This window comes from Cydia fagiglandana, chromosome Z (genome assembly GCF_963556715.1).
Source record: "Cydia fagiglandana chromosome Z, ilCydFagi1.1, whole genome shotgun sequence".
NCBI classification, from domain to species: domain Eukaryota; kingdom Metazoa; phylum Arthropoda; class Insecta; order Lepidoptera; family Tortricidae; genus Cydia; species Cydia fagiglandana.
In genome coordinates, this window is record NC_085959.1 from 21,572,347 (window position 1) to 21,794,701 (window position 222,355).

Sequence of the window (222,355 nt, forward strand, 5' to 3'; positions counted from 1 at the left end):
GACACTGAAGAATTTGGTTTGGATTTTAAAGCGATTTGAAAGTTTTTCTGTAATATGAAGTTACTTGCCTAAGTAGTCTCTATATACATACTATTTGACCAAATAATATGTAGAGTTAGATCGAGAAAAATCTGCAACGATTTTGATAGCACACGCCGGGCAAGTGATATTTTAAACTTCAAACTTCTATGAAATTATAACGTATAAATAACACTTGCACTGCGTGTGCCATCAAAATCGTTGCAGACTTTTCTTGGTCTAACTCTATTTGTGTTTTGATTTTTAAAGCCCTGGCGTAGCTTACGTCACAAATCAGATATGCTTAATGAATATGAGTAATAATACAAAAAACCCGGACAAGTGCGATTCAGTTTCGCCCATCGATGGTTCCGTACTTTTCAGTATTGTTGTTGTAGCGGCAACAGAAATACATCATCTGTGAAAATGTCAGTGTCAGTAGGATCAACTGTCTAGCTATCACGGTTCATGAGAAACAGCCGGGAAACAGACAGACGGACAGACAGAGAGCTTATTAATTTATTTATTTTACTTGTTTATTTCCTGGTTTAACAGTAACACCCTCTCTTAAATTTTTTGGTAGGCATACCTAATACCGAATTCAAAACATTGAAGTACATACATACTTAATTATTATATAAACGCCGCGATTCGGGAAATGAATTAGAGATTCACTAGATATGAAATAGTGAAGATATGTGACGTTCCACGGAAAAAGGGACCTCATAGCGGCCGGCGCTTACGTCGCATAGCGCCGCAATAATATTGGAGCGGCGTTAATAATAGCGTAAGCGCCAACCGCCATAAGGTACCTTTACCCGTGGGATGTCACATATCTTTACTATATCGTATCTAGTTAATCTCTAATTCATTTCCCGAATCGCGCCGAAATGCTCGCTGTAGTGTGTTTGAGGTGATTTCATACTTAAGCGTAACGTTTTTCGTTGTAAGCAATGTCGTAATAATCGTATGAAATAAACGAAGCAACCGCCTCCCATTAAACTCCACTAAATCGTAAGCGTCACAAAATTAGTTAAACGAATGCGATATTGAATTACGTCTCCGCGGGCGGCTCGCATGTTATTTTACACAATTTAAAACGTTTTAATAACGTATTAGAGTCGGTAGAGGGCGCCGTGCGGTGAGAAGGCGGCGCAGGGGCGAGGCGCGGGTTGCGGCGCGGCGTCGCGCGGCGCGCCACGGGGCGCTGCGACCATGTGCTCAAATCCAATCTGGCGGTTTGAAGGCGTGTTGAACTTTTAAGCACTCTACTAATACTTATTGAACGCGGCGAATGGCAATTGAAACAATTATCTAAAAAACATTTTTTATTCCTCACACAATAAGTAAATTAATCCACAAAATAGCAAATACATCGCAAACGGTCTAGAACGCAAAATGCACACATTTTACATAGGTAGGTTAGGTTCGTTAGGTATCTTCAAATGGCGGAAGGCCAAACAGCACAGAATAGGAGCCCCGCGGAAGCGGGGCTCCGTCGACATCGCTATAAAGGTAAGATAAAACGGAAAAAATAATTCGGGCATTTTGCGTACTAGACCGTTTGCGATGTAGACTAATTGCGATTTAGGCAAAACAACACACTAGTCATTTTACGTTCTAGACCATCTGCGGATAACCCATATATTTGACCTAGTTTAAATTTTTATATCTGGTATTTCTAGCAATTGAATACCAAAGTATTTTAGGTATAATTATAACATTGAGCTGTGAACTAATTTATTCTGGATGTGGAGTAGGTATGACGTAAGAGCACGCATGTTACCAACAAATTGGTAAAATATCAGTTCTCTTAAATTGCAAGCGAGCGCCTTGTGCGATTCACGCTCGAACCGTATAATTCTATCTCATAAATTTCACTCACAAATAATACATATTGGAGTGCAAATCGGTGTGATTGATGCCAGGCAGTCTAGGGACAGGACAGGGCGCCGGGCTCGGTTGGGTTACTTATTATGCAAGCTAGCTGTTGACTCCATACTTGGATTGCTACAACAATTAGGTATTTAAATTCTTTTGATATAGGTAATTGGCAAGAAAATTAATACTAATTAGCCTACAGCTCCTTAGGCTAATGTGTCTTTCTATTTTTTTCTTCAATCGTTATTTTGCTGTACTATTGAAGCAAAAACGAGTACATATATACGTGACGTACTAATGTACCTTATTTGGAATGGTTGTGCACAGGCATTTTAGATGTTTCTTCGTACGAAGCTAAGTGGAAAAGTTATATATAAGTAATCTATATCTATATATATAAATGCAAGTGTCCTGACTGACTGATTCATCAACGCAGAGCCGAAACTACAAAAGCCAGAAAGTTGAAAATTGCACACCAGATTGCATTTATAAAGTGTACAAGAGATAAGAAGCGATTTTGAGAAATTCAGCCCCTAAGGGGGTTAAAAAGGGGATGATAGTTTGTATGGGGTTAAAGTTTTCTTTTAAGCTAGGAATTTGAAACTTCGTAAAAAGATATATTATTAAAATACAAGAAAACGAATTTCAGCGTTTTTGAAAATTCACCCCTTAAGGTGGTGAAAAAGGGGTTGAAAGATTGTATGGATATCAAATTTTTTTTCGAGTGGTGGACTTGAATCTTTGTATTTAGGGATATTATTAGAAGACAGGAAAAGTAATTTCAGCGTTTTGTAAAATTCATCCCCTAACAGGGTTAAAAAGGGGTTGAAAATTTTAATCTATTACAAAATGCTTTGAAACTTCTTAGAAAGGCATAATAGCCCATTACAAAAAAAAGTGTGTGCAACGTTTTTGGAAATTCAACCCCTAAGGGGGTTAAAAAGGGGATGAAAGTTCGTCTTTGGGTGCAAATTTTATTGTAAGCTAGGAGCTTGAAACTTTGTGAAAAAGTATCGAATTCAAACACAAGAAAACTAATTTCAGCGTTTTAGAAAATTCATCCCCCAAGGTGGTGAAAAAGGGGTTGAAAGTTTGTATGGATATCAAAAATTTTTTGGAGGCGGGACTTGAATCTTTGTATTTGGGGATATTATTAGAAAACAATAAAAGTAATTTCAGCGTTTTGTAAAATTCACCCCCTAACAGGGTTAAAATGGGTTTCAATATTTGAATCCATTACTAATGCTTTGAAAATTCTTAGAAAGGCATAATAGCCGATTACAAAAAAAAGTAATTGCAATGTTCTTGGAAATTCAACCCCTAAGGGGGTTAAAAAGGGGATGAAAGTTCGTCTTCAGGTGCAAATTTTATTTGAAGGTAGGAACTTGAAACTTTGTAAAAAGGTATTGAATTAAAATACAAGAAAACTAATTTCAGCGTTTTTGAAAATTCATCCCCTATGGTGGTGAAAACGGGGTTGAAAGTTTGTATGGATATCATACATTTATTCGAGCGCGGGATTTGAATCTTTGTATTTGGGGATATTATTAGAAGACAATAAAAGTGATTTCAGCGATTTGTAAAATCCATCCCCTAACAGGGTTAAAATGGGGTTCAAAGTTTGAATCCATTACAAATGCTTTGAAACTTCTTAAAAGACATAATAGCCGATTACAAAAAAAAGTAATTGCAACGTTTTTGGAAATTCAACCCCTAAGGGGGTTGAAAAGGGGATGAAAGTTCGTCTTGGGGTGTAAATTTAATTTTCAGCTAGGAACTTGAACTTTTTGCATAAAAAAGGTATTAAATTAAAAAACATGAAATCTAATTCAAGTATTTTTGAAAATCATCCCCCAAGGTGGTGAGAAAGGGGTTGAAAGTTTGTATGGAGATCAGATATTTTGTGAGTGCGGAACTGAATCTTTGTATAAGGGCATAGGTACCTATTATGATAATACAAGAAAAGTAATTTCAGCAACCAACATCAAAATCCACTTAACTTAAAACTTCATACAACTTGCTAAAAAAGAAAAGTACTTAATTTCAACATTGCTTGGATATGAAAATTATAGGTACTAAAGATGTAAAATGTTGAAGATAAGATTCCACGCGGACGATGTCGCGGGCAACAGCTAGTATATAAATGCAAGTGTCCTGACTGACTGACTGACTGATTCATCAACGCAGAGCCGAAACTACAAAAGCCAGAAAGTTGAAATTTGCACACCAGATTGCATTTATAAAGTGTACAAGAGATAAAAAGCGATTTTGAGAAATTCAACCCCTAAGGGGGTTAAAAAGGGGATGAAAGTTTGTATGGGGTTAAAGTTTTCTTTTAAGCTAGGAATTTGAAACTTCGTAAAAAGATATATTATTAAAATACAAGAAAACTGATTTCAGCGTTTTTGAAAATTCATCCCCTAAGGTGGTGAAAAAGGGGTTGAAAGTTTGTATGGATATCAAAAAAAATTTCAAGTGGTGGACTTGAATCTTTGTATTTAGGGATATTATTAGAAGACAGGAAAAGTAATTTCAGCGTTTTGTAAAATTCATCCCCTAACAGGGTTAAAAAGGGGTTGAAAATTTTAATCCATTACAAATGCTTTGAAACTTCGTAGAAAGGCATAATAGCCGATTACAAAAAAAAGTGATTGCAACGTTTTTGGAAATTCAACCCCTAAAGGGGTTAAAAAGGGGATGAAAGTTCGTCTTCGGGTGCTGTACCGGTCGATGAGAGGTGTGGGAGAATTAAAAATGCAGCGTTCATGCAGATAGGTAGTGCAAGACAATTTATTGAAGTAAACAAGTATGCTTGATGATTTTTAGGACCCGTAACGCCATCTATTCGAAGTAATGAGTTTTAATACATAAGATTGATAAGTTCAATGGTTCACATGCAAAATTAGGACTTTAAAATTATTGTGATTACATAGTAGATGGCGTAAACATCAAACCGTATATTAATTAACTTGAACATACTCCCCCGGAAAGGACGGAGTCCTTTACACAAGGCAAAACACATAATTTAGTAATAGATCTTTGTAAAACACCAGAAATTGTCCGTATATCGTAAGTCCGAGTTAAGCCATCAGGGCCTGGATGTTTTCCTATAATACGACCCATCGGCCAGCTTCCAGGCGGGAGTCGTTGGTCTTTGACCAGTACCAAGTCGCCTATGTCAAGATCTTTGGTTACGCGGTTCCACTTAGGACGTTGCTGAAGACGGGTTAAAAACTCCTTCTGCCACTGTCTCCAGAAATCTTGCAAAATCTTTTGCGTTAGTTGCCATCTAGATAGTTGGTGAATCTTAAAGTCTGTATAGTCCTCATCAGGGATACTAACAATCTGTTCAGTGGTCAAAAAATGACCTGGGGTTAAGGACTGTAAGGAGTCTGGATCATCATTGAGAGGATATAAAGGCCGAGAATTAAGGCATGCTTCAATTTGGGCGAGGAGCGTCGTCATTTCTTCGAATGTGAGGGTTGAATTTCCTATGACTCTTTTCATATGATATTTGATAGACTTCACGCGGGCCTCTCATATACCACCAAAGTTTGGAGCTGCAGGAGGAATATATTTCCATTTAATCCTCATATTGTCCAACTGCGCTGCAAACTCGTCTGGGATTCTTGCTTGACCTTGGCGCCACATGGCTATCAAGTCTTTCTTGGCTCCTATGAAATTTGTGCCATGGTCGCTCCACATGTCTGCGCATCGTCCTCGTCTAGCTACGAATCGTCTTAAAGCTGCTAGAAATGCCTCTGTGCTTAAACTACTCACAAGCTCGATGTGGAAAGCTCTGGTCACCATGCAGACAAAGAGAGATATGTACGCCTTGGTGGATTTTGCCCCACGGCCTTTGCTCATACGCACGTTTATAGGTCCCGCAAAATCGACTCCGCTGATCAAAAAAGGCTTTGCGGGCTTTACTCTTATAGCAGGTAGATCTCCCATGAGCTGACTGCCGGTTTCTCCTCTCTGACGGATACACACGATGCAGTTGCGTACATATTTCTTTATTCTATTAGTCATGTTGATTAGCCAGTATTTGGATCGAAGATACATCACCATCAATTGCGGACCGCCATGAAGAGTGCTGCTGTGTGCTTCTGCTAGAAGAAGAGGTAACAGAGCATTGTCCTTCGTGATTATAATGGGATGCTTCTGTTGGGCTTCTAAATCAGCATGGCGTAGTCGGCCGCCTACTCTCAACACGCCCTTTGGATCTAAAAAGGGGGCGAGTGACAATAATCGACTTTTTCTTTTCAGCTGTCTCTTACTCTTTAAATCTTCAATTTCTTCTTGAAATTCGATTTCCTGGGATCGTCTTAAGCAAATGGTAAGTGCTTCATCTCTCTCTTCAGTCGTCAGGTAAGTTGGTAAGTGATCTTTATTTTCTCTCTTTCTTTTCAGGTGCAGCATCCATCTACGACAGTATGCGATTATTCTCACCAGTTTCCCGAGCGACGAGTATTTAGCGATCAAGGTAAGTATTAAATCCTCTTCATTTTCTTTAGTGGTAGTAACTAATGTTTTTATAACTTTTTTGCATTCTAAGTCTGTTTCAGGTACTTCGGTTCCCGGCAGTTCTATGGCTGGCTCCTTGAGAAACGCCGGTCCCTTCCACCAGAGTGTATTTGTCAAGAGCTTTTGTGGCATAACTCCTCGTGAGGCTGGGTCTGCTGGATTGTGTTTAGTATTGACATAATACCACCCGTTTATCTCATTCATTTTCTTAATTTCAGTAACTCGATTTTTTACAAAAGGAGTCCATCGACCTGGGTCGCCTTTTATCCATGACAGTACAACTTGTGAATCTGACCAGGCAAATACTTGATGTTTGTCAACTTTTAATATGCTTACAACATGTTTCAGAAGTCTACCCAGCAGAACAGCAGCGCACATCTCCAATCTTGGCATGGATATTTGCTTCAAAGGCGCTGTTTTCGTTTTAGCCGTGAGTAGCGATACTTGTACTTGCCCGTCTGTGTCGATAATTCGGACGTATATTACTGCTGCGTAAGCGCTCATCGAGGCGTCCGCGAATCCATGAATCTCCATCGAGCTTCTGTCTGCATTGGTATGTATCCAGCGATTTATCTTTACTTCTGTCAATGCAGGAATCTCTTTTCTAAACTTCAACCACTCTTCCTTCACGTCATCTGCGAGTTCTTCATCCCAACCAACACCTAACGGCCATAATTTTTGCATGAATGTTTTAGTGATGACTACCGCAGGCGCCAGCCAACCCATCGGATCAAATAATGAAGCTATATCTGCTAAAACATTCCTCTTCGTGACAGGTTGTTCAGGTAAGTCTTTCAAATTATTCGTTATTTGTAATTTATCTTCTTTAGTGTTCCAAATTATACCCAAAGTCTTAATACTGTCTCTTCCATCTACTTCTCTCTGGGCCTTTGGGGATCGTTTTACAGGTTCAATCTCTTGCATGAATGCTTCACTATTTGAACTCCACTTTTGAAGTTCAAACCCACCCTTTTTGAGAATTGCTGTGATTTCTTTCTGATTTCTTTTAGCTTCATCTTCTGTTTCTTGCCCCGACAAGACGTCGTCCATGTAGAAATCCTCTAGTATTATACGCTGTGCTTCAGGATACTCTTGACCCTCATCTATCGCAACTTGACGTAAGGTTTTGATAGCCAAGTAGGGAGCGCAAGAGGTCCCGAAGGTAACGGTAACTAGCTTGTAGTCTTCTATCGGTTTTTGAGCATCACTTCTCCAAACGATTCTTTGATAATTTGTATCTGCGTCATTAACTTCGATCTGCCGATACATTTTAATGATATCTGCGACATATGCGATTTGGTGAGTTCTCCATCTCAGCAGTATATCGCGTAAATCTTCTTGCAGAGTAGGACCTACGAGCAATGCATCGTTTAAGGTGACCCCATTAGTTCCAGAACATGACGCTTGAAATACAACTCTAACTCGTGTGGTTTGTTTGTCGTCTCTTACAACAGCATGATGTGGTAGGTACACGCAATTCTCGGCTCTTTCTTCATCATCTACCTTCTTCATGTGTTGCAGATCTAAGTACTCTTGTAAGACGTCGTTGTAATCTTGTTTCAATTCTGGATTCTTATCTAATCTTCTTTCTAGCGACATCCATCTCTTCACTGCTATCTCTCGTGAGTCACGTGGTAGCACAGGTGGTTCTTCTCTAAATGGCAACCTGACCACGTAACGACCATCTTCTTTTCTTTTGTGTGTCTTCTCATAAATGTCTTCTGCCTTCTTTTCGTCTGAGGTTAGTGTATTACTTTCTTCTTCTATGGTTTCTAACTCCCAGAACTTCTTCAGCATGTTGTTAAGATCAACATTAAGATGCATGCTGACGATGTTTTTTGTGGCAGTGTGCTCTGTCCTCACATTTCCGCAAACTATCCACCCCAGGTGACTATCTTGTGCTATAGGTGTTCCTGAGGGGCCCTTGATCACTCCAGGTTTAATAACTTCGCTCCAAACTTCGACTCCTAAAAGCAAGTCGATATGACCTGGAGTGTGACATGTTGGATCTGCGAGGCACAACTTCTCTACATGTTTCCAGTTTTCCATCTTGACTTCATTCTCCGGCATAATGTCGGTGATGTGACGCACAACGTAAGTAGTTGCCTTCATCTTCATCTTAAGCTCGATTCTTGATGAGAACTCTATTTCTGTTACATACTTGAGCGTAGTCTTCATTTTCTCAACTCCCGTGACATGCCCACTGACTGAGGTACGTCGTAAACGAAGCTTTTGTGCGGCGGCCTCAGTTATAAAAGACTCCTGTGAGCATGGGTCCAACAGCGCTCTCATCAAGTGTTTTTCTCCGTTCTCCGCGTATACTTGCACTAATGCAGTTGGCATCAGTCGCGCGTGACTCCCCGTAGTGAGGTGAGATATAATATTCTTTTTATTTTTATCTTCTTTTTCTTCCTTTGTATCTTCTTTTTCCTCTAAAAGCTGCGCTGATGCCTCCGGAACCGGCGCAGAGGTCTGAGACTGCGGGCTCCCCGTGCTGTGTAGCAGAGAGTGGTGTTTTCTCCCACATCGGCGGCAAGAAGATCGATGTTTGCAGAACTTGACTGAATGCCCCGGTACTAGGCAATTAAAACAAAGCCGCCAGCCTTGCACATATTCCACTCTCTTATCTACTGCCAATTTCGTAAACTCCTTACAAGTGTATAATAGGTGGTCTTGGTTACAAAAAATGCATTTCTGTTCGCTTTTATTTACATGAAAACTTCTTTTGTTTACAGGTGCACTCGGCGACGGAGCTTGTATCATTTCCAAAACACGAAATCTTTTTTCCAGGAACTTGTTTAACATGTTTAGTGTTGGTAATTCACTAATTTCTAGGGACCCGAGCTCGAGTTCCCATTCTTTGTGTGATTCGGAGTCTAATTTATTCACAATTAAATGAATTACCAGTGTATCCCATGTATCAACTTGTATATCTTGATTTTTCAATTTATTCATACATTCACTTGTGGTGTCTAACAAATCTCGTAACCCTTTCGATGTTCCCGTAGCTAATTTTCGTTGATTCACTAATCGTGCCAAAATAGTGTTTACAATAATTCGTTTGTTGTTGTATCTTTTTAATAAAATATTCCATGCCATGTCGTAATTACTTTCGCTGACAGGTATATGCTTAAGTAATTGTTCCGCCTCACCTGATAAACTACTTTTTAAATAATGCATTTTTTGCACTTTATTGAGTGTGGTTTTATTGTGTATTAGCGATGTGTACATATCGTGAAACGAAGTCCATTCGTGATAACTGCCCGAGTACTGTGGAATATTAATTTTCGGCAACCGGACTTCATCACTCACACTAGTGGCAGTTGGAGGGTTATGTGAACTCGATGTACTTTCTCCGCTTCGTGAATTTAACTTCAATAACAAGTCCATCATATTTGACCGTATTTCGATGTATTGTTCTTCGACTTCCATAAAATAATCTTTTGTGAAATATTCATACTGTCCGCGATCTTGTTTAGGTACCAATTTTAACATTTCCATATGATTGTTGTGAAACTGATTCCAATATTCGGTCAATATTTCCATCCGTAACTGTACATAACCACTAGTTAATCTTTGTTTCGGCGATTTCTTATAATTTGAAATAGTTTTCGTCAACAACGCGTACACGTTTTCTTGTTCCTTTATATAGTCCTCCATAATGAAGATATACACACACCAACGTTTGTATACACTTATCAAGTCTATTTATCACTTATTATACAGTTTTTTCACTTTAATTTCTTCTTAAAACCATTTAAATTTGTAAAAACGTAAACAACATTTGAGGTTAATTTTGATGTCACACTAATATAGTTCTTATATCCGTTCGGTAAGGACCACTTTTGTACCGGTCGATGAGAGGTGTGGGAGAATTAAAAATGCAGCGTTCATGCAGATAGGTAGTGCAAGACAATTTATTGAAGTAAACAAGTATGCTTGATGATTTTTAGGACCCGTAACGCCATCTATTCGAAGTAATGAGTTTTAATACATAAGATTGATAAGTTCAATGGTTCACATGCAAAATTAGGACTTTAAAATTATTGTGATTACATAGTAGATGGCGTAAACATCAAACCGTATATTAATTAACTTGAACAGGTGCAATTTTATTTTAAGTTAGGAACTTGAAACTTTGTAAAAAAGTATCAAATTCAAATACAAGAAAACTAATATCAGCGTTTTAGAAAATTCATCCCCCAAGGTGGTGAAAAAGGGGTTGAAAGTTTGTATGGGTATCAAAAAAATTTTCGAGTGCGGGACTTGAATCTTTGTATTTGGGGATATTATTAGAAGACAATAAAAGTTATTTCAGCGTTTTGTAAAATTCATCCCCTAACAGGGTTAAAAAGGGATGAAAGTTTGGATGGGGTTAAAGTTTTCTTTTGAGCTACGAATTTGAAACTTCGTTAAAAGATATATTATTAACATACAAGAAAACTAATTTCAGCATTTTTGAAAATTCAACCCCTAAGGTGGTGAAATAGGGGTTGAAAGTTTGTATGGATATCAAACATTTTTTCAAGTGTGGGAGTTGAACCTTTGTATTTAGGGATATTATTAGAAGACAGGAAAAGTAATTTCAGCGTTTTGTAAAATTCATCCCCTAACAGGGTTAAAAAGGGGTTGAAATTTTGAATCCATTACAAATGGCTTTGAAACTTCTTAGAAAGGCATAATAGCCGATTACAAAAAAAAAGTGATTGCAACGTTTTTGGAATTTCAACCCCTAAGGGGGTTAAAAAGGGGATGGAAGTTCGTCTGCGGGTGCAAATTTTATTTTAAGCAAGGAACTTGAAACTTTGTAAAAACGTTTTAAATTAAAATACAGGAAAACTCATTTCAGCGTTTTTGAAAATTCATCCCCTATGGTGGTGAAAACGGGGTTGAAAGTTTATATGGATATCATACATTTTTTCGAGCGCGGAACTTGAATCTTTGTATAAGGGCATAGGTACCTAATTATGAGAATACAAGAAAAGTAATTTCAGCAACCAACATCAAAATCCAATTGACTTAAAACTTCATACAACTTGCTAAAAAAGAAAAGTACTTAATTTCAACATTGCTTGGATATGAAAATTATAGGTACTAAAGATGTAAAATGTTGAAGATAAGATTCCACGCGGACGAAGTCGCGGGCAACAGCTAGTATATAAATGCAAGTGTCCTGACTGACTGACTGACTGATTCATCAACGCAGAGCCGAAACTATAAAAACCAGAAAGTTGAAATTTGCACACCAGATTGCATTTATAAAGTGTACAAGAGATAAGAAGCGATTTTGAGAAATTCAACCCCTAAGGGGGTTAAAAAGGGGATGAAAGTTTGTATGGGGTTAAAGTTTTCTTTTAAGCTAGGAATTTGAAACTTCGTAAAAAGATATATTATTAAAATACAGGAAAACTCATTTCAGCGTTTTTGAAAATTCATCCCCTATGGTGGTGAAAACGGGGTTGAAAGTTTATATGGATATCATACATTTTTTCGAGCGCGGAACTTGAATCTTTGTATAAGGGCATAGGTACCTAATTATGAGAATACAAGAAAAGTAATTTCAGCAACCAACATCAAAATCCAATTGACTTAAAACTTCATACAACTTGCTAAAAAAGAAAAGTACTTAATTTCAACATTGCTTGGATATGAAAATTATATGTACCTACTAAAGATGTAAAATGTTGAAGATAAGATTCCGCGCGGACGAAGTCGCGGGCAACAGCTAGTTTAATATACATCAACCCAACCTTCCATAGTAACATTGGCAACCCACAAACGAAGGACTAAACTCCGACTTGTTGTAAGTAGCTATATGTGTAGTTATATACTTAAAATAAAATAGAGCAATGCGATTTAAGGGTATTTTGACTCAAAAGAGTACTGAATTTTTTTAACCATCAAATTTTGACCGAGGAATATCAATTTAAATAAAAATGTTTCAAAAGATAATTATTTTTGTGACGCAAACTACACAATTTGAATTTTGTATATTTATGACATAGGTACGATTTATACGAAATGATTAGGTACGAGTATAGGTATGTAAGGTTTCAATTTCAACTTGATTGATACCCCCACGCGTCCCCAATATAAAGGGAGACAGACTAAGGTCAAACGTGAGTCATCCATACAAAAAAAATTGTAGGTTGCCACAGGTGGGTAAGTAAACATTTTTTGTAATAAACGCAATAGAATAAACTTTCCATCGCCATCTTATTCATAAAAGGTATCAAACCTTCGTTATATTTCATCCCTTTCTAACAAACACAAATGTAAAAATTACAAATAAGGACAATAAACCATTATCAATGGCTTATAGGTATAAAAACTATATACTTGACAGCCGTTTATGAATAAGTGCCTAAATGAAGCGATGTTACCAAAGCTTAATCGAAGCTAGTTTTTTATTAAATCCCTAAGCCGTTTTACGTGCGAGTTCCTAAGCATTGGTATTCTCGTAATAAATACTTCACATAAGATAAATAGAGTGAAATTACAGTGTTATAAATAAATTGTTGTGAGGATATTATGTGCCGGCCGGTCATTACTGTCCGCTTTGCGAGGCGACAGCCGATCAGCAGTGCAATTGCATTCTAACCACTCACACCGCTCTATGCAATAAACGGTTCAGAAACAATAGTTACCTATCCTTAGAGACAAACATTTATACGTAAAGAACTATTGAATTTGGAAGCTGTAAGAAATAGTAACAATATATAAGAATACCGGGTCATTTTTGGACCATTAGCCATGTTTGACTGAGATATGTGAGCCTCGGTCTTCCTCTGCCTCTTTTCCCCTCAATCTTGGCCTCCAGGATGTTTAAAAAGAATCTGTCGTGCCGTATCAAGTGGCCAACCATCTTGCCCCTTCAGTTAGCTATTGTGTCTAATAGGCATCTCTTCTCTCCTGCCATGCTCAGGACCTCTTCGTTCGTCTTCCTTTCTGTCCAGCTAATCCTTAGCATCCTCCGCCAACACCACATTTCAAAGGCCTCCAATCGCTCTCTGTCCCGTTGTGTTAGCGTCCACGTCTCACACGCATATAAAGCGATGCTCCAGATATACACCTTAACTAAGCGTTTTTTGATATTCTTCGAGATGTGTGCTTTGAGCAGGTGTTTTTTGCTATTGAATGCTTTTTTAGCCATTGCAATCCTCTGCTTGATGTCCGCCGTGCATCTGGAGTCATTGGTAATAATACTTCCTAGGTATTTATATTGTTGAACTTGTTCTATTGCTGTGTTCTGTAGTAATATTGGATTGTGTAAAGATTGGTGTTTAGAGATGGTCAGAATTTTGGTTTTCTTACAGTTTATTTTGAGTCCGAATTGTGTGTGAAAATATCATTCATTTCTGAAACTAATAACTGAGCCATGTTTGAATATGTCATTATAGATCAGAAGTACAGCACATTTGAAAAAAAAAAACAGGTGTACTTTATTTTGTTTTTTTTTTACATTTTTATCCATCTATAACAAAAAAACCTTTTAGCAGGTTATTCATATTACCATATGGCTAACTGGTCAAAAAGACCCTGTATTTTATAGGTATTCAGTTATGTTGTAAATGACAAACATACCGCTAGGCTTTTTAAGATTTATGGATTTTATGGTTTCGCCATGTTCGTCCGTCTATCCGTTCGCGACTTTGCTCCTTGATCCATAGTACCTACTAGAAAGCTGAAATTAAGGCTCTAAAATCTAGTGTGGGGTGTCGTTAAATATGTAGGTCTTTTAAAACGAATATGGGTCTTCGGGAACCATTTTTTGATAATAATGTTTTCGGAAATAATTGCTTTGAAAGCAAAATGATTGTGCCTCCCGCTCTCTCTTTTAACTCTGAACTAACTAACGTGAAAGTAAAGCTTTCAAGGAAAACTATAGCGAACATGACCGGTAACAGAGCCAACAGGAGTGGTTTTTAATGACAGTAACAATATTTTTTGTAAGTTTTTGCAAAAAGTCGTCTTGATGGTAACTGATTACTACGGAACCCTCACTGAGCATAGCCCGATATGCTCATGGCGGATTTTATTTTAATTTAAGTGTAAAAAAGGTTTTTGTGAAATAGTACCTAAGTACTTAGTATGCAAAAGGAAATTCTACGCATATTTGAAGAGCTCATTAGGAATTTTGAAAAGAGGTAGTAAAATTTATTGTAGGTCTAAATAGTAAGCTATTATATAAATATTATCATCATCATCATCTCAACTGTGGAAGTGTGGAATAAGTACACATAGGAATCTATAAAAAAATTAACAATAAGGGAGTGGATGGAAGAAGAATTTTGCTGTTTTTCCAAGTTTTGCAAGAGGTTATTAATTAAACTTCTAGCATGAATATTTGTTTATATTTTCGTTCATCTATTGCCACTATTAGTACCTACTTGTTCTAAGGAATAGGTAGTCAAGCTGGAGTGCCCTGCTCGACTACACTTGCACGGTCCCGCCGCGGCGCGGGCGCAGCCACAACAGCCTGTCATTAAATTTTAGTATTTATAAACATAAAATATAATTTCCCCGTCAGATGGAATTTATTTATTGTACAAAAGCAACGAGCCGGCCGGCAACGTGTAATTTTTATCGTATTAGGGATGAATCCTTGCTAAACATTTAATATATTGTTGCGAACAATAAATATAATAGTTGCCGTGGAGAATTATGATTGATTTGACACCGGTTTGTTTATACCGTGAATGTACATGTAAGTACTTTGATATACAGGCCTATTCGGATTTCGAGATAATCACAAGATCTTGAGACGATTTAGACATCAATTAGATCTACATAGATATTGACTAGATGTGACTTGGATATCTAAGTCATAACTTGTCGAAATCGTTCAAGAGGACCTCCAGAATCGCGGAAATGTCAAATTTGACATATCTATCTTACAAATATCTTTAAATTATCCGTATCGTAACTTGTTGAAGTCTAGTAGAAATCTAATTCATTTTCCGAATCGAGCCGATAGTAGGCAGACATATGGTACGACCATAACTTTATTGAGATGAGACGGACCTTAGAACGAACCAAAATGCGTGCAGCAATTTTAGGCAGCAAATCCTAGCACCAATGGCCAGTGGCACTTTATTAAACTACATACATATATGATTCGGTTAAATTATGTTCTAATGTATGGGCAAGAAAAACTAATTATAGCCAGCATTCTATGAATGTAGTATGATACCTTTGGGTATGGTGCTTTACGCACACTAGCGTCCCTCCCCCTCCCCCTGACGCAACTCCCCCTTTTAGCATGAAATATGTCCCGGTTTACGGTTTTTTTTTATTTTTGAGAAAAGTATTAGAATTAGGAAATAAGTGTCAAGGTAAGAAATAATCCTTAATAAATTTTAAACAAAAAAGGTTATATACAACTTTTTGGTAAGACTCACCATATTCATGTATTAACTTGTTGAAGTTCATTATAAGTTAGTACGTGATAGGACTGAAAAAAATCTTATACGGAAAATAAGCTTGCAAGGTTATTGTCCTGTATGATTTCTTTTAGTACTATCACGTACTATGTTATCTTCTGCAAGTTTTTCAACGGTTAAATTTTGTCGAAGTTCATCTAGCCATAGCATGAATATGGTGCGTCGTATCAAAAAAATGAATATAACCTTTTTTGTTTAGAATTTAATAGGGAACATTTCTTTCATTGACACTTTTTTCCTATATAGTATACTTTCCCCAAAAAACAAAAAAAACTCTCAATCGGGACATATTTATGCGTAAAGGAGGGGGTTGCGTCAGGGGGAGGGGACGGGACGCTAGCCTGCGTAAAGCACCATACCCAAAGGTATCCTACTACATTCATAAAATGTTGGCTATAATTAGTTTTTCAAAAAACACAATTTGACCGAATTAATATATAAGTGCCTATTTAGAAGAAAAAAATAAAAGCTCTTTAGAAAGAATAATATTTAGTGGGGAATAAACTATTGTTAAAACAGTTTATTAAATAATCGTTGCGTAACCATACCTACGCATAAAAACATAACCGTTATGAGTACATATAAGAACCTCCTTCTTTCTTTGGAAGACAGTTAAAAATGGAGTTGTATGAAAGAGCTTATAGATCACGCAAAATGTTATTAATAAAGTTATTATTGTATTTCACTGATCCAATCCTTCGTCAGCTCGGTAGAGAGGAGCTTTTGTTGCTGATACTATTCACAAACGAATTTCTCTCCAAAATCTGCGGAAAACGGCGAAACGGCTACCTATTTTTGAAATACAAAAGATAGAAATTGGGAATCTACTGGTACCGGCCACTAGTTTTCAACTATATTAGTAAAATTTAAATGCCCCTAGTAGTGGAAATAGTTTTGATTGAAATACACGAAATCGAGCGGTCGAAATTCAAAAATCGGAAGGTGGAATTGCCTTGGAGTGAATTTATTGGATGCCAAGGGTTGGACGACCACTTGATAAAGCTACTACTTACAAGTCAATTTAACGGGTGTTCGGGTATACAACGGCGTTTAACGAGGCGTCCCTGGTCAATGTTGCCGCTATAGACTTGTAAAATTCCTACTTGTAGCTTTCTAAAATGCGCCCATGTGGCCCATAGTAAGATTGTAACCACATATCGGAGACTTAACAATTTCCAGAGTCAATAATAATATAGATATATACAGTGTGGAAAAATAAATAGTGCCCTCGAGGGGAACTACCTTAAGTTGGCTCATTTTACTTAAAGGAGACATTCCTTTATTAAATTAAATACATCTCCGTGATATTGATATTTATAGGTATATTGATATGATATTGGGCTATCAAAATCGCTGCAGACTTTTTTTGGCCTAACCCTATCTAACAACTACTTCTATATACTCTTCTGGCGATTTGGCGTTTTTGAAATCAGTATGTTATATTATATGTATTCATACTACCCGGAGATGACACCGGTCACCCTACCCATCGAATTAAAAGAATACTCATAACTAAAGAAGACTCGACGCTTTCATGAACGTAGTCTAGTAACGCCATCTACTGTACAATGGTGGCAACCATTGCAGAGCTTGTCGAGCTACAAACCTAAATTGACTCTAATTCACTTTGGAGAACAGAGGTGGAGCATGGAGCATCAGTCTTATCAGGTCTTACTGCTAAAATTTAGCAACTAAACCTAAGTAGTTATCATTTTATCAATTATTTATACCTAGGGGAGGTAGGGGACCATTGGACAGTCGGAAGGCTCGGGCAACCCCTTGTAAAAGTCCTGATTTACAAGAATTATTTTAAGGGTTTTGACGGACAGACGGATGGACTACCTACAAAGTAATCCTATAAGGGTTCCGTTTTTTCATTTTGAGGTACGGATCCCTAAAAATTATTAAAATAGGTACCTACCACTAAAACTGCGAGATATACGAATATGATAGGATTACTTACATAAAATAGCATAAGTATGTGTAACAAAATTTCTCATGTGATTTTCCCTAAAAAAAATCAATGGACATAGTTACGACCCACATTTTTATGTATACTCGTAAATTTAATTTATTTAATGATTGTTTGACACAAAGGAAAAACAAATGAAATTAAATAGGTAATATGTACTTTTATTTGTTTTTCTTTTTTGAAATCTCGGCTTGCTTTTTTTTTATACGTAATTTTAGTTTTATTAAAATATAGTAGGTAACTTATTTTAATATGTATTAGGTATAGTGGCTTATGTGATATATTTTAATAATGAATAAATTATGATGAATGGATTTATTTACTCCGCCCTCCTTATAGTAAGCTACAGAAGGCTATAGGGCTGCGTATACGTTTCGCAGCTAGTTGCTGGTGTTGTTGCAGTGAATAGAAAACGATAGACGCGCAAGTTCGTTGTCACCGTCAGTAGGTAAGTATTATAAAGTTTATAATAGCAAGAAACAATGATGCATTCCAATTTATTTTTCTGACGATACGTTAGTTTTTAATACTGCTTTGTAAATCAAATCAAAATTCATGTTTGACCGTGATGTCACAGTGTTTTACATAAAATATGCTGATTATATATCGTTTCTGCAGTACGACTTCACAAAACAGTTTGAACTGCCAGTACGACCATTTGATTCGGTCATGTTCTAATGTGTGGGGTAGTCTGGGGTCCATAATCAAATTAAGTATATCCAGCGAATAGGTGTCGGTGTACCTATACCCAAATCATTTGAGGCGTTTCCTCGATTCCTTATGGATATCATCATCACAACTGGATTTTGATAATAGTGGGACGTAGTAGGTACCAGTCTGGGAGTATACCTATGTATACATAAACCAAAACAATTTTCCTATTCGTTTCAGAAATCACGAAACGGAGTGTTTTGTACCTATATACCAAGGCCTGTTCACTTCCTAAGAAAGTTATGTCCCCAAATAATTGCGCATGTGTGCGCCTTAAGCTTCTATGTGTGCGTTGGCCTCCGGGAAAAAGTTGCGAGTAATAAAAATAAAAACATTTTTCTACAGCAACATTGCTCCCAACTCTTATTTAAATTATCACGAATTTTATACAATATTAATCATAAAACGGGACTTAAAACGCTTGAAACTTAATTACATGCGATTAAGTTTTATAATGAATATTTGCTTCCAACTGTCTTTATCAATGTTCATAAAATATATGGAGGGTAGGTACGTCTACCCACCATAATAAAAAATATATTTGTCAATGACTCTGTCCAACTGCTGTGGTTAAAGTTCATAACGAAAATTTTATTTATTAACTCTTTAAATAATACATACAACATGTACCGCTACGTACCACTTAAGACTGTAAGTCTGTACCTACATGGATTACAGCAATGCACATAGAAAATGTGCTAAATGCGGAGCAACGGCTGTTGAAGCAGCCAGAGTGAAATTTACAACTTTAGTGGGTTCAGAAGGAACCGAGTCATAACGCATCTGGAAAGCGTATTAATTAACCGTGAAGAAATGTATGAATACAAGTTGGAAATCTGTGTAAAATGCCGTGTGTAAAGTGTAGTGTATCTGTGTGTAAAGTGTAATAGGTAGGCATGCCTAATGTTATTTGTATAAAAGGTACTGAAAACTTTGTGAATGCGCTTTATTAATGTCTATTTTTTTATTAAGTTGCCAGTTGCCAGTTTTCAGTGTATATTTTTATATGTAAAACATTTTTTAATAAATAATATATATAATGTTATAAACATAAACATGCCTTTTATTTAAATCAATTGATAATACCACAAACAAGGGGTAATATTTGCATCTTGCATATATTTCGTGATATGAAGATAACAAATATGTTTATCAATAGAATTACTACCTACCAATACCCGCCAGGCTAAACCGGTTGTCAACTTTAGTTCCATTGGTACACAAAGACGGCGCCACTAGTATAAACGTATAAACGGTTGGGGACATTTTTTTGTATGGAGTTACCGTTCTTCTCCTAGTGTGTATTATATTCTTTGCTATATACTTAACCAACTTGAGAATCTCCTCCCCATGATATGTTGAAGTCGGTAAAAAAGGAAGCTGATTTGACCCTGCAAAGGCTTCACAAAGCAATGTGCTGCCGTGTCGTGACCACACCACAGAAACCATGTTTATGACCTTGTAGACAATTACTGCATGTAATTTTTTTTGTTGAAATTTGAACTTTAATATCTGTCAACACAGTTAAATCTCATATCCGCCATATATGGCTTCGTATGCGATAAGGGGTAAATGCAACCGAGTCCGAGCCGGGCTCAGCACTTATTACCCCGTCTGCGCAGCACATGCTCTTCACCGCGACGACTGTCCTCCGTCCTACCTGGAAAGGCGGCGGCGGCGCGGCGTCCGCGTCCCTTTCGCTCAAGGCCGCGACTACCCGACAAGCCGAACTACGTCCACTCACCTTCATAATACGGCACACTTTCCCGTGCATATCAATGCCGGACAAATGAACCTTGGTCAATTTCAGTTACTACTACATTTAGGTAAATGATTGGTATCTATGTTAAATGTTTTTTAAACGTCTCGTAAACTCAACCTACATGTAAGTAATATAATATTTATTTATTATTCACGTCTTACCTACTTATTTACATCCCTTTATTATTCCTCTTTATTTATTTTTCATCATAGGCTAGGTTTTTATAATATGGATATAAAAGTAAAGTAAAAGTGGGCATAAAAAAATACAAAATACGTACGTAGTAGGTACTTAGGTAAGTAGGTACCTACTTACTTATTTATTCTTGCAGTTTGAAATCAATTAGGTATATTTTCATATAAATAATGTAGTAACCTATTTAGGAGGAATCCTCATGTAAAATTGTAAATGTATCTAGACTTACTTGCTTTTGACGGGCTAGGAAGGGAAATGGGTCTGGATCTGGGAAAATGTACTTACTTAGATTTATATTTATGTGCCTACTTACTATTAGAATAGAATGTACCTACTGGTTTCCGTTTTCTTTCACTACGATCAAATGAATAAGTTTAGTATATTTTTAAAGGTACCTTCAAAAGTCAAAATACACACAACACTACCATCTCTCTACGTAAGTAAGTACTTAATTTGAATTTAGAATGAAATGACAAGTGTAGGAGGTACTGTTTTGCTGTCATTGTCACATGGGCCGCCATAACAACAAAATAAAAGCCGCACTTCACGTCTGTTTGATATCGAACATCACGCCAGACCCCACTCTGCCTCTCTTTTGTTTACCATACGAAACGAAAGAGATGCACACATGCCGCATCGTAAAACGAGCCTTACGTGCACTGACAGCAACAAGTATGTGATCATTTCAATAGGTATACAATATACAACCTTCATGAAAGCGGTAAATTTGAATTTCCAGCACAAATATTACGTACCTTTCGAGGTGGTGGAAGAAACTGGCTCAATTACACACGACACTGTTAGTTTAGAGAAACGTTTGGTTATTTGTTTGTGTAGCGCAGGCGTCGGCGCTGGGCCTTGAATCATAACGGAATATAATCCGGCGTCGCCGGCGGCCGGCGCGGCGGCGCGACCGCAGCGCCGCGGCGCGCCACGGCGACCCCGCACAACAAGCCCCGTGCTCCCTCTCCGCGAGTCCGCACCCGAGCCTTCGCGACCAGAGGTCCTGCCGCGAAAATTGAAAATTATCTGCCGGGCCTCTCCCTCTCTCAGAGAGTAGACGAATGAAATGACTAGCAGTATGTCCTGAGAGTAACCTAGGGCCAAATTCGACATGTACAACTGTCAGATTTCTCATCCACGTCAAATCAACAGTTGATTTTATTGCATACTGAGTGTTGATTCCATCAACGGTGGATAATATCATTTGGTACAACCAAAACTCAACTCTAAACTAAGGGTGGTTCGGTTTGGTTTGCTTGTCACCCTAACTACTGTGGATGTGGATTGTCAAATTTTGACATTGTACCAGGCGTGTCTCACTCCGCGATTTCATCGCTTTGCTACAGGTAGCTAAAAGTACATCCGGTCGGCCCCAATTTTGGGGTTTGCCAAGGCCCCTACGTTTTCTGTTCTCTTTGACGACGCAGCAACTAGTACCATTTCTCTCTCCTCGCTCTTTTAAAATGCCATTTGTCAAAAAAGGACAACCATACTGTTGACAAGGTGAACTTCAAATCAAGTGTTGCCTTTTTTGATGCATCCAGGGATGTGAAAAGTCGATTTTAATCATGTTATATATCGATAAACGCTACACAGCGGAACGAAATAGCTATTAATTGAAGCTTCAATATCTTCGTTAAACATATACATCATTGAAATGCTAATGAATAATAAATATATTATAATATAATAAAATATTTCAATTATTGCGGAACACATATCTTAGTAGGTATAGATGGTCAAGCAAATCTTGTCAGTAAAAAAAGGCGCGAAATTCAAATTTTCTATGAGACGATATCCCTTCGCGCCTACATTTTTCAAATTTGCCGCCTTTTTCTACTGACAAGATCTGCTTGACCAAGTATATTTATGTATTTTAATTAAATATCTGAACTTTCCCTTGGTTCCCTGCTGGGGCGTGACGATAAAATTGTGATCTGATAACCACAATAAAGAATAAAAGCGTTTTTGTTCATTTTAGATATCGTTAAACCTTTGAAGTAAAATTAAAATTGTAAGAAATGTCGATAGTTTGTCGATATGACTTTATCGACATGGCTACAGCAAGGTGGTGTTAAATTGTTAATCGTACACTAAACAAAAGTGGCAACAGTGACAGCTCGCTGAGACACCGTCTCTATTATATTATAAGTCTATGGGGTTTGCCATAAGCCGCGCGTGGCGCTGTTGCCACCTAGCGGCCATATCTGTGCTGATCGTAACAGACGCGTTTTGTTAGAGAGTGAGTCTTCTGTACTTAGTACTGTGGCGGCTCCTCTAGCTGTCACTGCCAACGCCGTGCCACAATATTCTAACAGATGGCGTTAGGAAGCTAAGAACGCACAAACTACTAAGAAGATAGTACGTCTAGAAGGCAATTAGTATGTAAGACCTACATCGCGCTGACTGAGTTATAATGTCAGTTTCCATATATATAACTTCCGACCAACTCTCAGTGGACTTCGGTCCCCAGGCATAATACCCGCCTGGAGAGAGTACTCTCTATTGCTTCTCTACCTTCTTCAGTGGAATTTGTAAATTTATGTAAATAATTATTGTAAATATACTTGTACATACTTGTACATATATTTTCTACATTACTATTATTTATTCTGTGATTGTACGTATTCGAGAACTTATGATTTTTCTCACATCAACGGGAGATCAACACGATACGTCAAACGTCGCTTGTCGAATAGGGGTCCTAGTCTCACCTCCAGTGTATTATGTTGTGTACTTTTGTATGCTTAGTATATTCAATAATAATTAAAACGCAGGTATTCTGGTTGGCATAGCCTAAGGCCTACGTTCGAGATGAGACGCTATTGGAATAACCCCGGCACGGCGCTGCGTCCCGGCCGACCTGAACGCAGTCCTAGAACATCAGATCTACCTTTTCAATATTATTTCATCACACTTGCTCGAAATAGTTTTTTTACGTTAAGTGCGAAAAGAAGGGAAATCGCAACAAGTGGTGATCAATTAAAACACGAACGAAGGCACCGAAAGTGCTTATTCCCATTCCCGCACTAGTGCAGGAAAGTAGCACCATATGTACGACGTAAATAGGTAATAGTACAGTAGTAATTAAGAGCGGTTTCGCACTACGTCCGATCCGAATCCGTGAAGATATGGTCCGTAGTAGCCGTAGACCTATTTCGTCTATGGTAAGTTACGCACGCACCACACACGTTAGCTAGTTTGTTAGTGCACGATACCTTACACTTTGTGACTATGCGCTGAAACTTGGCACAGTTGATTCTTAACTGGTCATGAGCAGATACCGACCGGGAGACCTCGAGAGCCACGTCTCATTTAGTGGGGGGAGGGGGGAAGTTCGACGCCGTCGCGCTTCACTTGGAGCAACATTTCTCTAAAAATGTAGTTCTACGGCTACTACGGACCATATTTTCACGGGTTCGGATCGGATTCGGATCGGACGTAGTGCGAAACCGCTCTAATAGTTCTTTTCATCACACTTGCTGGTAAACGGTATTAGGCCAAGCGCGTACTACGAGCTGTAATATTTGTATTTTTTGTAGTACATGCGCTTTGCTGACATATAAACACAGAGTTGGACCAAGAAAAGTCTGCGGCGGATTTGATAGCCCACGCATTGCAAGTGTCATTTATATACGTCATTATTTCATAAAAGTTTGACGTTTAAAATAACAAGTGCACTGCGTGGGCTATCAAATCCGCTGCAGAGTTTTCATGGACTGACTCTAGTTGCATTTCTGCGATAAAAAACCGTAGTGCGCGCTTGGCCTTATAGCATACTTACTGAGATGGATAGAGCAATAATAGCTCCCTCTATCTATACACCAAAGTGGCCAAAAAATAACTGCATTTCCGTTGCCAGGGAGGTTTTGGCATTATACCTACTGAGCCACCTTTACTATACTTACCCTCCCATAGAAAATGGACCAGCCAATATGTATGAAACAAAACCCAACTATTTTTTCGCGATTTCGGGGTTGGCCTCGTAGTAAAAGTTGCTCAGTATAATCCCAAAACCTCTCTAGCAACCGTAATGCAGTTAGCCACCCTGTATATTTTACAATCTTATGGCATTCTAAAAGTTTAATCTTATGTCGAAAGATGTAAATTTACTGTGATACATTTACTTTGACAATACGCCGCTATACTATATTCTCTTTAGGTACATGGTTTTAATTTCATCTCGATACCTCCACGCGTTCCTGACATAAAAGGTCTTGACGGACAGACCGACGGACGGTCTGACAACAAAATGATCCTATAAATAAGGGTTCCGTTTGAAATATCGTCACTAAGTACCTTGAAATAATAAAACGTAGTAGGTAACTCTGTATGCACCACATGCAAGTTACCACATTTTTGATTTGATTGAGAACAAGATACGGGTTTCAAACGGAACCCTTATAGAATCACTTTGTTGTCCGTCCGTCCGTAATGTGGATGGCATTGGCATAATATATCACCCTTTGCCCTGTAAAGGGAGAAGCCAACTTTCAATAGGATAGGGAGTTATATAGGTATACTGAGTAAACACAGAAATCAGTTTTGAAATGATAACAACAATGATGAAAAAATATTTTATTACAACACAATTTTTTTAGAAAATGGGATTACATCGCTTATGACGAAATTGTAGCATAAACATTAACACTAAACATACCTAAATTAGATTAGAAAAATCACATCTAGAAAAACTGCAACAGTAACACGCATTGCATTTCAAAACTTAATTTTATATCATTTTAAGTTACTAATATTATTACAAATTATTAATTAATCGATTGTTATCGCTAGTGTCATCGAAACGGCCCATTCACAATAGGATACGTAACACGAGGTAGCGTAGAACTGTCATCCCCCCGCATACGCAAGATTAATAGTTATTTTAATCAGTCGATTTCGTATTCTATTTCGACAAACTTATTCAGTATCGTAAATGTACAACCGTCTAATAATTAAATAATACAATAAATCGCAGGTCTCTAATTCGGGTCAAACTAAACGGATAATGCAGCAGCCAATAGTGTGACCCGACTTAGAGGCTTAGCGAGCGAGCGGCGCGCGCGCTGCGCTGGCAACGGCGTTCAACACCGCCGCGCGCGCCGCCCGGCAACCTGCAACTCTTGCTTTGCCAACACTACTTGTTACCTACGTTACTCGGTCGAGAGCCGCTATTGTAGTTTGATCATATGTAATAATTCCAACAAGTTCCATGTGATCAAAGATGTGGCTAATTCAGAAATATTTGATTACTTGGTGATAATGATAAGATTTAAGAACATACTATCGGATATCTTATTATTATTATGTGAACCTACATAATAGAAAATTATACAGACATTAAATACGTTCATGAATCAAAACAGCACAGACATGATATTCATTATATTGCAATGTAATTGAAATACAACAGATTATACATAAATACTAAGTTATAATGCTATTTCTACACATAAATACTGTGCGATATAGATAGTATATGGACTCTTACTAAATCTCTTAGCGTCTCTATTTATTTGCAATCGGCAATTGTACATAATAGAATAGAATACTATATTAAATATTCAATGACAATTTTTAAGAACATGATTAACATGGTTTTGTTGCGTTATATAACAGTCAATTTTAAAATATCATCTAATTTTCGTTGAAAACAAACCTCATTATTTTATGTCAAAGCTCATAGGGGGTGTTTGCAGAGGTCGTAGCCTCATTGTTATAATAGTTTGGTAAAACAACCCGATCTAAGAGAAAGCTGTTACCTGGCAAATGAGGGGTTGATAAAAGCAAATCTCACATAGAAACCAACACCGGAACATTCTACAATATTATTTTTCACTGCATTATAAATCAGGGCTTGGACAGTTCAGCTTCGGTGGCCGTTGTAGACTGAAGGCTGATGTTAATTTAATGTCCGGTCGTTCTTTATAGTTTTTAATTAAGTGGAGTTGGTGCAAGCTTCAAGCTTCGTTAGTCACACAGAATATCGAGACGTAAATTATATCTCACTTCCTTTTCTCAAACCTTTAGGTTTGCATATAATAATTCGAACTAATTAATTTGAGAGAACATGAGTGTCCAGAAAGTAAAGCACATTCCAATTAATAGAGTTAGAGGAGTTATATTAGTGATAAATGGTACAGTAAAAATGTGCCACGAGTTATTTGAAAATTGTTTATGTTTAGTTATCAGCTAATGAGATGGTATGTTTTTTTGGTAGCACGATTTTTGTCGAGTGTAATAATAAGAAAAAAACTATAGTGACAATATTTACTTACTTTCTGAACCATTCATGAGTAGTATGTATTGCATAATTGTTTGCCATTGTATTTTCTCGGAAACGTTCGTATTAGTCATGCTACTTCAGTCAACCTCAGAACTTTTTGTAGCGAGACTGACTGAAATAGCAAACGTACGAACATGACGTTTCCCTGAAAACACGATCGGAAATAATTATGCACTACATGTGTAGAAAGCTACGAACTGTGGATTTATAATAATTTATTTGGGGATTGATTTTTGTCGTAATTATGTCCGGTATTGATGAGCTATAGTGAGAATACTGTTTTGTTCATTTCTTGAATAGTTTGTTCCACTGCATACAATGTTTGGGTGGGGCTGTAGAAGTCGATGGCTGCGGGAGGGGCTGCGCCCCCTGGGGTGCCGCAGTCTGGAAGCCTACATGAGAAAAAAGTACTGTTAAATTCCAATCCAGCTGTAAGCGGCAATCCTACGGCCGGATCGCGTTATACCACATTAATTGAAAAAAAAAGTGCGTTGAGCTATAAAATGTTTAGCAACGCTGTAGACCTCCTGGCACAGGAGCGCCGCGACAGTATATCTCGCGGGCGAGATCATGTCACGCCGCTCCTGTGCTAGGCCTACAGAGGGATGTTTAAATATACTATGGTGATGTGCTTACCTTTCTCGACCAAGCTTTGCAAGATATGCTTGTGTCGGACCGACTCCCAATTGGCGCGGGGCTACTCGGCTATATCCTGCCCGCCGCCTGCAGTGCCCGTCTTGTCGACAATGCATGAACGCGCTACAGATGCGAATAACCTGGAATAATCAATTAAATTAAAACTATCGTCATGAGCAGCGGCTATAGTTGGTGCACGTTAAGATTGGGAATTTATGATCTTAAGAGCGTTTATTCGTGGCAAAAAATAAAAGAAATAACACGTTACATAACTTATGTTAGTACCTAAATTGAATTTTAACATCTACTAAACAATCGATATAAAAATGAATGTCAAGTTTTTAAAACTACTCAAAAAAATTATTGTGGTCTGATTTTCTAACCCTCCCTTTACAGGGCCCGTGGGCGTTGGAGGTTCTGCCATCTTGTGCCCTGAATCGGAAACATAATCTGTACACTTCACGCCAAAGCAAGAGCTGCTTCCATTGTAACCCATAGGAAGCTTAAACTTGACTTACAATTCGCGCCAGTAAACAGGGGGCTCACGTGCTGCCCCCTACAGTTCATATACTATATTTATTGTCTCATGAAGATAAGAAGAAAGCCACTTACTTTTCTATCTCTGGGGCGCAGTGGACGAATTCGTGTGACCAGAACTTGTAAATTGGGTTCTTGATCAGTTCTATGAACGTGATCAGCAGGCCCCACGGGTGCGGCCGGTTGACTATGAGCCTCTCAAGCAACATTCTTGTGATTTGTTCCTGCACCGCTTCGGAGTTTGCCTCGGCGAAGAGATACAGAAGACAGCAACTGAAGTAGTGTGTGTGACTGTTGGGGTATCGGAGTTGATTTGCGATTGCGTTGAGGAACAAGTATCTGAAACGTAATGGCATGTTAAAAAATAAATAAGCACTTAAATAAAAGTTTGAAAATAATGTGCTTAGCTCCACTTGCTTCATTCCACTAACCCGGGATTAATCGGTTAAACCTGGAGTCTCCATAGTTACCAGTACAAATTGACACTGGTTTAACGGTTTAACCGGTTAACCACGGGTATTGGGATGGAAAAAGTCAAGTGGCCCTTAGTATCTTTATAGAAGACTTACCTCCCCTCGTAATCGAAGTCAACAGTGAAGTTTTGGAAAATGTCCATGTGCGCAGAGTGCGCGATGGTGGACATGTTGGGGGTCTGCCCCTTGGAGCGGATGTGCGCTATGGCTTGAGTGCCCACGTACAGCACCACGGCGTTCATCAGCTGGCTGTTGTAGCGGCGGCCTGGCTCATTCACCACCTACAACCGATGTCATACTACTTGGTGGACCGTTTATATACATAAGTATGAATATGGGTGAATCAAGTTTTTCTTGTCACTAGTTGCCATGGTTACGGTCTCCTGGGTCACTCTTAAAATACTAGTTATATCATATTTAAATGAACCAAACTTGAATTTTTTGGTAGTTATAAGGCCTCTCCATAATGGGACAGCTACTAAGCACGTTTGTAGAACATGGTACAGCAGCTCTTCTAAGAAACTATTCTGCTGGCTGATGGGACAGAATAACAACAAGAAATAGTTGATTGACCCATATACATTAAATAAGCCGACAAGATGCATGTCAAGATAACTTTAAACGCAAAAATAACATTTATCACATTAAATTGTTACATAGGTACTTAGGTACATACAACATAAGATACCTGCATGTTGCCTCTAAGTTCCGAGAGGAAAGTGACCGGTGCCCGCGCTTTTAGGTACGCGTCCAAATCCTTCTTGAACTGCGAGTTGGGAATCATGGTGGCGTAGTTGATGACCGCGCGGGGCGGCAGCGTGATCTCCGCCAGCAGGTCCACCTTGAGGTTCGGAGTGAACGGATCGGGTAGCCTCATGTTTCTCGGGAAAGCGGACAGGATGAGATTTCTCATCTGTATGCAGTTAGGAGGTATCTCATCACAGAACCCGTAATGGTAGTCGCACAGGAACTCTGGGAAGTCGTGGAGCAGTACGAGGAGCACCTTGAGGGTGCCCTTGTACAGCATCATGACCGGCGCGGCGAGCTCCGTGTTGCGTAGGAAGGGATCCAGGAACTTGAACAGGTCGATCAGAAGCGTGGAATACATTCCCCAGCCCTGAAATTATTTTCATATGTGACATCTTTGCATTTTATGACGCCAACGAAAGTATAATAGATTCACAATATTCTGATTTAAAATACATATTTAGAGGTAACATAAATATCAAAAAGTTCAGGACTTGTCTTGGCCTGTATGATGTAACACCATTTTGACACGTAAACTTTGATTACCTAATCACTCTTTACTTTGGCTTTACTAAGACGCCTCAGTAAAGCCAAAGTAAGAGTGGTCGATATTACAAATATAATGAATGTTACCTTCTGCTGAGGAGTGACAGCTAATACTCGGTTGATGAACGCGCGGTGTGCGACCATCTCGAGCCAGGCGTAGCAGAAGCCGGGGACGACGCTCGGCCGGATGATGCGCAGCGTGTGGCAGAACGCAGTAAGAACCTGTTTATACAAATATACTGCTAGTTCACTTTTGCGGCTCTCTATTCCACATCTGGTTTATATTGCAATTCTTCAGAATGAGTAGTAATCCGAATAATTAAGCATGTAAGGCGGCTAAAGATCGGTTTTCCTAGGATAGCGGTGCCGTCATATAGCGGCCGTCTCCGTACTAAATAATACGGCTAAATATTGATGACGTAGTATTTCTATGGAGACGGCCGCTATATGACGGCACGGCTATCCTAGGAAACCAGAGCATAAGGCTAAGTAGTGTAAGGCTATAGCACGCCCATGTCGGGTAACTGTTGGGACAATGTTCTTGTATAAATGTCATCTTCTGTACACAGTACACACTTTGTCAATAAAGTGTTTCTATTCCATAAGGCACAATAAGTTGCCTAATATAAGTTATGATTCTCAACTAAAAGAAATTTTCTATTGGATCAAAACATTAATACAAGCGTACGTAGTTACTTTCGGTGCTAACGCGTCATGCTAGAGTGATGTAGGATCATTTAAAATTCGTAACTTCTTAAAAAACTACAACACATTTCTAGATGTTCATTGCTATTCATAAACCCACATCTGTAACCTCCTCACAAGTTCACGCTCATGATTCTCATGACTTACCTGGAAGTTCATGGACTCTAGTACAGGTTCGGCCATGTTCATGTCAAGGAATAAGATCAGCAGCAGCCGGTGGTATGGCAGCTGCTGGAAGTTCGTCCCGTGCTCGTCGTGGTCTTGCAGCAAACACCCGGCAATAATGCCCAGGATCTACAAATATTAAACAAAAACATGATGGCTTTATAGGAATGATGAGTGATGACACAACATGTTGCATTTTATAACAAAATCTAGTTGAATAGTTAGAAAATGAGCAATTGATCACAAAATATTGAACACAGAAATAAAAAAATATGGAAATGATAACAAAATACAATCTAGACCTAAAAGATAGAAGAATTTTAAGTTATTTTTTTTATATAAAATAACAATGGTAACATTCGATTCTTTACATAAAAATAAATAATTTTATATAAACTATATTTCACCGTTAAACTCGCAATTTTCCTGTTTTCCATGCTTCAAGACTCTGCTTCAACTTGATCGTGACTTTACGTAACGTTTAGTCTCAACGTTGGTATTAAGTGTAAATGATGCTTTTTAAGGGACACATAATATAGAAATAAGTAAAGAACACAAACCTTGTTGAGCAGATTGAGTTTGGGCGTCGGGTTGCCTCCGTCGGCAGTGTTCTTGATGAGCAGCGACACAAGCTTGATGAAGGAATCGCACATGGCGTAATACTTCTCCCGCTTGGGAGGCGACGGCGGCGGGTTGACGCGCTCGTCGTTGATCTGCTGGTGCACATTCTCAATGCACATCTGAGTCGCGATTCGGAAGAATCGAGTTATCATATCGTCCGATTTCAATATTCCGTTCATGTTCATACGGTGAACATATAGATTGAAATTCTGTGCAATCTCTATCTCTGTTAGCGGGCTAAGAAGAACGTTTCTCCATTCGCGGAGAAGATTCTCCGTTTTCTCAAGTAGGCCCGGTGGATCGTCGTAATCACGTGCCTAGAATATTTATAATCATTTTAATAGGTTCAGAATTAATGATAACAAAATAATAATAGCAAGAAATACGATAAACTAGTCCCCAACTACTAGCCCTTTGTTTAAGTTAGGAATAGGATTGTATTAAGTTGAAGTATATAAAAATAAAGGCAAATACATACCCGTACTTGTAAGATGCCCGCATGAATGTGCGCGGTGGGTCCCAGCGGCGAGCGCTCGCCGAGGTAAGCGCTCGGGTCCTGGTTGACGCGGATCATTTCTATGAGGCTGCCGAGCCCCTCTGGCGGCGGCTGGCGCGAGTGTGACATGATGCGCACCAGGGTCTCCGTCGTGTGGTACAGGTCCGATTCGTTCGCGTACATATTGTTCCTGTCGTCCACTAGGTACAGCTGGACTAGCTGCATGGAGAATGCTACGGCCATGTAGTTGTTGCCGTTGTCCATCATGTGTGCCAACGCAATGTCGTACTGTTGATATGGTAAAAGAGCTTAAGAAGCAATTCCCTAGGTTAGGTAAATACCTATTTGTATATTACGCGTACATATTTTCTTTTTCTAAAATGTACAACAGGTTAGGTTCCACTATGAGTCTACACTCGTAAAACAAGTATAAGCTGTCCATGTCACTGAAAACTCAACCGTCGTAGCACGTTGAATATTTACAAATTACTTAGTGACATCAACTCAAACCAAAAGGAAACTAATAAGAGTCCAATATGACCGACTTCCATTACAGTGCCCAAATACTGCAAACAACAATGTTTGATTCGATTTAACAGAAATGAAATTTGTTTGTTACCTGTGGCAGATTGATAAGGTTATTTCTGATGAGACAGTCGACAGCCTCGAGGTTGTACTTGAGTTCCTCCCTGCACTCGGTGAGGCAGCAGGTGATCTGCTTGGTGGTCCACACGTGCCCGTAGACGCGCGCGTCCTCAAGCAGCTTCAGCACGCGTAGGTGCACGTCGCGGTACCGCGTCATCATCTCCACGTGGTCGCTGCTCGCGCCCGGCTGTACGATGTGCCCGTCCAGGAGACCTTCCACGGCCTAAAACATCAATCATTCACCAATTACTCCGACCCTTGACTTCACACTCAGAAAAACTATGAGTTTTAACTCCTGCATGCAAAAATGTCCTGTTGTTAACTGTACTTTCTTGGCGGCGTATACCTCAACTCTTTTCCTAAGTACGCATTTAAAAGTAAATTATTTAAACGTATAGGTAACTAACATGATTGACTAAAATATAATTATACAACGTGCCCATGAGGGACCTTGAAAGACTTTAACAGCGTATTCCTGATCATATTTTAAGACTAAAATGTCCTTTAAAGTTTTCTAGTTTTCGTCTAGTTTCAGATTTACTACAAATAAAAAAAAATATGTTGTTAGTTTACCTTCTGTAATAAAGTACATCCGGATACAATGTCCCGATTCCGTCTAGCCAAAATAAGGCACTCGAGCAGGGAGTGCATATTTGCAGACTGTACTGCCAGAGACGCTACCGCTATCGAGTTCGCTAGGAAGACCTCGGCCGCCGTGATAAGAGTGCTCATCTCATCCGTGCCGTACACCTGCGTCGGGTTCATGACCTGGCTGAAAGTCAGCTGCGGGATTTGTTCCTGCTGCTGTTTGGGGATGAACATGCCGGCGTCGCGGACGGGCATGAAACCCGGTATATTGCAAGCGAACTCTTCGTAAACGGCGATTTGCATATCAGTCGGCCCACCGACGCGCAATCGCACGCGTTCCGGGATCCTCTCCGTCTGATATGTCAAGACAATCGGGTCGTAGTATCGTCTGCCTTCCTGGCGAGCGATTTTTCTCATGTCGTAGTCGTTCATTAGTCTTTTGTCGAGTTCGGGTAGCGCTTTTTCGACTGCCGTCTTCTGGATGAAAGCGCAAGCCAACTCCATATTTTCGGTAGCGAGAACTGCTGCGGCGCTATCCACTATCTCCTTCTGAAATACATCAACATTAGTAAAAAGGTAAAGGTTCTAATAATGTAATAAAAAAACAATATCCTTAAAATAGTAGAGTACCTGTTGGGGTGTTGCAGGCATCAAAGCCGTGACAAAGGCGGCTTTCAAGTTGGTGCTAATGGTGCTGATGATTTGTTCCCTGCACGTTATCATCGCCATACCCGCGGTAAGATTCCTCGTCATGTGATGAGCACAAGTGCGCATTCGGACTTCATCGGGGTCAAGCGCGAAATCTTTCCTGATGATTTGCTCACAGGTGGTCAGCGCATATTTTATAGATCGCTCGACTACGGGATGAATCCATTCTTGGATTGACCTTTCTATGGCAGGCTTGACAAATTGCTTTAGATGCGGATAGTTTTGGAAGAGAATGATGTGCGGATTGAAGCAAATTTTCTGTCCAAATGCAGAAGTAGAAGATACATTAACATCCAAGTAATTGAAGCGAGGCTCAGGCAAACCGAGCACGCCGATCATGCTAGGGTCGTTAGCCACCAGACCGCTGGTCGGCGTCGGCGCGGTAGCGGCCATGTCCTCCTGCGGCAGCATCGGAGGCTGAGGAGGCATCAGTTGCATCTGAGCAGACTGTACTATGTTTTGGGTCACTGGCATGGGGTTAGTTGCTTCCTTGTTAGGTTTCGGTTGAGATAGTTGGAACTCGATCAACCTTAGTTTTTCTGAATCTTTAAGATATATGGAAGGCTTTAGATCTGCGATGTCGAGGCTTAAGTTTTTGCAAAGCACTTCTATTTCGAACTTTAAATTTAGTTTGAGATCAGGCTCTTGATGTAATTCAGCTAATGCGTTCATTAGAGCCATCGTCCAGGGATTTGGAGGTTTGAACACTACGCTTTTTGCACAAGACTCCAAAACCTTGGCCACGAATGGCACGACGTACAGAAGCTCCTGCTGTCCTTTGTGATAAGCTTCGAGAAGGAGTGCTTTGAGGTCAATGTCCACGTGAAGAATGGGCTGGTTGCGGGCCAGCGTCAACATGCCGAGCCAATGCCCGAGGTTCTTCAGCAGCGAACGATCAGAGAAATTTGCGATACCTTTGTCGGAGCGCAATAATACTTTGATGTTACGGTAGGTTTCTTTTGTGACCATTTTGTTCACGTCGCGTATTTTGAGAACGTCAAGGAAATTTGAATACAGAGCGTGAAAGTTAAGTTCTATCGACGCTCTCTTCATGACCAGATACTGCGAAAGCCATGGGAAGTATTCGTCTGTGATGATTTCTTTGAGCTCTTCACACTTCGTCTGCAGGTTGAGCTGGCTGAGATTATTGAAAATAAAAGCAGTTTTGTCTTGAATAGCTTCAGGCGGTGCATTTATTTTATCCTCCTTGTCTGTGGCAGTCAAAAGAGTGTCAATGTTTGTGGCGTTAGCTATAGAGGGTCGGCTCCCCATGCCACCAGCGGCATTAGTCACCTTCGATATACCGGAAATCGCCGACGGCGCACAAACGACGGCCCTAAAACAATGTAAATCACATCAAGTATTATACGTATAAGCATAATCATTTAAAAAAATGTTATATGCCAGTAATACAAAAACCAAACTAACGTAATGTTAGCCTTCCTTTTGTATATTGTGACCATTATTAGCAACATGCATAGATCACAGCAGATATAAGTTAAGTAGTAATATGTTACCTGTAAGGGGCAGACACAGTGACCACCGCACTCTGAGTCAGCATGGCCGCCAGGCTCGTGGGCAGCACAGCTCCCTGTGGTTTAGTAGGTGGCTCTTGGCTTTGCAATCCAAACTCGATGTATTCTATCAAGTGTGGAGGGAACTCGCAAAAATGAGGTATAGCTCTAACATGCTCGCAATATTTGTGATAGTCTTTAAGACGAGATTTAAATCTGTCAAGAGCAGCTATACCAAAGTAGTACATTTTGGATCCCTCTGGCTTCCTTAGAGCTTCAAGCACAAATCGTAAAGCCAATCCCAGCGAAACGTAGCTTGGTACTAGTCCTTTTTCTATGATTCCTCCAAAAAGTTGAGCAGTAATGTGCAATTCCTTGTCTGGATATTGAGGGAAAAACTTGTACTCTTCAAAGAGGTTACGTAGCATACATGAAAACACTTCACGTTCTCTTTTGTTGGGAGATTCTTGGAATTTCTTCAACATGTCTAGTACTTCATCTATAGACAACGTTGGATGCGGTGGATGGTTGTAGATTCTTTGAAAATAGCCATTGGCTTCATCCTCAATTTCTTTGGAAACATTCTGCATCATTTCTGGAAAGTGTATGGGATCTGGAATACGTGGTTTGTCCATTGCCGGTGCTTGGCCCATTCTGGCCAATGCTCCCATGTTAGCCACGTTCGTGTTGTGCTGTAAGGGCATCATTGCGAAAGGACTATTAGGTCCAGCACCCATAAGTCGAGAAGGAGATCCCGGAGTAGTAACTAGAGGACCAAGATTACCAGGCATAGCAAAAGCTGAGTTTGCCGGAGCACCTAAGTTCATACTCGCGACGGTCGGGGTCAAAGTTGCTATGGAGTCAACATGCGGGGTAAACAACTGACCGCTCAGGCCAGCAGGATTGAAGGGAGTCTCCAATACCCGTGTGTGAGTTGGTCGCGCTATACCCGCAATGTTTTGACGCGTCTTGCTAAGTATTAGCGTCTGACAACTAGTAATCACATTGTAGATTGCTTCTTGTAAGTCAGGTTGAACATTGGGACTACAGAGCTGCAAGCAAGCTAACATAGTAGCGATGGTTTCGTGCGGTAGCTGCGCAGCTTTCGGAAGCTGTTCTTCCGGTCCTTTCCCAATAACCTGTGGACATCTTCTTTGTAGAAACTTCACCATAGCCGAAACAAAGGTCTCTCCATGGTCTCTTATTTTGTCGGTCAGCCATTTGTCGAGCTTTAAATATTCACGTCGAGAGGCCAAACAGGCCAAGTCAATAACGAATGGAAACGATTGCACATTCAATAAAAGAGACAGGGCTTTAAGGTCTTGTGCCACATCTAAGATCCGGGATAGCTTTGATTGGTCACTCTCACCTCTTATGTACCAATCGGCCATAGCATGCATTATTATATGTTTTATGTTAGGATTCTGTGTATGCCAAGCATGGTGTAATATAATTGCTGAATTAGGATGGTTACCTAAGAAAATCGGTATCAGCGTTGTCAATAACTCTTGTCTAAAAACAGTAATTGGTGGACTTATTTGTAGTAAAGCCAGTAGCAGGATGTCAGGACAATGCTGCAGAGGAAACTTGAATAACTCATGCACTTGGACGTAATAGTCGCGGTCAGCGGCATACAGTAGCAGTTCTACTAAGTACAAACAACGCCAAGTCGCTATTTCTTTGTTGTCTGTCTCTGGAGGTGATTTTAATAAATCAATTGACACTGGATGAAATGGATGGTCTGCAAAACTGAATATATCTGGATGTTTGAGGATATTACTTATCAAGCTAAGCTGGCCCTCTAGATTAGTCCACCTACGACAAAGATATTCAACAGGAAATATATTTGCGGGATATCCTGCACTCTGAAGCCCCAATCTTAGGATAGTGAATAGCAAATTAAGGCCTTGCCTATCTGGAACAATAAACTCGGGATGGTCGAGTTGTAGAATTACTTCTTTCCAGTTTAGATTAGAAGCCAGCTCTTTAAGAGTTTGAACAAAAACTTCAGCGTTCCAAGACTCCCCATGTCCATGTGTAATTAGGTCCTTTTTGGCTTCGTGTCCCATCCAAAAATTTCCAGGTGTTTGTATTTGAGGGCCCTCGGCTGTGGCGTGATATCGAACCATCATCGAAATAACCCTGGCCACGTCTATCGCAGTGGGCTCTCGAGCACCGAAGTTCAACATGTTGTTTTTGCATTCCTCGACGGATGCGGTGAAGCTGTAGCCGATATCTCGGATTATATCTGCGAATGAGTTGTCCATCATGGCTGCGGTCATGTCGTCGGCCGTGGTCATCTCCTCGAGGGGTGTCTGTGTATCGTCAGGATACAGCAGTGGCGCGAGTATTATTGGCACTACTTCGCGCGGAAAGTCACTTCGTAATCGTTTTAGAAACAAGTCCTTAGTCACAGCTGCCAAACGAAAATTTTCGTGAGCGAGACTCGTCAGAAGATTTTGCAAAACTTCAGGGCTGCATTCCTGAAGGCCTGCACGCTCTACTTGATGTCCTCGCTCTGAAAGATAAAGACAAGACACATATGTACACAAGGATTAACTTTTGATGATTCAAGGGTTAACATTTTACGTGTCCAAAATTACTTCTTAAATAACAAGTTGAGTAACAGCGGGAGTTCTGGCAACCTGTGGCTGTCGGGAATTATAGACCTATTTTACAAAATCTCGTTTACCCTCCTCGTTGCACAATTACCACAATGTACTATTTACGCTTCATGCGCCTTCTTCTCACGACTTTTTCAAATAAATTAAATTCCTGACTTGTTTTGTAATAAACGGGATTAGTCATGAATGTCATGATAGTTGTGTTCCGGTTTTGAATCTGCCATCTTTAAGCACCTTCTATTTTTATTTATTGTTGTTACCAATTCATAAAAATTACTATTTCACAATCACATGCAATAATTAATAGGCTAATACCACAGAAATTATAAACAAAAACATTTCTTTCTCTTTTCAAAACAGGAATAAAATACAAATCTTCATTCTTCTTATGCTAATATTTGGCGAATAGTAAAACATACGAGCCCCGATGCATATGTTTTCGTCAGGTGACCCCATTTTTTGAGGTTCTCGCGTTTGTTCAAAAATATTTTTTTTGTTTAAAAATTGCTAATATTTAATGCTTATACTAATGTAATTTAATTCTATATGGTAATACTCTGCAATAACTAAATCCAAATACAAGAAATACCGTTTGTACTGAAAGAAAAATAATGATTTTTTTTTTGACGGGTAGGATTACAACATATGTGAAAAGGGCTATTACCAGGGAAAGCAATAGGGCTCTGCCAATGTACTGACAATTTTGTTTCGAGCCCATGCATGCAGCAGTGCTGTAGGAGAGGACAATATAATTTGGACAACTTTTTTGAACAGTCCTTTTTTTCAGCAATAAAAGTCTCATGCAATTTTATTATACAATCAAAATAAACTACATTAAACATTGCTATTATGGTTCCCATTACTGGGTTCATTATATGTTCATGTGTAAAATTTATTAAAATAAACAAAATTGTTGCGCGGAACTAGACGAAATCATTTGCATCGGGGCTAGTACTTAGTAAGTATGCATTATTTACCCCGAATTGGAAAAACTAGCCAATGTTAAAAATGAAATAATAAAAACAAAAACAATATTGTTAATAACTTGTTTTAATAGCTATCTTCAAAATACTGTGGTATTATCCTAACCATCACCATACTACCTACCAACCCTGAATACAGTTTACTAACTACATCTTACCTGCGTCGAGATAGCACTGCACGAGTTCTAGAAATCTCTTTTTCAAATGTTGCTTTGCAAGTGATACAATTTCAGGTTTTGATGAATTCTTCCTCAAAATCAATGAAAAGGCAACATCCTCGGCAGTGGTTAACTTTAGCAATCTTGTAAGCCGGTTGAGTAAAGTATTTGATGGCTTTAATATCTGAAAGGAACATTACAATAGAAGCATAAGGAAATACTGGCTAAGAACTAAATACAACTAGTTTAAAAGCATTCAAGTCATTGCTAGTTACAGGTTGCCCAATAAACTTGTGTTTGTGCGTTTGGCGTTCTCAGATTACGTTTGCCACCCTGAGCAGTACAGTCCAGAGCAGTGTAGGTACAAGTAGTAATATATCTCAGTACCTACATATATGTGTGTTGTCTGTTAAATCCATTGGCCTCCAAGCCAGCTGCAGTTAACAAAATGTTTTTCAATATTTCTTATAAAATTAGAATATTAATGTTATGTTTAAAGATATTTTACACACTTAAATAGAACTTACATAATATGTATATGCATCCTTAATAATTAATATGTAGGTTGAAAGCCTAACCAATTAATGATTATCTCAAAAGGCTGTAAAGGCTTACGGATAACATTATAAATGATAGTATGCATATGAATACTATGGTGATAGGTGTTTATGGGCAACTTATCAAATCTAATGCTACATACTACATCTAACTAAGCAATTGCATTTATTGATTACCTTTTGTAAAGACCGGGGTGGGTTATCAACCAAGCAACAGACTACGGTCGCTTTTCCAGGGTGGTTTAACAACGAAGTCAGATGCTGTGAGAGAAGTGAGGCGTGAACGCTACTGCCCGCGGATGACGACGATCTGTCAGTGTCCCAGGTGGTTTTAGCTGCTTCTGCGAGAAGGCACCTCAGTAGTTGATTTTCAGCTTCCAGGCCATATAGGTTCACAAGCTGTTTAAAAATAAAAATATAATTAGGATTACTAAACCATAATTACCACAAATATTAATAAAAAGTTACCTATAGCTTGTTATGGATATATTCTGGTTGCCCAGTTCCAACTATACTTGGTTTAATACACAGAAATTGCACTAAAATGGCATAGCATTTTCTTTCATCAGTTTCATACACAGTTATGATTTTATCACATTACAATACTACATAACACATTAAAACATTCGCTGAGCAATTTGTATCTCACAGTAATAAAATACTGGCTTAGCACAAACAGATTTTCTATGAATACTCATATTTTCCTTAGTAAAATTCCCAACTTAAACAAACCTCTTAACAACAAATCAATCTTAATTAATACTTGACCTAATAAAATGAAAACACAATAAAAAATCTTACTACATATTTAATGAACTTGCTAGCATATCTATTAGGTGCTTACTACAAGAACTTTAAATTATGTCATTTCTTTGCGTTTTTCTTATAGTAACTTTACGTTTTGGCAAATGTATGTTGCGTAAAATACATGAATGTAGGCAACATAAAATTAAGAATGACAATGAGGTATTAACTATTATGATTACTTTAATAATTTTAAAATTTTGTATGTTGTGAAGTCTTTGTTGCCAGAAGTAAATTTTAAACTGATACATAACCAGACCTACAACTTCTTCTTACTAACAAAAACCAGAGATTGACAAAATAAAATATCGACATAACTGTTACTTGTACCTCTCCTCAGGTAGAGGACCTCAACTTTCTATTATATCTAACATTGTCTAAAATAATACCTATTTATCTACCACAAAGTAGTTAGTAGCGCATCTCCTTTAGTATATTGGTATTTATACAAAATTATTTTTTTTTATAGGCAGGCACTATATGTATACAGCAAATGATTTATGGTGTAACACCAGAGAAACACCGTTTTTGGTGACTGAATAGACTGATGCGAGACCGACATGGTCTACCACAGGCCTCACAAGAGAGTAGGAGAAATACATATGTCAATATGCATTTGATTTAATATTCTTTTAAGATTTCTATGAGTTATACCATACATTAGGGTTTTTGGTGCGGGAATGTCTTACACTAACCAAAAAAATAGGTAAAAACTGTAGAAACCAATACCATTTTAACATTTCGTAGCACCTTTTGGGGCTTACTATCTATTTTAAATTCATAGTTTTACAATAAACAAAGTTTTAAATACACGAAATCATTCCCACTCCAAAAATACATACATGGAGGCATGTATGGTTATAACTCATTAAAATGTACTGTTATGCTGTATATATCTCTATTTGTAATAACTAACTAATAATACACTAACTGATTTCATTACCAAGTCCGCTGCTAATATATGTATTGCTAATGTATAGTTATTAATAGTTGTCTTATAAGTGAAATTTTGTAATTTCTTTAGACAATAAATATTCAGTAAACTGAAGTTCTTTGCCACCTTCACCTGATGTATCATTGTCATACAGATATTTCAGGTAGTATCAAGTTAATTAAATCAATATAAAGATTATGATATATTATAGGCAGTAAATAGATTAGTTTTGGAATTTATTCTTTGACAGTGATTTTCAATTAAATTAATGATTTCTTTTGACATAATTATTCAATCAAAAAAGTGATATATTTGTAATGTAATTAATCTATGCAAGCACATGTAATAGCAAATGCATGTTTGATTGACAATATTGATTCTTAGTATTAATTTTTTTACATTTCAATAGGTTAGTTATATTTTGAAGTGTTATAAAAAAGTCGTATGTTAAATTACGTCATTTGTGCGGCATCAGCAATAACAAAGATTCCTTAATTTTTGACTCAAACACTGCTGTTATTACCCAACTATAACAGTCCTTTTGCAGGGTAATGGTTTTGGCTGTTTTATTTTATGTATGTTAAGCTCAGATACTTAAAATGACAGTTTGATTAGCCAATACTAATCCTGCTTTTCAGTCATTTCTGTATCTAAAATATTAATAGAGATCAATCTTTCTTGGTATTCAACTTAGATCAACTTACAAATTCATCATGAATATGATTAGGAAAAATTTGAAAAATCAGGGTAGTCTAATAAGTTTTTTGTATGGTGTATGGTACCTACATTGTTTATTTTTAAAATTATAATTGCCACTATCTGTTATGTGTCTGATGTTTATTAAAGGAAAAGGTAGGTTCTAGGCTACTATTGTTATTTATTTATATGGAGCAACAGCTTAATTCAATACGTCAAATTATTACATGCTAGCAACCTATTCACAGTTTTGAAGGGATTACAATACCTACTTGGAAATACTATACAAAAGTATATATTATAAATAGAATAAACAAATCTTTTTAAGTTAAATAAGGATTTTAATTATTTCATCCTTATCAGTCTATTGGTTTTTAATTTATTAATTTTAGATACTCCATGCCATCTGTAGTTTCCCCAGCGAACTGACATGACGGTCTTGTCACTTACTGCCCCGCTACTGCTGATAGCGGCAAACATATTGCCGTCTTATAATTCGGAAACCTCGAAATAATATATATATATTTCTCTTTCTCAAAAATCCTAAAAAAATATAATTCATGCTGTGCGTATTGGTAAAGTTCTCGATTCATTGCTATAAAAAAAAATGGTCAAAGGGTTAAGTAAATCAACCATAGCCCACCAATTCTTATTTCTTTTTTTAACTTTTTTTATCATAATTTGTTGTACATATTCAGAGTATTTTTATTGATATGATAAACTATAAGTTTAATAGCTTATTTTTCACCCAATTAACGGCATTCGCAATGAAGATTATCAGCACACAAACAAAGTATTAAAACCGAATATAAAACATAGAGGCTAAGATTTTCTGATTCAATCGTACATGAACAATATACTTAGATTGCTTAGTTCAGAACAGATTTCATAAAAAAATTATTAGTTTACAGAAGTTGGAAAGGAAAGTTGGAAACACAACATTTTGCAATAGGATTTACCTACTTCGTAGGTAGAATTCAATTTCTTAGCACTGTTGCTTGACTGACCAATTACGTCACTAATTACAATGATACAACACAAAATAGGTTTCATAAATAGCACATTGCAACTGCTTTCCCAATAAATCAGTGCACGAATAGTCGTTATAAATGAATTATTACCAAATGGGCTCGTGGCTTTCCGTACATGACAATATGGCGACATTAGAAAACAAAGAAAATGTTCAGAGGTTTAGATGAGCTGCCTTACCTTAGTTAACTCTTGACTGGTCTGCTTAAAGTTCTTCTTACTTAAATTTACAACAAGATAATTGATTTGCGATAAGCTAAACGTTAAAGAGTCCAGGTTCATAGTTCCATTAATGCGAAACCGAAAGCTTCAAACACGTTTGAAGCTTTCTCGATTTTTGACGGATTACTACAATAAACGTGTGTTCTTTGAGAGTTTTTTTACGAAATAACAATAAGCCTAAGGCCAACATCACCAATAATATTGTTCACTTCATTAAAATCAACATAATTTAACACCCCACACTGGAAAAATTTCCGTACTGCAATTCTGCACGATGACGAAGGCACTCGTGTCTCGTTCGTTTCGCTAGGTTCGCATTCGCAAGGAGGCCCGAGGCAGGCAGTTCGTCGAGTCGACTCACTCAGCAATGGTGCCAACCTGCCAAAATATTAATGGTGTTGCTGCTTTAAAATAATGTAATTAAAACCCCGTCTACACGACTTCAAACCAAACTTCAAAGGTTATTTAAAGTTATACCAGGGGTGCGAAGCTCCTGACTTCGGTCAAACTCGGCTCCGCTCGGCTCAGCATTGCTCCGAGCAATTATTAGGAGGGTTGGCACCACTTGACTTCCTTTTGCGTGCACGACCACAGATAAGATAATCACTTGATTTTTGATAACCCTAGATAGCCGAAAGGGATAGTGCTATATATTAGAAAGGGACAGCATGATTCGACCCTGAACCGCTGTCAAACTTCGGTTTTGTAGGAAGTTTCCTTTCTGTACGGTAGTACTATTAATTATTCTGTGGTTATACCAAAAAAAGTCTGTAACGACTTTGATAGTATACGCAGTGCAACTATCACACAGTCACACACAGAATCGTTGTAGTGTCCGGTGAAAGGGTAGATTTAATAACCTCTTAAGCCACATCTTGTAGAGCTAGACCAAGAAGACTCTGCAACGATTTTGATTAGAGATGCACCGGATATCCGGTTACTATCCGGTATCTGGCCTATCCGGCCATTATTTTACTATTCGGCCGAATACTGGATAGTGACCTACTATCCGGCCGGATACCGGATAGTAACATTGCTTGATTTCAGAGTAAACCAATTGGATTTAAGAAACAGACACGGTCATATTCGTACCTGTTTATTATTTTAAAACAATTTAATCATTCCACTGACTTGCACGTGCACTCATTTCGTATCTAGAAATGAGTCCGCGCGAACGTTTACTAGGAAACAGGTCAAATCTGCAGAATGCGTACCTGAAAAACAAAAATGTAGGTATAGTTCCGCTGGCCGAATATTCGGCGGCCGGATACCAGACATCTGGCCGATGTTTAGGACGAATATCCGGTATCCGGCCAAACAACTATCTGTTACATCTCTAATTTTGAAACTTCTATGGAATTATGACGTTATAAATAACACTAGATAGCACTGCGTATGCTATCAAAATCGTTGTAGACTTTTCTTGGTCTAACCGGTTAAAGGACATTCCAGACGGAATGATCAAACGACCGATTGGATTAGAAATAGTAAAAAAAAAATTGGCATCAATCTCCAATTTAATCCATAATTTTAGATTTATGGTGATATTTTCTTAGCACAATAACGCACCTCGATTGTATTAGTTGGTATCAGTAATATCGGTTATAATCGGTACTAGTCGAAATCGATGAGCCAACTTGGCGTTTGAGACGAATTCACGGTTGGCAACGGAAGGTCCCGAATTCTATTCTAACTTGATTCCAAATGTGTAGTATGAGGCTTGCATTGCGCAAACCTGTGACCTGTGGGGTACTACTAAATACTACTCTCGTCACTCCCACTGGGAAAGAAACCTACAGGAGTTTGCTGTTTATTAGAAAAAAAACTGTAAATAGCGTCATTGTCTTGCTCAACATTAACATCTCTTCTTTATTCTTGTTTTTTTTTTCAATCTCATTTCTGTAATTTTCTTTTCCTTTTTGTTTTCGGTGGTGACGTGGCCCAAAAAGTAGTATTAAGCCCCCTCCAGACTATGTGCGTGAATCGCGCCGCTACGTCGCGGAGCGAACATAATATATCACGAAGTTGACGTATGACTCCACACTCGCACACTTCACGGCGATTTCGCAGTTTGGTTTGCGGCAAGATGGCGGAAAAGCATCAGCTGATCGAGTTTAACTGTTAGTTATCTATGGCATCATACGTGATTTAGCTGTTTTTCCCTTTTGTTTTCTTGTGAAACCGTAAAATATAGCTGCTTAATATAATATAATCATAATTTAATTCATATTTATCTTGCCACAGAGGAGCCAAAATATTGTGTAATGTGGAGTCTTACAAGTTCGCGCTTCGCGTCTCCTTTGACGCGGGCCGAAATACCGACAAAAAACGGAGAACAAGGCGCGAAGGCGTGAACAATCTGCGAAATCGACGCCACACTTGCGTTCGCGGCTTCGCCCGCGATTCACGCGCATAGTCTGGAGGGCGCTTTATGCCGGCTACATACGTAACGATAAATCGTTGCGATAAAACTGTGCAGTCCGACTGTGCAGATAAATCGAACCGTGTGTATGACAAATCGTTACGATAAATCGTTGATCGGTGGCAGTTGCAAATTATATCAGAAAAATCGTTGTCGAAACGAACTGCACAGTTTTATCGTTGCGTGTGGATGGCGATCGGTCATTTCGGCAGTACTTCACGTAGCTTGCTTGTGTGCGCACGTTCGTTCCTCAAGTAAATAATGAAAAATGTAATGAAAAATATAAAAATGAATCCATATTTCTCTTGGTCACATCATCACGCGTGAACGGCTGGACCAATTTCGCAAATTCTTTTTGTCTTAAAGTTGGTCAAGCAAAAAATAAATAAATTTAAATTTAAACTGTTTATTTCAGTAAAATATGCACATCATTATAATATCAAGTTATAAGTTATAATATCATATAATATCATGTCTTAACTACTAATCTTAACTTTAAAAGATTTTTTGAGTTAAGGAGTCTTATTTTAAATATTTATATATAATTAATATTTTTTATAGGTACATAATAGCATAATAGGTCATATAATTCGGTGATTTCGGTATACTGCCCTCTTATTTTAATTAGGTATTTTTTAATAATATTTCTTGCTTGTCTATTCGTCCGTCCTTCTATAAGTTTTAGTAATTCCTTTGAAAATCTATTCAAGATGCTCGGTAAGATGCAGTTCCACACTCTCTGCCTGTATACATTGTCATATATTGTTTGGTTATTGTCAGGAGAAGTTTCTTATGACAGAAAAAAAATAAGAAAGTTGCGCGGAACATTAGAAAATTTAAGAAAACTAAACTTCCATATTAACTTTGATGACATGGATAACATGTTTCTTGCGTGAGCTTCTGCGGAGAACTGACGACCGACGCCGATATCGGAGGCGTGTGGAGGCACTAGGAACGTTCGATTTATCGCACAGTCGGACTGCACAGTTTTATCGCAACGATTTATCGTTACGTATGTAGCCGGCATTAGACGTGGCCCCTGCGGCCGCACGACATCAATCTTCTCATAAAAAAAGCATTCGCTGGTCAACCAAACTGTGTAAAAAAGGCCTTAGTCGGGGTGTAAGAAAAAGAAACCAAAATTCTATTACAGTCGCCATCAGATATATCGGAGCGACCAATGTGCTCACAAATATCTGAACTCGCCTTTATTGTCAGGGAGTTAGGCCAAGCGCGCACCACGATTTTAATTTTTGCGACACGATTTTAGAATCGCGCTGTAATATATCGCAGAAAATTCACAGCGCGCACTGCGATAAAAAGTCGACGATTTGTTCATTCTCGACATGGATTTCGTACCAGTCGCTTGTCGTGAAACAATATGCAATCGCTGTATGACTTTGAGTATTTATGCCATAAACGTGATCTACTTCTAATTCTATAATTAAACGATCAACATCTAGCGTCTTATCTTGTAACTCCATTGGAGAAGCAGGTTCCGATATGTTGACGCTTGGAGAGCGAAATGCCGACTGAGGTCCGGGGTGCGATTTTATTATCGCAGTGCGCGCGGGGCCATACAACTCCATATGCTGCAATTGACTTTGCGACAATCGCGTCGCGAGCAGTCGCGGAAAAATGTGACAAATCACAATTTTAAAATCGCTGCGATTTTTTTGTCGCATATGCGCGCACTGCCATATAAACACATACGTTACATTTTTGCGACTAAATTATCGCGCGACAAAAAGTCGTGGTGCGCGCTTGGCGTTAGAGCGCGTGCTCAGATATTGTGAACACCTTGGCCGCTCCGATATATCTGATGGCGACTGTACACCCCGCCCGACTAAACTTAGTTGACATTGAACCAACCTTGGACCGTCGAAAGCTTGGTCGCCAGAGCTGTGTAGTACGGGCTTTATTCTCATTGAATGAACAGAAAAATATAGTTGCATTCCGTCAAATTCGCTGCCAATGTCAAAATAAACGTCAAACTTAATTTGCTGTGCTGTTTGTCCTTTTGTGAATTTCAGCAGTAGCTATAGATTTTTCTGTGCGAGTTTCGCATGTGTTAAGTGAGTTTTTGTCCATATAAGTTTATATCATTTACATTTTGTCTATCTTAACAAATTAACTGCAATCGTGTGCTATGTTCCTTCTTTTTAAATTTATATCAAACAAAATGGATTGGTAACCTCATAACTTCTAGATTCTTCGAATGTTATAAATTTATTGTATTCTTTATTACTGTTTAGAAAGTATTAGTTATATTCTGTATCCAAAATTTTTATTGCTATCGTCAATAATCGTCTGTTAAAATTCGTGAGTGCAGCTTTGGTCTCTTGCACAGTATTATATAATGAAGTCAAGTACGCTACTTCTATTCCTTATATCTACCTACAAGAAAAGAAATGCACACATTAACATGTTAAATTTCAAAATCTATCAATCAATCAATATTAAAAATCAATGTCAATCAATTATTAATGTTATCAATTTTAAAAGATCTTTATTCAAATTGAGATATATTAGAGTTAGACCGTAAAAAGTCTGCAGCGATTTTGATAGCCCACGCAGTGCAAGTGTCATTTTAAACGTCAAACTGCTATGAAATTATGACATATAAATAACACTTACACTGCATGGGCTATCTAATCCCCTGCAGAGTTTTATTGGTGCGACTATAGGGAAACTACTTTTATTGTTACAGTTATATGGCGATACTCAAGTTCCTGAAAAGGAACCTAGTGAGCATCTCATTCCCGACTCTCACTGCAACTCTTATCTGGCTGGACTACAGTCACACCAAGCAGTGGAAAGCCTTGCAGAAACAAAACTAAAATGGCATTGTTTGGCATCACAACCCGCTATGTCTGGTTTGCAGTTCCATTAACCGGCTTCTTGATTGGCAAGTTTGTGGACGACCAGGAGACGTTGAGAATGACCAACTTCAGAGACAAGTCTTGTTTGTATGGTCCCAACCACAAGGAATGTGACCCACCGTCATGGCCCTGAACTGTCTCTGAAATATGTAGCTTAATGTACTTGTATCAAATATAGTGTGTTTAAAGTAAGTTTGCATTATTTATTTCTAAGTATTATTTTTACTTCTATTTCATTGTAAACAGTTTTGTGAATAACGCTTATTTTTAGGCTTAAACTCGAGCCTTCAAGATTCGTAAGTCTTGAAGACTCAACTATATTTGAGAATTGTATTTATTTTATGCATATGGATGTAAGAAATCGTTGAGGCATTAAGCCTCGAGAGTCTTAAGGGTTCGAGTCTTTAAGTCTCGAAATGAGCATATTCACAACACTAATTGTAAACCATAATTACATATCATGTAATCTAAACCCTCACAGGCAGGCACGACTCTTACTCTCCTGCCATGCTTTCAGGTTCTAGGTCTCCAGGTCAATTCTGAAAGGTGTGAGTTTTCCCCCTGCAGTGCTGAGTCCCGTGTGTCTTTCCCTTCTTTTAGTAGTTTGCTCCCCATACTCAATGAGATACCGTACTGTGCTCAGTCTTTTGCTTTATTGGGCTCCAATTTGTTTTGAGGTGATTTCTGAAGATTTCAAATGAGAATTCTTCTTTTGATTTTTTTGTTTATTTAATTGAACAACATATGCAAGTTTACAGTACTAGACTAAAGTACTTACATATTAGACGGTACCTATGGAATTATAAATTAAGCTTTATTTCGAATTCAAACACTATTAATTTTATACAGATTGTGTGTCAAATTTCATTTAATTGCAACACTATTATTGTTGAGATACAGCTTAACATGCCTCACGACAACACCTAGTGGGTTTTTACAGACAGACAGACGAACAGCAAAGTGATCCCAAAATGGTTCCATTTTTTCCCTTTGAGGAAACCTAAAAATTGTTGATATTTATTGGTTTTTAGTTTTGCAAAGAATACCTCATCCCTCATTTTGAGTTTACATAAGAATATGATTTTCTCTGCCTGTGCTCCACTGACGAAACGACTCTTGCCAAATTTTGCAATTGGTTTTGTTACTATTTGATACTAGGGTTGCCAGATAGAAAGGCGCTAATATCGGGAAACAATATCTATTTTTCGGGATTTAGGGGCTTAATTCGGGAAAAAAAAACATTCATATTAAAGTGATTATATTAAAAACAACGATATTTTACATTATTGGCACTACGTCAGTTCGCTTGCTCGGCGACAGTTCGGAACTTGAAATTGTTGTTTTATAACGTGAAGCTGTTTTTCGGGACAAGTTTCACTTTGTCGGGAATCGGGAACACATGCTAAAAATCGGGAGAATCCCGCCAAATCCCGACCATCTGGCAACCCTAGGTAGTACTATTAATTATTCTGTGGTTATACCAAAAAAAGTCTGTAACGACTTTGATAGTATAGGTACGCAGTGCAACTATCACACAGTCACACACAGAATCGTTGTAGTGTCCGGTGAAAGGGTAGATTTAATAACCTCTTAAGCCACATCTTGTAGAGCTAGACCAAGAAGACTCTGCAACGATTTTGATTAGAGATGCACCGGATATCCGGTTACTATCCGGTATCTGGCCTATCCGGCCATTATTTTACTATTCGGCCGAATACTGGATAGTGACCTACTATCCGGCCGGATACCGGATAGTAACATTGCTTGATTTCAGAGTAAACCAATTGGATTTAAGAAACAGACACGGTCATATTCGTACCTGTTTATTATTTTAAAACAATTTAATCATTCCACTGACTTGCACGTGCACTCATTTCGTATCTAGAAATGAGTCCGCGCGAACGTTTACTAGGAAACAGGTCAAATCTGCAGAATGCGTACCTGAAAAACAAAAATGTAGGTATAGTTCCGCTGGCCGAATATTCGGCGGCCGGATACCAGACATCTGGCCGATGTTTAGGACGAATATCCGGTATCCGGCCAAACAACTATCTGTTACATCTCTAATTTTGAAACTTCTATGGAATTATGACGTTATAAATAACACTAGATAGCACTGCGTATGCTATCAAAATCGTTGTAGACTTTTCTTGGTCTAACCGGTTAAAGGACATTCCAGACGGAATGATCAAACGACCGATTGGATTAGAAATAGTAAAAAAAAAATTGGCATCAATCTCCAATTTAATCCATAATTTTAGATTTATGGTGATATTTTCTTAGCACAATAACGCACCTCGATTGTATTAGTTGGTATCAGTAATATCGGTTATAATCGGTACTAGTCGAAATCGATGAGCCAACTTGGCGTTTGAGACGAATTCACGGTTGGCAACGGAAGGTCCCGAATTCTATTCTAACTTGATTCCAAATGTGTAGTATGAGGCTTGCATTGCGCAAACCTGTGACCTGTGGGGTACTACTAAATACTACTCTCGTCACTCCCACTGGGAAAGAAACCTACAGGAGTTTGCTGTTTATTAGAAAAAAAACTGTAAATAGCGTCATTGTCTTGCTCAACATTAACATCTCTTCTTTATTCTTGTTTTTTTTTTCAATCTCATTTCTGTAATTTTCTTTTCCTTTTTGTTTTCGGTGGTGACGTGGCCCAAAAAGTAGTATTAAGCCCCCTCCAGACTATGTGCGTGAATCGCGCCGCTACGTCGCGGAGCGAACATAATATATCACGAAGTTGACGTATGACTCCACACTCGCACACTTCACGGCGATTTCGCAGTTTGGTTTGCGGCAAGATGGCGGAAAAGCATCAGCTGATCGAGTTTAACTGTTAGTTATCTATGGCATCATACGTGATTTAGCTGTTTTTCCCTTTTGTTTTCTTGTGAAACCGTAAAATATAGCTGCTTAATATAATATAATCATAATTTAATTCATATTTATCTTGCCACAGAGGAGCCAAAATATTGTGTAATGTGGAGTCTTACAAGTTCGCGCTTCGCGTCTCCTTTGACGCGGGCCGAAATACCGACAAAAAACGGAGAACAAGGCGCGAAGGCGTGAACAATCTGCGAAATCGACGCCACACTTGCGTTCGCGGCTTCGCCCGCGATTCACGCGCATAGTCTGGAGGGCGCTTTATGCCGGCTACATACGTAACGATAAATCGTTGCGATAAAACTGTGCAGTCCGACTGTGCAGATAAATCGAACCGTGTGTATGACAAATCGTTACGATAAATCGTTGATCGGTGGCAGTTGCAAATTATATCAGAAAAATCGTTGTCGAAACGAACTGCACAGTTTTATCGTTGCGTGTGGATGGCGATCGGTCATTTCGGCAGTACTTCACGTAGCTTGCTTGTGTGCGCACGTTCGTTCCTCAAGTAAATAATGAAAAATGTAATGAAAAATATAAAAATGAATCCATATTTCTCTTGGTCACATCATCACGCGTGAACGGCTGGACCAATTTCGCAAATTCTTTTTGTCTTAAAGTTGGTCAAGCAAAAAATAAATAAATTTAAATTTAAACTGTTTATTTCAGTAAAATATGCACATCATTATAATATCAAGTTATAAGTTATAATATCATATAATATCATGTCTTAACTACTAATCTTAACTTTAAAAGATTTTTTGAGTTAAGGAGTCTTATTTTAAATATTTATATATAATTAATATTTTTTATAGGTACATAATAGCATAATAGGTCATATAATTCGGTGATTTCGGTATACTGCCCTCTTATTTTAATTAGGTATTTTTTAATAATATTTCTTGCTTGTCTATTCGTCCGTCCTTCTATAAGTTTTAGTAATTCCTTTGAAAATCTATTCAAGATGCTCGGTAAGATGCAGTTCCACACTCTCTGCCTGTATACATTGTCATATATTGTTTGGTTATTGTCAGGAGAAGTTTCTTATGACAGAAAAAAAATAAGAAAGTTGCGCGGAACATTAGAAAATTTAAGAAAACTAAACTTCCATATTAACTTTGATGACATGGATAACATGTTTCTTGCGTGAGCTTCTGCGGAGAACTGACGACCGACGCCGATATCGGAGGCGTGTGGAGGCACTAGGAACGTTCGATTTATCGCACAGTCGGACTGCACAGTTTTATCGCAACGATTTATCGTTACGTATGTAGCCGGCATTAGACGTGGCCCCTGCGGCCGCACGACATCAATCTTCTCATAAAAAAAGCATTCGCTGGTCAACCAAACTGTGTAAAAAAGGCCTTAGTCGGGGTGTAAGAAAAAGAAACCAAAATTCTATTACAGTCGCCATCAGATATATCGGAGCGACCAATGTGCTCACAAATATCTGAACTCGCCTTTATTGTCAGGGAGTTAGGCCAAGCGCGCACCACGATTTTAATTTTTGCGACACGATTTTAGAATCGCGCTGTAATATATCGCAGAAAATTCACAGCGCGCACTGCGATAAAAAGTCGACGATTTGTTCATTCTCGACATGGATTTCGTACCAGTCGCTTGTCGTGAAACAATATGCAATCGCTGTATGACTTTGAGTATTTATGCCATAAACGTGATCTACTTCTAATTCTATAATTAAACGATCAACATCTAGCGTCTTATCTTGTAACTCCATTGGAGAAGCAGGTTCCGATATGTTGACGCTTGGAGAGCGAAATGCCGACTGAGGTCCGGGGTGCGATTTTATTATCGCAGTGCGCGCGGGGCCATACAACTCCATATGCTGCAATTGACTTTGCGACAATCGCGTCGCGAGCAGTCGCGGAAAAATGTGACAAATCACAATTTTAAAATCGCTGCGATTTTTTTGTCGCATATGCGCGCACTGCCATATAAACACATACGTTACATTTTTGCGACTAAATTATCGCGCGACAAAAAGTCGTGGTGCGCGCTTGGCGTTAGAGCGCGTGCTCAGATATTGTGAACACCTTGGCCGCTCCGATATATCTGATGGCGACTGTACACCCCGCCCGACTAAACTTAGTTGACATTGAACCAACCTTGGACCGTCGAAAGCTTGGTCGCCAGAGCTGTGTAGTACGGGCTTTATTCTCATTGAATGAACAGAAAAATATAGTTGCATTCCGTCAAATTCGCTGCCAATGTCAAAATAAACGTCAAACTTAATTTGCTGTGCTGTTTGTCCTTTTGTGAATTTCAGCAGTAGCTATAGATTTTTCTGTGCGAGTTTCGCATGTGTTAAGTGAGTTTTTGTCCATATAAGTTTATATCATTTACATTTTGTCTATCTTAACAAATTAACTGCAATCGTGTGCTATGTTCCTTCTTTTTAAATTTATATCAAACAAAATGGATTGGTAACCTCATAACTTCTAGATTCTTCGAATGTTATAAATTTATTGTATTCTTTATTACTGTTTAGAAAGTATTAGTTATATTCTGTATCCAAAATTTTTATTGCTATCGTCAATAATCGTCTGTTAAAATTCGTGAGTGCAGCTTTGGTCTCTTGCACAGTATTATATAATGAAGTCAAGTACGCTACTTCTATTCCTTATATCTACCTACAAGAAAAGAAATGCACACATTAACATGTTAAATTTCAAAATCTATCAATCAATCAATATTAAAAATCAATGTCAATCAATTATTAATGTTATCAATTTTAAAAGATCTTTATTCAAATTGAGATATATTAGAGTTAGACCGTAAAAAGTCTGCAGCGATTTTGATAGCCCACGCAGTGCAAGTGTCATTTTAAACGTCAAACTGCTATGAAATTATGACATATAAATAACACTTACACTGCATGGGCTATCTAATCCCCTGCAGAGTTTTATTGGTGCGACTATAGGGAAACTACTTTTATTGTTACAGTTATATGGCGATACTCAAGTTCCTGAAAAGGAACCTAGTGAGCATCTCATTCCCGACTCTCACTGCAACTCTTATCTGGCTGGACTACAGTCACACCAAGCAGTGGAAAGCCTTGCAGAAACAAAACTAAAATGGCATTGTTTGGCATCACAACCCGCTATGTCTGGTTTGCAGTTCCATTAACCGGCTTCTTGATTGGCAAGTTTGTGGACGACCAGGAGACGTTGAGAATGACCAACTTCAGAGACAAGTCTTGTTTGTATGGTCCCAACCACAAGGAATGTGACCCACCGTCATGGCCCTGAACTGTCTCTGAAATATGTAGCTTAATGTACTTGTATCAAATATAGTGTGTTTAAAGTAAGTTTGCATTATTTATTTCTAAGTATTATTTTTACTTCTATTTCATTGTAAACAGTTTTGTGAATAACGCTTATTTTTAGGCTTAAACTCGAGCCTTCAAGATTCGTAAGTCTTGAAGACTCAACTATATTTGAGAATTGTATTTATTTTATGCATATGGATGTAAGAAATCGTTGAGGCATTAAGCCTCGAGAGTCTTAAGGGTTCGAGTCTTTAAGTCTCGAAATGAGCATATTCACAACACTAATTGTAAACCATAATTACATATCATGTAATCTAAACCCTCACAGGCAGGCACGACTCTTACTCTCCTGCCATGCTTTCAGGTTCTAGGTCTCCAGGTCAATTCTGAAAGGTGTGAGTTTTCCCCCTGCAGTGCTGAGTCCCGTGTGTCTTTCCCTTCTTTTAGTAGTTTGCTCCCCATACTCAATGAGATACCGTACTGTGCTCAGTCTTTTGCTTTATTGGGCTCCAATTTGTTTTGAGGTGATTTCTGAAGATTTCAAATGAGAATTCTTCTTTTGATTTTTTTGTTTATTTAATTGAACAACATATGCAAGTTTACAGTACTAGACTAAAGTACTTACATATTAGACGGTACCTATGGAATTATAAATTAAGCTTTATTTCGAATTCAAACACTATTAATTTTATACAGATTGTGTGTCAAATTTCATTTAATTGCAACACTATTATTGTTGAGATACAGCTTAACATGCCTCACGACAACACCTAGTGGGTTTTTACAGACAGACAGACGAACAGCAAAGTGATCCCAAAATGGTTCCATTTTTTCCCTTTGAGGAAACCTAAAAATTGTTGATATTTATTGGTTTTTAGTTTTGCAAAGAATACCTCATCCCTCATTTTGAGTTTACATAAGAATATGATTTTCTCTGCCTGTGCTCCACTGACGAAACGACTCTTGCCAAATTTTGCAATTGGTTTTGTTACTATTTGATACTAGGGTTGCCAGATAGAAAGGCGCTAATATCGGGAAACAATATCTATTTTTCGGGATTTAGGGGCTTAATTCGGGAAAAAAAAAACATTCATATTAAAGTGATTATATTAAAAACAACGATATTTTACATTATTGGCACTACGTCAGTTCGCTTGCTCGGCGACAGTTCGGAACTTGAAATTGTTGTTTTATAACGTGAAGCTGTTTTTCGGGACAAGTTTCACTTTGTCGGGAATCGGGAACACATGCTAAAAATCGGGAGAATCCCGCCAAATCCCGACCATCTGGCAACCCTAGGTAGTACTATTAATTATTCTGTGGTTATACCAAAAAAAGTCTGTAACGACTTTGATAGTATAGGTACGCAGTGCAACTATCACACAGTCACACACAGAATCGTTGTAGTGTCCGGTGAAAGGGTAGATTTAATAACCTCTTAAGCCACATCTTGTAGAGCTAGACCAAGAAGACTCTGCAACGATTTTGATTAGAGATGCACCGGATATCCGGTTACTATCCGGTATCTGGCCTATCCGGCCATTATTTTACTATTCGGCCGAATACTGGATAGTGACCTACTATCCGGCCGGATACCGGATAGTAACATTGCTTGATTTCAGAGTAAACCAATTGGATTTAAGAAACAGACACGGTCATATTCGTACCTGTTTATTATTTTAAAACAATTTAATCATTCCACTGACTTGCACGTGCACTCATTTCGTATCTAGAAATGAGTCCGCGCGAACGTTTACTAGGAAACAGGTCAAATCTGCAGAATGCGTACCTGAAAAACAAAAATGTAGGTATAGTTCCGCTGGCCGAATATTCGGCGGCCGGATACCAGACATCTGGCCGATGTTTAGGACGAATATCCGGTATCCGGCCAAACAACTATCTGTTACATCTCTAATTTTGAAACTTCTATGGAATTATGACGTTATAAATAACACTAGATAGCACTGCGTATGCTATCAAAATCGTTGTAGACTTTTCTTGGTCTAACCGGTTAAAGGACATTCCAGACGGAATGATCAAACGACCGATTGGATTAGAAATAGTAAAAAAAAAATTGGCATCAATCTCCAATTTAATCCATAATTTTAGATTTATGGTGATATTTTCTTAGCACAATAACGCACCTCGATTGTATTAGTTGGTATCAGTAATATCGGTTATAATCGGTACTAGTCGAAATCGATGAGCCAACTTGGCGTTTGAGACGAATTCACGGTTGGCAACGGAAGGTCCCGAATTCTATTCTAACTTGATTCCAAATGTGTAGTATGAGGCTTGCATTGCGCAAACCTGTGACCTGTGGGGTACTACTAAATACTACTCTCGTCACTCCCACTGGGAAAGAAACCTACAGGAGTTTGCTGTTTATTAGAAAAAAAACTGTAAATAGCGTCATTGTCTTGCTCAACATTAACATCTCTTCTTTATTCTTGTTTTTTTTTTCAATCTCATTTCTGTAATTTTCTTTTCCTTTTTGTTTTCGGTGGTGACGTGGCCCAAAAAGTAGTATTAAGCCCCCTCCAGACTATGTGCGTGAATCGCGCCGCTACGTCGCGGAGCGAACATAATATATCACGAAGTTGACGTATGACTCCACACTCGCACACTTCACGGCGATTTCGCAGTTTGGTTTGCGGCAAGATGGCGGAAAAGCATCAGCTGATCGAGTTTAACTGTTAGTTATCTATGGCATCATACGTGATTTAGCTGTTTTTCCCTTTTGTTTTCTTGTGAAACCGTAAAATATAGCTGCTTAATATAATATAATCATAATTTAATTCATATTTATCTTGCCACAGAGGAGCCAAAATATTGTGTAATGTGGAGTCTTACAAGTTCGCGCTTCGCGTCTCCTTTGACGCGGGCCGAAATACCGACAAAAAACGGAGAACAAGGCGCGAAGGCGTGAACAATCTGCGAAATCGACGCCACACTTGCGTTCGCGGCTTCGCCCGCGATTCACGCGCATAGTCTGGAGGGCGCTTTATGCCGGCTACATACGTAACGATAAATCGTTGCGATAAAACTGTGCAGTCCGACTGTGCAGATAAATCGAACCGTGTGTATGACAAATCGTTACGATAAATCGTTGATCGGTGGCAGTTGCAAATTATATCAGAAAAATCGTTGTCGAAACGAACTGCACAGTTTTATCGTTGCGTGTGGATGGCGATCGGTCATTTCGGCAGTACTTCACGTAGCTTGCTTGTGTGCGCACGTTCGTTCCTCAAGTAAATAATGAAAAATGTAATGAAAAATATAAAAATGAATCCATATTTCTCTTGGTCACATCATCACGCGTGAACGGCTGGACCAATTTCGCAAATTCTTTTTGTCTTAAAGTTGGTCAAGCAAAAAATAAATAAATTTAAATTTAAACTGTTTATTTCAGTAAAATATGCACATCATTATAATATCAAGTTATAAGTTATAATATCATATAATATCATGTCTTAACTACTAATCTTAACTTTAAAAGATTTTTTGAGTTAAGGAGTCTTATTTTAAATATTTATATATAATTAATATTTTTTATAGGTACATAATAGCATAATAGGTCATATAATTCGGTGATTTCGGTATACTGCCCTCTTATTTTAATTAGGTATTTTTTAATAATATTTCTTGCTTGTCTATTCGTCCGTCCTTCTATAAGTTTTAGTAATTCCTTTGAAAATCTATTCAAGATGCTCGGTAAGATGCAGTTCCACACTCTCTGCCTGTATACATTGTCATATATTGTTTGGTTATTGTCAGGAGAAGTTTCTTATGACAGAAAAAAAATAAGAAAGTTGCGCGGAACATTAGAAAATTTAAGAAAACTAAACTTCCATATTAACTTTGATGACATGGATAACATGTTTCTTGCGTGAGCTTCTGCGGAGAACTGACGACCGACGCCGATATCGGAGGCGTGTGGAGGCACTAGGAACGTTCGATTTATCGCACAGTCGGACTGCACAGTTTTATCGCAACGATTTATCGTTACGTATGTAGCCGGCATTAGACGTGGCCCCTGCGGCCGCACGACATCAATCTTCTCATAAAAAAAGCATTCGCTGGTCAACCAAACTGTGTAAAAAAGGCCTTAGTCGGGGTGTAAGAAAAAGAAACCAAAATTCTATTACAGTCGCCATCAGATATATCGGAGCGACCAATGTGCTCACAAATATCTGAACTCGCCTTTATTGTCAGGGAGTTAGGCCAAGCGCGCACCACGATTTTAATTTTTGCGACACGATTTTAGAATCGCGCTGTAATATATCGCAGAAAATTCACAGCGCGCACTGCGATAAAAAGTCGACGATTTGTTCATTCTCGACATGGATTTCGTACCAGTCGCTTGTCGTGAAACAATATGCAATCGCTGTATGACTTTGAGTATTTATGCCATAAACGTGATCTACTTCTAATTCTATAATTAAACGATCAACATCTAGCGTCTTATCTTGTAACTCCATTGGAGAAGCAGGTTCCGATATGTTGACGCTTGGAGAGCGAAATGCCGACTGAGGTCCGGGGTGCGATTTTATTATCGCAGTGCGCGCGGGGCCATACAACTCCATATGCTGCAATTGACTTTGCGACAATCGCGTCGCGAGCAGTCGCGGAAAAATGTGACAAATCACAATTTTAAAATCGCTGCGATTTTTTTGTCGCATATGCGCGCACTGCCATATAAACACATACGTTACATTTTTGCGACTAAATTATCGCGCGACAAAAAGTCGTGGTGCGCGCTTGGCGTTAGAGCGCGTGCTCAGATATTGTGAACACCTTGGCCGCTCCGATATATCTGATGGCGACTGTACACCCCGCCCGACTAAACTTAGTTGACATTGAACCAACCTTGGACCGTCGAAAGCTTGGTCGCCAGAGCTGTGTAGTACGGGCTTTATTCTCATTGAATGAACAGAAAAATATAGTTGCATTCCGTCAAATTCGCTGCCAATGTCAAAATAAACGTCAAACTTAATTTGCTGTGCTGTTTGTCCTTTTGTGAATTTCAGCAGTAGCTATAGATTTTTCTGTGCGAGTTTCGCATGTGTTAAGTGAGTTTTTGTCCATATAAGTTTATATCATTTACATTTTGTCTATCTTAACAAATTAACTGCAATCGTGTGCTATGTTCCTTCTTTTTAAATTTATATCAAACAAAATGGATTGGTAACCTCATAACTTCTAGATTCTTCGAATGTTATAAATTTATTGTATTCTTTATTACTGTTTAGAAAGTATTAGTTATATTCTGTATCCAAAATTTTTATTGCTATCGTCAATAATCGTCTGTTAAAATTCGTGAGTGCAGCTTTGGTCTCTTGCACAGTATTATATAATGAAGTCAAGTACGCTACTTCTATTCCTTATATCTACCTACAAGAAAAGAAATGCACACATTAACATGTTAAATTTCAAAATCTATCAATCAATCAATATTAAAAATCAATGTCAATCAATTATTAATGTTATCAATTTTAAAAGATCTTTATTCAAATTGAGATATATTAGAGTTAGACCGTAAAAAGTCTGCAGCGATTTTGATAGCCCACGCAGTGCAAGTGTCATTTTAAACGTCAAACTGCTATGAAATTATGACATATAAATAACACTTACACTGCATGGGCTATCTAATCCCCTGCAGAGTTTTATTGGTGCGACTATAGGGAAACTACTTTTATTGTTACAGTTATATGGCGATACTCAAGTTCCTGAAAAGGAACCTAGTGAGCATCTCATTCCCGACTCTCACTGCAACTCTTATCTGGCTGGACTACAGTCACACCAAGCAGTGGAAAGCCTTGCAGAAACAAAACTAAAATGGCATTGTTTGGCATCACAACCCGCTATGTCTGGTTTGCAGTTCCATTAACCGGCTTCTTGATTGGCAAGTTTGTGGACGACCAGGAGACGTTGAGAATGACCAACTTCAGAGACAAGTCTTGTTTGTATGGTCCCAACCACAAGGAATGTGACCCACCGTCATGGCCCTGAACTGTCTCTGAAATATGTAGCTTAATGTACTTGTATCAAATATAGTGTGTTTAAAGTAAGTTTGCATTATTTATTTCTAAGTATTATTTTTACTTCTATTTCATTGTAAACAGTTTTGTGAATAACGCTTATTTTTAGGCTTAAACTCGAGCCTTCAAGATTCGTAAGTCTTGAAGACTCAACTATATTTGAGAATTGTATTTATTTTATGCATATGGATGTAAGAAATCGTTGAGGCATTAAGCCTCGAGAGTCTTAAGGGTTCGAGTCTTTAAGTCTCGAAATGAGCATATTCACAACACTAATTGTAAACCATAATTACATATCATGTAATCTAAACCCTCACAGGCAGGCACGACTCTTACTCTCCTGCCATGCTTTCAGGTTCTAGGTCTCCAGGTCAATTCTGAAAGGTGTGAGTTTTCCCCCTGCAGTGCTGAGTCCCGTGTGTCTTTCCCTTCTTTTAGTAGTTTGCTCCCCATACTCAATGAGATACCGTACTGTGCTCAGTCTTTTGCTTTATTGGGCTCCAATTTGTTTTGAGGTGATTTCTGAAGATTTCAAATGAGAATTCTTCTTTTGATTTTTTTGTTTATTTAATTGAACAACATATGCAAGTTTACAGTACTAGACTAAAGTACTTACATATTAGACGGTACCTATGGAATTATAAATTAAGCTTTATTTCGAATTCAAACACTATTAATTTTATACAGATTGTGTGTCAAATTTCATTTAATTGCAACACTATTATTGTTGAGATACAGCTTAACATGCCTCACGACAACACCTAGTGGGTTTTTACAGACAGACAGACGAACAGCAAAGTGATCCCAAAATGGTTCCATTTTTTCCCTTTGAGGAAACCTAAAAATTGTTGATATTTATTGGTTTTTAGTTTTGCAAAGAATACCTCATCCCTCATTTTGAGTTTACATAAGAATATGATTTTCTCTGCCTGTGCTCCACTGACGAAACGACTCTTGCCAAATTTTGCAATTGGTTTTGTTACTATTTGATACTAGGGTTGCCAGATAGAAAGGCGCTAATATCGGGAAACAATATCTATTTTTCGGGATTTAGGGGCTTAATTCGGGAAAAAAAAAACATTCATATTAAAGTGATTATATTAAAAACAACGATATTTTACATTATTGGCACTACGTCAGTTCGCTTGCTCGGCGACAGTTCGGAACTTGAAATTGTTGTTTTATAACGTGAAGCTGTTTTTCGGGACAAGTTTCACTTTGTCGGGAATCGGGAACACATGCTAAAAATCGGGAGAATCCCGCCAAATCCCGACCATCTGGCAACCCTATTTGATACCTAACTTCTTGTCTGACTACCTATTATAATAAGGATACTATGAGAGAAGTTTTAGTTATATTTTATAGAGTTATAGTTTTAGTTATGTGTTTTTCTGCTCTATCTTGCCCGATTGTGGTCGAACCCACCATTTTTGACCAACACACATACTAAATAGGTGGATAGGAGAAAATGTTTTGTGTGTATGAGCGAGTCCATGGGGCTGTTCATAAATTACGTCATCTATTTTTGACCCCCGCCCCTAAAAATCATGCTTCGAATGACCCCTTTTCCTCCTTGGTACGTCATGCTGCCGTCATCCGATGTCCAGACCCCCCCCACCCCCAACAATTTGAAATGACGTAATTTATGAATAGCCCCCATGGCCTGGATGATTTACAGTAAGATACGATTATTGGCTAGAAATTTTTGCGATGCCCTTAGGTAACGTTTAGTTGCAACCTATATTGTTTGTTTGTTTTTTTTTTTACAAAGGGTTTTTGAGATTTGCTTTTTCAAATTAAAACACTTAGTGGGTCTCAATTACTTTTTAATAAATACATAATAAAAATATAATGACAATGAAACAAGTCGTAAAAGCTACTTTACAACCTACTAAACCATTAATAGTTGGGAAACAGAATGTCCCTATATTTGTATTAATTACATACACTTTTTGGCCATTGAATACCACACAATAATCAGGGGTGCCCATAAACCAAGTCCAAAGAATACCGCAAAGAAAACTGTTGCTGCAAATCTGAAATTAAAAGTATTACCTATAAGTGCCAACATGAAGACTGTACACGATAAAATTTGACCATGATAAGTAGAGATAAACCTTTTAAATGAATGTGCATTTTCAAGCGGCACTTTTTTTTAAATAATTTGTGGATATCAAAAAATACGCACATAGAATAATGGAAGGTTGCCTGTGATATTAAGCATTAACATGCCTATTCCACAGAATAAATAATAGTACTTGGTACCTATACTCCACCGAGACTATTTTTTTTTGTCTAGCGTCGTCTTTACCAGTTTTCTGGTTTTTGAACATACATATCTGATTTCAGGCCTGGGCACACCGGTTGCGTGTGCGTGACGTGCACGTGCGCGTGCGGCGTTGTAGTATACAGATCCTTATGAGAGACGGCACACCGCTTGCGTGACGTGTGCGTGTGCAGCTCCAACATTTTTGCGCACGCACACGTGCACGTCACGCACACGCAAGCCGGTGTGCACAGGCCTTTTAAATTTTAATTAGATAATCCAAATTATACCTTATTACTTATTACATTCATCATCATCATCATCATTTCAGCCTATATACGTCCCACTGCTGAGCACAGGCCTCATCTCATGCGCAAGAGGGCTTGGGCTATAGTTAGGGTTGCCAGATCGAAAGGCGCTAATATCGGGAAATAATATCTATTTTTCGGGATTTTGGGACTTAATTCGGGAAAAAAAAAATACATTCATATTAAAGTGATTATATTAAAAACAACGATATTTTACATTATTGGCACTACGTCAGCTCGCTTGCTCGGCGACAGTTCGGAACTTGAAATTATTGTTTTATAACGTGAAGCTGTTTTTCGGGACAAGTTCCACTTTGTCGGGAATCGGGAACACATGCTAAAAATCGGGAGAATCCCGCCAAATCCCGACCATCTGGCAACCCTAGCTATAGTCCCCACGCTAGCCCAATGCGGATTGGGGACTTCACATACACCTATGAATTTCTTCGCAGATGTATGCAGGTTTCCTCACGATGATTTCCTTCACCGAAAAGCTAGTGGTAAATATCAAATGATATTTCGTACATAAGTTCCGAAAAACTCATTGGTACGAGCGAGGATTTGAACCCGCGACCTCCGGATTGAAAGTCAGACATCATATCCCCTCGGCCACCACTGCTCCTTATTACATTATCTTTTCGCAATAGGTAACATTTGTCTAATTGACTTCACATTGTCAAGCCTCTAGATAGACTACGTCAGTCGATATTGTAGCTGCTAGAGACACCATGAGCGTGGCATTTGTAAAAACTCACTAAACGTATTAAAAAAAACTTCATTTTACATGCGGTCAAGTACACATTTCCTTGGTAGAGTTGGGTTTCATTCAGCCCGCCTGGGAGTACTGTAGCAATTATAATCACTATTAACTGCAGCCAGCTGCGAGAAATGTACAGTCGACGTCTAAGATATCTTTAACACATTCAGCGCCAAGAACCCGACTGTCCGATACCTATACTGTCGTTGCGACTACGCGCTCCATACGGCAAAGGCGTGGCTACGCGCTACGAGCGTAACTCGTAGCACTTAGTGGCACTTGTGTTAAATTTCAGGCCTTAACTTTATTATAAAGAAGGTGCAATAGTGTAAAACATATCTTTGACGTCAACTGTACGTATATATGTCGGCGGCCGATCGTAACATCAGGCAGATCGTAATGTTCCTGTGTAATGTTTTGACGATAGTCACATTAAACCAATATTATAGGTAGGATAGGTTCGTTAGGTTGCTTCAGATGCCCGAAGGGCCAACTGCCCAGAATTAGTACGCGGGGCTCCGTCGACTCAGGGAACGAGTCAAAGATTTTCACGTTTCACGATATGCCTAGGAATCTCACAATATGCCTGATCTTACGATCGACCGCCAACATATAAACAAACGTTCTTGATTCCTGTCTTAATAATAATGAATCGCTCCTTACTGTTCTTATCTTACCGAGTCTTAATTTTAAAGGGCATGTTATCGAACGGTTGTGGAGGAGTTTCGCTATGTCGCCTCACGCTCATAACTGGCGGTCCGTTTGTGATCTTCACGAGTCTTCTGCAGCATGTCGCACCTCCAACAAGGGAACGAAGGCCTAAACGAGAGAACATTTGCAACAAATAATATACTTATACTTTTTCAGACGTAGGTAGTCTCCAAATCTGACAAGCTCAAATCGAGTTGCTGTCGGTTAGGCATCTGTCAGTTTTACAATTTTAGTGTTCATAGTTAATACAATTGTAGCGTGCCAGTATTGCAGTAGTCGTGAAGGTCAATAAATAGGGTCATGACCAAGTCATGACCAAAGTCATGACATACCCGACGAGTTGCTTGGCCGCCAGGCTAACGCTCATGATTTTATATTTATACTTGTTTGTAAAAGTAGATTACTTGTCCTTTGACAAAAAAATAATACATTTTAGTGTAAATAGTCAACCAATTCGTGCTCAACAGCTCCGTACATTAGGTATGTAGGTACAGTGAGCAGCAGAAATAACAGAGCGGGCGAGGCGTTCAAAATGATCTTGACGCGACGTTATTGTTAAGAGAATAAGAACGTGTCATCATTATTTTGAACACCGCCCGCTTAGCAATTTCTGCTGCTGACTGTAGGTACCTACTCCGGTTATCAAAAGTTAATGTAGGTACAATAAAAACATTTGGAAATACAGAGCGCCATCTTTTTGAGTTGTTTAAATCGGGGGCACGATTTTGAGTTTACATAATACCTATATATATCTTTGTTTTACAGTTATACCTACCGATTCAGATCTAGATATATAAAATAATATGAGCGAATACCTTATCGAATCTGTAACTAATTCACTACGCCATCTTACTACAAACAATAAAATTAAACTTAAATATAAAAAAAAACCCTATGAAGTTAATCGTTAGATGGCGTTATCTGGGGTGATAGCGTTGGTTGAAGTCAGCTCTTTTTATTTCACTCACCGATTGAAGAGAGGGCGCTAGTGGTTCTAAACCACCGATCAGGAGATTAGGCGAAATTCTTATATATGTACATACTTGAATAGAAAAATAACTGATTTGCAAGACCGAAGTGATCCCATAAGTGTTCCGTAAACAAAGTTTTGTACGGAACACTAAAAATATTAAAGGGAGAGAAGATAACTAACTCATATATTAATACTAATAAGTGATAAATGAGGAGTGTCTTTTCAAAAGGGCTTATTTTTTATGGTGTTTAGAGGAGCTTAGATAAGAGCCCTGAACAGAACCTTATAAACCAGTTTTCGGATTACTACACGGTAGTACTATTAGTTATTCTGTGTTACTACACTTACTACCTGATTACCGACATCCCGTACATGGTGGCCATAAAATAAGTGCATTACCGTTGCCAGAGAGGATTTGGGATTATACTGAGCAACTTTTACTACGGGACCAACGCCGCAATCGCGAAAAAAAAATTTAACATCCCACAGAAAATGGACCAGCCAAAATGTAAGAAACAGCCAAATTTTTCGCGATTTCGGGGTTGGTCCCATAGTAAAAGTTGCTCAGTATAATCCGTAAACCTTCCTGGCAACGGTAATGCACTTATCTTTGGCCACCCTGTGTATGTGTAGGTGCATGTGGTGTGAGCGAAAGCGCTGCGAAGTTAGTTAGGTACCTACTTACGAGAGTTCGTTAGGAAGTATTCTGTTAACGATCGTGTAGGTAGGTAGTAGCTGAGGGTCTACCGCAAACCACGTTCGACGTGTTGCCTTCCTGTCACACTTACGAACGAATTAACAAGTGCGATAGAGAGGCAACATGTCAAACGTGGTTCACGGTAGGCCCTCTGTAGACTAATTAGCTGGCTAATTTAACAAGTTGGCTGCGACAGAGATACCTAGTCGATAAAATATAATTTTGCCGGGAATAGTGAAAAATACTTAGAACGAAAAATAAAAAATTGGTATTTTATTTCTTTTATTCATTTCCAAATACAATAACATCTATACAATGCGTTTTCTACGTCTAAAGACTTATTATATCGACACATGCAATAAATTAATATTTAAATTAAAATATTAAATAAAACTCAACGTGAATAAATTAATTTTGAAATACAGCTATTGACTTCGAAATTGATCACAAATTAGGTAACTAGTTCTTTATAACAGTATACAATACTAGATTAAAGTAAAACGATCATTCGCGCTCTTACGTTCACTTATGATTCTCTACTGACAAACTACTGATGATAAATCAGTCAATCACATTTATTTGAATAGATATTACAAAATAAAATAGTTTCTTTTTATTTGAATAGATGAATTCGGTGTACCATATTAACATGTATTTATTTGTAATAGCGGCCACAGAAACAAAATAAAAAATGAAAAACTTCTATGAATATTTCAACAGTCTGGCTATCACGGCTGATGAGATACAGCCCTGGTGACAGACAGACGGACAGTGGAGTCTTAGGGTCCCGTTTTTACCCTTTGGGTACAGAACCCTAAAAAATTATAACGTATTTTTGGGCCATGCTTGTTATGTAGGTACTTATACTCATAGTACTTACCTACGACTTCATTAGTTAGTGCTATTTGATATCTAGGTAGAGTAGGTGTTAGATTAACCTTCGTTAGTTGACGTTACTTTTGTGTAAAAAGGACTGATACTTTTCATTTTCGATCTGCTGCCATAATATTAACTGCTGCTTACTACAATCACGCCTTTGATTTTGAGCATTTTATTGCCTTTGGTAACATTGCACATATACTACTACTTTACAATTTTAACTGTTTTAAAACATATAAAAGTGATATTCGACAACTTGTTATAAAGCAGTTTTAACGTGAAAATTGCCTCCATAATACAACTGCTCGCTAGCTAAGTAATGCCTTCGCTCAAGGTCCGGTTGACGCTGTGCGCTGCGTAGGTACTAGTGTGCTGAACTGCGTACTTTGGTGCGTTAGCGTCTAGTTAGCGTCAAATAAAATAAATTGTCCTCTGATACAATTTGACGCTGTACCAACGCAGCGTACAGAGTCATCCGGATAACTTTTATTTAAACAATAGACACAGCCGGACGTTGCAATCATAGCCAACATGCTTATAGGCAGACATCGCATATTTTCCAGCATTTTTGGTGCAGCGGGGTGGTGTTAACGGAATTGGTATAAATTACTTCAACTCTAATGATTAATTTGCGTTAATTACGTTACCTTAACTTACCATTTCAGTTGAAATTATCTGTAACAATTCCGTTAACACCACTCTGCTGTACCAAAAATGCTGGAAAATGCACGATCATTGCTTGCACGAGTAGGTATATATACCTACTAATCCGATTTTGTTGGAATGTCAGTAGCATTCATATTGTGACGATGGTAATTATTTTCATCGCTCTATAAAGTAAGGACGCTAATCACGAAGAACTTCGTAGATTAACCCGCCTGTTCCTATCTCTATCGCACGACTATCACTAACTATATGTGGCGGCGATCAATATATACCACTGGAAGCCAATATAGTCATTCGCTTTCTATAGTCAATGTACGAAATTCTTTGTGCTTATCGTCCATACCTACTTGATTATAAATTATAATATAAATTAAACTAAGATAAGTAGGTACGTAGTTAGTTTTCCATACAAACGAAATGTGTATTCTTAATATAACTGCGCTGGATTGGCACTAGCGATTGATACATTGTTAAGTTACCAAGTCATCGCCACTGCGGAACTTGCTGCCACTAAACATAATTTTATTACGATAATAAAACATTAATAAGTTTGTTCTCTTTGTTCTGTCATATTCGGTGCAGAATTCGACTGCGACCATCGGACGATGGACTCTATCTAGTTCATATAGCGGAGTATAATTACTTAAAAAGTACTTTTTCTAGCCCAGGGGTTCCCAATCATTTTAAGTCCGCGGCGTTTCAGTCAGTCATAAATTACGGCGGTGGCGCCCTAACCTAGGCTATTCGAATAGATAGGTAACATGGTGTCCTCATCTGTCCATGTTACCTATCTATTTCGAATTCGCCTGCAATTCTGCAGCAATTCTCCTGAATTGCCTCACGGTGTTGGAGGAGAATTGCCTAGGGCGCAGCGGCGCAGAGTTTGGGAGCCCTTGGTAGCCTGACTATACAGGATAGCGTTAAGCCTCCTCCACACTCGTGCGCGAATCGCGGCGCGAAGCCGCGAACGTGAGTGTGGCGTCGATTTTCGCAGACAGCGAAATCGACTCCACACTCGCGTTCGCGGCTTCGCCCGCGATTCACGCGCATAGTCTGGAGGGGGCTTTAGATGCTTTTATCCATCGACGACTCGACTGGCGCTATTAACCAGAAGAGACAGGAGTCTGTGTTCTTTGGTTTACCTATTATGTTTCTTTGGATTAAGCAATATCTCTAATAACATGTTTGGTTTTTAAATGATTGCAGCGCCATCTGCGTCAATCTATCAAACATTAATAAAATACCTACGGATCCTTTTATGGATTCCATTAAGTTCAAGAGATGTTGTTAGTTAAATTATATGTTATGTACCTAGTGTTATGACTCTAAGATTCTGGTAATGGTTAAATTTGTCGTTTTTGTGGTCTTTCTACAGTTCAACCTTATAAATTATAATTAAAAAGAAAAAATGCCTCTCCTCAGCGTCCTCAGTAGTTCCACTTCTTATGTAAATGCACAACATGTTTAAAATGCATATTTATGATTGGTTGTTTAAAACAAAAGTTGCTAATGAGGTACAAGGTACAAAGTATGTTCAATGTAGGTAGTTCGTAGTTATCTCAATTTTCATGGAACCCACCATCAGAATTAGATTTAAACTAATATAATTCAGTCCCATCTGGAAAAGTGTAATAATAAATAGAAAAAAAAACCGGCTTCACAAAACAGTTTGAAATGCCATTGAAAATATTTACAACCATAGTGCATACCATAACAAATGTTTAGTCAACAAACATTTAACCTCAATTAGTCTTATTTGAACTTATAACTGTGTAATAAAATAAAGGTATAAAACATATACATACATATAAGGGGGCTAGGTTAGGTTAAATCAGAAAATATCGAGATTTCATCCAGAATGAAGAACAGGGATTTCGTCTACGTGGTACCTACCCAGTGATTAGCAAGCAAAAAACACCCCTAGTCACAAAGCATCTGTGGCCTATTTTATAAAGCTACAAGTTACAATTTACAAGCGGAAGTCTCTTTCTAACCTTATGTGTTAGAATGAGACTTCCGCTTGTAAATTGTAACTTGTATCTTTATAAAATTAGCCACTGATGTCGTGAGTGTTGTGTGTAGGCAAAGTGACAAGCTTAGCTTACAAGTGAATAATCAACATAGAGTGCGGATAGTTCGCAAATCCCGCGCAGCTAGAAGATGTTGAATACAATTCCTCCCGAGTCTGCCTGTGATCACGGACGTAATGTCACGCTCGAAACGTCAAGCCAAATAGTAAAAGTAAGTGCTCGCAATAAGCCCCGTTTCAGTTTTAAAATAAAAAAGGGTTTTTTCAGAAATTACTATAGTTAATGGAATCCAAAAATAATCAGATGATAAATACCCAGCTAGAGAACCCAAATTCAGGCAAATTTAATTTTATTGGAAACCTAAGCTTACAAAAGCGATACATCGACTGTAGCGGAGTCAGTTATGAAGTTGACCCAAAAATTTTTTATTAAGCTATGAGCTTCATCACATATGATCTTTGAGTAATTCTAAGCATTTCAAGCCTGGGAGGCCATAAGGGGAGGGGGGGTACAAAGATGGCCGCCACCCGTCATCATTCAAAAAAATCTGTTCTGGTCCTGGTGGCCACTAGGGCAAGTTTGGTATCATTTCCGTATAAACCGGAGACGTAGAATTCATTGCTGATATTTGTTTTTTTCAGCTTCATAGTAATTTTACAAGAAAAACGTAAAAAGATGAAACTTTAGGATGGAGATATTTGCTTTGAGAGCTAATAACTTTTGTATAGTGGCCAAAAATATCATATAAAAAATACTACAATAAAGCGTAATTCATGCAGATTCTAAACATATACACGTTGAGTAATATTCTATTGCAAAAAGCTGGTGAAAAAATTAGTAAATGACCGCAGCGCGGGTAGTTGGACTTTCGTTTATCTTGCGGACCGTCGTTTATCTTACAAAATGATCGAGTACGAGTATCTACGTAGGTGTGCTTCCTTTGCTAGATTTTATGATGATGAATAAAATACTTTCATCCAGACATAATTCATCAATTCATCATACAGACATAATTTTATGCACTTTAATTTCAATGCACTTGCAATGATTTGAGTGGGGCCTAGTGTTATTTGACCGGTGTTTTCTGTAAGGTAGAGGTAAGTACGTACTTCGCCAGTTGGGCTCTGCTCGGATAGATCTGGAATGACATCCGCTGTGCTGTGCCCTACCACACAAAGCGAGATGACATTTACAGTGCCCATACCTCTCTTTTGAACGTAGTTTAAGGATATTCCCGGGTCCGAAATTGGGTCCGAGAAATAACTATTATAATAGTTATTTCTCGGACCCAATTTCGGACCCGGGATAAATGAAATTATCCTAATAAAATAGCGCTCTTATTTTTGCTGATAATATTAAAACACTATTTATGAGAGAAATTGTACTACTTACGAAAGGGCAAAATATTTATTTTCACGATAATTTTCATGCTATAACTCACTTTAAGTAATTTTATAGGTACGTACTTGTTGTTTTTAATAAATAACTTCAACCTGCACATAACATTCATTTGGATTTGATTTGGTTTGATTTTGTTTGATATTTTACATTTAATATTTGCTTCAGGTTGGTGTGGTGAAAAATACTGTGTTTCACTCGGCGGCAAATTTTGTTTAACCCTCGTTCTTTGAAACCCTTACAACGCTCAAAATTCCATTTTTCGAACCACTCACTACGCTCGTGGTTCAATTTTGAAATCTTTCGCTTGATCGGGTATCAATATTAGCACGAGCGGTTAAACAACAACTTTGCCCCCTTGTAAAACAAATAACTATTATGCGGAGAGCTTACATTTAGAAATCATAACAGCTATGTATATTTGTCATACTAATATAGGTTATGCAAGTATGACTTGGTGACAAACCAACGAAGCCCCGCCTCGCGGGGCTTCTATTTTCTGCTCTGAGTGATAAAAGGTAACTAACGAACCTAACCTAACCCAACCTGAAATTGCGGTTGTACATGATCTTATTTGTTAAGCGAGCCGCCCTCCTGTTTAGACATGGGGATACCTGGATACCTGTGTGTATTTTTTTAACCAATACCAGAATTATGTCTGTGTACTGGAAACTGCGGACATAAAATATACAGAATGCATTTTATTCGTCATCATAAAATCTAGCAAAGTAAGCATAGTTACCTACGTAGATACTCGTACTCGACCATTTTGTAAGATAAACGCCGCCTAGCGAGAGTCCAACTACCCGCGCTGCGGTCATTTAATAATTTTTTCACCATCTTTTTGCAGTAGGATATTACTAAACATATATATGTTTAGAAGCTGCATGAATTGAGCTTTATTATAGTATTTTTTGTATGATACTTTTGGCCACTATACAAAAGTTATTAGCTCTCAAAGCAAAAACCTCCATCCCAAATTTTTTTCTTTTTACGTTTTTCTTGCAAAATGACTATGAAACTGAAAAAAACAAATATCAGCAATGAATTCCACGTCTTTGGTTTATACGAAAATGATACCAAACTTGCCCTAGTAGCCACCAAGACCAGAACAAATTTTTTTGAATGATGACGGGTGGCGGCCATCTTTGTACTCCGCCCTCCTCGACTAGACGCACGCTTCTTATCGCCTCCGAGGCTAGAAATGCTTAGAATTACTCAGAGATCATATGTGATGAAGCTCATAGCTTAATAAAAAATTTTTGGGTCATATATGGCAGCGATCCGTAACTGACTCCAGTACTGAGAAAATAGTTTGGTGTTTACAGAAATACGTTTTCTCACTGGAATATAATTTATATACAAATTAGCTAAGTAAATAAAATATAATAATTTATTTTAATCGATGAACAATACATAGGTAATCAATTTTTAAAATGTTTAATCTCATTTTCAGAATTTGTGACAGATTTTTATTCTTTAGTGTAGGTACTCGGATGTACTGCTACTAAACTTTATGTCACATCCGATGTTCTACTGTTTAAAATACAATACTGACTAGGTACCTACAATATCACCAAATATTACAGCTTGAGGCGGTCGTCGTCAGTAGTTAGGTGTAGTTACCGAAAAATATTTGTCACATCTTGTAACGACTATTTCAATGAATTGTCAAAGAAGCTTATAAAACACTGGAAGTTGTTTGTAGAACATAAATCTGAAGCAAAGAAAATATACCTTGAATGACTGGCACGCAATTACAGTCTAATATTTAACTTGAAATTAGCTTATTTAATAGCTATTTTTAAGCCATTACAGCCTAATAGGTAGCTGGGATGTATTGTGTATCCTTTTCCAAAACCCGACGGCAATAAATGCAAGAGCCCGTAATTCAAGGTTGCATTGTAACCAGTAGGTATGCTCCATATTTGTAGTCCAAGTTCCAGGATTTTTATAAATTACTTGCAAATTACCTTTACGTCGATGCGCCTCAAAACCAAATCATCGCCACTGCGGAACCTGCTGAGGTCTATAGATATACGCGCGAATACGTACTTACTTACTTTCCTTTACCTACACGATATTAAATTTATACATTAAAAAATAATACCATTAAAATTTTATTGTTATCCTAAATAAATAATTCTACTTAATTAATGAGTATCTATTATTTACAACATTCTTTGATAAAAGACTAGTCTTGCGTTTCACAATTCACTCCATATCTTTTCTCACAATAAAACAATTTAACTAGGGAAGTTGGCAACCATAACTTTTTGTCTTTTTACTCGTCTTAGGCGGTTTGATATAGATATTACATAAAAACAAAAATGTAAGAAGAGTAACCGCAAAATTATTATCAGCTCAATCACAATATGCAATGGAAATATTAATTACAGAGACCTTCCACGTAAATAATTTCAACGAAAACCATAATTTTACATTCTTGTTGGTTGCATAGCAGGAATGAATTATCTATTGGAACAAGTGGCTGTGGATTCGAATAAAGTAGTTTATTTGCGAGCCGAGGATAGATTTGTATTCTTTTCCTAGTCCAATAAGTCAAAGGAATAAATACACATTTATTTTACATATAATTCTTACAATATACAAAATACCCTTCACAGTCAACAGTTACATTGTCGCTAATTTCCCCCCACAAGGTTGCTAAGATTTTTCTTTGTTTTCCAGTCAATTGAACCTTATCAATACCACAGACCAGGTGCACCGAGAACCGTCCTCGTGGGCAATATAACAAGTGTTTGGCAAAATATAGCTAATAACGAGTTAAAAGTTAACCGTAGGTACATAGACAAGAGAAGCGTAAAAATTGATAAATAATAATTAACAAAAAGTGTATCCATATTACTGTCGTCGTTTGGTGTATCGTCGAATTATATGGCTGGTCATGCGTAGTGCGGATACGAGCCCAGATGCGACGTCACGTGGGGTGGGGCCATAGAGTGGGGGGAGTAGAGGTTGCTCCCCCCACCGCCCCAGTTGCTCCACGACGCCGACGGGAAAATCGACGCTGCAACAATAGTTTGCCAGCTTAACTTGGTTGAAAGAGGATCAATACACGCCAGCGACATGGTTAGTTATCAACCACCCGATGTGTGGTAGTAAAAGAAGAGAGTTTTTATTATAACTGTTCTACATGCGAGAATCGCTAGGTAAGATACAAAATATACTTAAAAACACGACATAGAAAAGTTCATAACACAAAATTCACAAAATAATTTAATACACTCGCATAAAGTATAATACTCGTATATTCTGCGTGACGCACCAAAATGATTTCTACTTAAGTACAATTTAATTTTTTATATGTGGTAAATAAATTACTGAAACTAAAATTTGTCTAAATTCTTATCTTTACTTTTTCATCAGTACATTTAATCTTTTTGGGTTTGAATAGAGTTTAACATAGCCTTCCATTAAGTCAAGAGTGCTAAGTCGAGTCGTGCCACTGACAACCCGTTTCGAGTACCGTGCCAATATTTGCACAAGCGAGTGTACCGCCGTATTAGCACTGAGAAATGCAGATTCCCTCAAGTGCGTACTGCGTTTGAAGGGTGCATGGCATTAACTCTATCATTATACCACTTACAAGTATGTTGACATGTTTTTTTAGCAGTCGCACTTTCAGTAAAGAAATTATTTTGGCACGTAACATTAATTCGCATTGAGAAAAGTCGCTTAGAGCAGTTATTATAATATTGTATTTAGTTACCTGTTGATGTCGGCATGGCTGCGTGGGGAGCCATGAACGACGAGAGCTTTGCCGAGTGATGGTAAGAGCTCATGAAAAGATCACTTTGATATTTATATGCCGGATCGCTCGCCGCCGGTTGTGTGGCCGCCGCTAGCCCTTGGAAGTCGAATTTATAGGCATAGCGTTTGCCATGGACCTTAGTCATGATGTTCTTGTCATAGTAGTATCTGGACAAAGGTGAAACATTAGAAAAATTCCATCAAAACAACAAATTATTCGAAATAAACTGTCGCTCTAGGGTGAACTCGCACAGCAAGGAAACGGGTACCCGACAAGTCGCTTAGCCACACGCTTCGATTTAGGTCTATGTTACCTGAGAGCCCTGCTCAGTTTGTCGTAATTCATGTTGGGCTTGGACTTGCGTTCGCCCCACCGGCGCGCCACCTCGTCCGGGTCGGTCAGCTTGAATTCTCCGTTGGTGCCCTCCCAGGTGATGCAGCCTGCGTTGCTCGAGTCACTCAGAAGTTCCAACAGGAATTGCCAGAGTTGTATTTGACCTGATCCTGAAATTAAAAGCGTAATAAGTAACAGTACAGTTCAATTTGTATAAGAGTACCGGCCTGCAAAAATAATGACAGCTATGTCGCAATCCTATTTGTTTCGCTACATTGTCGCCTTGCGCCAAGGGATTTGATGGCACTTAAACGATTTTTAAAGCGTTTAAATAAGCGCCAAGCTACTTTTGTTAATCGCTGTCATTAGCGTGGTGACTGATTGCCGCCCCAAACCCTATCATTACCACACATAAAATGAGCATTTCACCGCGCCCCGGGCGACTTGCCCTCGATATTTACTCGCAATGGTTCAGATTCATTCAGACACCATTAAATTTAATATACTGAAGACCCGATATAAAAGATATACTAAGAAACTGCGCAGGCTAAGAAACACATATCCGTTTGATTTTATAGATATAGCGCCACATATGTGATGTGGGTTTCAGGCTAGGAACATTTTAATCCCCTTTAATCCAGGTTTCCTTAAATTTGAACTTAAACATTTTATTTATTTGAACTACGTTGCCACTCACATGCCCTTGGGCCATAATTTTCACGATATCGTGAAACAATCTTGGAACGTACAATAAAAAGTGTTGGGATCACTTTTGCTTGATCAGGTCTCAATACGAGTACTATAAGCACGAGAAGAAAAGGAGAGGTTTGATTAGACATAGTTACTACCACATAAATAATTATACGAAAGCATATATTATTAACCTGCATTTTCAATAAGTATTACTTGTTGTAAACTTTAACGAATATGAACAAATTGTGGCACGAAGGATCCCTTGCTAATAATTTACGGGCACTCAGTATGGAGTGCAAAATGGCAGTAATGCCCCTTCAAGATGTGCTAGACGCAGTCGGCAAGTGCACGCTTGGTGAGCTACCCGTAGCGCAGGCCGCAGATGCTTTAATCGAACGAGCGAGCGAAGCGAAGCGAAGTTCTTACATTCGACTTTGATCAGGCGGCTGGCTAGCGGCACGTCCCGGCATTTCGATGTTTTTAAGCTGAGCTGTCAGAAGATAGTTTGATACTCAAGAACTTAAGTAAATTTGTTCTAATTTAAATGAAATTGGGTAAACGTGTAGTTGAGGGCATTATATTTTAGTCATTAATTTTTGAGCAGGAACGAACAAGAGGTTATTGACCTAGAAGACCTTAAAATGCTAAAAAGCCATTTGTGAGGGGTCTTGCTATTCTGGTCATTTTAATTGCAAGAAAGTATGGTCGAGTTCGGTATCAAATGAAAGTGCTCGGTTTGTTACACATTTATAACATTGTTTTTTTTTAATTTAACATTTTTTCAAAAATTATGACAATTTTGGAATCCAAGATGGCGGCCATGCACTATGTCATAAAAGTCGTCATGGGTGTTGTTTTATAGGTTTTAGGGGGCGCAGATTCCGAAAATGATGACCATTTTGGATTCCAAAATGGCGGCCATGCACTATGTCATAAAAGTCGTCATGGGTGTCGTTTTATTGGTCATGGACATTGGTCGTCATTTTCGAAATCTGCACACCTGTGTTACAAATATATAAGGTATCTGAATAAGTCAACAACATCTATATGTATTATCGAAATGTACTTTTGATAGTAGTAATACGAAATGTAATCCGAAAGGAATCAAGTAATATATTCCTGTAATGAGGAATCGACATTGATTCCAATTTACTAGTAATTGTAATATTCGAAAAATTTATTCCTGATTCTTCAAATGGAATTGTAGGTACTTAGTAATTCGATATTGTTAGATTACAAAGTAATCTGGGAATCGGTAATCAGATTACAAAGTAATTTCAAGTAATCGTGGAATCAGGAATCAATTACGAAATGCCCATCTCGGACTAAGTAGCACTGCTGCATTCAATTGATCTTTTTGGCGAACCGCGAGTTCACAGTTCGGGGCGAACTACTAGTACAATAGTTTTGCACAACTTTCAGCCTCAATAATACCTATTCACGCACAGTTAACGGGCCCTATGATTAACAGTCCGCCGGACGGTATCGGCCTGTCAGTTAGAACAAAATTTTGACAGTTACGAACAACTGACAGGCCGATACCGTCTGTTAATCAGTGGGTTCCTTTATTGAGTCACTGAGAGAGCTAGTTTAACACTGAAACTAGTGTGTTTAAGTAAATCCCATACTTAATTTTTTTACTAAAATCGTATTTTTTCGTTTTTTATAGTACGCGCCTGTGGCAAACAAGCATATGGCTCGCCTTATGGTATGCAGTCACCGTAGCCTATGGACGCCTGTAACTCTTGCATATTTCCGTGACAATGTAATTTTTGTAATGTTATGGTCCCGTAAATCTAATCTGGCGATAGGTAGAGACGGAGGCTGGCAATGGTTTCGAAGTATAGTATTTTTCAAAAACGAAGGGTACCATGAACAGTGTCATCTCCATACAATTTATAGGTCACCTAAAACCAAATCTCCCAAAATTTGATTGAGATGAGGGGTGTTACAGTAATCTTAGTTTTTTGAAAATACTATATTAGTAGATGATTTTCTAAAAAGTAGGTGAAGTCGGTGATAAAATCATATTGTACTTTTCAGAGCAACGCCCGTTTACTTACGTATTTGTATTACGCCTACCTTAGAATATGTAGTATTTTCAATTCCAACTACATATTTAATAAGAATCAGATAATTGTCAACGTGATTGTATTACGTGTTATTCAAACTCGTTGCCGATTAAACTACCAGATAGAACCTTTTGAAAGAAGGCTAAGAAAGTGAAGCATAAGCTACTATGTAACGCTTGATCGGAGGTCCGTGTAAGTAGAAGATTTAGTATTCGACGTTGGTTTATGTTCGGGGTGACGTAGGAGCATGTCGCGATATTGGGCGGGCTTGTTCGAGCCCGCACGACCGGCGAGGAGGCCCAGCCGAGTGTAACGGGCCGTGCCCGACCGGCGGAACAGAGTGTATTACGTTTGCTATTTATACGTCGCTGATACAATGGAAAAATAAAGCGTATACTCTCGAGGAACAGCGTTTTCTTTTTGCGCTTTCAACGGATGTTACATCTGAGGTGCAGTGGCTATACAGGTTGATAGGTATCCACTGGGTATCATGCTGTATTAAAATCGTGAAACTTGTATTTATGGTTATAAAATATATGACCTTATTTGAGTTCACCTAAAAATTTAGAGCTACACTTTCGTCTTGAAAAACATCCATTAGCTCTTTTACGTAGTCAACTAGGAACCCTCATAGTTTTGCCATGTCCATATGTCTTTTTGTCTGTCCTCGGCGTTGCTCCGTGATCGTTAGTGCTAGAAAGCTACAATTTTGCATCAAGTGGTAAAATTAAAACTAGAAAAAACCGGAAAAGTGTGATTCAAACCGGACAAGGTTTAGTATCTCCCAATAACTTTTCGCGCTATTTATATATACATCTATTATTAGGCTAGATACCTATATAGTAACATGTAAGCAATAATAGAAAATGACGACTTTAAAGTAATATGTAAGCAATAATAGAAAATGACGATTGAACGATCTTGGGCCACATTCACAGCTCGCCTTGGATCTATTGTTAGATCGCGACGCGCGTATGATTTTGATGACTGACAGTAAGGCGCCTGGGATATTCATCTATTAGATACTTACTTAATAATCAATTATTTATATTGACATACAAGATACATACAGTGGTACTACCACGGTACTACTAAACGAAATTATAACTAGTTTAAATCTAGAATAGGCCCTTGACATTTTGTACCAAGGTGGCGGCATTATACTCGCTCTAACGCAATGCTGATACGTTGTGCGAGGTAGCCGCCAGCTCTTCGGTCACCAGTTACGACAACCAAACGCTTCGCGATTTCTGTGAACAACTTTTTATGTTCTCATATATAAATATTATATTATTAAATATTATATAATATTAATATTAAATATTATATTATTATATTAGTGACTGTATATTGTGAAAATGGCAATAAATAGTCTGTGCGGAAAGAGCAGAGTCGTGGAATGTAAGGGAAGACCATACATTTCACGACTCTTCTCTTTCCGCACAAACTCTATCAATAGATAAAATGTATGTATTGTCGATATGATGGGCGAAGAATAACAAACGTTTTACAGTGATCTCGTAGATGACTGCAGCGGGTGAACAACAAACAGGCCTAAGCGTGTGGCGTGTGAGCGATTTTGTTATGGAAAAGTTAGAAAAGTCGAGACAGGTAAATTACACGGTACGGGAGTTCGTCCATGGGAACTTCGACTCGTAATTAGAGTTCGGGTCTGCCACGTGGCTTTAATTGTCTTTTTACGTTTAAATTGCAGCCAGCGGGGAAACTGATTCAGGGGCACATTAATAAATAAAAGTTATATGTTTTAGTAAATAATTGTAACATAGTAGTTATTGAGTAGAAATTATAGAGCTTTCAGAAATTTTGATATTATTTTTAATTTTTCGTTTTAGTTATTTTAATTGTAGTTAGTTTTAGTTTTATATTCCTGTTCATGTCTTTTAGTAATTTATATTTTCAGAAATTATATTGAAAGTGTCTATAAGCTTATCAATATCATCATTATTTATCAGTATCAAATAATTGGAAAACACTTAAAATCTATCACGTACACATTTATCTACAAAAGTAATCTATACCACCCATGTTAAAACTCTAACTGTTATAAGTGACTTAATATAGATAAAATATCAGCAATTTACATAAAATAAGGTGGCATGATAAGTGACTGCCGCACCCCTATCCGACGAACCGTCGTCGTTAGCCTATTAACATTTGACTTTCATACAGGTTTACAAACCTAAATACATTATGGAACAAGCTATATTACACCTTTTGTTCGTGTAATAAGAATTTATAACTACGAAAATAAATTGATGGAATTTTAAGTACCGATTACAGAGAGATAGTGCATACAGTTACGTGGCGTACTGTTCCCACACGTACTGTGCTTTATCGGCGATCTATGTTGCATGTGGCAGAACAATTTGATTAGATTTACAATTTAACCTTAGCGAGTTCTAGCAAACAGTGTCACTTTAATATATTTTAACTTGTTAAACTACTGATTTAGGGCAGTTTATATTTTTCAGCGAGAAGATAATTGATAATAAGTTTTTGGAAAAAAAATATCGCTGATTGTACTTTTCTTACGACAGACAACTAATACTCATCGAGACGATTCTAAAAAGCCCTAACACAATTAGGTTGCGTTGTTTCATCACAGAGTTCCTATGGCCACCTCCTGTCTCCATCATCAGATCAGCTCGATGGTACCATAATATTGCATTGTTATCCGATTTATACATGCATGCCAAATTTCAGCTCAATCGGAAACCGGGAAGTGGATCAAATTTAACTTGCAAGATTTGATTACAGACCGACAAACAGACAACGGTCAGGCGACTGTTTAGGACAATGTTTGTTTGTGAAAGCTTGAAAACAAGCTAAAGCAGTTCATGGATCATTTAACGCGGGGCGCCATACACTCGTAAGCCTGAAAACCCTTGAATGGGGTTTGTTATCGCGATCTCGCGTGCTCGCGCCGCGTGAGACCTGGTCACCCTACTTTCTCAGAGGTCAGCCTGCAGGTCACCCCTGGCCACTTTCACCTTGCCAGATATGAATTAGTCAGGATTGAATAATGAGAAATTGATTTCGGTCGTTTAAAGTGTCCATTTTATTGTTTTTATGCAACCTCAGTTGTTAAAAATCCGATAATTCTGATCCCGTTATCCTTAGAACCTATAGTTCGGCTTTATAGGCAAGTACCTACGGCTTTATTAGTTCTGAAAGTATTAAGAATATCTCTCTTCAATTAAATTGCAGGTAGTTAAATCAAGGTTGCAGGAAAGACAAGTAAAAAAGTACCTATAGCAGAAACCTATTTAGGTGATAGAAGTAAGTACCAATGTTTTATCAATTTCTTACTTAGAGCATTTAGTAACTGGAGACGCTTTGGCTGTACAAAACTGTCTGCTAATTTTTGTGGGGGAGGGGCACGTCAAATGTACGGCTATTTTGTACGTAACGTACAAATAGCCATGTCAGATAAACGTCAGTCCATACAAGAGTTTGCACAATTGTGCAAGGTTTTCGGCAGAGGGGTAAGCTCTTAAAGGCGACTCCAGTTATTAAATGCTCTAAGATTTCTTAGATCCTGTTTCAGTTGGACAGTTACCGATTGATTGCTGGCTGGATTTCCAATACACAGTACTAAACGGTCTATCTTTTTTAAATTACAAAAATTTATATTGAAAGTAGGTACCGATAATATAAATAGCTTATCAATATCATCTAAAGTTAACTTTGTACCTATATTAAATTACCTGAATTCGCCAGACGACTACTCGTTGGACCAAACATTTGATAAGGATCTGTAACAAACAAAAAGCAATATTAACAATGCATTTCTTATTTTAACAATCGTTTTTCTTTGTAAGTAATTTAATATGATTCATTTTTTAGACAATCATCTCACCTAATTTTGACGGTTGCCTTTCTCTGAAATAATTGATCTGAAACCATCTAGTGATATTATTGGGTTATTTTTCAAAGCAAATTAGTCTTACTATTTGCAATGATAGTGAAACCTTTGAACTGGTCATTCAGTAGGAAATCAAATACTTTTTAGCGTTTATACCAGCTATTGCATCGTCTCTCTTGGCTTTCCTACACTGTAGACATGGTTATCTCTAGATCCTGCTTTTCACGCCTGTGATACATAGGCCTAGACGCTTCGAAAGATAACGTTGCCCGGGGCGACCATGCCGACAACAGCGCCCACGAAAAAACTCCGATACAGTGCATAGATTGCATTTCAAACAGGTATAATGAGAAGGGGACCTGCACCTGACTGAATTTGCATAGATAGGCCTGCGGTAAGTTTCTGACTGTCGTTTTGCGAAGGAGTGCATGCCGTGGATTCCATGCTACAAGTAGAGTGGTAAGATAAGCCTTACTACGTTGATCGTAGAAGATTTACTTTCTACAAAAGAAGTGTTTAAGGGTCACCCTACACTAGCGTCTTTTGAACGTCGGCGTCTAGTCAGAGCTATGGAAAATGGCGTCGCTGCGCAGTTGCACCTACTTTGCGTCGAGCAGCAGCCATAGAGTGGACTAGGGGCCCGACTCGGATTACGAAATAGACATCTATTAGACATCACCAAGATACGATAACGATATGTTTTAAGATCTAACCTGTAAAATTTTACATTTGCGCGATTCTGGAGATACTCTTGAACGATTTCCACAGGATATGACTTAGAGATCCAATTCACATCTAATAGATATCTTACTCTATCTAACGTAAAAGTGACATTGGTTGCCCGAATTGCGCCGCAAAAGAGAACTAGTTGATATCTAAACTATAACGTATCTAGAATGGATCTAGTACGTGTCGTCTCTTGTGAATATCTTGAATTTCGAATACGGCAGATAGAGTTGACTAGACATCGACGCTCGGGATACGCCAATTGTGGGGTGGCTCTTACAATGCTATTATATTACTATATATTACTTGAAACGTACTAGGTACATATTTTTTATTTTGTATTGTAGTCCATGACCAAGATTGAATTCTCCATAATAGACCCAAGCATGACCCAAGTTGTAAAATATAATTGTACTCGCCCGGTCTTTTTACATTCGAGATCATAAACGTTCTCCTTTACCATATTCATTAAAAGCGTAATACATGCTCGCGCCGGTTTCTATGCAAATTATCAATACAATGAAATTGAAACAAAAGCGTTCCCCTAACGACAGTTTGCGCCTTTGTTAATGTTATAATAAAATAGTAATTTTTAACGACACTTGAATTAGCTCTCGGATTGTAAAGTGGGGTGTTTGTGACGAATTTTTGGTGGCGGGGCCGATGTATTTATAACGACACTAGTTATGGGGTCGTGAACATTTGGTTGGTCAAGCAAAATTAACGAATTTTGTGAATTTAATCACATAAATAAGTAATACTACTGAGTAAAAAAACGCACTTTGTTATTATGGTGTTATTCTATGCAATTTTAGATCGACTAACAGTAGGTAAGGTACAAGACACTCCGAGTGAAAATTATTTCTTAATGTGTCAAGGTATTTTCGAGAAAAGTTATACCGTATAATTGAATTTGTACATCTATGGTCGCCAAATTAAATCCAGGGATGTAAAATTACATTAACGCTGAGTTCCAGACCTGCGTTAAAAACAGCATATCTACCGTATTACCTTTATACCCTAATACCCAAGGGGCTGTCCATAAATTACGTCATCTATTTTTGAGGATTTTTGACCCCCCCCCCTATAATCATCCAAAGATCATGCTTTAAATGACCCCATTTCCTCCTGCTTCATGCTACCGTCATCCGATGTCCAGCCCCCCCCCCCCCCTAATTTGAAATGACGTAATTTATGAATAGCCCCCAAGTCGCATAATCTGACAGACGGATTTACCAAAGTTTGAAATTAAGCGACTCATATTTCCTATATAGGAATATAGGTGCCTACAATAACATGTCCTAAATTAGTTAAATACTAACCTGAACTGAACACAGATTTATTTCGTGAGCGTGCAAGAGGCAGACTACAAATGAAAAACCGGGCAAGTGCAAGTTGGACAAGGGTTCCGTACCATAATGCAAAAAAGGCAAAAAAAAAACGGTCACCCATCCAAGTACCTACTGACCCCGCCCGACGTTGCTTAATTTCGGTCAAAAATCACGTTCGTTGTATGGGAGCCCCACTTAAATCTTTATTTTATTCTGTTTTTAGTATTTGTTGTTATAGCGGCAACAAAAATACATCATCTGTGAAAATTTCAACTGTCTAGCTGTCACGGTTCGTTAGATACAGCCTGGTGACAGACGGACGGACGGACGGACGGACAGCAGAGTCTTAGTAATAGGGTCCCGTTTTACCCTTTGGGTACGGAACCCTAAAACACGTGGCCACTTTTAGAGCTGAGCTGATGACACTCATTCCGATGATGCCCATCATTCTGATTTCGACGCACGTTTGCTATTTGAAAGACAATTTTGTACATTTATTGTATGTAGATCTGTGAGCCTGGATAACAAATTGAACCATTTATCTGGATTTTAACTTATACATATTATTTTATTTAACTTATTTAATTTAATTGATTGGATATTCGATATGATACCAAAAACCGTTTTTGGTTGCCGAGATATTCGCCGACGGCAAGCCATTTACTCGTATCCTACGAGGTGGTCCATACGAGGTGGCTCCAAAGGATTTTTCTGCCTCAGTTTACCCATGAGTCACAACGGACTATAGGAGGGCTACAAGGAGTCACTATGTTTTAAGTTATCGTAAATATTCACGACGTTCCCAGCTGTACCGAGATGTACGCGTGTTTGCCACCAACATTGTACTAAAAAGGTAATATGTATTTGCTTTCAACTGGTCAACATCTCACGCTAATAATAACGTATTTGTACACGCGAGCGCGTCCGTCTGGCTGTTCTACGTTTTCATAAAACACACATTACAATAATTTTCTTTTTACCCCATTCCGCCAACTGACGACTAAATAAGTGAGGAATGCTGTTTAGTGAGACCACTTAGTTAACATGATTTAATGCAACTTTTTCGCAATGTTTTCGCTTGTAATAGTGTTACTGAGATTCTTTTTTTGAATAAACGAAAGTGTTGAATTCAAATATTACAACTAGAATGCAATACCTACCTTTAGCTCACCATTAATAATAGGTCTTACTATAACGATAAGGTGTAACGCAAACCTAGATTATAGATATTCAAATACTTATAAAAGTATAGGTACATATTTTTCATACGCTTTTTATGCGCTAATACGCAGTAATTTTCAAAGAAGAAAAGTCAGTGCTCGTCTGGCTGTCAAATCATCATTTACTAGATAAAAAATGAATTTGTAACCACTCAAAATGCCTAGCGTAGCCGTGACTAAGCTTCTAACAAAAGACACGTTTGGAATCAAAAATGTTCACAATAACAGTTAAATCGAGGGTGGTTAAATGGCTCCGTTGGAGGGGCGAGGCGCGATATAATCGAGATGATTATGATAAATGACTACTTTTATGTGGGAGCGAATTGCAAGCGAAGCCGATGCGAAGCGGATTCTCGAAGCTCCTTACATATTTAAGTAAGAATGACTGAAAAGATCTATCACAATCGTTGTCAGCAATTGCTGTGAATTTATTTGCAACTACAAGAATGCGAAATTCATATCTTCGTTTACGTTGTAACGGAGTTAAAAACTAGTAGACATGGACTAAATAGTTTCTCACAACGGCATTCCCGTGCATGTTGTGCCTAGCGATCATAGACTAGGAATCCTCTAGACCGAGTTTAGAGCAATTATTTCATGCAACCGATGGTGCCAAAAAAGCGGGGGTGCGCGGGACGAGGTGAGCGAAGTCCCGTGCCGTGATTGGACCGTTCAAAGACACGGACGTCACACATAGACACTTTCAACTCGAACATGGAGTAAAATTACCATATGCGTGGCAGAGGGGGTAGCGCGACTATGCTTAAGTCTGGAGGATGTTTTGTCTGTGCTAGCGATAAATATGCCCTGCTACGGAATATCTAAGGGCACTGTAAATCGAAAAAAAAAGCGCTGGTGGCCTAGCGGTGAGAGCGTGCGACTTGCAATCTGGAGGTCGCGGGTTCAAACCCCGGCTCGTACCAATGAGTTTTTCGGAACTTATGTACGAAATATCATTTGATATATACCAGTCGCTTTTCGGTGAAGGAAAACATCGTGAGGAAACCGGACTAATCCCAATAAGGCCTAGTTTACCCTCTGGGTTGGAAGGTCAGATGGCAGTCGCTTTCGTAAAAACTAGTGCCTACGTCAAATCATGGGATTAGTTGTCCAGCGGACCCCAGGCTCTCATGAGCCGTGGCAAAATGCCGGGATAACGCCAAGAAGAAGACTGTAAATCGACAAAACGAAAGAACGAGGCTTCAGTTAGGAATAGCCGTCGTTTTAATACTTTTAATTTCCAATGTGCGGGGCTACAATCTGTGGAAAATAGATATCTGTTTATGTCACGTTTATATCGATATCGATACATCGATGCAAAATTTATGATTTTATGGATGGATTATTTCAGTCATCTCTGTCCATGTTATATGTATAACACATAATATAATATAATTATATTTGAATAAACTATCTACATATCTTCCTATAATCATTACAAGTTCACAATGCTGTTTTATTCTTGAAAACTAGCCTAGAAGTTAATTGAAATAAAAATCTATTCGACACCTGTACATACGTCACAAATCAAGTTATATCCCGTGAACTCGCAAATAGAATTCTGGAAAGTGATTACGTTTTCAATTTGCGATCGAAATTGGTAGGACGAACGGCCCGGCCTTCAGTTTCGAGTTATGCCTCGCTATGATTGTTTTCGTATATTTGCTTGAATGGGTTTCCGTTCGAGTTGTCAAATTTGTGTTTGGATGAACATGCCTTTTACTTGTGTTATCGTACGTAATGTTATACCTACTTATTTATCCTACGCTTCAAAATATCTAGTTGTTCTCATATGTGACTGAACTGACTGGATCATGTCAATCCGGTGGCTATAATTTACAGTAATAACACTAATAACACTAATAACATATAAAAATCTATGACTTCAATGAAGTTTACATTACATATGGTGCTACCTTACCGCACTAGTGCGATAATTAGCACATTACGTAACCGTAAGGGCAGTACGTACTGTAAAACGTTGTACGATACATGTGAGAATAGGTAATTCGCAACTGGTGTCGATTTAGAACACTCCCTTTGGTCGTGTTTTAATTTATCGCCACTCTTTGCGACTTTCCTATTGTTCGCACTTAAATTGTATCGTAATGTGCTATTAACACAAACTATCTGTCTAAGACTGTTTTATAGTTATGTATTAGATTAGTTGAATATATGTTCCGTGCAAGATCTACGGGACGCAACAGACAAGGCGTTAAGCGTCGCTACCTTCTGGTCCCGCTTAATATGAAGAAGAAGATTAGTTGAATAAAAAAATATAAGTACATTAATATTTTTATGTGAGAATTTTACCATTTTATAATACGTACGATACTTTTATCAATTTATTGAAAATATCCGCTGTAATATGACTTCAGACTTATATAATCTTTTTTTTTATATTTCACACAGTGATATCTCATTTTTATTTAGCGAGTCTGTCGAACAATAAGTCTCCCGTGGTGCGGCATGCTCTGTCGCCTCCCCGCGCGATCTCCGCTATACATTCCCATGGCAAACACGGCGCCCTCACTGTTTGCTGTCCTACAGACCTTCTGCTGCTCCTACCTAAATATTGCTGGTATTGAAATAATTATATTCTCCTAAGGAAAACTGCCTTGAAGTAGATACCTATTCGTATTTTACAATCTTGAAGTCATTTAGTAAATAAAATTACCCGATTAAAATAGTACTTAATAAGATTGAAAAACCGAGATCTTAAAATGAAAAATATACACAAGTCCATCATGTAATGTACATTTTTCCTCATCGTTACTCTGTACCAGATTCGCATACTGTTTGTTGATAAGTGAATCAAGCGGATCGCACCCGAGCCGAACCCCTTTAGCAAGCTTTATGGAGAAGCGATTGCTGCACACCAAATGAACCTTACGATGTTAGCCTTTTCTACTGTAATTATGCGTCCATTACCAACACTAATCTCGCTGATAAAACACACTTCCATCACGCACAAAGCGAATTAAGCTTTATATGCACGCAATACAGTATCTAATGTAACGACCGTCAAACCAGACCACCGAGAATGGTATTTTTTGACAACATCAAAATCGTTCTTATTACTTAAGCATTAAACCTAAAATCGCCAGTCATGCATGAAGGTAAGCAGAAAGAGACTCTAAGCCTTACAAGTTTACATCGGTTTTTGATTTTCACTGAGCATAATGGTAGGGTGTAGCTAGAGGCTTGAAGGAGTTTAACGCGTGACGCACAAAAGGCCAAATCACGGCCCTCCCGACGGCGTCAAAGAGCGAATTTGTATTCCAATTATGACACCACCATGGACATCCGTCGATCAATAATAATGTTGGTCACTTTTTTATTTATTTTGGCCCTTAATTTTACATTATGATATGAAATAAACTGTCCTGTCCACATTGTTAAAAGTATAATGCAGTTAAAAAACATACTACAACATACTGAAAACGGATGCACTACAAAACGACGAAAACGAAAACGTTGAAGTAAATGTTATTAAACGCTTGTCGATTGCATATAATAAGTCCAAAAGGTCTCACTATACATACCAGGAAATATGTACAGTCAAAAATCAAAAGGAACTAGGTACCTAGTGATGACACTACGAGTTCAGTATCTATAATTCTCTAATAGCTTTACGAAAAGAGATATATGTCTCTACATTATATGTAACCCAATTATTACTACGGCAGATACATTTTTAACAACAATTAGAGACAACTATTAGGTATTATTTATGCTGACTATCCAAATATATACTAATACAAAAATACTAGAATAATTACGAACATTATGAACAAACCCGGATGCGTAATTTTTGGGCAGTAATTAAAATAAGTGTATGCGGTACTGAATCAGCGCAAGTCAGTTCCAAAAGTAAAATACTGCCTGGCAGACAATGAAGCAGTCCTAGTGGAGGCCATAAAATAATAATAAAAGGATAATTAATCGATTTCAGTACATTACTGCCGGGTAGTCCCCTAGTCGTAGTCGTTAGTGCAATTTCGAGGCCCCTATAGCATTAGCTATTTGATTGCGATTCGCCGTGCCCCAATCTCGGATTCAATAAAGTCTCCCCGCAGATATATTTTGACATTTCTATTTGTTAAGACATATGATTATTGGTTAGTAATTGTTTTTTGCGATCAATCGACCGTGATGTTAGAAGTCGGCCGTGGGTTTTGATCAAACGAGTTCTGATTCTAAACAGTTCTCTATCATTTCACAAGCGAAGTCGTACCAGGGGGCCGATTTTTGAAATTCGACCGCTCGATTTCGTGTATTTCGTTCAATAATATCTTCACTACTAAGCATTTAAATTCTACTAATAGAATTGAAAACGAGTGGTCAATACCACTAGATTCCAAATTTCTATCGCTCGTATTTCAAAAATTAGTATAATATCGCTGTTTTCCACTGATTTCCGAGTGACGAAATCGAGCAATCGAATTTAAAAAATCGGCCCCCAGATTTGGTCAAAGCCATTTCTCCTTACTATCTTTTATTTTGATATTTCATTTTTGACCTTGTCGTGCTACTATTTAATGATTATGTACCTATTGTTTTTATTATTTCTCTATTATTTATTGTTACTAGGTTAAAAATAGGTACGAGTCGGTATGTTTTCATTATTATCAGGATTGTCTTATGGTGAGAATGTTTAACTTTTTCTTTATTACATCAGACGACGATCTAACTAAAATAAAAGCGAGTATAAAATATATTTATGTATCTACCTACAGCATTAGTGCCCGCACACGTTAAGGACAGTGTTGTCCTTTGAGGCACCGCTCGTCGAAATAGCGTTTTGATTTCCTTGGGTTTTTTACTCCCTTGTTTGCATGAGTTGTTTGCCTTGTCAGCAGGTCTCTGGGTGGGTCTGATCAAACGTTGCCCAAACATTTTTTCTAATAATATTATTTTATATAGGAGCAATTAAAGCTGGTGTCAGAGTATCGTGGCTGGGGTGTCGAGGTGATGGATATTGACAGGGTAGCTCCCAGGTAAAAGATCACTTTCTTTATTAAACAGTAGACACTATTGCATTGTTATTAGGGTTTCCATGAGTAATTGTACTGGTATATTCGTTTGAATTTAGTCGTTGATAGTATTAGATATTTATTTTATTGTAGCATGCCATACAGGGTTTTAGGAACAGGCACGCACTCGATTTGAATAAATATCAGAATCTATGTTTTGAGACGCCTTCACGACGAGGCGCGTTTGACAAACACAATTTAGTGCATACCTACTGAAATATCGTGATTAATGAAAGTAGGTCAGTAATTTTGCTGTCAGCGAGGCATTTACGAGTACGGTATCTGTTTGTTTAGAAAGGTATTGGTTATATTCGTACTTGTAATGCATACGTGCATTTAACTACGTACTAGGTACTTTTTAAGTTTTTAGTGTATTTAAGTACGGGGAAATAATGCAAATAAGGAATAACCTAGTTGTCTCTTTCAATGGCTAACAGATACGACGATATTCTCGGTTCATAAATAGGGAAATACCTAAATACTGGTCATTTGTAATGTGAATACCTATGTTACAACGTCGTCATGTTGCTAATAGCTTTAGTCTTTTATTATTAAACCGCCTATCTTTGCTCAAGCAAAAGCCGAAAATCAGAGCAGCCCCACGCACCGAGTAACCCGAGCCCGTGACCCCTGCGGTCGCCGGCAGACACGCGGCTGACACGCGGGCAAACACCAATGTTTTCTAATGAAATCGAGCCGAGCCCGAGCCACCCGCGCCACTCTCCGCCCGTCTCCATTTGTTCTTTTCTTAATAAAAAAACACGACAGTTATAGTTTATTACACCACACCTGACTGCCTTACCAGTATATTTTTTCTTGAGCCACGATTGATATTTTCAGCAACACGAATTTCTTAGGCATAAATCGGAATGAAATAGTCGATAAAATAACAAGAGCTCTGTAATTTACGTGTAACAATACCTATCTATCTATCTATCTATATATATAAATGCAAGTGTCCTGACTGACTGACTGACTGACTGACTGACTGATTCATCAACGCAGAGCCGAAACTACAAAAGCTAGAAAGTTGAAATTTGCACACCAGATTGCATTTATAAAGTGTACAAGAGATAAGAAGCGATTTTGAGATATTCATCCCCTAAGGGGGTTAAAAAGGGGATGAAAGTGTGTATGGGGTTAAAGTTTTATTTTAAGCTAGGAATTCGAAACTTCGTAAAAAGATATATTATTAAAATACAAGAAAACTCATTTCAGCGTTTTTGAAAATTCATCCCCTAAGGTGGTGAAAAAGGGGTTGAAAGTTTGTATGGATATCAAAAAAAAATTCAAGTGGTGGACTTGAATCTTTGTATTTAGGGATATTATTAGAAGACAGGAAAAGTAATTTCAGCGTTTTGTAAAATTCATCCCCTAACAGGGTTAAAAAGGGGTTGAAAATTTTAATCCATTACAAATGCTTTGAAACTTCGTAGAAAGGCATAATAGCCGATTACAAAAAAAAAGTGATTGCAACGTTTTTGGAAATTCAACCCCTAAGGGGGTTAAAAAGGGGATGAAAGTTCGTCTTCGGGTGCAAATTTTATTTTAAGTTAGGAACTTGAAACTTTGTAATAAAGTATCAAATTCAAATACAAGAAAACTAATTTCAGCGTTTTAGAAAATTCATCCCCCAAGGTGGTGAAAAAGGGGTTGAAAGTTCAAGTGGTGGACTTGAATCTTTGTATTTAGGGATATTATTAGAAGACAGGAAAAGTAATTTCAGCGTTTTGTAATATTCATCCCCTAACAAGGTTAAAAAGGGGTTGGTTGAAAGTTTGATTCCAATACAAATGGTTTTGAAACTTCTTAGAAAGGCATAATAGCCGATTAAAAAAAAAAGTAATTGCAGCGTTTTTGGAATTTCAACCCCTAAGGGGGTTAAAAAGGGGATGGAAGTTCATCTGCGGGTGCAAATTTGATTTTAAGCAAGGCAACTTGAAACTTTGTAAAAACGTTTTAAATTAAAATACAAGAAAACTCATTTCAGCGTTTTTGAAAATTCATCCCCTAAGGTGGTGAAAAAGGGGTTGAAAGTTTGTATGGATATCAAAAAAAAATTCAAGTGGTGGACTTGAATCTTTGTATTTAGGGATATTATTAGAAGACAGGAAAAGTAATTTCAGCGTTTTGTAAAATTCATCCCCTAACAGGGTTAAAAAGGGGTTGAAAATTTTAATCCATTACAAATGCTTTGAAACTTCGTAGAAAGGCATAATAGCCGATTACAAAAAAAAAGTGATTGCAACGTTTTTGGAAATTCAACCCCTAAGGGGGTTAAAAAGGGGATGAAAGTTCGTCTTCGGGTGCAAATTTTATTTTAAGTTAGGAACTTGAAACTTTGTAATAAAGTATCAAATTCAAATACAAGAAAACTAATTTCAGCGTTTTAGAAAATTCATCCCCCAAGGTGGTGAAAAAGGGGTTGAAAGTTCAAGTGGTGGACTTGAATCTTTGTATTTAGGGATATTATTAGAAGACAGGAAAAGTAATTTCAGCGTTTTGTAATATTCATCCCCTAACAAGGTTAAAAAGGGGTTGGTTGAAAGTTTGATTCCAATACAAATGGTTTTGAAACTTCTTAGAAAGGCATAATAGCCGATTAAAAAAAAAAGTAATTGCAGCGTTTTTGGAATTTCAACCCCTAAGGGGGTTAAAAAGGGGATGGAAGTTCATCTGCGGGTGCAAATTTGATTTTAAGCAAGGCAACTTGAAACTTTGTAAAAACGTTTTAAATTAAAATACAAGAAAACTCATTTCAGCGTTTTTGAAAATTCATCCCCTAAGGTGGTGAAAAAGGGGTTGAAAGTTTGTATGGAGATCAGATATTTTGTGAGTGCGGAATGCGGAACTTGAATCTTTGTATAAGGGCATACGTACCTATTATGAGAATACAAGAAAACTAATTTCAGCAACCAACATCAAAATCCACTTGACTTAAAACTTCATACAACTTGCTAAAAAAGAAAAGTACTTAATTTCAACATTGCTTGGATATTAAAATTATAGGTACTAAAGATGTAAAATGTTGAAGATAGATTCCACGCGGACGAAGTCGCGGGCAACAGCTAGTATAACATAAAAGTAGTATGGTAAATACCTACCTGTAAGCATAAGTAAAACTTATGGCGCGATATTGTTCAACACACCTACGTTTACCGTTTTTGAACGAAAAAATATAGTTGCCCGCCATTTTCTTTGAGCAATCAGACTACATTTTCGCTGAGAAAAAGATCAAGGGATCCATGAAAAAGAATGCCTTGTTACAAGCTTTATTTATCTTGTAATGTTTGTATGTATGTATTTATATAACTTACACCAACGTCCCATTATTCGATTGAGCTGAAACTTCACATACCTAAATGTAAGCACCTACATATATGCTGAATGGCTGATGGCCACAGGAGAATAGCCATAGGAGCTCTGTGATAACAACGCAACACAATAGTGTTTGGGTTTGTTAGAATTGTCTCGCTGATTGCTAGACGGTGAGAAAACCTTGTATCAAAATGTTTTTTTAGCAATAAACGCGTTTTTTTGTATCCTTCTGTTATGCGCAATAGTAAAATTAAACACATTCGCGCATAACACATTGCATTATAGCTAGAATTAAGCCACGAAAAGTCTGCAGCGATTTTGATAGCCTTCGCAGTACCAGTGATATTTATACATCATAATGTCATAGAAGTTTGACGTTTAAAATAATACTTGCACTGCGTAGGCTATCAAATCCACTGCAGACTTTTCTTGGTCTTACTCTAGCTAGGTGTCTTTTGTAAATAAAATAAAATTTACACATAAAAAGTTTCATTTGTTTTTTTTGTGAATATAAGTACCTACCTACCTACATGAAAATAAAAGAGTATAAATTATACAGTGTTCATTGTTACTATAAACGCAAAAAAATCTACGTAAATTGGAATATTCAATGAAGTACATCTTCTTCCTCGCGTTATCCCGGCATTTTGCCACGGCTCACATAGGAGCCTGGGGTCCGCTTGACAACTAATCCCATGATTTGACGTAGGCACTAGTTTTTACGAAAGCGACTGCCATCTGACCTTCCAACCCAAAGGGGAAACTAGGTCTTATTGGGATTAGTCCGGTTTCCTCACGATGTTTTCCTTCACCGAAAAGCGACTAGTAAATATCAAATGATATTTCGTACACAAGTTCCGAAAAACTCATTGGTACGAGCCGGGGTTTGAACCCGCGACCAAGGATTGCAAGTCGCACGCTCTTACCGCTAGGCCACCAACGCTTCCTTAATGAAGTACATACCTACAAATATTCTAAATTAAACAAAGTTAACACTTAGCGAGTATTGAGCTATTATACCGGGTGTGGCCTGTAACACCAGCAAATAATTAAAACATTTAAAACATAGATTGTACTCCTCAAACGGTGACACTTTTGTCCGACAACTTTTAAATATTATGAAGTATTTAGTGTCCCTATTTTTCATACAAAATAAATATTATCTGCAATGGACGCCATCGCCACGCCATATCATTGTGATTGACGTTGCTTGTCACGCTTTAAACGTAACAAAATTCGCAATACATTGCGTCTTAGAATAAACTTTAAAGTATGTTAAAAATCAAACCACAAGTTATTTTTAAAAGTCGCTGAACTAATGTTGGTCAGTATGAGGAGTACGGCCTACAGTTTAATTTTTTTTATTTATTTATTTATTTAAGAAGAAACAAACAGTCGTTTACAAATAGGTTTACAAAAATATTTCTTAAATTAAGACCTGGAGTTTCCTTATTATATATAAAAATTGCAGTCTGTAAAATAAAGTAACATAAACATAAGGTACTAGATTAGTTTGAACATATAGGTATACTCACGAGAGTCGGAGTGAAATTAATGGGTATTGATTAAATTACCGGAAAGAGACATAAGTAATGAAAAATTACATACTTAATTAATTACCGAAAAGCACGTTTTAGTGAATTTATGGAACAGTTAAACAAATCTAAACTATAAAGTTTTTCATTTTCGTTAAAAAGTTTACAAACACGTCTCATAAATACATTTTTTACATAGCATGTTCTACTATAGGGAATGGAAAACATTTTTTTCTTCTGACATTGGCGCTGACGTCTATGAGGAACTCTCAAATGTATTTGATGTAGTAGTGAGGGGACATCTAACACATTATTCAATATTTTGAAAAGTAGGACAGAGTCTACACAGTCTCGTCGACTAGCAAGAGTTTGGAGTTTATGATGTGTCAGAGATTCATTATAGTTAAGGTGAGTATGACCAGTTCTAAAATCGAGGGTTCTAACAAACTTCTTTTGTACTCGCTCCACTCTATCACTATGAACATTATGGTAGGGTTTCCAAACTGCGCAGGCAAATTCGAGGTGGCTGCGGACAAAACTGTTAAAAAGGATTTTGTAAGTGACACTATTTTTAAATGGCTTTCCTAATCGTAAAATGAAACCTAGTTGTTTGTACGCCTTTTTTATAACCGAGTCTAGATGAGGTATAAACGATAGTTTTGAGTCCATAATAACTCCAAGATCGCGAATTTGTGTTACTCTACTCAGACGATTGTTGCCTAATGTGAAATTATAATTAAGATTATTTTTTTTCTTAGAAAAACCTATAACATAACATTTATTCAAGTTTAAAAATAACTTATTTTTGCTCACATTACAGGCCACACCCGGCATAGATGACTACTTAGTACCTAAGTAACTCTCATTACATTACTTCTATTCGCATTAGAGAAGAGCTCATAAGACAAACCCGTCACGTACTGGAGAGAGCGTACGCCCTTAACTGGATGGCTCTCAGGATGTGGCTTAATAAGATGCCTCTTCGTTAGCCGCAGTAATGAGAATTTTGTTGAGATTAAATCATTTAGTCTTTTTATTTTCGTAAAAAGGCTTTTATTTTGTAATTAGATACAGTACTTAATTTAACAAGTCAATTTAAAATTTTTGTCTGACTGGTTTTTTTACTATAGTTACTTACATATTTATTTTACTGATGTATTTTATTTCACTCTATTGAACAACATTTGAATACACCAATTAATATTAAATATTTCACCTTTTATATTTTATTTTTTATTTGAATTAGGTACATAATCATATGCCAAGTCCAGTGCACTTGGTCTAAAGCTAATGGGAGATAAAATCACGATTAGAGAAGGCACTCCAGAATTAATTAGGTCAATCAGGAATCAGGTTAAATCTAATCGTTGCAATAAACTATGTAAAAAGTTGCAATAAAATAAAAGTTTGGAAAAAAAAATATGTCGTTATGAGTCATTTAAAAAAAATTCAACGTTATTATTTTAACGTTGCCTTCCGTTTAATTTTCAAACGAATATCACGAACAGTTCACAATAAAAGTGAGGCCCTTCACAAGCTGCGACCCGCGTCCGGGTCGAAAAGAATATGTTTGGACACAATAAAGTCGAGACACAAATAAGCTTTTATGTGCCCTGGGTAACTGACCGTGGACAACAAACAGAGAGTGTTTGGCGAGCGCCCCCGCGCCCGACCATGCCTAATGGCCGAACAAAATGTATAGTTCGTTAGATATTCCAACTTATCTAACGTGGTAGCTGAAATATTAAGCCTCGTAAAGAAACATCGGTGTGACCACGTAAGTACGCACTGTGTTAAAGAACAGCCAGGTGGGGTTATTCGGAATAGTGTTTTACTGCCTAAGGCAGTGTTTTACTCTGAGCTAGCCTCAGGTAAACGCAAGGCTGGCGGGCAGTACCTGCGCTACAAGGATGTCATAAAACGCCACTTGTCAGCTACCGGCATATCATGTGAGACGTGGGAGGAGCTTGCAACACGGAGATCGGACTGGCGAACTGCTGTCAATACGGGTCTAGATAACTTTGAACGCACTCGGCTTGAAGATCTTGATGCCAAACGCCAGCTCCGAAAAACTCGGCCCAAGCCCTCCTACAACTATACATACAACGCATCTGGACAGCTCTACTGTGTTTTGTGCTTCCGGACTTTCAAAACCAAATTTGGATTTGCAAGTCACGTGCGCGCCCGTGCGCGCAATAGTTAAGTAAACCCCTTTTGAATAGCAGGTAATACTCATACTTAAATTAATAAATACAAAAAAAACTTGTCAGGATGTCGCCGTCGACGGATACGTCTGGGAGGACATCATCATATTACCTACCATCAGTCGCAGCGAGTGCCCAAGTACTACATAAGTTATTGGCAAAAAACTAAAGAAACTAATTTGAGCACCTGCACATAATATTAAACATAGGTGTATGGAAATAACATTTATGCTAACTTATTAAATACAGTTTATATTCATAATGGTTCATAAACCCATTCAAATGCTACGCTGCGTAGCAATCCGTAGACCGTAGCATCATTTTTCTTCAACTGTGTAGCGAAAATCGTATATTCGTACAGCAGACTTTGAGGCACATTCCGACTAGATTATTTTTTATTTAATTGTTTATGAACACAGTTCGAACGTACATTTTGACATTAAAAAGATATCATCTAACATTTAGTTATCATTCGTGCGTGCATTTAGCTCGTATAACTACTTAAGAACGCTTTGACAAGAAAAGTCTAAATAATGCAAAATTGATGATGTTACTCGATGAAATTCACGCCTCTAGGACGTTACGCTCATTATTAGAAACAATGAGTACTTGTTCCAGTAAAAGCGTCTTCTTATCTTTAGGAAAATTATTTAAAATATTAGAAAAAGGACTTATTAAATTAGTTAGCAAAATTACATAATTTTTAATGTCAAAATCTAAGCTTGAATTGGTGTCTATGTTTTTCCCGCGCACCAATTTTGCGTGCGATTGAAATGCACTGAGATTTAAAAATACGTCTTCTATGATTTTCTTGGGCCTTGATTGGTTGTGTAAAGTTTAGTGCACTTACCCGGCTGACGAAGATGCGTATGCGCGTCGAGTGAGGACTTCGACATCGCGGACAGCGTGTTGGTGCCATAGCCTGGAACAATCCACCGAACTGTTAAACTATGTACAGTCAAAGAATTTAATTTCCGACCCATTTCGTACTTTGTCACAGTGACAATCAATATGAAAGCCGCTAGAGACCTCATACGGTTGTCACTGTGACAAAGTACAAAATGGGTAGTAAATTAAATTCTTTGACTGTACATCAATTAGTATAATATTTCACACCATATAAACTATCACACCTAATAAAAAATATATGTACACTAATTAAACTACGTTTTTTTAATCAAAAACTTTTGTCACGTCACTTTTGACACTGACACATCTAATCCATATCGTTTGTTCACCTAATATTTGACGTATATCAAAGTTCGAATCGGGCTGATACTTATACACTAATATCAGTATGACATCTAACTGATGTCATTCCTTTATCACGCATTTCGATCGTACTTGTCCGTACATGTATTGGAGCAAGCAAGTTTCATCTGAAACGCTAATTGATAGCGTTAAAATTATTTATACCAATTCCGTTAACACCACTCCACTGCAACAAAAATGCTGGAAAATATACGATCATTGTGATAAGTGTTTAGAACAAGTTTATATATTTACAACTAAACGGTACTATCTCGGACAGTTCAATGATGTCTCGGACAGTCGAATTGTCAGTGTGGTGTTTTTTAAATTAACTATGCCATTTAGTTTTCTTAAACGGGTACGTACATTAACCATACCCCATACGTCGGTCTGTATCCAAACGATTGATGACCATTGATCATTGACACATGATTCATCATTGTCGACATCACGGAGTCAACGTTGATGAGAAACGAGAATTTTATCTAATTATTAAATCTACGTCATTGTGACGACTTCAATTAAGTAACTTCAGAAATTGCGGCAACATGAATTATAAAATAAAATTTTGGATGGAATTATTGGGGATTTGAGAAACGTACTTTTTGAGTACTTATCCTCTAGCCGCCCATACGTCAAACCTTGCCAAGCAAAATTAAATTTTATTTTGTCAACACAAAGTTCTAATTAGAATGGAACAGGAGACTTTTTATAGATCTCTGGGCGGCTAGAGGTTATTCGAGTAGTAGTATTCTTAATTGTACTATAGTCTTAATAGTAATTCTTGGGTACGGTGACAGCTGTCAACTCCATACAATTTATAACCTGAAAACGTAAAATGTGTATTGCGATGTCAACTGTCACCGTACTCAAGCAGTGTGGAAAATACTATAGTTCTTCAAAATAACTCCCCTCGGCGGGACCTTTATTTGCCTCGAATATCCCTGTTATAAATCATGTTACGTTTCCATATGATGTAATTTTCGACAAGCAGGTCTACAAGAAATAAGTTAGAATCTTCGCTAGTCTCAGATGTTGTAATGGCGTTAAGTAGAATTGAGCTGGTTTACTATCCAAATTACAAAAATACAAATGTTGACAATGTGTACAGTCGTTGGGAAATCAGAAATCTGTATGAATTTTGAGTGCCGTAATGCGTTATTTAAATTTGAATATAGGAATTTTGAATGACACTCGATTATATAAATTTCATTGAATATTTAATAAAAAAAAATTCTACTTGAGTAACATTAAGAGCCAACAGGAGTGGTCATTTCTCCATACAAACGTACTCCTCGTTTTCCTCCGTGGTTTTTGAAGCTAGAGCAATGATTTTTTCAACACAGATTAATATTATCAATATCTGTGTCGGACCGTTTTGCTTTTTTTGATATTTTTGTTTTTTAAGGCGCTAGAACCCTTCAAAAATGGCCAAAATGGCCTAATTGACTATGCCGCAATGAGTGGCGTGGCATTCAAAACTGATATCAATTAGCCAAAAAAGCAAAACGGTCCGACATAGATAATTTCATAATCATTTAGATTTCTAAATTTGGTTACGATTGGTTAAGTTTTGGAGAAGGAAACAGAGGAGTAGGAAACCTCGATTTTTGAGATTTTTATGCAGGATTTATCGCCTTGACCTTATCGCACTACTTTTAGGTGCCGCTTCCGTTAGCGAGACGGGTATATTTACCTAAAATATTTAAAACTCAGCTCCTGTTTCGTCTTAACTAAAATATTTTTTGCCTAGTTAGTGTCCCACTGCTAGGCAAAGATAAGATTATTTTATAATATAAAATTAAAATTAAGTACTTAGTAGGTACTTAATTATGAAACGTTAAAAAATGTGCCAGTTTTTAATATAGGTATATGTAGGACCTACATATATGGTTGCGAACATTAATAAGTTTACCTAGTGAAAAATATTAAAAACTGGTGCGTTTTTAACGATTCGTAACAAAAAGTACCTACTTACCTAAGTTAAACAATAAATAAGTTAGTTTTTAAGTTTATTAAAAATGCTCTATCGAACAAATACGTCGAACAAATAATCGATTCAGTAATTTATGTTATGATAAACATGCTCGATACAGACTCACTCGGGATGAAATTCACGCTGCAATGATCATTTGAACAATCTGCCGTATTCGAACTTCAAGATATTCACAAGAGACGACACGTACTAGATCCATTCTAGATAAGTTATAGTTTAGATATCAACTAGTTCTCTTTTGCAGCGCAATTCGGGCAACCAATATCACTTTTACGTTAGATAGAGTAAGATATCTATTAGATGTGAATTGGATCTCTAAGTCATAACCTGTGGAAATCATTCAAGAGTATCTCCAGAATCGCGCAAATGTCAAATTTGACAGGTTAGATCTTAAACATATCGTTATCGTATCTTGGTGATGTCTAAAAGATGTCTAATAGATGTCTATTTCATAATTCGAATCGGGCCCAATGTCGTTCAGTATTTAATAGGATTTGTGTTAGTAGTAGGTATTCAGAAAGAAAAATTATGTTAGACTAATCACCGAATAATCTTAAACTATTCTTAGATAGCATTGGCCAATTGTGAACAATGCCGCTGGCTACGAGGGATCACGTGTATTAGCAAACTGCACCGTATTCTCTCGGCAACAAAGCGCTTTTCCAATTGGCAGTGTACGTGGAAGAATTAGATTGTCTCTTTGAAGTCTGCAATCAGATTTCACGCATTGTTAGTGTTAGAGCAACATGCTGGAAGGTTCTTTTGATTTTGGTGTTTTTTGATCCGCTTTTCTCGCGCGGTCTTTGATTTTAGGGGTGTGTTAGTTGTATTACTTTTGTCCGTAAATATTTGTCGCTTACTACAAAAAAATGTGTAATTTTTTATGGGGAAAACTTTCTTTCCTAATGCACCTATTGTTTTTTTTACCTGTGTATATACGTAGAATAATCGTATTGCTCCTAGAAGTATTATGTGGTCAACTGGCTATATTTCGCGATGTCAAAAAAATTGTCGAATATCGCTCCCGGCGATCTCCGCACGATGTACATCAATCATGCGAAACACAACACCTACTTGTGATGACGGCACCGTAAAAGCACTATCTACTATCTTTACGAACAATGTAGGCGGTGTAACGTTTCACGGGTAGCTCTTTTTTCGGGTTTTTACACTTTTTAAGGATTTTAAATTTCTAGGAATCTAGAAATGTTATAAAATAGTCGGTATAAAATATGCATTTTATTAGTAAAGCCCCCTAAAATATGACTGAATAGTAAAATCGATATCCAACATATTCCATATAATCCTTGTCTAACTCCAACCAACCACCTCAGCTGAGGACGTCCGGTTAGTATCAAGTATCAATAGCATCGGATATGACAACGAGTACGTACATGCCAATGTAAAGTATGTGCCATTCCTCAACAGCTCTACAGATGGAGACATAGCTTAACAATTCGCGTTTCAAAGTTTCTTCTAGACTAACTGTTATACTCGTACATAGATACGATTTACTAAAGCTTTTAGAGAATGATATGAAATACTTTTGAGGCGCAGTCTCACCTGCTACCGACTATGCATGCTGTCTGTGCATCATTTGGGAATTACCTACATAAAATCATTATACTCTTAGTTATTTAATTACACAAACGGGTCTACCGCGATATAATTTCAACTCAACTGAAACTCACTCAACTCTCTCTCTCTCTGTTCTGGTCCAACTCAGCTGAAACGTCGGAATTAAAGGTAAAAACAATGAAATTATATCGCGGTAGACCTGTTTGTGTAATTAAATATGTGTACAATTCGCGAGAGTTTAAAGTGTTATATACTCTTAGTTATGCACGCACACTCAAGTTGCTAACTGATGACAGGAATAAAACATTTGATTATAATCTGTGTACGTAGTTATGGCCGGTTCTGTGTTCATAAAATGTCATTAAAGTTTTCTATCTGCGAACCGCAAAGTTATTTCAAGGCGTGACAACAACCAGCAAAACAATCGGAAGCCGGTGTCGCAGGCCCCTTAAAAATACAAATTTAATCCGGCGTGTGAGGGCCCGTCACCACCACAAATTAAATTCTCATTACGCAGGATCAAAGGATGCTCGCGCCAAAACTATTTGTCAAAGGCGGCGACTGGAACGCGCTGCGCAAACATGCCCGACAGTAATCAAATCTACCGCAGATTGAACTATCACCCTGCGTATGTGTAAGGACTAGGCAGGGATTTATAAATTAGGTTCTAAGTTGTATTTTCTGTAACCGTAATTTCAGGATGCCAGTTAAGCATTTTGGTGCTGGCCATAACAAACTAAACAAAATCAGAGCCGTTTAACATAATGATTAATTAATACCAGAAAGCTCTAACGTTAACGACTGGCATGTTGTACGCGCTCTGTTTTGTGTGAGACACGACAAATCAAATTACCTACTGTGCCTTCACTCACATACCGAAGTACCTGATTATAATTTCTGATGATAATTTCTGAATTGCAAGTTTTATTGAAATTATGTTTACCTATGTTTGAGCCATTGACAAATATTTTCAACAATATTTTGAATTCATTGTTTATTTTGGTAATTTAACGTTGTAATCATATTTCAGTCGTTTGGCACTCGCGTTTAACTCAAACGAAATGAAATCCCTTTTTAGCTCCTCTACTTACCTACGTATAATATTCTCCGCGTTCGCGCTTCAGAGAATGCAAAACAATGGGGTGCTCAAAGTTTCCCTCCAAGCGCCTCCGGCATTTTCCCTGTTCTGCATCCTGCTCTACGATTGAGCTTGTTTGTAAGGGCAAGCGAGACGGAGGATTGTGGATGAAAGCCACTTTTAGCTAATTTTTGCCGTCACTGCTGGCTTCTTCTCATTTCGAATCTAACCACTGTGCACTCGAGCGCAATGTGTAAAAAAGATCATAAAAGATTTTAAATAGAAAATACTGCTATTAAACAGTATTCCCTATAACTTATTTTATAGCGTAGGTACATATTATGTAATTAACATTTCGTAGTACCTACAATAGTTAAATATAGGTATTCATGTCAGTACAAAATTTTTAACAGCAAAAACAAGGCATTGCAAACATATACATATTTTGAAGTATTTTTAACACTGTCCGCTCAATATAATACGAGTATTGTATTATAAGCGTGGTTATAATGTCATAAATTGTATGTACTCGTAGATGACAGCTGTCACCGTACCCAAGCTATGTGAAAAATATTATAATTCTGATTATAATCCCTATTAATTACGCAATAATCGTATGCGTTTAAATGCGCCACCACCTCATTCTCGGCAAATAAGCACCGTTTAGTTTTAAATAACGCTATAGGTCAGTTAATTTTAGTTCATGCCGTGATTGCAGGGGGAGCAGAATTTGGGGCTCACCGCTTTGGGGAACTATTTTGATGTCAATAGTTTTGTCTTTTGCAGTTATATTTTTTATAGGCAAAAAATATTTTAAAATAAGTAATATTTACAAATATAACCGGTGAGAGCATAAATATCGTGCTAATTTAGGTGCCATACCGGGTGTGGCCTGTAAAATGAGCAAAAAATTTAACTGTAGTGTACTCCTTATACTGACCAACATTTGTTCAGCGGCTTTTAAAAATAACTTGTAGTTTGATTTTTAATACACTTTAAAGTTTATTCTAAGCCGCAATGTATTGCGAATTTTGTTATGTTTAAGGCGTGACAAGCAACGTCAATCACAATAATATGGCGTGGCGATGGCGTCCATTGAAGATAATATTTATTTTGTATGAAAAATAGATATAGTCTAAATACTTCATAATTTTTAAAAGTTGTTGTACAAAAGTGTCACCGTTTGAGGAGTACAATCTATGTTTTAATTATTTGCTCGTGTTACAGGTCACACCCGGTATTACGTTACAAATTAACCGCGGCTAGGCCCGGGACTACAATTACAAACGTAAGACGGTTTACTTGTTTTAGAAGTATTTCTTACAAATACTCTTTCAATAGAAAATCAGGTGAATTTTAGCACTATAAACATAATGACCGACATATTAGAGAGAGGTTTAAGGATCGACCTCCAGTCACAGACAAAACATCCTCCAGACTGAGCATAGTCGCGCTACCCCCTCTGCCACGCATACGGTAATTTTACTCCATGTTCGAGTCGAAAGTGTCTTTGTGTGACGTCCGTGTCTTTGAACGGACCAATCACGGCACGGGACTTCGCTCACCTCGTCCCGCGCACCCCCGCATTTTTGGCATCATCGGTTGCATGAAATAATTGCTTTAAACTCGGTCGAGAGGATTCCTAGTCTATGCCTCCAGTATTATCGGTCCCCGGGGTGCGGCGACTAAATCATTTACAACTTTTGTGCGGGGCATTAAGTCGTCACGGTTTGACGCCGTAGTCTCCCGGGGACTATTTATAACGACTTATCATTACTTTATTGATATCCCTGGATGCTGTTTAACATAGGGTCAACTATCTAATAAATATTCCTTTAACGTAGGTGTAGCGTTTTTAGCGGAGACATTTTTTTAAGTAATCAATATTTTGCCTAGTCGTATAGGTGTGTACAGTCGACTTCAAAGATATGTTTACACTTTTGCACCTTACCCCCTTGTAATAAGGAGAAAAATGTAAACACATCTTTGACTTCGACTGTACACATTCGCCGCGCCGCTCACGCATCGACCTCCACAGTCACCAAACCCGTTCTCTAAACACCTATGCATAAATCGTCTGCAATATGGCTCCTCTACACGATGGGCCATCGCCGGCCACTCCAAGGGACGCATTTATGCGTTAGAGGGAGCAAGTGATATTGCTATCTCATTCTACCGCATGGCTGCTTCCCTTGGAGTGGCTGGCGTTGGCCCATCGTGTAGAGGAACCAATAGATGGAAAGGCCTGTGATGGTGACGATTTATACACATTATTTCACGTGGATTCATTGTGCTTATTTTATTTCAGGACCTACTAAATGATTTTTAGGGTTCCGTACCCAAAGGGCAAAACGGGACCCTATTACTAAGACTTCGCTGTCCGTCCGTCCGTCCGTCCGTCCGTCTGTCACCAGGCTGTATCTCACGAACCGTGATAGCTAGACAGTTGAAATTTTCACAGATGATGTATTTCTGTTGCCGCTATAACAACAAATACTAAAAACAGAATAAAATAAAGATTTAAATGGGGCTCCCATTCAACAAACGTGATTTTTGACCAAAGTTAAGCAACGTCGGGAGTGGTCAGTACTTGGATGGGTGACCGTTTTTTTTTTCGCTTTTTTTTGTTTTTTTTTTGCATTATGGTACGGAACCCTTCGTGCGCGAGTCCGACTCGCACTTGCCCGGTTTTTTTATTAATATTAACCGTAACATTTCAATACATAAAGCGCCACTTGCACCATCCCACTAACCCGGGGTTAACCGGTTAAACCGATAACCCAGTGTCACATTGTAATGGTAAACATGGTAATTTTAGGTTTAACCGGTTAACCCCGGGTTAGTGGAATGGTGCAAGTGACCCTAAGCGAGATTATCTTCAATTAAATTTGGACAAATATCGAAGTCGAGAGCTGCCACCGGCGACAATGTGTGCCGAGTGAAGCATGCAATGCGATAATGGAGTCCCTTCGCTCCGCTCGCTGCGCTATATGATGATAATCATCAAAATATTGCATCACTTACCGAAATATTGTAAGTGTCAATCAAAGAATTAGGTGGGTATTGTTGGGCCCTGGCGGCGCGTGGCGCGCGCGCGACCGGCGCGCGGCGCCCAAGCTCGCGTGTTATAATTTTAGGGACTATTGTTTTGATTTTTACGCTGAACAAAAAAATTTACATGACATGGTTACGCGTTTTACGAGTGAACGAACTAAAATTGTTGAACTGTATCGACGACTGAGAAGCCAATCAGCTTGAATAATTTACTTTGTAACTTTAATTTAGCGATTACGGTAAATAACACTAGTACAGTAGGTTTTGAGTAGTGTAAGTTTAGTACTAACTTTTCTTAAATTTTATTTTATTATTATTTTTTTCTATAATTCTAATTATATATATATATAATTAGGTTGTAATATCATATTAATTAGGTAAATATTTGTTTGTTTTTGCATTATTGGATTAGATTTATGGTAGTTTTTGTTGTTATTTCTTAACTTGTTGGCTAAAATTATTTGCTCCTACTAAACTATATCGATACCACTAATTCGAGTCACGGTAGGCCTTGACAGGAATGGCGAGTAGAACTCGACATCAATTGATAAATGCCTATGCGAGACGGGTCTAACTCTGGGCACAACAAAAATAGCCCTTATACAACAGCAACAGTATAGGGCCGATATAGATATTAAGTAAACTGTAAAAATCTTGTGTAAATATAAAGATCTATTTATTTAAATATTTTCACTATCGCACAGTGGCTGCGCGTCAAACATATCCATAGGCAAGCCGGGGCGGGGCTAATTTGGCTTAAGTATATATTTCCTCTACAACTCTGCTCAAACGTCCAAAATCAGGCAAGCCGGTGGGAATCGGCTTTTATGGACGCGCCGCCACTGCTATCGCAAAAAAGAATGATCGTCTAGTGTAGTCGGTTTTCATGGGCTCATTGCCATTAAATCAATGTGTGGGTATTGAATTATTAAACTTAGGTGTGCGATACCTTTTTTTTTTTTAAATATGAATGGGCTTACTCATGGCCACAGACTAGCCGAGGCGTAGACGTGGCCTACGATGGAGCGAGCTCGCCCAGAAGGTGCCTGTTCACTCTTGATTTGAAGGTTGCCGGGTTATAAGAACACGGAAATATAGACGCCGGCAAGGAATTCCATTCCTTGGCAGTGCGCATAAGGAAAGTAGAAGCAAAGCGCTTCGTGCGAATTGGTGGAATATCTACCAAGTAAGGATGGAAACCGGCCGTGCGTCCAAAAGTCCGATGGTAGAATACCTAAAAGGCATGTGACTGTGTGAAACGACTCTCTAGCTTAATACAGTAGATAATTTGTCTCACCTTGTGATCCTTGGGATGATGCATGTGTAGACCAAGTGCTTTTGTATGAGGCATCTGAAAAACACGTTAACATATAAAACTAGCACATCTTGAGGTTTAGGAGGGCTTATTAAATGTAAACCTTTTGAGAATTTGGCAACGAGTAAATAATAGTGGGAGGGGTAAATAATCATTTTGCAAGTTAATCAGTGCCTTGCCTGTAGTTATGTTTTAAATAGCAATATCAGTTGACAAACAACAATTAGAAGGCTAACTAACATTTTGTGAACTAAGTATCTACACGTAAATATGTAAGTATGTACACGTAACTAAGTATTAGGTGCAAATAGGGGAAGGAGGTGTGACTCCGGCTTGTTAAGGAAATTAGATCATGGTTGCTTATTTTATTAGATCGATATATTTAAACAAGTTTTATTATCAATATCATCTCGTAGTTAAAAATATTTGATCAAATCATTACTTCAGAGATTTAGCTTCAACTACCCACTAAAATTTACAAATATCTGATTCTAGTATCGAGTGAAACAGTGAAACCGGACACCTACCATAATTTATTGAGTTAAGGCCGAGCCACACCGGCTTGCGTGTGCGTAACGTGCGCGTGTGCGTGCGCCAAATTGTTGGAGCCGCACACGCACACGTCACGCAAGCGGTGTGCCATCTCTCATAAGGATCTGTATACTACAACGCCGCACGCGCACGTCATGCACACGCAGCCGGTGTGCACAGGCCTTAAAATACTCAATACTATAAACGACCACTCTGACAAAATAAGTTTTTTTTTAAATTTGAGTATTATTAAGTTGACGTTTTTTGAAACAAGAGAATTGTGATTATCAACAAAATCAAGTATAGATACACCTAAGCAATTTTATTAATATATATTTTTGTTAAAAGTAGACAATTAATAGTACATTTCGATGCTAGTGCGGAAGATGCTAGTCCGCACGTGTATCGAACGACGTTTTTTAATACAGTTGCGAAAAAATAAGAAAAACATTGTTAATCGTACACTAAACAAAGGTGGTAACAGTGACAGCTCGGTTAGACGTCGTCTTTAAGTATATTATATCTATGGGCGTTTGGCAGCTATTCCGTTCCATTCAGTCAACTTATTAAGAACGGAATTTTCAATATTGAATATTAAAAAATAAACGTGTTATAATGATGAAGAGGTAAGTAATTAAATATGAAATATGTAATATTTTTCGTATTCTTACATTAACGGTAGGTTTTTATGCTGATTACGACGTTTAAAGGAAACTAACATTAACACTCATCAATAAGTAGTCGTGAATTGGAACAAGTATAAATTTAAAAAAATTGGAAAAGTAAAAAGCACTAGTTCGAGATAACCAACTTTCCGCACGCTAAACAGCTACGTAAAGTAGCACTTTTTGAGCAACTGTATTAAAAAAAATATTTGAGTTCTTGTCAAAGAATTAACATTTTACAAGAGATAGAATAACTTTTATCGGAGCTCCTTTTTCTTGTAGACTGGTACGAGTATATTCTTCAATGCGAACTAAATTTTATTCAAATAAAATACGTATTTTTGAAATGTCATGCAACGCCATTTGTGTTAATCATAATGTCGTAACGTAAATGAAGGTATTTTTTTTTCGCGCCTCGCCAATATCAGTTTGATTTTATTGATATATATTTTTGTTAAAAGTAGACAATTAAAAAATATTTGAGTTCTTGTCAAAGAATTAACATTTTACAAGAGATAGAATAACTTTTATCGGAGCTCCTTTTTCTTGTAGACTGGTACGAGTATATTCTTCAATGCGAACTAAATTTTATTTAACTAGCAAAGTGTTTATTGAGAAAAAACATGAAATGTCTAAGTTATCTGACGGTAAATATCTTGCCTTTACCCACTCGTTCGTAACCAGTTCGTAACTAACAACCTATCCATGGAGAATACAGGGTATGGCCTGTAATACGAGCAAAAAATTAAACTGTAGCCTCACTCCTCACACTGACCAACATTTGTTCAGCAACTTTTAAAAATAACTTGTGGTTTAATTTTTAATACACTTTAAAGTTTATTCTAAGACGCAATGTATTGCGAATTTTGTTATGTTTAAGGCGTGACAAGCAACGTCAATCAAAATGATATGGCGTGGCGATGAAAAATAGGGAGTCTAAACAGTTCATATTTTTTTTAAAGTTGTTGAACAAAAGTCACCGTTTGAGGAGTACAGTTTATATTTTAATTATTTGCTCATGTTACAGGCCCCACCCGGTATATCTGTGAAAACTTATCAGAAAGAAACTGTTGAAGTGCTATTGCTGACCAATCAATTTTTCGGAACTTATGTACCGGTATCATTTGATATTTACCAGATTGCTTTTCAGTGAAACAAAACATCTTGAGGAAACCGGACTAAACCCAATAAGGCCTTTCCGCTGCGGATTCAAAAAGGTCAGATGGCAAGCGCTTTCGTAAAACCTAGTGCCTACGTTAATTCTTAGGATTAGTTGTCTAGCGGACCTCAGGCTCCCATGAGCAGTGAAAAAATGCCGGGATAACGCGAGGAAGAAGAATAATTTACAAATGCATCGGGACTGTTGTTGTCGTTTTTTCTTTTTTAGGAATACGTATTTTTGAAATGTCATGCAACGCCATTTGTGTTAATCATAATGTCGTAACTTAAATGAAGGTATTTTTTTTTCGCGCCTCGCCAATATCAGTTTGATGGGATATCTAACATACCTAAATAGTATTAAAAATACTGTTATCATTAAATATCTTGATCACAAAACGTCCGTGTCAGGATGCCAAAAATTAAGAAATAAATTGTTTAGAAAAGTACTTTTTCATCTTTACGTTTCTGTTCCTTGTTTGGTGATTTAAATGTATTCAAAATAGGACAATATTATGCTCCTGTATTATAATAACGCATTCGTTTTTTTTCCTGATAAATATTTTCATATACGCCCTTAAGAATTTTTTTTACAGTTGTTTATTAGTTGTTTTATAGTAAATGAACATTATTTCGTTGAAACTATTGTTAGTAATCTTCAATTAGAATCTGTTCGCTGTGTCAGATTTTATCAATTTCTTTACTTTTTCATTATCACACATTTTACGGAATAGTGGGAATGTGCATGCATTTGTCTATAAAAGTTTTTCTTGGCAGGTTCAAGTTCTCATTGCAGAGTTTCTCAAAATTCCCAATATATTTCGTGATTCTGTTTATACCAACATAATCTAGAAATCAGAAGGATTTATTTAAGGTCTGTTTCAATATTAAATGCTCCAGTTTGTATGTTGTGTACCGAAATGATGAACAAAATCAATGTTCTCCTTTAATATTGGGAGTTTAGTATCAGCTGATAGTTGAGCGTTTTTTAAACAACGAAAATATAAAATGAAATACATTTTCTGCATCATTAAGTGGCCTAAAATCTATGTACACATGTGTGTGGTATCGTCGTATAAGTTTCGTTTATTTTGGGACTAGGCCGCTGGCCGATAGGCTGTGCAAAATTGTCCCTAAATAATAATAATTATTTAACCATTCACATTCAACAAGTTATACATCAGGAAAAAATGCAACAAAATATGCCCTTTCCGAAGATGCCGAATAGAGAAAATGCAATCACATGTACCTGCCTAACTTCCGCGACAGATAATGTAGGTACTCGACAATTTCAATACGCGAAAACTAGCAAATGGCTTCAAATTATACAAGGCAGCATTAAATGCAGAGGTGGTGAGCTCTCAGAGGTGTCAATAGCAATGAGGGGTCGCGAGCACCCTCAGCCCTTCCCGGGCCGACGGCCGGCAATTGCCGTGAGCCGTGCATTTTGCCGTACTTGACGCCCTAGCGGTCGGCTTCGCGCGTCAATATTCGACTGTTTCAATTTTCACAGAACTTTTATTTAAAACTGGTTTGTGTATTTTAGGTGTATTTAATTTTAGTAGATTCTTGTGGATGTTTAAACTTATAGGCTTAGAGGCTAATGCCTAGTAACCTCTAACTAAGCCTATAAGTTTAAACAATGCATTCAGAAAAGTGCATTGTATGCCATCATAGGTGTGTACTCATCACCATTCGAGTTGCAGTACTATTTACTTTATTCATGAATCTACCCACACACCCATACAATTTACGTAGCTTCATAAACACATGTTAAACAAAATTTGGCCTTAATGCCGTAAATATGAGATATACCGGGTGTGGCCTGTAACACGAGCAAATAATTAAAACATTGCCTTTGCCTGTATTACTTATGATTGTTATAATAAATGCTTTATGGGTTATGGGTAATATAGAAAAAAAATTAATTAAAACATAGATTGTACTCCTCAAACGGTGACACTTTTGTTAAACAACTTTTAAAAATTATGAAGTATTTAGACTCCCTATTTTTCATACAAAATAAATATTATCTTCAATGGACGCCATCGCCACGCCATATCATTGTGATTGACGTTGCTTGTCACGCCTTAAACATAACAATACATTGCGTCTTAGAATAAACTTTAAAGTGTATTAAAAATCAAACCACAAGTTATTTTTAAAAGTCGCTGAACAAATGTTGGTCAGTACAGCCTACAGTTTAATTTTTTGCTCATATTACAGGCCACACCCGGTAGAACAAGAGGAAATCCCTATTTTAACTGGACGAGGCATCCTAAAGTTCAGTATTTGGATATACGTAGGTAAGCCAAAATATAAAAAAAAACCTTTTCATTACTTACTAGATCCATTTTGGATCTAAGAGAATGATTGACACCAACTTACACTTCCATTTCTGTGAGTTTGGTATCTCAGTGTTATTACTCGAGCGAAGAAACCGAGAATTATGTTGCTGTTTATAATAATAGAAGGAGGTATCAAATTTCTTTGATGCGTGTTTTTTTTCATGCCTAGTAAGTACACTTATTTAATCTAATAAATGTTAAATTGCTAAATTTTCAACTTAATAAAATTTGTTTGCGTGATGTAGTGCCATGAAAAGGATGACTCTCTTGGAAGCATTATTAGCTCTTTAATCCATGCACTCATGTATGAGAAAACACTACAAGATGATGTGGTTTTCAAATATTCTGCTGGCTGAACCTAATGCACCTTAATAATGTCATTATTTTGTCATTACTTCTAAAATATTAAAAATGTTTAATAACTTCATTATCGTCCATCATTCTTCCTGTCATTTCTGATTCTATCATTCTAATCAATTGACTGTCAGTAGTAATGTCATTTCTAGTATCATTACTTTGACATAACTCCAATACTGACGGAAATTATTAAAACTATCTTCATTACTTGCCGTCATTCCTTCAAAGTAGTATCAGTATTCATGATAGTATCGGGGCCGTATATAAATGGCAGTGTTAACGCCTTAAGGCAATATTTCTGCATTATTTTTTTTTTAACATACCAAAGAATGGAATTTTTCTAGTCATGTACAAATTAGCCGTTTTTGTTATGCAAAAGTAACAAAATATCAGTAAACATATACTTAAATATATTTACGAGTAATAGTGAATTACTTCATTCATAATTAGGGATTAAATGAGTTCAATACTTCTTTACGTACCCAAGTGGAACTAGGTATTTATTTCCTAATTACCTACAATTTATATATCGTGTAAATCTAATACCGTCAATAAATTATTCAACTTTTTATAATTAGGTTTTTATTTTATAGGTAAGTTTCTTTTATTTTAGTATTAATTTTAATTTCTTTGTAGTTTTAGTTTATTTTAATAAGTTATTTTATATTCAATATGTTATACATTACATAGATAGTTTCTTTGAAATAAAAAGATCAAACACAATTAAAATATATAAAAAAAAAAAATTATTCAAGATGTATATAGAATAAATCTGAGTAGTAATTAAGAAGTTTTTTAAGTTGCACTAAATTGTGCCCCCGTAATTAATTTATTAATTTATTTAAACTTTATTATACACAAAATATATACAACAATGTACATATGGTACATAATGGCCGACTTAATGCCAAATGGCATTCTCTACCAGTCAACCATAGGGCCAAACAGATATCTACAATTAATTCTTGATTTATCGCGAACAGCTGTGTACTGCAAATATTACGAGAAATAAAATACTTTTTAGGTCTTATGATAACCAGCGTTGAAATATTCCCCGTATTTGATTTACACACTGTATTTAGAGTCTACTCAATAAACTACTGTTGGTACTTATGTTAATGTTAAAAGCACTCGATTTTTAAGAAATAATTAGATGTCACAATGATTTGTTTACACAACAACTTATTTAGGTAGGTACTGCTCCGAGAGATGCTGGCATTGAAAATACGGAAAATAATGCAAGTAAAATCTTAGCCTAAAAATCTAGTTAAGTTGTTATATTAACATAAAATAATATGCACAGTAAGTACTACATATGTATACAGACGTAACGAAGAGCTTGTGAACGTTGTCAAACGGATGACTTCAAGGCATTTTTTATCAGAACCTTTAGGAAACACAACACAGCACAAACAAACACTTCACTCACGTCACTTATTGATAATTATAATAATGATATTCACCCGCAAACAGCATAGAGAAGTTGGTAAAGGTGCCCGACCGACTGAGGTAGTCGGCGGAGCTTTTAATATCGAGCATGGCTCACGAGCGGTGCTGCCTCATGTCGGAGTCTAGCGGTCGGGCCGGCGACGGCGGCACTCTCGGCGGGCGCCGGCGCCGGCGGGGCGGGCCCGCCGCGGCCCCGCCCCGCCCCGCCCCCGCGCACCCCAGCGACCCACCCCGCCAATCGCGCGCCACTCCGGCTAATCTTTATCTCAGAAAAATAAACAGGGTGGGCGGGAGATAATGACGAGGAGTTCCTACGGCGCCGGTAATCAGCAGGCTTTGTGGCCCGCGACAGCCTGTTAGCCACCGGCTTATAATGCCGACGGTTTGACAAAAAATTAAATGCGCTGCGAATTTCGATTTTCGATTCCGCGCTGTTTTTGGGGCGCACGTATAAACGGCGGACGATTGCGGACCGGCGAAGAATTGGGTGCACTTGCCCGCTCGGGGGCACTCGTTTGTCACGGCCGCATATTGTTTCTATTTTTTTAATTCAGCCATTCGGTATTTTCATTTCGACACAATGACAGCGGCCGCCGCTTTTGTGCTCGGTTTCATTTTTTAAATTGTTTCACTGTCCGGCGGCGCTATCTTGATAATTGTCCATGTAATTGGGCGAATTTAAGCATATTGTATTTTGAATTCATTTTGTCTCTGATTTGAAAAGGATAGGTACACACAATATAGTAAGCATTGTATGCAAAATAACTTAGGTTGGAGCTAATCGTGATTTTAAAAGCCTAGATTCGTAGAGGGCGCCGGTCGTAGGCCGTAGCCAGTGCCGTGCTACGCCTACGCTACGCGTGAACGATGCTACTACGCGCGGCCGGCGGCTGACGGACCCGCTGTCTACAGTACTTGCTGAGCTGGCGTAACAACTTAGGTACCTATATGTTATTAGGTATACTAGCCCCGATGCAGTGGAGTTCCTTTAGTGAAAATCAAAGACTTTATTTATTATATTTCTTTTTTACACAATAGGTACATATAGACCAAACGACTCAGTAATGGGACACATAATTGATAAGTTTTTACTCGTAATATAATAATAATATATATAATAATTTAGCCTATATACGTCCCACTGCTGGGCACAGGCCATATGCCCATGGATATGTATAATCTAGGTAAATTTATTTGTTTCGATCATAAAAGTCCTCTCCTATTGCATATCTGCATGCATGGGCTCGAAGTAAAAATTGACAGTAAGTACATACTGGCAGAGCCATGTTCCTTTCCCTAGTGAATGGCCTAGGAAAGGAAAATTATTCTATTAAATAAATTTATTTTGCTTGGTACAATTTGTATTTCTTGTATCTACGTTTTATTATTGTAGAATATTCCTATAAAGAATAAAACTACATTAGGACTGGTATTAAAGTTAATATATTTTTAATCTAAAACATTATTTTGAGAAAACAATATAGTCTCGAGATGAGAATATGTGCATAGGGGTCCGTAACATGTATACAGGTACGGCTAAAAGGCCAAAACACAAGAAACATTCCCTAGGTACACCACCAGTGGTACACCTAGTTGCGTCATGACGGATTGACAGCAACTCGATAAGTGGTTGTTTACCAACAATGATTATGTTTCGAAAATCCTCCATTCGCTAATTTTGTATTCCGGAAGGCGACGCGCAAATTGGAACGAACAAATTTTATAAATCATTTTTGTAGCATTTCGCAAAACTTTGTGACAGACGATATTCGTATTTGACGAGGAGAGGGTTTGTACTTGGGACTGTCAATTGCTAGGGAAATATATAAATGCGCAGAGGAAAACGACGTGTAATCCTGTATCAATAAATAAATACCGTAAAATGGGGTGAGTAGGGTCAAAATTGAAATTCAAACCTTTTTTTTACATATGAAAACTGAATCGTGTATATAATAAGCGTTCCGGACGTTTGTATTTTAGTTTTTATTTTATTTTTGGTAGTTCCATTTCATAACTTTGACGATAAAGAGGAAAACCCACCTCACCCCGTAGTGCCTCGTATTTGGGGTCAGAGGGGTTTTCATGCAAAGGTGATTTTGGAAGATTGTTGGATCGATTTTTTTTATTATGCGTATTACTATAGCTCCATTTTAAATTGGAATACATTATGTTTGTAGCAGTAGCCTTAAAATCCCTTCTCACCCCCCTCTCACACCTTCTCTCCCCAATCAAAACCCACCTCTTCCCGCGAAACCTACTCACCCCGTTTTACGGTAGCGACCTATATTTTCTATTGTTATCTATGATTATGTCAGATAATTGACCTTTTAAAAGTTACTAGAAACTACATAGGCTGCCTTTTATATTTCGGGATTTAAATAAACTAGTGCTGCCATCTGCCAACTGAGGTTATAAACGTGTAGTTTAAACATTTTGGCGGCAATATGAATAAAAAAAAAGTTATGACTCGACCTTGTTTTGTTTTTAATTGTCATTTGAAAAAATATCGCATCGGCTTCTACGGAATTGACTCGCGAACATTTTCGAGGGATTTTTTTTACAATTTTCGACGCGGCCTCAGTCAACAACAGAGCATAGATGAACTTTTTTCGACTTTTGAAAATGAAGCACTATCAAGGACGAGTGTTTATCGTTGGTTTGCAGAATTTGTTCGTGGCCGTACTTCGTTTGTGGACGAGTTTCGCAAGGGTCGTCCAAAATCAGTGGCTGTTCCGGAAAACATTGACTCTGTTTGTGAATTAATATTGCAAGACCGTCATGTGACATATCGAAAGATTGAGGCGTCCTTGGACATTAGTGGGACCAGCATACAAACAATATTGCATGAACATTTAGCAGTCAAGAAAGTTTGTTAGCGATGGATACCACATAATTTGACTGGTGCTCAAAAACAGGCTTGCGTGGATTGATGCAAAGACATGCTACAAAAATACAGCGGCAGGGCTTAAAAACATGTGTATGATATTGTCACAGGTGACGAATCGTGGATCTAGTCGTATGAACCGGAAAATTTACAGCATTCGACGGTGTGGGTCTTTCAAATTGAACCAAATCCAACAAAAGTGGTTTGTGCACGAAGTACTGCAAAACAAATGGTTGCCTGTTTTTTTTGGAAAAACTGGGCATATTGCTACCGTTCCTTTAGAAAAACGTAGAACAGTTAATTCTAAATGGTATACAACCATTTGTTTGCCTGAGGCGATTGAAAAGGTCAGGAAAGCCAAGCACCGCAGACGGATTATTTGCACCACGATAATGCTAGCCCCCACCAGTCGGCACAAACATCCGCCTTTTTAAAAGCTCAAAATATCGATTTGATGGGTTCCCCGCCGTATAGTCCTGATTTGGCCCCCAATGGTTTCTTTTTGGTCCCGCACATGAAGGACAAACTGCGCGGTCAACGGTTTTTGACACTTGAAGCGGCGGTCGATGCGTACAAAACGGACTTTTTAGAGGTTTCCTCTTCGGAGTGGTTGAACTGCTTTAAAAATTGGATTAATCAAATGAAGAAATACGTAGACCTCAAAGGAGAATATTTCTAAAAACAATAAAGCCATTTTTGTTACTATAAAGTTGTTAAAAAATTTAAATCCCGAAATATAAAATACCTAGTTATAATAATGTTCATTAGAATGATACCTGTGGTAACCTAATGATGATAAGGCGACTCATTGTTTTTCATCACACTTCCTCTTAAAAGGTGGTATTTCACGCCGGTTTAGCGGGAGCAACAGCAAAAACAATCAGTTGAAAAAAAGACAAAATGTCTCACAAAGTTGTATGAACTAAGAAGATTATAAGTCAAACATTAATTTGAAATCAAGATCTGAACGAGTTTAACATACCGGGTGTGGCCTGTAACACGAGCAAATAATTAAAACATAGATTGTACTCCTCAAACGGTGACACTTTTTAATCAACACCTTTAAAAAAATATGAAGTATTTAGAAACCCTATTTTTCATACAAAATAAATATTATCTTCAATGGACGCCATCGCCACGCCATATCATTGTGATTGACGTTGCTTGTCACGCCTTAAACATAACAAATATAACAATACATTGCGTCTTAGAATAAACTTTAAAGTGTATTAAAAATCAAACCACAAGTTATTTTTAAAAGTCGCTGAACAAATGTTGGTCAGTATGAGGAGTACAGCCTACAGTTTAATTTTTTGCTCATATTACAGGCCACACCCGGTATAACATACTTACTGATGTTTATTATATTAACTCTTTGGTTTATACATTTTTCTCACATAAAGAATTAAATATATAATAATTAAATGACGAGTCTCTGTCCTTCATGTTTTAATTTAGTTTATATAATTAAAAGTATTAAAATATTATTCCTGGAATATTTGGTAAAGACTGTCGGAAGACTGCATGTGGATAAAAAATATAGGTACTGGTAAATAACGCTCAAAGTCACAGACAACCCAACTTTTATATTGTCTTTCTAATTTTATTATGTAGTTTGATAACCACAAATTATTATAATAAAAGTGTTGCTAAAAAAGATTAATTCAGATTCATTTTAAAGATTTACCACATCATGCGAGGCTGGGATTCATTGTGAACAGTCTTTATTCACTTTCGCAACTACCTCCTCGCACAATGTACTACCATTTTGGGGTTTAGGCGGAGTATGTCACATTCTTAGGAGGTCACTTTCGAGTTAGGTCATGTTCTGAGTACGTCACATTCGGAGGACGTCACATTCTAAGTTTGTCACTTTCGGAGGTCGTCACATTCTGAGTACGTCACTTTCTAAGATCGCCACTTTCTGAGGACGTCACATTCGTAGTTCGTCACTTTCTGAGTACGTCACTTTTTTTAGCATGCACGTGCAACGAGCGCCTGCACGAACAGTGGATACCAGCAATCATATTAGCTGTACGGCATATGGCCACTTTTATGTATGATATACAGGGTGACATATCGAAGTTGCTACCCGGATTTTTGACATTCGTGGCCGCTGGTGCAGTCTGGATCCGAACAGTACCTTAAGACATTTTCCCGTTATCGTCTATAGATTCGTATTTCCCTTTAATGGCCACTGAAAAAAACACTCTGTATGTCATACATAAAAGCGGCCGTATGCCGTACAGCTGATTGCTGGTATCCATTGTTCGTGCTGGTGTACGCTTAAACTTACTATGAAAAAAAGTGACGTACTCAGAAAGTGAAGAACTCCGAAAGTGACATCCTCAGAAAGTGGCGTTCTCAGAAAGTGACGTACTCAGAATGTGACGACTTCAGAATGTGACGTCCTCAGAACGTGACCTAACTCGAAAGTGACCTCCTAAGAAAGTGACATGCTCCGCCTATCTAAACCCTATTGCTTTGGAATCAAGAAAATAAATACGTTAAAAACCTAGGTATATTATATCTATCTGATGTTTGCAAGTGGAATCCTGGCACACTAGACTGTTTAGGATTGCGTGTGAAACACATAATAGTGAGTGTTACCCACTTTCGCTGAATGATATTTACTGACGGCGCGATTCGGGAAATGAATTAGAGATGCACTAGATAAGAAATAGTAAAGATATGTGACGTTCCACGGCAAAAGGTACCATTGCCCCGACTGAATATTGGCGCGGCGTTAATAATAAGCGTAAGCACCAGCCGCCATAAGGTACCTTTTGCCGTGGAACGTCACATATCTTTACAATTTCATATCTAGTGAATGTCTAACGGCACGATATCTTAAAGTTCGAATCGCGCCGTGAGCAAGTTGTTTGATGACTGTGGGTAGTGTGGGTGTTGTGTGATTTACAGGCTCTAAATTGCCTTTCCTCTTCCTTAACGTTTAGGATTGGGATATTTGGGATAGGAACAATAGGAACATTGAATAAGTACAGTCAACTGTAAAAATATGGGTGTAGTTAACTTATTCAAAAATATGTCCCATTGTTCTTAATTCGCTGACAGAGCTATGGGACATATTTTTGAGATGATTTGTGCATCCACATTTTAAGGTTGGCTGTGCTTATATAGTTGTTCTTAAATTTGGTAAGTACAAGCAAACACTAGGCTCAAGTACCTAATCTACTCGAGGGAAATAAAGACACTATAATTTTTAGTTTTCTTTGAATTCATTTGGTTTATGTTAATAGTTATTAATTGTGTTATTGTAAAGTTGTAAACATTTGTTCAATTACCAACTGTTCCCTTAAGACGAAACAGGAGCTGAGTTTTAAATATTTTAGGTAAATATACCCGTCTCGCTAACGGAAGCGGTTCCTAAAACTAGTGCGATATAGTCTTATCGAAGCGAAAAATCCTGCGTAAAAATCTCTAAAATCGAGGTTTCGTACTCGACTGTTTCCTCCTCAAAAACTTAACCAATCCTAACTAAAATTGGAAATCTAAATGATTATGAAATTATCTGTTTTCAATACTACCTATTACGCCTCTCATTGCGGCATAGTCAATGAGGCCATTTTGGCCATTTTTCAAGGGCTCTAGCACCTTGAAAAACAAAAATATCAAAAAAAGCAAAACGGTCCGACACAGATATTGACAATATTAATCTGCGTTGATAAAATCATTGCTGTAGCATCAAAACCCACGGAGGACACTCGAGTTCGTTTGTATGGAGAAATGACCACTCCTGTTGGCTCCTAAATTCACATAGACACTTAATGATTTGCAGTTTATAAAGTAAACATGGGAGTTATTTATTAGTCGGCGATGGCTGCCATGAGACGGCACGGCGTCGAACAGGGTGTTAATGGAGAGCTATGGCCCCGCCGCGACCCTCGCCCGCGCTGGGAAGGACTCATTTGCGATCTACTCTACGCAGCTCATATTGGTATTCAGTTACAAGTACCTTAAATTATAATGTCTCAAATATTGATTACCTACAAAAGATACGCCTTGGCATATATAGAATTTAATGAAACTACATAGTTCACTTACGTAGTTAACTAAAAAACACTAAGAACTTACTAAGTACATAGGTAATACAAATTAAATGAGCGACAATTACTTAACCTATCATAAGTATTAGCCAATTTAAATATAGGTATTAATGTGTAAAAGTTACAGCCATCATTTTTCCAAAGACTCTTAATTATTATTGAGTTACTCACTGTAACAGGCGGCCCGATTTGAACCTTAGGATACGTCAAATATATCGGCTAGATACGATATGGATTGGATATGTCAGTGTCAAATGTGACGTTTCTTCAAACAAAACATATCATATCTAATCCATATCATATCTAGCCGTAATATTTAACGTATCTTAATGTTCGAATCGGTCAGTAAGACTCATCAAAACGAATCATTTGAGCTCAATACACCCTCTGGATACGTCCAGAGATCAGCTGTACATTTCAAATGTACTTATAAGATTTTTTGTATTGTTAGTTACAAGTGAAGTTAATATAAGTATGTTAAAAAGGGCTCAATTAGATGGAGCGTTCATGCATTCCCAAAATTGCGCCCTCGAGTCAACTGTGGGCCGTAAAAACTTAAGTGTCGTACTAGGGGCGGTGATAGCCGCGAGTACAGATAATATAGTGCAAAAGCGATAGGTACTTATCAGCAAGTCGTAAAAAGGGAGTCACGCAGAACATAGCTTATGCATAGCTGGATATAGTAAATTGCCAGCATGACATTTTAATATGTATAACACTTTAAACTCCCGCGTTTTGTACCTACACATATTTCATTATACAAACGGGTCTACCGCGATATATTTTTCAGTTTCACACCACCTATTCGGAAAAGAGCTTTTTCTTCCCTGCTAGGATGGATCAAAATAACACTTTTCTGTTCTAGCACACCATTTTACAATTTTTTGCACATTATTTTTATTTTTTATTTTTTTTTAGCTAAAGTAATCTGTTTCAGCATCAGATTGTGTCAACACTATGGTTTTTTTATTTATTTTCCTCATAGTTGATGTGAAAAGCAGTATGTGTCACACGGTATCAAAATAATTTCGTCTTGGGCGTTAACACTTGAATTCCTCATTACGCTCAGGATTCAATGTACGCCCTTGACGCAAATATATAATTTTGATCCCTTGTAACACAAACTACTAATCATATATTTTATTTTACCTTATATTCCGACGTTCCACTCAACTCAGCTCGATTCAACTGGAATGTCGGAATTTAAGGTAAAAATAATGAAATTATATCGCGGTAGACCCATTTGTGTAATTAAATATGACATTCTAAACATATGCCGATTTATAATTTGTACCGAACGCAAGTATGATTGATGCTCTCAGCAGTAATACTGAATAGTTTAAAACTATTTGTTCATCTTCTGGAAAACCGAGATATTGGTTGTTAATTTTAGTGATTGCATAATTATAGCATTATATGATAGAACTAGCGACCCACCCCAACATCGCACGGGTTAGCAAATTATACGAAGCCTTCCTCAAAAATCTATCGATAGGTGAAAAACATACATAAAACATACGTAAGGAAACGTCAGGTACCTCATGAGAACCCAATACCAGGAGCTCAAAGTAAGTTCCAGCAGGGTAAATACGATATCTACAGTGAACCTGTTTAATGAGTTTTGAGTCCTCCCTTTGGCGAGATGCACATCTGCCGTCCGTTCGCTTTGAACGTGCCGCAGCACACTGACATGGCCGCTCAAATTGCAGCAATCGTTTAGTGCTTGGAAAATAATTGCACAGACTTTTATTGCAACCTCTGTTTTGCTCGTTTAAACACCAAGGACAATTTCAAATAGTCTTTTATGTTTAAATAATCTTTGTAATGTATTAGCTAATCTAATTTCTCGGTAGATAATTTCTTGCTAATGAGCAGACATCTTAAATTTTATAGAATTTTTCGGTGCAGTAGAGTAGTGTTAACGGAATTGGTATAAACAATTTCAACCCTAATGATTAATTTGCGTTAAATACGTTAATATTAACCTTAATTTGTCATTTCACTTGGAATTATCTATGTATAACAATTCCGTTAACACCACTCCGCTGCACCAAAAATGCTATAAAATTGATTATGTCAGCTTGTTGTTAGCGCGTATAAACCAGGTTAATATTTTATTTCATCCATTTAAAGATACATTTTATTTTTGCATTAGAATTGAAAATCAATTAAATTGACGGCGTCGCTCTTGCTCTTTACGAGTACATTGGTGCGGCGTAGCGTCACGTAGCGACGTAGCACTCGGCGTAGCACATGTGCTACGGCCAGGCGGCTGCTGTTTTCCAATCTCAATTAAGTAGGTGCCTATATTAATCTATATATATCTACATTTATCTGTGTCAGTGTGCTAGTGTGACACACTGACACAGATGTTAAATAAAAACAGCCAGATTTTATACATACTATTCACTAAAAATAAATCTTGTAACAGCCATTGTAATAGCCATATACAGGGTGATTCATGAGACGTGAGCAGGACTAATCCTGCACACTCAGTAACTGATAATTGATCGATCACCGTCGTATTTACGTGAAACAACCACACTTTTTCCTATTTTTTAACTTTTTGGCGAGGGCAAATTTAATTCTCTACAATCATGGTCACCCTACAAGACCTAATTAATAAACATAAAACCTCTTTAACCGTAATGATAGCATTATGATTACGAAGAAAATAAACTGTCAAACTTGAGTGAAATACGACTTTTCAAAAGTAACCAGACCGTGATGTCATTCAATTTGACACAGAATATCGGTAGTTTAGTATTCTAATTGTAGGGTGACCATGCATGTCGTAAATAAATTAATAACTTTTTTTTTCAACACGACTTGAAAATTAACGTTAACCTCACTAATACTGATACGAAACAGTTGCTTATAATTTACGAAATGCGCAGTGTTAGTCCTGCTCACGTCTCCTGAATCACCCTGTATGTACTTTGTACTAACATTTTCTTACCATAGCAAAATATAGTATGTTTAATATTTATTTTTCTTCTATTTAGCTCACATAGTAAATATTGAGATCGCTAAACAATCGTGTAAGTACTTAATCGTTTGCATCGAAGATAATTGCACCAATATTATTAAACACGGCAAAGATTGATGGTGTTAACTCGATGCTTCCCACTTCCTGATAGCACCTTTAAAACATTTAGCCTCGACCAGGAAAGCATTGCAATTAAAAAAAAACATCTCAAGACTAAGAAGTCTTTTGTGTGTGTGTGTGTCATCCACGTGGGGGCGGCTGCGTGTGTGCGTGGTGCGCCATGATCGATGCCGGGGCGTCGCTGCCGCTCCGTGTCGTTTCCGGGCGACGTTGCCGCTCTCATCCTTAGGCGGCGTTAAGCTGAATTTGTGGATTAAGCCTCTTTATAATTCTGAATAACACTGTTACTTTTTTGATGTCATTTTATAGCGATACAATTAGCGATGTCTAGCTTAATGTCAACACTGTAGGCAAAAGACTTAGTTGCCCTTTGCACAATCATGTACACAGCTTAGTCGACAATGAATCACAAAATTAGGTTGATTTTAAAGTTACTTTAACCATTAACAAGTAATTTTTTGGTTGGTATACAACCATAAGTAAGTAAAAAAACAAAGCAACTAAGAAGTTACCACGAGCGGCCGAGTCGGCTGGTGATACCTATGTGCCGAGAACGTTAACATAGCATTCGACAGCTCGCGCCGCTTAATCCGCACTTAATTTAAAATTAATACAACCAGGCGGCGCACAGGAAATGAGCTTAGAGTTGCGGGAGGGGGGAGGGGGGAGGGCGGCAACTGGGGGAGGTACGGGCTCCGAATTAGTTGGAATCGTCGATATATAATTCGATAACCGTCGCTTATTGCGTGGCAAAGGCGAGGTTCGCGATGTTTGCCGCTTAACCGTCTTTCAGATTGTTTTTTTCGTGTCTCCTTGAGGGAAATGGGTTTTTACAGCTCGGCCCCGCCGCCGGGATGCGCCGTCGCTCCCAAAGCAGGAAATGATATAACAGAGGTGACGCTGCTTGATAAAGATTTCCTTCATCTTATCGAAACCACAATTCACCTTGTGTTGTACATACATTTCTTACTAAGAACAGTTAGTGTTTTTATTTGAATGTATAATACAGAACTTCTATTTTACAGTAAAAGCCGTACCTTAGGAAGAGAAGACACACACTACGTAGGTATATCACCGTAAGGACAATAAATAAAACCGGTTTTGATTTTGGTGTTTGGTGAACTGTTGAATTTTTTTTTTCAGTTTTATGTGCGTGGTAGGCCAGTGCTGTCGTTTTTAATATCCGGCAATAAATCATAAAGACAGTAAAACGTGTGCACGCATAAAAAACAGAGCATGGAAATGTAATTACCTACATAAAAGACGGAACTACCACAGCTAGAACACTTACTATAAACACTTGTAGGTAAGTGTTAATAGTTATTTGTTTTACAAGGGGGCAAAGTTGTTGTTTAACCGCTCGTGCCAATATTGAAACCCGAGCAAGCGAAATATTCCCAAATTGAACCACGAGCGTAGAGACTGCGTTGCGCAGGTTTCAAAGCACGCGGGGGTTAAACAAAATTTGCCGCCGAGGGAACACAAAATTTTTCACCACACCAACCCGAAGCATTTATTAAATGTAAAATATCAAACAAAATAAACCAAATCAAATCCAAATGAATGTTATTAAATATTTTTCATCCAAAATCATCATTTAAAAGTCAATTCTACCATCAAACATAAGAAAACAACTCAAAATTTGCATTTGATTGATTACTTTGCCTCACATGTGAATAAAATGCAACTTTGCTATTAGTTTTTGAAGTGCAAAGTAAGCCTTTCCGAGCTGGTGTGGTAAAAATGTAATTACCTATATAAAAGACGGACCTACCACAGCTAGATAGAACACTTACAATAAACACTTGTACTTAGGTAAGTGTTAAATGAAATTGCTAACCGCGGATAGCATATTAGGTAATAATTGTACCTTTCATAGGGTTGTTTATTGAATAGGTACTTCGAGCTTCGAGCTGTTACAGTATTGGGCATCATGAAGTACTAATTGCAAAAAGAAAATGATTAAACGTATGAAAGAATATGCTCTATAATTATTATAAATGCCTTGAAGACACTTTTTGGTCAATCTTGCAATGGACTGTCTATCTGCAGTCATTACCTAAATGACATGTTCACGCGTGTGTGACTTCAACCAAAGATTAAAGTAAGTATACTCGTAATATTTCAACTTATTAATTCCAATTACTATCTTACATACATACATACATCACTGGCTCAGTGACCCAAAGAGGATCTTGGCCTCTGACACAAGAGAGCGCCATTCTGCCCTATTCGGCGCCACTTCACGCCAGTTGGGTATTCCAAGGGCGGACAGGTCTTTTTAAACTTCGTCACTCCAGAGGTATCTTACAATTTTGAGAAAAGTAGAATAGTTTAAAAGTGTGAGTACCTACCCATTTCGATTTTAGAACGGGCACATTTTGGAAGTGCAGCCACATGATAGGTACTCAAAAAAGGGTCGAAAAATGCTCTGGACGTTGCTTGTTAAACCGTCGGACGCTTATTTGTAAAGGTCTCCTATTCTTGACTCGAACTTGGCCGATTGCTATCGCCTATAGAAGCCAGCGGTCCGGAATGTCTGTTGTTATATTACTACATTATAGCAGGTTTATCGTGTGCAATACAACGCCTCAGTGAATTCTACAACCGGGGGATCCATTAGGTATACCTGCTTACATGTTTCAAGTGTCTATTGATTTTGTATTTACATACTATGCTGACAATACAACTTACAGGTTAGTTACTACCTACTCGTAGATCATTAAGTCATTAATAATATTATAGTCATTCAAATACAAATAAACACAATGAATACACCTGAGCGACGGCAGGTGACACGTATTTTGAGAAAATTAATGATTTATATACGCTTAGTTAGTTAGGTAAGTACATTTTAGACTTCAGAACATTACATTTATAAACGTATAGGCATATATGAAAATTAACTAAATGGTTGAAATTTTGGATAAGAAAAGTAATGGAACAAGGAACCCTGATTCGAAACGTTCCTAAAGTTGTATTTTAAATTTATTATACGTGAAGTAATCCCGTTAAAATTGTTTTATTTCATAGCGATAATCAAAGACAATATAACGTTATCTAGAAGGTAATCTGCGGAGTTAACAGAGTAGAAGTTCCCAAGATTCGCAGCATCAATTCTCTTTATAGACTAAAGAACATGACTGCGTTCCATTGAAAAACTTTGCACAGAGAATAGTTTAACGAGTTCCCAGAGCTAACACTGGGAACAGCTAATTTCTTGCTCTGAGAATTGCAGTCCGGGCGTTCGAAAATTTGTACCGACTTTAACAATCCACTTCTTGCTTTTCTTCACTTGAAAACCTTGAGTGTTTATGCGCGGACGATGTATCATTTGACCATGATTTAGGGAAACAGATCAAACTCACAATTTTTCAAACTGGATCCGTTGCATACGTTCTGTAAAATTTGTACTTTCTGTAAAAAGAATAAAATAAATTAATTTAATTGAAAATTTTTGGGGATGGATCCTTTTTCCTAATAACGTCCATTTGTTATTTATAGCAAGTAATAAAGTGAAACGTCGTGAGAAATCTGCATACGTCTGCAAAGTAATTTTCTAGGTGTGCGTGTAAAAGGACGAGAATTTGAGAGCTCTATTTCCCAAAAAACTGCAGGCGTGTGCCAAACAGTGGAAAGTAGGCGGGTGATAATCCCTAATGAAAATGATGATGTAGTTATGTAATGTCATTACCTATGTAATGTTAGAGCCGGACCAAAAAAAGTCTGCAGCAGATTTGATACCTAGCCCACGCAGTGCAAGTGTTATTTATACGTCATAATTTCATAGATGTTTGGGCTATCAAATCCACTCCAGATTATTCTTGGTCTGACTCTAGTTTTGCTGATGTCGCAGGTGACATAATAAATTAAATGACAAAAGTATCATTAGCACCTTAGATTTTGTATACCTACTCCGTTGTTTCACTTAAATATTTATTTGGTACTTGGCTGTACTTCTCCTTCTTTGTAATGATTTGTAGGACATAAAAACCTCCGCAGCGCAAAGCTCATGTAAATCTGAGAAGCATATAACGGATCTATACTAATTATATTATCAGCAGCTACTAGATTAGCGGTAGGAAGATATAAAGGGTCCATTGTAGTTGCGGCGGCAGCGTCGCCGGAAATGCCCCCCCTCCCTCCCCATTGCCGACGGAAATGGCGGCGAGGAGCGGAGACAGCGACATCCGCCGAGGTGAAGCCAGCGGTAGTGGGTTCAGTCGACACCCGGCCTTTGTTCCCTAAGCACCTAGCCGACAAAGACCCACTTTTGGTAAATTTGTGTTATTGGCGGCGCCAGGACGCGACGGACGGATTGCCACGCGACCTATGCTAACTTGTTACGGCGCGATTCGGGAAATGAAATAGAGATTCACTAGATATGAAATAGTAAAGATATGTGACGTTCCACTGAAAAAGGTACCTTATGGCGGTTGGCGCTTATACGCTATTATTAACCCCACTCCAATATTCAGCCGGGGCAATGGTACCTTTTGCCGTGGAATGTCACATATCTTTACTACTTCATATCTAGTGAATCTCTGTTTCATTTCCCGAATCGCGCCGTTAGGGTTTTGATGTCGATTTACACAATTTCAGTTTTAAATAGTATTAATCTACTAAAGGTTATTTTAAATCAATAAGTCGGAAGAAAAAAAACTGTTGGTGTGTTTCTTTTTCACAGGGACAATATTTTGCTGCCTATCGTATAAATAATAAAAATAGGTTGATAGTACATAAGTACTTATACTAGATTAAAAAATACCTACTTAGTAGTATACTAAGGTTTAGTACTTAGTTAATTTAGCAGGTACCATTTTAATCATTTTCCAAAATAAGATTTTTTTAGGTAGGATCGCAATAAGGAGGCCACACACAGCCCAAGCCACAAAGAGTTATTATGTCTTTGTTCGTTTACACTAATATAACACTTCTTCTAAAGCTTAATTTAGACGGTTCAAGAACTTGCATGCAATATTTAATACATTGCCAACTGGGTACAGAGCACATTGAATGGGAAAAATAAATAAAGCACTGAAAACACTGTACCAGGCGTGGCTCACTCCGCGATTTCGTCGCTTTGCTACAGGTAGCTAAAAGTGCATCCGTTCGACCACAATTTTGGGGTTTGCCATAAGCCGCGCGTGGCGCTGTCGCCACCTAGCGGCCATATCTGTGCTGATCGTAACAGACGCGTTTTGTTAGAGAGTGAGTCTTCTGTACCTAGTACTATTATTTATTCTGTGACTGTACTTTGGTGTTAGGTCGTGTCATACTCATGAGTCTCATGACCATTTATGACTTAACCAAAGAAAATTACAAATAATGTTACTTAATATCAGGATTTTTTAAAAATCTCTATCTATGTCACTTACAATTAGTTATACATAATAATGTATGTTTGTTTATGATACTGACTTACATAGTTAGTATAAGTGTCTTGGCATCCTGCAGCTGTAAACTTATGGCTTAGTGTTTGTCTGAATAAAGAATTAAATAAATTCTCTGACTTAATTCATTCTCACACCATAGGAAAAATTCGTTACTTACGCCGCCCTCTTTTAGACTGTACAGCAAACCGAAAGACTTCCAGGACACTAATAACAACTGGACACTGGCAGCGCCCTCTCTTTCAAATTCCATGAACTATTATCTCAACCAGGGGGTAAGCTAGCCGTACGCGAGTATTTGCACCATTTGGCCCTCTTTGTACAATCCTCCAAGCCGTGTATTGTGTAAGTTGTGTAACTTGGGTAACATAACAAACATGCTCTCTTTATGGGTGCCCCTTAATACACCTAACATTATATTCTCAGAATAATGAATTCGCACAACGGATTTGGCATAACATAATTGTTAATTACATTGAACAGCCATAATAATGAAATAGCATATACTTAACTTACAAATACAAATACAATACAAATAATACGTTATATAACTTATTGGGCATATTAATTAATCCGCATACCTGAAATATAATTTTACAGTACATATGGTCCTATTTTTCCACACTAGTGCGTAAAATAGCACTTTTCGGGCGATGTCAAAAGTTTAAAGGGCCATATGTACTGTAAAACGTTGTATACGATACACGTGCGAATAGATAATTCGCAACTCGTGTCGATTTTGCAGACAGAACAGAGTACTAACAGAGTTCGAAAAATGATCTACGTTTTCAAAACACTAAGGCACGTGTGTGACCAGAGACTTTTAATCTCAATTTATTATGCACTGTGCCAGTCCGTCATATGTTATTGCATCAATATTTGGGGAGGTGCAGCAAAAACGACCATGCTTCAGCTAGAGAGATCACAAAGGGCGGTACTAAAAGTCATGCTATTTAAAAACTTTCTTTACCCAACCACATCTATTTACAATGACTCCTGTGTTCTAACAGTAAGGCAATTGTTTATTAAACACTTGCTTCTGACGCAACACAAAAATCAACCAGACTTTTCAGCATCACGTAGAAGAAATGACATTGTATACGCGGTTCCTAAATGCAAAACTAAGTTCGCTAAGAGATTCATTACTGTTCTAGGCCCTACTCTTTACAACAAAGTAAACAAAAATATAAATTTACGACAACTTACTAGATATTCCTGTAAATTGATGTTGGAAAAATACATGAAGTCACTGAACTATGAAAACACGGAACAACTAATTACTAAGTAAATGGCCAGGCACGCATACACATACACACACACACCCGAAACACGCACACAAACACACACACACACACACACACACACATACACTTAAACACGCCCACATACACATTCACTCAAACACGCACATACACATGTGTCAAGATACATAACCAAACCTTTACACATACTCATTAAGTTAAATAATCGGAAGAGTCAATAGCAAATATTAAGTTAATACTATAATTTATGTTTAATAAGTTTGATCGGCTAACTTTGCATATACTACATGTTTACTAGTTATGCGCACTGCCGCGTTGCGGCGGAGAGTCGTATGTTAGTGCTAGTCCCAGTGCCGGATTTAGACATTTGCCGCCCGTAGGCTATGCCGATTTTGCCGCCCCTATCCGCCTCGCTTGTAGGTTTTTAAATTACTTTCCTATCATGAGCGTTTAATTTTTTAGTACAACATACCATAGCCATATTAAAATGCATATAAGGTGACGTCACTAATGTCACATTTTAGATACAGATTTATATGAGCAGTTTTTGTCACTCAATGACGATGCGACCTCGTTATATTTGCCTGATCTGGTGTTATGGTGGGTACGGCTGGGTTTTTTGCCATTGAAAAACAAGGTGAGGCATTACCAATGCCTAAGCATTGGCAGTCAGGCTGGATATAGTTAAGGAGTTCGGTCGGGTCTGGCATCGAGTCTGCTCGAGGGACTATGCTATACAAATGGATCGCTAGCTTTTTGTCCGGTAGACGCATATGAGCCGTATAGTAGACGCAGCTCCGATAGTGTGAACATTACCGCTGGCGTTTCACTAGGTTCTGTGCTATTAATGCTGCATATCAATAATAATCATTGCTACGCAGATTGCAGATGACAGTAGTAGGGATACGTATTACACAAGCCGTGCTAATATCCCTCATTCTGTGGTGCTGGAGAATCATGAAAAGCTTGTATCTGATATCGAGAGCTCTCTATCCATCCTGAGTTTCGGCATGGGATCGGAACAATTTAGCCACTTTTTCACACATTTACACCAATTTTTCAATACCACGAATACACAAAAAACCGGGCAAGTGCGAGTCGGACTCGCGCACGAAGGGTTCCGTACCATAATGCAAAAAAAAAAACAAAAAAAAGCAAAAAAAAAACGGTCACCCATCCAAGTACTGACCACTCCCCGACGTTGCTTAACTTTGGTCAAAAATCACGTTTGTTGTATGGGAGCCCCATTTAAATTTTTATTTTATTCTGTTTTTAGTATTTGTTGTTATAGCGGCAACAGAAATACATCATCTGTGAAAATTTCAACTGTCTAGCTATCACGGTTCGTGAGATACAGCCTGGTGACAGACGGACGGACGGACGGACGGACGGACAGCGAAGTCTTAGTAATAGGGTCCCGTTTTACCCTTTGGGTACGGAACCCTAAAAATCGACGATGATCCCAAACTCACGATGTAGTCAGATGATGGTCAGATAGATCACAAAAAATGTAGTTTGTTAAATGAAAACGCGAGCGTAGCGAGCGCGAAATTTTTTCGAGAATATGTAGTAGGTAGGTACATTTTTAGGGTTCCGTACTTCAAAAGGAAAAAAACGGAACTCAGCATTATACAACCAGGACACAAGACTCGAAGACCATCCCAAACTTACAATGTGGTCCGATGGGTTAGAAATAATATGTAGGTAGTTAAATGAAAACGCGAGCGTAGCGAGCGCGAAATTTTTTCGAGAAAATAGCAGGTACCTACATTTTTAGGGTTTCGTACTTCAAAAGGAAAAAACGAAACCCATATAGGATCACTTTGTTGTACGACTGGCCGTCTGTCTGTCTCAATATAAAGGGTCTTGACGTGACAGAGGGCGGCAAAATCGACAAATAATGCTTGTTATTTAAATTTTACAAATAAATTCTGGTCAACCCTATCTGAACGGCACGTACAATTTTTTTTTGACCCAATTTTGCCGCCCCCTAAAATCTGCCGCCCTAGGCTTCAGCCTACTCAGCCTAGTGGTAAATCCGGCACTGGCTAGTCCTTAGTGACATGCGCCCTTCTGCCCCGTCTCGACTGTTGCGACCGGATTACTTGTTTGTTACTTCCAACAGTTTTATTTCTATTGTGTTTAACTTACCCACATATCTAACTATAAGAAAAGCATGTTATAATAATTAGATAATTAATGTAAACAAGGACAAGGGGAATCCTGTTCCACCGTGATACAGTTTTTACTAGTACGGGGATCAGATGACGCTTACTCAATGTTTCATTGCATTTATCTTAAAAACTTAAGTGTACAAGTTATTTACAATGTTAAATTCACCTTGTATCATTCATTACTTGTAAGCAGTTGTGAGCTATAATTTAGCTAAATAATGTTATTTTATTTTTTATATTTTATTATTTTATTTATTTAAAACACTCCCTTCGGTCGTGTTTTAATTTATCGCCACTCGTTTTCGAATTTTCTCTTTTACGCACTTGTATCGTAAATAACTATTAAATGTCACAAAATGAATTAGAATAATTTTATAAAGCGAGCGAATTGATGGATCACGGATCACGGCTAAACCAACTCGGTTAAGTTATGTTTCTAGAAGGCTAAGACGCACCCTTGGCATTCGATGTTAGGTATATTTTACAATACATAATGGTGCTTATTTAATGCACTAGTGTGATAATTAGCACATTATAGTCTGACAAAAGCAATACTCTACTGTCGTCCAGTTTTCTATAGATTGATTTGAAAGGGACGACACTTTTATTTTTACTACGATTTTTAATTTTTACTCTTTTTTGTCAGACTATTACGTGACTATATGTCCAAAATTTAAAGGGCTATTCATTACATTACCCATGTACTGTACGATACAAAACGTTGTACGATACATGTGCGAATAGGTAATTCGCAACTCCTCAAATGTAAAAATAAAATTTAAATCATAGGGTCATTATAATATGTATTTTTAAAAGATCGTACAGAATTTTAACAACACTCGTCTTTTAATTTATTTTTATATTTTTTTATTTTTCTTCTTGTCTTCTTTTAATTTGTACAACAATTGCGATTCCAACATTTCCTTCAGGTAGAGATATTTAGCTCCCCACGGAGAGTAGGATAAATACCACTCTCGAAACATTTCATAGTCAAAAGGGTCCACGTAGATAGCTTCGTTGTCCATAAGTATGGCGTTTAAAATTTCTTCAGGTCTAAGAGGCTTATAGTATAGCTGGGCTACACGATCTGCGGAGAGTACGTTCACCAGCGTACGTTTGATACTGTTAACGTCATATCCTCGAAGCGCCTGCGCCGTGCTGTGCACATTGAAGCCACGAGAAATCCCGTGATACTTCATTAAAACTTTCATTAACACCAAGCAAATGGATCCATAATCAGTTCGTGGTATTAGAATCAGCGAAGGAAACGCTTTAGACAGTAAGGCCGGTTTAGCGAGCCACGGTACGGATGCTGTTCCCAAAACCATAATCTTGTCCTTGGCCGATATAGGTTTTACGATCTCTTTAAAGAAATCCTTCGAGAGCCGCTGAGGATTAAACCACTTCTCTTCTTTAGGTACAGCTTTATAGAAAAGTTTGTCAGCATTATCAACTAAAATGACGGCGGGCTGCATTATTCGACTTATTTCCTGAACGTACTTAAACATGGTTTTTAGGGCTCCTCCAGGAAATTTATTATATACGTTGGTAGGCGATAGATCTATCAAAATCGAGTTTGTCTCTGTTGCAATGGCGTACACCAAAGTTCTTTTTCCACTTCCTTTGGGGCCTACAAGCAGTTGCGAGCGAATTGCATTGGGACATGAACAGCCTGAAGTCAAAAGGCATAAAACTCTCACTTGCTCTCTGACGTCACCCAAACATGGAGGTGGAAAAGAAGGAGTCCAGAGAACTGCTCTCATATCTGCAGCCGCATAATTCAGGTCACCCCAGTAATCGTCAAGCGTTATACGAGGATATTTCCGAATAATACCCTCATCAACTAATCTTTGAAACATCCTCTCAGGAGGGATTTTACTTTGCTTTGGGGGAGGTTTTTTTTTCGGCTTTTTTCTTTTCTTAACAATGGGAAGTTCCTTGATACCTGCAGCTTCGTAGTCTAATTTAAGAGCGGTTTTTAACAATTGGTATTCTACCCTCATCATTTCGTCGACTATAGGGCGAAGTTCTAAATTTATGTCTTTGTATACATTTTCAGTTATAAATTCTTTCACAAAACCTCTCATAACATCCAATGGAGCATCTGGAGTGTCAACATCCTTCCATTGGTTTTGATATACATTCCAGGCTTCCTGGAGACCATCAAAGTTCTTGCCAATAGAAATGTATACCCCAGGGTCATTACTAGGGTTTAAACGCTGTTTTTTGTAATTTATGATTCTTTTCATCTCCCTTTCTTTTGCTTCTAATTCTAACCGTTTTTTTTCTAATTTTGCTTCAATCCTTTCGGCTTTTTTTTGTTCAGGACTCTTTGGGTTGTTAGCTTCAATTTTTCTTCTTTTCATTTCTGCGTCTCGCCAATCCATGTATTCTGGGACTGAAAACGTTTCTCCCCGTATTATTAAAATAGAACCTCCTTCGTCTGGCCACGGATACTCATCAAATTGACGGACTCCATAATACCAATCACTAAACCATTGTTGAATTTCAATAGTAATGTCTTCCATAATATCATCTTTCCTTAGCCTTAAAACATGACTTTTCTCTTTAACATTTGCTTCCATCCATTCCTTAAAATATTTTTTACGAAATTCACGTCGGACATTTCTTACTTTTTCAAGTTCGGGTTTAGCTGATGGAGGTAACCAAGAGGGAATAGTCATTCCAAGCAGTCTTCTTCGTTCATTCTCTTTAAATCTCTCCCTTTTTAGTAACATAAAACGTCTGTATACTTGTTGTATCAAGCCGGATGCTTTTGTACGAAGCGATTCACTTGCTGCAGGCTTTTTTAACCCAGCCAGTTCCAAATACAAATCAGTGTCGTTATTATATTTTTTAATTTTTTCCCTGGTGATCTTACGTGCTCTCTCCATACGTTGAATATTCCATAAATGACCATTATATACTCTTAAGAATTCTCTTTGAGCGATTTCTTCTGGTGACAACTGTTCAGATCCTTCTGAATCAGGAATGTCTTCACCCATTGCCAATTTTCTACGGATTTCTGCTTCTTTTTCCTCTCGTATTCTTTCCTCTTCTGCTAGTCGTTCTTCCTCTAAGCGTTCTGCTTCAGAAGGAGTCGGCTCTGGGTCACCTAATCGATTACCAGCAAAAATTTCGTCAATTATATATTGCATTTCTTGTTGACGTACCTCAAATGGATAAAAATAAGGAGTAATGATTTGTATATCTTGAGGCACTAAAAGCAATTGCTGTAATGCATTTTCGGGGTATACATATTCAAATGCTTCTATTTCTTGTAATGTCCATTTTAACTCGAGAATGCGACATGTTAAGGCATCAATAATTGCTTTTATATAAGGTCTTCTTTGAACTTGTTCCATCTGATCGTAACAATCGCATAGTTTGTTGTACAGGGCGCAATATTTGCAGTACACCCGAGCCACCAGTTCCACGGCTGTAGCCTGTGGCTTGATGCCGAGGTAGCTGCGAGCGAACTCCTGCAGGCGGGCATCTTCTGATAAAGCTGTATTGAAATCATTTTTAATTTGAAGCCACCGTTCGTAATAATCTTTGTTAGCCATTTCGTAGATTTTGTGTTAACATTTAAAATAAATAATGTATACAAAAACTATGAATAAATAAATGTTATAAAAATAAATTCATTATTAAGTCATATTTGTCACCGACTTTCTAATGACATATTTGACATGATGTTCAGTAGAGAGTATTTATTAGGTGTACCTAGTTCAAGCAACGAATGCTCATAAAAAGTTGTTGAGGGAAATGCTAGAGTCAGACCGAGAAAAGTCTGCAGCGATTTTGATAGCTGCAGACTTTTCTTGTTCTAACTCTAGGAAAACAATTTTTTACTCCGTAGAGTTAGACCAAGAAAATTTTGCAGATATTTTGATAGTCCACGTAGTGCAAGTGTTATTTTAAACGTCAAACTCCTATAAAATGACTACGTATGAATAACACTTGCACTGCGTGGCCTATCAAAATCGCTGCAGACTTTTCCTGGCCGAACTCTAACTTTATTTGGACTAGTTAGGTAGGTAGGTAGGAGATGTATATATCAAAATTCCCCGGCCGTATCCCTTGAGCGGGGGAGAGGGGGTTTGACGGTCCTATTTCTCGGGTTTTCGATTATATCTCGGAAATTATGCATCTTAGCGACAAGGCCACTTATACAAAATGAGTTAATTTAATTTGTTACAAGTTTAATTAAGTCAAGTTTTTCGATATCTTGAATAGTTTTTGAGATTTCCGCACTTGAAAGAATTGACACCATTCCGAAGTAAAAACAAAATTAAAATAAATTACTTTTATAAAAAAGATTCCTGATGCTTAAACCGCTGACCCTATTAAGTTGAAAGGTATAGAAATAGTTTGAGTCCCGGGACAGGATATAGGATAGTCTTTATAACCAAAATCATCTTTTGAGAAATTGTGTGAAAAGTGAGGTGAAAATTTGTATGGGGAATCAATAACCTCTGAACCGATTTAGAATAAGTATGTCGGGAGTGACAAAACAAGTATATCAGAAAACTTTACTAAATTAAACTTGTAGCAAATAATCAGTTTTAACCTCTAGCCGCCCAGACGTCAAACCTTGCCAAGCAAAATTAAATTTTATTTTGTCAACACAAAGTTGAAATTAGAATGGAACAGGAGACCTTTTTATAGGTCTCTGGGCGGCTAGAGGTTAAGTTTGTCTAAGTAAGTTAAGACGCAAAGTTTCCAAGATATAAATGAAAAACCGAAAAATGGGACCTTCTACCTCTTCACTAATAATACCTAAGCACAGACTTGCAAAAACAGGTAACTTCTTCCAAATAATAGGTCCACGCATCTATAACAGGCAAATAGGGGGTCATCCATTAATTACGTCACACGAATTTCTAGGTTTTTTGACCCCTCCCCCCCTCCTTGTCACACTTGGTCACATTTGGCAAACCCCTCCCCCCTAGTGTGACGTGACATTTTTTCTACGAAATCGCCGAATCGAATTAAGTAAGTACCTAAGTATTATTAATATTTTATCAAAATATTTTTGACGATATAAATATTAGTAATTTTATAACCCAAAACTGTTTAGGAAAGAAAATTAAACGAATAAAAACGATTATCGTTTTAAAAACTTGTTATTTAAATGTACAGTGAATAAAATAATTTAAATAAATTTTCGGTTGCTGATGAAGTTAAAGTGACGTCACAAAGTTTGTGTCTCCCCCCTCCCCCATGTCACAATATGTCACATTTTCTTGACCCCCTCCCTCCCCCTAAACGTGTGATGTAATTAATGGATGATTCCTAGGTTACCATCTGATAATAAAGGATGTTGCCTCAAATCTCATTTTTATAAAACAGAAACAAGTCTTTCCTGAGCCAAAAGGCGTTTTATTCGGTCAAGGAACGACTGGGAGGCTAATAAATGTTAAATGGGAAATTAGTATCATTATTCCTGACTAGACGTAATGGAAGAGGGTAAGATAACTATTTTTCTGTCAATTTAATTTTTTTTTTAATGTTTTAACTGTATATATTTCTGACCTATATTTTCTATATACATACTTAATACCGTAAAACCTAACAACTATAATCCAATACTGTAACCATGGTCCACAAGTTTAGAAAATGTCCCTTTGTTTCACCAATGTTCCGTTTGGTTTACTTCGAGTTTTTTCTTCCATTTATAAACATTTATAATATATCTTGCTTTAAAACTACAAAAATACAGTAAAACTCACACCCTGGACGAAGAAATTACAGTTAATTTAGGACCGTAGTTGGGAGCTTTGGACTATTGTTGGGAGGTTTTACGGTAATGTATATTAAGCATCTGTGACAACGTATGATCAATACAAATAAAGAATATGAATATTTAGTGTATGTTAGATATCTTCGTATAAATCTTGGGTTTTAGTTTACAGCCCGGTTTCATTTAGGTACTCAAATCGAACAGATATCGATGCAAAAATAGTCACATTAAAAAAAGTAAGGGTCTTCTCTGACAACAATACCCACCCCCTAGCTGGTTACAATAAAAATGTTTTAAGTGCGCCTCCGTACGTTCCATTGAACATGAGAATCGACGGCGCACGCGCTGCCGGCTACTTCCGGACTGTGACGCGTGCCGCGCGCCTTTCTGCCGCCCGCGCCGCTGTCCAAGTGATACCCGACCAAGGATGTACAGTTAGACCAAGAAAATTCTGCAGATATTCTGATAGCCCACGCAGTGCAAGTGTTCTTTTAAACGTCATTATTCATTAACTACTATAAAATTATGACGTATAAATAACACTTGCACTGCGTGGCCTATCAAAATCGCTGCAGACTTTTCTTGGTCGAACTCTCCCTAACTTATAATACCATTGAATTCTTAGCACAATCAGCTTAGGATTAACCTCACAATCACTGTAAATGCTATTTGGTATGTACTTATGTTAATTAAAGGTCTCTTTTTCATTGTCCACACTATATTTTGACATTTGGCGACCTCGAGGACCGCCATCACCATTTTGGAGAATGTGTACAAGCTTGGAAAAATTTGCATTTTACTCAGAATTTAAGTTCTCTAAGACAATATAATGTAAGGCAACATTAAAGCGGGTTAAATTCTACACAAAAAGTCTCGGACACTTTTTAAGAAAAAATACGTTTTTACAGAAAATACTTGCGAATCCAGATTTAGCGCTTATACAGTTTCACGGGATATTCTCTTATTTCTTAATAGGAAAGATGGAGGAATATTAATTCCACTTGTGTCTATACATATCAACATTTTACTCGACTGTGACTTAACCAGAAAGTAGGGTTATATAGGGTTATAAATCTAGATTCATCAAGTATTTTCTCTAAGAACATGTAGGTATTTTTTCCGCAAAAGTGCCGAAGACTTTTGCTGTGTATAATTTAATCGGCTTTAATGTTGCCGTACATTATATTGTCATTGAGAACTTAGATTCCGAGTAAAATGCAAATTTCTCCAAGCTTATTTATTGTACACATTTCCCAAGATATTGTCGGTTCCTCGAGTTCCCCAAATGTCAAATAGTGTGGACATGAAAAAGAGACTTTTAATTAACATACATAGGTACCTAACTATTCTAGAGATTTCAAAGTTAGTCCTAATCGGATTGTGCTGTTTTACTCACAATGCAGGTCACAAAAAGCAGTCGCTGGTCACTGTGTCGACCAAACTGTGTAACTACTAAAAAGAAAAGTATAAAAAACAGAAAGATATTCATGTGAAATTGAAAGTGAAGGCTTTATTAAGTATTCATAGGAATGTTACAAGGCAGTTAAGAATGTCAGAAACTACCACCGTTTCGGAAAATGTATCAAACATTATATTAATAAAATACAGTTTTTGGTAATAAAATAAATCAGTATTCATTTTATATTAATATTATCTATAACGGGTCACTCACGTCACGTAGGTACAATTACATCGTAACATTTACCAAAGAATAAATTGATATATTAAGTATGTTTCCGTAGTATTTTTCTACCACTTCCTCAAGATATCTAATATGAATCATAAAAGGATTTTGCCTTATTTTATATTAAATTAGTTTTCACTGGTTTTTACAGTTGTCCTTGTACTCGTATTACTTAACAACTTTTAGGTGTAAGACTTTAAAAGTTGTCACAAAAAGCGCTCGCTTCTCTCTTGCACCAACCGGGACTGTAGCTTGTCCGAAATGCAACCTAACAATGATTTATTTGGTATCCCTCCTATGTATTCATTACGGGTGTAGAAATTTAAGCCATTTATTTTGTTAACTCTGTCTCGGGCAATAAAGTTTGCTTGGGGTTGGATTAAAGGGATCACGGCACATGAATAGTTTGTAATCTTAATGTTTGTAAGTATTGAGATTATTTTTACTTCATTTGCATAACGAGGCAAACGTTGTATTTTAGAATGGGCTACAAATGGTTTTAGGGTATTGCAGATGCAAGATAATATATGGTAAGTAAATACATGTTAGCGTCAGATAACGTTCAGTCCTCATCTACTTCGTAATTTATTAGGCGCTAAATACTTCACTTGTCTTTACACCTAGTGTTTTCGCTACATACGGAAAAAAATATAAATATGTATATGCTGCGTAGTGCTATCAAGGTAGCTTTCCTATGAATGAAGTTACTTGTACTCTCGTCTCTGGTATTAATTACCAAATCAAGACTAATGGTCATCGGTTTTAGCCTACTTAGAACAAAATAAAATAAAAACTAATTGTTTGCTAAAATTCTTCCAGGAACATGAACGATTATTTACACGATGTCGGCTGTCAAATACCCTTCTGATTATTTCCAATATTTTTTTAGTGATTCATTAGTTAGATGAATACTTTAGCTTAGCGGTGTAACTGTTTATTTATATAACTAATGAGTATACAATATTTTATGTACCATCACGTTTCCCACGACCGGATCTCTTCATTAGCGTTCATAAAGCGGTAGGTACTCGTTAAAGCGAATCCGTGACAAATTAATGCGGACTCCAGTGATCGCTGCCGCCGCCCAGCCGGTTAGCGATCGTGATGCGCCGGAACCGAACGGCAGAATGATTGACTGCCCGATACGAGGGAGCCTGCAAGCGCGAGCTCCCCGGTGCTAGGACAAACACCATTCACACTCGTCCGCAACGTTTACTCGATTTCGAAGCATCGAAATTGTTTTTTTACTTCTTTTTCATTGCATGATTGGAGATAATCTAAAACGTTTAAACGAGCAATTCTTGTTTATTTATTTATATAGGTATACATGTATATAGGTATATATTATATTTCGGGGATCTCGGAAAAGGCTTTAACCATTTCGATGTTTGCTATATGGGGGTTTTCGGCGCGACAAATCGATCTCTTATCTCCAGGAAAACGCACATTTATGAGTTTTTACGTGAGTTTGAATGTCTACTACTACCTAAGTATCTACTAAGTACCCAAGTATATGATCATAATCATCATCAGCTATATGGTTATAATTTTTGCATTTTTATTAGATTAATTTAGCTAGTTAAAATGTTTAACGTGCCAAAAAAGTAAACAACGTAGTATTTTGTGTGCACAGATCCCATTTTAAATTACCACTACTCTCCATGACCCATGCATGACTTGACAGCTTAATTAAAACATTATTGAAATGCGGCAACAATTGCGAAGATAAGCGTGTCCCATTACACCAGCGCAGCAATTACCAGGATAGTTCAACCCCACATCTTTTGTGGACCGCGGGAAAATATCAAAGCTCGGCACGGTTGTCACCGCGAATTGGCATCGCTTCCCGCGCACGCGCGGCCCGGCACTCGCGCGCAGCACCCCTCGCCACTCGACATTGATACTTACACCGTAAAAAATTGAGCCACACTTACTGGTGTCTATGTCTAATTATTCTAACAAATTAAGAAATGGAGTATTTAAGTTAGTGATGTCTGTTTTAGAACAGATTATGCGAGCAACCATTCTGTTACACACCTCCATAAACACAAAAACATAATATTCTTCACTATTCTGAAGAGAGACAGCTGGTCCTGAATGTACTAATGTTAACTAGTTCTTTTTTTGTTAGCCTACTTTGGTGTCCCACTCTCCCACTACTGGGCAAAGGGCTCCCCTCGTTCTAGTTCTTATATTACCTAAATTGTTTATGTTCATATTTTATTAGATGCCTACCTATACTTTCATATGTCAGCAACCTCGTCCATTTTAAATAATATGGTTTGATTATAATTTTGTCCACAAAATAGTAGGTATTAAAATTTTACGCATTTTTCAAATTTTATATTATTCCTAAAATTATTCTGTGACCCTTGCCATTATGTATATAAATAAAGAGCCTTTTAAAATCGCAATTGAGTTCTTCACCAAAAATCACTTCAATATCGAGGGTACTTAATTAGCAGCAAAACATGTGACGGCGCGTGCCGCTACTTACCCACCGGGCCGAGGCTCGTAGGAATACGATCCACGTTACTATAATAATTTACCTACACAATTAAGCAAATTAAGGTCTTTTGATTATAGAAAAAAAAAGAAACAAAAACACAGGAGACGCCAATTATGTAAGCACACATTAATTCCATTAAGACGTTAAATAGGAACCTTTAGGACGATATGCATCGGCATAAAATTATAAGTCACAAATATAGAATGCTCACAACAGCCCGTAGTCCTTAACCGCTTCACCAACCGAAATGAATATCCCTTTGAAGTCAGGGAGGTAACTTTTAATTGTCCGACAGCGTCGCTTCTTTCAGATCCTCCTCGAAGCTTTGACCGCACGCTTGGCTTGACAAATATAAGCGTCTTTACGAGCTGGCAACGACAACTTAACATGCCAACTATTTTCTGCGTTATTAACTTTTTGAGAGACAAGTTAATTCTAATAAATTACGTAGGCCTTTTGATCACTGGTGTGTTGCTGCATAGGATTTTTTCATCCCCTAAGCGAAAGTCACTTTAAAGCCGCATAAAGTTATTTTCTTAGTTTAGCTTAGCTGGGGACTAACGCAAAATTGTAGATTGTACTTTATATTGATTTATAATTTTAACAAAGACAAAATGCTATAAAAATTTTCTCATGGAACCAAGATTATAATTGCAACGGTATACTAAATCTTATTAGGTTAAAGTAGCCTCAGAAAAAAAAAACACGACAAACATGTCTAATTTTCTTAAATTTCAATTGTATGTCTTTACCGTGCATACCACAGCAATATTATTTTAGTATAAAGTAGCTAAAGATATACCAGAGTAAGCCGAGGCATTTCACTAGCAAAATTTAAACATAAGATATTTATTTTAATTTGGTATTGGTATCTATCCAATTGAAATCTACATATCATGCCAAATGCCATCAAATGCCATCCATGCCATCAAAATGTGAAAAGTAAAAATAAAACTGAACTATTAAAATGGGAACGATTCTTTCTCGCTTGAATCCTCTGGTATGGGGTGTCGTTGGATAGGCTTTTCAAAACGAGTACAGGTTTTCAAAAACTATGCTTCGATAAAGTTATTAGAGTTTGTTCGGAAAAAGACGAGTCGTGGAACGTATGAAGTTCAATTCATTCCACGACTCTGCACTTTCTGCACAAACCCTATTTTCAGAAATAGCCGTTCTGAAAGAATATGTAAAACATACGGGTACATACCCCTTTTTTATACCCAAACAAGTTTTTACGAGGTATGCGAGCTAGGCTTTAACTCCCTAGAGATATTAAGGCGTATAATGTCAACTTAAATGTCTGCTGCATCTTAAATATTAAGAGGAGATTCAGACTGCTTGGACTTGATGGCGAAGACTTCCTTATTTGTTCCCGACAAGTACATATCTCCATACAAAACAGAAATAAATCTCTAGAGTACACATTTGACCAAGGTTATACAGTACCAATTAAACGCGAATTTTTGGTTTCAATTCTCTTTGGTATGATTAAATAATTAAATTTAATAATTAAAATTCTAATTGGTCTGTAAGGTGTTAAAACGGCACTTGTTACGGATTCAATTATTTAACTAGTTCTACTTGCAAACCAAAGTATATCTAAAATCCGTCATAGCCGAGAAATGGCAAGGAATAATTCCTTTTTTTTAAATGGCAATAGTGTCAACAATTACCTGAACATTTGGTGGCACGTAGAGAATCGGACAGCGTCGGTGTGGAGTAGCCCTTTCCAAGCCCGCTGGACAGTTTGTCTGATCCTGGGGGTAAAGGTACATTTTACTTTACATTAAACTTTTATCTATTTAATGGTTGAAACACGCCGTTTTTCTTATTTACTTCAGTGGCAATGATGGCCACCTACGACCTAATTAATTAACACCTAATTCAATGAAAATGATTATGTCCATTAATATTCTCATATTATACCGGGTGTGGCCTGTAATACGAGCAAAAAAATTAACTGTAGGCTGTAGTCCTCATACTGACCAACATTTGTTCAGCAACTTTTAAAAATAACTTGCGGTTTGATTTTTAATACACTTTAAAGTTTATTCTAGGCATGACAAGCAACGTCAATCACAAATGATATGGCATGGCGATGGCGTCCATTGAAGATAATATTTATTTTGTATGAAAAATAGGAAGTCTAAATACATCATAATAATGAAGTTGTTGAACAAAAGGGTCACCGTTTGAGGAGTACAATCTATGTTTTAATTATTTGCTCGTGTTACATCAGGCCACACCCGGTATAATTTCGTTCCAAAAAATGTCTGATCTGAGTTGTCTGATTCACAAATAGGTAATAAAAAAACCCTCTCCCACGCTTATGGCGCTACGACTCTACGAGTGAGCACCCATTATTCCGCAATGCTCTACGCAATATGTTTAGAGCTATTTATTTGAAGAGAATAATAAATATGTCGCGCACTTTTCGGGTGGTCACGGGCAGCGCATAAATCTCAAAATGAAGGGGAAGAGCTCATCATTACTGGTATTTCTATCGAACAATTAAGTATACATTGTCCTGGCTACGGTTCCCATGAAATGGTGAGCACAACATGCTGATGTGACGAATCTATAGGGAGTTAAGTATCAAGAGGTCGACATAATAATTTAATTCTAAACGCAATGGTAGTAAGTTGTTATTTGCTTGCGCTTCTTTCATTCACCCTTCCATTAGATTTACTAGCATGCGCTTGCTGATGTTTACGTCGTGCGCGGGCGCAAGGCAGCGCGCCATCTATTGTCATTACTAGGGAGTTAAAAATGATATCACTCGACGTAATGCGCACACTATTATAGTGCTGATTTATACAAGGTTTGCGCGTGAGTGGCCATTGATTGTGTAGTAATTGTTTGTTTTTGCAGTGGGACGGGGATGACTCTGTGAGAACGCTTTCAAGTGCGGATTGACTTATTGGCTTAATGTAAGTGTTTAATGATGTGTTTTGTTGTTTGCTTTTATTAGGGGCTGGTTGATACGCGACATACGGTTTTTTTTGTCCGCCAAAAGCTTGTAATATGTTGTTAATTTATTCTTATAGCAATTATTAAAAGTTTATATTAATTATTTGACGACCGGTCTGGCCTCGTGGGTAGTGAGACTAGTGAGTGACCCCGCCTGCGAAGCCGATGGTCCTGGGTTCGAATACCAGTAAGGGCATTTATTTGTATGATGATACAGATATTTGTTCCTGAGTCATGGGTGTTTTCTCTATGTATTTAAGTATTTGTATATTATATATATCGTTGTCTGAGTACCCACAACACAAGCCTTCCTGAGCTTACTGTGGGACTTAGTCAATCTGTGTAAGAATGTCCTATAATATTTATTTTTTTATTTATTTTAATTTACTAATCGTATGGCGTTAAATAGGCATTACTATAACTATAAGCAGAAAATATTACCCATAAGTCGACAAATTAAACATTGGCGATGTTCCTAAAATTCTCTACTAATCACGATGAGCACCGTCAGCAATATCAACGAGTCATAATGAATCGTCATGAATTAAATACAGATACCTTTTCGTTTGGCTCTGCTGTTCCCGAAAGTTGTCATTATTTATTTATTAGAGATAAATCACAATTACGTAATATTTTCATCCAAAATCATCGTTAAACCAGAATGATACCGATAAATTATATAGAAACCTATTTTGGGCAATGACATGACTAGAAATTAGGTTCGAGAAACCATAATCTTACAGGGTACCTACAATAAGCAGCACTTCCCTCTACACTTTATGTACCTATTTATGTATCACGTACAATGTATAAAAAATATAAGTTAGTGACTCTCGAGTTCTGATAGAAAATAATGACCTTTAACCTGGCATTTAAAGGCACTCTCATTATCGTACAAATGAGTACTAAATATAATACACAAGTAGGTACGTATTATATCAAAATATGCAACTGTAAAAGGCCCGTAATATAATAAAACTAGTGTCCGACCGAAACATGTTTTTTTGCCGAAACCGAAACCGAAACCGAATGTTCGGCTTTGGCTCTAGTTTCGGCCGAAACCGAAACCGAAACCGAAACTTTTGTAGACTTGATAAAATCGTTGGAAAAATGTCATAAAACCGCTTTTACACACATATTATAGGGCTGTCAACACCCAATGTCCTTGAAATTGATGTTAATTAAGCAGTTTTTTTAAGAAAATTACTAAGATAAGACCAAGTATGCTATCAGAATCATTACAGAATTTTCTTGGTTTAACTCTATTCAGTCACCAGTCAAGCTAACGTGTAGATACAGGGTCAACCAAAACACCAACCAAAAACGCGAGCGTAGCGTGCGCAAAATTTTTTGTTAACAATATCGCAAGGCCAGGTACCGATCTTCACCTGGGCCTAAAAGTCCGAAGTGCCCCAGTGAGGCGAACTTTCATGCGAAGTCAAAGCCGTGCTTCAGGCTTCAGGATAAGTAGTTGAGCACAGACTCCAACCAATGTCCATTGTATTAAATTAAAAAGCGAGACCGCAGTTTCGTCGACGTTCGACGAAGCAAAAGTTTTTCGGAACTTATATACCTACGAAATATCATATGATATTTACTATTTGCTTTTTTTTCGGTGAAGGAAAAACATCGTGAGGAAGCCGGACTAGTCCCGATAAGGCCTAGTTTACTCTCTGGGTTTTCTAACCCACACCTTCTGACCTTCTGGTCAGTCTGATGGCAGTCGCTTTCGTAAAAACTAGTGCCTACACCAATTCTTGGGATTAGTTGTCTATTGGACCCCAGGCTCCCATTCCCATTGCCACGGCTCGGCAAAAATTCCGGGGTTACGCGAGGAAGATGATGAGTTTTCTTATTATTTTCTTGCCCAGGGCCCAGTAACATGCGACAGTGCTATCTCATTCACTCCGATACAATTAGACAGTGTGCGCGTTATAGGTATTGACAGCCTCTTAAGACTGCGTCGGCCGTCCAGTGGCGCCCTCATTAGTGGAATTGTGTTTTTAATAAACCAATTAATTTCTGTAGCTATACATGAATCAGTATATGTAGATATTAATATTGTTGTCCCACTTATTCCCCAACTTTTGGTCTTTGTCCGAAGTACCATTTCGTAAGTTTCGGCCCGGCCGAAAGGTTCGGCCGTTTTTTGGCCGAAACCGAAACTACAGCCGAAACTTGATTTTTTGGCCGAAACTGGCCGAAACCGAAACCGAAACCGAACCTTCGGTCGGACACTAAATAAAACGAATGTTTCAAACTGACACGACTGAACTGGTGAAAATTTACAAGTTCTCTTTAAAATTGTGCTATAGTCTACCGGGCGGGCCGTCTACACTAATGAATATAGATTGTGAAACAACAAACCGACCCCAGCCCTTTCGCTTGCAATAAACATTAAAAAATCAATAAGCTCGTATCAGGCACGTTATGAAATGATTTATTGATATATATTTTATCGCGATAGTATCTAAAGTACGGCATCATAATTGATGACAATTGGTGCGTATACTGTGTAGATACGGTGGGCGATAGGCTCGTGAACCTGTTACTTGCGGCGTACCCTCCCTAAAGGACTAGTGTAAGTGTGATCGTCTTTTACATATAGCTGTTACGTATCCGGAGCTCAAACTTCTTCTGGTTCGACTGAGATAGCCTTCGGCAAGCGACAGAAACAACCTCCCTGCTGGGGCGTTCCGCAATCATTCCTGTGTTAACAACTCTTTAGAGCTCTTGGACTTACGTTTTAATAGGGCGCTCTTAATGCCCGCGAGATTAGGGCTACCATTGGGCTTGGCGCGTGGATTTTTGCTGTTATTTGAATATTATGTAAATCGCTCTCAATTTAATTCTTGTTCTTATTCTCCCTTTGTGCTAAAATGACTCCAAGCATTATGAAAATAAATTATTCCCAGAAAATGCACCCGTAGCGTTATTAATATAAATTCTTGCCAACATAACAACCTATGGACGGGTTGTTATGTAAAATTATTTCATTAGTATCAGGTACAGTCGCCATCAGATATATCGGACCGGCCAAGGTGCTCAAAAATATCTGAACACGCACTTTAACGCCTTGACAATAGAGGCGTGTTCAGATATTTTTGAGCACCTTGGCCGGTTCGATATATTTGACGGCGACTGTACTCAAAGGCAGCTTTAAGTACTAAGAAGGCTAATCACAAGGTTCCTGGTTATTAAATCTTTTTGTAGTTCCGTAGTCCAAGGAAAAATCTTAATAGGGTGTTAACAGGTAATAGTTTCGTCATATCAGTGTTGTTTCGATAGTCGTTTTCTAGTTTTGAACGATTGTGCTCCCTTGACTTTTAATGAATCACACTCTAAATAACTAAGGTCTAAATACAAATTGAACTTAAATAACAAATACACAATGACACATGTATATCTAGGTTCTATCTTGTTAAAAATAAATAACGGAACATAGAATTATTTATAACAAGCACAATGTCGATAAAAATGCAAAGGCATATTCAAAAGCAACAGCCTTTTGTTTGAAAGTATCGCCGGGGGTGCACAAAAAAGAGTCGGCAGACAAAAGAACAGATCTCGAAAAAGAACTAACATTCTCGTCGCTGAACATTAATAAAAATGTAAATGCAAGGCAAATAATAAATTTTCATTATTTTGAAATGGTGGCTCGGGCGAGATGGCCGGCGCAGATGTTCTATCGAACACTAAAGCCTCAGGATCCGTTTGATGCCGAGAGTTTTAGAATGTTTATCATTATCTTTTTCATATTACGTATTTATGTTCAAATAACGATAATAAAAAAAAAACTGATTTGCAAGACCGAAGTGATTCCATAAGCGTACCGCGTAGCAAAGTTTTCTGCGGTAGGTACACTAATTTGAGATTATTGTAGTGTTTGATATTGCTTACGTAATCCAAAAAACCAAACTAGTAATACCTATTTAATTATAGGTACCCAAAAAATATTATTATTATGATACCTGGCTGAAAGAATAATTCAAACAACGTTGCTCAGTTAAGTTGCGCTGCCATGAAATGAATTCGTTCCAACCTACAATTGAAAATTGTCTCTTCCAACTGGTGCCTCGTTAAAGCCCGGGCACCGGCTCGCTTACCCTCGGCTAAGTTTTGAAATAATGAACTCGGCGGAGATAATAAAATTTTATTTTTGCGTCACAAGTAGTATTTATTAAGGCTGTGTGCCGATGCGATGGTCTCTAGGGCGGTTAGTGGGCGGGCGCGTCGCCCCGGCAACGGCGGGGTAAAGTATTCCGCACGCCCCGTTTCGCTCCCTTGAGAGCGATTGTTATCTATGTAGAAGATGCTTGCTCCCCACCTTGCCTTCCGTCTCTATACCTACGCAGCATCAGAACGCTTAATCTGAAAGGGTTTCAACTTTCTTCTGACGATAGCCTAAAGTAGACCCTGTACCCACACTGCTAAGATCGTATTTACAGTAAAAAGTTGGTCATATTCGCACGTGAGGCAATCGATATTATGGTTCGTGAATGCCGTTCGCTGTATGAAATTCTATCTAGAAAGGCAACGGAGGACTTTAAAGATGAAGATATCCGAGCTGAGAGATTGGCGGTATAAAATTTAAGATGACACTTAAGGGCAGGGTTTTCCATTTTATCTTACTAAAATTGTACGATTTCTTATATAAATTCAGGGCAATATCTACATTACTGACATGACATGCCAAATTTATTCAACTAGTGTTTTGTGTGTTTTATGTTATACTCGTAACTAGGAATAGTTGTAATTCCATTAGGTATTACACAACTTACCATTGTAACTTCGAATAATACCTATTTACTTGGAGTTGACAGTAGGCATCAAGGCATTGTTATAAATATTTCGCTATGCATATTTATATAATTACTTAGAAGGATACTTACCTAGAGCTTTGCTTTTATCTATAGCGCCTAGCATAGAGTCCTCAGTCCTGGTGGTCCGGCCGAAGCCTAGGGCGGTGCTGGTGGCGTCCTGGCCCAGCTGTCCGCCGTAGAAGTCACCGAACGCCGTCGCCGTGCCAAGCAGCCCGGAGCGGTCTTGCAGAGCCGCTTTCGCCTTTTCTACGCTCTGTTTCAGCTGCTCGAAGGTTGATTGGTGAAGCCGGTATGGAGGCCATTCTGTGGTCGGCCAGGGCTCCTCTTTAAGTGCACTACGTTTCAGTTCCAAGGCCCCGGCGTAAGAACAACTGCTTTCGTACATTGCAGCTTTGATTCCTGCTCTAAGTGCCGTGGCGGTGGCGCACTTCAGTCCGCGGAAGTCCACCCTGGGGAAAATAATTGGTGTGAATAGACGTGATAAAGCTGTACAAATTTATAAAAATGAGGTAAGTCAATTTTGAAATTATTTTATGAAAAACTATATATTATGTAGGTAGTATTAGTTAACTATCGCTGTTAGGGTGGTAGTGGAGGACCTCTAATTAAATTATTATTAATATTATTTATTAAATTATTTAAAAAAAAACATAAAACGCATAGGTAAATAAAGGTAACCAAATTAATTCGCGTTAGACAAGATAAATGATTTAACACTTCCAAAAGCTATTTCATTTCCATATTGTTTATTATTTCAAATTATTTAAGTTCATTAATAGTCTTCATTTCTGTAAATACCTACTTATTATCAATGACTTTTATTATGATTGATGATCAATGATCGTACATTTTCCAGCATTTTTTGTGCAGCGGAGTGGTTAACGGAATTGGTATAGATAATTTCAACTGAAATGGTAATTTTTTTTTTTAACGTAATAAGAAAATGTTTATTGATAAGGTAAATAGATACAAATATTAAAAATGAAAATAAACTAACTTATCTATAAAATAAAACTAAATTAAAACTAAAAACTAATACTAAATAAAATAAGATAAAATTAAAATATATCTAAGTAATTGGGCCCCTTTGGCATGGTGCCGAGGACGCTGGCAGCATTTCCCCGCTGTATTGCTAAGCTAATACGTTGAGCGAGAAAGCTGCCAGCTCTTCGGTCACCAGTCAAGTCTATAATCCTTTTCGAAAGCTCCTTAAAAAGTTTTACAGCATTAGGACCCCACGGGCCAAGGGTCTCAACCCCAAATGGCATAAAAATATACTCGGGGCCGAGACCCCTGTACTTCTGCAATTTGAGGTTTTCGGCCGCTCTAGCTGCCGCACCTGCTTGGTTGCTGGTTCCCGTGAGGTGAGAAGGGGCCAGAGTGTCTACGCAGGTAGCGTCCCACACTAGCACCCTTCCCAAACCCCAAGGAACCAGAGACATACCGTCCGGTCTCTTGCCGTCGTCTCTCGCTATGCCAGTTGGCTCCAGTAGAGCTGGCACATTGACGGATGCAAGAGACCGGCGGATTATGTCATTCAGTGCGGAGTGTCTTGAAAGGCGGCCGGCACTTTTTTGGCAGGATAGCCCGTGGTGTCCCAATTCGTCCACCTCACTGCCGCAGGGGCACCTGTGTGGAGCACAGACGCGGACTCCAAGCCGAAGACAGGTCGCGATGCGGAGAGTGTCCGGCGTGAGGAAGGTTCCGGTGTTCGGTGAAGGATAAGCCCGGAGCCAATCACCGGACTCCCTCGACGCCGAAGCCAGTAGTCTGGCCCGTTCGCGGCCTGTACTACGGCTTAGAAGGGAATTCACTGAAAGGCACATGATGTCATCCCAGCTCCTTTGGCAATTTGGAAGAGTTGGGAAATCCTTGTTCGGGCAAGCACTTGACCAAGCTTTCTTGGCTTCGTCCAAGCTCGCAGTCTCATAGTTTGAGGGGAGTCCCCGTAGGATTTTACCTATGAGATTTGCGGAGCTGTGGACTGAAGACAAAAAAGCTGGCAAGGATACACTAGAAATTTTTCACTAGAAATGGTAAATTAAGGTTAATATCCTATAATATATATATATGTAATTAACGCTAATTAATCATTATTCATTAGGGTTGAAATTATTTATACCAATTCCGTTAACACCAGTCCGCTGCATCAAAAATGCTGGAAAATGTACGATCATAATTTATGATGCTCGGGTTGAAAAACATCTAAACGGAAAATCGGCGTCTGTGGACATTACAAAATTTAACGATTTAGATATCTTTTTCTAACACTTTCATCGTTCAAATTTAAATTAGTAGAGGGATTTAATTCATCATGCCGATAAGGATGAAGTATGAAAATTAGGCTTTACTTAATGTCCGTTTGTTTTATGATTTCCACCGAAAATATATCCTTAATATCATACCAGTACATTATTGACATGCGCGCCAGAATGGCGGGTTGACCTCAGTGAATTTCAACGAAATGTAACTTCTGTGACCTTAGTGTACCTTTAATAGAAACCAGTGAACATTTCCCCAAAACGAGATAGTGAACAAAAAAGGGTGCACCTGCTATTCTGGTTTTGGGATTGCGGGTGGACCTATGAAATCTTGCATTAAGCCGCATTAAAAACATGCTGTTAATATTGTACCTTCAGTGTACCTCTGTAAACCTCAGTATATCTATCCCTAAAACAAGCTAGGCTCAAAACAAGGTCCCACAAACCAGACAGAGCCAACCTGACGTTGGCGGGTGGACCTATATGAAATTGTATTATATAACTTAGCCACTTGATGTTAAGTAATTTGCTTCATACATGCTCCATACATTTTTTCTTTTTACCATAAAGAATCCAAGTTACGAGTTGACCTTCCGAGCCATACTCGTACCGGGAGCAATAGGCGGAAACTATTTTCCGTCCAACGCGACGGGCCGTCCTCGGCCTTCCATCCATCCGATGATAAAAAACGGTCAAGTGCGAGTTCATTTAACTTTACACTACCGTGCACCGAGGGTTCCAAACTTTTAATTATCGCATTAAACTATACAATACCTAAATACAAACAGTTTTTTTGGTACGGAACTGCTGATTCTGAAAATTGAATCGGCTCACCTCATGTCGGATATCCTTTTGCGTTTCGGGCGCTTTGTCTCGTTCTTAATATTTTCCGTGGTGAATGATGACAGGTGGTATCACATGCTAGTGATACCCACCACTACAGGGAACTATTTTCATTAAACTTTAATCACTAATTTATAACACTTGATATAATTTGGATAGTTAAAAATTTTGTCAAATTAGCACTTGTCGAGTTGTAACGCACTACGTAGGTGATTCTGCACTTTTCTTTGGCATCAGTTTTTACTGGTCCCGTTTTTATCGTTTATCGCGTGACGTTATTTTCGGACGGATAGGGTTAATATCGTCATTTTTTCTATACTTGTATTGCAAATGGATGTAGAGATGATTATTTGACAGAGTTGTTTCGTCGACTGTAGCCAGCGCTTGCGCCGTGCGCCAGAGCGTTCAAATTGATTGCATCCGGCATAAGGGAAATGTGTCGTATAACCAATTTATATGCTTGATTTGACCACGTACGGGAATTGACTCTTTAAAATGCGCGCATGTTTTACTTCTAATGAAATATCATAAAATTTGCGAACCCGATAGGTGTTGCACCGCGTGGAGAGGTCACGCAATATAACAACACGTTTCTAAACTGTCAGAGCTTTATTATATTTTTAGGTGTCGTATTCATAGTTTTTTACGGTTCCGTGCCCAAAGGGTAAAACGGGACCCTATTACTAAGACCCGCTGTCCGTATGTCTGTCACCAGCCTGTATCTCATGAACTTTGATAGCTAGGCGGTTGAAATTTTCACAGATGATTGATGTATTTCTGTTGCCGCTTTAAAAAATATAATGAAAATTTAAGTGGGGCTCCCATACAACAAACGTATTTTTTTGCCGTTTTTTGCGGAAACCTTCGTGCGCGAGTCCGACTCGCACTTGGCTGTTTTTTTTCTCTTGTGTGTATTATTCATCTCATTTGGCATTCGTTTTATTCAAGTTTAAATAATATTGTAAATGCGAAAGTAACTCTGTCTGCATGTCTGTTACCTCTTTACGCTTAGACCGCTGAACTGTCTAATTTAGATGGGTATGGACATAATTTGAGGCCCGGGGAAGGACTAAATATAGTTTTATATCAATCATGATACTGCAGTATCATTGTTCTACGCAGACAGAGTTGCAGGCAGAAGTAGTAATAGATAGATACTCGCATTTAGGTAACTAAAAATTAGTACCTACATTTCAAATTGAAGGCCCTACCTACAACGCTTATAGTTTATGAGTCGTCAGTCAGTACCAAGCTGATACTAAATATAACGCAACATTTTTACATATTTATTTAGTCAAGATAATCTTACAGAAAGATAGTTTCAACTTGTAATCGTAAATGTGTGATTTGTGGTGATTCCGAGTTGTATTCCTTAAAACATGTATTATGATGGCTTATTCATTTACTATTCCAAAATGTGGGTAAGTACAAAATGAAGTGAAGTAGTTGATCGTTCCCGAGCATCAGCGCGCAGTAATGGCTCGCGCCACTTTGTCGCAGGAAGTCTCTAGATTACCTTATTATATGCGGTAAAAAGTGGCATCCGTGTTCCTCGGAGATGATCATCTCTACAATGTATAGCCAACAATCGGACACTGTAATGCTGCTGAAGTATACATTACTACGACAAAGTTACTAAAAACAAAACCTTGAGTTTGGGAGGGTAAAATTACTGCGGGGTAAATGTTAACAGAAGTAACTTATCACGAGGCAAATCGTGCGCGAAATCGGTCCCGGGTAGGGATTTTACTTTCTGCCTCTTACACATTTATTATGCTCTGAATCTGCTCTCGTACAAAACGATTTATAAAACGAATGTAACTATGTATAAAAACGACCGGAATGAAATAATACAATGATCAGGGAACGAATCTTACCGAAACCGGGAAACGCTTACCTACACTGGTTAAATTTTGTAAACAAAGGTGTTAGGTACTACAAACTAAACATAAAACAAATACCTACATAAGTGCGTATACCATAGAGACTTATAAATAGGTACTAAATGAGACACTTCATATTTGTTTCATTTACGCTAATACTTGGCTAGTTTTTACATTTAATACAAGTTATCACTAAATAATTTTGTCACAAATATGCATAACATATTTCCTACTAGAAATGTAAGGTTTAATATAACTGTTATGTTATAAATGTTTATTCACTAAGATTAAACTTTAACCATCGTTCGTAACACGATTCTTATAGTTCGTTTTTTTTAGCATTAGAAAGAACTCCGCAGAAGCAAGCGTGCAGTTTTTATCAGGCTCGTTAATTGTTAATAATTATTGAACTATCTAATGTAGCATGGTCAATACACATAATTTACTTCAAATTGTTACCGCTAAAAGTGCCAGATTTACAACCACAAGCGAACTTCTGCGAAGTTCTTTCTAATGCTAAAAAAAACGGACTATAAGTATCAAATTTTTTAAACGAGATATGTATGTATGTAATTACTTTATTGTACATAGAAATATAAACACGAGAAACACAGTTACAGAGTCAATTAAATACAACAAAGGTGAACTTATCCCTGAATGATAAAAATACGATACGAGATTATATAAAAATAAATCGTTATGAACATAATGGTTATGATTTATGGCAAAGTTTAATCCTTTTGCAGAATCGATATCCCAGCAATTAGAAGTCATAGGGCAGTGGGTGTCAGCACAAAAGATGTAGTTTCATGAAATAAACCTTTTACTGGCAAAATTTGACAAACTCGAGTTAAACCCTTTTACACTGGAGGCATAGCTTTAATAGTTAATATAAGCGGTTGATTGGATAATATTAACAAACTAAGAAATAAATAAACGAGTTTTCCAAAAGAGCAACCTATTCAAAAGCAATATGAATACGGAAGAATTTTCAAGGAGCTGATATTTATTAAGCATGTTATTATTTTGTTATGGCTCCATTACGGCCAGTAATGCTGGTTTAACTTGGCACACTCTTCGAGCCTGCAGTCGTTCACGCCCGCACGCAATCACAGCCGTTGTTGTACACGACAGATGCAGCACATTCTTTGTTTGTTTTGTACCTCGGAGAGCGTCAATACCAGCTGCATTCTACCAGCAACTGGGTCAGATAACTTCAAATGTCAAAGTTAATGAGATGAATCAATACCTAGTTGTGCTCGTGAAAAACTGGAACGGAAATAGAAAACTTCACTACAGCATCGCCAATTTTGGGACAGTTAAATTGTGTTTTTACAACCTCATACGAATCATACCGACAGACTAAATGGTCAGTCAAATTACATCCCAAAAAGCGTTTTGAGGAATTAATTCCCAGCAAGCTTGAAATCGTATTTGGTCATAAATTAGTGTAATCCAAAATTGCGCAAAGGTGTATATATATTTTGGGAGGCTTGGGTGATACTTTCTTCCCTGGATTGCCAAACCACTCGATGTAGATGGAACCCACCATCAATTAGAATGGCACTTGGTAGTGCCATATAATTCTACCAGCAAGCTGTGGTGGATCAGACACTGGTGAAAAGGAGTTTTCGGATTTTAACATGATTTATACCAAAAATAAAGAATTTCAAAATGGCGGGCGTTTTTTACCAACTTTGACTAAACATTCATATTATGATACTAAGGTACCTTTCGGATCCTCAGATTTTTACCACGTTCAGAGCAAATTTTCCGTCGGACGTAAGTACCTCTTTTTTCAAAAAGAGCAAAAATACATTTAACATAATAATAGAAACCCAACGTGATTATCTAGATATTTATCCACTATTCATCAGAAAGAAAGTCTGTTTACCTACTTGTTTAATTGTGTGACCTAATTTAGCTACTAATACAATACAGGTTGCCCAGTAATTAATGGATAACCTTCTAACCACCGACGTGTCCTTACGCTGGTCCAGAAAATGCACTTACAGGTCTCGTAAAAGTTTCGTAGTTTTCGAGATAATCCAACGTTTGTTTCGTTGCAAAAACGCGCTGCTAGACTCAATCAGCTATTAATCGTTATCTTTCAATTTGACCTATGTAAGAAAAGAATTAACACATGAATTAACTAATTGAGGCTAAGTAATCTTTTATCAATAAGGGTTTTGATTTCCTTAATACCTACATAATTACAATACTTACCAGTGATTTTGGGAAATTAGGTTACTTTAATCTCAGGAATGTGGTTACATACCCTTGAAGTTTACGTAACTTCTAAAAGCCCGGTGCCGGTGTATATAACTAAAAATAATTGGCTAACAACGGTCAACATTGTAAAAAAGATAACAGGATTTATATGATGCCGCTGCTAGTTAGGAAGGCAAATGTATTCGCGGCAACATCACCGCGTATTACCATACAGGCATAAATTCAGCAGCGCTGGTGCCAGGCTAGCATGTACATACTAACTGGTTGAATAATATTCGCATAAATCAACATGGAATTAATTATTGTATTCGAGCACTCGTTGTACATGTGCAGAGTGAACTTACTGATCTATAATGTAATTTTGGTGCTTACGGTATAAGTAGTCGGTATTGCTGCTCTGCTATTCGTTTTCAGCAGCATTTAGGAATGAATGAGGATTTTCAAGCATTTATTCAAGTGACGAATAATTGAGTGTAGGAGCTCTCGAATAGTGTTGGGTGCTTAATTATTAAACCGCAGTTTGACTTCTGATCCTTGTACGAGGGTTGCCAGGCTTCAAGAAACCTGTTGTTGATGCCAAGCTGAAAAATTGTGGTGGTAACCCCCCCAGCTTGTTAAATTTCCCCCTTGCTTTTCTTTATCAAAATTGGGGGCACTCACTAGTATTAGGGAAAAGTATCGATAATTGAGTTTATCGATGTATGGACTCGTCGTTTTTCAGGCTCTTGTCGGTGTAGCTCTATCCAGGGCCGCCTCCTTGATTTCCTTATACGACATGATGCTCTTATAAATAACATAATAGTAGGAAAGATTGCAGGCTAGAGAGGAAGGGGAAGGCTGAGGATAAGCTACATAACACAAATAAAAGAAAAGCAACTTATAACCTGTCATAAATATTTGCCCCCAAAATTCCGATGTCTATCAATCAAGCTACAATCACTAAACCCCGATTTGTGAAAAGTCCGATTTTCTCGCCGGGAAGAGAAGTTGGTACGCGACACCACTTCAGTCTGACTGATCAGGTGACAACATCAGGTTTCAACAACAAGCGATCTAATCATTATACTACGACACTGTTCTAGAGTCCCTGTCGTCATAGTGCAAAGGAAAATGTACATTCTATATGTAGAATGTCTTTGTACTTTTCCCAAGACAATCTTTTTTGTTTTTACAAGTAACTACGAAGAAACTTTAAACTTACCCTTAGAGCACTACCCGAATTTATTTCTATTTTAAAAATTTGTCATGACATATTATTATCTCAAAGATAATTATAAGTAGGGATAAGCAGGGACTGCAGCGTTAAATTGCATATTTTCTTGAAAATATCTTTCAGCGACTCCCGCGTCCCTAAGATATTGGCTGCAGAAAACCAATCGTGCAGTCTTTACGTTACCTAGTTAATTTATATCGCCTGGGATGCTTGTTTGCGTCTCTTAAAATTTTAGTTTTAGGGATCAGATGGCTTTAGATCCCCGTGGTCCCCGAAGATTGAATTATTAGACATTAGGCACACAAACAGGGATCCCAGAGATTGTAGGTGATGTAAAATTTTATTACTGTTACTATTATTTAAACCCCATTGAAAACATATAATCTGTTTTTGGCGTTACATTATTTAGCCCTAGCAAAGAGAATTTATTATAGAGGCGTATTATCAAAGTAAATTTTGTAGGCACAGTAAAACTACCATCTTTCGACACAGTATTAAAACTTTTAGAACGCCATTGACTAACGACTTTGATCCTTCTACTTTCACTGATAGGTGTGTTTTAAAATTGTTAAATATCAAACGGTGTCGCCATCTACACGAGTATATTACGTATGGCGCCATTTTTAGGGTTTCGTAGTCACCTAGAAACCCTTATAGTTTCTTCAGGTCTGTCTGTCTGTCCGACGCTTTGCTCCGTGATTGTTAATGCTAGAAAGCTGCAATTTGGCATGGATACATTAATCATACATTGCGACAGAACGGTATAATAAAAAGTAAAAAAAAAATCGATAGTGTGGGGTATCGTTGCATAGGTCTTTCAAAACGAATAAGCGTCTTATAAAACTATTTTTGACATACATACTCGTAGTTAATATTTTCGGAAATATGCGCTCCGAAAGATAAAAATATATGTGCCCCCTCTAACTTTTAAACTACGGGTCTAAAAAATATGAAAAAAATTGTGAAACAAGAGCTTAATAAATACTTTTAATGAAAACATGATCGGTCTAGTCGATTGTGATTTATTGCAAAAAATCTTCTTTTCTTAGTAAAAAGACGTAATGTGCAAAGCGCTGCAAAGGTACTCCCTTATGATACTTACTATTAGCCCCCGTTTAGCCTATTTTGACGGAATGGTAACTACCTACTAACTGACCAAACCCTACACTGAGCATGGCCCGACATGCTCTTGGCCGATTATTTCTAGTATGGAACTACTTAGATTCTGTATTCTAACCGTGTTTAGGTTCATTGCATTTGTCTTGAGAAGCTCTATGGCCATACATTATGTTAGTGGCATTAAACTGTTTTTTTTTTACAATTTGTTTTTGGAAAATGTTACATTGCTCTTTTTCATTTATAGGTATTCCTACATTACCATACACACTACTTTACTAGTATGGAATCATTTGATGTCAGGTTTAGATGAGAGAGATGCCTACTTTCAGACGGTTGAACATCAGCAATAAGACTGTATGTAGGTACGATTCCTAGTAGGTACCGTACGATTACGTTGGTAGGTACTCGTATGTATATTTGAAAAGCATTCCTATAAATATCGAGACAATTTAAGAAGTATTATGATGGATCGGTTATGGTTGTAGATAAATGTATACACTCAGTTATTTGACTTTATATACATACATAGGTACAATCGACGTCACAGATATGTTTACATTTTTCGCCTTATGGAGTAAGGTGCAAAAGTGTAAACATATCTTTGACATCGACTGTACCTATGTATATTTAAATGTTGGTTGACTGAAGAAATACCTAAAGTAACTCACCTTTACTTAATTGATAGCTCCATCCTTGGCACTAGGTGAAGGCTTAGCACTCTGTACACGGTCCATCCCGCAGCGTCGCGGCCGGAGGCCGCGCGAGCGTCCGGTTGTACCGTCACGGGAGGCCACTCGGAAGGGCTACGTCCGTCTTATTGGTCGTTGTTTGCGCGGGAAAAAAATAAACAAATCAATATATCGGAGGTGCAGGCGAGCGTTCGCGGACAGGAAGCCGGGATAATAGCGAGGCGCCTCGTCCGGTCGTCGGAGACGGAGGGCGGGGGATGTGCGGGGGAGTGCTGCGGAAGTCCTCGGCCACGCCCTCGGGCGGAGCTTGCGTCGCGTGCGCGGATTATCACCCCGAGGGAGATGCGACCGGGGAGATTCGGGGTAGTAAGGCCTCAGATGCGTCGCACCGACCCACTGATTGTGCTCTGAGCATCACACAAAACACTTGTCATTATTGGCTACAGGTACGGTCACTATCAAGTAAACATTTTCTAACACTCAGTGGAAAAAAAGGCTAGAATAAACGTTAGTAATATGATAAATATTTATAGTATATAGTGCTTTTATAAACATGCGTGTGCTAACTCAAGGCATAAATTCACAGTGTAAAAAGTAACAGTGGACCGACGCCTTTGATGTTTGCGTAAATGCCGACACCGTACAAGAACACAGTAGGGTTGTCACAGACTTTTACACAACTACCCAAGACTTACACTTGACTTACTATTAAGACACGCTAGCCCTATTAGTAGTACCGAACTACTAACAATAGCGATGTTTGCAGCTCGGGTGCGCGCGAGCCACCCTCGCCCCTCGCACCCCGCATGGTTGCCCTGTCTAGACGGCTTCGTCGAATGTGCTCTAAGTTAGCACACACACCTAAGCATACAGGCATCAACTTATTTCTATCATGTTAAACAACCTAATTTCCTAAAACCCCTAAATGTTTTGCGTGCCAGATTGATAGATGCATATGGTTGAACACATATATATACATAACGGAATTCAATAAACACACGGTGTATATACAGTTTGCTGTAAGTACATATTACGGAAGCACTGTCCTAAAAAAATATATTGGAAGATTTTATAGTTTTTAGTAGGAACTGCCAGACTATGCTAAGTAAGAAACCTTTATTTTCTTATTAACCCTTTATTTACCTATTACCTACGCTCCAAAGCAGTGAACTAAAGACACACAGAGTGCGTAATGGTTTAAAAACCTAACTTTTTTATAAAGCCTAAGGCCCATTGCACCGTTCCACTAACCTGGGGAAGCGGTTAGACCGTTAACCTGGTCTCAAATTGTACTGGTAACCATGGTAACTTCTGGTTTAACCAGTTAACCCCGGGTTAGTGAATGGTGGAAGTGGCCCTAAGAAAGTCATTATCTGACCATGGAGGGTTAAAGAGCATATATATTATATTCTAGTAGGTAATAGGTAAAGAAGAAGCGTTATTGCGCAAACATTAGCAGTGGTACAGTCGCCATCAGATATATCGGAGCGGCCAAGGTGTTCACAATATCTGAACAAGCACTCTAACGCCTTGACAATAGAGGCGTGCTCAGATATTTGTGAGCACCTTGGCCGCTTCGATATATATGATGGCGACTGTAGGTAATTAGCGATGCTCAATGAAAGCGTGGCGAGGGCGGGGCGCCCTTTCGCCGCCTCTCGCACTGTAAATGTAGGTTTAAGCGCTCTCCACTTCGTGATTTTTACAAATCCATTTAATGGCGTCGGAATGACACGACCTTTTGCATTCAGATGGTATAATTAAGGGTTATTAACAGCTATAAATTATTCTTTACGCGTTATTTTGAGTAGGTAACTAAAAAAGCAATTATGTAGTAAGTTGGTTGCAAAATGTTAATAAATTGACGTCTGCTGTCTTGTACTTATTATACACGGTGTAACATGAGGAAACCGAATAATTTTTACCACGCATTTCTGAGGTCAAAAGAAGTAACAAATGTAATATGAGTTTAGGTCAATTTCGCCAAAAAATAATTTTGTTTTGTTTTTTCAATTTTTTGAATGTATTTGTACATAAAAATTAAATGTTATTGGTAAACTTGTCACTTAAAATTGATTTTGTCATTTTATTTTCGTAGAACCTACTTTTTGCAAAGTGTTACTTGTCACTTTTTGACATCTATCAATAAGAATATTTAGACTACGTCCCATAGCAGCAACATCACCATCAAAAAGGCCTTTTACACTATGTAACAATAAAAACTTGTTTTTTTTTTAATTAATAATATCTCTGAAACTAGGCGAATTTCAAAAAAGTTTATAGGACATTTTTGTCTCTAAATATGATCAGGAATACGCTATTAAAATTATTCGGTTTACTCATGTTACACCGTGTATGTACACACTACACGCCTATGCTAGAGAATAGTATAATCGCAACGCTAAAATTGCAAACCGCTTAACACTAGGGGGGCCACACGCTTGTTTACCATTATTGTGGTATAAAACTTGCCTCGAATTCCATAAGGCCGGATGTGAAATAAGTTTTTGACTAAAATTTCGTTTTTGGTACAAATTTTATCGCTGACTGTACTTTTCTTTAGCTTTACACCACCCATCCGCCCCATCCGGCATAATTTCACAATTTTCGGAATACACAAACTCATATTCATACAAAATCTTATCGTTGCGATTCCGAAGAACCTGATATCGCACGACAGCATTGCCAAACCGCACTGAAAGCCCTTTCTTATAGCCCTAGCAGATCTCTCGGTTTTCAACACCGAGAAATCTAGGTTACTGGGGATAATAGATATATGCAGGTGCGGTAAAATTGTTAGAGTCAGGCTAATAAAAGTTTGCAGCGGATTTGATAGTCCAGGAAACAAATCCCATCAAGAACATTACATGTAAAAAGGTAGGTTTTGACACCGTATCAATAAGATATCTTATGGATACGGTTTTGACACCCCCTAGCACTGATTAAAATAACCGACTTGGTTTCACATTACATCTCAAAACTTTTTTGTAGTAGAAGCGTTGCGAGACATGCACCTTTTTACATGTAGGTAATGTTTTTGATGGGATTTGTTTTTCAAAAAACACAATTTGACCGAATCATAATATACTATTATAACTGTACCCATAAGTTCAAACGGACAAAATTAATTACAATTACATACTTTAGAGTTAAAGTGGCGTAATTTTCATAATATCTAGGTATATTATGCATCAACTATTTAACTTCACTTTCCATCCGCTTGTGTACAATATTATCTTCCACAAGGAGCTCTAATTTGAACAAATTGCTTTGTCGAACACCCGTCTAGAACAAAGCATCAATTTGATTAATTGACAGGCGCCTCAGCAGATTGATTTGATGCAACACCTGGCCGGGCAGGGCGCGGCCGCCGCGCACGCACCAACCCCTCGGGCCGTGTTCTCTGTTACTCACAACCCTTACGAGACACCTCGCCACACGTGACCCGTTATGACTCTCACCCACAACTACGACACTTAGTATACGCTGAAGCAAGTTACACTACGGTGAGCTACAGACGAGTGCGGTGTGTTTTGCGAATAAGTACAAAAAATGTGTATGTTTTAACGCGACTCGCTTAACCTACATAACAATTTTGAAAAAGTTACACGCCAAACTATTGTGAGTAGACATTAAATATTGACGTTAATATCGATGATTCTACAAGGATAGCCCTAACCTAACCTAACTCCAAGTAGGAAAATACCTATTCTTTACCTTTTGAGCACTAAGCACTTAATAATTCATTTTAGTCGTGCTTGATACCTACGGGATCTAAGTGCACCAGACATCAAAGGCAATAGAATATCCACAAGTTTATATTTGACAGATATCAAATAATCGGCAGTCGTCAAACTGCTCTAAATGTTATTTGAAGTCAGTACAAAAACAACAAGTTTTAGGTTTGAGCTAGTTTAATTAACAATTTGAAGTAAATTAAAATTAATCTTTCACTTTTATACTCTAATTGAAAGTGTCTCGGCAAAGAACATTACATAAGGCCTGATTCGAATTCAATCTGCCAAATTGAAAACCCTATTAATGGTACTGAAGCTAGCTGAATCAAGATTTGTTTTTCCATAATTTATTGAAAATTTGTTTAAAAATTGTTATTTATAAGTAAATTCATCATTTTCCATTTCTTCCCGCTCCTGTCGTTAGTTTTGTTGTATGCCCTCCATCATACATCCGACAGTGTTTTTTGACAGTTTCTTAGTTTGAGTCCTATCAAGAACAATGTTTATTTTGAAATATTATATTGCATATAGTTTTTGTTGTTTTAACGAACTAATTCCTTGGACACTCCACTCCATACCGTTCAATAGGTCAATACTGTGGGACTTTGTTGAATCAAGTTTTTTGGTCCGATTTCGAGGGTACTGGCTTAAGCATGCTGATTGCCTCATAAACATCGTGGATCATCTCCAAATATTATCAAAGTAATATTGGAAATCCGCATTATTAAACTAAAGCTGCGAACCGTTTCTTTTAGTGATGTTGGTGTCGATTTCTCTGTCGAAAAGTAACCAATGCCCGGTAACTGACACCACATCGACGAAATTCCTGATACGCCAGATATTTGAAGATATGTCTAGATCCTCATTGTTTCATGGATATTGCAATGAAATTACCTTTCAGTATTGGTATAATATTAGGTAACAGGTTATGTTGGAAATTAGTTATGTGCAAGTTTCTTCCATACTTATCAAGTTTTTGACAGCAATTTGGCGCCTAATTAAAAAGACGGCGGCGTTTATTTGATTTTTTTGATCATCTTAGAATTGATAAAAAAAAAATTTTTTGGTATAATAATTTTGTGATTCTGATAATTATAATGTCGTAGTGTATATATAAAGTAAGCTAGAAAATATCCAAGAAAAATCACTCTGAATTTGTCAAATTTGTTTCGAATCAGGCCTTATATACTTATGTATTGAGTAAAAGACATGAAATCTATAAGCATACAGTCATGTATATGTAGGTAATGTTCACATCTCAGATCTCTTTTGTCGGGGAGTACGGAGCGACGACTATTCGTCATCGTCAATTACCTACGACGAAGTGTCCCGGTCCTGTGATGGGTGTTCAATAGACGCGCGGCACCGGCGGCACCCAGTCGACCTCGTCGTCCAGCGGTGTGTCGATCACAGGCCGGTAGGAGATGCACACGTTACCCGAACACAGGTCTATATTGGTGAACGTGTGTTTCCGCCAATGCTCCGTTATTGGCTTCTTTGTCTGGAACAATAACAGTTGAAAATGATAGAAAACGCTTAAAACAATCAATGCAATATAAACATTTAAAGAGTGCTTTCATTCTTTCAATACCGTGCTTGTTGTACATTCTCTAGATTTAGAAGCATTCACATTTTTGCAAGTTACAGCCACCGTCGTGGTCAGTATTAAAAATACATTGAAACCTATTTTGATAGTCCCTTCCCTTAAAATTCAAATGATATGTTGTTCTTGGCCAACACTCGAGCTCGAGCCTCGTTTCATCCTCCTTCAAGTGTGGATAGTACCTACCTGGCCCTTAGTGTCCTTGCTGTAATCGAGCTCGTCCAGCCTCTTAGGGAAATCGTCTCGAAAGTGCGCCCCGCGGCTCTCAACACGGTTCCGGGCCGCTGCCACCACCTGCACGGTCAACGGCTATAGTTCAATTATTTATAATTATATAAAAAACAAGCAAAAACAAATAGGTAAGTCAGATAAAAAAATCGTCCAAGCGTGTGTCGAACCATGTGTGTATGTATAATAAAAAGGTTTGTACTTATAAACAAAAGCGCATCGTCGAAACAGTGTATCTTTTCGGCATTAGTTACGTTCGGCGATAACCCAGATTGTTGGTGTTAGTCGTTTCTTTAATGTGTTGTATCACACATTTGAACGTTGTAGTTGGGGAAAAATTAATACCTTTACAGGATGCTCGGTACGTACCTACCTACGGACGAGTCGCACTTAAAACAATTTTTGTTTAAGACAAGTTATAACTTTATAGCCTCCTTAGTCCCGATGTCCTTATAAAAGATAAATTCAAATCGAATTTTGAATTGTAACGGAATAAAATAATGTCAAATTCAAAACTGCAACTTAATACTCTAGGACTTAGGAGGAGTACACCATATAAGATGAATTATAATCCCTGAAGGCCGGTCTGACCTGCACCGCTAGTTGCAACATGTTCTGTAGTTCCAAGGTTTCGATCACGTCCGTATTCCAGTTGCATCCTTTATCCCTCACGTATACTTTCCCGAATTCGTTGTAGCATTCTTGGATCTCTTTATGAGCTGCAATACATTAGATAGTGTTTCTATACAGGATATTTCATCGAAATAGGGCCGTGTGGGAAAGCAATAACTATAAGAGATACAAGTACCCGGTGTTAATAAATATTTCACATCGGTCTTTGGAAAGACACAATTGCCTGTGTACGATGATTTCTGAACACTGGCATGGAGAAAGTAAACTTAGAGTGCTCACTGCTGATGTACTGGCCGCGTAGCCAAGATGCCAATCGCTTACGCTGGGTAGCGATCGAAACGCAACTGTCACTGTCGCTCTAATATGGAAGAGTGATAGAGAGAGATAATGCTTTTCGATGTCGAAGCGATAGCGATTGTAACCTTGGCGAGGCCGGCTGTAGCTTTAGGCTACTTTAAAGCGCGCGGTTGTTTTATGCGATAAACGCAGCGATGAACGCATGCGTCTACGGAGTAAGGAAAAATGACAATGCGCTTACCGCTGCTGCTTTACCGTGTAAAACAATGTACCTAAGTGTTCTTATTTAACAACGGTGCGCGGCAAACGCATTGCCTTTAACGCTGCGTTTATCGCATAAAACAGTCGAGCGCTTAACATTTAGGCCGATTAACAACTTGTATGCGATTTTTGTTATATTGCGGTATACAGTCGATCGACTGAATTCATGGTACTCTGTATAGTTAGCAAAGTATCGAATATTGCATGCAAGTTCTTGATCCGTCTAAATCAGGCTTTAGGTACCTACACATCAGTTCATAAGAACTGGCGCCATGTCGATAGTAATATTGACAGATTAATATAACTAAAGCTTGCTCCTAATACAGAAATTCGTTGATAAAATTGTCAAATACCTTCATCCAATAAACTTTGGGTGCGGAATACACCACATTTATGCTGCATAGTAACTCTCATTTTCGCTCTCAGTTCATGCGGTCCCAAAGTGCCGGCTGCCGATCTGATTCTATCATAGTTGTCTAAACTTGCATCACACAAGTTCTGAAAGGACCGATTGTTAAAATAAATATATTACAATTTAATAGAAATTATTTTTAATGCGATTTATTTGGAATGATTTAATTGGAATTTACTTGTATTTTTTTTTATTCTAAGTCCTGATAAATATTTCACTGACTCTAAAGACTAACACCCGTATTCATAAACGCGCTATAAACCTCAGTTACTTATTAGCTATACTTAATAATCGTAAATAATTTTTTTTATCGAATTAAATTTTATAATAAAGATATTTTGTTTATTTGACAGTTGCCAGCTGCCAAATAGAATGGAAATGTCGTCCCACGAAATTTCACCAAGAACGTGATATTTAGATAGATATTAAGCAACCACGGATACTTCGTAGTATCTATTTAGTAATTATAATTACTAGTTAAAAGCTAAACTCACATCTTTTAAGTCTGGCTGTGCCTCTCCGGGCACAGCTATTCTCGCAATGTTGTTCCCTATAGCCCTGCCAAACACCACGACGTCAAGGATGGAGTTGGCCCCGAGCCGGTTGGCCCCGTGGCAGTTACTGATCGCCTCGCCGGCCCCGTGTAGGCCCGGCACTACGACGTCGTTGCCGTTCATATGGTTGATCACCTGATCGTGTAGAAAATTGGATTTAAGTTTTACGAGACGAGCTAACCACGTTGTGTGTCAATACATATATTGATAAGGGGTCATCCATTAATTACGTCACACGTTTAGGGGGAGGGAGGGGTCAAGAAAATGTGACATATTGTGACATGGGGGAGGGGGGAGACACAAACTTTGTGACGTCACTTTAACTTCATCAGTAACCGAAAATTTATTTAAATTATTTAGTTCGCTTTACATTTAAATAACAAGTTTTTAAAACGAAAATAGTTTTTAATCGTTTAATTTTCTTTCCTAAGCAGTTTTGGGTTATAAAATTACTAATATTTATATCGTCAAAAATATTTTGATAAAATATTAATAATACTTAGGTACTTACTTAATTCGATTTGGCGATTTCGTAGAAAAAATGTGACGTCACACTAGGGGGGGAGTGGTTTGCCAAATGTGACCAAGTGTGACAAGGGGGGGGGGGAGGGGTAAAAAAACCTAGAAATTGGTGTGACGTAATTAATGGATGACCCCTAATGGCAAAAAAAGATTATAGGTCATAACTGGTCTGTTGCCTACCGTTCTTTTTATAGACCGACCGCTTAAATGAGTTCTCGCCTGCGCGGTACGGCGGCGACGGGATAGGACGACTAAGGGCGGCGGGGAAGGTGCGGGCGCCGTACGAGCATTCATTTAAGCGGTCGGTATATAGTGACCAATATTGATATTTGAACAGTCAAAATTAAGAGAGCCGACCCCGTTTAAAGTGGGATGGAGCAAAGGAAAAGAAGATCGATATTTGAACAGTTACCTCTCCTTTGTAATTAATAGGTATTCCTCCCATGGTGTAGTGCACAGTGGGCAGCACGGGCACCGGTTCCGTGTACACGTCGGCCCCGGTGAAGGTCTTGGCCGTCTCCGCGATGCCTGGTAGCCGTTTCTTGATGGTCTCCGCCCCGAGGTGGTGGAGCTGGAGGTAGATGTGATCTTTCTTGGGTCCTACTCCGCGACCTACATTACAAAGTCGTGCGTAAGAGTCACGAAGTGGCTTCTGCTATCCAAACGGTTGTATTTTATAACAAATAAAGCTACAATAAGGCCTATTGAATTGACTTCCTGTGTGTGCCAAGAAGCTTCTATGTATGTATGGAGGGTAGAACTAGAAGGTAAGAACACTAATAAAGTTGCAAAAATGTCCATCTGTAACTTCAAGGTCACCTTGGTCGGAAGTTTATAGTTAAACCAAGAAAATTCTGCAGCGATTTTGATGGCCCACGCAGTGCAAGTGTTATTTTAAACCTCAAACTTCTATGAAATTATGACGTATAGGTAGGTTTGAGTGGGCTATCAAATCGGCTGCAGGTTTTTCTTGGTCTAACTCTACCTATTTTATGAGCATCAAAGCAGAAATTCATAAAATGTGTTCGGTATTTTTTGAAAATTGTGTAAAAAAATAAGTTCTTGTACCTATGTATTTATCGCTAATTACCTTCACGAATTTCCGTAGCCATCGACCTGGATACAACATCTCTACTGGCTAGATCTTTAGCATTCGGTGCATATTTTTCCATAAAACGTACGCCCTCGCTGTTCACGAGGTAACCACCTTCGCCGCGAGAACCCTCGGTCATGAGACATCCCGATCCGTACATACCTGAAAATATAAAGATGGCTAACGGTATTATTTTGGTATCTAGACCTGGAGCAAAGCAACGCCACTTATGATATAAACACAAGTCATGAACTCATGATACCTACTGCGATATGTGATATAAGATGTGGGAATAATTCGCAAGTATAAATAAATAAATAAATAATAAATAGTTTATAAGTGCATCACGATGATAGGGGGAATTTTTCGTTAATTACTATCGGCTCGATTCGGGAAATGAATTAGAGATTCATTTCCCGAATCGCGCCGTATGGTTCTTAAATGAATGCGAACCAGTGAGAACCTTGAGTTGGGTTGGGTTGTTCCAAACTATTTATTACAAAGATACAATTCGATTTCATTATTATCGATAATATCGATCACCGATAGATATGAGCGCCGCGCCGGCGCGCCGCCGCCGCCGACAAAATTTTCGCGCCGCCGCCGCCGACGCTGCGCTATCGGCGTAGCATCGGCGTGACCTTGTTAGATGCTACTACTTTCAGAATCAGATAATATATATTTTGTCCAGTTTAGATCTTTAACTGCGCCACTCTGAATAGTTTATAGGCATTCAAAAGGTATTTTAGGTTCATATAACTCAAAAATATCGATGGTATTTTTAAACTTTTCTGTCTGGTAAATTTTCGCTCAAGGCCGCCGACCCCATCTTGCAGATTTCAGCCGTCAGCCTAGCTCACACTTTGCGTTCTATTCTAAGCTGTCTGCTTGCCTGCCCCTCGGCCTATGGCATCGTTTTTTGACATCGGTTTTATTGAGTCGATATTGGTTATGACACTGACTGAGCTCGATTTTCCTCGCTCCGGCTCTTTTATCGACTGTCGACAAGACGTTTCCCTGATATAGTCTATCAGCTATTTTTGACTTAGCACAAAATACTGGATAAAAGGTCTCACCGAGATTAAGACCGTCTCTGATGCCTTGGCTTTGCTGCTTATCTACAGTTTATTATGCGATATGAAACTTTTTTCATGCAAGTATTCGAATTATCCTTGAAATTAAAAAATGCACTTAGTTTGTAGCGTGATTATGGCAAAAAAACATGTCATTTCGGTAAAATTTTGATTTGAATTGCTTTTGTATAAGTCAAAAGTGTTTCAAGGCCACGCCGCCGATTCGCCGCCGCCGCCGACCGATTTTGACCGGCGCGCCGCCGCCGGCAAAATGCCTATCGGCGCTCATATCTAATCACCGATAACGTTGGTTCGAATTAACGTGATTATTTTCTTGGGAGTGAGAAAGTGTCACAATTAGTGTTAATTACGAGTATTAACACTAATAGTGACACTCTCACTCTCCACAAATCATTGGTGGACCTTTTATTGTATATTTGTAACAAAAAATTTGCGGAGCAATTCATAGTTATAATTACTACAATTATTAGTTATAATAATTCATAGTTGTAATTATGGTGTGAATTGTCTTCATAGCCGAAAGGCTACCACTGAAGGGGCATTCCACGAGACTGTCGCTTACATAACGCAATTCTTCTAACACTTCTGGAAATGCTGAGTACCTAAGCGATATTGGGTCAGGTAATATTTCATGACTTGGCTAACAAATTGGCAGTATATTCTCGAGATTCACGTATTTTACTGAGGTAGCTGCCATACAAGGCAAAAGCGTTATGTAAGCGACAGTTTCGTGCAATGCCCCTGAAAAGCATCGAAAGCTGTCTTCTTCCCCCTGCCCTTAACCCGCGTTATGTGGGGTTGGCAGAACATGTTTTTTTTCTTCCATTCTCCTCTGTCTTTCGTCACCTCAGCACTCGCTTCTTTCATTCTCATATCATCTTTCACACAATCCATCCATCGTTTTTTGGGTCTACCATCCGCTCTCCGCCCATCAACATTCATCCCTAACATTCTTTTGCCTATATAGCATTCATCGCTCCTCATTACATGCCCAAATCATTCGACGCGATTCGGGAAATGAATTAGAGATTCATTAGATATGAAATAGTAAAGATATGTGACGTTCCACGTCAAAAGGTACCTTATGGCGGCCGCAATAATATTGGAGCGGCGTTAATAATAGCGTAAGCGCCAACCGCCATAAGGTACCTTTTGTGTGATGTGTTGTAACGATACCAGTGGGATGGAACTGTATAAACTCCATGTCCTGCAGCGGAAGGCCGAGGCGCGCGGCCATGGCGCAGCCGTCGCCCGTGCAGGTGTGCGCGGCCGTGCAAGAGAAGAACATGCGCGGATACCCGCCCGTTGCTATCACTGTGTTCTTTGCCTGAAACCTGCACACAACATTACGGCGTTTCGGTAAATGATTTAGAGATTCACTAGATATGAAATAGTAAAGATATGTGACGTTCCATGGCAAAAGGTACCATTGCCCCTGGTGAATATTGGAGCCGCATATAATATCGTGTGCGCCAGCCGCCAAAGGTACCTTTTGCCGTGGAACGTCACATACCTATCTTTACTATTTCATATCTAGTGAGTCTCTAAATCATTTCCCGAATCACGCCGGTAGTGTTCCTCGCGTTGCCCGGCATTTTTGCCACGAATTATGGCCACGGCCATGGAAGCCTAGGGTCCGCTTGACAACTAATCCCAAGAATTGACGTAGACACTAGTTTTTAAGAAAGCGACTGCCATCTGACCTTCCAACCCAGAAGATAAACTAGGCCTTATTGGGATTAATCCTATTTCCTCACGATGTTTCCCTTTACCGAAAAGCGGCTGGTAAATAGCAAATGATATAAGTTCCAAAAAACTTATTGGTGCGAGCCGGGGTTTGAACCCGCGGCCTCCGAATTAAAAGTCGCTCGCTTTTACCGCTAAACCACTGCGCTTTTTAGGCCACTGCACACAAATTATAGTATAAATATTAGCATGTGTACCCCTGTTAACCTGCTTATGCTAGTCTTCACGACAAAGGTATGGGGGAGACAAAATACCTGTATTGAATAGAATCAGGCGTTTCTTTGCGGAAATCCATATTAATTAAAACCAAGATATTACTTTGCTAATCCGCGCAAAAGATAACGTGCTAGTCAATCAGTGCTAACCCGTTATACTTACTTGCGTATTTTTTACACCCTCCCACCGCAAAAATAAAACGCAAATAAATATGTATAACAAACTACCACCAAAAGAATAATACTCGACACGTGTTTCGCCTCTCTACGAGGCATCTTCAGGAGTTGTTGACGGTCTGTCGCCCGGCAACGGAATGACCTGTCCAGAATGGTTGCATGTAAAAAATACGGTTTACTAACGAATGGGCCAAATCGTTTCCCAAAGTATCACATCCCAAACTATGTTTCCCAAATTATCATTTCCCAAAAAAATGTTTGGCAAAACAACTTATCGCAAATTTTCAGTTAGCAATAGTCTTTTTTGGCAAGTTATTGTTTAGCAAATAATTACTTGGACAAGTTTCATTTTACCAAATATTATTTAGTCAAATGTATCATTAAGCATAACTTACATGTCCCAAAATATTGCATGGCATACAATTTACAAACCAATAGAGAGGAGGCTGCAGAATTTTATTTGTCTAGTATTTAACTGATCATTACATATACATAGTAAAATGTAACGTCAAAAAAACATTCTTACTGCCAAAAATATGTAGTAAATGATCACTAAAATTAAAACTCCATTTTGATGTAAAATGACAACCAAATTTGTTACATCTTGCTATTCTATGAAAGCAAATAACACCAAAGTAATCATTATAACCCAAAAATAGTAAAAAACCACCAATATTTAAACCACATTTTAGTTTAAAATGTCAAGCTAATTTTTTACATCTCGTTATTCTATTAAATTAATTATTCCACTTCGGTGACCTTTTTCTAGTACATAGTATTTCGTTTCTGTAAGGATCGCAGTTCTAACCTAACCTAACCCACTTTTCTGATAGCGGTTCCGTTTTGTGAGGATCGCAGTTCAAACCTAACCCAACCCACCCAAATTACGTAGAATTTAACGTACCTATATTAACATAACAAAAAGTACAAATTTAAATAGAGATGCCTATTTGTCAAATTTGCGAAGTGACAATTTTGACCAAACATCTTTTTGGAATATAATATTAGACAATAAAAAACGTTTGCTAAATAAGTTTTTGTCCTAATAACATTTGACAAAGTAAAATCATGCCAAATGATAATTTGACCAAATAAATTATATGCGAAGTGTAACTTTGCTAAAGGTTCCTTTGGGAAATGAAACTATTGCGATAAGTTTGTTGGGAAGTGAAATTTGGCGAAATGTATTTGGCCGAAACGAAAGTACACCAAAAAATACGCAAGTACCTAAGTATTAACGGGTTAGCACTGATTGACTAGCACGTTATCTTTTGCGCGGATTAGCAAAGTAATATTTTGGTTTTAATCAAAATACCTGTGTAAACTGGAATCGTCCATGTCTATGGCAATGGCGCCAACGACGGCGCCGTCCTGGTACAGCAAGTCCAGCACGAAGAACTCCGAGAACAGGTTGATGTTGCTGAACTGAGTGCTGTAGCCGTACAGAGTGTGGAGAAGCGCGTGGCCCGTGCTGTGGCACAATACATACAAGTACAAAGTGGCGGATTTTTAGTCTTTGCCGCCCTAGGCCCCAGGCCCTATAGCCGCCGCTTTCGCAGCACCCATCGTATTGACTACATTTTAAGTTATTTCTTGTTATCATTAGCGAAATTTTTTGTCACAATTTGCCGCCATTAATTTTTTGCCGCCCTAGGTCCGGGCCTATTGGGCCTTAGGGTAAATCCGCCACTGCAACTACACCCAGGCCAAAAGTATGGAACAAAGCTTATACTTTGATAGAAAAGTTTGATGTTTATATTATTCACAGACGATTTGAAAACAATATGGTAAAATTAATAATAGAACATTTGAATAGTAAATTACTCGAATGCTGGCTATGATATAGAGGAGGATTTTTGTATGGTGTCCATAGATAAATAAGCCCTTTCGAAAAGACTGTCCTCAACTATCATCTTTGTCCTAACTTTTTTTTATCTTTTCGACAATATTTTAAGATATTTTGATATGTAGCGGGAATTTTTTACATTTTGGGGTTGCCCAATGCCCAATGCAAATTTTAGGATACAAATATACAACAAAGATAGATACATGAGACATTAAAGAAAACAACGTTGTTTCCATACTTTTGGCTTTGGGTGTACATACACACATGTTAGTGTCCGGAGTGTGAGTAGTTTCTTGTAAATTTACACTGAAGCAGGCGTGGGTCACTCCGCGATTTCGTCGCTTTGCAACAGCTAGAAGTACATCTGTTCCACACCAATTTTGGTGACTAGCCATAAGCCTCGCGTGGCGCTGTTTATGACCTAGCGGTCATATCTGTCCTAATCGTAACAGACGCGTTTTGTTAGAGAGTGACGGCGCGATTCGGAAAGTGAATTAGAGATTAACTAGATACGATATAGTAAAGATATGTGACGTCCCACGGATAAAGGTACCTTATGACGGTTGGAGCTTACGATTATTAACGTCGCTCCAATATTATTGCGGCGTTATGCGACGTAAGCGCCAGCCGCCATAAGGTACCTTTTTTCGTGGAACGTCACATAACTTTAGTATTTCATATCTAGTGAATTCATAATTAATTTTCCGAATCGTGGCGTCAGCCGCCATAAGGTGCCTTTTTCCGTGGAACGTCACATATCTTTACTATTTCATATCTAGTGCATCTCTTATTCATTTCCCGAATCGAGCCGTGAATCTTTTGTACCTAGTCTAGTACTATTATTTATTCTGTGACTGAGGTACTCGTAGCCCCGCGAATAGTAGTTGTAGTTGTGTGTCTTTTATTGCTAATTCGCTAGTCGAAAATGACAGGGTTTTATGTAACAAACATCTTTGCCACTATCTGCACTCTTATAAAACAAAGTCCCCTGCCGAGTCTGTCTGTTTATATGTATGTATGTTCGCGTTAAACTCAAAAAATACAGAACAAGATTTTCATGCGGTTTTCACCTATCAAAAGAGTGATTCTTGAGGAATATGTTTAATGGCTTTATTCATATACGCGTTACTGGCCTGAATTAACTATGAATCGTTTGTCTTTATCTGTCATGTAGACTTATGTATTTGTAAATAAGGGATAAAACAATTTACTAATTTACTTAGGGTTCAGATCATGCCAACACTAACGCCGGTGCTGCCACAATACTATTTACGTTCAAGGGAGGGACTTGCACGGAAAGGTACAATAGATAAGTTACCACATACCACCCCACAGATGGCGCTAAAGTGCAGCAATGGTGTGTCATGAACTATCTAGTTGGTTAAGTGTTCCGTAGATGGCGGTTATTTATAAATTTAGTGAGATTCCATGTACACTTTTATTTGCATTGCGTCTTAAGCCGACCACTGACTAACAGTCCGCCGGACGATAACGGTCGGTCAGTTGTTCGGAACTGTCAATTTTTTGTTCTAACTGACAGGCCGATATCGTCCGGCGGCCTGTTAGTCAGTGGTCGGCTTTAGAATAAAGTTTAAAGTGTATTAAAAATCAAACTACAAGTTATTTTCAAAAGTCGCTGGACAAATGTTGATCAGTATGAGGAGTACAGCCCTCAGTTAAATTTCTTGCTCATATTACAGGCCACACCCGGTATTCCGTAATCACTTCATCCAAAAACGTGCATTTACTAGTAGGTATTTTTTATTTATTTAAACTTTATTGCATAAAAGAATAACTTAATGTACAAAAGGCGAACTTATATACATTCTCTACCAGTCAACCTTAAGGCCAAACAGAAAATATTGTAGATTTTAAGAGACAAATTACCATAAGGGAAAAGGAAATCCTTAATATGACGGCAGTACTTACTGTACTAGATTGTACAGTCGCCATCAGATATATCGGAGCGACCGCGGTGCTCACAAATATCTGAACACGCCTCTATTGTCAAGGCGCTAGAGTGCGTGTTCAGATATTTTTGAGCACCTCGGCCGCTCCAATATACCTGATGGCGACTGTACTTAGGTAAATAATATAATATAGTAGATATTCAGAAAGTATAATACCGGTCTTCTGCGGCGCAGGTCCTCTTAGCCACCTTCTTGCCCCTGTGCGTGGTGCCACCTCCAAATTGTCTCTGATATATTTTGCCTTCCGCCGTCCTCGAAAAAGGCATCCCCATATTTTCCAGTTCAAATACAGCGTAAGGTGCCTCGCGAGTGAGGTAATGGATTGAATCCTGTTTCCGAATATAGAGTTTAAAAGTTATTACATAATTACACTTACCATTATTTATCTATGCCCTTACCAACGAGTAGCCAGACTAGGTACTATGCATATGTATAATCATCCCAATCTGTATGCATACATTTTTAGTCTGTACTATTAATTATATGTAGTATATCAATACATCTACCTTTTGCAAATTTTAATACATATTTTTTCTTATACATACTGTGTTGATGTTTAGGTACTGTTATTAAAGATTTCGACTGAATCCCAAAATGTATCGTACAGAAAGCCGCAAAATTGCATGAACACATTGTGAATGGAAGTCATTCATAAAGTGGCCATGCACTTTTGCAATTGGGTGTAAGCATCACAAATACGGTGCACTGCGCGAGCGCAGACGTAGCTCGAGGCAGTGGCGGATTTGCAGTCTTTGCCGCCCTAGGCCCCAGCCCCTGTGGACGCCCCTTTCAAGGCACCCATAATATTGACTACATTTTGAGTAATTTCTTGTTACCACCAGCGAATTTTTTTGTCACAAATTGCGGCCCTAGGCCCGGGCCTACTGTACCTTAGGGCAAATCCGCCACTGGCTCAAGGATAGTGGGGCGGGGTGGCGAATGAGGCGAGGAATCGTAGATGTTGCTTAAGAAGTTAAGAACTTTTATGATGACGTATACAACTTTTATATAGGGCTTGCGTCAGCCAATTTACTACTAGCCTCAAGATATGGAAGTTTGATTTTTTTAAGAAGATCAATGAGGGACTTGTCAGACTTTAAGGAATCGGTTTTCACCCCAGGAACCGCTTTTGTACCAATTCAATAGCAACGGTAGTCCTAGTCATTTATTATATTTGGGATTCCATATCACGGAAGCATATTCAAGTTTATGGTCTTACGATAACTGCAGAGATGCGGATTGCACTAAAGCTCTGGTTTCTTAGGATAGCGGTGCCGGCATAGCGGCCGTCACCACACAAAATACTACTCTACCTTATTTAGCCGTATTATTTTGTATGGAGACGGCGACTATATGACGGCACCGCTATTCTAAGAAAACCGAGCTTTAGTAGCGGAATAAAGTATCTACTCCTAACCTGATCGCCTAACCAATCAGAACCCTTGACTGTGTCATAAAAGTGCCAGCGCCAGTCGTCCTCGTGCATGCTGCCTGAAAATATCAAAACAAAAAGTTGCGAGTTTTAGGTCCTGTTATCACGGATTATTAAGTCAATCTGCTACCGTTCAGGTATTTACTATGTAAATGAGACTGTTTATCAAGGAGTGCATGTTAAGTTACACACACGTACTAATTGTTAGTATAACTAAGTACCTACATGTATAGGTGTGTAAATACATTTCAAAAGTTACCTATGGATGCATTCATCCCACCCTGTGCAGCTATAGTATGCGACCTGGTCGGGAACAGCTTGGAGACCAAGGCCACGGAGAATTTGGCCTGCGCGAGGCCGATGGCGGAGCGGAGTCCGGCGCCGCCCGCGCCTATCACCAGGCAGTCGTGCTTGTGATGTTGTATTGTTGTCTTCGTACTTAACCATGGCCTTCCTACAAAAAATGAATGATTATGGCTTTGTACAGTCGCCATCAGACATATCGGAGCGGCCAAGGTGTTCACAATATCTGAACGCGCACTCTAACGCCCTGACAATAGACGTGTTCAGATATTTGTGAACACCTTGGCTGCTCCGATATATCTGATGGCGACTGTACTAGAAACAGGCGGCCAATTTTAAAATGTTGGCGTGTAGGGTCGAGCTCCCATACACATTTTGAATTTCGTGCCTTTTTCTACTGACAAACATACAAATTGGGTTTCCTGATAAAACTTTAGGAAGCCTTTCCCAAAACTTTTGAAATGTATGCCCTTTCCTGCTACATTCTTGCTGATGATGGTAATGAGTAGAAAGCTTTAACTACCATACCTAGTGGGCTTGGAAAAGGGCTTAATGAAAGCAATGATAAGAACATTTTGTTGTGCAATGAGCACCTATGATTTACAAATGTACCTATACTTAACCCCTCCTATGCGGCCTGTCAAATATAATAATAATAAATATTGAAAGCATGGACCTAGAATACTACGGACGTAGTTTTGCTAAGACAAAAACTGTGATTCCATCATCCACCAATTTCCTAGTATTTACGCGTGACACACACACATTGACAGTTATCTCAATGCCCTCATCCACCAATTTGCCGTCAGACATATCGAAACGTCAGTAAAGTAAATTTGTCCAAGAAAAATATAAAATATGCCGGCATGCGTAGTTAAATCCTGCAAGAATTGTACTGATCGAAAGAAAAAAAGTGACGGAATAACTTTTCATAGATAATTTTACCAATTATCACGGTATAGTACATAAAATCTCCATATTTCATTGTTTATAAATGCGAAACAGGAGTGTGACCAGTAAGTTGAATAGGGTAATTTCCCGAAAGTAGGATAATTGATGCCCTTCTTATTAAATCATTATGTATATAAGAGATCATTATGATATTTAGTTAAATAGCTAAATTATTGATTTTGCATTTCAAACTAGGTCCGTATGGTAATTTCCCGATAATAAGGAGATTAAGGACGGTAACATGAGTAATGTTTGATAGTTAAAGTTTATTTGTTATGTAAGATAAACATATTCATGGTGCTCGACGCGGTCCCAGTCCCATACATGTCATCTTAAAACTAGTCTTAAGTCATTGTCAATAGAGGTGACAGCAAAGTGTCATCTATTGGGCATTAACATGTCGAGCACTAGTAAATTTACCTTTATTTTTTGTTTAAAACCAGATATGTTACAAGTTAAATATCATTAGGTATTTAAAATAATATTTCCGCAAAGTAATTGTGCAACAATGTGCATTTTCAAGACCTATAAAATCAGTTAGGTACACACTTTTTTTTGTGTAACGTAAAACTGCCCTATTTTAATATTTAAAAACAAGGACGATATTGAAAATATTTGTTTCCGCATTAGGGGAGAATTTGTGTTACATGGTATCACTCGTCTACACGCACACCTTCAAACCGTCCGCCATTGCAGTGTCACAGTTTGTCTTCAGTGACATTACCTCTGTCAAATATATAACTCTATGATTGAAAGTGACCTTGACATTTAAAACAATAGATTTAAATTCACACACACGGATCCGTGTCTAACCATACGATACGAGGGGTTAAGTAATATATCTTTGATTTATATATTGTACTTAGTTATATTGAGCAACTTTACCTGTACGTAATATTTGTAACCGGAGATGATCCTTTAAGACGTTTAAATGTATCTGCGAATAACATAAAAGGATATAAAAGCATTCCTACGCATAACTACCTATTTATTACCAAATTACAAAAAAACATACCCGTGTCCTCCACATTATTGTTGTTTGACTGATAAATGTAAGTTTTATATTTATCGATTCTCAATAAATAATAATGGTAAGGTAATAAAAATTGACTTTGACTACTAAAGTCAATTTGACGATTGATGTAATTTTAAGCCAGTAACAAGTTGGTAACAAGCCAGTAATCTAGTAAAGATTTGGTTGAGTTAGGCAAAGAGTATACTACGCGTGTATATTAGGTGAAGGTGAGGTATAGCAGAGACTTTGATGGCCCACCCAGTGCAAGTGTTCAAACGTCAAACTTCCATGAAATTATCAAAGAGTTAAGTAAGTAAAGAGCCATGGAGCGCGCCATGCTCGGCATCAAACTTCAAGATCGAGTGAGGAATGTCCAGATCCGACGTCGCACCAAGGTGCAAGACGTCGGATACGTCATTACCAAACTTAAATGGAGCAGGCCGCGTAGCCAAGATGCCGATCGCTTACGCTCCGTAGCGATCGAAACGCAACTGTCACTGTCGCACTAATATGGAAGTGTGATAGAGAGACATAATGGTTTTCGTTGTCGAAGCGATAGCGATTGTAACCTTGGCTAGGCCGGCTGGGCGCGACATGTTGCCAGGCACAGTGATGGCAGGTGACGTACAGGTATGGTTGAGACGAAAGGAGTGCCTGGCATCCGTTGGCTCGTTGGGTGGACGATATTCGGAAGACTGCGGGTCACTTCCGGATAAGATTGGCTAGAGACCGGGATAAGTGGCGTAATCGAAGAGTCTAAGAGAGGCCTATGCTCAGCAGTGGGCGATAAAAGGCTGATATGATGATGAAAGTAAGTATACAGGTAACACACTCTTTGGTCTGGACCAAAGAGTAAAGTAAGTATAATAGGTCTGGACACTGCCACTCATACAAGTCTGTGTAGTGATTATATTCTCTTTGGTCTGTAATGTCAATGCTGTCATTAAAGTCATTGCGTCATTGCTCACAAAAATATTTAAACATTTAAAAAAGCTTATATTATTTAAACTTAACGATTACAATAGGTAAACTCGACGATTATAATAAGCTTAACGATGGTAAGTAAACATCGTAACACTTAATTTGGATTATCTTATTTTTTTGTATCAAAAACGTAATATTTAAAACAAAGTCCGATAACATGAAAATGGTTAAGTACCTATAGTGTTCTGTAGGTATAATACTTAAACTAATTTTATTCGAGATTAACTTATAATAAATATACATCCAAATCGTAATAATCAACAGCGTCTGTAAAGCATTCCATCAGTCCGAGCAAAAGATGATCGAATGCTCCTAAGGTTACACAACTTAGGTATTCCCAGAATTGCATCCAACTACCGGGTACCGATCGATTGTCAGACCGGCGAGTGAGGGCTGCGATGGTTGTTTACTATATCATATACTACGATCGTAGACTCGGGGCTTTTCATCCGAAAAATACTGTATTAAATCAAGAACCGTCCCTAATTAAATTGGACTTCAATTTAATTTTACGTAGTTTATTTTTTGTGTCTATTTTAAGTGCCCCTTCCGTGCGTATCTGACATCACATCACCCATTGAGGGATCAAAGCAAGAGGGGCGAGGCCGATTAGTGCTACGCATGCGCCCTTGGACGGCCATGCGGTTTTTATAGGGTTGTGCTCGATCCGGGATCTGTTTGTAGCGGTTAGCTATAATTCAATACGGATCTCTTGGTATTTCTGCGAGAAGAGTACGATTCAGATATATTTAAGTTCGACAGTGTTGGGCTACAACTGTAAGCGCGCGGCTGTTTTATGCGATAAACGCAACGTTAAAAGCGAGGCTGCAATGCATGCAATGCGTTTGCCGCACACCCATTTCGCATCAGATAATTTAATGACACTACGTTGTTTTACGCGGTAAAGCCGCGGTAAGCGTCATTCCTAGACTCTCGGCTCGATTCTGAAAATGAATTAGATCTCTACTAGACCTCAACAAGTTACGATATGGATAATTTAAAGATATTTGTAAGATAGATATGTCAAATTTGATGCTTCCGCGATTCTGGAGGTCCTCTTGAACGATTTCGACAAGTTATGACAGATATCCAAGTCACATCTAGTCGATATCTTATGTAAATCTAGTTGATCTCTATACCGTCTCTAGATCTTGTGATTATCTCGTTTCCCGAATACGCGTGTCTGTTGAAGCATGCGTTCAACGCTGCGGTTATCGCGTTGATAAAACAATTCAGCGCTAATCACTACACGTTGTCGTTTTGCCTCTACGAAGCATACCGGGAAATTCATGTTATCGGCTACGACGTAGCGCTACGACCGTAGCACAGCGGTGAATGTGGTAGTCTGACATCTCTTCATTAACGTCATTCGTCCAATTCCAACATATCGATTCATACGTAGATATTAGAAAGATAGGCAAAAGTTAAAGAAATTTTATACCTAAGTATATTCATCCTAAGCTTTTGATATTTGATTAATCTTTTTTTGTTTATAATAAGTACCTTGTCACAGTGACAATAATATGAGATCCTTTAGCGGCATTAATATTGATTGTCACTATAATAGTTTAATAAGGGTCGAAATGGCATCGAAGTGTTACATAAATCAAATTCCATGACTGTACCAATATCTAGTAACCTGATTCTGAAAGACTAATGCAAGAGAAATATCTAAAACCTTGGCATGGATCTTTGTTGCGGATTTTAGAAAGCGATCTTAAGATCCATATTTATTTTTCAATGCGGAATTGAATTAAAGGGGTTATTCCCATCACTAACTCACCCCTAGGCTAAGCGGTCACGCAACGATACTTGCATTGGTTTCTTTTTTGAACGAAGCCAAAAGATAATAGTGCCTTAACCAGTGATATCAAGCCAGAATATAGTGCTGGAAACATAGGATTGTCTGCCGTCGTTCTGTCGTTAAGGTAGGTAACCTCACTTTTACCCGCATTAGCGAATCGCTTCAATCGATACCGCGCAGTGAAGTTGTCGAGAGTGAGAGGGTTACTCACTCGCTTTTCGGATTGTCAAACCAAACAGATTTAACACAGATCGTGCCAGTGTGACCCAATACCTAGCGAAGACCCAACTATGCACTTGTGATTAATCCAAATTTAAGTTAATGAGTATATTTATATATTGACAACAGCCGCAAACGATAAATGGAAACTCCATAAAGGAAGTTAAGGTAGGCACCTATTATTTAGTATTTTAGCGAAACGTACGTGAACGAAACTCATTGAATAAAAGTTAATAGGTAAAATGGGAATACGTTGTTAAACGTACGCTGTACATAGGTACTTATGATTGTACAGTGGGTAGATGCCACTCTACTAAATTTGTAAAGGTTATAGGCCAATGACCTCGGAATTTCTTCTTGGTGTGTGCATTTTTCACTAGTGCAGTCAAAGAGCCTCTTAACAAAACGAGGATTTTTCTTTCAGTCAACATTAAATCGAATAATACGTGAAAAGTGGTACCACCATCATCATTTCGTAATACCGTTCCAAGTCGTAATATATTAAACATTGTTATATCGGTTTATAGGTAATAATGTTTAAGGTACAGAAGCTAACCCTCAGAGTTGAACGAAAACGAAAAGTTCTGCTTTGTGATACATCCCAGAAGTACGAATTAACTCTTAAGAGCAAATGGGATGGTCCCCTGATTCCTCCCAGATACGGCATCACGGAAGATATGTTTATACCATTTAATTTAAATTCACAACAGCTATGGTCCATTGTCTAATTTTTACCATAGGGCAAATATCGAAGAAGTATAATTTTAATTTATTTTTAGTATCTAATTAAATTTTGAACTTTTATTTTCAAACAAGATATAACAGTGGTACCTTTTACTAAAAGAAATTAATAACTAGCTTAAATCTAAAATAGGCCCTTGAGGCATTGTATCAAAGATGCTGGCGGCGTTTAATGAATTATTGTAAAAAAGGGAGATCTTCGCAAGTGTCATGAAAAAGATTGTGGGTAACTGCGGAGGTAAGAACATTGCCAACTCGGCTGTAGTGAATTTAACACCCTGATTTCAGATACACAATGTAAATTATACGTGTTAGAAAGTGACTGGCGCGACGGCCACGATCACAAATGGTAGAAGCAGAACCGTCTTAGGTCATCGTTCCTAATCGCTTATGTAGGGTAATATGAGGTCCTTGATAGCGAATTTCCAGCGAACTGATATACATGGAAGTATTCTGTCCGCTCAGTTATGACCCAACGTAAACTATTCGATTGTAGGCGGTGCTTACAAACTATTCGATTCGCAACTTCAGTTCGTCCGAGATGACAGTCAGTGACGGATGGCTAAATTGATTTATAAAAACACATTTTTTTGTAATTAAAAATGTCTTCATGTCTCGTGAAGTAGTGAAGAAGTTATTTTGGTTTATACCAAGGATAGTGGAATCACTTTTCACTTGTAGTAAACTTGAACTTCAGTAAAATTTGGAATAAACATGACGATTTGTTTTTAATACTACCGTGCTAAGCTAAAACGTAACAACTGCATACGACTTTCATAACAACATACGACTTTTTAAATTGCGAGGACAATAGGGATGGTGTTATGCCAAATGAAGTAGACTATTTTATTAACTTGTGCTTGGTTTAGGTATTTTATATATAATTATAAATGTAGTAATGAATTCTTTCTTACAGATTTGTATTTTCCTTTTTTATTTCATGAGATGGAGCTGTAAAAAAACTACCTAATTATTTCAAATTAATAATCAAATTTGATATTATCATTTTACATTACTTTCCATTCAAATTCCCACAAGATGCCATTCGCAGAGAACTATGGAAAAAAGCTGTCCAATTAGAGAGACATGAAATTAAGTGGAGGCCTGGAAAGATATCTAGAATATGTTCTATTCATGAGATATATCTCGTGAGATAATCATACCCGGTCTCCTATATGTAGATACACTTCCACTGAATTAATTTAACAAATACACACATTATCTGAAAATGTTGATCATTCGAATCCACCCTCTACCGTCACATATATGTAGGTTCTCTCTCAAGCCATTTCCGTCAGTAGCAAAGAGCGGCAAATTTAGAAAATGCAAGCGCGCGAACGGGTGTGGTCCCATACAAAATTTTAATTTTGCACCTTTTTCTACTGACAAACTTGCTTCACCGGCTATATTTCCATTGGAACTGAAAGTGGGGATTTATTGTGACTCCGCCTATTCAAATATTTTTGACCCGATTCGTGTACCCATGTAAATTTTGCAGGCTGTATAAGACGAAACGGGAGCTGAGCTAAAAGTCAATTTTGAGATTTCAAGCTGAATATACCCGTCGCTCTGACGGGGCGTAACCGCGGCGTGAGAGACTGTATTTGTATGTGTAATGCACGCACACAGACGCGTGCGGTGCGCCCGTACTCGCGCTGGCGCGCACCTCACTGATTGCAATTTGCATTGCCACTTTTTGTTACTGCTACTACTAATTAGGGTAATTCGCCAGTAACTGGCCACTTTTAATAACTGGCCGCCCTAAACTAAAAATGAATCCTATTCACCTATAAACAGAATTCATTTTAGTATGAGGTTTCAATAACTTCAATAACTGGCCACTTTATACTAAAATTAATTCTATTTATAGGTGAATATAATTCATTTTTGGTTTGGGGTGGCCACTGACGAATTATCTACCCTATTGCGATTGAACTTTTTTATTTACCCGGCTTACATTTACGGAACTCGATATCGAATAGGGTAATTCGCCAGTAACTGGCCGCCCTAAACTAAAAATGAATTCTATTCACCTCTATACAGAATTCATTTTAGTAAGTATAAGGTTTCAATAACTGGCCACCTTATACTAAAATGAATTCTATTTATATGTGAATAGAATTCATTTTTAGTTTGGCGTGGCCAGTTACTAATAGTGGCCTGTTACTGGCGAATTACCCTATTTATGTACTTAGTGGTTAATACTAGTATCAAGTAAGGGGTCATCCATTAATTACGTCACACGTTTAGGGGGAGGGAGGGGGTCAAGAAAATGTGACATATTGTGACATGGGGGAGGGGGGAGACACAAACTTTGTGACGTCACTTTAACTTCATCAGTAACCGATTTTTTTTTTTAATTATTTTATTCGCTGTACATTTAAATAACAAGTTTTTAAAACGATAATCGTTTTTATTCTTTTAATTTTCTTTCCTTAGCAGTTTTGGGTTATAAAATTACTAATATTTATATCGTCAAAAATATTTTGATAAAATATTAATAATACTTAGGTACTTACTTAATTCGATTTGGCGATTTCGTAGAAAAAATGTGACGTCACACTAGGGGGGAGGGGTTTGCCAAATGTGACCAAATGTGACAAGGGGGGGGAGGGGTCAAAAAACCTAGAAATTCGTGTGACGTAATTAATGGATGACCCCTAAGTATTTCTTTTTCAATAATGCTCAGAAACGAAGTATAGACATGACAAATATAAATATTAACGTCTTTGTAAGGCAGTATTGGACATTCTATAGAGTAAGAGTAAGTGTATGAAACAACCAATTCAGCTAGGACTAGAGAATGCTATCTAGATCTCGCAATTTCGAGATCTCGCTAGATCTCGCACGTATTTCCGATATATGCAATCTCGGTCGAGATCTCGATTAATATATTCCAGATCTCGAACAAGACTGAAAGTGAAATACTTTGTTTTAAGTAATATATGACCTTAGATTCATGTTGTTCAGGCAGTGCTATTATGTGTCCGGCTTTAGCTCTATTATTGTTACGCAGTTTCTAAGTAAAGGTAAATAGTGGTTTTACATCGATAGCATTTCATAGAAGTAAAGGAAAAATTAAAATTGATTTTATGTTAAATATTTAATTTGTTGTTGTTATTTTCAAAATATAACATGAGGTACCTTAAATAAGTAGTATGTCGGCGGCATATCGTGAAATCGTAATCCTTGGCGTATCATGAAACGCCACCATTTCCTGATCTAATATTAACCCAGGCATATCACGATCTTCCTTATGAAAGAGACGGCAGATCCATCAGAGCAATGCATTCTTTGATATTCCTAGCTTCATAGCGGGCGCATTGTAAAATAATTGATCGAGAAATCATATACATATTTTCAATAATTTTGTAAATGACAACAGTTATGACTACGGTTATTAGAAACCAATTATAGTATGTTTAATATTCTTTCTAATGGTATGCATCACCAATTGATCAGTAAAATAGAACCCGAGAAATAATGATCAGTTGAGGTCGGTCGCCCGCCATTTACGTGACGGAACAAAATTCATCATTACTTTGTTATATGTATAATATCATACATCAATAAAACTTATGTTTTTGGAAAGCTAATGAAATTTTTCGTGTATTTTATAATAACATTAATTGCGGTAAAGTTATAATTTATTGAGTTAGACGCATGTTTTGTCAGTACTTATGCCATCCATGCACGGTAATAAATCATATATTTTAAATATTTTGTAAATGACTACAGTCATGACTACGGTTATTATAAAACAATAATTGCACGTTTAATACTCTTTCAAACGACATCTCACACGAACCGATTGGTCCCATAGGACTAAAGACGTGAACAAGTATCAATGCTGGTCGGCCGCCCACTTTTTCCTTCCTTTTTTTCGACACGTAACCCCCACCATAAAATAAAAACCGGTTTATTCATATTCTGGAGACCACGAGGAACACGTCCATACCAGTTTTAGGTATTTTTTTTTAATTATTATGAATGGGCTTACTCATGGCCACAGACTAGCTGAGGCGTAGACGTGGCCTACGATGGAGCGAGCTCGCCCAGAAGGTGCCTGTTCACTCTTGATTTGAAGGTTGCCGGGTTATAAGAACACGGAAATATAGACGCCGGCAAGGAATTCCATTCCTTGGCAGTGCGCATAAGGAAAGTAGAAGCAAAGCGCTTCGTGCCAATTGGTGGAATATCTACCAAGTAAGGATGGAAACCGGCCGTGCGTCTAAAAGTCCGAATATTTTTGATTTTGATTTCTAATTTGAAATATTAGAATCAAAAAGTTCAAAATAGATTGTACCTATGTAACTACAAAAATGTGTTCCCTCTCAACGCAAAACCCCTTGTGTCTTAGGAGGATCTAGATATTTTCACACAAGACGGTTTATCGATAACTTCTTACATCACTAGATTATCGACATTAAATGTCGACTATTGCCCATCACTTTTCTGGCTGTGTACGTATTTAGAAACTTGACTCCGCCCCTAAAATTAGTGCGATAGGGACAACTGCAGCTGAGGCGAAAAATCCTGCGTAAAAATGACAAAAATCGAGGTTTCGTACTCCTCTTTTTCCTCCTCCAAAACTTAACCAATCGTAACCAAATTTGGAAATCTAAATGATTATGAAATTATCTGTGTCGGACCGTTTTGCTTTTTTGGCTAATTGATATCAGTTTTGAATACCACGCCTCTCATTGCGGCATAGTCAATTAGGCCATTTTGGCCATTTTTGAAGGGCTCTAGCGCCTTAAAAAACAAAAATATCAAAAAAAGCAAAACGGTCCGACACAGATATTGACAATATCAATCTGTGTTGAAAAAATCATTGCTCTAGCTTCAAAAACCACGGAGGAAAACGAGGACTACGTTTGTATGGAGAAATGACCACTCCTGTTGGCTCTTAATAAGTCCGAATTCTAAGATCAAGTTTACCATACTTTTACAATGGCGTACTTGATCTTAGAAAAACGGACAGACTATACCTGAACGTGACTTCGCACTGCCATACAAATTGATAATAAAATATACAAAATACTTATTATAGCGGAATACATTTATACAACAATGATATATTTACTTATGTTGAGTTAGTCTGTCATTTCATAACAACATTTTAACTAGTTATCTTTTAATCTGCATTAAATTATTATACGTGAATTATTTGACTGGTTCTTCAATGTATGGCATAAACCTATCCCTGTCCAAGTCATATTCTAATCAAATATGAACCGCAAACTCTCAGCGGCCAGTACGTACAGCAAGAAGGTTATTAGCGGATTAATGTCGCTGATTGGTAGTTATTGACATTATATGCATTTCATCTACACTTAGCTATGTACCATTAGTGTAATAAAGATGACTATTATTTTGTTTACCAGCTTTGATTACAGGCTCTGTAAACGCGTCGTCTTATTAAAATGTAGGCGTAATTTTGTATGTGTGCTAATTTGGCCCGAGAATTTGAACGGTAATGTTCCTAAAGGCGGTTTCCATACTAAATATATGCGTTCACTGCGAATTTCATACTGATTGTCACAGTGGCAAGATACGAAATAGTACTGAAATTAATTAATTTGACTGTATTTCAGGTTTAATCTATTCAATGGGTTGTTTATGTTTTTTTTTTTTTAATGTTTTTTGGTGGGGTCAATCGGTCCTCGCTAGGAGTACGGGCGGCCGATTGCCTTTAAGTTCGTATTATTTATTAAATGATTTTAAATTATCTATTATGTATTTAGTATACCTTAAAAAAGAGTTGAGGGCTTCTTCTTTTTCCGTAAGTTTCTTTATATTCAGTGGGTCTATGTTGTACTTGGTGCATATGGTATCGTGGATCGTTCTTGCGTAAAGGAACCTTGGGCAAGTTTTAATAAGGTGATCAATTGTTTGCTGTGTGACGTCGTCACAGGGACACGCGTCATTGTCAATTTTGTGAAAACGTTTTAGATAGAATTTGGTATATCCGTGACCGGTTAGAATTTGTGTCAACTGAAATGTGATAGTTGTATGTTTGCGTAACAAGTATATATCGTCCAATGTGGCTAGCCAGTTTTTTACGTGTTTACCTGTTCTGCTCTCTATATATGTTTTATTATGGAGTGTGTGCAAATTTTTCTTCATTTGGGCTTTATGGTGCGAGAGTGGGAAATGAACATGTTCTATCCCAGTTCTCTCCTTATTTCGGTACCTCTCGTCGATTTAGTTTAATGTCTGTAACCAGTGACATCTATAAAACTGGAATAGAGTTATTTATTACCTACTAAAGTGTTACTGAAACCAGCGCTGAACATTCGTCGTTTAAAGCGCTACGACTCAAGAAAGTTGCAGCTGTTAGCCACTAGATGGTACCATAATAAATCTTGAAGCGGCTATTTTGTAATACATCGTGTTTTATTTATTCCACTAACTTTGGGTTGCTTTGGGGTATGGTTAAGTACGTTTAAGAAAACTGAATGGGACAGTTAATTAAAATACATACATATTTTATAAAAAGTACACAATTAAATGTTGCATATAAAATAATTAAATATTGCGTTGCTTCCACACCAAAAATGTAAACCTACGACTACTTACGTTCTAATTAAATGTGATCGTTTATTACAGTTTTATAATCCTGTATATTTTTGTTCACAGTGCGTTTCATACCAACACCTCGCAAGAAGAACTTGTTGGATTTCGGGAGAGATATCGTATCTTTATTCTCAACGCAATAGAACGAATGCAGATCCGGCATATTAATGGTGTCAACCGGTATTATATTTAAATTGTTGCGATGAGCACGATGCAATCCATTCACCTCTATCGGTTAGAGTCACAAGAGATTCTGTTAGCCAGACATTACCTGAAAGTGGTAACTTAGTCGAGTGATAAAGACAACGGTCGCAACCTGAAATAAAAGGACAAGCGAAATCACTGGAACGGCTCCCAAGTAAATCACGCACACTTCACTGTCAAAATAAACGAGAATATGCTGAAGAAACAGTAAAAACAGTATTACTTACGTTTTGATTCCACTCTTTCCACAACTAAAAAAAACATTCCTCTTGAACGTGGCGGGAAGAATCGCGATAAAGCATCAAGCCATCTGGCTTATCTAAGTTGTGATCAATTGATAGAAACGGAATAGGAAACAGACACGCATAGGTTCGCTTCCATTAAACCGATGTACCAGGAACTTATACCTGCTCTAAGCCAGTGTGCCCTTACTGGTTTTCGGACAGCGACCAAACTAAAAACGTTTATCGATTGTTTCAAGAAATAGTAACAGTCAGCACAGTCAAATTTAACTTGGGTCTTCCGTTTCTGACATATTGTATATTTTGCGCAGAGATTCTTATGTTTAAATAACGCTACTTGTTTGGAAAAAGCTTGCATTTAAGTAACCCAGCGCCTCAAAGTTTAATTGTTACGAGCGAATGGTTGCGAATGTTGCAATGAATACCTCCCTTGATGACCATGGAAGAAAGGTCATCATTGAATTTTGCCATCTTCTCGAAAAATCGAAACAGTTATTTAACGGTTTAAGGTAATTTGAAATATAATAACCACTATTTAATAATGTTTATATATAAGTAGGATATTCACTTTAATAATAGAGGTGTACCATATAGCGATAGCGTACGAGCCCATGTATTATGTAAGTTTTAGAATTTTTAAATATCGGAAAATGAACAGATATTTACTTACTCACCTACTTAATTCTTGTTTTTCTTTTACATAATATAAACTACAAATAATCTTTATTTTTAGAGAACTTCCCCAATACGGGCACAAACAATGGCACTCACATTTTGGCCGAACGTTCGATGTGTATACCAAACTTTGGAAGTTTCAACAGCAACACCGCGCTATTCTTGACAGCAAATATGGTCTCAAACGGTGGCAGATTGGGGAGATTGCTTCGAAAATTGGTCAACTTTACTATCACTTCTAGTAAGTAATTCTAATACAATATTACTTACTTCTCAAACTAAATTAAAACTAAGCTAAATAAAGCCACAACCGAGAACTCAATCAAACAACCCGTCCCGCGCCCTTCCAGATGCAAAGGTGCCCATCACGCTCGCCGCGTTGCCACGCTGGACCGCGATAGACAGCCTCTGCATCAGGAATGACCCGGAACGAGGGTCATGACCTCCCTAACCTTCTAAAACATACAAAGGTCAATCCTCTGGCGATATTGCACATAAAATATTAAATGCCTGTTTAAATAGGTTATTACAGTTACAGTGAACACAATCAGTTTCTCGAAATGTCGAGTAAGTGTAGCTCCGGGACGATCAATCGCGCTTGTCAAACAAACATATGTAGGTTCTATGCATTCGTTCGTCCTTCTATTTTTATATGTACCTACTATGTCTGTTTGATAGTTAAAGTCTATATTTAGTCAGCAAGCGGATTAAACTAGGCGCCGAAAGTATATGCCGCCCTGGAATACTTTTCCAATTACAGATATATTTATTAAAGTTTAAAGTTCGCCTTCCACAGTATCTGCAAAAGTTTCATTTGTTCTACATGCGAGTATACCGTGACTAGAGACACATCTCAATAGTTAAGCTGTTAGAGGATGTTATACACGTTATAAGTCAGTGCCTTATACATTTTCAAACCATTTAAAAGATAAAAGATAAAAAATAGTTTATTCAAGTAGGCATATTACAATGCGCTTATGAAGGTCAAATAAACCTTTACCGGCTCCAACCGTACACCTCTGCCCCGAGAAGATTTAAATCCCCCCTCAATTGGAGGAGGGTATCCCAATATGGGACCGGCAACAAACTCGGCGGGACACATCTTTTCAAAACACTATTACTTAATTATTTACTCGTGATGCATGTTAATATCTTATAATTAACATGCATCACGAGTAAATAATTAAGAAAAATACAATTTAAATTACTATAGAATTCATGCAATTATACTCAGTGAGTAGGTACATAACTTTATAGAATTTGATATAAAAAATAAACATATATGTACATGAAATCATACAAATACGTAGCTCTTTCAGAAAACATATCAAATTCTTACAAAAGGAAAAGAAAATAAAATCAATAAAAGAAATGAGAATACATATATTTTATGAATCTGACTGATTGTTATGACATTTTATTTTACGAGTAATATATTTGCAGCCTTAGAACAAGTGAGACGGCGTACCTCAATGAAGCGTTTTCATTTTACTACGCCATAAGAGGACGGTGCTACTATACAAAAGCGTGCAAAGAAGATAAATGTGAATTAATGGTCAAAAAATTAAGATATTATGCAAGATTTATTGTAGTATGTTTGCTTCTCAAGAAAATAAAATTAGTTCGAGAGTTGATTAAAGAGTTAGATAGACAAATAATTGAATATGGGAACACGTATGACCCAGATGACCAAATGGAGTGGACGGTTGTCGTAGACGAGGTAAAAGCTTTTATTCAAGCGGAACCGGTCATATCGGTTATACATCCCGACAACCATCCCGTGATCCTTTCCCACAGGTATGGACACTTTGCCTTATAAAATTATATGTATTAACACTTCGCTTAGCACTTACAAAATTTAATAATTTCAGGCTCAGCAGTCTGACTACCCCACCTGTAGAAAGATCACCTCAAATGACTCTGTCTCTTCAAGAAGTCTTGATAATAGGAAGTAGTTCACTGCAAGCCAAGTTTTCTGAACTCACCATAGATATGTTCCGAATGCTTCAAACGCTCGAGAGAGAACCGTCGGGGCAGCCGCAACACATGTATGACGACTCGCCGCGGCAACGATTCATTTCCAATCCTACACTGCCTACAAGTAAAGGTACCTGTATACATACTCGTACAGTCACCATCAGATATATCGGAGCAGCCAAGGCGCTCACTAATATCTGAACACGCCTCTATTGTCAAAGCGTTTCAGATATTGTGAACAACTCGGCCGCTCCGATATATCTGATGGCGACTGTACATATATTATGTTCATTCAAACATATTCTTACTATATATTGGCGATTAACAAGAACGAATTAATTGGCTAAATAAGAATGAATTTAATTAATTAATATTAACTTTTCATATCAATGATTGTAAGTCGGCTGATTGCGAAGTTTTATCATGTTTATTTGGTGCAGCAAGCGAATTTGTTCAGCAACAATATTGTATAGATTTTGGCAGGAGAATAGAGGTGAATTATGTTACATAATATAAAAGGTACTAATTGCAAAAAATAACAAATGAACATATGAATGAATGGGATTTAAGTGCACTATATCACGATGTTTGATCTAAATACCTTGAAGGAGGGTTTATGAACAAAAAAACCGATCACAAATTTCATATTATCATGTTGTTGTGTCACATCAATTCTGGTGCTGATATCTAAAATATAATTAATTTGGAAAGCGCCTCAGAGAAAAGGGGAATGACCCCCGTTCTGAGTCATGGCTTGTCCAACAGGTCTCCATCGCCATACAGCGGGGTAACGCTGCTAGTGTGATGGGGACCTTTGGACCCGGCATGGCTCAGAACGGGTTTTAGTTTGTTAAGTTTTATACATACATACATAATATGTAAAATTTATTAAGTTCATGTTGATATTATAGTTTTGATATCATTACTTTACTCGTATGAGTGTAGAAACGTCAACTGATCGTTAAAAAAACTATTATAGATAAATTTATGAATTTTATGTTAAATTACATAATGTATCATTTAATGCGAAATCTTTCTAATGATGTACCTTATTTTAATGTAAACCATACAGATGTGAAGTTAAGCTATGTAGGTTTTTTTTTCTAGCATCGAGTAATAATCATAGTGTTAATTTTATCTCGCGGTATTTAAACAGTGTGGTAATCAAATACGGGCGAATATTTAAACGATGGTTAGCATAGGACGTTTTGCCAAACTATAGCTAATTCGAAACACAAACCCAAATAGTGTAGAGTACTACGCTACTGCCGGTGCTATAATATGTATAACCACGTGAAATGCGTTTACCGGCCGTTAATGAACCATTTCTTAATTGTTTTAGGATACAATTTGGAGAATGGTCCGCGACGTGACAGCCCTCACAAGTTTCTACTATTCAAGCCATCGCCAAGCCAAGTGCTAGTTTACCTGGCAAGTGGCTGCAACGACCTTCCTCCGAGCGGCGCTCTGCTGTTGTACATCTCTGCAGATGGGCAGATAGTCCCAGCCTCAAAACACCCTGAAGAAAGTAGGTGCCTTCTTTAAATAACTCAATATTTAAGATATACCATAAACCCTCTATGATGAACCGCAAATTAAGGCCAACATGAAAATAAATTGTTTTGTTAAAAAATATATATCAGAGAAAATGTTATTGTTGCGTAGTAATAACATCGAAATCTAATTTATAATGATATTAACATTTCGAATATTTCTGGAAAACAAAGGAATTTGATTATTCTTAAAATCTGACCGAATTCAGTAACAGTAATAACATTTTAGTCTCTAGGTAAATGCAGACCTTTAAAATCTGTAAGGTTGAATCAAAAATTAATACATTTTTCATTACTTTCCGTTACAGTGGGTTACGAGGTCGGTGGGCTTATCACGACCTCTCGAAGTGACATTCACAGGGACTGCGTGAAAGAACCAAAAAGCGCGGCCGCCGGCGTTTCGGCCCCCAAATACAAGGAGCAGCAATGCTTGCACCCCGGGGACCTGTACCCCTTCACGCGGAGACCGTTATTCATCATCATCGACTCGGACAACTCCTGTGTGTTCCAACACATACCGCGTCACTTTGGACAACCTCTTGTTATTTTAATGTCGCCTTTAGATGTCCCACAGCCGTTTCAAGGTCAGTCCAAATTTATAACAGGGAAATGGATACTCATAGAATTCACAATCTTTCTTTGATATTATATAATAGTAAGCATAGTTAATAATGACTGATCATATTAACTAAATTAAGTGCAAAAATATACATAAACAACCGTGACAGCGGTTACTTTGTACGAAAAATATACCGGTATTCGTTGCCTGATTTATGGTGAATAATACACGGTGTAACATGAGTAAACCGAATAATTTTAACAGCGTATTCCTGATCATATTTAGAGACAAAAATGTCCTATAAACTTTTTTGAAATTCGCCTAGTTTCAGCGATATTATTAATTAAAAAATAAACAAGTTTTTATTGTTACATAATGTAAAAGGCCTTTTTGATGGTGATGTTGCTGCTATGGGACGTAGTCTAAATATCCTTATCGATAGATGTCAAAAAGTGACAAGTAACACTTTGCAAAAAGTGGGTTTTACGAAAAAAAAATGTAAAAATCAATTTTAAGTGACAAGTTTACCAATAACATTTATTTATTAAGTACAAATACATTCAAAAACGTGAAAAAAACAAAACAAAAAAAAATTTTTTTTGGCGGAATTCACCTTAACTCATATTACATTTTTTACTTCTTTTGACCTCAGAAATGCGTGGTTAAAATTATTCGGTTTCCTCATGTTACACCGTGTATATTACACGTTGAATAGGTATTACGTCAATACTAAATAAATAAATATTTGGGGAATTAGCTAGAAATGAAAGGCGATACCTACCACAAGTACCGATAACCTCGTGCCGCCCAATGTGCAATACATTGTACAAAGTGAAACTCAGCATAACTGCCCAGACTTTAGAAATTAAATTCAGAGCTAAACGCCCAGTGTGCAATACGCTGTACATAAAAGTTAATCAGATGTCAGTTTAAAATTTTCGCGCAAAATTGGAATTTATCTAGAGGTCGTGAATGGTCGGTTCAGTGGCGACCATTTTGACAGCTGACGTTTGACAGATATTCATAGATAGTGTTGTACTTCCGCAATTATTCAAACACTCGCGACACATGGGTATATAATCTTGATTTATTAAACGAATCTTGACTTTTTTCGTTTAGAGAGTGAAATAAAAATTATCCTAAATGTTTGTTTTATTGAAATATACTGTAATTTTTTTACAAAGGCACAAATAAATATATTTTTTTCTTAATTGTAAGATTATGTTCATCATATTGCACACTGGGCGCTACTGTTATAAAAATACATAATATAACCTACAACTGAAGGTTCTTTTTTGATAGTTTATTTTTAGGTCTGCATAATTATTTACTTGTTGAATACGCGATGGAAGACTTTTTGCCATCAGATAATAAAATTCGTGATCCTGAATACCAACTTTCTGAAGATGAACCAAATATTTACAGTCTTAGTGAAAAAGTTTCGAAGAAAGTGATACCGAAATACACCAAACATACAATAACTTATATATTAATAAGAAGGATATTAAATTTTATGTTAAGGAAGTTTATTAACTATTTTTCAGACCGTGTTATAAAGCATTTCAGTGTCAAATATGAATGTTAATATACATGAAAAAGTGGCCCTAACCTAAAAAAATAATGTAATTACTATTTTTGATTTACGTTGCTTATTATATAACTATTTAAGACGAATATTAATAGTCAGAGGCTACGTTATCGCGATTACGTGCCTTAAAGTTAATTTAAAAAAGTATATTATATTACTTATAACATCAATCAAAAACCCAATGTGCATTTAAATGAACAAAAGATACGATGGTAGAATTAAGTTTACTGTATTCATTTTTATTCACATATACCCAGAAAAAAATATAAAAAATCCTGCTCGGGTTTTTTGTAAAAAAAAAATATTTGAAGTGCGTGGGCAGTTACGACTTCACAATATTATGGCTCATATATTGCACACTGGGCGTTTAGCTGATCTTGCATTTTTTTTCTTGGGCGGCACGAGGTTAACGATAACTGCAGAAAATGCTAGTTTTCAAAACCACTGTCATAAAATTAGCGATATAGTCGCCACATGGCTAAATGTAGCAACTACATCATATTCGGTCACTGCTCTGAGTCTAGTTTGCCTGAGTAGGTAGACGAGACAAGAAAGGTGTAGAAATTAATATTTAGTATATACAAATTTTGTCCGTACGTATGATTACTATTTAGATACACTTACATTTGACATCATTAAACGGCGTACTTAAACTTTTACAGAAAACAAACAGCAGGGCAACCTTTTCACCATTTTCCTGACGACACCGTTGACTGCCTTCGCGTACATCTGCGACATACACACCATGTCGTTAAACCACTGGGATCGGGCTCAGGGATTCGTCGATACATTCATGGCTGAAGCATCACAGATTGTGACCAGAAGTCGCATCGGTACGTATCCATTGTGATAGACAGCTGCTTAGCAGTTATGTTATGTAAAAGATGTTAAGTATTGTCAAATGTTTTACAAACAAGTCTAATCTCTCTCTTTCTTAGATTATGTTTCTACTTATTATATGGCTACACACGTCTACTTTTGTGAGATCTCCTTTTCTCCAGTAAAATAAGTCCTCTGATTGCAAAAAATATCAATGATTCTAATAACGTTTCCTTTATAAGTATAGGTACCTAAAGACATGCTGGAATTTAAACATAACTTGAATAGGCCTTTCGGATTAAAAGTGGAAAGTTAGTTAATTAAGGGGCCCACTGATTACCAGTCCACCGGACGATATCAGCCTGTCACAGTTAAATGCAAAATTTGACAGCTCCGAACAACTGATAGGCTGATATCAGCGTCGTCCGGAAAACTGGTAATCTGTGAACCCCTTTAGTTAGCTACGTAGCTATAAAAGTGGTCTTAAATTATTGGTCCATGGTTGCATGTCAAAGTAAGCCGGGCCTGTATTTTAGGCACTTGTCCCACCGCCGACGATGAGCGATAAGCGAGTAGAACGATAAACTAGAAACGAGTGGGCGAGCGGCGGGAAGCGAGTGTTAGCTCCAATAGTTTTGTCGCTCGGCTATAGGCGAGTGTTCGAGTGCGACGGGCTATTACTCGCGTCACTCGCTCAGGCGGTGCAGCGTAGCAGACTTGTTCAAACTACGAAGCGGGCATCGCCGAGCGAGTACCGCTAAGCTAATTTTATCTTATCGCGGCGACAAACTAGTAGAGCGAGTGATCTCGCCGGCAGTGTGAACAGCCAGCGATGAACTTTTAATATATGTGTCTCTTTTACTAACACAGGATCCAAATCTTTTGTTCGTTCCTTGGGCGAGAAAGTCGCCGATAGTTAATCGCTTACTCGCTCTTGGTGGGACAAGTGCCTCAATTTGATTATTTTATTTACAGACATAATGTACATAATGTTCATGGGCGACGATTATCTGAGGTTACTGCTGCTCCGCTTCGTGTTTTGCGAAGTGACGCTGCGGCTGCACCGGGCCTTCCGCTCCCGCACCCAGCTCACGCGCGCCTCGCCGCCTCTGCCCGAGGAGATCCTCGATCATCCCACGCTGGTGCATATTGTGCTAGACCTGGCTATGAATTTACAGGTAAACATCGACTCCGACTACTTAGTACGATGTAATAAAAAAAACACGCACCACAACATACATTACACATTACAAATGTAATCTGGTGTGCAAATTGCAAATTCTAGCTTTTGTAGTTTAGGCTCTGCGTGCGAGTATGTCAGTCAGTCAATCAGTCAGGACACACGCATTTATATATATAGATTATGACTGTATTTTTCATAAGTAAGGTAGAAGTACACTAGTACTTCTTCCTTACTTATAGTAGTAACCTTACTAGTGCATCGTCGAGTACTAACTCTACGCTGCACTAGTATTCGACATGGGCACTTTATGTCAAAGTAAAATAGGTTAAATTTGAACGGCGAATATTTTTCTGTATTCAAATTTAATCCTTGTCACTTTGACATAAAGTGTCCATGTTGAATACTAGTGCAGCGTCGAGCACTAGTACCTTCTACCTTAGCTGTGTGCATACTCGCAAACTATTTATGCCAAAAAGATGATAAAACAAACGTTAAGATGTATTTGACAGAGGTTTGTTTGTTGTAGGCCCGCGGCCATTTCCACGATCCCGGGAGCGCCGGACCGTCGCAGGGCAAGGATTGATCCAGGGTATCTTCCGTTACATTCGCCAAGCAGTGAACATTTCCTACACTCTTCCCTTCATACAAATTAGACATAACTATCCATTTATTATACCTATGTATCGCACTTTACTTATGCCAAGGCTTTTTCAAGTCATGACGCGTTAAATTTATTCAAATATCTATGAAAACAATTAAGGTTCCTTATGTATCTTTACAAAGATTACCACTTTCTAGCAATTAAGAGAAAATACCTCAAACTATTAAACACTTCTAAGAAAGTTATTCAAAGATATAGGTATATCTATATAGATTTATATCTATATATAAATAGGTAAGCTTTAAATACTGTTACAGATTGCATTGCGTTTTTTTGCCGAATGTTGCAAAATGAGTAAATTATAATAAAAAAAACAATAGTAAATAGTTTTAATATAGTGAATACCTAGAAAGGTAAATTTTCGAAAATGTCAATATCGAGCGATTGTACCTAATGTTGACTTTTGAAACCTTTTCCTGCTGTGAGGTAAGAATTTGCTCAACGGAATTGATTTGTTATGTATATAAATATATTATAATTTAAGCTTAAGTATATAAAACTAGTATAGTCAGATCAAAAATATAAAGTATAATACATTAGCATTACAATGAGCAAAATATTATTAAAATAATGGAATGCATCTTAAAGTCGTACTTAGCAGAAAATAATAGTATGACTTACATAAGCACTTCTCACTTTTTATTTTAAGGATGACTCACCCTATTGTAGAAAGGTCTGGGTTCGGGTCGGGCCGTCCAACACTTCAGTTTTCTATATCACGAGGTCACCGAACAGGCGAACAGGCGAACACCCGTCATAAGAAACTAAGCGTCGGAAGCCTCGACCCGGGCCCGGGCTGGCCGTGCATACTTTATGATACCTATACGATGACTGCTGCGAGGAATACAAAGCATTTATCAAATCAATTAATTGTTTTTGTAACACTTCCCAAAACTGCAGTTTTTATATGAGTACACTCCTATAAATAGGTAAGTTGCTTCAATTTTAAAAATTCCCAATCTACACTTATATTTCACTTAATTGATGAGTTTAATGATATTCATAATATAATATTTCAATTAGATATATGTTTATTTATCCATTGCTATTTTTATTTTTAAATATATGTACCATGTTGCCGTCTTTTTTAGCACTGAAACAGAATAGATACCTAATATCCGTTATACAGGGCGTCCCACGGCGATGCCACATGGAGGGAAAGTACCTTAAATATCATAGATAGCATATTTTGCTGAAAGAAGACTTCATTTTATTTTTAAAACTTAGTTAAATTGCATTCATACTTTTTTAAATTTTTTTTTTAAATGTATGGAAAAAAATTATTGCGTCATTGGAGGAAAAGTACGTTAATTATTGTAAATGAACATCTTACTGAAAGAAGACATTATTTCGATTTAAAAAAACAAGTTGAATTGCATTTTAAATAATTTCATGGTTAAACCGGGAATCGAACCCGCTACACGAGAAAAAAAAATACCTTGTAGCAAAAAAATAATTCTAACATTGAAGCCTTTCGATCGGTATGACAAAGCTACAAGGTATTTTTTTTCTCGTGTAGCGGGTTCGATTCCCGGTTTAACCATGAAATTATTTAAAATGCAATTCAACTTGTTTTTTTAAATCGAAATAATGTCTTCTTTCAGTCAGATGTTCATTTACAATAATTAAGGTACGTTTCCTCCAATGACGCGATCATTTTTATCCATACATTTTTTTTCAAAAAAAATTAAAAAAGTATGAATGCATTTTAACTAAGTTTTAAAAATAAAATGAAGTCTTCTTTCAGCAAAATATGCTATCTATGATATTTAAGGTACTTTCCCTCCATGTGGCATCGCCGTGGGACGCCCTGTATATGTAACAATTATTGTACTTAGATACTTAATGATGTTGCCCTAAAATGCATTTGTTTCCTCGCACATACAGTCAGCAGCAGAAGTTGCTAAGCAGGCTAGGTGTTCAAAATGATCTTGACGCGTCTTTATTGTTAAAAGAATAAGAGCGTGTCAAGGCCATTTTGAACACCTCGCCCGCTTAGCAACTTCTGCTGCTGACTGTACAATGATAATTATGGTGGTTACTTTCTTACCATCCGTAATATTAATAAATATATGTATGTATAATAAACACAATGATTAAACAACACGTTAAGTGCCCAGTACGTATAAATATGTTATGGCGTTTTGCCTCATTATAAAAAAATGTGTCATATAATACGCTTAGAGTACCGTTGCTGTCAAATCATAAGGGGCCCACTGATTAACAGTCCGCCGGACGGTAGCGGCCTGTCAGTTGTTCGGAACTGTCAAAATTTTGTTCTAACTGACAGTCCGATACCGTCCGGCGGACTGTTAATCAGTGGGTCCCTTTAGCTGATTGAGTACGAACTTTAAATTGCTTTACAAAATTAAACCCCTATGGTCCAAGAAGATCCTAATTAGACACATCCTTAGTGGTCGATTTAATGTGATATTAAAGCACGCGATGTAGGTACTAGCGTAACGTACATTATGCTTTTGAAGGGTAGAATTGTACAAAAAGCAGCAATAATGTATCTACTCGTATCTATTGTTGGTCTGGGTGAATGCATAGAAGGCCTGTTTCATTAAATTGTGATATTAAGCAGTTTTGTGGCCTCAACTAATCAAGCATTTACCACGAGAAGTGTCATGAAAAATACCTATATTGATTAATGTTTGTATAGGGAGAACAAATGAGAAATGCAAAGCTTGTAGGTAGTATAAATTATTTTATCAGCCCCTACAGACTTACGGCGATATGGCTTGTTTTCATTTCTGTTCTCGATGCCAACCAGTTTGGAGACGGGTACGTATGTGTAAGTATTACTTGGGATTATGCCCATCTATCTATAATAGCGGTTATTCGAACCACAATTGCGAACGGAGCCCGATATCGGATCTGAGCAAGGGCCGTATTGCGTTTCACGAAGTGTAAAAACATCGTTAAAAATATTTACGAAAACGACCCTTTTTAAAATCATCGGGTCTGACGTCGGCTTCCAATCGCAAGTGCCCGGCGGCGGCCGTGTGGATTTAATAAGCCCCCATACATTCCACTTCGCCTAGAGAAAATGGATAATTGGAAATCCACAGAGACACCTGAATTGAAGACAGTATGTGTAAGGTTGTCACTTATTATTTATTTATTTGTTTCTCGGAATGCTTCAGGTCTTCTCGCCGTGAGTGTCTAGGGAGTTGTGTTACATATGTGTAGGTACTAATATGTACCATATACCAAATGTATTTAAAACGCATTCATGGATTCAAAATATGCAAATACTTATTACCCGTGTTTACTTGCATTGTTCAAAATGTACATACAATAAAATTAATATTCCTATGGAGTTCTTTTTAAATATTTTTATTCCGAAGTTGCTTATCCTTTCTTCCACTGTCGAATAATTATAGAATGACTACATATTTCACGTCTTGATGACAGATAATTAATTACCTGTAACACGGGCCAGACGCTATCACGAGTACTGATATTACTTTTAAGAAATGACATGTAGGTATTACTATTGGTAAAAAGCAAAATGAAAGAAGTATCAGTACCCGGGTCGGAAACCATAATAAAATTACTCAAAATATACACCTCACACGGTTCTTACCGTATCACTGTTCACGAAATGGTATGAACACATGACAAAAATATATATGTATGAACAAATATAAAACTGTCATTTTTATATGCTAACTTCTTTATATGTTTTATTATTGCGCAATTTGAAAAAGAGTTCAAATAGCTGACTTAACGCCTAAAGGCATTCTTTACCAATCAACCGCTGGGGTAAACTTTGTCCCAAATTAGGTATAGATACTAACTAACAGCAGCAGACATACCTTAATTGTGGTTCAGACACATATGAAAACAAGCAGTTACACCTAATTATAGATCAAAACTTAAATTTCAATTTATAAAAATCTATGTATACATATCTACCTAGATTACAACTTTAGAATAGATCCAAATGTGACTTGCCGAATTGCTAACAGCGAAGCTGGTCATACCTACCCACAGCAATAAGGTTCATTGTCTCTCCTGCCTACATACCCTAAGTTAGGAGTACTAACATTATTTATTACTAATACGTACACAAGCTGGTTAACTAATGTCCATAGTTAGCAACAACCTGTGTTTTAAAATGTGTGTATGACCGATATCTCTATATAGGCATACCCTTTCCCATTCTGAACTCACTGCCGCATTTCTTTGCTTTTGTGCCTGTTGAAGAAGGTGGACAAAGAAGCATTTAGCTCCGTAGATATAATAAAAATATAAGGTCACATAGGTTAATGTAGGTACTGTACTAAGTATTTATTTGATAACTTATATTTTGTTATAAGCGTGCACACGGCACTTCAATTGTAAGTATAGGTAATATTTCACCGTATAGACATTTATATTACGGACTGTACGTAAATCAACATTCAATTTAGAGATACAACATATTCCATATCGTTAATGAAATAGTCACGCAGTGAACAGAGCTACGAGTCGACACGTAACTGTTTGGACTTCGGTCAAGGGACAGTAGCAATCCTGCATCGGTATTAGTTAAATAGAAATACTTAGGTAATACAGTCGCTGGTTTGCTACACGGGTACGTTTTTATTATTAATATAAGTTTTACTTGTTTAAATTATTCATCTCTAGTTACAAACCTTTACTCGGCTCCTATAAAACGGTATCTGGGCTCTATAGTTTTACTGATGACGCGAAATGCTTCCCAAAAATAAATTCATGCTCAATCTTATATTTAGCGCGCTTGCACGCACCACAACGCTTCGCCCAGTTGAACTGAGATTTTGTACAGGTCACAGATCTCTTTTCATAAAAAAAAAACATAAAACAGCATTTAGTGGATCCACGCAAAAATAAACAAACACCAAGCATGGTGGTTCGGTAGTGAAAGTGCTCGGATTGAATCAAGGTAAAGCCGCGGCAGAAGTCCAAAATAATTTGTTACACTGCACGCTACTTATTCACACCTATTTCCACACGAACCCACGCAAATTCAACGTGTTTTCATTTGCAGACGCTCAGTCTCAAACGAAATGTAGTGTTCTTAGTTTAACGGTGAAAAGTGGAAACTTTGCTGGGTCCGCAAACAAACTATTAAGTAACTGTGTTACTGTCACGATCCAACCACAATCTACTTAGTTGTTTTTATCCAGCAAAGCTTCACTTATGTGTTTTGTGAATATCTTTGATAATTAACTATTATACATATGGAATCTAAATTGTCGCCAGATAAAGAGAAAAAGGAAAATTCGCGAGAGCCAATAAACGAATACCAATGGGACGACTTGCGACGAGATCGTGAATTGGGACATTACCCCTGGACACATCTTCTGAAGCCGCCATTAGAAGGCGAAATTACCGCAGAGGATATTATAAGAGAAACCACACCACGAAGAAGTATGTCTCGTGAATTCTCACGTTCTCGAACCCATTCGCCTGTTGATGGAGGTGGACAAAAGATTCTTAACCTTGACTCTTCGCCTGGAAGCAGCCGTAAACACGGCGACGAAGGGGAAGATGAAGGTGTGCACATACCAAACTTTTCAAAAGAAGTATCTTTAGATTCCGAGGATGATGCCGTCAATCAAGCAAAGACAATGACTGCTTTCATATGTAGGCAGTCAGAAAGTCCATCAAATTCACATTTAGAAGCACCAATAAGTACGCATAAAAATGTTTCCCCAAAAGGCATTCTAAAACGACGAGTACCAGACGCTTATATTGGAGCCACAGAAACCAGAGAAAAAACAAAATGTTGTCATCCCTTAGTAAATAAAATCAAACATTTAGCTGACAAAACTCTGAACAAACTTGAGAAAAATGAGGGCGAAAAGTCTCCATTACCTAAGCGTAAAAAACATAAAGATGGACAGGAAATAAGGCAACTAAAATCTTCTCCGGGAGCAGTGCGTAGACAAAAATTTAGCGCAATTAAACTTGGCGATTCAGACGAAATGAGTAAAACAATGAGTGTAGATACCCCTCCTCCAAGAAAAAAGAAAGAACATATTTACGAGGACATAGAAGAATCAAAAGGTCAAGATCGAGACAAATCACTTCATTTTTCTCCTGATATAGAAGCAGAACGTGAAAGTAGCAATAAAGAAAATGAAAGCTTTTTAGAAAGAAAGTCGTTAGCTTCACAAGACCCCAGTTTAGTAATGGAAGATGAAGCTTCATTGAGGTCTGATGAACATGTAATGGAAAAACTGCATAAAGCAAGAGAATCGAATAAAGAAGCTGTAATTTTAGACGAAGAAATGGATCCAGACGAGCCCAATGTCGATGAAATATTTCAAAATCAGTTAGAAGAGACAAGACCAAAAAACGATTCACCCAACATCACCATTACAGAAATTTTTGATGATGATATATTAGAAACTAGTCATGAACAAGATCCAGTGCCTATAGAAGCTTCTCCTACTCCGAGCCCGCAAATAAAGTTGGATAAAAAAAATGGCGTTGAAATTTTTGAGAAGGAATGGTCTAAAACCTCCAGGTAACTATATATATTTATATATGACAATTTAAAGTGTATCCTATTTATAATTTTTCTTTTGCTGCATACGTAATTGTGACATAACAGCTGTTTCGACACATGCAAAGCGAACGCGCTGGCTTCTTACGATTTGTTATATATAGATTCGGCCGAACAGTCTTCCTGCACATTGGTTTAGCTCTTTGAAATTGTCATCAGTGATCCGTGCTCGCGGCTGCTTTCACGCCGTTCATTTACTGCCTGGTTTTCACAAACGAGTAATGAGTCACTGCCGGTCTACAAATGCCGGTATAAATTATTTGGATTTCTTAAAGTCGATGACTAAATATGACCTGCTGCAATATTATTACCGGTAGTTAGTAGTAATGAGTAACCTTCGGAGATGGACATCAGAGGGAGGGACTCCTTTAGAAAAACCCTTGAGGCCTACAAGAGAGGGTAGTGTTCAAGTTTATACACCTGACGTACGATGTGCTTGTCAGTTTTTTCAAAGTGATTCTTTACTACCCGAACGAGTTAATCCTGTTGGAACCAGGCCGACGTCGCGAGCCAGTAATTTCATTTCAAATGAAAGGTAAGTCTACTGGCGTTAGGTTTAATATAGCATTAAAGTCATAATAATTGCGGTCCGTTTAGTACATTTAAAGTGATTTTAAATGGATTTCGCCCGGTGACTGCTGCGGCTAAAACGAGCGCCGATCGTTGGCCTAATTATGACTCAAGAGACGTGTGTGCGTAGACAACGTTATATAAATATAACTGGAACGGTTTGCGATGATGTATGATTTTTGCGATTTAACTGTGTTTGTTACCCCAGCTATGCGAAATATATTTTCTAACTTAGGTTTTAATACCATGCGAATCAAAATAATTTTGTATGTTTTAATGTTGTACCTAGTTATGATACATAATATGAGTATTTTTTTTATTTACAGTGATCACGAATATGAAATCATCGATAAACCGCCTCAAAATATTGTCTTTATGTCACCCGATGCTGAAACGAAGCCTTCTTTGGTGAAAACTGATGATGAATTATCTAGTACTACATCTTTGGAACGTAAATATTTACAACATCCCTCAGACGAAGAGGAACAACATGATGATAAGGAAAATGAAGGCATTTTAAACGCTGAATTACTTCAAAAGGATATCGAAGAGAGATATTTTGTTAATACACCATCCACTATGTCACGAACTGAATGTGAAATTAGTACAAGTCAAGTAGATTCTTCTGCTCTAGAAAATTTACCTTTAAAACGTGACAGCCGCCAAAATGCTGAAGGGATTGATGTAAAAATACAACAACGTATCAAGGAAGGCGCTGGAAAATTAAAATCGCAGGCTGGTAAATTAAAAACAAAGTTGCAAAGTATGAAAATGCCAGAAAAACCAAAAATGAATATGCCCGAACGCCCAAAATTTAAGATGCCTGAACGTCCGAAGTTTACATTACCTGATAGACCCAAGTTTACTTTGCCCGATAAAAGGAAATTTAGCCTACCAGACCGCCCAAAGTTCAAAAAGATAAACTTGTCTGAAAAATTATCCTTTGGAGATAAAAAGAAATTTACTCTACCAGAAAGACCAAAATTCAGTGTTCCCGATTTTCCTAAATTCAAAATGCCTGACAAACCAAAAATAAATTTTCCAAGCTTAGGGAGAAGAAAGTCAAGTAAGCCGGAAGCAACGATTACTGGTTCAACTCCAGATGTAAGGAATATACCTCCAGTTGAATTTGAGGCTAAAACATATCCTAGATTATTTAACAGAAAAAATAAAAAGGAATTACCTAAAACCTCATCATCTCCTAATTTAGATAGAGAAGAAACCCCACCTGCTACTTTTACATTTACTCGAATGAAAAAACAACCAACACAAGTTGCATCTTATATTCCAGACAGCCCTAGTGAACCACGAGAATATGGCACCACTGACAGTTTTGATGCAGATGTTGATGAAAGACGACAGTTTGAAACCACATACGATTTTGACAAATTAGATTCCCAGTATATTCAAGATGAAAGGCAACTATCGCACTTAAACGATAATGACGCAGGATTATCATTAGATCAACATTCACCGGTAAAAGAAGAATACTCTCATGTTATAAACGAAATAAACAACGACGAATTTTTCGTACGACCACGAGGGATATCTCGTGAAAATATTCAAGTAAGAGAATACTTGAGTGACGAAATACGACAAGCTTTCAAAATTCCAAAAAACGCGCTAGCTTTGATGGGAAGTAATTCCGGCGTTAACGATGAAAATGTATATGCCAATGAACCAGAAGCTGACCCGGAGCTTATGATAGACGATGATATGCGCTATTCAACGGAAGACTTAAACGAAAGAGATGACGGCTATTACACATTTCCACCTGTACGTCCGTCACGAGCTAAACGAAAGAAAAAGGAAGAAGAAATCGATACAGTTCAGTATATTGACGAGCACGTGACAAATGTCATGCAATTCAGTGATATCGACTTAGGTATATCTGATGATCAGGAACAACTTCATTTAAATAACAATGTGCAAGCCAATCAGCCGATTGAAATGGACACTCAACAAAGCTTCGGTCCTTCTAATGAGTTGCGTTCTATTCACGAATATGCCAATGATGACGTGATACAATATCCGGAGGATATACCAGTCCAGTCACAAACTTTGCCAATGCCACCTCAACGAAAAAAGAAATTCGGCAAGCGGGACTTAAGACATTCATCGCTGAATGATTTTAAAGATATTCCAGCAGCCGACTTATGGGGAGAGTCCCCTGTGCAAAATGAAGACGTGAGTAATTATTTTAAATATAAACTTACAACAAATTCACACTATTTTTACTAATCAGCTTTATCTTTTTTGTAGTTGATTGGCCTCAATTAATATTACATATTACTAACGATTAATTAATACATTTTTGATATAAGAATGATATCACTTTAAAACGTAGTACTAGGCCCGATGCAGTGAAGTTCGTCTATATAAATATTCTATTTATTTTTTACACACACATGATGGCTAAAAAATAACTGCAATCCCGTTTTCAGGGAGGTTTTGGGATTATACTGAGCAAGTTTTATTATGGGACAAACCCCGAAACTGCAAAAAAAAAATTGGCCTCTCATACATTTCGGCTGGTCCATTTTCTATGAGAAGGTAAATTTGTTTTCTGGATTTCGGTGTTGGTCCCATAGTAAAAGCTGCTCAGTATAATCCCGAAACCTCCCTGGCAACAGGAATGCAGTTATTTTTCAGCCACAGTGTATAAGATCAAGGCGACTCAGTATGTACAGTCGCCATATATAGGAGCGGAGAAACAGTACTTTTCGTATGTCAAAAGTTTCAAGGGCCATATGTACACGTGCGAATAAGTAATTCGCAACTCTTGTCGATTTAGAACACTCCTTCCTCTTAACCGCACTTGTATCGTAAATACGAGTAACTATTACAGTACATTTGGCGCTATTTTCTCGCACTAATACGAAAAATAAGCACTAGGTATCCGCGTATACGATACCTAGTGCTTATTTCTCGAAATTTATCGAAAATATAAAGGCCGTGTTTCAATTTATCACCACTGGTTGCGAATTTCCTACTTTCCGCACTTGTATCGTAAATAACTATTTCGTCTGTATTTCATGGGTTAAAATTACGCTATTGTCAGAATATTTCTTTAAGTATAATTATTGTAGTAAATTTGTGTAAATAAAAGTCGTACACTTTTATTTATTTAAAACATTTTATAACTACTAATGGGAGAACTTCGGAAATGGTTAAAATGGAGCTGCAGAAGGTAACCAATGGAACTCCTCAATAGAAAAACATAAATACATTGAGTTCCGTCTCATTGGAGAAGTCTCGAAAAGTAGGTACTTTGGTAGACATGCAAATGTAAATAAGTACTGTTAGTAATAAAAGCTTTCCACATAAAATAATTTGTAAATTATAACAACATTAAAATGACAGTAAGTAGGTACTTACTTTAGGACCAAGATGAAAAGCTTAAATATATCAGTTTAAAATACAAACCTATACAATATACCATATACTTAAAGGTACATACCCATGTATAAGGTGCTACCTTATTAGTTGCAGATATTTTAACAGGTGATACTTTTTTTTTAGAACAATTAACTTTAAATATAAATTGTTTTAATTTACCGACCAAAAAATTTAATTTAATTATGGTTCGGCGGGAAAACTGCAAAAGATTATTAGAATGAAGTGGCCAGACAGGTGTCTAGGTAAAAGAGGTACTAGAATCTGTTCAATGAGTTCACATTTAATAATCACATTGACAGGGTGTTGTTACGTAGCTTTCTTTTTCAGTTATCTCCAAAAAACGTCGTCAAACAGCTATAATGTTTCATACTTAAATATACTCCAGGAACCGAGTACAATCAGATGTATAAATATCTGCAACTAATACGGTAGCACCTTATATATAAAAAAAAATCACAAAGTTGTTGTTGAGTATAAAAAATACTTCTTGTGTATTTCAGATAATCGTGTATAGAACCGAACATGAATACGTCGTTCCTCAAACTGAGACCACAGCAACTGACCGCAGCCCGCTACCGCCGCGACGTAACCGCTCGCGCAGTTCGCGGGGCACATCTCTTTGTGACGATGATCGGACTTCTCATGGAGCAGAATCATTAACGATGGACACACATGCGCCTCCCGCTGATTATATCGAATCTGATAAGCATGCTCGCCATGAAAGTCCAGGCTACGCTACCGTTGATAAAACCGCTTATGCGCCAAATAAAGGTGTTCGGCGATCCCAAAGTAAGACTCCACCTGTAAGACGTCGCAAAAGTCATAGTTCGGAGAGAAAATATTACACCGTTCAACCAGTAAGTAAAAGCTTACCTGACCGTCCACCACGGAAAAAGTCCTCAACGAGCCTTATGACTTTGGACAGCTTTTCTAAGCGTTCAGTGAGCGGCGATTTGACGCAGTATGTTGAAATTGATGAACCACAAATTGATGAAGTTCACAAAGATTTAATCTCGGGTGAAGTAGTAAATAAAATGAAAGACAGACCGCTACCACCACCGCCAAGGCCACCTAGGGGACCAAAACGAAGAAAAAGTGATAAAAACAGTTTTGAAAATCGATGTGATGATAATGTTGGAGCAGAATCTATGACACATGCTGATAAGGGTATGAAAATGGATGATGTCGTAGAGATAGAGGTATCAACTCAAACAGATCCCCTTCCAGATGACATAGACTTTGAATTAGGGATGGAAGAAAATCTAGAATTTTCGATGTCAAGTTCTCTCAGAGATATTGTGAATGAAGAGCCTTACAGAAGTAAATCACATAGCAAAATAGGTGAAAGCCCTAGAATTTCCCGGACAACATCGAGGTCTGAAAAATCGTTCAAACTTTCAGATCCAATTATTTCTGAATTATCAAAATCCAACATAGGCCGCACGTCTCCCACAGTAATTTTGGTAGAAAGACGGGTTTCAAGTCCAACAAGGATAAATGAACGAGACGAAATGTTAACTGAAGCGTCCCTGACTGTACAACATATTGACATCGATGAAGCCCATATTCCCGACGTACCTCCGCTTCCAAGGCCTAAAAGTGGGACAAACATTAATCCCCCCTCTCGTAAAACAGTTCCTTCTAGTGATGATCAAGCTCTTGAAAGAGTCACTGAAGCAAGTAGAGATGTCCAACTGGATAACCTAGTAACGCAAAGATTACAGGTGCGAGATTTAGATGTGGGACGACTTAACGTTTCAGAATTACAAGCTAGTAAGATTTTAGTCTCCGATATAGAAGGTATGACATTACAAGTAACTGAGTTAGATTCAAAATCAGGTCACATCTCGGTCAGTGGTATTGAATTTTCACAATCTGTAATTGATGAAATAGTTAAGAAATTTGCTGAAATTTCAACAAGTGCAAGCATACCACAAGCGGCGCATGAATTACCAAGACCAATGAGCAGAGAGGAACATACACAAACCGATCAATCAGCCGGTGACACATTGGCAGCAGAAACTAAGTTAACTCTGGAAGATGATCCCAATCAGCCCTCTACTGTTCAAGCTTCGCCGCCACCACCGCCTCCAAAACATTCTAATGAAGAAGAAGCGACTGCACCTCCACAGAGACCCCCACCCCCTGATTTAACTCCACTGTTGTATTCTTATCTTCAAGATATGACAATGCCTCCAGCCTCTTATTACCATAGGCCTACAGCTTTGAGAGACAGACCTTTTACCGAATTTCACGATGCTCAACATCAATCGCCTCCGCCACCGACTCGGCGCGCGAAGCGTAGGCCTGCCGCCCCGCATTCAGAGTCGAGCTCTGACGAAGCCCTGACACGCCCGTCACCGAGGCGCATGCCAGCTCCAGTAAGACCACACGAACCGACGATAACTGAAGCGGGAGCTAATTTTCTGCGTGTCTGTCACAATTCTATTTCGAGAACTATAAGGAGCATATTTAACTCATTTGTCTCGTACATTAGCGGTACTGAAGATAAGAAGGATGTGCAAATGGCGCTAGTCATATTTTTGGTATTGATTGCTGGTTTGATAATGTTCGGTCTTAGTGATAGTCGCACGATTCATCACCACCACTGGGAGTTTTTCAATCCTCCTGACGGAAAACAATGATTAAAACAACTGAACTTAATTACTTATTAGCTTATTATGAGACAGACATTATAATTATAACATAACTTACATACTTAAGTAAAGTCGTAGCATTTCGTTCAAATCAGACTTTCCACTACTTACTCAACCGAATGTTTAAGCGTAATTTAAGTATTTATTTTAGTAATAATGATTAATTTAATTTTGTATAACTCAGATTACTACCTACGTTTCTATTACGACACGGCAGCCTATATATAATGTTTTATAATAAATCTGGAAAAATAATTTTGATATAAAAAATAGGAGACTCAATGTTATATAATATTATCTACTACGGCCGACTTAATACCGTCAACTATCAACATCTGGGTCCTGGGGGACATAGGGGGTTTAAATAATAAGTATTATTTGTCTGTATAATAATATTAACTTGAAATATTTTTTACTAACTAAGGCAAACGGCACATGAACAATAATTTATTTTAGGGACCTACTTTTAAAACTTAAGGAATATCCTTCTCTGATTATTTGATACGAGACAGAGTGGTTAGTACAGTCAGCGTCAGTCTAAATAATTCGGTATACCATATACCTAACATGTATGTATGTATGTATTTACTTTATTGTACATAGAAATATAAACACGAGAAACACAGTTACAGAGTCAATTAAATACAACAAAGGCGAACTTATCCCTGAATGGGATCTCTTCCAGTTAACCTTTGAGGAAATAAGTAGGACAGAAGTAACGATGAATGACAAACAAAAGCAAAAGTGTACAATCCCTAAAATAAATAAAATGTACATGTATGGCGTACCGAACTATTTCAATACTATGGATGCTACCTACTATACCGATGCTGATTGTACCATGCCAAATACAAATTAAAAAAATATATGTAATATAATTATGCATCATGTACCTACTCGTACATTTAAACCAGTAAGTATATAAAAGTTTCATTGGAAGTGGTACAACAAAAAAATAATAAGTAATAAAATTATTTTCACCATTAAAAGTATTAACAGCGCTGGAATGGATTATTCAATTGAATAAATAATTGTAATTTTTCGTCTAAGAGTCCATAGTTGTTTATCGATGTAAAAGTAGTGTGTCAGCTGATGTTTATGCATTTGTAATTTTTTTTTGATGTGTATTTGTAAAAAAAAAACAATAAAGTTTTTAAAATTATTTAACCCTATTTTTTGGATGATTTCAAGAGTCAGGATTTGGGGTGCGTAGGTACAGGTAAGTATTAAAAGTAGTGCTAAAACCCGCTTTAGACTACACAATTTCAAGAAAATTACACGAAATTAAAATTGCATACCTATTTTAAGCATTAAAGTTGGGCCACGTTACCCATAAGCTTTCATGCCAAGGGCTACGTCAAGTATGGAGCTTAAAGTACGTATATGCTTCTATCTTCTGTCCCTATGGATATGTATGAATTCCTGCTGGTAAGTTTGTACTTTAGCGTGTTCAGAATATATATAACTTCATGTAGTTACATAATAGTTATTTACGACAAGAAAAAATAGGAAAATTGCAAAAAAAAAAATCGACACGAGTTGCGAATTACCTATTCGCACGTGTATCGTATGTTTTACAGTACATATTATGGCCCTTTACCCTTTAACCCTTTATATATAAGGCAGAGACGATATGGAAACCACTTAGTTTACGGAGAAGAACATCCTCTTTTTTACTTAACTATAATTTAAATTATAGCTCTTGCAATTCACGATAGCGAGTGGCGAGACTCTTATTGGTATGATGACAAGGTCTAATTTTGATAAATCCACTCTCCATCGTGAATTATAATTTTTTCAGTGATATTCATATATTAATCCTACCCACTACAAGATACACAATAATGTTCGATTTACCGTACGTAGTCAATTAAACGCCGGTCTGTACAGAGCACCTTATGTTTGTTATGTCAATGTCAATGAATAGGTGTATTGGAAACAGATCATCTGAAAACTCAAGTGCACTAACAGGCTGAGTGCATATCGCTTGACCACATGTTTTTCTTAATGATTTTGTTTTGTTTTTGCCGTAGATGTGTTCCCCAGTGCATTACAAACATGGTAGTGTATTTAACTTTCACGTAGCATATCTGTATAACTGGGGTCTTATAAACGGTTAAACATTCGTCATAGTTATTTAATGTGCTAATTATCGCACCATAATATATACATGAACTGTAAAACGTTTTTTCACTTCTCATACTCGTTAAGTTCAACTATCGTGCGTAACGACATAAAGGTGCTTATTATGTTCTAGATCTAGAGCATAAAGTAGTATAATCGTCTACCACGACCCTTATAATAAATGTCCATATATTATTAACATTTATCCTCGAGTACGAGTATATTGGTCCACGCTTGGTCCTCGCTGCCAAAGAGTAAGCATGTACATGCAGGGTAAGGTCGTAGAAGTAATCGTGTATTATTTGACATGTTATTGTCGGAAGTGGCAGAAATCGCTGTAAATAGTGCTCTGATAAGCATCGATATTTATTGATATGACATCAGTTAAAGGTGTGCATAGAAGAATTATAAAGTGCGACAGAGAGGCGCGTCGAATTTGGTTTACGGTACGCCTTCTGGTCTCCTATGTATACAAATACCTAACCAGGATTTCTTGGTCCTCGCCATACAAACTCGATACCTACCGGGAGCATTCCGTAAAAAAAGTTCAAAACATTTTAGCTTGCAGATTTGCAGTCTTTGCCGCCCTAGGCCCCAGGCTCTGTAGTCGCCCCTTTCTCAGCACACAGCATATTGACTATACATTTTGAGTTATTTCTTGTTATCATCAGTGATTTTTTAGGGTTCCGTACCCAAAGGGTAAAACGGGACCCTATTACTAAGACTTCGCTGTCCGTCCGTCCGTCCGTCTGTCACCAGGCTGTATCTCACGAACCGTGATAGCTAGACAGTTGAAATTTTCACAGATGATGTATTTCTGTTGCCGCTATAACAACAAATACTAAAAACAGAATAAAATAAAGATTTAAATGCGGCTCCCATACAACAAACGTGATTTTTGACCAAAGTTAAGCAACGTCGGGAGTGGTCTTTACTTGGATGGGTGACCGTCTTTTTTTTTGCTTTTTTTTTTGTTTTTTTTTTGCATTATGGTACGGAACCCTTCGTGCGCGAGTCCGACTCGCACTTGCCCGGTTTTTTGTCACAGTTTGTCATTTGCCGACCTTAATATCTTGCCGCCTTAGGCCCGGGCCTACAGGGCCTTAGGACAAATCCGCCACTATTCAGTGTTATGGCTGGACAAGGCGGGACAAACTATTTTTACATCTCGGGATATATAACGACCCCGAGTCCGAGTAAATGTGGTAGTAAATCTAAAACAAATGTGTTTTGAATGTATTAAGTGTGTTATTTATAAATAAAAGAGACACTCCTGGATTCGCGCCAAGAAACACCTAACATGCTACAAAACAATTTGTATTTGAAATTTTTTACATCCCTTAGGCCTTAGGGCCACCTGCACCATTCACTAACCTGGGGTTAACAGGTTAAACCTGGAGTGTCACCATGGTTAACAGTACAATTTGACACTAGCTTAACGGTTTAACCGGCTAACCCCGGGTTAGTGGGATGGTGCAAGTGGGCCTTAGCGCCACTTGCACCATCCCACTAAGCCGGGGCTAACCGCTTCAACCTGGAGTTCCCATGGTTACTAGAACAATTTGACGGGTTAACGGTTTAACCGGTTAACCCGGGGTTAGTGGGATAGTGCATGCTGCGTTTAAGGGTCAATTTAATACCATAACAAGTTAATAAACCCAGTCCTACCGCCAAGTCCTACCATTGGACCTTCTACCCGACTACGGGGAAACTAAAAAACCGGGCAAGTGCGAGTCTGACTCGCGCACGAAGGGTTCCGTACCATAAAGCAAAAAAAAAACAAAAAAAGCAAAAAAAACGGTCACCCATCCAAGTACTGACCCCTCCCGACGTTGCTTAACTTTGGTCAAAAATTACGTTTGTTGTATGGGAGCCCCATTTAAATCTTTATTTTATTCTGTTTTTAGTATTTGTTGTTATAGCGGCAACAGAAATACATCATCTGTGAAAATTTCAACTGTCTAGCTATCACGGTTCGTGAGATACAGCCTGGTGACAGACGGACGGACGGACGGACGGACGGACGGACGGACGGACAGCGAAGTCTTAGTAATAGGGTCCCGTTTTACCCTTTGGGTACGGAACCCTAAAAAAAAAGGGGTAAGGGGAAGAGTTGGACCGAGCTAACTCTGCATGGCATTTGCAATTACAAAGTGTGACAATGTCATCATTAATGTCAAATTTCTATGAAAATATGACGTTTATATTTGTTAAGTCTGTGCAAAGTTAGAGTATAGACCGGACTCTAGGCGGTTAACCTGTAAGTGCGTTGCTCTATTCAACTCTATTGGGTTAACCCTTAATCAAACGGAACACTTTTTATGAGATTTTTGAAAACTAAGTAAGATTGGTTTTTAGGTAATTTGGGTGCGTAGATTACGAAAAAATATATAAAAAGAATTTTAGTGGGGGGGAAAGGGGGGTTTTGCGGTTGGAAATATTTTCCCGTTATCCGTTACGGAATAGCAAAATTTTGAATGAAGTGGGAAATAGTTTCCCATTGTAGTTGTAGAAGACTTAAATCTATTTTTGATGAAGGGTCTATTTTAGACCCTATATACCTACTGGTCAATCATTTGCTAGTAAGTATGCTTGGCCATAGCGTAGATCAGTACATACCTACATAATTATATAATATTGTAGCTGTATCTACCTAATTAAAGTAATTATTGCATTTCACAAACGTAGTCCAAGTAACTAACAAACAAGTGAACAAGGCGAGATATTTTTGTCTCTGTGTCAGATATTTCTACCGTGGCCTGTGGCCTAGATCGATGTTTATAAATACAGAGCTGGATACAGATATATTATTTTCTAGGTATTCGAGCGAGTTTTAGTTACAGTTCTTTTTAACCCCCGAGGCAAAATGAGGGTAATGTGGGAAGTAAGCATGCCACCATGTGTTTTTGAAAAGCTGACGGATTCTCAAATAATTTACTCGTTTTACTTTGTTCTAGCTATCACTGCGATATTTTTAAGATAATTTATTTATTAGTAATTTTAAAAGATTTAAAAGTACTTTTATTTACTTATTTTTGCTTAAATACAAGATGCGCTAGTAAAAAGTGGCAATATTTTCTTACTTTTTTGGTCTTGAATAACGTTTTGCATTAAACGCAAAGTGTGACAAGCCCAAGTTTTTTTGAATTACCCGCCAAACATTTGTGTAAAATTTCAGTAGCCAGACTCTATCACCCTGATTTAAGAATGCGTTGCAATCATAATAACGCTTATCATCACGAGTAACATTCGAGGTCGCTCGCAAATTGTCTTGTAACAATAGGTAAACACATCCGTAGAATGTCATACACATTAAACAAAGTGCATGTAATTTGGTATGTTACTCTCATTAACTTGTAATTTGAATTAACTAGTTCGTTCTAGTAGCTAGGCAGGTACCTACTTTCGATACAACACATCACGGATGGCCTAATGGGCTAAGGCCCACTTGCACCATCCCACTAACCCGGGGTTAAGCGGTTAAAACGTTAACCCAGTGTCAAATTGTACTGGTAACCATGATAACTCCAGGTTTAACCGGTTAACCCCGGGTTAGTGAATGGTGGAAGTGGCCCTAAGACTGCTAATGGGCCAATCATATTAGATTTTTTTCGAAAAATAAAATAATTCCCAGCAAGCTGGACAATTTTTTTTTCCTAAATAATCCGAGTTTTCGCAAGCCCAGGAGTACCCGTACCATGAGTCACTGACAATGTCAAAACTGACATAGGTACGGTCAGCAAAGAAAGTGGTTTCCCACTTTTCGACTTTATCATCTGATTGATAGAGTCGAAAAGTGGTAAACCACTTTCTTGGCTGACTGTACCTATGATACACTAATCCGACTTTATCTTGGCCGGCTTTTCACTAGTTTCTGATCTGCGAACCCTTACTGGTAGTGCCATTGTAGTTGATGGTGGCTTCCTTCTACATGGACTGGTTTGGCAATCCAAAGGAAAAATGTTATCTCCCAAGGCTCCCAAAATGTATGCATACCCGGGAATGCGCAAACTCAGATTACACGCATTTAGGACCTCTGAACACCTAACCTGCAGGACGTAAGTACGTAAGTAGCGACATGTAAAACGTCCAATGTCAACACAAATATGTAATGGTAAGTACTATGCAGTGGTACATCACCTCGACCCACTAGCGTTTCTTATGATGTAATGGCAGTCCTCACTAGAACATTATCCATTATGTTTTGATGTCTGTAATGTAATACCGACACGGTACAAGGATACACGCATTACATAGTTATAGTTATGCATGGGAGTGTGGAAAGCAAATACCCACTGACTGACAAAAGTTTACGACCAGTTGTAGGTACATGTGCGAGGCGAGGATGCTTTGCCTGGGATGTGTTTTTAGAGCACCGTACAAAACTTTGTTCATGGCGCTCTTATGGCATCACTTCGGTCTTGAAAATCGGTTAAATGCGTTTTTTGTCAACGACCGTTTGGTGTCAGGTACCTAAAAGGAATAGTTATGGGAAGTATTTTCCACAAGAATCACTGCACGCCAGAAAAACAAATGAAGTGATTCTATTGGGGACATCTCACACAGATCAACCTAGCCCCAAACTAAGCAGAGCTTGTACTAGGGTGTATTGGTTCTTAACAAACACATCCCTCGCAACGCAACGCACTTCTCTGGTCTAAGTACCTAGTCGAGAATGTCGAAACGCAGGCTTTTTGAATATAAATTTACCTACAAGTTTGGCATCGGCTTCAAACATATAGCGGTTAGCGCAAGCACATCATCATCATCATCATCATCATCTCCTAGCCGTTTTCCGCTACAGCGACTGCTATGCTACAGCTGAGAGCGTCGCTGGTGCGCTCTCAGGTGACTGACGTAGCCAATCTTTGCAGCAAATGTGCGGCCACATTCGCTGCAGGTCAGCACCCCTCCGACGTAATTATACATGATGGCTACAATAACAGGTGGTCTGGCCTTTAGCTCAAGCAAAAAGCCAAACCACCAAAAAGCTTTAGCTTTAACTTTAACTTTAAGCTTTAGCTTTTTGGTGGTTTGGCGCAAGCACATATAAAAGGGATAAGTAATAATACTTATACATACATACTTGGTCAAACAAATCTTGTCAGTAGAAAAAGGCGCGAAATTCTAATTTTCTATGGGACGATAACCCTTCGCGCCTACATTTTTTAGATTTGCCGCCTTTTTCTACTGACAAGATTTGCTTGACCATCTACTTATATTTTATTTTATCCTTTTTGAAGTCGACTTATTCTTCGAGTTTAATCTTATTTTTAAGTTTTTGTTATGAGTGACGCAGCATTCTTGCACCGCGTGTGCTATCAAAATCGTTGCAGGCTTATCTTAGTAAGTATAACAACTTTAGTTTCAAACGAAAAAAACACGATAAAACCTATAAAAATATAATTTACCTATTTTAAGTCTAATTTTCGTTGATAGAAGTTATTTTACATAGAGGTACAATAATATAGAGATGACACGGGGGAGGGGCCAAACGACCGAACGAGATGCACTTATGGATTTTTCAGTAGGAGTAGCAGAGAAAGCGGTATTATTGATTGTCCTTGTCACAGTCTCACTTTTTGTTTGGTCCCCACCAAAAATTTTGTATGGTTCATGGCGGGCAACAAATAACCCGACCGAATTACGCAGTTTGTTTTTGGTATGTTGTCAGGAATGTTAAAACGTGTTTTTAATATTGTCGCTTTGCGTATGTATTGTCCCTCATTGAGGCACGCGTATAGCTCATCTGTGTAATACTAGGTCTATGGTGGTCGTACACGCAAAGGGACGCCAAGTTGTGCCAACCCTATTAATTGCGCGGAACAATGCTGAGCCGAACGAAGCCGCGAATGCCCGAAAGGAGGAGTTTCACCCCTGGTTCTACTAAAATTGCAGCACAGTAGCGCGCCTAGCGGGGAATCAACTCACAGTTTCCCGTGGTTGACATGAGAACTTCCTCTTCCCTTCCCTTCCCTTCCCTTCAAGTAAAAGAAGAAACCTTTTAAAAAATC

At 37.8% G+C, this 222,355-nt stretch overlaps 6 protein-coding genes and 1 long non-coding RNA gene across 12 annotated transcripts; 3 read left to right on the top strand and 4 right to left on the bottom strand.

Annotated features, from left to right (window-relative positions):
- Positions 1–25,075: 25,075 nt before the first annotated feature.
- LOC134678067 (CCR4-NOT transcription complex subunit 1) lies at positions 25,076–43,505 on the bottom strand. Of its 2 annotated transcripts, none has more exons than XM_063536509.1 (16): positions 43,145–43,505; positions 39,679–39,900; positions 38,945–39,128; positions 35,183–37,697; positions 33,588–35,001; positions 32,943–33,503; positions 32,344–32,592; positions 31,707–32,012; positions 31,168–31,545; positions 30,590–30,736; positions 29,825–29,959; positions 29,133–29,561; positions 28,541–28,725; positions 28,047–28,310; positions 27,435–27,574; positions 25,076–27,190 (listed from the first exon to the last, which is right to left on the bottom strand). In XM_063536509.1, the coding sequence occupies exons 1-15, from the start codon at positions 43,244–43,246 to the stop codon at positions 27,496–27,498; spliced, it is 7,170 nt and encodes a 2,389-aa protein (XP_063392579.1). In that variant the 5' UTR covers positions 43,247–43,505; the 3' UTR covers positions 25,076–27,190; positions 27,435–27,495. The 2 variants fall into 2 exon arrangements, with proteins under 2 accessions (XP_063392579.1, XP_063392578.1); XM_063536508.1 differs by having other exon boundaries at positions 32,943–33,506.
- Positions 43,506–47,545: 4,040 nt separating this feature from the next.
- LOC134679220 (uncharacterized) lies at positions 47,546–48,682 on the top strand. The gene is made up of 2 exons (XM_063538107.1): positions 47,546–47,683; positions 48,319–48,682. The coding sequence occupies exon 2, from the start codon at positions 48,450–48,452 to the stop codon at positions 48,621–48,623; it is 174 nt and encodes a 57-aa protein (XP_063394177.1). The 5' UTR covers positions 47,546–47,683; positions 48,319–48,449; the 3' UTR covers positions 48,624–48,682.
- Positions 48,683–62,524: 13,842 nt separating this feature from the next.
- LOC134678874 (uncharacterized) lies at positions 62,525–64,955 on the bottom strand. The gene is made up of 2 exons (XR_010100256.1): positions 64,724–64,955; positions 62,525–62,751 (listed from the first exon to the last, which is right to left on the bottom strand). It is a non-coding gene; the product is annotated as an uncharacterized LOC134678874 (long non-coding RNA).
- Positions 64,956–72,707: 7,752 nt separating this feature from the next.
- Positions 72,708–154,425, bottom strand: LOC134679057 (DNA-binding protein D-ETS-3). The gene is made up of 9 exons (XM_063537896.1): positions 154,026–154,425; positions 151,000–151,379; positions 144,811–144,894; positions 107,784–107,837; positions 98,380–98,451; positions 82,002–82,049; positions 75,489–75,678; positions 75,134–75,342; positions 72,708–74,431 (listed from the first exon to the last, which is right to left on the bottom strand). The coding sequence occupies exons 1-9, from the start codon at positions 154,028–154,030 to the stop codon at positions 74,307–74,309; spliced, it is 1,167 nt and encodes a 388-aa protein (XP_063393966.1). The 5' UTR covers positions 154,031–154,425; the 3' UTR covers positions 72,708–74,306.
- Positions 154,426–166,128: 11,703 nt separating this feature from the next.
- LOC134678291 (succinate dehydrogenase [ubiquinone] flavoprotein subunit, mitochondrial-like) lies at positions 166,129–179,427 on the bottom strand. Its single transcript, XM_063536781.1, has 12 exons — positions 179,250–179,427; positions 178,976–179,049; positions 177,715–177,887; positions 175,058–175,213; positions 172,781–172,938; positions 170,508–170,672; positions 169,830–170,029; positions 168,836–169,030; positions 168,283–168,427; positions 167,330–167,457; positions 166,697–166,804; positions 166,129–166,408 (listed from the first exon to the last, which is right to left on the bottom strand). The coding sequence occupies exons 1-12, from the start codon at positions 179,263–179,265 to the stop codon at positions 166,256–166,258; spliced, it is 1,671 nt and encodes a 556-aa protein (XP_063392851.1). The 5' UTR covers positions 179,266–179,427; the 3' UTR covers positions 166,129–166,255.
- A 4,581-nt stretch (positions 179,428–184,008) lies between these two features.
- On the top strand, positions 184,009–202,163 carry LOC134679053 (protein SCAI). 2 transcript variants are annotated; one of them, XM_063537880.1, is made up of 10 exons: positions 184,009–184,171; positions 191,650–192,541; positions 192,766–192,948; positions 194,151–194,504; positions 194,579–194,814; positions 196,027–196,212; positions 196,546–196,821; positions 199,047–199,217; positions 200,179–200,381; positions 200,913–202,163. In XM_063537880.1, exons 2-10 carry the CDS (start codon positions 192,432–192,434, stop codon positions 200,967–200,969), a joined length of 1,776 nt encoding a protein of 591 aa, XP_063393950.1. In that variant the 5' UTR covers positions 184,009–184,171; positions 191,650–192,431; the 3' UTR covers positions 200,970–202,163. The 2 variants fall into 2 exon arrangements, with proteins under 2 accessions (XP_063393950.1, XP_063393951.1); XM_063537881.1 differs by lacking the exon at positions 184,009–184,171 and adding an exon at positions 184,268–184,434.
- A 3,451-nt stretch (positions 202,164–205,614) lies between these two features.
- On the top strand, positions 205,615–215,377 carry LOC134679048 (uncharacterized). Of its 4 annotated transcripts, none has more exons than XM_063537862.1 (4): positions 205,615–205,632; positions 206,283–207,552; positions 208,488–210,348; positions 212,061–215,377. In XM_063537862.1, the coding sequence occupies exons 2-4, from the start codon at positions 206,453–206,455 to the stop codon at positions 214,203–214,205; spliced, it is 5,106 nt and encodes a 1,701-aa protein (XP_063393932.1). In that variant the 5' UTR covers positions 205,615–205,632; positions 206,283–206,452; the 3' UTR covers positions 214,206–215,377. The 4 variants fall into 4 exon arrangements, with proteins under 4 accessions (XP_063393932.1, XP_063393931.1, XP_063393930.1 ...); XM_063537861.1 differs by lacking the exon at positions 205,615–205,632 and adding an exon at positions 205,807–205,962; XM_063537860.1 differs by lacking the exon at positions 205,615–205,632 and having other exon boundaries at positions 206,115–207,552.
- The last annotated feature ends 6,978 nt before the right edge of the window (positions 215,378–222,355 follow it).

Coding starts and splice junctions, on each gene's coding strand:
- LOC134678067 (XM_063536508.1), bottom strand. CDS start 43,246: ATGAACCTGGACTCTTTAACGTTTAGCTTATCGCAAATCAATTATCTT. Junction 39,901..43,144: donor CCAGTCAAGAGTTAACTAAG/GTAAGGCAGCTC, acceptor ATTTTTAAACAG/CTTGTGAACCTATATGGCCT. Junction 33,507..33,587: donor TGCCTGCAACACCCCAACAG/GTACTCTACTAT, acceptor GATGTATTTCAG/AAGGAGATAGTGGATAGCGC.
- LOC134679048 (XM_063537860.1), top strand. CDS start 206,261: ATGGAATCTAAATTGTCGCCAGATAAAGAGAAAAAGGAAAATTCGCGA. Junction 207,553..208,487: donor GAATGGTCTAAAACCTCCAG/GTAACTATATAT, acceptor TTTTATTTACAG/TGATCACGAATATGAAATCA. Junction 210,349..212,060: donor CCCCTGTGCAAAATGAAGAC/GTGAGTAATTAT, acceptor TGTGTATTTCAG/ATAATCGTGTATAGAACCGA.
- LOC134679053 (XM_063537880.1), top strand. CDS start 192,432: ATGGTTGCGAATGTTGCAATGAATACCTCCCTTGATGACCATGGAAGA. Junction 192,949..194,150: donor CAACTTTACTATCACTTCTA/GTAAGTAATTCT, acceptor ATATATTTGCAG/CCTTAGAACAAGTGAGACGG. Junction 194,505..194,578: donor CCCGTGATCCTTTCCCACAG/GTATGGACACTT, acceptor TAATAATTTCAG/GCTCAGCAGTCTGACTACCC.
- LOC134679057 (XM_063537896.1), bottom strand. Junction 107,838..144,810: donor ACGTGCCACCAAATGTTCAG/GTAATTGTTGAC, acceptor CGTGTTTTTCAG/ATGCCTCATACAAAAGCACT. Junction 82,050..98,379: donor TACGCATCTTCGTCAGCCGG/GTAAGTGCACTA, acceptor TGTTTGTTACAG/ATCCTTATCAAATGTTTGGT.
- LOC134678291 (XM_063536781.1), bottom strand. Junction 175,214..177,714: donor ACCTGCGCCGCAGAAGACCG/GTATTATACTTT, acceptor ATTGTGCCACAG/CACGGGCCACGCGCTTCTCC. Junction 170,030..170,507: donor GGCTACGGAAATTCGTGAAG/GTAATTAGCGAT, acceptor TTTGTAATGTAG/GTCGCGGAGTAGGACCCAAG.
- LOC134679220 (XM_063538107.1), top strand. CDS start 48,450: ATGGCATTGTTTGGCATCACAACCCGCTATGTCTGGTTTGCAGTTCCA.